At 38.0% G+C, this 288,358-nt stretch overlaps 1 long non-coding RNA gene across 1 annotated transcript; it reads right to left on the bottom strand.

The window, feature by feature from the left end:
- Positions 1 to 60,715: 60,715 nt before the first annotated feature.
- On the bottom strand, positions 60,716 to 197,055 carry LOC133082503 (uncharacterized). The gene is made up of 5 exons (XR_009698955.1): positions 196,974 to 197,055; positions 114,326 to 114,504; positions 65,701 to 65,811; positions 64,620 to 64,724; positions 60,716 to 60,857 (listed from the first exon to the last, which is right to left on the bottom strand). It is a non-coding gene; the product is annotated as an uncharacterized LOC133082503 (long non-coding RNA).
- Positions 197,056 to 288,358: the final 91,303 nt, after the last annotated feature.

Below are 288,358 nucleotides of genomic sequence, written 5' to 3'. Positions count from 1 at the left end.
GGCCTATATTGCTATAAACTCCCTCTGGGAACTGCTTTTTTGCTGCACCCCATAAATTTTGGAAAGTTGTGTTTTCATGTTCATTTGTCTCTAGGTATTTTCCAATTTCCTCTTTGATTTCTTCACTGAACCATTGGTTTTTTTTTATAAGCATGTTGTTTAGTCTTCATGTGTTTGTGCTTTTCCTATTTTTCTTCCTCTAATTGATTTTAGTTTCATACTGTTGTAGTCAGAAAAGGATGCTTAATATAATTTCTATCGTCTTAAATTTGTTGGGACTGGTTTTGTGGCCTAGCATATGATCTATCCTGGAAAACGTTCCATGTGCACCTGAAAAGAATGTGTATTCTGCTGTTGTTGGATGGAATGTCCTGTAGATATCTGTTATGTCCAACTGGTCTGTCATGTCATTTAAGGCCACTGTTTACTTATTGATTTTCTGCCTGTATGATCTGTCCATTGATGTAAGTGGGGTATTAAAGTCCCCCACTATTACTGTGTTACTGTTGATTTGTCCTGTTATGGCTGTTGGCATTTGCCTTCTATATTGAGGTGCTCCTATGGTGGATGTATATATATTTACAGTTGTTATATCTTCTTATTGGGTTGATCCTGTGATCATTATGTACTGTCTTTCTTTGCCTCTTGTAACAGTCTTTATTTTAAAGTCTATTTTGTCTGATACAAGTATTGCTACCCCAGCTTTCTTATTGTTTCTATATGCTTGAAATATCTTTTTCCATCCCCTCACTTTCAGTCTGTGTGTGTCTTTAGCACTGAAGTGAGCCTCTTGTAACCAGCATATGTGGGTCTTGTTTTTTAATCCAATCAGCCAACCTGTGTCTTTTGATTGGAGCATTTAGTCCCTTGACATTTAAAGTAATTATTGATAGGTATGTACTTATTGCTGTTTTATTACTTATTTTCTGGTTGTTTTTGTAGTTCTTCCCTGTTTTTTTCTTCTTTTAGTTTCCTCCCTAGTGATTTAATGATTTTCTTTAGTGATGTGTTTGTGTTCCTTTCTATCTTGTTTCTGTGTATCTATTATAGGTTTTTGATTTGTGGTTACCATGGAATTCATCATATATGTTGGCCTATAATTATATCTATTTGTTTTAAACAGGTAGTCCTTTAAGTTCAAATACATTCTAAAAGATCTATGTTTTTACTTCCTTCCTCCACATTTTGTGGGGGTTTTTTGAATTTTTGAATATTTTATTTTTTTATACAGCAGGTTCTTATTAGTTATCCATTTTATACATATTAGTGTATGTATATGTTTTTTAATCACTTTTTAAAAATATTTATTTATTTTTGGCTGTGTTGGGTCTTTGTTTCTGTGCGAAGGCTTCCTCTAGTTGCGGCAAACGGGTGCCACTCTTCATCGCGGTGCACGGGCCTCTCACTATCGCGGCCTCTCGTTGCGGAGCACAGGCTCCAGACGCGCAGGCTCAGTAGTTGTGGCTCACGGGCCTAGTTGCTCCGCGGCATGTGGGATCTTCCCAGACCAGGGCTCGAACCCGTGTCCCCTGCATTGGCAGGCGGATTCTCATCCACTGCGCCACCAGGGAAGCTCCTATGTATATGTTTTTGACATCATATTTTACATCTTTGTTTATCTCTTTACTGATTATTTTAGTTATACTTGATTTTACAATTTTTTTCTCTTTTAATCTTCATGCTAGCTTATTTAAGTGGTGGATCCTCAGCCTTTATTACATATTTGCCTTTAACAGGATTTTTCCTTTCCTAGAGATATTTACTTCTTGTTATAGCCTTTTCTTTTCCACTTAGAGAAGACATTTTAACTTTTCTTTTAGGACAGTTTTGTGAGAGATGTATTTGAAGTGAACACAAGTCATGTCTTTCCTAAGGGTGTGCTGGCAGCTGTCACCTTGTTAGGAGGTGAGGCAGGAGATGGAGGGGCTAGTACGTCCCCTCTGCTCAGTGGCTGTCACTGCCCTATCAGGGGAGGGGTCCGGCCCCACATTGCTTGAGCAGGAGCCCTGATGTTCAGGTCCAAGCTGGCTCAGTTCCCTTTATGCATGTGCTTTCCCCCTCCCAACATTGGCAGCCTTGCCCCAGAGGCGTTTAGTGCTGGAACAAGAGGAGTGGGTGTTAATGTTTGATGAGGGTCAGGTCTTGGGTTGTGGCAGTCTAGCTAACACCAGGGATCTGGACTGCCTCTGATGGGCCACCTGTACAATTGCCAGTAGTGGCTGCCCTCTCCCTGCTCAGATGCAGCTTAGGGTTTAAGCCCACCTCAGCATCTCACAGCTGAGTTTTTTTCTCAGTTGTGGCAGCCCTTGCTCCAGTGTGGAGCAGCGACATGAGGCAAGTGTTGCTAAAGCGTTTGGTCGGTTCAGGCTGGGGTCCATGCCGACATGGTTGTGGAAAACCAGTCAGCCACCTGAATGGCTTCAGTCTACCTTTTCTGCCCTGCTTTGGGAGCAACTAAGTATTCATGTTCTCCTCACAAGTGGAGACCAGACTTCCTATAGCCCTCCTGGCAGTCCCACCAGCCCTCTGTCCGGCCAAGGGGGCTTGTCTTCCCTTTGTAGGACCCCAGGGTTGGAGTGCCTAATATGTGGCTCAAACCACTCACTACCCAGGGAGGGTTTCTGCCCATGTAACTTCCTTTTTCCTCTGAGTTTCCCTCCCAGGGGACAGGTCCCAACCTGATTACTTCTCTTCCTTTCCTACCCAATTCTGTGTGTATCTTTCTTACAGCCTTGGTTGTACAGGGGTCTTTCTGCTAATCTCCACTTAGTTCTCAGTGAGAATTGTGTGACATGTAGATGTATTTTTGATGTGTTCTTGGGCGGAGGGGAGTTCTGCATCCTCCTACTCTGCTATCTTGATTCGAGTCTTTGAACTGGGTCTTTAGACTAAGAAATGAATGAGTTCCTCAAAGGAGGAGTGATACATTTTACAGGATAGAAGAGGGCATCTGCTGAAGTCAGGATTGAAATGGAGAAAAGAAAAACATGAAAAAGTCAGAAAATGTTGAGAGTACTAAGATGATTGATTGATATAAAAAATAATTGCAAAATATGTTTCAGATGATGGTAAAATATTTCATTCTTCTCTGTCTTCTCTTTCCCTCTCTCCCTTTCTTCTGTGCTTATTGAGAGACTGAGTTCAGGCCAGCCCTTATGCTAATTGCTGAAGACATAAAGATTGGATCTTTGTGGCAATGTCATAATTTAATAAGTAAAAACAGGTCTTTTATTTTGAAGTACAAATTAAGTCTTCGAGTAACAATTTATGCATAATAGAAGTTTACCAGTGAAGTACTATAAAATCTACATTGATATAACATATCCTGGAGATGCCTTTTTTTAAAGCCATGTAAAATTGTCCTTGCCCTATATAGACTCATATTCTAATAAAGGACCCAGGCATAAAATCATTTACTATATACTTTAACAATTTTTAAAGAAAGATCAAGAGATCAGCAAGTAGAGAGAGAAAGAGAGAAGTAGGGAGGAAAAGCATTCCTGGTAGAGATTATTTCCTGGAACTGTTTTTGTAAGAAATAAAATTATAAATGTATTAAGAGCCATGATTCATGGAAGGCCTTGTATCTATGGTCAAAGTTGTAACTTCTCCTAGAACAGCAGAAAGCTTCTGTTAAAGTTTTTTTTATTTGTTTGTTTTTTGTTTTTTGTTTTTTTTTAAGCAGGATAATGGCCTGCATGTTGGTACATGGATGGCAAAATAAAACTGAAGCATTAACAAAGGCAAGATCTTGTTAAGAGCCGCATCTTTAAACTTTTCATTTATTTATGTATCAATTCAATATTAAGCACCCACTAGGTGCATAAGTTTATGTTAGGTTTTGAGGATGCAGCTCTGAGCAAATGAGAAACAATCCTGCCAAAATAGACCTTAGGATCTTAGGAAAACAATCATTGAATTGATACATCCATCATTTATTTGGTACATCAGGCATTGCTGTGTGTGCTAAAAAATATACTGAACAAGACATAAAAAGTCTTTACTTATGGTGGGGGAGGCAGAGAAAAAAATGAAATTGAAATTTCAGGCATGGATAAGTGTTATGAAGAAAACAGTATTGTGATAGAGATCACTGGGTTAGCTAGGAACCCAGTGATCTGGGTTCTTCTTTCATAAACCATAATTGGCTTAGATAAGAATTCAAAATGAGAATGAATCAGCCATGGAATTTTCAGGAAATAGAAACTATAGAGGTTGTACTGAGACATCAGAAGGTTAGCATGCTAGAGAAATGGAAACAAGGTCAGTGTGGCTGGAATGTGGGAAGCAGTGGGGGAGTACGAAGAAAAAATTTGGAGAGATAGACAAGGACTGAATAATATAGAGCCTTATATGACTGGGCAAAGATTTTGGAATATATTCTAATTATATTGGGAAACAGAGAGAATTTGATTCTGTGGTGTAACATAATGTTATTTGTATTTGCAAGAGGATTGATTTGGGTGCTATGTAGTTAATGGAAATTACCAGAGGCAAGAGTGAAACAATCAAGAGACTATCAATCATTCTATTCCAGGTTAGAGATGATAGTATATTTGAACTGAAAAGAAGATGGAGAAAAACTGGAAAAATTGGGGATATATTTTGGAGGTGGAATGAATAAAACTTTCTAATGTGAGGGAATGAGAAGCACGAATAATTTCTAGATGTTGTCACTTGAGCAGCTGGGTGGATGGTTGTGCCTCTGGCTGAGTGATAAGGGGAGGGATTGTGCAGACAGCAGGTTGATCTTGGGGTATGCTCCAGTAATCAAGAATATGTTACAGTTAAGAGTTTTTGAAAATCAAAAAGAAAACCTTAAAAGTAGTAAACGGTAAATAGACAGTTTGATATACAAATGTTTTGTCCAGGGACAAGTCAGGGTTGTAGACATGTATTTGGGGAAATGGTATTTAAAGTCTTGGGACTGAGTTAAATAATCTAAGAAGGAAGAGTAGGTAAGAATGAGAAGGGAGGTCAAGACCAAGTCATGGAGCAACCAAACCAACATTTAAAGATTCGGCAGCAGAATCAAAGAAGCTGCCTGTTAGTGGGGAGGAAAAGCTCTTAGAAGCCAAAAGGAGAAAGTATTTCAGAAATGGAAGAGTTAATATTTTGGTGAAATGTTGCTTAGTGAGGACTAGGAACATGGAGATTGTTGTTGACCTTGATAACAACAGTTTCAGTGAAGTAGAAGAGACAGAAAAGCCTTGATGGAATGGATTTGGGAAAGAACAGAAGGTGAGGAGGTTGAGACAGCAACTATAGATAACTGTTTTGGTAAAATTTTCTATATCTATATATTAGGGAAGAAATAACTGATGACACAGGAGAAAGAGTGTCTTATTTCAAGAAGAAAATTGTTTAGAAAGCCAAGTGCGAATGGGTCAAGAAATCGTGTGCAGGGTGTAGCATTTTTCCAAGCAAGTGCAGTGGAAGTACTGAGGAGCAAGTGAATTAGTGATGGTAAGGAATTTGTTATAATGAAGGACCCTGGAAACTATGCTGGATAAGAGGGGAAGTGCACTTACTTGAGGGATGAGTATGAGGGGTGTGATGGTGGGTACAGAAATATATAATAGAGGTTTAGATGTAGTTAAGGAGTGATAGTGAGGGCACAGAGTGAGCTGGAAGGATTGGTGGTGGTGGTGGTAGTCAGGGTTGTAATTACAGGATTATCACTGCGCTGAGTGTTAAGAGGGATAAATAGAGGACATTGTAGGAGCATAAAGCCAGACAGACCTAGCCAGATTTGCAATGTCAAGAAGTCTTCCTAACAGAAATATTGAAGTTGAGGCCATTAAGATGTGAAAGAGACAGTTACATGGAGTAAAGTGGAAAGTGTTCTATTTAAAAAGAAGGCCCTGCCCTGTTAAACTGATGGAGAACTAGAACAGTTAATTAATCAATGAATTTGTTCACACAACACACATTGAGTACCTTCTATGTTCTAGGCACTATTTTGGGGGTGGGGGGAGGTATTACAATTGATGATATAGTTCCTGCCTGTGTGGAGCTTGCATTCTAGTGGAAGGAGTTAAAAAGTAGTTCTGAAAGAGGAGTAAAACACAGGGGCAGAAAGTGGTACAGCCAAGGATGCAGAGACTGGGGTAGCAGCATCATGGTGGACCTTGGATAAGGAGTAAGGCCTTTATCTTATGGGTAAAGAAAATGCACTGAAGGGATTTGGACAATGAGGGAGCAGATTTGCATTTTTCAGTTATAAAAACTCTACATGATCATTATAAAAGAAATCAAAGCAAAGAAGGTTAAACTAAAAACAAAAAAAAGATCCCCTCCCTTTCTGGTCTTCAACCACAAAAATACTACTGTTGGTAATTCTTTTGTTTCTTTACAAGTAGACACATAGACACACACATATATGTGCATTAGTTTCCAAACCATGCATTATACACACACACACACACGTATATTTGATATATTTTGAGTATTTTGTCATATCAACACATATAGATCTACCTCAGTCTTAAAAGAATTTATTTACTTCCAGTGTTGTATCTTAATTTAACTTGCCATCTACTATTAGACATCTAGGTTGCTCCTTTTATTAAAACCAGGTGTTAAATAGATCTGCAAAATTGTAAATCAAATTGTAAAACACTCTTCTCACTAATTTTGTTTCAGAAAAGTTATTTTTCATAAAATGTGTTATTTATGTTAACATGAATGGGTTGGAAGATAATTACCTATGGGTCTGTCATGTTTCTGCACTTTCTTGTGAGTGGAGGCACTCACTCCCTTTGTTCTGGACTACTTTTTCAAGGATGTTTATGTAGTAAACAGCCTGGGAGACAGAGATAATGTCTTCCTCAATTGCAAAGAGCAGTTATGCTTACTGCCCATTATAAAAAAGACCGGGCTCCTAAACTCAAGGTTCCTCTCCTGTAACATGACTCACACTGCATGTGCTCATGTCATCTGGCACTCTTCATGTTGCCCTGTGGGAAGTGGTGCTCAGAATTGGTAAAAGAAAATTACAGTACTCTGACCACTATTAATGTGAGTTATTTCCTTTCTCATTTCTCTTTTGCCAGCATCCACGAAACTGTGGCAGGCTAACTTGTAAAAGCTCAGATGCATCACAGCTCTAAACAGTTTATGAAACCATATCTCAGTTTCAGTTTTAATACTGTACATATTGATAGATATAACACACATATAGGCTTTGTATTAATTCTCTCAACAAGTGTAAGGCCTGATACACTTAATTTTAAAAAAAATTTATTTTATATTGGAGTATAGTTGATTAACAATGTTGTGTTAGTTTCAGGTGTACAGCAAAGTGATTCAGTTATACATATACATGTATCTATTCTTTTTCAAGTTCTTTTCCCATTTAGGTTATTGAGCAGAGTTCCCTGTGTTATACAGTAGGTCCTTGTTGACTATCTATTTTAAATATAGCAGTGTGTACATGTCAATCCCAAACTCCCAATTTGTCCCTCCCCCTTAACATTCCTTGCCAATAACCATAAGTTCGTTACGTAAGTCTGTGAGTCTGTTTCTGTTTTGTAAATAAGTTCATTTGTATCATTTTTTAAAGATTCTACATATAAGCTATCTCATATGGTATTTGTCTTTTCTCTGTCTGACTTACTTCACTCAGTATGATAATCTCCAGGTCCATCCGAGTTGCTGCAAATGGCATTATTTCATTCTTTTTTACGGCTGAGTAATATTCCAATGTATATGTGTACCACATCTTCTTTATCCATTCTTCTGTTGATGGCCATTTAGGTTGCTTCCATGTCCTGGCTATTGTAAACAGCACTGCAATGAACACTGGGGTGCTTGTATCCTTTCAAACCATGTTTTTCTCTGTATATATGCCCAGGAGTGGGATTGCTGGATCATATCGTAGCTCTATTTTTACTGTTTTAAGGAACCTCCATACTGTTCTCCATAGTGGCTGTACCAATTTACCAACAGTGTAGGAGGGGTCTCTTTTCTGCACACCCTCTCCAGCATTTATCCTTTGTAGACTTTTTGATGATGGCCATTCTGACTTGTGTGAAGTGATATCTCATTGTACTTTTGATTTGCATTTCTCTAATAATTAGCGATGTTGAGCATCTTTTCATGTGCCTCTTGGCCATCTGTATGTCTTCTTTGGAGAAATGTCTATCTAGCTCTTCTGCCCATTTTTTGATTGGGTTGTTTGTTCTTTTGGTATTGAGCTGCATGAGCTGTTTGTATATTTTGGAGCTTAATCCCTTGTCAGTTGTATCGTTTGCAAATATTTTCTCCCATTCTGTGGGTTGTCTTTTCGTTTTGTCTGTGGTTTCCTTTGCTGTGCAAAAGCTTTTGAGTTTAATTAGGTCCCATTTGTTTATTTTTGTTTTTATTTCCATTACTCTAGGAGACAGATTGAGAAAGATATTGCTGTGGTTTATGTCAAAGAGTGTTCTGCCTATGCTTTCCTCTAAGAGTTTTATAGTGTCCGGTCTTTTACATTTAGATTTTTAATCCGTTTTGAGTTTATTTTTGTGTATGGTGGTAAAGAATGTTCTAATTTCATTTTTTTACAAGTAGCTGTCCAGTTTTCCCAGAACCACTTATTGAAGAGACTGTCTTTTCTCCATGTATATTCTTGCCTCCTTTGTCATAGATTAGGTGACCATAGGTGCATGGGTTTATCTCTGGGCTTTCTATCCTGTTGCATTGATCTATATTTCTGTTTTTATGCCAGTACCATGCTGCTTTCATGGCTGTAGCTTTGTAGTATAGTCCGAAGTCAGTTAGGGAGCCGATTCTTCCAGCTCCATTTTTCTTTCTCAAGATTGCTTTTGCTACTCGGGATCTTTTGTGTCTCCATACAAATTTTAAGATTTTTGTTCTAGTTCTGTGAAAGATGCCATTGGAATAAAGGCTTTTTAATATCATCAACCTTTTGTTAGAGTGCATGGGTTTCCTGATATCAAAAAGTATATCAACCACTGCTACCTAATACTTCAGTATATTATTAATTTATTTACCCATTTTACTGATGGACATTGGATTGTTTCTTATTTTGGCAATTTTGAATAAACCTGCTATAAATATCCTAGTATGTTTTTCTGTGCACCTTTATTTTGAGAAGACATGTGGGGTTTATGCTATTATAAATGGTAATATTTTTTAACATTTCATGTTCCAATTTTGCTGGTACATAGAAATATAATTGATTTTTATATGTTGACCTTACGTATTATGATCTTGCTGATACCCTTCTAGTTTCTGTTGATTATTTTAAATTTTCTAAATAGATGATGATGTTGTTAAGTATGCTGTTAAGTACAGTGTCTCTGATAGTTTTGTTTTGCTTTTGTAGAAAATCTTTATCATCAGATTAAGAAGGTTGTCTCCAATTCCTAGTTTTCTAAGGTTTTTTTTTTTTTTTTTTTTTTGGTAAGTCATATTTGGACATTGTATTTCATCAAATGCTTTTCCTACATCTACTGAGATGATCATGTGATTTTATATTTCATTTGTTACTGTGCAAAATGGTATTAATCGATTTTCAAACATGAATCCAATCCTTATCAAGCTACTTAACCATGATACATTTTATTGTATATATTGCTGGATTTAATATGCTAATTTTTCATTTAGGATTTTTGTACCTATGTTTATGAGATTTGCCTATAATTCTCCTTTTTCATAATATCTTCAAGTTTTCCAAGTTCAAGTTATGTTAAAGTCATAAAAAAGTTGGGAAGTCATTCCTCGTTTTTTTGTTGTTGTTGTTCTCTGGTAGAATTTATATAAGCTTGATGATGTCTTTTTTCCTTAAATGTTTAGAAGAACTTATTTATCTGTGAAGTAATGTATACCTGGAGTTTTCTTTGAGAGAAGCCTTTAGTCATAAAACATCCTCTTTGCTGTTTTAAGTGTCTGTGTAATCTGTAATGAATTGTCTTTTTTCATGCCTGATACACAAATATATTTCACTTTTTAACTTAATCTTCCCAATAGATTATTCAAAGGACTATCTTTTGCCTTCATGTTCTCTATAATTTTCTATTTTACTAATTTCTAGTATCTTTATAATTCCTTTTTATTTTACTTTATTTGTGCATAATAAATATGCTGTTCTTTTTCAAATGTCTTGACAAAGTTGTTTCCTCAGGCAGGATCCAGTCAGGAAAATAGCAATCACATTAAGCATTTAAAACAGATGGAATTTAACACAAAGAATTGTTTACATCCCATCCTCAGCCTCAGAAGACCACTGATGCTTTACAACTCTGTAATTTAGATTTGTCATTTCTAGAATTTCATATAAATAGAATCATACAATACATTATCTCTTGTGCCTGGCCTTGTTCATTCAGTTAGTTAAATGTCTTCAGATTCATCCATGTTATTACATGTTATCAGTAGTTCTTTCTTACTGCTAAGTAGTATTCCATTGTATAGACATACCACAATTTATGTATTCCACTTTTGATGGACATTTGGATTGTTTCCAGGTTTTCACTATCAGGTATAAAGAGTCTATGAACAGCTGAATAGACGTATATTTTCTTTTCTCTCAGGTAAATAACTAGATGTGGATTTCTGGGTCATATGGAAATGATATTGAAATTTTAAAGAATTCTTAAGAATGTTTACTTAAGAATGTTTACTTAGTTGTAACTGCTCTTATATTGTTAATACGTTAGTGCTTAACACTACTTTTCAGTACTAGGCACTTTTTTTTTCACTGTAACTTCATAGATATGTTTGTGGGCTGTTTGTTAGGGAGATGCTGCATCTAAAACCCAGGCCTAATTGTTAAGTGCTAATATAGTTGAAGCAATATTATATGTATTTAATTAATAGTTTTTCATAGCAATCTAAAAGAGTCTGCATATTATTCTCATTTTTCAGATGAGGTGTAAACTGAGGCAAAATTATAGTTTTGTGTCTTTGGGTAAGTTAATTAACATAAAGTTGCAGAGCTAGGATTTGAACCAAGTAAGTTGGCTTCCCAAGTCTATGTTCGTAAATCTATCCCTTAAATATAGAATAAAACAGTAAATATATACTTGATAGCTGAAACAAGGAAGAAAAAAGATGATAGATAGATACATGTGCTCTCAGCATAAACAGCAGTATCCATTTAAGTGAAGTAGATTTCCAATGTCTGATTTTGGTCAATATATGCAAAATAGAGATTAATTAAAGTATACAAACAAAATGTAGAAAACAAGAAGGTTTAGATGTACTTTAAAACTAATTAGTTTTGAATATCATGTTAGAATCAGATAGTTCCCAAATCTAGTAAGCCTATTTATCCCATAACTCAGAACTCTATCTATCTACCTACCTAGATATATACGCACCATATATTGCTAATGCATCCATGTGTTATTTTTGGTATTAATTATAATATCCTTAGCAAACACTAACAGTATATAATTGATTAAATTTAAATTAAAAAGATGCATACCATATTGTTGGGTTTTCTTCTACTTTTTGCAGTTGAAGTTTGAGCTTCTGTTCAATATGTTCCATGGGTTGTACAGAATAAATGTCTGAACAGATGTAACATCTTCACCTTATCTCTCAGCTACTGGCACGAAGGAATCAATGGACAATCTATAATGTGTTACTGTACTAATCATGATGAGAGGACAAGTTTGATTATGTTTTTCAGAGAAAAAATAATAGTTGGTTAACATCAATTTTGTGATGACATGAATCGCCTGTTTTTTTAAGGAAATTATTAGCAAGTTGTTTGTTTTAAAATAAGATACCTTCAAGAGGCATATAAAAATATTTTATATTCTAAAATACAGTAACTGCATTATAATCTCTATTTAAACAGAAAGTATGTTACTTACAGTGCTTTACAATTTAACTATCACAGCTCCTATTGATATAGAAGACTTCCACTGAGATCTTTAAAATAGCATCTTTATTAGACAAGTCAAAAACAGTTGGATTTATTACAGAGACCTATCATACAAACATTTCAGAGAAGAAACATCCCACTCTCATGTACTACCTTAAAGAGGCTGCTTATAGAAAGCAGAGGAGGGATGTGCTTTGTAAAATAGTAAGACAGGAATATGAACTACTTAATCAACAATCAAAAATCAAATCTCTGTCCACATATTTTAGAGACTCAGTACTTAGAATTAAAAAAAAAAATTACATACTTCTTTCTTTATTCAAGGACAGAATTCCCTCATATTGGTCATCTCTGATTTTATAAACCATACTAGAAAAAAAACATGAAAACGATAGCTAATGTGGTTAAAAAAAAAAAAAAGACATCCTAGGTTTTAGCACTGATATTTACTTATTACAAACTGCACAAATTCTCAGAAATATTAACTGCCTTAAAAATACTCTTCTTTCAGACCAATTATAAAAAGGTACATTAGTTGCACATTTACAACTCACAGAAACCCTGATTTCAGGTTGAAAGAAACCCAGGCAAAAGCTATATGGGATGCCATTTACAGACTGTAATAAAAGTGAAATGTAGCTAATGAGCCCTTCCCAATGGTTTGTATCATACTAATTTCTGACTCTGCCTTTATGGCAGCTACTGTTCAGAAAAAGTCCATCCATTCCATATAAATCTGGCTGCTCCCTTCTCCAGTACCAGTGTTAGAAAACTCAATTTAAATCAAACCTAATCACTTCTGCTAGCCACAATGCACTTCCGAACACTCCTCACCCTCCCGTACATTCTAGCGTGACTTTGTTTCTTGCATCTTTCAGTCTTCCTCCAATTCAACCACACTCTAATTGGCTGGCGGGGGATTCCACTGTCACTCAAGCTAAACCCCATGCTCATTGAGGACACTGGAAGCTGAGTTTGCATTTTGAGTTTGGTTCCAAGGGTACATATTTCCTGGCCTTTTTTTTTAACCCCTATAAGTAGCCAGGTAGAAGGTAAGACAGTGCATGAAACTGTACCTTGAAATACAGCAGATCATTTTTCTGACACATTTAAATTGTTTACTTCCATGCCTGTGGTCAAGAATGGAACTGAAGGCTTGTCTCCACATTTTACCACAAGTAAGTGAGCCATGCATCATCTGGAAGCCCCTTTCAACAACCAGTGGGTTACCACTTTTTAAATGACTTCATGTGACCTAAAGATTTTTTGGTTTCTGGAGGAAATTTAGCAAAGTTTTCTATGGGTACCAATCCAGACAATTCAGGATTGTTTTCTGCTTCTAGATGTGGGGTGTTAGCATCAAATTATTGACGTTTTTTAAAATTCACAAAATACAAAGTATTTCTGGATTGTTACTAATGTACCTGATGCTAGATAACAGAAGAGAAAAATTTCCAGCTTGTGATGTACAAATAAAAGGGAGATATTATTAGCTCTGTGTCACCAAGTATGGATTTCACTGAGAGTAAACAAAGGACCAGCTTGTGGGACCTCTGGCTGTGTGATGAGTGTGGGAGGGTTACAAAATAACTGACACAAAGTCCTTGCCCTCAAGTAGTTTCCATCTTATGAAGGAGACATTTAGATAGAAAATGCATAATGTTTTTCTAAAGTAAGTACCAAATTGGTAACACAGACAACAATTGATAAAGAATTTTAGAGGTGGGGAGAGATGACTGAGACAGGTATTTGTCCCAGTTATAGTTTCATTAGCCATCATCCTCTTCTCTGCCTCTCCGGTCAAAGGTAGGGTGGAAAAGGAAGAAAAAAACCCCAATAATTGCTTAGCTTCAACTGTCAAATAACTTGGAGTGGCTTTGTTCTCATTCATCATAAACACACAGGATGGAGAGGAGATGAAGATGGTGGAGCAACAGGACATGGAACTCACCTCCCCCCATGAACAAATCAAAAATACATCTACATGTGGAATAGTTCTCACTACAAACTAACTGAAAACTGGCAGAAAGATTCCTATACAACCAAGGCTGAAAGAAAGATCCACATGGAATCAGATAGAGAAGAGAAGCAATCAGGTTGGGACCTGTGCCCCAGAGAGTGGACTCAGAGGAAAGGGGAGATTACACAGGTGGACACCCTCCCTGGGGAGTGAGTGGTTCAAGTCACATATTGGGCACCCCTGCCCTGGGATACAACACAGGGAAGACGAGCCACCTTGGCTGCTTGGAGGGCCAGTGGGACTAACAGGAGGGCTCTGGGAAGTCTGGACTCTGCTCAGGAACAAGCACATGTGTGCATGCTTCTCCTGAAGCAAGATAGAGAGGGCAGATTGAAACCATGGGGGCAGCTGACTTGTTACCCACAACTGCACCACCGCACACCAAAGCATAAGCCAAGCGAACACTCTGGCCCCATGTACTTCATGTCACAGCTCCATGCTGGAGTGAGCACTGCCATGAATGAGGAAAGAACTCAGTTATGAAATACAGCAGAGACTCAGACCTGAAACACCATCTGAGGAGAGTGGGGGCAGCCATTACTGCTGAAAGAGGAGAAATAACAACCAATACCGCAGAGAATCGAAAAATCCTAAGAGAATACTATGACCAGTTATATATGCCAACAACCTGGGAGAAATGGACAAATTTCTAGAAACGTACAACCTGCCAAGACTGAATTAGGGAAGAACAGACAATCTGAACGACAGATCACTAGTAGTGAAACTGAATTTGTAATTAAAAAAAAAAAAAAAAAATACTGCCAGCAAACGAAAGTTCAGGATGGGATGGCTTCACAGGGGAATTCTACCAAACATACAAAGAATAGCTAATACGTGTCCTTCACAAACTATTCTAGAAAATTAAAGAGAATGGAACACTCCCAAATTCATATTATGAGGCCACCATTACCTTGACGTCAAAACCAGACAAAGACACTACAAAAAAAGAAAATCGCAGGCCTTTATTTCTGATGAATATAGATGCAAAAATCCTCAACAAAATATTAGTAAATTGAATTCAATAATATATATAAAGGATCATATACCATGATCAAGTGGGATTTATTTCAGGGATGCAAGGACCATTCAATATTGCAAATCAATCAATGTGAAACACTACGTTAACAAAAATATCACAAGGTCATGTTGATACACACAGAAAAAGCATTTGACAAAATTCAAGATCCATTCATGATAAAAACTCTCATCAAAGTTGGCATTGATGGAACATATAAACGTAATAAAAAGCCCATTTATGATAAATCCACAGGTAACATCCTATTCAACAGTGAAAAGCTAAAAGCTTTTCCTCTAAAATCAGGAAAAAGACAGGATGCCCACTCTCGCTACTTCTATTTAACATAGTGTTGGCAGTCCTAGCCACAGCAGTCAGACAAGGAAAAGAAATAAAAGCATCCAAAGTGGAAGGAAAGAAGTAAAACTGTCACTATTTGCAAATGACATTATACTATATACATATAACCCTAAATTCTCCATCAAAAATTATTAGAATAAATGAATTCAGTAAGTTTCAGGATACAAGATTTATACAGAAATCTGTTGCTTTTCTAAGACTAAAAATGAACTATCAGAAAGAAAAAGCAAAAAAATACAAAACCAAAAACCCAATCTGGTTTAAAATTGCATCGAAAAGAATAAAATACCTAGGAATAAACTTAACCAAGGAGGTGGAAGACCTATACTCCGAGAACTATTAAACAATGATGAAGGAATTTGAAAATGATAAAAAAAAAAAAAAAAGGAAAGCTGTCTCATGCTCTTGGATTAGAAGAATTAGTATTGTTAAAAAGCACTCTACATAGTTAATGCAATCTCTATCTCTAAAATACCCACGACATTTTTCACAGTTCTAGATAAAAAAAAAACCTAAAATTTATATGGGGGGAGGGGCAAGATGGCGGAAGAGTAAGACGCGGAGATCACCTTCCTCCCCACAGATACATGAGAAATACATCTACACGTGGAACTGCTCCTACAGAACACCCACTGAACGCTGGCAGAAGACGTCAGACCTCCCAAAAGGCAAGAAAATCCCCACGTACTTGGGTAGGGCAAAAGAAAAAAGAAATAACAGAGACAAAAGAATAGGGACGGGACCTGCACCAGTGGGAGGGAGCTGTGAAGGAGGAAAGGTTTCCACACACTAGGAAGCCCCTTCGTGGGCAGAGACTGCGGGTAGCAGAGGGGGGAAGCTTCGGAGCCACGGAGGAGAGCGCAGCCACAGTGGTGCGGAGGGCAAAGCGGAGATTCCCGCACAGAGGAGCGGTGCCGACCAGCACTCACCAGCCCGAGAGGCTTGTCTGCTCAGCCGCCGGGGCGGGCGGGGCCTGGGAGCTGGGGCTCGGGCTTCGGTGCTAGCCGGGAGGGAGTCCGGGAAAAAGACTGCAGCTGCCAAAGAGGCAAGAGAATTTTTCTTGCCTCTTTGTTTCGCGGCGCGCAAGGAGAGGGGATTCAGAGCGCCGCCTAAACGAGCTCCAGAGACGGGCGCGAGCCGCGGCTATCAGCGCGGATCCCACAGCAACAGGGACGCAGAGGGAAAAACGGAGAGATTCCCGCACAGAGGCTCGGCGCCGAGCAGCACTCACCAGCCCGAGAGGCTTGTCTGCTCAGCCGCCGGGGCGGGCGGGGGCTGGGAGCTGAGGCGCGGGCTTCGGTCGGATCCCAGGGAGAGGACTGGGGTTGGCTGCGTGAACACAGCCTGAAGGGTCTAGCGCACCACAACTAGCCGGGAGGGTGCACGAGAAAAAGTCTGCAGCTGCCGAAGAGGCAGGAGACTTTTTCTTGCCTCTTTGTTTCGCGGCGTGCAAGGAGAGGGGATTCAGAGCGCCACTTAAACGAACTCCAGAGACGGGCGCGAGCCGCGGCTATCAGCGCGGACCCCAGAGACGGGCATGAGACGCTGAGGCTGCTGCTGCCGCCACCAAACAGCCTGTGGGGGAGCACAGGTCATTCTCCACACCGCCCCTCCCGGGAGCCTGTGCAGCCCGCCACGGCCAGGCTCCCGTAATCCGGGGACAACTTCCCCGGGAGAACGCACGGCGCGCCTCAGGCTGCTGCAACGTCACGCCGGCTTCTGCCGCCGCAGGCTCGCCCCGCCTCCTCCGTACCGCTCCCTCCCCCAGGCCTGACTGAGCCAGAGCCCCCGAATCAGCTGCTCCTTTAACCCCGTTCTGTCTGGGCGGGGAACAGACGCCCTCAGGGGACCTACATGCAGAGGCGGGTCCAAATCCAAAGCTGAACCCCGGGAGCTGTACGAACAAAGAAGAGAAAGGGAAATCTCTCCCAGCAGCCTCAGAAGCAGCGGATTAAAGCTCCACAAACAACTTGATGTGCCTGCATCTGTTGAATACCTGAATAGGCAACGAATCATCCCAAATTTAGGAGATGGACTTTGGGAGCAGGATATATTAACTTTTCCCCTTTTCCTTTTTTTTGTGAGTGTAGATGTGTATGCTTCTGGGTGAGATTTTGTCTGTATAGCTTTGCTCTCACCGTTAGTCCTAGGGTTAGGTCCGTCCGTTTTTTTTTTTTTTTTTTTGGCTTAAAATTTTTTTTTTCCCTAATAAATGTTTTCTTAATAATTTTTTCCTTATTTTCTATTTTTTAAAAAAATTTTTAATAAGTTTTTTCATATTTTTTATTTTAAAAAATTAAAAAATTTTTTTTCTTAATAAATTTTTTCTAAATAATTTTTTTCTTATTTTTAGTATAAAAAATTAATAAATCTATTTTTAAAAATTAAAAAAATTTTTTTTCTTAATAAATTTACTCTTAATAATTTTTTTTCTTATTTTTTATTATAATTGCTTTATTTTATTTTATTTTATCCTCTTTTTTTCTTTCTTTCCATTTTTTCTCCCTTTTATTCTGAGCCGTGTGGATGAAAGGCTCTTGGTGCTCCAGCCAGGCATCAGGGCTGTGCCTCTGAGGTGGGAGAGCCAACTTCAGGACACTGGTCCACAAGAGACCTCCCAGCTCCACGTAATACCAAACGGCAGAAATCTCTCACAGATCTCCATCTCAACATCAAGACCCAGCTTCACTCAACGACCAGCAAGCTACAGTGCTGGACACCCTATGCCAAACAACTAGCAAGAGAGGAACACAGCCCCATCCATTAACAGAGAGGCTGCCTAAAATCATAATAAGGCCACAGACACCCCAAAACACACCACCAGACGTGGACGAACCCACCAGAAAGACAACATCCAGCCTCATCCACCAGAACACAGGCACTAGTTCCCTCCACCAGGAAACCTACACAACCCACTGAACCAACCTTAGCCACTGGGGACAGATACCAAAAACAACGGGAACTACGAACCTGCAGCCTGTGAAAAGGAGACCCCAAACACAGTAAGATAAGCAAAATGAGAAGACAGAAAAACACACAGCAGATGAAGGAGCAGGGTCAAAACACACCAGACCTAACAAATGAAGAGGAAATAGGTAGTCTACCTGAAAAAGAATTCAGAATAATGATAGTAAGGATGATCCAAAGTCTTGGAAATAGAATAGACAAAATGCAAGAAACATTTAACAAGGACGTAGAAGAACTAAAGAGGAACCAAGAAACGATGACAAGCACAATAAATGAAATTAAAAATACTCTAGATGGGATCAATAGCAGAATAACTGAGGCAGAAGAACGGATAAGTGACCTGGAAGATAAAATGGTGGAAATAACTACTGCAGACCAGAATAAAGAAAAAAGAATGAAAAGAACTGAGGACAGTCTCAGAGACCTCTGGGACAACATTAAACGCACCAACATTCGAATTATAGGGGTCCCAGAAGAAGAAGAGAAAAAGAAAGGGACTGAGAAAATATTTGAAGAGATTATAGTTGAAAACTTCCCTAATATGGGAAAGGAAATAGTTAATCAAGTCCTGGAAGCACAGAGAGTCCCATACAGGATAAATCCAAGGAGAAACACACCAAGACACATATTAATCAAACTATCAAAAATTAAATATAAAGAAAACATATTAAAAGCAGCAAGGGAAAAACAACAGATAACACACAAGGGCATCCCCATAAGGTTAACAGCTGATCTTTCAGCAGAAACGCTGCAAGCCAGAAGGGAGTGGCAGGATATACTTAAAGTGATGAAGGAGAAAAACCTACAACCAAGATTACTCTACCCAGCAAGGATCTCATTCAGATTTGATGGAGAAATTAAAACCTTTACAGACAAGCAAAAGCTGAGAGAGTTCAGCACCACCAAACCAGCTTTACAACAAATGCTAAAGGAACTTCTCTAGGCAAGAAACACAAGAGAAGGAAAACACCTACAATAACAAACCCAAAACATTTAAGAAAATGGGAATAGGAACATACATATCGATAATTACCTTAAATGTAAATGGATTAAATGCTCCCACCAAAAGACACAGACTGGCTGAATGGATACAAAAACAAGACCCATATATATGCTGTCTACAAGAGACCCACTTCAGACCTAGAGACACATACAGACTGAAAGTGAGGGGATGGAAAAAGATATTCCATGCAAATGGAAATCAAAAGAAAGCTGGAGTAGCAATTCTCATATCAGACAAAATAGACTTTAAAATAAAGACAATTACAAGAGACAAAGACGGACACTATATAATGATCAAGGGATCGATCCAAGAGGAAGGTATAACAATTGTAAATATTTATGCACCCAACATAGGAGTACCTCAATACATAAGGCAAATACTAACAGCCATAAAAGGGGAAATCGACAGTAACACAATCATAGTAGGGGACTTTAACACCCCACTTTCACCAATGGACAGATCATCCAAAATGAAAATAAATAAGGAAACACAAGCTTTAAATGATACATTAAACAAGATGGACTTAATTGATATTTATAGGACATTCCACCCAAAAACAACAGAATACACATTTTTCTCAAGTGCTCATGGAACATTCTCCAGGATAGATCATATCTTGGGTCACAAATCAAGCCTTGGTAAATTTAAAAAAATTGAAATCGTATCAAGTATCTTTTCCGACCACAACGCTATGAGACTAGATATCAATTACAGGAAAAGATCTGTAAAAAATACAAACACATGGAGGCTACACAATACACTACTTAATAACGAAGTGATCACTGAAGAAATCAAAGGGGAAATCAAAAAATACCTAGAAACAAATGACAATGGAGACACGACGATCCAAAACCTATGGGATGCAGCAAAAGCAGTTCTAAGAGGGAAGTTTATAGCAATACAAGCCTACATCAAGAAACAGGAAACATCTCGAATAAACAACCTAACCTTGCACCTAAAGCAATTAGAGAAAGAAGAACAAAAAAACCCCAAAGCTAGCAGAAGGAAAGAAATCATAAAGATCAGATCAGAAATAAATGAAAAAGAAATGAAGGAAACAATAGCAAAAATCAATGAAACTAAAAGCTGGTTCTTTGAGAAGATAAACAAAATTGATAAACCATTAGCCAGACTCATCAAGAGAAAAAAGGAGAAGACTCAAATTAATAGAATTAGAAATGAAAAAGGAGAAGTAACCACTGACACTGCAGAAATACAAACGATCATAAGAGATTACTACAAGCAACTCTATGCTAATAAAATGGACAACCTGGAAGAAATGGACAGATTCTTAGAAATGCACAACCTGCCGAGACTGAACCAGGAAGAAATAGAAAATATGAACAGACCAATCACAAGCACTGAAATTGAAACTGTGATTAAAAATCTTCCAACACACAAAAGCTCAGGACCAGATGGCTTCACAGGCGAATTCTATCAAACATTTAGAGAAGAGCTAACACCTATCCTTCTCAAACTCTTCCAAAATATTGCAGAGGGAGGAACACTCCCCAACTCATTCTACGAGGCCACCATCACCCTGATACCAAAACCAGGCAAAGATGTCACAAAGAAAGAAAACTACAGGCCAATATCACTGATGAACATAGATGCAAAAATCCTCAACAAAATACTAGCAAACAGAATCCAACAGCACATTAAAAGGATCATACACCATGATCAAGTGGGGTTTATTCCAGGAATGCAAGGATTCTTCAATATACGCAAATCAATCAACGTGATACATCATATTAACAAATTGAAGGAGAAAAACCATATGATCATCTCAATAGATGCAGAGAAAGCTTTCGACAAAATTCAACACCCATTTATGATAAAAGTCCTGCAGAAAGTAGGCATAGAGGGAACTTTCCTCAACATAATAAAGGCCGTATATGACAAACCCACAGCCAACATTGTCCTCAATGGTGAAAAACTGAAACCATTTCCACTAAGATCAGGAACAAGACAAGGTTGCCCACTCTCACCACTATTATTCAACATAGTTTTGGAAGTGTTAGCCACAGCAATCAGAGACGAAAAAGAAATAAAAGGAATCCAAATCGGAAAAGAAGAAGTAAAGCTGTCACTGTTTGCAGATGACATGATACTATACATAGAGAATCCAAAAGATGCTACCAGAAAACTACTAGAGCTAATCAATGAATTTGGTAAAGTAGCAGGATACAAAATTAATGCACAGAAATCTCTTGCATTCCTATACACTAATGATGAAAAATCTGAAAGTGAAATTAAGAAAACACTCCCGTTTACCATTGCAACAAAAAGAATAAAATACCTAGGAATAAACCTACCTAAGGAGACAAAAGACCTGTATGCAGAAAATTATAGGACACTGATGAAAGAAATTAAAGATGATACAAATAGATGGAGAGATATACCATGTTCTTGGATTGGAAGAATCAACATTGTGAAAATGACTCTGCTACCCAAAGCAATCTACAGATTCAATGCAATCCCTATCAAACTACCACTGGCATTTTTCACAGAACTAGAACAAAAAATTTCACAATTTGTATGGAAACACAAAAGACCCCGAATAGCCAAAGCAATCTTGAGAACGAAAAATGGAGCTGGAGGAATCAGGCTCCCTGACTTCAGACTATATTACAAAGCTACAGTAATCAAGACAGTTTGGTACTGGCACAAAAACAGAAATATAGATCAATGGAACAGGATAGAAAGCCCAGAGATAAGCCCACGCACATATGGTCACCTTATCTTTGATAAAGGAGGCAAGCATATACAGTGGAGAAAAGACAGCCTCTTCAATAAGTGGTGCTGGGAAAATTGGACAGGTACATGTAAAAGTATGAAATTAGAACACTCCCTAACACCATACACAAAAATAAACTCAAAATGGATTAAAGACCTAAGTGTAAGGCCACACACTATCAAACTCTTAGAGGAAAACATAGGCAGAACACTGTATGACATAAGTCACAGCAAGATCCTTTTTGACCCAGCTCCTAGAGAAATGGAAATAAAAACACAAATAAACAAATGGGACCTAATGAAACTTAAAAGCTTTTGCACAGCAAAGGAAACCATAAACAAGACCAAAAGACAACCCTCAGAATGGGAGAAAATATTTGCAAATGAAGCAACGGACAAAGGATTAATCTCCAAGATTTACAAGCAGCTCATGCAGCTCAATAACAAAAAAACAAACAACCCAATCCAAAAATGGGCAGAAGACCTAAATAGACATTTCTCCAAAGAAGAGATACAGATTGCCAACAGACACATGAAAGAATGCTCAACATCATTAATCATTAGAGAAATGCAAATCAAAACTACAATGAGGTATCATCTCACACCGGTCAGAATGGCCATCATCAAAAAATCTAGAAACAATAAATGCTGGAGAGGGTGTGGAGAAAAGGGAACACTCTTGCACTGTTGGTGGGAATGTAAATTGATACAGCCACTATGGAGAACAGTATGGAGGTTCCTTAAAAAACTAAAAATAGAACTACCATATGACCCAGCAATCCCACTACTGGGCATATACCCTGAGAAAACCATAATTCAGAAAGAGTCATGTACCAAAATATTCATTGCAGCTCTGTTTACAATAGCCAGGACATGGAAGCAACCTAGGTGTCCATCATCAGATGAATGGATAAAGAAGATGTGGCACATATATACAATGGAATATTACTCAGCCATAAAAAAAAATGAAATGGAGGTGTTTGTAATGAGGTGGATGGAGTTAGAGTCTGTCATACAGAGTGAAGTAAGTCAGAAAGAGAAAAAGAAATACAGTATGCTAACACATATATATGGAATCTAAGGGAAAAAAAAAAAGGTCATGAAGAACCTAGTGGCAAGATGGGAATAAAGACACAGACCTACTAGAGAATGGACTTGAGGATATGGGGAGGGGGAGGGGTGAGATGTGACAGGGTGAGAGAGTGTCATGGACATATATACACTACCAAATGTAAAATAGATAGCTAGTGGGAAGCAGCCGCATAGCACAGGGAGATCAGCTCGGTGCTTTGTGACCACCTAGAGGGGTGGGATAGGGAGGGTGGGAGGGAGGGAGATGCAAGAGGGAAGAGATATGGGAACATATGTATATGTATAACTGATTCACTTTGTTATAAAGCAGAAGCTAACACACCATTGTAAAGCAATTATACTTCAATAAAGATGTTTAAAAAAAAAAAAAAAAAAAGACACAGACCTACTAGAGAATGGACTTGAGGATATGGGGAGGGGGAGGGGTGAGATGTGACAGGGTGAGAGAGTGTCATGGACATATATACACTACCAAATGTAAAATAGATAACTAGTGGGAAGCAGCCGCATAGCACAGGGAGATCAGCTCGGTGCTTTGTGACCACCTAGAGGGGTGGGATAGGGAGGGTGGGAGGGAGGGAGATGCAAGAGGGAAGAGATATGGCAACATATGTATATGTGTAACTGATTCACTTTGTTGTAAAGCAGAAGCTAGCACACCATTGTAAAGCAATTATACTTCAATAAAGATGTTTAAAAAAAAAAAAAAAAATTTATATGGAACCACAAAAGACCCCGAATTGCCAAAGCAATGCTCAGAAAAAGAACAAAGCTGGAGGTATCTAGCTCCCTGACTTCAGACTATACTACAAAGCCACAGTAATCATAACAGCATGGTACTGGCACAAAAACAGACACATAGATCAATGGAACAGAATAGAGAGCCCAGAAATAAATTACATAAATTAATGTACAACAAAGGAGGCAAGAATATACGATGGAGAAAAGACAGTCTCTTCAATAAGTGGTGCTGGGAAAACTGGACATCTACATGTAAAAGAATGACATTAGAACATTCTGTAACACCATATACAAAAATAAACCCAAAATGGATTAAAGACTTAAATGTAAGACTTGAAACCATACAACTCCTAGAAGAGAACATAGGCAGAACACTCTATGACATAAATCATCGGAATATTTTTTTGGATCTGTCTCCTAAGGCAAAAGAAATATAAACAAATGGAACCTAATTAAACTTAAAAGCATTTGCACATCAAAGGAAACCAATGACAAAATGAAAAGACAGCCTACTGAATGGGAGAAAATGTTTGCAAATGATATGACCGATAAGGGGTTAATATCCAAAATATATAAATAGCTCATACAACTCAATATCAAAAAATCAAACAACCCAATTAAAAACTGGGCAGAAGACCTGAATAGACATTTTTCCAAAGAAGATATACAGATGTTCATCAGGCACATGAAAAAATGCTCAACATCACTAATCATCAGAGAAATGCAAATCAAAACCACAATGAAATATCACCTCACATCTGTCAGAATGGCTGTCATCAAAAAGAATACAAATAACAAATATTGCCGAGGATGTGGAGAAAAAGCAACCCTAGTACAGTTGGTGGGATTGTAAATTGGTGTGGCCAATGTGGAAAACAGTATGGAGTTTCCTCAGAAAACTAAGAAAAGAACTTTCATGTGATCCAGCAATTTCAATGCTGGGTATATATCTGAAGAAAATGAAAATACTCATTTGAAAAGATTGATGCACCCCAATGTTCACAGCAGTATTATTTACAATAGCCACAATACGGAAGCAACCTAAATCCCCATCAACAGATGAATGGATAAAGATGACATGGTGCATATATGTATACAATGGAATGTTACTCAGCCATTAAAAAGAATAAAATTCTGCCACTTACAACAATGTGGATGGACCTGGACTGTATTATGCTTAGTAAAATAAGTCAGACAGAGAAAGACAGACACTGTATGTTATCACTTTTATGTGGAATCTAAAAAATAAAACAAAGGAATGTATGTAACAAAACAGAAACAGACTCACAGATATGGAGAACAACAATCTAGTGGCTGCCAGTGGGGAGAGGAAAGGGGGGAGCATCAAGAAAGGGGTATGCAATTAAGAGATGCAAACTACGATGTATAAAGTAGATAAGCAGCAAGGATATATCGTACAGCACAGGGAACTATAGCAAATGTTTTGTATTAAGTTTAAGTGGAGTATAATGTATAAAAATTTTGTATCACTATGTTGTTACACCTGAAAGTAATATAATATTGTAAATCAACTCTACTTCAATTAAAAAAAAGTTTTAAACACATAGTATGTCCATTACACAACCCGTTTCCATAATGAGTGAAATGCAAGCCTGGCTTATCCTAAAACCACAGGCTTGCCAAATTGATTTAAACAGTGAAAAGAAAGCCACTGTCCATGGTGTATTTATTATTTGTGTCTAAATGTGGTTGAAGTACAGATAAAATAACTTTTATCCCAAATTTAAATTTACCTTAACCAGAACCAGACTAGAGTTTCTTCCTAGGGAACCAAAGTGGGTTTTTTCTGTCTTTTTATTTTTCTTTCTTTATTGTTTGTTTGTTTTTGTTTTTGCATTTACTTTCCTCCCTTAAAGAGTAAAGATGCTAAGTGTATGCATACATATGTGTCTTTCTTTTTGGTCATTCAAATATTCTTTAACTAAACAGTACCTGCTATCTTTTTTAAATGCCTTGCTTTAAGTTTCCTATCACATATTCTCCCTATGCTCACTTTTTATTTCCAGTCTTGGTCAATTAAATATTTTATTATATATTTTCCAACTGTTGCCTAGCTTTCCCCTTTTCACAATTACCATATTTAACTTTATCATATTCTTGACCTGTTTTGATTCTAGTAGACCAAATTCAGGCAACCCTTCTTAATAAAAGAGTGTTGTTGCTCAGAGAAGAATACTTAAACGACCATGAACCTTATCTAGTATGTTCTCATTTCTGAGGAGCTGTTACTGAATTCGCTTTTATTCACACTAGGAATACAAATTAGTTATCCCTTTAAAATGGATATCCATCCAAACAGTGGTACAAGGTACCTACCCTACTCCTAGGTTCATATAAACCTAGTAATTGGAATAGGCACTCATAAGGACAGAAGAGTGGGTCTCATTCTCTCATCTCCCATTACAGAAAATCATATTCTATCCTTTTACATTTTTTTCATTTTAGAAAAAAATTCCTAAGAATCTTTGTCTGAAACAAGACATCTTATGAAATACCCTAAAAATTTTTCCTATACTTTCATTCCTAGATGATAATAATGATGATGATAATGTTGGATTTGGGGGCCATCTAGTCCCCAATAATATGTCTAAGCATGTTACAGGATAGAGGTCTATATAAGATTTGAATAGTGTTTTCAGATTTGTCCCAATCTCAGAAAGCTGCTCTCTTCCCTTACAGTTATCTTTCTGAATGATAGTCACTAAAACACTATAGCATAGATGGAAAAAAAAATCAGTTCTTGAGGAATGCAAATTTAATTAACTAGTAATTGTTGGCAGGCTTCTTAAATTCCATAAACCTCAATTTACTCATCTCTAAAGTGAAAAAGTTGAACCACATATTTTTAAAGATATACATAATGGGAATATCATGGAAAGAGCTGCCATTACTTAGAAGCAAACATTTTTTTCTTTTTCTTTGATGATTAAGGTCACATATAACCCAGGCCATTAATTTACTTCATTCCCCAAGTCTCTTCCTCTTGTCCTTATGAATCCCCATCAGATTGGACCCTCCAGTGGTCTCATTCCCTCCACTTTATTCCATCATATTTCCTTGGGTCTTCTTATTCCATCATATTTCCTTGGGTCTTCTCAGATCCCTTCCATCCTCACAAGCCCAGCTTCCTTTTCTTGTTAAACTCTTGGTTCAATCTCATTGCCCAACTGGGGTAAGGGGTTTCAGAATGTGAATGAGGAGGCAGGGATGAATAAAATGGTATAATGAAAAAAATCACAAAATTTTTCCTGGTAAAACTGATAATTTAATAATATAACACCAATATGTTTCTATTCTAATAGTGTCTGCCTCTTTTTCCCATCTTACCAGTTTACCATTGTCCTATCTTTGCTTTGATCAGGACCTAAGAAGGGCTACAGCAACATATGTTAATATCCCATTTCAGGAAGTAGGTTAGAAGGTAAATAACATGGCCTACCACATATGATCCTGTGGCAGTCTCTACATTATTTGTCATTCCATTCAAATCCATAAGCATTGATACCAGCATGTCCTGGAAAAATCTGTGTTCCATTTCTTTCTTGCTGTTCTCAGTGACTAGCAAACCCCACCATAGTAGGATATTCAAGCTTTTATTTACTGGGGGAGCAGCACTTTATGAAATTGTTTCTTACTGATTTCCAGCCCTAATCAAAAGGATGTTTGTCCTCTGCCTTGACTATTCAGGTCTCTATAGAGATAATGACTAATTTTTTTTTAGATAATATGCTAAAGATTACTCATTACTATGCTGTCCATACTAGTAAGAATTTAATTTTAAACAGTCTTCAATGACTATACTAAAAGAATCCAAGTACACAACCATGTAAAAATCATAGATTCACCTGAAGGACTGGGAGGGAGGAAATATTTGGGGCTTAAGGAAATTTTCAGGATCCCTCCATTCACATTTCAGAATCCCTCCATTCACATCAATAAGGGGCATGCTTATGAATAAGATTAGCTTCAAGAGTGTTCTTCCCAGAATTACAACAAAAAATTTTACAATTTGTATGGAAACACAAAACACCCCGAATAGCCAAAGCAATCTTGAGAAAGAAAAACAAAGCTGGAGGAATCAGGCTCCCTGACTTCGGACTATACTGCAAAGCTACAGTCATCAAAACAGTATGGTACTGGCACAAAAACAGAAATATAGATCAATGGAACAGGATAGAAAGCCCAGAGATAAACCTACGCACCTATGGTCACATAATCTATGACAAAGGAGGCAAGAATATACATGGAGAAAAGACAGCCTCTTCAATAAGTGGTGCTGGAAAAACTGGACAGCTACATGTAAAAGAGTGAAATCAGAACACTCTCTAACACCATACACAAAAATAAACTCAAAATGGATTAAAGACCTAAACGTAAGGCCAGACACTATAAAACTCTTAGAGGAAAACATAGGCAGAACACACTCCCTGACATAAATTGCAGCAAGATCTTTTTTGAACCACCTCCTAGAGTAATGAAAATAAAAACAAAAATAAACAAATGGGACCTAAGTAAACTCAAAAGCTTTTTTGCACAGCAAAGGAAACCATAAACAAAACGAAAAGACAACCCACAGAATGGAAGAAAATATTTGCAAATGAAGTGACTGACAGGGAATTAATCTCCAAAATATACAAACAGTTCCTGCAACTCTATCAAAAAAACAAAACCCAATCAAAAAATGGGCAGAAGATCTAAATAGACACTTCTCCAAAGAAGATATACAGATTGCCAAGAGGCACATGTAAGGATGCTCAACATCACTAATTATCAGAGAAATACAAATCAAAACTACAATGAGGTATCACCTCACACCAGTCAGAATGGCCGTCATCAAAAAATCTACAAACAATAAATGCTGGAGAGGGTGTTAAGAAAAGGGATGCCTCCTACACTGTTGGTGGGAATGTAAATTGGTACAGCCACTATGGCGAACAGTATGGAGGTTCCTTAAAAACCTAAAAATAGAGCTACCATATCATCCAGCAATCCCACTCCTGGGATTTCCCATTCCAGAGAAAACCATAATTCAAAAAGATACATGCACCCCTATGTTCATAGCAGCACTATATACAATAGCCAGGACATGGAAACAACCTAAATGTCCATCAACAGAGGAACAGGATAAAGAAGATGTGGTACGTATATACAATGCAATATTATTCAGCCATAAAACAATGAATACCATTTGCAGCAACATGGATGGACCTAGAGACTGTCATACTGAGTGAAGTAAGTCAGATAGAGAAAGATAAGTATCATATGATATCACTCATATGTGGAATCTAATTTTAAAAAATGATACAAATGAAAGTGATTGAGATAATGTTATCAAATAGACAAAAGTTAGAAATAAGAGTTGATTTATAGAGGATATTAATTAATATATCAAATATCATATGATATCACTTATATGTGGAATCTAAAAAAATGTTACAAATGAACCTATTTACAAAACAGAAAGAGTCACAGATGTAGAAAACAAACTTATGGCTATCAAGGGGGGGGGGGTGAGGGATAAATTGGAAGATTGGGATTGACATATACACACTACTATATATAAAATAGATAACTAATAAGAACCTACTGTATAGCACAGGGAACTCTACTCAATACTCTGTAATGACCTATATGGGAACAGAATCTAAAAAAGAGTAGATATATGTATATGTATAACTGATTCACTTTGCTGTACAGCAGAAACTAACATAACATTGAAAATCAACTATACTCCAATAAAAATTTTAAAAAAGTTTTCTTCCAACAAAATGATCAATTAAGTGTTTACTAAGGATATAGATAGAGAAGATTTAATGATTACGTACATAGAATTTCTTCAATATGAATGTGTGTGTACATACCAATTCAAATAGAACGTTCATCTGTACCCTATGCCTCTAAAAGTTTTCATCTACTTTGCAAAGTTTTGTTTTTTTATTCTTCAATAAACAAAATAAATGCCAGTGTAACAAGATACCATAAGGCCAGATTTGCTCTTTGAAGAATTTTACTATCACAGAATCCCTAGTTTATTTCCCCCCTCCTTTTCTGGTACCTCTTTCACATTTAGAGTACTTAATCAGTGGTTGAAACTAAACATAAAGTAGGTCTTGCTTCAGTTCTCTACCTTGGAATAAGTTATGTAAATTGACATCCAAAGTGCTTGAAGACTTTGTGAAGAGAAGATCAGGACACACTGAAGACAAACCGTATGAGATATAGAGGAAAAGTAGCTATAACTAAGAGAGATACTTGAAATTCTTGACATTTAATGAATATGTAATGTTTATGTAGATGTACACAATTTTTTCATTGAATCAGTAACTCTGGTACTCTGAATCTGATACCATTAGCACTTAGTTTAAACAGAAATATTTTGAGTTATTCAATAACAATTCAGCTACTTGAATATGTTATGCAGGAAGCAGAGGAGTTGGTATAATATACCAATATCCATAAGTTAACAATACACATATGAATTTCTTAAGCAGATTATGATGATGTGGTAGTTCCAGCAATACAAAACAATTGAAATACAAGATATTTGAACTGGATACTTCCCTCTGTTATTGTTTTCTGATATTATTTAAATGATACTTCATTATTCTTATTCCAGTCCCATTAATGCTCCCCCTTCAAATTTGGTGTATAAAGGCATCACAGCCATCAAAAGAGCAAAATATAATTGTTGATTCTTGCTGCTCCCACCCATAATAATAAAGCCTACTACACATCAAATCATACTTAGTTTAACCAACTCTCCCAATTTGCCTAGGACTGAGGAGCCTCCCAGGACACAGAACTTTCAGTGTTAGAACCGAGAAAGTGCCAGGCATACCAGGCACCTTAAACCATCATCCATGTAATTGTTGAAATTACCACCTAGGAGTCAACCTTGAGTCTTCCTTACCCTTAATTCTCCAAACCTAAATTATCAGTACATCTTGAAGCCTCTACCATGAAAACATCTCCTGGACTCACCACTTTTTAGCTCTTACCTGTAGCCATAACAAGCCAAGCCAGCATGGCCCCTCACCTAGGTTACTGTAATGGCTACTGAAGTGTTCCCTTTCCCACCATTGCCCAGTTACAAAACTCCCTAGCTCTGAATAAAGGCCATGCGTGATCTCGTTTCCACCTACTTCTCCAATCTCATCTCCTGCTTCTCTTGAACCTTCCACTATGATTCAGCCACACTGGGTTTTCTCCTTTTCCTTAAACATGCCAAGCTTAGTTCTGTCAGGAGGTCTGTGCACTGCTGTTTCCATTGCTTCCAGTGATTTTTCCTTGCTCTTTATGCAACTGATTATAGTACCTGCCATATATTCTAAGGTTTCATATCACCTCCACAAACAGCCTTCCTTGACCACCCCATCTAAAATTCCATTCAGATAAGTCAGACAGAGAAAGATAAATACTGTGTGATATCACTTATATGTGGAATCTTAAAAATACAACAAACTAGTGAATATAACAAAAAGCAGCAGACTCACAGATATAGAGAACAAACTAGTGGTTACCAGCGGGGGGTGGGTGGCTATGTAGGGGAGTGGGAGGTACAAACTGTGGGGTGTAAGATAGGCTCAAAGATGTATTGTACACCATGGGGAATATAGCCAATGATTTTGTAATAACTGTAAATGCAAAGTAACCTTTAAAAATTGTATAAAAATTAAAAATAAATAAACCTCAAAATAAAATTCCATTCAATGACTTTCAATCATATCACCATGATCTAATTCTCTACATAAATAGTACTATCTGATATTTTCTTGTTTGTACTTGTTTATTTTATACTTTAAAGTTAAATTTTAAAAATTATTCAAAATTATGTATACACTAAGCACAAAACTATTTAAAATATATGCAAAAATCTGCAAAGAAATATTTGAAACTAATACTAATATGTGGCTTTAGGTGGTAAAATCATGGGTTATTTATATTTTCTTATTTATGTTTTCTGCATCTTCCAGATTCGATTATATACTGTGCTTTCATAATTTTGGAATCAAACAAAATCAAAATCAAATTTATCATGAAAGAGTTCTAGCCTAGGGCCTGGCCTCTGCCTGGACGCCTTGCTACCTCACCTGTCATGGTTTTGTAGGGCATACCCCCTGCTCCCTTTGTTTTCCTTGTGTGCTTCTACCATGACACTTCTTGGATCATTTACAAGTTCTTCTTTTTCTGTTGGTCTCTCCCTCTCGATTTTGAACTCCACTGAGGAATAGAAAGCAAGGTCTGTGTCTTTGAGGTTGTATTCCTGATACCTACAGCACATATAAATAAACACGCTCTGCCTTTAAACATTTCCATTCATACCTATGCTGTGCTACTCTCTAACCATAATGAAAAAAGGTTTCACATGTCCAGTTCCTATCTACACGTTTGGTTGCATTGTTTTTCTCAGAAAAAGAATATGAACGTATGTCAATAAATTGTCTACACAAGTCATTTGTAACTGCTCAACCTACGGATTCATTCCTCTCTTAAATTAGAAAAATCATACACAGCAAACTGCCTGGGAAGGTTTGGTTTTCCTATATTCTGTTGCATTATCCACATAAACAGATCCTGAGTGGACTGATTATGTGTTTCAAAATCTGCCTTCTTTAAATTTTGAGGGTGTCCTATTTAACCACTAAATTGAATGACTTCAAATGACATTCACAAATTATCCCTGACAAATGCATTAACATAGAAAAGAATGTTATCCAGGTATCAGACTTCAGAATAGCTTTTGATGATGCACTAGAGTCTTTTTGGTTTAGAGAAGTAATTGGAATTACAAGGGTCTTATAGACCTTAAAAGTTATGCATAACTCTCCTAAGAGTTAAAAGTGCATGAAAAAGGAGGATCCTTAGGGAACAATTTCAAATCGTAAAGCACTCGGATACAAAATTGGTAATAAATGGAGAGGTTGGTCAGCATCATTCTTAGGATGGGTTCTGGTTGCTTGTGGAAAAATGAAAATGAGATAAAAGACGCCATATATGTTTACAAGGAATTTGATCTGTAGAAGAGTAAAAATAGAATCTGATCGTTTCAAGGAGTCTATTAACACAGACAACAAAAATCCACTTGCTTTCTGACACCCAAAATTCTTCTAAAAGGATCAAAGCCTTTAATTACATATTAAGAGGTAAAGCTCTCTGCTCCTAAAGATTGTTACAAGTTGATATAAATCCACACTAACATCCAAATAACTGATATTATAGTCTTTCTTGTGAGCAGTTTATTTTTAAAAAATCCACTGGCTTCCTGCTAAGATTTTTTTTAAAACTGAGGTCCATAGAAGAAAATTTAGAAAAAAAAGGGAAGAAAATGATTTCTAATCCTATCACACAAGATTAAAACTTTGAAATCTTGGTATTAATACTTCTGAAATTAATATGTCTTTCTGTCTCTTAATTTGTCTTTCTCTTCACTGAGCATGCACAGGAAACAACACAAAAACTTATGAATATCTAGTGATGTGGACAGATATAAATCTATCACAAGACAATATTGCAAATCCTGTGATTGCTATGTAAATCATTTGCCACTGACTACCATATAGGAAATGCTAAAAATATTAGCAATTCTATCACTCTAATTTATACCTAGTGCCATGAATGTAAAAGAGAGGTGGATAACTAAACTTTTCCTGGAAAATTAGGCAAGGTGATGTATTGTTGGGGCATACAAATGAGTAGGAGGTTCCTGAGTAAAGAGTGGGATAAAGGCGATTCAAAAGAAGCAACAGGATTATGAAATGTAGAAACTTGGGGAGAAGTTAAAACATAGCGTTTTTAGGGGAAATTGGTAGTAGAGAGGGTTACAGATACAGATAGGAGAGAATTACACTGCAAAGAAATGTGTTTCTGTATGGAACTGGAGGAGTGTATGTTTATTCACCAGGAAACTGACAGCAATTTGAAGATAAGATTAGAAGTTTTTAGATAATTAATCTGGTAGAAAATTAGAAGATGAACTTAAATAAAGGGACTTAATGTTAAGAAGACCAGATAAGTATCTTAAAATATAACTATAAAAATTAGTGCTTCTGAGATAGCTTTGAATTCTTTTTCTTTAACATTATTTATATTTATGAAGCCTTTTATTATCAAACCATTTCTTTCTCATTTCATTTTGCATTTGTTTTTCCTTATACAAAATCATGAAATCAATATTTTTTCCAATCAAGCATGCATATAAGGAATTAACTAAAAATCATCTTTTAAGACAATACAAAATATCCATTTAGTAGGAAAGAATACTGAGAAAAATACTAACATTAAAAAAAAGACTGATAGCAAATAAAACTTAAGCCCTCTAAATTTATCCATGCTATGCAATTTTGATTACCATACTAAAATGGCTCTAATTTAACATTTGTGTAAGCTAGTTTCAAACGGTGTTTTTTTCACAATAGTAATTTTAATTTCCACGGACATAAGAAGGATGAATATTTTGAGAACTCACTCAAGATCTGATATTACCACTTAACTTGCTATATTATTCTTTAGAACTTTGAGTGAAAGTAAATATGAGACATAAATACCATTTCCTTTATCTCTATATGAGGTTTTTAATCTTACTTGCAAAATAGGAAGTATGCTTATCCCTGAGGGTAATTAACTGTATTATTTTAGAACAACTATAATAAACATAGGGAAGGAAACACATCTCTAGGTCTCTGCTTGAAGACATTGGAGAAATACCAAGGCAGTGAAGACCTCAAGGGTTAAGACACCAGAGAGAAGGAAATCCAGAGTAGGAAGCCTCAAATCCCATGCTGCATTTCCTAACTGAGAAGCCAAGCAGGAAGCAGTGACTGAGAGGATGGGAAGGTGAGCAGAGCTTCTAGTGGTTTTATATAGCTAACAGGGCAAAAACTGAGGTTGCGGCCCACAAAGGATGAGGGTCCCTGACAGTAACTCCAGACATACAGTTGTGGTGGCCAAAGAACTAAGAGTGACATAGAAATAGAGTAGCCTGTACAAATACTAAAGACCTGTTATGAATCAGCAGGATTTAAGACTGCTCGTTTACTTGCCCCAAACATCACATGTGCTGGAACCTAAAGCAAGTTCTCTCAGGAGGAAATCATTCAGTGATTCAAATTATTTCTACTGCATTTTCTATATAATGTCCCACAATCCATAAAAAATAAACAGGCATATGAAAATTAGGCCAAATGAACAAAAAAGCAAGAGGACAAATGAAGCAGAACCCAGGAGATCCAGATATTGAGGTTGTCAGAGGTTGACTTTAAAATGACTGTAATTAATATGTTCAAGAAAATAGTTGACAGCATAGAGAGTTTCAGCAGAGAACGGCACACTATGAAAAAAATTAAAATCTCTAGAACTAGAAAAGGCAAAACATGAAATCAAGAACTCCATGAACGTGTTTAACAGCACATTAGATACAGTTGATAAAAAAGGTTTGGCAAACAGGAAGATAGATCAGTGGGAAAAAATGCATGCTGAAGAATGGAGAGAGACAAGGGGTAGAAAATACAGATGAAATCCTAAGAATCATAAAGGACACGGGGGAAACGGTCTAACATATAAGTAACAGAAATCTCAGAAACAAGAAATAGAAAGGGACAAGAGCAATATTTGAATAAATAATGACTAAGAATTTCCCCAAATTCATGGACATCAAGCCACAGATTCAAGAAACACGCCAAACACCAAGAAGGAAAAATACAAAGAAAATCACTCCAAGTTTTATCATAGTAAAAATGCCAAAAAATAGTAAAATCATAAAAGCAACAAGAGGGTCAAAGACACAGTGCCTTTAAAGGGGCAAAATTAGGACTAACAGCTAACATCTCAACATTAACAGTCAAAGCCAGAAGACAGTGGAATGAGTCTTCAAAATATGAAAGAAAAAACTGCAAGCAGAGAACTTTATACCCAGAAAAAACTGCCCTTCAAATAGTAAGGTAAGATAAAGACATTTTCAGAGATACAAAAAGTGAGTGGAATCATCTCTAGAGGATATGCAACAATAAAAATATTAAGGGAAATACTTAGGCAGATCAAAATGAACTCATATGGAAGCAGGAAGAAATAAAGCATTACCAAAAAATTAAATGAATAGTGGCCATTTAAAAAATAAAAATAAAATTTAAATACTGTGGTGTGTGTTCTAAAATATATATAAATTATAAAATCACATAAAAATGGTAACACAAAATATGAGAGGATAGTGAAAGGAGTTAAAGTATTCTATGGTCTTTGTGTCATTCTGGAAGTGATTAAAGTACTAATTTATGATAGACTCTAATGAATCAGTGATCAATATTGTAATCACTAAAATTAATACTCAACGAAGTTTAAAATATGTATAAGCTGATACAGGGGAAACGGGCTATGTTTAAAAAACCAAAAGGAGGAGAAAGGAATGAAGAAAAGGTGGGGGAAATTAGAAAGTATATGGTTTGATAGTTGATTCAAACCCAAATATATCAGTAATTACATTAAGTACAGTGAGTGGTTAAATGTGGATTGGGTTTGAACCAAGCTTGGAAGCAAGGAGCAACTGTGGTGATATATATAGAAAGAGATAGAATACCACAATGTCAGAAAATATTAAGAGACAGTTCTGAGATGCAAAGCAGAAAACAAACCAGTTACGCAAATGAAGATTTGTATGGCAGGTTGGGGAGAGGATGGCAAGAACATAAAGTAGATATGAGACCTTGAAACTACTCTAAGATTGTGTATTAGTTTGCTTGGGCTGCCATAATCAAGTACCACAGAGTGGGTGGCTTAAACAACTGAAATTTATTATCTCACAGTTCTGGAGGCTAGAAGTTGAAATCAAGGAATCAGCAGGGTTGGTTCCTTCTGCGGGCTGTGAGGGAAGGATTTGTTCCAGGCCCCTCTCCTGGGTTTGTAGATGGCCATCTTCTGCCTGTCTCTCTTCACATCATCTTCCCTCTATACGTGTCTGTGTCCAAATTTCCTCTTACTATAAGGACACCAGTCATCTTTGACTACAGCCCACCCTAATATCCTCATTTTAATTTGCTTATCTTTGTAAAGACCATATCTCCAAATAAGGTCACATTATGAGGCACTAGAGGTTAGGACTTCAACATATAAATTTGTGGTGGGACACAATTCAATCCGTAACAATGTTTAGCATTGATGTAGTGGTTAGAAAATAAAATGTGTTTGGAATGCTATACAAGCCAATAGAAAATGTTAGTAGAAACATAAAAATGTTACTAGAGATATATAATTCCTGTGTACTTGGGTATGAGCAGAATCTGCCATCATCAGCAGTGAATCAGCTTAAGGACCTTTTATTTGTGTACAATTCTGGGTTCCACACAAAGATTTCAAAACCTTATGGAGGGTCAGTGCAGAGCCCCTAAGTATTAGTGGACATCTGTTACTCTCATTTCCGAAGAACAAAAGATATGAATTAGTTCAACTGATGAAAAGATGTTTACTGCTCCCTTCCCCATGCCCAGAATATACTTCATACCCACCTCAAAAGTGTTGGCTAGATTTCTACAATTCCATCCAGACATCTTACTCTTCATGGCATTTTAATGACACAACAATTAGACTGATATACACTAACTTCTTTAAAGTTTTATTTATGTTAAATAACTGTTCAAATATCTACTGATCCACTTGGACTTTCACACAACACCTTAATACAACCACATTAAATGATACTTTTGTTCTCCAGAGTGGATTGTGTGTAATCCAACAGGCTTGCAAGATATTCACTTTGTGAAAATGCAGTTTATATTGCTATTTATTTTAATTCTAAAAATAAGAAATTAAGCTTTATTGATATTTTTAGATTAATTTGAGTAATTTTGTCACCCTATATTGGTCACATGTCACGGCTGGTATGTGAACTACTTTGAGGGCAATGGTAGAGTTCCATAATGAGAGGAATTGTAGTAGTCATGCCCTCCCACCTCTGTTCATCTAAAGCATCTTGAGACAATCTGTAGCTTTTGTGTGCCTAGTTAAGATTCATTGATTACTTTGTCTAGTTTTAACCAATCTAACCCTTTGAAAATGGATGTGACCTAGTAAGATATCTGAAAAGTAACATTAGAGTGAAGATATGAAAAATTCAAGCACAAGCGAAGAACAATAAAGTGGCAGAGCTGGCACCTCTAGCAAGGGTTTCTCATCTGAGATAGGAAGGAAAACAACGTCAATTGTTTCTGATCAAAGTTTTAAAAAATACAAATCCTGGAGAATACTACTAGAAGAATGAATTTACGTTCATTACTGTTCACAGTGACCTTTGACCTGAAGGTATAATTTGCCTTGAGATATTGACTAATAAATCTTTCAAGCCATAAAAAATTGTAAGACACTAAAAAACTAAGCATCTAGAACATGAAAACAAACCTCTATAATTGGAAATAAAAAGCTTTTTATGTACATTAGTGACAACATTATTTAAAATAATGTTAAGTTGATGATTACCTTCTTTTCCATTTCTATTTTGGTATTTTTCCAAAAATGCATATACTATGATATTACATGTGTATATAAAACATAATTAAATAGTTATACGTATATTGAGATGCTGTAAACTGTTTTGCTGGCATTAGGGTCTGATAAAACTGTTGGGAGATTTATACTCTACATATGCTTTATTTTTATTTGGAAGTAGATATATCAAGTGAATTTCCAACTGGGTTTTCTCCTTTGTAAAAAAATCACACTTATTTTGACAAAGTGAAGCTAGGGAGTACTGACTAATAAGTTTCTGAAATTCCAAGATCACTTCAGAAGCAAATTCTATACAAGAATAACTAGCTCATTAAATGGATGTGGGACACAATAGTGCTTAGTTAAAAATAACATAGTTGAATATACTTTTCACTTATTCAACAGTATTTATTGAATGTTTATTATATGTCAGGGACTCCTTGGACTCCATATAGAAGAGTGAATAGGAATGATATAGTTCCCGTCCTCCCAGAGTTTACATTCCAGTGGAAATGAAAGAAAAATAAATAAATATGCAATGTGTCAAATGTGATAAATGCTAGGGAGAAATAGACATTAGGATGCATTGGCTAGAGAATGCTGGTGAAGGAAACTGTTACTTCATAGAAGGTTATTGGCAAACCCTTCACTGATGAGGTGAATTGAGCAGTGACCTGCAGGAAGTGCAGCAGAGAGCCAAGAGGATCACTGGCTGTTCCATGCATCGGGAGGTGAGGTACAAAACCCCTGTGTGACGTGTTCCAATAAGAGCAAGGATGCCAGTGGGGGAGAAGTGGAGGCAGCAAGGTTGGTAGTAGTAGGACAATAACAGAGCAGAAGACTAGATCAAGAGCAAGCCTTAGGCCACTGTATGAGATCTGTATTAGCTCTGAATGAAATGGAAAAGCCACTGGACGATAAAGAGAAAATGAGTGACATAACTGAAAAGGATTGACATGTTTTAAAAGTATTACTCCGGCCTCTTGAGTCATAAATAAGTCGTTTGTGGACAGGGGGCTTAGCAGGGAGACCATTTCTTTTCTTTTTTTTTTAAATTTATTTATTTTATTTATTTATTTTTGGCTGTGTTAGGTCTTCGTTGCTGTGTGCGGGCCTTCTCTAGTTGTGGTGAGCGGGGGCTACTCTTCGTTGCGGTATGCGGGCTTCTCCTTGCAGTGGCTTCTCTTGTTGCAGAGCACGGGCTCTAGGCGCACAGGCTTCAGTAGTTGTGGCACGCAGGCTCAGTAGTTGTGGCTCACGGGCTCTAGAGCACAGGCTCAGTAGTTGTGGCGCATGGGCTTAGTTGCTCCGCGGCATGTGGGATCTTCCCGGACCAGGGCTCGAACCCCTGCATTGGCAGGCAGATTCTTAACCACTGCGCCACCAGGGAAGCCCTGAGACCATTTCTGAAAATGTAATAATCTGTGTGAGAGACGGTGATGACTGGACTAGGGTGGCAGCAGTGGAAGTGGTGGGGAAAGGTTGAATTCTGGACATATTTTGAAAATAGAACCAACAGTATTTGCTGAGGAGTTGAGAAAGAAAGAGTGAAAATCAAAAATCCCTCTAAGGTTTGGGGCCAAAGCAACTCAACTTGAGATTGGGAGGAGCACATGTTGGGGGGAGGGGGAAAGTTGTCAGGGAGGATGGTGGAGGGGTAGTTTGGAAGCGCCAGTGAGGAACAAGGAGGGTACTCATCTCTAGGACCATGGTACAAGCATGGGGTTTGTGAAATAACAGAGCAGTAAAGAAGGAAGTTGCAGAGGAAGTATGTTCTCAGGGAAGAGTCAGGCTTGGGATAGAGTAAGAAGATGAAAGGACAGTTTTAGAAAGAGACTTAGTATCTGTATAACTGATTCACTTTGCTGCATGGCGGAAACTAACACAACATTGTAAATCAACTATACGCCAATAAAAGTTAATTTGAAAAAACAAAAAAATAAAAAGGGAATTAGGATATACAGAGTTATGACATACGGAATTATTTTCTGATGCAGGAATAACATGAGCTCCAGAGACCAGTGGAAAGGACTGGGGGAGGTGGGCTTTAGGATATGAGGATAGGTTAGGGGATGTACAGAGTCATGTGGGGATGAGAGTCAGGGTAATGAGGGGTAACCTTGTTTCTTCAGTCACTGATATAAAGAAATTAAAGGGCATCATTTAGTAATTCTAATGACCTAATATTTTGGTAATTGATATTATGATGTCATTCGATTGAAATATAATATACCATGGTTTTTGAAATATAAATTTCCAAAGAACCCTTGAGGATGAACCATGTGAAGGAGTTGGATAAGAATAACAAAACACAGACCCTCACCTTCAGTGAAATAATAATTCAGTTGGGGATTTAGGCCAAATAAATGATAATTTCTATAATGGACTATTTTATAAAAATGAAAAATAATACGACTCATTTAAGGCTATATTTATTTAAACAAGTACCACATGGGTGGTATATTTAAGAAGCTACAAGCTCAGAGGAGAGATACATAACTGTGATCTGGGGTTTTCTGAAGAGGTGTCTTGAAAATAGTGACAAATAAGCAATGAAAAGGGGGAGAACAAATTCCAGGCAGAGAGAAAGATAAAAATTTAAGGAACTTTTCTGAGTTTCTAGGTAGATGTTCTTCCTTCTATCTAAAGCATAAATTCTCCATAAATATCAAAATATTTCACCAGTATGATTATTAACTACTGGATGATTATATTCCTTTTCTAGTATATTAACCAGCTTGTCTCTACTGTCATAGCCATACATTTTTATTTTTAATTATGCTACTGACATAAAAAAAAAATCAGAAAGCAAAGAGAGCAGATGTGTATTCCACGGGATTTAAAGATTAATCTATCCTCCACTGCACTCACTTAGTTTCAAGCAGGAAGAAACACTTGCTAATGAGTCAGATGATTACCAGCATTGAGTTTATTTAGAGGAATTCCATGTGTGAGGGTGGGCTTGGAGTGAGTACACCCAGAAATAGAAATGTGAATGCCACCCTTTCAACATTATTAAAATAAAGATACGCTGACACTGCTTCGTACAACTGAAGTTTATCAATTGTTACTGTTCTAAGCTGCAGCTTCAATCTAGATGCTCTCCTAACAGGGACTAATCTTATAGGTGTTGTTCGGCTGCCCACACGGCAGAGGTAGATACTATAAAAAGCTGAAATTGAAATAATGCCATGCACTTGGCAAGTCAATGACAAGAATTCTACTGCCATCAAGAGCATCCTTCCTTCACAGCAGGTCAAATGTGACTAATTCAATCTGTGAAATGCTAAAATCTTTGTTGGAGAAATAACCATACCAGCTTCCCCAAAGCACTAGGAAATAACTCTCTCTTCACCAAGTTGCAATGTATTTCACAATAATTATTTGATTTTAGACATAAACTGAACAATTCACTGCACGATTGATGCTATTAATCATTAACTGGCTGTGTTAGGAGGATACACACACACTAATCATCTGCCACAAAAATAAAGAAATCCTTCCTTCTTTTGTCTTCAAATTGTAATATTTGCTTAATTATTTTGTTTCAGTGAAACATTTAGTACAAAGTTAATGCGTCTGTTTGCAAAATATGTGGGGTTTTTTTACTCTGAATTTTTAACTACATCTTAAAATGCTGTTTTAATTTCTGTCTTTTCTCCAAATGATTGTCTTGTCCCTCGTGAGGAAACCTGCTGATTTCAAAACATGTTTGAGATACTTGATAATCTGCAACGGATTTCAAAGCTCCATTTCTGTCAGCATTTAATTATAGCCAAACTTAGGTAATACTCACTCTTGTACAGTTATAGTGGAAAAATCATTAACCTTTCCAGAGCAAATCAAACATATCCCCAAATAAAAGCTTTACTTGGGCATCATCTCCTTAAAGATTATCTCATCGCAGAGCTCAAAGTAAAGTTACTCCATGGTTTATACCACTAGGTGATTCTAAGCATAATTACAGATATTGACATTTGTCTGAGGACATAGATTATTTAAAAATTTTTAAGTTAATGACTGTGTGTCTCTCTCATAATTATGCCAACAGTTGAATCCATTAACAAACAAAAGAGTTAGTTGCCTACAAGGTTTCTTGTCAAAACCTATAAATAAGCTATGTGCTCAAATGGAAAGAGGATGGACACTGGAATCCAAATACCTGGGTTTGAATCCTGTTTGTCTTTAGGAAAGCTAACTAACCTCTCTGAGTTTTTCTTTTTTTTTGTTCTTGTTTGTTTGTTTGTTTATCTTTACAACAGTGATCTTCTGTTTATGGTTGTTGAAAGAATTAAATAATTGCCTGTCACATATGTGATACATAGTAACTAAAACTAACTGCCAGTTTTGGCTGTAACCTCACCAAAATTATTTAAATCTATCACATGGTTACAAGAGACAAGGGAAGGGAAATATTTAGTATTAGGTAATATCCAGTATGTGGGAAAATAATTATTTTTACTGGCACCGAATCAATATTGTATGCTTTCCATCCTCCCATCCTCCACTCTTCCATGTACCGCCATGGCCTCCACACCATCAGAAGGCATGAGGCTCCCATTTAAAGGCAACACCAGTCTCCTCAAAAGAGAAGTGAAAGTAGGATTTGGATGGAGGGGAGACAGATCTAGGCAAAGATCTAACACTAGATAGCATGACAGTCAAGAGATAAGACTGGGAAAGGAGAACATGAGGGCAGTGACTAACCAAACTAAGATTCTGTCTTTAGCAATTTGTGGAGCCTTTGGAAGAGGCAAAGCAAGTAGACAGTGGCTATAGGTACCTGGAGCTCAGAAATGAATTCTAGATTAGAAGATTCATTAGGAATTCAACAGCATTTACGAATGAGCTGAAGCCATGTGTAAGGGGGAGGTTACCCTGGAAGAATACACAGGATGAATACATAGGATTTAGGCAATATCTAAAAGATAGGATTTTGCCTTAGGTACAATTAAAACTGAGCTTAGAGGGAGAGAAACTCACACTGGGAAATAAAATCATTGGCAGATAGATATAAAGAAAACAAAGATGAATAGTCTCACAGAAATCTGAGAAAGAAACATTTTTAAGGGAAATAAGAACAGAAAAGTCATTGGATTAAGTGATTTGTTGGACATTTTTCTAAGAAAGGTGAGAACAAAAGCCACCTTTATTGCCAAGACGATAAATATAACCTATCTCATTGGGAAGCTTGGTTGAAAAGGAAGGAGAGAAATTGGACACTGCTTATTATGGGACATGTGCTCTAAATGTGACAGTTTCTGAATATGTTTTAAACAGAGGAAGCATTCAGTATAGAGAGAGAAAGTAGACAAGGGAGAGGAGAGCAGATCTAACAGGGGAATGGAGATGATTCCTGAAGAGAAGGAATGGACTGAAATCTAATACTTATTGTGATTTCCCTTAACCTCCAAGTGGGAACAAAGACAGTCTCTCATTAATGCACATTTTAAAACTGTCAGAGAGACACAACATAGCAGCATCTGGTCATCTGCTAGAAGTCACATTCTGTTAAGTGCAGATTATACAATAAATTTGTGACTTTCAGTGCTGATAATTCCATTACTCTGCCAACTGAAGAGACAGCATGCAAACACGCTCATTTCCACCCACTAGAAAATTGAGGATGAAGTAGAAGAGCTAAAACTCTGGGAGAAAGTGATGGGTGAGATGAAAATTTCCGACTGAAATTAAGGGAATGTACTGAGCCCGAAATGGGCTATACACCACAAGAAAACAGCTTCTAGAAAATTCAGGGTAAAAGCCACTGCGTTGTATTGGCTGGAGATTACAAACAGAAGGTACATACTAAAGGATAAAAGCTATCTGGGAAAGTTAAAGCTCAAAATTTGTTCAACTTATAATACTAGGGGCAAGAAAGAGGACTCTATGAATCCAGAAAAAAGCATGGTGTCTGGAAGCAGGCAGTTTTATCTGAGAATACAGAACCTCTCAACATTTATTTTGATTGAATCTTTGCTATCAAGGATCATGATCTTCAAGCTAAAAAGAATAAAACAAACATGGTCCAGAGATATTTGAAGTCCATGAGAGGTGACAAGATAAGAGAGAACAAGTTCAAGTCACACAGGATACATAAACAATTCCCAGAGCACAGAAAGAACTAGCAAACCCAGCAAATGTAATTTTTGAGACTTTTTTTTTTCAATAGAAAAATAGTAAAGGTGCCAGGAAACATAAGAAAAAGAAAATCACCTTAATTTTCGGGAAAAAAAAAGATCACAGAATCTAGGAACCATAATGCCAAAGGCAAAAATACTAGGATTTGTCATTATATAGACATACAGATAATTTGTACATATGAGAGATCAAAGCAGGAAAAAGTGAACATACACAGCTTGTGGAGACATCCACAAAGGCTCTTTAGAAGAGATGGCTTTTGAAGATTGGGGACATTTTAACAGATGGAAAGGAGGAGGGAGTGGGACAGTGGGTAGGGCATGTCAGACAAATGGGAGTAGCACTGCAGAGAAGGAAGCAAGACTGTACTTGTTAGGTTTGGAAAAAATAAATGGTATAAATATGGTAGAATAGAAAGTAAATCTGGAGCTAAAAAGTAGTTAGTGCGTATATTATGCTTTTCCTGCTAAGGATAGTGTTAGCAAATGATAGGTGAACTTGAATGCCAAGCTAAAGCATATTTCATATTGACCTTTGTTTTTTATGTAGAGACAGCATTGGTAAGTTTTCTTTAAAAAAGTCTGTCTCTGTCTACCTTAAACGTACAACCGATCCAAGAGGGAAGAAGATATGCCACTATCAAAACATTTTGGCAAATTCTAACACTTTATGGATCCTTTAACTTAAAGGAAGCTTCACACCTCTATACTATATCTGGTCCTCCAGGTCAGTGATCCAAAACTTCCCACACTCTTTAAAGGTTTTCGTTACTCATTTCTTAATATGCCGCAGGTCTTCTGTGATGGATCCCTTCATAGTGTAGAGGTTCTGATATGGGTTTTGCTCTGTCTTAACAGATGTCAGCCTGGCAGGCAGAGTTGTGAAAACTCTGACGGGAATCTATGGTATTTGGAGTTCATATGACCTAATTATCAATTTTTAATGGTATGCATTTGTTGTTTTTAAATAAAAAATTCAGTGAAAGTCTCAGTATTTCAAAGACTGTCACCCATTAATACTAATTCCCTTACTGTCAAGATGCTGTCACCTGCCAGCCTACTTAAGACCAAATGCAGAATGCAGTATGGCAATTTTATTTATGTGTAAATAAACTCACTCCATTACCTTAAGGTTCCATAGTAAAGCAAACAATATATTTTTCTGGGCAGTTGGAAAAAATACTAGTACGTTCCAATGGCAACATTCCAGCAGATGTCCTAGTAGATATTTTACCAACTCTAGCAGTAAATTAAGCTATGACAGTGATCATAGAGATGGAAAATTCAATCAAAGCTGCACACAGACCTCAAATTTTAAAGCATATAAACATATAAATTGGATTTAGGATACTAGCAAAGGTTGCATGTTAAAGACTGACATAAATGTGGACGAACGATATCTGGTTTTGATATTAAAGATGGTACCTGGGGGTTGAACCAGGGATTCCTAAATTTGAATCAGATTCTGCTTCCAGGTTAATCATCTCCAAAATGGGAATAACTTGCATGATTGGGATAGTATCAGAATTTTCATAGAATGTAAAAATGCCTGGCACATGCATAGAAGGTGAGCATTAAATTAATTTTATTGTAACATTTGTATCTTCATCCATTAATAAGGATATTTCTTGATCCACATTTGTCACAGGCCTATTGTCTAAGTGATTATTTAAAAGATTTGAAGTTTTTGGAAAGCATATTAAATATAAACTTCAAGTCTGCTAATACCATTTTCTTATGAAATACTTATTTTTCTTAAGCAAATAATATTAATTATCTCACAAGGGCTTCTGTTCTGTCTTCAGTACAGCCCATTTCTTCACAAGTAACTCAGCTTCTACTTGCAGGGAATTTTTCACCTAATGAAGTATTGACATAGAAAATGTATTCCTGTCCTAACCCAAGCAATAAACAGCTGACACAAAGAGGTTCAATATTTGTGCACCAAGTGTTATACAGATGATTTGTGATGACACAAAAGTGTAGTTTTCATCTTTCTGAAAGCATTTCCTTGGCTTTCTGCTGAAAGAGGGGAAAAATCTGCCCTCACGCCTTTCTATTTAGACACCTGGATTTCATTGAGAAGGAGACTTGGTGACAGAGTGACATGATTACATGCTGCTTAGTGCCTTGCTGAGCAGGTGTGGAGGTACCAAGGCAGGATGAGATAGGGGAGAATGTGAGAAATGAGGAGTGAGTTCACGCATTTGATGTTTGTTTATTCTCTTAATCCAAATGATTATATTTAGTTAGAAAAGACACGTTGCTTTTTAATGCATCTTTTATACAGCCATATTTTAACCCCCAATTAGCTGAAGTTTCCTTGGTTTTTCCTAGTGCCCAGCCAGCTGGCTTCAGAGCATAACATGGGCCTGATGCCAAACCCTGGAGTATCTGGCACCTACAGGCTACCTACAGCCACCAGGCAGGAGTGACGATTTGATTTTTATATCTCTTGTCATTACAATGAAACAGACTCACAGCGCTTACGGCATCCATTTCCTGTCATTAGGAGAGGGAATTGGTGACTTTTTTTTTTTAAACCATGTCAGTTCACTTGCCAATGAAAACAGGTTTTCCTGAAGGCGCCAGTAACCTCAAGGCACCTGTATGGGACAAATTCCTTCAAAATACAGACAAAATTTCTTCTCAAGCTGTTGAATCACTGCAGCCTTAGGCCAGAGGAAACTTGGAATGCAAGCCAATCAACAAAGAAAGACTCAGGGCTAAACCCTCAAGTGCAGAGAGCTCATTTTACAATACAGTTTTCTCCCAATTCTTTTAGGTACACAGAGCAGATACAGTTTTGCCTGGTTCATACATATCACCTCATCTCCTGTATATTCCTCCGTTTTCCTTAAGAAATCGATAAAAGGGGAATACCCCTCCCAACAAAATGCTCCTGGCAGTCCACAGTACGGAAGGAATGGACAGCAAAATACAGTCGTCTATCAATAACAGCCACCACTGAGCAACTTTTAGCGTCTTTGGAAGCCAGCAGCTAGTCCCACTCAGAACTCCCACGTGCATACCCAGGCTCCTACCTACACAGTAAAATCGAGAAGCTTTTTCTTCTTGGCTGATTATTTAACATCTCTAAAGTCTTTTGAAGCATATCAATAAGTTGAATAAGTAACATGTTCATTAATGTCCTTGATCTCCTACAACTCTAAACACAGACACTGAATAAATCAAACCCCAAAGTCCTTTAGCACCAAAGTAATGTTTTTTATTTGAAATATCTTACTCATCTTTGAAAATGGAAATATTCCTTCAAATGAAACATAGATCTAAACTGCTAAGGGATACAAGAACTAAGAGATGGAGATAGAGATATATGTGCTATTTCCTCAGGGGAATATATTTCAATTTATTTCTGTAATCTAAAGAAAAATGTTAAGTTTGTTTTCCTTTTCAATGGTTATTTAATCAATATCTAACTTTAGGAATAAGGGACTTTAATATTACGTAGTTATTCTGCTTCCCCCCAATACAATAGAACTTAAAGCAAGTTCAACGTTAAAAGGGCATCAATCCCAACCTAAGAGGGTCATTCTATGTTTAACGTATAAAAAAACTCTAGTGTGAAGGGAGGCAAATGTCTGTTCTCTCCATTTTGACTGGTGAGGCGTATGCAGTTCCTGTTTCTGTTTCTCTGTGTGTTTACTCTCTTATATATTATAGAACTTAGCTCCCCGGAGATAATTTTAACAGACACAACTCGGACCCTGCAAAGAGTGACCCAATGCCTTGGGGATCGGCATCAGGCCAGGCTGACATATGGTTATCAGTTTGACAAGAAATATGCTAGGCTATGTTAGGTTAGAGCGTTACCAGCCAAATTCTCCTTTGAAACCACTCAAAGGGAAGCCTGTGAACACATGCATGCTTTTATACATAAAGAGATTTTCCAATTAGGCTATTCCAGTGTTAACTTAAATAGATGACTTAGAAGTAAATTTAGTTGCCCGTTTTTGTTGACTTACTTGTTTCTTGGATTTTGAATTTATGTGGTTATTCATACGCAGCAGGAAATGGTTTTTATATTCCTGAAATTCATGGAAGACACTCAAACTGCATCCAAAAGGCTTCTGTCCTCCTGTGTAGGCCTCTAGCCAAAGCAGGAAAACAATTGCTCAGGATTGTTTTTTCTAGATGCTGAAGCTTGCTTGCTAAGGAATTGCTCATGTATTTTTACCCCATCTTATACTTGATAGAATCTGCTATACAAACTAAATGAAGATGACATACCACCTTCTTTGATTATCAGTAAATAGTTCACAAATTAACACTGAACTGCAAATGAGGGAAATAATGTGTCTTTTTCAGAAAACCAGATGCTTTCTGTTCTGAAGTACGTGCGATAACAGGGTGGAATGGTTAATGTACAATGTATGCCATCTGCTGACTAATGCAGAGTATTTACAAGGGTAAATTCTCCCAATAACTGTGTTTGGTAAATGATTACCTAAATAATACAACTACATTTGAACCACGAATTGGATCTTGCCAATTCTGTTTAACTTTACTAGTCATGATTTGACATTCCCTCTAATTAGAAAAAAATGATAATAAAAGGCAGCTGCTCTGAGGTTAAATTCGATGGTAAGTTTTCAAATGCCTCTCAGATATGCAATAAATAATGAATAAATCTGAATGCTTCTCCCTTTATCCATGTCAATTAAAGGAATAAAATATATTTCTTAAAACCCTATAGTAGAGCCATGAATCCCTGAGCTTTCCCTCTTCCTGATGTATGCTTTGTGCTACTTTACAAATCAGTTAGAATTATATGTAAACCACACAACTGGAGAAATGTAATTCGTTGTACTTTTGTTTAGACACAGCAAGTAACGCAGATAATTATTAGATATCTTGTACAATTTATATTCAGTAGAAACAGTTCAAAAGAATGATAAAGATTACCTATCTGTTTTGTTAATTTAATAGTACCTCTGTACAACTGAAATGTGTTCAAATGTAAATCCATTCGCAGGTAGTAATTTCATGGGCGTTAATAATTTCTGTCCTTAAATATAAATAGAATAACAGAATATTAATTTTGTTTTTTTCTAACCTAAAGTTTCACCTGTAATGATAGCCTCTGATTGACTGCCACAGATAATTCACACTTTGATTTTCGAAGTTCAAATATCATTTTCAGTGTCATGGAAACTTAATCACAAACTTCATTTGATTAGCATATATGTTAACAGATACTAATCTCACCACCTCTGTTTAGATATTTTTTTTCATTGGCATTGTGAATATTCCCTTTTAAAGACTCATAGGGAAAGCAAGTATGCAGGAGGCAGAAACTGATAGTAATTTGGATCTTGAAATAAGGGAATCTCACTTTGTGAACAATTAAACACCTTTTTACCTGAGGGCACTTTTCAGTCTTCACAATGCAAAATAGTCTTAACTGGCTTGAGGAGTCAGAAGACAAAGTTTTAGGCTACTTGGGTGGCTGGAAATTAAAGAGGGAATTTCCAGAAAAGAAAGCCAAAGAGAAGGGAGCGCCAAAATCTGCATAGAAACTCCATTCAAATACTTGGCTGACCTTCAGACTATGCATGTGCACAGGAGACTCCAGGAGCAACATATGGAAGGCTAAACTAATTGAACAGAGATTTCAGCTGCTTCCCATTTCTGGGAAGACAGAGTTTGAGTCCAGCAAAGGTAACTGCCTGCTACAACAAAATCAGCACTGTTCAGGGAAAGAAAACAGCATCTACAGTCTCTAACATATAACCCAAAATGTCTACTAAAGAATCAAAATTTATTAGACATGAAACAGTGAAATGTGACTCATGTTCAAGAAGACAAGCAGTCAACAGAAATCAACCCTGAAATGACCCAGGTAATGGAATCACCAAGCAAAGATCAGCTATTAGAAATATGTTCAAATACTTAAAGAAAAACTATGGTCATAATGAGTATACTGATGAGAAATATCAGGAGAGAAATTGAAGTTTGTTTGCTTTTTAAAGGACCAAATAGAAAGTCTGGAAGTGAAAAGAACAATATCTGAAATGAAAAATTCAGTGGATGGGCTTAATAAGAGATTCGGAAAGGAAAGAAAGATTTCAGTAAACTTAAAGTTAGATCAATAGCAATTACCTAATCAGGAAAACAGGACGAAAATATATTGAAAAACCGAAAGAGACTCAGTGACTTGTGGGACAATAGTAAGTGGTCTAAGACACATGTAATTGGTATCTTAGAAAAGAATGTTGTAAGAGAGTGGATATATTTATATGTACAACTGATTCACTTTGCTGTACACCTGAAACTAACACAACATTGTAAATCAACTATACTCCAATAAAAGTTAAAAAAACAAAAACAAAAACACTAGAGAAAAAAAGAATATTGTGAGAGAATGAGGCAGAAAAAAAATAAGAAAAAAATGGCCAATATTTTATGAATTTGGTGAGAAATATTCACTTATAGACTCAAGAGGCCCAGAAAACCCAAAGCAGATAATACAAAGAAAAACATGCCGAGACACACCATAGTCAAACTTCTGAAAGCCAAACATCAACAGAAAATTTTAAAGCAGAAAGGAAAAAAAGCCAAAACATTATACATACAGGGGAATAATTAATATGAATGATGACTAAGTTCTCATCAATAAAGGCTGGATGTCATATTTAAATTGCTGAAAGGAAAAAAAATCTTTTATCCCAGAGTTTTATATCCAGTGAAAATACCATTTAAAATGAAGCTGAAATAAAGGCATTCTTTAAAAAAAAAAAAAGACCTGAATTAGAAAAAAAAAATGCTTAAAGTATTTATTCAACTTAAAGAGAAATTATACCATAAAAACCCAGATGCTAAGGATGAAATCAAGAGCATCAGAGAAGGTTAATATCTGGGTAAATGTAAAGGATAACTTTTTAGTGCCATATATTTTATTTTCTTAAATTTATTTAATAGACCTATGAGTGTTTAAATCAAAATAGAAAAAGTAGTTGTGAGTTTCATAGAAATATCAGAAAAATATAAGACAACAAAAACAAAAGCAGCAGTAGGTGTAAATGGAGTTACAAAGGTGTAAGGTGCTTCTTGTGAAGTAGTAAAATATTATTTGAAATTTGCCTGTGATAACTTAAAGATGTATATTGTAATCTCTACATCAGCCACTAAAATAGCAAAAGAAATACTGTATAGCTAAATATCTAAATGTTAGATACAGCTAAAATGTCAATACTGGAAGCAAAATGAAATCCTTAAAAATAGGCTATCCACCCTGTGAAGACAACAAAGGGGGAAAATAAATACAAGCAAGGAAAATGATATATTATGAAAACATTGGCCTTAAGATACTTGGTATGGCCATATTACTGTAAGACAATGTAGACTTCAAGAGAATTCAAAAACACATGGAATAGTTGTATAACAAAATCAACCAACCTGACTCAAGTGGAATATATAGAACATTATACCCACAAACTGTAGAATACATGTTCATTCAAGTGTGCACAGAACAGAACATTGATCAAGACAGATCAGACTTTCAAAAGACTGAAATCTTAGGAGTATGTGCTCTGACCACAATGGAATTAAATTAGAAATCAGTGAAAATAATATATCTGGAAAAGTCACAAATATTTGGAAATTATCAATTTACTTCTAAATAGCCATGGGTCAAAGAACTCAGCATCATTTTTCTTCAGGGAAATTCAAATTAAAACCTAATGTGATACCATTTCACAAACACTAGAATGGCTATAACAGAAACAAAAATCTGACAACACCAGTGTTGGAAAGTATGTGGCACAACTGAACTCTTATACATTGCTGGTGACACATAAAATGGTACCACCATATTGCACAATATTTTAGCATTTTCTTATGAAGTTAAGCATACTCCTACTCTATGACTCAAGATGTCCACTAGATATTTATCTAAGAGAAAAGAAAACACATACTGACCAAAATATTTGAACAAGAATGTCTATACCACCTTATCCGTGATAGCTAAAATTCAGATACAACCCAAATGTCCATCAACAAGAAAAATTAATTATGGCTTTTCCATGAAATGGAAGCATACACTTACAAAACAATGAACTAGGGATACACAATAACAATAATGAATCTCAAGTAGGGTATGTTAAGTCAAAGAAGTCAGACACAACAGAGTATATTCTGAATGATTCCATTTCTATGACGTTCAAGGAATAAGTAAAAGTAATGTATGGTGATAGAATTCAAAAAGAGGTTGACAATGAGGGGTGTGGGTTGACTGTAAGTGGGCAAGAGGAAACTTTCTGGGATCAAGGAAATGTCCTGTTTATTGTATAGGGAAATCATTATAGAATTGTATACATTCATCAAAATTTATCAAACTATACCGTTCATAACTGAGCATTTCACTGTGTGTAAATGCTGCCTCAATGAAGAACGATAAACAAATATTGAACTCTAGTTAGTAGGTTTTCTTTTTGTAGGGGCATGGGTTAGCAATTCTGAAACTAATTTTGTATCCCAGGTGTGAACAAATAAGTATATTAAAGATAACAGGTAGAAGTTTTTTCATTGTTGAGAAGAGAGATACAAAGATGGAAAGAGAAGACTAGAATAAAGTCTTTAGTGTGGGAATTAAGAGTTGTCAGGTAAGTAAATGTGTGTGTGTGTGTGTGTGTGTGTCTTTCCTAGTTCAGGCCACTGAAAGAGACAAGAGCTCTCCAGCAACATGACATATCTAGCACCTAGATCTTGGTTTCTGAGTACTGTTTTCCACTAAAAGGAAATATAACTCCTTAGAAAAATGGCTGACACCAGCACTGAGACTATGCCAGAAAATAATTAAGTGCTCAAAGAATCATGAGAACACATCAAAGCACAGAAGAGCCAGCTAGAAGGGACCCACACAGGTCTAATCTGGGGAAATTTGAGCATCAAAATAAATAATAATAATAAAAGATTATAACCCATTGAACAAAATAAGAATCTCTGTTTCCAAATTAAATAAATGAGCAAATAAATAAATGAAGAAGGAAAAGCTCTTCCTCATAGTAGAATGCCAACTAATAGATGTAAACAAATAATGTAGTTAGAACGTCATCAATGAGAAATAAAATTAATGGATGAAATGTGATGCGAGAGAGGATATTTCTGTAGCCTCAGTGCATCACTCCACAAATTACTTATGCATTACAAAGAAAAATATAGTTACTTTATATTCATGAATTCTGGGAGACAGCACTTTAAGTTCAGAACATATATGCATACATACACATATATACACACAGAGGGAATGATAAAGGAAAAGGGGCAAAATACATAAACAATTGGTGACCTTGATAAAGGATTATGGAAGATCTGTACTACTTCTGTATCTTTCATTTTTGAATTCACATTAGAAGTTAAAAATTAAAACAACAGCACGGTTCTGGTTCCACTATAGAAGTATAAGCCCACTACAGCCCATTTCTCCACTGGTTACAAGATCTCTGGACAAAACATAAAAAACAACTACCTATTGCCAATCTGTTTGTCTTCGTTGGAAAACTATTCAGGTCCTCTGCCCATGTTTTTATTAGATTTTTTTTATATTGAGTTGTATGAGTTCTGTAAATATTTTGGATATTAACCCCTTATCAGATATATCATTTGCAAATATCTTCTTCCATTCAGTAGGTTGCCTTTTTGTTTTATTGATGGTTTCCTTCCCTGTGCAAAAGCCTTTTAGTTTAATGTAGCTCCATTTATTTGTTTTTGTTTTTGTTTCCTTTCCCTGAGGAGACAGATCAAAAACATATATATTACTAAGACTGATGTCAAAGAGTTTACTGCTTATGTTTTTCTACTAGGAGTTTTATGGTTTCAGGTCTTACATTTAAGTCTCTAATCCATTTTGTGTTTATTTTTGTATATGGTGTAAGAAAGTAATCAAGTTTCATCCTTTTGCATGTACCTGTGCAGTTTTCCCATCACCATTTATGCTAAGTGAAATAAGTCAGACAGAGAAAGACAAATACCTTATGATTTCAATCATATGTGGAATCTAAAAAAACAACTAACCAAAACAAACACAGAAACAGACTCACAGATACAGAGAACAAACTGGTGGTTGCCAGAGCAGAGGGGTGTGGGGACAAAAATAGGTGAAGGGGATTAAGAAGTACAAACTTCCAGGTATAAAATAAATAACTCATGGGGATGTAATATACAGTATAAGGAATATAGTCAATAATACTCTAATAACTTTGTACAGTGATAGATGGTTACTAGACTTAATATGATGATCATTTTGTAATGTATTTAAATGTCCAATCACTATGTTGTACACCTGAAACTAACATAATATTGTACGTCAACTATACTTCAATTGAAAAAAAAAAAAAAAAAAAGCAACTACCTGAGGGCTCTGCTAAGTAAACAAAAGCAAGAAGATTGCGGAGGGGAAGTCAAAACATGGTAAAGCATCCTGTTAGGAGGATTCTGTATTCAGCTTGTTTCACAAGTGTCCTTAGAATCTTGCTTTATTTTTATATAAACAAAACTGGAAATTATATACAATCTATCATGGTTGTAGTTTATGAGAAAAAAAAAAAGCAAAGGCAAACTTCCTGTGGTGGGATTAAAGGTTGGTGAGTAGATGCATATCTCTTATCATTTAAATAAATAAATTTTTTAAGGTTATGGTTTGTACTTTTTAAATTATTTCTCACTTTAACAACTTTTTCAATTAACCAAAAACTTTCGTGTGATATGAAATAGTTCCTACTCTATTAATAAATTCATCCAGCAGCAAAGATAATTTAAAAATTTGGTGTTCAGTTGACTTAAGAATATGCACATTCGCAAAATGTCATGAAGATTATACTTGAACAGTGTATTGTGCTTTCTAACTTTAACAAAAGGAATTGCTTAAATATTTTATTGCATGTCAAAATCTGTTAGATTAAAATAAAATTAACTTGAAAATGTAATATTACAGAGGATTAAAAATGCTAAAAAGCCCAAGTACATGCTAGCCCTTTTGGTTTTGAATGTCTACTCTTTGTAATACTTGGAGAAAGGTTGGCTATTTAACAGAATGGTGAGTTACTACTATTTCAGAATCCCTGGAAATACCAAAGTATAATTTTTAAATAACAGCATAGGAAAAACAGAAGTAAATTTAAAAATCAAATATAAAGGATTTAAATTTCACTATAGGTATTATCATTATAATTGCTTGATTTTTACTAAGCATCATGACCATAATTTTCATCTGACTACAGCACTAAAAATCACTCTTACTGAGAGGAGATCTTGAAAATGTGCCGTTTTCTTTGGAAACATATCAACGTGTTGGGTCTGGAGAAAGCAATTGCCTTGATTTCCTGTACATTAATAGAGAACAACATGAAGATGCACAGCATTGTAAGAACTGATCATAAATTGTAACCAAAAGTCCCACATGGTTGTGGGAAGAGAAGACTAAGAATTGAGTGAGTCTTCTCATGACAAGATGGAAGGCAGGTTAGAGCAGGTTAAATTCTAAAGCAATGTTTCAAAATGCCTACGCATTTTAACTACTCATCATTATAAAATGTAACATGAGGAGCTAGTCTATATTTAATTTAGATATTCTCTACTCTCTGAAAATTGCATGATGTTTGGACACTATATAATAGATGACTGTGATGAAGACTATGTAAGGCTATCTAACATTTTTTCATTGTTTCTTATCTGTGATGTATTGAAAAACACTCCAGCTTTTCTATCAAACCTGATTAACTTAATTTGTATTACTAAAAATAGTAGGGCTTTTGCTTTATAAAATCTAATTTTTACATAATTCAAAGCCACCTTTCTTTTATATATCCTTATAAACTTAGAATGTGCTTTCAAGGAACAGTAATCAGTCATGAGTTGTTTCAAATTCATTATTCTTCATTCCCTTCTGCAACATCTCCAAAATCCTCTGAGATCCAATACCTCTAGGTTTGCATTTAAAAACCTCAGTAGCCCAAGCCTCAACCTCTGTAACTTTTATTTCTTCACAACCCTCATTTATTCTGCTTTCCCTGGTGTATTTTTCAGATGCTGGTGCTTCATGTCTTTAAAGTGCAACTAGATTTTTAAACCTAGCTCATCCTTCCAGAGCTTCCCTCAACAAAAGACTTATAGAGCCGCCTGGGATCAGTATAGAAGACATTCTCATAAAACAGAACAAGCTCAAGACTTTTCACTGGGGCTGCATTTGAAGAAGGCCTGTCAACCCTTATCGGAGAGATCGTTGTGAGGAAAATGGAGTTAGAGTTCTATGAAAATAAGGGGAAAAAAATTGAGCCCCCCAAGTCAAGGAAATAGAAGATATTCAAAAAGGTAACACATGTAAATTACATTTGAACAAAGTACATAAATTAGATTTGAACATAAAAGATGACGGAAAAAATTTTTTTTAATTTCTATGCAATGCTGAAGTAAGGGTTGAAAACAGAACATTCAGTAAAAACATTTACTTGGTCCATATGAGAAAAAAAAATATATATATATATACATATATATATATGTATATATATATATATATATCTCTCAATTAACCTTTATATATAGTTAGGCTTTAATGAGGCATAAAATATTTCCATACAAAATATAGATTAGTTAGCCACAAAGAGTGCCAAAACAAAAGCATTTCACAATTATGAGACTTTGATGTAATCGTATCCAAGGATACACCTACAGAGTCTGCTAAATTCCAAAAAACCCTTAAACTAATCCTTAAATTGAAAGCTGACAATCAAATTGTATTCTAGTGATTGAGGGCTTTATTTTTATATAAACTTTAATTTTTTTAAAATTTTCTGTATGAGATATTATTTTTACACCCAGAACGCACTCAAAAACTTAGCCATTTGTTTAAAAAAAAATCTTCTGCAGCATTTAAAGTAAATCTCTCTCCATCCTAATATAAACAATGACTATATATTTGCTAAAATAAATATTTTCCTAAATGAAATAAATTATTCATTCACTGTAAAAGATATCTTGCTCGTGATTAAAAAAAAACCCACAACAATATCAAGCTACCAATCTGTTAGGGCAATGCATCATCATAATGATAAACAAATTACTGTCCTTGGTAAATTCAGTGAATACCATTTAAAAGGAGGACTGAAGCCAAGTAGAAAGTACTAATAAAGATAAAGCAGGGAGTTAGCAATGTCCTTTGAAATTAAACATGTGCATTTTAACAGGCATTATCAGCCTTCCATGTTTTAAAGAATGATACATTAGGCACCACTCAATACTCCAAGGGAAAAACTTTAAGGAGTTTATAAAGTATGACTTGGCATACCTAGTTTTAAAGTGAATATTTATAGCAAAGTGTTAACACTATGCTTTAAAACAATCACAGCAACAGAATAAAGCACATTGGTCCATCAACACTTCATTCAGCAACTACATATAATGTGTAAGGCACTGTCAAAGTCTGTTCTAGATCTCAAGTCTAAAATTTGTCTTGCTTTCCTCCGAACAGGAAGTTCTTCACAATGTTTTAGGACATCAAAAACTCTTAAGCTGGTGATCAAGAGACTTTCTCCTTATTAAAATTTGTTACTGAAGTATATTATAATATGTAAAAGGACATATTTCATAAGTTTACACCCAGATAAATCTTCACCAAGTATACAACTATATAACCAACACTCAGATTAAGAAACAGAGTATTACATACATCCCAGAAGCTCCTTATTCCCCCTGCTAGTCACCCCACCTCCACAGGTAACTACTATCCTTCCTCTAACAGAATGGATAAGCTTTACCCTGATGTTGTACTTTATGTAATAGATTCACGCATCATGGGCTCTTTGGTTACTAGCTTCTTCCAATATTATGCATGTGAGATTCAGCTACATGGCTACATGTAGTTATAGATTGTTCATTTTCATTGCTATATAGTATTCCATAGAGAGAAACAGAGAGTATACACATTCATAATGTATTGTATATTCCTCTTTTTTGGAAATGTGAGTAGTTCGGGTTTGGGGCTATTACAAGTGGTGATGTTTGGGGCTATTACAAGTAGTGATGCTAGGAACATTCCAATGCGTACCTTTTGGTGAATATGTAAGTATACAACTATGAATGGAATTGCTAGGTCATATATCCTTATTAATTTGTAAATACATTTTCCATATTGAAAAATGGGGGGAAAAAAAGCAATGTAGTACCAAACAAATCACTTAAAAGCTCACCATTTAAAAAGATATACAAAGTAAGAACTTAAGGGACCTGACTCTAACCTATTTCTTACCACAGGTCAGATACCACATTTAGCAATCTGATATGACTCATCCAGACTTCTTCTGTGCTATGTGGAATTAATAAAGGCAGAACAATTATTAAAAGTGACAGTCAGGAGTGAAATTCTACCATGTGTTGAGTGAGAATGTTAATTCACGTTTCAAAAAACCTCATCACCAAAGTACAGGCAATATTTCTGACCACATCATAGTAACTGAGCTAAGAAGCATACACCGTAAGATTGGGAGGCTATTACTATCTTCACCAGTAGATAGCCAACAGCTCAAGAAATGAGTTTACTACATTTTAAAGTGCTTTCAATGATCTCATAATTTGAATTGCACTCAACTGTGATCTCTGACAGCTATAGCAAAGTTTTACAGTTTTACGGGTATTTATCATACAAGCATCTGAATGAAAGCACTTCTGATTCAAATTCTAGAAGACACACATCACCAGAAAAAATAAACTTAAATTCATCATCTTTAATTGTGTCAGTTTGCAGCTCATTTTAAAAGTTTTTTAAAAAAGTATTTAAATCCAAATATTTGGCACTATCTCTTCATATAAAGAAATATATCCATTTCAACAATGAGATCCTTAACCAACCCCCCCAAACAAACCCCACTTTCTTTTCTGATAGACAAGTATTTTAAAGTATTCCTACCACTTTAAATTTGCAATGACCTCATCATCCTCATCCTGGTTTCTTGCTTATAGAAAAAGCAGTTCTGTTTTCTCACACTACTTAAATCTTGAGTAAACAACAGATCTTTGTTGAACCTCACTTGGTTCTCTTATTCCTCTCTATTCCTGTCTTTCTCTATTTTGAAATTTTCTAAACATTTTGAAATATCACAAGAAAATAGAAGATACTATCTTACTTTTTAATTTTAGACTAAACTGCAGATATTTGAAGCATCTTTGTGCTTTCAGATAAATTATTGTACAGCTGACCCTTGAACAATGTGGGTTTGAACTGCCTGGAGTCCACTTATACGTGGATATTTTTCAATAGTAAATACTACAGTACTACACGGTCCATAGTTGGTCGAATTGTGGATGCTGAGGAACCCCAATGTGGAAGGCTGACTATAAATTATACATGGATTATACATTGTTCAAGGGTCAACTGTATTGTGCAAATGGTTAATTCCTCCAGAGTACGCTTAGAAGTGTCTCAGTGTCTAAGATAAGATCCCCTGTCTTTTTCTCCTGAAGTTACCTATACATGTAACTCTTACTTTAAAGTAAAATTGACATCTCAGAGTTTTAAAAATAATTCCCACTGAAACCTAATTGAACAATATTTTTAAGAAAAGTATATTTTCCTTTATACCCAAAATTTATTGAGTGCTTACATATACCATTATCTAACCCAAGTGGTTTGTATGTATAATCTCATTTACCTCTCACCCACAAAAAAGGAAGAAAAGCTATAAGATAAATTATATTATTATTATGGTTGATATTCTTGTTTAATAAATAAAATAAGGTATAGCGAGGTTAAGTAACTTTCCTAAGACCATGCACTATCAAATGTTGGGGCCAAGATCTGATCCCAGGCAGAGGGACAACGAAGTTCACCTACTTAACTACCACGCCCTATTGTTTCCCAGATTCGTACATATGCCTGTATATTCAAAATACTTCTAATTTATTCACTGCTCCCACACAGGACTCTCAAGAACAATAAGAACTATCTTCAACACCCACAACCTAGAATAATTACTTATAGGAAGCTCCAACTTCCCTAAAGACTGGTTTGTCAAAAAACTAAGTTGACACCATTGACACCAACTGAACATCTTAAGACCAATGGCCCCTACAGGCATATTCCAAAGGAAGATGGAACAGTTTAGGCATCCAAAGTCCAAGGAAAAGATCGGAACTTGGAGATGTGTAGTAGTTAAAAGGCAAGAACAAAATGTGTCTAAGATTCAGGGAAAGCAGGTACAAGAAAGCTAGAAATTAGAGCAAGGGAAGCAAATAAGGTAAAGAGCAGATCATCAGTACTTAAAGCTCAGAAAGGATGTTTCTGAACCTTAAGGCACCTACCTTTCCTATTCAGCCCCCCAGAGTCAATGCCAAATAAGCCTGCGTGAAGGCTGGTGGGAGGTAATCACATACTCATGGTCTGCGTGGGCAGGAGGCCAAACCCATTTAAGAAGTTTTCCTCATGCCAGGCTAGCATGGGAGCCCTGGAAAACAGGCAGTGACAAATCAAACACTATAATACACTTTCAGTGGGGAGAAGGTGCAAAATCAGGTATCAGAGCCACTCCAGGTAAACTTCCCCTACTTACCAGTTTTACATTGGGCCGGCCCTGGGGAATACTCAGTATTAATGGGATCACAATATTAATAGGATTTCATAAAGTTTAGGGATGCATATCTTTAGATTACTTGCTTATCCCCTCCTCCCCACTGCTTTTCCCCTCTCCTTTTCCAATCAGAAATCAACAGAGGAAGGTAAGAAAAGAGGTGTAAAGGTGGAGAGACTGAATTCCTTGGGAAGTCTAGAATAGCCTTAACCAAATGGCGGAATGGAAGAAGACTAGGGTACGGAGATTAGACATGTCCACTGAACAAAAGGGGTCTATTCAGACGAGCTGAGCACTGTGGCCAAGCTGTGCAATGTTCTAGGGCAAATTACCTCATAATTGTGTGCCTCAATTTCCTTAGTTGGAAAAATAGGTGTGACAATGCTTTCTTCACAGGGTTATGAGGAATTGAAATAAGACATGTGACAGTATCTGGTATATCTTAGGCACTCAAAGATGTTAGCTGACTCAATTCTTTCTCTGAACACTCACACAAATGTTTATGTCTCTCTTAAGGCATAATTTACTTCCTACTTGCACTACAGTTATTTCTACATGCATCCTATCTCCTGCACTAGTGTGTAACCTCACTGAGAGCAGGATATATGTCTGATCCATGAGTATCTTTCTTAGTTGGAATTTAGTAAATGTTTATTTGGATGGATATGCTTAAAACAGAAAGGACCACTGAAAGACAATGGAGTGCATAATAATCAGCCAAGTAAAGATTGGGAATGGACCCTGTCAAATTACCCATGACCTTTTTCACAGAACTAGAACAAATAATCCTAAAATTCATAAGGAACCATAAAAGACCCAGAATTGCCAAAGCAATCCTGAAGACGAACAAAGCAGGAAGCATAACCATCCCAGACTTCAGACAATACTACAAAGCTACAGTAATCAAAACAGTGTGGTATTGGCACAAAAACAGACATACGGATCAATGGAACAGAATAGAGAGCCCAGAAATAAACCCACACACCTATGGTCAATTAATCTTTGACAAAGGAGGCAAGAATACACAATGGGAAAAAGACAGTCTCTTCTGCAAGTGGTGTTGAGAAAGTTGGACAGCCGCATGTTAATCAATGAAGTTAGAACACACCCTCTCAGCATACACAAAAATAAACTCAAACTGGCTTAAAGACTTAAACATAAGACATGACACCATAAAACTCCTAGAAGAGAACATAGGTAAAACATTCTCTGACATAAATCATACTAATGTTTTCTTAGGTCAGTCTCCCAAGGCAATGGAAATAAAAGTGAAAATAAACAAATGGGACCTAATTAAACTTACCAGCTTTTGCACAGCAAAGGCAACCATAAACAAAATGAAAAGGCAACCTACAGACTGGGAGAAAATATTTGCCAACAGTGCGACCAACAAGGGCTTAATTTCCAAAATGTACAGAGAGCTCATACAACTCAACAACAAAAAAACAAACAACCCAATCAAAAAATGGGCAGAAGACCTAAATAGACATTTCTCCAAAGAAGAAATACAGATGGCCACTAGGCACATGAAAAGATGCTCAACATCACTAACTATTAGAGAAATGCAGATCAAAACTACAATGAGGTACCACCTCACACCAGTCAGAATGGCCATCATTAAAAAGTCTACAAATAACAAATGCTGGGGAGGATGTGGAGAAAAGGGAACCCTCCTACACTGTTGGTGGGAATGTAAGTTTCCGCGGCCACTGTGGAAAACAGTATGGAGGTTCCTCAGAAAACTAAAAATAGAATTACAATATGATCCAGCATTCCCACTCCTGGGCATATATCCAGACAAAACTATAATTCAAAAAGATACATGCACCCCAATGTTCATAGCAGCACTATTCACAGTAGCCAAGACATGGAAACAACCTAAATGTCCATCGATAGATGAATGGATATAGAAGATGTGGTACATATATACAATGGAATACTACTCAGCCATAAAAAAGAATGACATAATGCCATTTGCAGCAACATGGATGCAACTAGAGATTATCATACTAAGTGAAATAAGTCAGAAAGAGAAAGACAAATAGCATATGATATCACTTATAGGTGGAATCTAAAATATGACACAAATGAACCTATCTATGAAACAGAAATAGAATCAGGGACATAGAGAACAGACTTGTGGTTGCCAAGGGGGAGGTGGGTGGGGGAGGGTTGGATTGGGAGTTTGGGATTAGCAGATGCAAACTGGTATATACAGAATGGATAAACAACAAGGTCCTACTGTATAGCACAGGGAACTATGTTCAATATCTTGTGATAAATCATAATGGAAAAGAATATGAAAAAGAATGTATGTAAATGTATATATGTGTATAACTGAGTCACTTTGCTTTATAGCAGTAACACAACATTGTAGTTCAACTATACTTCAATTAAAAAAAAAAAAAGGATTGGGAATGGAGATGTTCAAGGTAGGAGATACCTGGACATTCGGTCCAGTGGAGAAAGAGCCAGAAAGTCCTTATAAGTGACAGAGGAACACAGCAAATGGACTGTGTTCACGGGAACCAAGCAAGATGGGACACTATCTTGGGTCTTATGTTTGCGACTTGAGTGTAGTTGAACTAGTAAAAATTTAAACAAAAAAAAATTTGAGCCAAAAAAATCAAGTTACTGGGGGACATGGGAGGAAATAAGTGAACATATACATAATTTTAATGTTAATAAAAATAAATACTTTTTAGAAGTAATGACTGTGGTTCTAGAGTTAGTGAATTCTAGGTTTGACTCTGGTTACTAGCTATTTAATTGTGGGCAAATTATATAATTTCTCATGTATAATATATGCAGAATAATAGTACCTACTTCAGGGGAATGATGAGGGGATTAAATAAGATAATTCATGCTAAGGCATTTAGCACAGTGGTGGCAATATAGTAAGTACCCAAAAAATGTCAGTTTTAACAATAATAATTATTATCATTATTGCTTTCATTTTACAACTGAAAAATACACAATCTGGAAAGGTAACATAATTTTTCCAAAGTCATATAGCTAATAAGTGTTGGAACCTGGAATTAAGCCCAGGTTGGACAGCCAGGAAAGCCCACACTGTTAAGACTTACAATATAAGCAGGACGTTTGGACACATGAACAAAACAAAAGAGTACTTCTTAGAACGGCAGAGTATGCACAGGACTGACCCTGTTGGTGGTGTGTATTCTCTTGACCCACTCCGTCCTAACATAAAGATTAGTCTCATAGGCAGCAGAAGGGTAGCTTAAACCTCAGGGCTCTGGTCCCTAACCCAACCATGGGGGCTGGAAAGAGGTATAAATGGGAGTTAGTTTGGTCACTTTGATCTCCCTTAAATGTTCCTGATAATCTGGCAATCCATCAGTTGGGAAAATATCACCATAAAAACTATTTATTGTTGGGAGGTGGAATAAGAACATGGTCCTTGCATTAATATAAACATGGTTTTAAGTTCTGGATCTTCCACTTACTAACTCAAACTATAGGTGAGTCATTTAACATCTTTAGGGTTCAGTTTTCTCATCTGTAAAATGGCAGTATTAAAAGTAGATACAATATACGTTAGATTTGAAAGTTAAATGTAATGTACATGCTGTATACTCAATAAGTGTTAGCTATTCTGGACATATTATTAGTACTCACCCATAACTGGTTCTCCTCTCCTTCTTTGACTCATGGGAGGCTGACTTCCCAGCTGTCTTGAAGTAGGTGTGGCCATAGGAATAGCTCCAGCTAATGAAGTGTAAACTGAAGTGACATAAGTTACTTAGTGAAAGAAAGTATGAAAAGGCCCTACCCAGCCTCCTCTGCTGTGGCAACCCTGGAAGACCATGTTGAGACGGTGTTGTGACAAGTTGGTGCCTCTATCCAAGCCTGGGTCTCTTAGTGACTGTGTGGCACTGGGCTCCTCCTTGCCCTATTTTGGACGTGCACTTTGAGTGAAAAAATAAAACGTTGTTGTATTGTCACTGAGATTTAGCAGTTACCGTGTTATCCTAGCATACTTAAGTCTATCCCATCTAATACAGGTATTATTATCATCATCCATTATCATTATATTGTTCATCATCATTTTCATGGTATCCACCACTGTACTTAGTATATTTTATGTTATGAATTTTGCTCTATTTATATTTTGCAGCATGTTAAATGTAAATTAAAGTAAGTATAGTTTGGGTCAACAATAAGTATGTTTAAATGTTTTGTCACCTTTAACTCACTATCTTATGGGACATTGAAATTCCACACTATGGACAATTCAAGAGGTGAGAGTTAATTTTTTTAAAATTTAAATACCTTTAAAAAGTATGTAAAGTGTACAATATGGCAAAAACTCAAATTCCAAATGGAGGAAAATTTTTTGAAATACTGATTTTACATAAGCCTAGGCATCTATTTCTAAGATACAGAATAAACTTACTTTATTTTTAAAGTAGCTACTGAAAACTTACAACGAGTAGTGAATTGTGTTGGGTGCCGAATGATACAATGATAATTATAGGAAAGGCACAGATAAGTGCCTTTGCACCATTCTTGACAAGACAGTGAAGTCTGAAACCATGGGATGAGAAGAAATGAGATGCAAATAAGACTATGTTAGATTTTTAATTTTATCTAATACTATCAAATGTCAGCATTATACTAGATAGTATTGTATAATATCTGCATTATTTAAAGAACACCAGCTGCTTCAGGATATAACCCCAAAATCTCAGCAACTTACCCAATCAATGTTTATTTCTCTCTCATGCAGAGTCCTGGTCAGGAGGTTCTCCTCCACGTGGTGACTCATGAATCCAGTTTCCAACCATCTAATGGCTGTGCATTTGGCTGGCTGATAAACAAAGAGAAAGAACATGCAGAATGGTAAGAAAAACTTAAGAGCACAGGCCTAGAAATGTAGCCCAATATATTGTCCAGAGCTAATCAAGTGCCTCCACCCATATGCAATTATGTTGAAACAAGAATATGCAGTAATATGCAATGAATATATATATATATGTATATATATGCAGAATTAAGGATTTTACATTATTAAATATTGAATTTAAACTCTGGAAAATGAGACTGAGAGTATCCAAAAATATAGAGCAAGCAATAATGTACTAAAAAGTATGGAAAAAATGCTAAGTAGAATGAAGAATGAATCCAGACACTTCAATGTCCATCTAATGGGACTTCCAAAAAGGCAACAAAGAAAGAATTGAGAGAGAAAATATAATGCTTAGAAATTTCTCCAAGCTGAAAATATTCACTATATTCTGGATTGAAACAACCAAAAACTATACTGCAAAGCAGGATTTTAAAACCCATTCCTAGGTACAGTAGAGTGTAATGTCAGACAAAAGATACAGGGAAAAGCGAGATTACTTATAATAAGTAAAAAATTGACATCAAGCTTCTAATCAGAAGTATCTGAAATAAAAAATCTGTGAAGAGAGCTTAAAATTAGAAGAGATAAAAAGAGAAAAACGTTGAACATAGAATTGTATATGTAATTAAAGAGTGGGAGAAAGAAAAACATTTTCATACATTCAAGAACTCAAAACCTTAACCGTTAAAGAACACGTTCTGAAAGAGCGAGTAAAAGATGTGTTCCAACAAAAAAAGAAAATAAAATTAGAAGTAAGGAATGGGATACAAGAAGTAATGGTAAACAAAGCAAAACAAAAAATCAGGAACTCGTTAAATCTAAGTATTTATTGTAAAATATCATGCTTATAAAAATCTGGAACTAAAATTCTAAATAGTAGCCGCATTAGAATTTGAAATGATAAGGGGAAAGAGTGGACAATAATGAAACCATGATGAGTTTTTTGTTTTGTTTGCTGTAGAGTTTTAATTACAGATTTACTGGAAAATTATAAGTTAAATATTTGAAAATTTAAGAGCAATTCACAGAATAATAAAAATTAGAATATTAGAAAATTAGAATAGAATGGAAAATTAAAATTTGAAAATAGGAGATGAAAAGAAATAAACAAATTCAATAAATCCAATAAAAAGCCAAAAAGGGAGGAAGGAGAAAATATAGAAAGTATACCACTACACAGAAAAAAATAACAGAAGTTGGCAAAATTAAACTAAAATCATAGTATATATGAAAGGTTCAAAATCGCCCCTTAACTCCTCAGAATGCATTTAAATATTTGAGAGCTTCATCCTTATTTTCAATATACTCTATTAATCCTTAATTATTCAAGTCATTCATTTCCGAAGAGCTTTTGCAGTTGTTTTGAGTTGTGATTTCAGTTTATCTTTGCAGCTTATGACAATGAGGGAAAGACCAACATAAGAGACACTAGTGTTAAGCAGAGAAGGATTTGCAGGGTAGGAGACTAATGGCATAACTCTCTTTTTACTAGTTTTATTGAGATACAATTGGCATATAACACTGTATGAGTTGAAGATATACAACGTAATGATTTGATAGATGTATATATTGCTAAATGATTAGCACTGCCAATCCCTCTCCAACTCTTCCAACAAATTGAAGAGGAGGCAACACTCCCAAACTCATTTTACAAGGCCAGCATTACCCTGATAGCAAAGCCAGATAAGGACACTACAGGAAAACAAAACAAAACAAAACAAAAAACAACTACAAGACAGTATCCCTGATGTTTATAGATGCAAAGATTCTCAACAAAATACTAGCAAATCTAATTCAACAGTACATTTAAAAGACTGGACACCATGATCAAGTGGGATTCATCCCTGGGATGCAAGGATGGTTCAATATATGCAAATCAGTAAATGTGATATACCACACTAATAGAATGAAAGATAAAAATCATATGATCATCTAATAGCTGCAGAAAAGACATTTGACAAAATTCAACATGTACTCAAGATAAAAATCTCTCAACAAATTGAGTATAGAAAGAATATATTTCAACATAGTGAAGGCCATATATGCATAACTCTTTATTCATTAGCAGACATTCCAATGTTGCAATGACTTTTATTTTCCTATAGAATAACTAAAGAGGGGACTTTGATGATCAACACTCAGATAACTAAGACCCAGTATACTCAGTCACTGCTGGCACATCTATATGTTGGCAAAGATATATAGAATATCATCTAAAAGGACATCTACCAATCACACATATGTGGATACTAATAGGGTAGATATCTGTGTCAGTTCAGGGTCAGTTCTGATTTATCTCGTCATCATGGGTCTTATTTTCCTACCACTTTGCATACCTGGTAAATTTTGACTGTATTATAGACATTTCGATTTTTACCTTGTTGGGTGCTGGATATTCTTGTATGCCTAAAACATTCTTCACCTTTGTTCTAGGATGTCATTAAGTTCTTGGAATACTTTGATTTTTTTCAGATTTTACTTTAAAGACTTGTTTGGCAGGACCAGGGCAGTGCTCAGTCTAGGGCTTATTATTCCTCCCTATTAAAATAAGACTCTTCTGTGTATTCTACCTAATTCCCCATGAGTCATAAGGTTTTCCAGTCTGTCTGGTGGAAACAGGCTCTATTCCCAACCTGTGTGTATATTGAGCACTTTTACCTCTCATGTGAAATATATCAATTCACCTTAAACAACATAATTAGAAATTTTATCTGATCCTGTTGGTCCCTTCCTTCCCAGTTTTTATTCCTTTTTATCTTTTAGCCCTTTAACTTTCCTTTGCATTTGAAAAAGATTTACTTCACTTGTATCATCCTGTCCCCTTTAGCCCTCCAGCTTATTTTCCCATCACTGGACATCTTTGAATGTACTGGGTATCTTTACAGAAAAATGCTGGTAACAATTGAAGAGTTTATTTTATTTAGCTTGCCTTTTTCCTAATCCATTAATAATTGCCTAGCAGGCCCATAAAATTGAAAAGTTAGAGACTGAATAGCACATTCTTATTTGTTTTATCTACAGAGAAATAAATCTACTTGTAAGATTTAATCCTACAATCCGTTAAAAACCATCCAAGTGTCACTGACTTCCAACTGAGAAGTCAATGCTTTCAATTTAGGAAGATAATGCACCATCTTTCATGACAAAAATCTTTTTCACTTTTGGGTTTTTAAGAGTATTATCAATAAATATCAATTTAAAGTACACTTAATGTCAGATTCTACAGAACAACCAGGAAGAGTTATTCATCCCAGGTTCATACTATATAAGCTTTTAGATGATGTGCGTGCATGTGTGTATATGTACATGTGTGTTGGATATTACTTACAGAGGAAATAAAATGATTATAAGATCCTCTCTTTTTGATAGGTAGATGGATCAATGAATGGGTGGCATTGAAAAAGACCATAAATTTCCTTACTACAAAAGGCAGTACACAGAAAAGTTTGTATAGATTTACATCAAGCTAGATACGCAGCAAGTCTAGTTTCTACCACTATCTTTACTATTGACTGAAGTGGCTAAACTCTCACTTTTGTGAGGCTAGAATAAGGGAGATAAGTGGCCAAGAAACAGGCCTGACAAACAGTGAATCTGTTAACAATGATAGGTAAAAAGCATGGATTCTGGAAACAAAGAAAGAATTCTTTAAGACCTTGACTAGGTGTCAAAACAAGTTTGAAATGAGGGAAATGAGAAATCAAAAAAAGCCTAAAATCACATGTTGGAGTCCTGTAATAAACAGAGAATAATGAGAAGGAGACTTGAGGGAAATGTGTAAAATTCAATTCCCCAGAGAATCATGATGAGACCCTGGGAAAGAGAACAAATCCTTTCATGAAGATAGTATTTAAATCAGGGATATCCATGTACCTGAACTGATTTGAAAGCAATTCTACCAAGAATCAAGAAACATTAACTGGAAAACATTTACAATATTTCTATGTGCTTATTCTGCCTTTTTATTGAGGTATAATTGACATACAGTATTAGTTTCAGGTATACAACATAATGATTCGATATTTGTATATACTGCAAAATGATCACCACAATAACCCTAGTTAACATCTGTCACCATATAGTTACAAATTTTTATTTTTGTGATGAGAACTTTTAAGGTCTATTCTCTCAGCAACTTTCAAATATGCAATACAGTATTATTAACTATAAGCACCATGCTGTACAACACATCCCTTTAACTCATTTATTTTATAACTGGAAGTTTGTTACATATTTTAAATCTTATAAGCCTAAATCATAAGTCATAGGTGGAAAATTCATTTTACTTCATTTTTATTTTTTTCAACAAGAACTTCTTAATGATTTTAAGAGAGCCAATTTGTTCAGAAGAGAATATAAAAGGGAGGTGGCTCATGAAGTAAGGAACTTCCTTTCCTTCATACATGCAGCACTGGATAAATAGCTGTATTTCATATGGGTTTACGTTTAGGCCATGTAAAATGAGTTAATTCTATATCCTTTCTACTCCAAAGATGGCACTATGGGCACACCATCTCTAGGCACACATATCTGTAAGACACACATCACACAAATCTCAAGACATACATACCCACATACCACTGTATGTTCCACCAAAACCCCTAGCAATAGTGGTGCTAGGTTTCCCTCTGAGTCGTTGTTCAAACAGTAAGGAACATTTACATGGGTAATGGAACCCAGTCCATCTCTACTCTCTTGTACATAATCCCCCTAGTGACCACAGCACACTGTTCTAAAAGGAATACCTGAATGTAGTCAGAAGCTATGAGAGAGTTGGATGAACTGGTTCACAAGGGCATTAAACATACCCTTGGAATCATGAGAAACTCTTCTCATCAAAGCTAGTGAAACAGAGAAAGAGGTCAAATTAAAGCCTTTAGAATTGGAATGGCTAAAGATTTTAATCATGATCAGTGAGGTGGTCTATTTCTAAGATGCCTATTTAACCCTAATAGCTTAATCTCTCCAAAACAGAAGATGATAATCTCTCAAAAACAGCACAGAAAAGAGGGTAAAATAGAATATAAGCCCTGGCTATGTGTATGACTGTGTGACCTTGTGTATGTGTAGCTTAGAAAGTAGACATGAGGGGCTTCCCCGGTGGCGCGGTGGTTGGGAGTCTGCCTGCCAATGCAGCGGACGCGGGTTCGAGCCCTGGTCTGGGAAGATCCCACGTGCCGCGGAGCAACTGGGCCCGTGAGCCACAATTACTGAGCCTGCGCGTCTGGAGCCTGTGCTCCGCAACAAGAGAGGCCGCGATAGTGAGAGGCCCGCGCACCGCGATGAAGAGTGGCCCCCGCTCGCCACAGCTGGAGAAAGCCCTTGCACAGAAATGAAGACCCAACACAGCCAAAAATAAATTAATTAATTAATTAAAAAAAAAAAAAAAAAGAAAGTAGACATGAGACGTAAAGCTTACTTTAAGATTGCGATCTTGATCGCCTAAGTTTTAGGCTGTAGGTTAGTTTCCATATATATTTAAGTTATTCAATGGAAGTTCTTATGAAAAGGATTGTGTAGTCCAAAGGAATTCCTGCTGCTTATATTAAAATGCTTGCTATACTCCTCTACGATATTTCCAGGGGCATTTTTTGTTTGTTTCTTGGTAGAATGTCTGTAAGAGGGTGACATACTATCACCATTGTACAAATATTTGTTTCACAGCTGTGAAGAAAGTATAATGAGAGAATAGGAAAGTAAAACAAACAGTAAGTAGGACTGCACATGAAACCCTGAAATGTGCTGCCACCATAAATGAAATATGTATTTAATGATTCCATAATTACCATGATTGAAAAGGTAATATACATAGAAAGCTTTAAAAACCTATTGCATACTCTCCAGAATAAATAACTTAGCTAATACAAAATTATTCACTTTTTCAATAGAAAATTGCGGGGAAATTTTCTTTATCAATATCATCTTTCTTCTTTGTTGTTATACATATACGTTGTCATAAATTGAAAAATTTGAAAGAGAGTAAGTTTCCCACTTAGAAGGAGCACTGTTAAAGTGGCATTAGCTACTTCATTTTTAATGAACTGTTGGTAAAATTAATATCAGAGAAGGCCGGTAATACTGATAATTATAAAAAACAGAATGATACAGTGCCCACCCTCGAGACACACACAGCTACATACACTCTACCAAAACTCCTAGCAATAGCAGTGGTAGGTCTCCCAGCAAGATGGTGGCCGGCTCAGGTCATTTTGATTAACATACCTCCATTTCTAGCACACAGAAGTAAAGTTTCACATGCCCAATATTCTAGTCTATGCCTCAGTCTTCTGAGTAGATGTTCCCTAAGCTTCCTTTCTGGCCTATGTGGATTTCTCGCAACAAATTTGAAAAAGTACCTACTGTGATTCACCAAGTAAACATTCCCTGCATCTTGCCCTCCACTCTCTCACTTCCCATTTGCATTCAATAGTTCAGAGGTGGCTTGAACAGCAGTTATGGTCTGCCACTGGGAAATTTCTATAGAGCTAAATATTATTTATAACAATAATAATAGCTAATGTTGATTAGCAATTTCTATCTGCCAAAGACTTTGCTAAGTGTTTCACACATTTTATCAACCAAATTTAAGAAGAAACAGAGGATTAGAAAGATTGAATACTTTATTCCAAATCACCCAGATAATAAAGGTGGAGCTGGAATTTGAACTCTTTGTCTGTCCTACTCAAGATAACAAGCACTTAATCACTCCTTCACTGCTTATTGTCCAAATGCAACTACAGATATACTGGTTGTAAGCCAATTCCTGATGACCTGAAGTGAAACAGAATATACTGAGGACAACTCAGAAAATTCTAGAATCACAGAATACCCTAGGACCTAATTGGTTACTAGAGACTTCAAGCAAGGGTTCTTAAACCAAGCTTCCATAGGTGGCACATGTAAGAAGTAAAAATTTCAGCTAAAGACCTATGTCAACAAGAGTAACACTCAAGGAGCCTTAACAGACAGCTTGTTCAGTACGTGGCTCATTGGACATATGATGATAGCATTTAGTTCTGGTCTCAATCGTGAGTTTAATATATGGCTGTGTGAAGTCAGGCAGCGAAATATTCTTAGACCACTCGAGATGTTCAGATCACGGATATCCCCTCTAATGTCTAAGTATTTAGAGTATCTGTTATAGATACAAGTTCAAGACCCACATCATTCACTTGCCTAACTTTAAACTTTGTGAAATCTTTATAATGTATTGGCTACATTGTGAAAAATGTAAAAGATTCCATTTTTGTATATTACAATAAAATCCTTTCTTATTTTACTTAGAAAAATATTTTCCTTGCAGGAGCACTAGTAAAACAGAATTTGATATGCTTCAGGAGCTTTCTTGAAGATGTGGGGATATGGAAGAAATACCTCAATAACTTGTTTCCCACTTCTAAAGCTGCACTAAATGAAAGGAGCTGTTATTAATCTTGCCGTTGCCACAGAGAGCAATGTGGCAATCAGGTGTGGTTAGTCAAAGTAGATTCAATTACGCACCTATAGAACTTTTTTTACTCAGAGCACAAAAATGTCAATTAATATAGATTTTGAGTTCTATACAGTAGAATTGTAGTATATTAGAAAACTTTCTTCAAATTGAGCAACTCTGAAAGCTGTGAAAACCTTCCTACTCCACATGTCTCACAGAATATAAATGGAACAGAGATGTCAGTGAGAAAAGTCAATTTTATTTTTCTGCAGGTTCACCAGCGTATGTTTGCTCAAAGTCCATTGGCAAGATTAGAAGTTTGTTGCTATTCAAGTCATTTTCCATGTTCTGAAGAAGGACTTTATTCATAGTTCCCGTATTGCTAAAACTTAATCACTTAATCTTCTACCAGGTCCCAAGAAAGCACAAAGTAAATAATGCTTTACTAATGGTTCTGATGAACCTAGGGGCAGGACAGGAATAAAAACGCAGATGTAGAGAATGGACTTGAGGACACGGGGAGGGGGAAGGGGAAGCTGGGACGATGTGAGAGAATAACATTGACATATATACACTACCAAATGTAAAATAGATAGCTAGTGGAAAGCAGCTTCATAGCACAGGGAGATCAGCTCCATGCTTTGCAACCACCTAGATGGTGGGAGGGAGATGCAAGAGGGAGGGGATATGGGGATATACGTATGCATATAGCTGATTCACTTTGTGATACAGCAGAAACTAACACAACACTGTAAAGCAATTATACTCCAATACAGATGTTAAAAAAAAAAATAATGCTTTACTGAACAACAAGGGGAAAGTTAATGAAAAGGTGAGGGAGGGGAAAGGAAAAGAGCAGAACCCCACGGAGAAAAAACAGAGTTGCACTTCTTACATTTAGTCCTGACACATCATGAAAACTAATGATGTAACTCCCATGAGCTGCATGCAAATCAGAGCATTAATCTCTACCAAAATGGTTTATGTTATAGGAACCAACAAACAGATCTCCTTCAACTGCAGTAAATCAAACATGGTGGATCGTTTCCGTTTAACTGATGAGTACACATGTCACTGGCAGGAGGGCAGTGACATATGGAAGAGCAATAAATATTTTTTCTGACACTCCAGCAGCCCTTGTTCAATGACACTAAAGGAAGATAGAAGACTTCAGGAGAAAATGCAGGCCTGTCTCTATTAGCTGTCATGCCACTGCCGAGGCAGCAACTCCAAGGTGATTTGGTGTTCTGTGGTGTAGCTTACACATTTAGTCTTAAACAAATGAATAGCCTGAAAGCAAAGAATCAATAGTTCTCTCAGAACAGTGTCTACAGTGTTTCAGATTATGGCATTCTCCTAATAACTTAGATTTCCTTTAATGACAGTGATCTTGGGCATCTTCAGATTCTCTGACCCAGTGCTCAACCAAATCTTGCTACAGATTTTCTTTGTTCTCCTCAACACTACAGTTTATGTGCTGTCTGCATAACTTCCCTTTTCCTAGTAGGAAGAAAATCAGGGACAAATGTGTTAGAATGTATTATGTTATAATCCATGTCCAAGAGATTTTGAGGTATTTGATTCCAAAACACCATGTACTAATTTTTCAATTATCTCAGTATTTCCTCAAACCTCCTCAAATGTTATGATTTTGGCCCCTACCAAGCATGGTTATTAATGGCTACTATGATTCCCTCTAATAGGCAAAATGCAATAGGTATATTAAAATGTAAACCTGAGTTGCTTACAACTTGACTTGTGTGGCTTCTAATTCCCTTTGAACACCTGCTGTCACCAGAGGACACCCTGAATCTCAAGGGGTGAGGAGAATAGCACATGGTTCACATGGACCTCTGCCAACTCTGGTGCCAGAGTCGCAGTATAGTGGAGTGTAAAAACTTCGCATGGTTCAACCAGATTCTGAGGGGCAGGATTGGAAAGACAGAGTTCTGGGCCTGCCACAGAACAAAGATCCAACCAGAGAGATGGCCGTTTCCAGGGCTGCCAGGAAAATCACTCAAAGAGATGTGTGCGGCAAGTTAGCAATAAGAGACAGGCAAGTTACCCATTTTGAGATGCAAGAAAAGGAAGATTGTCAGATATGGATGCCACACCATGATAAAAGGTAAGGCTCTTTGGTCCAGTTTCAGGGAGTTGTATTCTTTTGCTGAAAGCCTCTATTCCAGTCTCCTGACTGCACTTTAAGAGAAACGAACAAATCTGGCCTGGCCTCATAATCACTCAAAATTTAATACTTAAAATATAGGAGAACAGTGGAGTATTGTCCAATATAAAAACAAGTCAAGAATTGGACTTAATAGATAGCCTCAACCACCAGAGGGCAGACAGCAGAAGCAAGAAAAACTACAATCCTGCAGCCTGTGGAACAAAAACCACATTCACAGAAAGACAGACAAGATGAAAAGGCAGAGGGCTATATACCAGATGAAGGAACAAGATAAAACCCCAGAAAAACAAGTAAATGAAGTGGAGATAGGCAACCTTCCAGAAAAAGAATTCACAATAATGATAGTGAAGATGATCCAGGACCTCGGAATAAGAATGGAGGCAAAGATCGAGAAGATGCAAGAAATGATTAACAAAGACCTAGAAGAATTAAAGAACAAACAAACAGAGATGACCAATACAATAACTGAAATGAAAACTACACTAGAAGGACTCAATAGCAGAATAACTGAGGCAGAAGAACGGATAAGTGACCTGGAAGACAGAATGGTGGAATTCACTGCCATAGAACAGAATAAACAAAAAACAATGAAAAGAAATGAAGACAGCCTAAGAGACCTCTGGGACAACATTAAATGCAACAACATTCACATTATAGGGGTCCCAGAAGGACACGAGAGAGAGAAAGGACCAAAGAAAATATTTGAAGAGATTATAGTCGAAAACTTCCCTAACATGGGAAAAGAATTAGCCACCCAAGTCCAGGAAGCGCAGAGAGTCCCATACAGGATAAACCCAAGGAGAAACACGCCGAGACACATAGTAATCAAATTGGCAAAAATTAAAGACAAAGAAAAATTGTTGAAAGCAGCAAGGGAAAAACGACAAATAACATACAAGGGAACTCCCATAAGGTTAACAGCTGATTTCTCAGCAGAAACTCTACAAGCCAGAAGCGAGTGGCATGATATACTTAAAGTGATGAAAGGGAAGAACCTACAACCAAGATTACTCTACCCGGCAAGGATTTCATTCAGATTTGATGGAGAAATCAAAAGCTTTACAGACAAGCAAAAGCTAAGAGAATTCAGCACCACCAAACCAGCTTTACAACAAATGCTAAAGGAACTTCTCTAAGTGGGAAACATGAGAGAAGAAAAGGACCTACAAAAACAAACCCAAAACAATTAAGAAAATGGTCATAGGAACATACATATCGATAATTACCTTAAACGTGAATGGATTAAATGCTCCAACCAAAAGACACAGGCTTGCTGAATGGATACAAAAACAAGACCCATATCTATGCTGTCTACAAGAGACCCACTTCAGACCTAGGGACACATACAGACTGAAAGTGAGGGGATGGAAAAAGATATTCCATGCAAATGGAAATCAAAAGAAAGCTGGAGTAGCTATACTCATATCAGATAAAATAGACTTTAAAATAAAGAACGTTACAAGAGACAAGGAAGGACACTACATAATGATCAAGGGATCAATCCAAGAAGAAGATATAACAATTATAAATATATATGCACCCAACATAGGAGCACCTCAATACATAAGGCAACTGCTAGCAGCTATAAAAGAGGAAATCGACAGTAACACAATAACAGTGGGGGACTTTAACACCTCACTTACACCAATGGACAGATCATCCAAAATGAAAATAAATAAGGAAACAGAAGCTTTAAATGACACAATAGACCAGATAGATTTAATTGATTTTATAGGACATTCCATCCAAAAACAGCAGATTACACGTTCTTCTCAAGTGCGCACGGAACATTCTCCAGGATAGATCACATCTTGGGTCACAAATCAAGCCTCAGTAAATTTAAGAAAATTGAAATCATATCAAGCATCTTTTCTGACCACAACGCTATGAGATTAGAAATGAATTACAGGGAAAAAAACGTAAAAAACACAAACACATGGAGGCTAAACAATACGTTACTAAATAACCAAGAGATCACTGAAGAAATCAAAGAGGAAATCAAAAAATACCTAGAGACAAATGACAATGAAAACACGACGATCCAAAACCTATGGGTTGCAGCAAAAGCAGTTCTAAGAGGGAAGTTTATAGCTATACAAGCCTACCTCAAGAAACAAGAAAAATCTCAAATAAACAATCTAACCTTACACCTAAAGGAACTAGAGAAAGAAGAACAAACAAAACCCAAAGTTAGCAGAAGGAAAGAAATCATAAAGATCAGAGCGGAAATAAATGAAATAGAAACAAAGAAAACAATAGCAAAGATCAATAAAAGTAAAAGCTGGTTCTTTGAGAAGATAAACAAAATTGATAAGCCATTAGCCAGACTCATCAAGAAAAAGAGGGAGAGGACTCAAATCAATAAAATCAGAAATGAAAAAGGAGAAGTTACAGCAGACACCGCAGAAATACAAAGCATCCTAAGAGACTACTACAAGCAACTCTATGCCAATAAAATGGACAACCTGGAAGAAATGGACAAATTCTTAGAAAGGTATAACCTTCCAAGACTGAACCAGGAAGAAGCAGAAAATAGGAACAGACCAATCACAAGTAATGAAATTGAAACTGTGATTAAAACTCTTCCAACAAACAAAAGTCCAGGCCCAGATGGCTTCACAGGTGAATTCTATCAAACATTTAGAGAAGAACTAACACCCATCCTTCTCAAACTCTTCCAAAAATTGCAGAGGAAGGAACACTCCCAAACTCATTCTATGAGGCCACCATCACCCTGATACCAAAACCAGACAAAGATACTACAAAAAAAGAAAATTACAGACCAATATCACTGATGAATATAGATGCAAAAATCCTCAACAAAATACTAGCAAACAGAATCCAACAACACATTAAAAGGATCATACACCACGATCAAGTGGGATTTATCCCAGGGATGCAAGGATTCTTCAATATACGCAAATCAATCAATGTGATACACCATATTAACAAACTGAAGAATAAAAACCATATGATCATCTCAATAGATGCAGAAAAAGCTTTTGACAAAATTCAACACCCATTTATGATAAAAGCTCTCCAGAAAGTGGGCATAGAGGGAACCTACCTCAACATAATAAAGGCCATATACGACAAACCCACAGCAAACATCATTCTCAACAGTGAAAAACTGGAAGCATTTCCTCAAAGATCAGGAACGAGACAAGGATGTCCACTCTCACCACTATTATTCAACATAGTTTTGGAAGTCCTAGCCACGGCAATCAGAGAAGAAAAAGAAATAAAAGGAATACAAATTGGAAAAGAAGAAGTAAAACTGTCACTGTTTGCAGATGACATGATATTATACATAGGGAATCCTAAAGATGCCACCAGAAAACTACTAGAGCTAATCAATGAATTTGGTAAAGTTGCAGGATACAAAATTAATGCACAGAAATCTCTTGCATTCCTATACACTAATGATGAAAAATCTGAAAGAGAAATTATGGAAACCCTCCCATTTACCATTGCAACAAAAAGAATAAAATACCTAGGAATAAACCTACCTAGGGAGACAAAAGACCTGTATGCAGAAAACTATAAGACACTGATGAAAGAAATTAAAGATGATACCAACAGGTGGAGAGATATATCATGTTCTTGGATTGGAAGAATCAATATTGTGAAAATGACTATACTACCCAAAGCAATCTACAGATTCAATGCAATCCATATCAAATTACCAATGGCATTTTTTACAGAACTAGAACAAATCATCTTAAAATTTGTATGGAGACACAAAAGACCCCGAATAGCCAAAGCAGTCTTGAGGGAAAAAAACGGAGCTGGAGGAATCAGACTCCCTGACTTCAGACTGTACTACAAAGCTACAGTAATCAAGACAATATGGTACTGGCACAAAAACAGAAACATAGATCAATGGAACAAGATAGAAAGCCCAGAGATAAACCCACGCACATATGGTCAACTAATCTATGACAAAGGAGGCAAAGATATACAATGGAGAAAAGACAGTCTCTTCAATAAGTGGTGCTGGGAAAACTGGACAGCTACATGTAAAAGAATGAAATTAGAACACTCCCTAACACCATACACAAAAATAAACTCAAAATGGATTCGAGACCTAAATGTAAGACCAGACCCTATAAAACTCTTAGAGGAAAACATAGGAAGAACACTCTTTGACATAAATCACAGCAAGTTCTTTTTTGATCTACCTCCTAGAGTAATGGAAATAAAAACAAAAATAAACAAATGGGACCTAATGAAACTTAAAAGCTTTTGCACAGCAAAGGAAACCATAAACAAGCCAAAAAGACAACCCTCAGAATGGGAGAAAATATTTGCAAACGAATCAACGGACAAAGGATTAATCTCCAAAATATATAAACAGCTCATTCAGCTCAATATTAAAGAAACAAACAACCCAATCCAAAAATGGGCAGAAGACCTAAATAGACATTTCTCCAAAGAAGACATACAGATGGCCAAGAAGCACATGAAAAGCTGCTCAACATCGCTAATTATTAGAGAAATGCAAATCAAAACTACAATGAGGTATCACCTCACACCAGTTAGAATGGGCATCATCAGAAAATCTACAGACAACAAATGCTGGAGAGGGTGTGGAGAAAAGGAAACCCTCTTGCACTGTTGGTGGGAATGTAAGTTGATACAGCCACTATGGAGAACAGTATGGAGGTTCCTTAAAAAACTAAAAATAGATTTACCATATGATCCAGCAATCCCACTACTGGGCGTATGCCCAGAGAAAACCATAATTCAAAAAGACACATGCACCCCAATGTTCATTGCAGCACTATTTACAATAGCCAGGTCATGGAAGCAACCTAAATGCCCATCGACAGACGAATGGATAAAGAAGTTGTGGTACATATATACAATGGAATATTACTCAGCCATAAAAAGGAACGAAATTTGTTGAGACGTGGATGGATCTAGAGACTGTCATACAGAGTGAAGTAAGTCAGAAAGAGAAAAACAAATATCGTATATTAATGCATGTATGTGGAACCTAGAAAAATGGTACAGATGAGCCTGTCTGCAGGGCAGAAGTTGAGACACAGATGTAGAGAACAGACATATGGACACCAAGGGGGGAAAACTGCGGTGGGGTGGTGATGGTGGTGTGCTGAATTGGGCGATTGGGATTGACATGTATACACTGATGTGTATAAAATTGATGACTAATAAGAACCTGCAGTATAAAAAAACAAACAAACAAACAAACAAAGAATTGGACTTAAAATATTCTTCTAGTACTAATTTATCTTTATATCCTTGGGTAAATCACTTATCATTTGTAAGTATTTATTTTTAACATGTCTTGGTTGTGCTAAATTAAACCTATGGATGCTCCAGCTCTCAAATCCTGACTTTCTATTTCTACTAATTATTGAACATATATATTTACAACCATATCTTGCTATTGAGCTGCTGTGTTACAATCCCGATTCATAATTAATGAAGCATTCCTGCTTATAAATTATGTTATGCAGTCTCAGTTTTACAGAAGATATTCCAAGATTGAAAGTTGACATGAATTGCAATGTCTCTTCAACATACCTAACATGCAAATATCAAAAAAACTAGAAATTTTTTAAAAACCTGCTATATGAAACTTTTAAAACTTGACAGAACAAAGAGATAATTCTTCTGCATATTAAAAGTTAATGAGTTTCAGTCATATATCCATCCATTTCATTCAACAATCATTTATTGAACGAATACAATAAGCCAGATGCTATACCAAGGGGGGCTAAGAATGGAGTAGTGAATAAGAAAGACAAGGGCATTATCTTCATGGATCCCACATTTTGGGGGAAATTGAAACCAGTTAGAGAACAGTAATATTGTCATTTATAAATGTCCTGTGTAGCACAGCCCTTTCCTCATGGAACCGTCAATCTAGCTGGGAGATGATGTTAAATAACCACATGAATACTTTCACTCACGACAACAGTTACAAAGAAGTGCAGGTAGCAGGGAGAACATAACACAGTGGAAAGAAAGCCACTCTGGGGATCAAAGGATGCTTTTCCAAAGAAGTGACTTCATCCTATGAGATGAAAGAGGAAAATTTGTTTCTTAAAAGGGAGAAAAGAGAGTGGAGGTGGAGAAGAATGTTTCGCATGGGGAGTATTTGTAAAAGCCTGAGGCAGAATGGTTTGTGGAGCTTCACAAGAAATCCAAGTAAGATTGGCGAAGAGTAAATGAGAGGTAGAATGGCAGGCATGTCAGTCAGTATACTGGGGACAAGGGCATAGACCAGGTCGGCAAGGGCCTGGTGGTCAATTTTCATAGTTCTTTAACTTTATAGGAACAAATACATTTTAAAGAGAATTCAACTTATTGAAAGTATTGAGTCAAAATATTTTTCACATGTATCTCTTTTGTATCTCACATGTGAAGTGAAGAAAAATAATATATAAAGCTATAATTATCAAAATGATTGAAATATTGATGTCAACTTGACCCAAATTGTATATACAGTATCACTTTGAGCATGCCCACGCGCACGTGTGTGTGAATTCTATTACTGATGATTTCAGGATTGTATAAGCGCTTTCTCCGCACAGACTTCTCCTATAACTGTTCAAAATAAAATACTATTTTGTGGGAAAAACATTCTTTTTAATATTACGATTAGTTATGATCCTGATAGGGAAATGATATGGATTGTAAGAACATGACTTCAATGTTCTAGGGCAGTTGTAAACATGACATATACTTAGTTCACATGCTAAACATCAAAGAAAAAAATTCTAAGGTTCCTAGCCCAGATTCTGACTCACATTTTATTTTTCCTCAGGCAGGGGCTTAATCAGACCAACTGAACACAATAAGGAATTCAATCTTATCTTTTATATGAGTCATCTTGAATAATAATAAGTTACTTATAGACATAAGGGAAATAAATTATCCTCCTCAGACATTTTACCATGAAGATATATACCCTTTCTATAAACAAACCACTTTCTATAACTTAAACTATTTTAGGTAGGATTCACCCTAAAATTGACTTAGATATTCCAAGGTTTAAGCTTTTAGAGAGGACACTAGCAAAGCTAGATTCATTGATGATGAAAGAAACCAATGCTCCATCAGAGTAGCAGGTAACCCTAGATCATTCTATTTTCTAAGTTCTGAAAACTTAACAGTTATGACATGAATTTACACCCATTCTTTACATTAAGTACAAGCTAGGAACACGTGATCATAAATTGATGAGGAAAGCAGTGCACTTTGAGTGTAAACACTTCTTTCTGAAGTCTTTAAGATTCCTATTCCAATTCCACTAAGTCTAGCTATATTTCCACTTCCTTTTTTTTCACAGTTTTTTTTCTGACTCATCCCTCTATCGCACATTGATAAATGGAAGAAGTAAATAAACATATTAGTTTATTTTTGTACAATATAATGTCAAAACGTATAAACTATGGGTTCTCATTCCAATTTTGCCTCTAACACTATTTTCATTCTTCATATTGTTTTTTCAGAATCTGTGGCAGAAAGTTCAGACTTCAAATGAATAATGGTTAAACTCAATCTAGTACATATTTTAGATGCAGCCTGTAAACATTGGGAATAAGGTTTTTTCCCCTGTGTTTTATTCTCCTTATCTCAGAGACAAGATTAGAGAAGAAAAATAAAACCTAATTTAGATCCCTTATATAACAACATGTTAAAATTGAAGTTTAAACCAAGCCACCAATGCCCAATAAATGTGAAATTCCAAACTGAGGTGTCAGATTACCATATGCAGAAATTATAAAGGAAAGAGAAGTGGTTTTCAATACATGGATGCACATTGGAATCACCTGAGCACCTTATGGATCCACTGATGCCTGGGTTCCAGCCCCAGGAATTCTTCTTACATTCAGCTGGTGTATGGACTGGGCATTGGGATTTTTAAAAAGCTAAGAGATTCTAATGTTGAGAACCACTATTTTAGCTAATAGTAATGAGTTAGAGAACACTGAAGAGTCACACTTTACAGATAGTTAAACACTGTAATTGTTCAATGAATATTTGTTGAATTAAACCAATAACATGATGCTTCAAGTCTAGTGAAATATTAATGTAGGAATTATGTTTAAACTATTGAAATAGAGATTGAAGCATCCCTCAGCTGATACTGCTTATGGACTTGCTAGGAATAAAGTTAGATTCTTCATGGAGTCTTTTTCCCATAGGGATTCTAAGACCATAGCTAATTCTTCTGTTACTTCTTGAATCATACATAGTGTAGGTTGATTAATGTCTAGATCAATTATAATTTGTTCATGCATACAAACTTTTTTTAAAGTCTAAAAATACTATTTTTGAAGTAAATGTTATCTGGAAGTTCCATTTCTAAAATATATCCTATCTATTAAATCTGTAGGTATTGTGATAGACAGAAGTAAGGGATATTTTTCTGACAGGGATCACAAAATAAGTTTCAGGCCAGGATTTGGGAAAGAATTTAAGGTTGCTAGAAATCCATACTATTTTAGTGGTTCTAGTAAAGTGAATTAAGTCCACTTCCCTTCAAGCCTTCCACAACTTGCTATGCACCCTCAAATGTGTGGGCGTGTGTACGCACGTGCGTGTGCAAGCACACGCACACATGCACGTGTGTGTTTTACTGTCATCTTTCACATTTTGGCATAACCAGATTTTTTTACTTAAATTCTATTCGCCTCTTTTGTACTTAATACCAGTCATTTTTATTTGCTTCTTATATTTCAAACAACTTCACAACTTTACTCTGAGGGATGCTCTACGGTAATGGGATGAAGGACAGATACAGCTGCAGCATATCAGCAAGAAAGCTGTGAACACACACATACACACACAATTCCCTTTGGGAGTTTAGAGAAGAACAGGGAATCAGTGAATGTTAATACCTCCCATGTAGCAGCTTTACTAGACAGATTTTGGATAGTTGGCCTTTTTCATAGCTAATAGCCATATAAGTTCTTTCAATGGTCCTTCTCCTTGCAATATTAGAGCTGTCTCATTGATAGGCTCTCAATTCTCAGAGAATAGAGGACTTTTGAATCTTGTTTTTTTATTAGAAGGTACAGTTGATTTATGACATCAGTTAATTCTCGCCTCTCAATATTTAAAGTAAGAACTTTCTTAGCTGGTTGATATTTGACAAGACCGCACATTCTTTAATGACACTGGTTGAAGACCAGTGAAAGACCACAGTATTTCCTCCAGTCGAGATAGATGTATTATTACTTGTGTTAAGAAATTCCTCAAATTGCATCTCGCAAAGTGATTATGTTTCTACTAAGGTGATAACCCTAGAAATACTGAAATATAATGGTGGGAAAGCACTATGTTGTAAATTGCTTGGTGCAAATATCACCATAACATTTTTAACAATTATTTAAAGTCTCTATTGTGTGCATTCACCTCACCATAGTTCTGCTTGTTCATAAATATGGGCAAGAGCACGGGAGATGGCTAGTTAAAAAGATGTTTTCCTCCCCCCCAGAGGCCTCCTAGGATTCAGGAGGAGTGACATATTCTTAGAATCTAGCAGAACTAATAAGATTATGTGGAAAGGACTGAAGATGTGAGAGGGAACTTGCCTACTGATTCCATATGCTTCCATCCTGATTTGCCTGACAGATTTGATCAAGCAAAGTTCAGGAACTCCTGAAGCTAAACTAAAGAATGTCTTCAGGGATCTGTTAGTTAAGTTAAAGTGTAGTCAACCAATACAGGAACAGTCCCCTATAAGGAGGAAACAATTACTCTGCCATTAAACAATCCTGATACCAAATGATAACTCTACTACTTACTAATAATTTAAGACATCTAAGCCTCAGATTATCACTAGCAAAATAGAGAGGAGCTGCTGAGAAGACTGAGAGGTATTTCGTCAGGTCAGAAGATCAGACTGTTCTTCAACGAATAATTATAGGGCATTTACTGTACTTCATGGATGACACAAGGGCTGAGAAGATGCAGATAAAATGGCAAACCCTGCACTCAAGGGGACTACCGGGTGGTAGGGATACAGACTTATAAATCATTATAATAGAATATGGTAATCAGTGTCATTATAATGTGTAGTGGGAAGACAGGGGGAAGAAGTCCAGAAATGCCTAGAAGAATCAAGGAACTCCTCACAAGGAAGATAACCTTGGGCTTGGGCTGAGACTTTAAGGATTCAAATAGGCATTTATTAGAGATACTAACTTAAGGATCACATTCTAGGCAAAAGAACAATGGTGTAAATGACAGGAAGGTGTAAGAGTGCTCTTGGGCAAGAGGTTTGTAAGAGGATGTTAAAAAGCAGTTATAGAAAATTTGGTTGATCAGGTAGGCAAGGGCCAGAGGATTAAGAGACTGGTATGTCATGCCAAGGAATTGTTGTTTGTTTGGTTTTTTTCCTAAAGATGATAAGAAGCCAATGACATATTTTGAGCAAAGAGCTGACGTCATATTTGTTCTCAAAAGATCATTCTCAAGAGATGTTAGAGGATGGATTGGAGAACGGTAAAATTAAGGAGGAGAGCACAGTGAACAGGACATTCATTACTGTGGGTAGGATCTGGTGAGAGTAGTGGCAGAAGGGATGGAGACAAATACATCAAGAATTTATTATGGAGCAGAGTGAATAAATATGCAGAAAAATTGGGTATGGAAGATGAGGAGATCTAGAAGATTTAGGATTGGGACTTGGACAACTGAATGGATGGTAGTTGTTCCTCACCAATATAAGAAATTTCAAAAGAAGCATATAGAAATGGGAAGATGGTGAGTTTGTTGATAAGCCTCCAGAATATGAGGGGTTCATAAGACTTTCATTTGGAAATGTAAAACATCAAGAAAAGAGCCTGGCCCATAGTAGACGGTCAGTAAATTGTAGTTCACCTTCCTTTTGAACCAAGAAGTGTCATTAAGCTACTGAATATACGTAAATAAAATCTAAAGAGAGGGACTTCCACGGTGGCGCAGTGGTTAAGAATCCGCCTGCCAATGCAGGGGACATGGGTTCAAGCCCTGGTCCAGGAAGATCCCACATGCAGTGGAGCAACTAAGCTCGTGCGCCACAACTACTGAGCCTGTGCTCTAGCGCCCGCGAGCCACAACTACTGAAGCCCATGTGACACAACTACTGAAGTCCACGCGCCTAGAGCCAGTGCTCCGCAACAAGAGAAGCCACTGCAATGAGAAGCCCGCGCACCACAACAAAGAGTAGCCCCCGCTCGCCACAACTAGAGAAAGCCCGTGCGCAGCAACAAAGACCCGATGCAGCCAAAAATAAATTTAAAAAATTTTTTAAAAACCTAAAGAGAAATATTTGGTATCCTTTCAGTTTCAAAACTGATTCTTCCTATATATTTTGCACATGCTCTTCCCTTCACCTAGATGATCCTGCCTGCACAGTCCTCCTTCAGGCTCTTTTCATCCTTCCAGTCTTGGTTTGAAGATCTTCTAAGTCAGGCCTTCTGTAATCATGTTCAGAAACAGTTACCTCCCAACTCAGTACACATCACATCTTCCTACTGATGACCTTCACAGAAAATTTCTCAATTTTCAAATAAATGATTCATATTAGTTTATTTGCTTATTAGTTTATCTGCCTTTCCCTTTAGGTTCTATTTTAAGGTGAAGAAAGAAAGAAAAAAAGAAAGGGAGGGAGGGAGGGAAGGAGGGAGGGAAGGAAGGCAGGAAGAAGGGAAGGAAGGAGGAAGGGAGGAAGGAAGGAAGGAAGGGAGGAAGGAAGGAAGGAAGGAGGGAAGGAAGGAAGGAAGGAAGGAAGGAAGGGAGGAAGGAAGGAAGGAATCAGTAGACTCTGTTTAACTTTGAAATTAATTATCCAATCTGTGGATATAAAAACTCCGTCACCTGTTCTTATTACAAACGTATGCAAAACCCACATTGTTTTCAGTTTTTGCGTATTTCACTCCTTAACATCTCAGAATAAGGCAGGGAAGGAAGAGAAAGTATAAAACACAAATAAAATTGTGCAACAGTCTCTTTCACAGATAATAATGATCTCCTGAGGTTTGTGCCCCACACCATGGCAAGTGTACTGATGATTAGAATTCTAACAAAAATTATGATCCAGCAAGGAAATGGCTCCACAATACCATCAGCCAGCTGAATGTATCTACAGCAATACAAGTCAAGAAAATCCTACTCAAGCATCTATTATAGGCAAACCAGTGTGCCATTTTTGGCAGGTGATAAAAAATGATTTAAAGCACAGTATCTTCCTTAAATGAATTTACAATTTAGTAATGAGGATGAGAAAATTACGAATAACTAAACCATATGGCAGAATGTGAAACAAGCTATGAGAGATGTTCAAACACAACACCGTCAGAAGCCATAAAATTCCTTTTCCAAGTCAGCAGTGTGCTTTCTTAAATGGCAGTGGCTTCATTTTTAATTCAAGAATAGATGAGGTAACAAACCAGAGACCAGGGGAGTAATGCAGGTGTTGGGAATTTGATATTCTTCTTGGAAATATAAACTACAGAATGGAATGCAATCACAGGATCAGAAACCATACAGTAGGTTCATGGCAGTTAGTACATATTTGAAATCCATCTCTTCATCAAATTTTTGTGACTTTTTAAAGTGTCTATATGAAAGTGGTTTTAATAAAATGTAACAGTGACTTAAAAACATATTTGTAAAGAATTTCATATTCTACCTATGTGATGCTAAGTTACTGCATATGGTACAGTGCTCTGCTTGTTTTTCTTCCATGTCAGTTTTGACTCTCAAATACACATAAAAGACCCATAATGTCTGTAGCCTGAGATATTACATTTGAGATTTTTATACTCTGTAGTCTTTTTACTGCTTACCTTATCACTTAAAGAAATAGAACCTGAAATCAATGGCCAATTCATTTTCCTTAATGATGTAAGAGCAAATAAAATCCACTCCAATTGTCGTGGTTCGTAAGCAATGGGAAAGAGTTTTGTCAAAATAAATAGGATGTGAATACATTGAATGATGAAATAAGATTCCAATGATGCAGTCATCTTTCTGACTAATTTCACAATATTAACTATCTCCCTTGAATGTTATCATGTTGAATTAATACACCAGAAAAAAATTGTAAAACCTAAGGAAGAAATTCTACAGTAAAATATTAAATCTTACTTCTTTAAAAACCTAGCAATTCTTAGGCCAAAAAATTTTTTTCCACATCTTTATTGGAATATAAGTGCTTTACAATGTTGTGTTAGTTTCTACTGTACAACAAAGTGAATCAGCTTTATGTATACATATATCCCCATATCCCCTCCCTCTTGAGTCTCCCTCCCACCCTCCCTATCCCATCCCTCTAGGTGGTCACACAGCACCGAGCTGATCTCCCTGTGCTATGTGGCTGCTTCCCACTAGCCGTCCATTTTACATTTCGTAGTGTATATGTCAGTGCTACTCTCTCACTTCATCCCAGCTTCCCCTTCCCCCCGTGCCCTCAAGTCCGTTCTCTACGTCTGCGTCTTTATTCCTGCCCTGCCACTAGGTCCATCAGTACTGCTTTTTTTTTTTTTTTTTAATTATTTATTTTTGGCTGTGTTGGGTCTTCGTTTCTGTGCGAGGGCTTTCTCTACTTGGGGCAAGCGAGGGCCACTCTTCATCGCGGTGTGCGGGCCTCTCACTATCGCGGCCTCTCTTGTTGCAGAGCACAGGCTCCAGACACGCAGGCTCAGTAGTTGTGGCTCACGGGCCCAGCCGCTCCGCGGCATGTGGGATCCTCCCAAACCAGGGCTCGAACCCGTGTCCCCTGCATTGGCAGGCAGACTCTCAACCACTGCGCCACCAGGGAAGCCCAGTACCGCTTTTTTGAATTCCATATATATGAGTTAGCGTACGATATTTGTTTTTCTCTTTCTGACTTCACTCTGTATGACAGACTCTAGGTCCCTCCACCTCACTAAAAATAACTCAATTTCGTTCCTTTTTATGGCTGAGTAATATTCCACTGTATATATGTGCTACATCTTCTTTATCCATTGATCTGTTGATGGACATTTACGTTGCTCGCATGTCATGGCTATTGTAAATAGTGCTGCAATAAACATTGTGGTACATGTCTCTTTTTTTTTTTTAACATCTTTATTGGAGTATAATTGCTTTAAAATGGTGTGTTAGTTTCTGCTTTATAACAAAGTGAATCAGCTATACATATACATATATCCCCATATCTCCTCCCTCTTGCGTCTCCCTCCCACCCTCCCTACCCCACCCCTCTAGGTGGTCACAAAGCACCGAACTGATCTCCCTGTGCTATGCGGCTGCTTCCCATTAGCTATCTATTTTACATTTGGTAGTGTATATATGTCCATGCCACTCTCTCACTTCGTCCCAGCTTACCCTACCCCCTCCCCGTGGCCTCAGGTCCGTTCTCCATGTCTGCGTCTTTATTCCTGTCGAGCCCCTAGGTTCTTCATAACTTTTTTTTTTTCCCCTTAGATTCCATATATATGTGTTAGCATACTGTATTTGTTTTTCTCTTTCTGACTTACTTCACTCTGTAGGACAGACTCTAGGTCCATCCACCTCACTACAAATAACTCAATTTCACTTCTTTTTATGGCTGAGTAATATTCCATTGTATATATATGCCACATCTTCTTTATCCATTCATCTGTCAATGGACACTTAGGTTGCCTGCATGTCCTGGCTATTGTAAATAGAGCTGCAATGAACATTGTGGTACATGACTCTTTCTGAACTATGGTTTTCTCAGGGTATATGCCCAGTAGTGGGATTGCTGGGTCGTATGGTAGTTCTATTTTTAGTTTTTTCATGAACGTCCATACTGTTCTCCATAGTGGCTGTATCCATTTACATTCCCACCAACAGGGCAAGAGGGTTCCCTTTTCTCCACACCCTCTCCAGCATTTATTGTCTGTAGATTTTTGATGATGGCCATGCTGACTGGTGTGAGGTGATACCTCACTGTACTTTCGATTTGCATTTCTCTAATGATTAGTGATGTTGAGCATCCTTTCATGTGTTTCTTGGCAATCTGTATATTTTCTTTGGAGAAATGTCTATTTAGGTCTTCTGCCCATTTTAGGATTGGATTGTTTTTTTGATATTGAGCTGCATGAGCTGCTTGTAAATTTTGGAGATTAATCCTTTGTCAGTTGCTTCATTTGCAAATACTTTCTCCCATTCAGAGGGTTGTCTTTTCATCTTGTTTAGGGTTTCCTTTGCTGTGCAAAAGCTTTTAAGTTTCATTAGGTCCCATTTGTTTATTTTTGTTTTTATTTCCATTTCTCTAGGAGGTGGGTCAAAAGGGAACTTGCTGTGATTTATGTCATGGAGTGTTCTGCTTATGTTTTCCTTTAAGAGTTTAATAGTATCTGGCCTTACATTTAGGTCTTTAATCCATTTTGAGTTTATTTTTGTGTATGGAGTTAGGGAGTATTCTAATTTCATTCTTTTACATGAAGCTGTCCAGCTTTCCTAGCACCACTTATTGAAGAGGCTGTCTTTTCTCCATTGTATATTCTTGCCTCCTTTATCAAAAATAAGGTGACCATATGTGCGTGGGTTTAACTCTTGGCTTTCTATCCTGTTCCACTGATCTGTATTTCTGTTTTTGTGCCAGTACCATACTGTCTTGATTACTGTAGCTTTGTAGTATAGTCTGAAGCCAGGGAGCCTGAATCCTCCAGCTCCCTTTTTCTTTATCAAGATTGCTTTGGCTATTCAGGGTCTTCTGTGTTTCCATATAAATTGTGAAATTTTTTGTTCTAGTTCTGTGAAAAATGCCAGTGGTACTTTGATAGGGATTGCACTGAATCTGTAGATTGCTTTGGGTAGTATAGTCATTTCCACAATGTTGATTCTTCCAATCCAAGAACATGGTATATCTCTCCATCTGTTTGTATCATCTTTAATTTCTTTCATCAGTGTCTTATAGTTTTCTGCATACAGGTCTTTTGTCTCCTTAGGTAGGTTTATTCCTACGTATTTTATTCTTTTTGTTGCAATGGTAAATGGGAGTGTTTCCTTAATTTCTCTTTCAGATATTTCAACATTAGTGTATAGGAATGCAAGAGATGTCTGTGCATTAATTTTGCATCCTGCTACTTTACCAAATTCATTGATTAGCCCTAGTAGTTTTCTGGTAGCATCTTTAGGATTCTCTATGTATAGTATCATGTCATCTGCAAACAGTGACAGTTTTACTTCTTCTTTTCCAATTTGGATTCCTTTTATTTCTTTTTCTTCTCTGATTGCTCTGGCTAAAACTTCCAAAACTATGTTGAATAATAGTAGTGAGAGTGGACAACCTTGTCTTGTTCCTGATCTTAGTGGAAATGGTTCCAGTTTTTCACCATTGAGAACGATGTTGGCTCTGGGTTTGTCATATATGGCCTTTATTATGTTGAGGTAAATTCCCTCTATATGCCTACTTTCTGGAGGGATTTTATCAAAAATGGGTGTTGAATTTTGTCGAAAGCTTTTTCTGCATATATTGAGATGAATATATGGTTTTTCTCCTTCAATTTGTTAATATGGTTTATCACATTGATTGATTTGCGTATATTGAAGAATCCTTGCATTCCTGGGATACACCCCACTTGATCATGGTGTATGATCCTTTCAATGTGCTGTTGGATTCTGTTTGCTAGTATTTTGTTGAGGATTTTTGCATCTATGTTCATCAGTGATACTGCCCTATAGTTTTCCTTTTTTGTGACATCTTTGTCTGGTTTTGGTATCAGGGTGATGCTGGCCTTGTAGAATGAGTTGGGGAGTGTTCCTTCCTCTGCTGTATTTTGGAAGAGTTTGAGAAGGATAGGTGTTAGCTCTTCTCTAAATGTTTGATAGAATTCGCCTGTGAAGCCATCTGGTCCTGGGCTTTTGTTTGTTGGAAGAGTTTTAATCACAGTCTCAATTTCAGTGCTTGTGATTGGTTTGTTTATATTTTCTATTTCTTCCGGGTTCAGTCTCGGAAGGTTGTGCTTTCCTAAGAATTTGTCCATTTCTTCCAGGTTGTCCATTTTATTGGCATAGAGTTGCTTGTAGTAATCTCTCATGATCCTTTGTATTTCTGCAGTGTCAGTTGTTACTTCTCATTTTTCATTTCTAATTCTGTTGATTTGAGTCTTCTCCCTTTTTTCTTGATGAGTCTGGCTAATGGTTTATCAATTTTGTTCACCTTCTCAAAGAACCAGCTTTTAGTTTTATTGATCTTTGCTACTGTTTCCTTCATTTCTTTTTCATTTATTTCTGATCTGATCTTTATGATTTCTTTCCTTCTGCTAACTTTGGGGTTTTTTTGTTCTTCTTTCTCCAATTGCTTTAGGTGTAAGGTTAGGTTGTTTATTTGAGATGTTTCTTGTTTCTTGAGGTAGGATTGTATTGCTATAAACTTCCCTCTTAGAACTGCTTGCTGCATCCCATAGAGGTTTTGGGTCGTCGTGTTTTCATTGTCATTTGTTTCTAGGTATTTTTTAATTTCCTCTTTGATTTCTTCAGTGATCTCTTGATTATTCAGCAGCGCACTGTTTAGTCTCCATGTACTTTTTTTTTCCTGTAACTGGTTTCTCATCTCATAGCGTTGTGGTCGGAAAAGGTGCTTGATACGATTTCAATTTTCTTAAATTTTCCAAGGCTTCATTTGTGACCCAATATGTGATCTATTCTGGAGAACATTCCATGTGCACTTGAGAAGAAAGTGTATTTTTCCGCTTTCAGGTGGAATGTCCTAAAATTATCAATTAAGTCTGTCTGGTCTATTGTGTCATTTAAAGCTTGTGTTTTCTTAGTTATTTTTTGTCTGGATGATCTGTCTATTGGTATAAGTGGGGTGTTTAAGTCCCCCACTATTATTGTTTACTGTCAGTTTCCCCTTTTATGGCTGTTAGCATTTGCTTTATGTATTGAGGTGCTCTTATGGTGGGTACATAAATATTTATAATTGTTACGTTTTTTTCTTGGATTGATCCCTGCTCATTATGTAGTGTCCTTCCTTATCTCTTGTAACTGTCTTTATTTTAAAGTCTATTTTATCTGATACAAGTATTGCTACTCCAGCTTTCTTCTGATTTCCACTTGCATGGAATATCTTTTTCCATCCCCTCACTTTCAGTCTGTGTGTGTCCCTAGGTCTGAAGTGGGTTTCCTGTAGACAGCATATATAGGGGTCTTGTTTTTGTATCCATTCAGCCAGTCTTTGTCTTTTGGTTGGAGCATTTAATCCATTTACATTCAAGGTGATTATTGATATGTATGTTCCTGTTACTATTTTCTTAATTGATTTGGGTTTGTTTTTGTGGGTCTTTTTCTTCTCTTGTGTTTTCTGCTTAGAGAAGTTCCTTTAGCATTTGTTGTAAAGCTGGTTTGGTGGTGCTGAATTCTCTTAACTTTTGCTTGTCTGTAAAGCTTTTAATTTCTCCATCGAATCTGAATGAGATCCCTGCTGAGTAGAGTAATCTTGGTTGTAGGTTTTTCTCTTTCATCATTTTTTTTTTAATTTATTTTTTATTTTTGGCTGTGTTGGGTCTTCGTTGCTGCGCACAGGCTTTCTCTAGTTGCGGTGACCAGGGGCTACTCTTCGTTGTGGTGCACGGGCTTCTCATTGTGGTGGCTTCTCCTGTTGCAGAGCACGGGCTCTAGGCGCATGGGCTTCAGTAGTTGCAGCATGCAGGCTTCAGTAGTTGTGGCACAAGGGCTCAGTAGTTGTGGCTCATGGGCTCTAGAGCACAGGCTCAGTAGTTGTAGCACACGGGCTTAGTTGCTCCACAGAATGTGGGATCTTCCCAGACCAGGGCTCGAACCCGTGTCCCCTGCATTGGCACGTGGATTCTTAACCACTGCGCCACCACGGAAGCCCCCTTTCATCATTTTAAATATGTCCTCCCACTCCCTTCTGGCTTGCAGAGTTTCTGCTGAAAGCTCAGCTGTTAACCTTATGGGGATTCCCTTGTATGTTATTTGTTGCTTTTCCCTAGCTGCTTTTAATATTTTTTTTTGTATTTAATTTTTGATAGCTTGATTACTATGTGTCTCGGCATGTTCCTCTTTGGATTTATCCTGTATGGGACTCTCTGCACTTCCTGGACTTGATTGGCTATTTCCTTTTCCATGTTAGGGACGTTTTTGACTCTAATCTGTTCAAATATTTTCTCAGACCGTTTGTTTTTCTCTTCTGCTTCTGGGACCCCTATAATTTGAATGTTGGTGCATTTAATGTTGTACCAGAGGTCTCTGAAACTGTCCTCAATTCTTTTCAATCTTTTTTCTTTATTCTGCTCTATGGCAGTTATTTCCACTATTTTATTTTCCAGGTCACTGATCCATTCTTCTGCCTCAGTTATTCTGCTATTGATTCCTTCTAGAGTATTTTTAATTTCAGTTATTGTGTTGGTCATCACTGTTTGTTTGCTCTTTAGTTCTTCTAGATCCTTGTTAAGTGTTTCTTGTATTTTCTCCATTCTGTTTCTGAGATTTTGGATCATGTTTACTATCATTACTCTGAATTATTTTTCAGGTAGATTGCCTATTTTGTCTTCATTTATTTGGTCTTGTAGGTTTTTAACCTTGCTCCTTCGTCTGTAATTTTTTTGTCGTTTCTTTTTTTTTTTTTTTTTGATGGGTGGTGCTGTATTCCTGTCTTACTGTTTGCTTGGCCTGAGGCGTCCAGCACCGGAGTTTGCAGGCAGTTGGATAGAGCCAGGTCTTGGTGCCGAGATGAGGACCTCCAGGAGGCCTCACTCCGATTAATGTTCCCTGGGGTCTGAGATTATCTGTTAGTCCAGCAGTTTGGACTTGGAGCTCCCACCACAGGAGCTCAGTCCCAACCTCCGGCCTGGGAACCAAGATCCCACAAGCCATGTGGTGAAGCAAAAAAAAAAAAAAAGGAACAATACAATAACACACAGTGAAAAACAAAATAAAATTAAAAAGATAAAAAATATATTAGGAAAAATAAAAGTATAATTGAAATAACTGCAATAAGGTAAAACAAAACAACAACAGAAAAAAGAAAAAAGAAAAAGAAAAAAAAATGGTAACAAGCCAAAAGGAGAACAATAACAAAGTATAAAGAATAAAATAAAATTAGAAAAATAAAAGATTAGAAAAAATAAAAATATAAATGAATCAACAACAATGAATCAACAACAAGGTAAAACAGAACCCCAATCTAAAAGAGAAAAAAAGAAAAAGAAAAAAGAAAACCTTGGCTATGGGGGGGTGGAGTTTAGGCGGGGGTGGCACTTAGGCAGGGGCAGGGTTTAGGGTGGGGCAGGACGGGTGATGTTTGTGTGTGGGGCAGAGCCTAGGCTCAGGACCCACCTGGAAGAGGAGAGGCAGCACGTTCACAAGGCTGCCCCCAGGCCGTCTAGAGCTCCCCCACACGGACGATGCCCGCAATGCCCTTGCGGGGCTCGGGGCAGTGAGGCCCAGGGCACAGGGTAGCTATGGCGACCGGGAGCGCGGCCCGTGGTGCCGCCTGACAGGTGTGGGGCCCCGGCAGTGGCAGCACGGAGCAGCATGTACACCAAGGTGGACAAGGGCTCGGCCATGCCCTCCGACAGCCAGGCACGCGAGAAGTGAGTCAGTGGGCCGGGACGGCGGAGTGTGGAGTTCCGGAATTTGGAGGTAGGGCCCTGAGTGAGGGTGTGTGGGTGGAGTTTAGGCCCAGTGCATTGGAGGGGGTCTCCGAGTGTAGAGGTAGGGCCCTGGGTGGGGGTGTAGGGGTGGGGCTTGGGCTCTGCACAGTAGGAGGGAGGCTCTGGGGGCAAAGGATTAGGCCGGGGAGCCCAGCAGGCTCCCTGGTGCCTAAGTGGACAGGGAAAGCACTGGCCGCGTTCCCTTCTTTTCCTCCGCATCCCCCCACGTCTCCCGCAGGGTCTCCCCTGTCGCCGCTGGACCCCTAACCGTGGGTGGGTCCTGGTGGGTGTAGGAACTCCTCCCCTCCCCCCAGCCACCCCTCAGGGGTGCCGTCCTGGAGGTCCGGACTTTACTTTTGCTCCCCCTTGCCTCCCTCCCAGTCCCTCAGGATCCGTGCAGCTGCAGGGGGCCTCGGTGGGCAGAGGATCAGCCCTGGGATCTCAGCAGGCTCCCGGGGGCCCAAGAGGGCAGGGGAAACCTGGCCACTCTCCCTTTTGATCCTCTGCCCTCCCAGTGGTCCCCCAGTTTCCCCCTTCGGTCGTGGGATCCCTTCCCCTCCCCCAGCCTCCCCTCAGGGGCGCCAGTCCCATCCTGCCTCTGCTTCTCCTCCCCCCTCACTCCTCCCCATGCCCCACGTCCTTCCTGGTCACTGGGGGTTCCTCCTATCCCCTTAGGTGTCTGTGGTCCCCCACCGGTGCCTGGTAGGTGCCCTAGTTGTGTGGAGACACGAATTCCGCATCCTCCTAGTCTGCCATCTTGACTTCTCCTCCCAAAATTTTAATAATGCTTATAACTCCCATGACCATTACTTTTAAATTAAGTTCAATGTCTGCATCCTTCCACATCTGCTAATTTCTGACTTAACCATTTAGTGTCATTTGATCACAAAATAGATTATTTCATTTGTACAATATTAATTGTACTTACTATTTAAGTCAATAATATTTCTTTATTTGTATGATCTTATTACTATTTTATATTAACTGGAAGCACTTACTGGTACCAGTGTCTCCATTCTGTCAATAGATAGTAGCAATGCATTGTGTTTAGAAGTCCACTCACCAGTTTTCTTCACACTATTATTAGTGCATATAGTCCTCAAAAATCGTACATCACTGATGTAGGATATAATAGTTGCCAATGAAAGGAAATTGCCTATTCATTTGTAAAATATACAGCATAAAGAAATAATTTACCTAATAAAACTGAATACTGTACTACATTGAGTTAATATAATGAAACAGATTGAAGATACAGGAATTACTTTTGTAGACATGTCAATTTTTAAATAACTTTGCTCTTTAATATCACTTCTTTCCCCTCAATTCATTTTATGTCATTAAAATAATCTTTATAAATTTTAGGGGTTTTCCAGATAATACTGATTTATAATTGTATAATAAATGACTTAAAAATTGCCCTGCCTAAAGTTACAAATTTTGGAGCTTTCAACAGACTGCAATTTACCAATTCTTTTCCACTAATGATTACACATTAGTTCTGACTTCTGTTGGACCCTAATGGATATTATTTTCTAAATTTGGGGAAAGTATCAGTTTGCTGGTATTTAAAGTCATTTCCTTTTGTTCCCATACCAGCTCTAGATTCTCCTTAATAGAAAATGGGAAACTGTTTTCAATGTATTTTAGTTTTTCTTGTCTTCATTCCAAACATAGAGGCAGAGCATCAAAGGTGTTTCATTCGTGAAACAAAATTTAAGGTGAAACAGAATTAAAGGCAAAGCTAGCTCCTACCTTGGGCAAGTTCTGTGTAGAAATGTGGACACCCTGCTCCCCAGATTTGTGCCTCACTGAAGATAAAATTTAAAAGTCCAAATATGCCAGGGAAAATTCTATCTTTAAAAAAAAAAAAAATGGCTTGCTTCAAATGGGCTGGCCTTCATTTAAGTCAATAAGTATGTTAGTTTCTTGTTCACTGCTGACAAATGCTCCATAATACTCATTGGTCCTACAACTAAGCAAAAATACCAGTAGCCTATTAAGAAAGGTAGGCGGGGGCTTCCCTGGTGGTGCAGTGGTTAAGAATCTGCCTGCCAATGCAGGGGACACGGGTTCGAGCCCTGGTCCTGGAAGATCCCACATGCCACGGAGCAAATAAGCCCATGAGCCACAACTACTGAGCCTGTGCTCTAGAGCCCACGAGCCACAACTACTGAGCCCACGTGCCACAACTACTGAAGCCCACGTGCCTAGAGCCCGCGCTCTGCATGCAACAAGAGAAGCCACCCCAATGAGAAGCCCGTGCACCACAACAAAGAGTAGCCCCCTGCTCGCCACAACTAGAGAAAGCCCGTGCACAGCAATGAAGACCCAACGCAGCCAAAAATAAATAAAATAAATTTATATAAAAAAAAAGGTAGGCAGAAGATGTGAACAAGCAGTTCAGAGAAAAAGAAATTCAAATGGATATTCGATATATAAAATATGCTGAACGTCACTCAAAAGAGAAGAAATACAAATTTAAATGACACTGAAATACCATTTTTCATCTTTCAAATTGGCAAAAATCCAAAATTTTGTAAGCCTCTCTGTTTTGAAGATATAGTGAAATGGGCATTCTCACACACTGTGAGTAAGAATTTCAATTGGGAGAACCCCTATGCAGGGCAATTCGGCAATACCTATCTAATTGAGAAATACATACGCTGCTTTACTGAACATTTCCACCTCTGGGCATTGATCCTACACATGTACGCGTGCTCAGGCAAAATGAGATACAAACCAGATGTTTCAGATCATCACTCATCCCAACCCTTGTTGCAGTTAGGTATGACCATGCCACTAAATTCTTCCCAGTGAAATATGGACAGAAGTCATAGGAACTTGTACCAAAGAAGACATAAGTTTGCTCTATGCGTTCATCCTCCCTCCTCACTGGAATGGCCATGACCAGAGCTACCTCAGAAGCCATACTCCTTGATTCTGTTAATGTATTTTATGAGTTTTGAAATTTTTTTTATCAGAATCAACCCATAGCATGAAGCACTTAACCAGAAGGTACATATTATATACCTTGACAATATAAAAGTGATATTATGACTGACAGAAAGTGAGAGGTGAAAGAGGGAAGTAGAGCTGGAGGGAAATAGAGGGTCTAAGTTCCTTGTTTTACGTGGTGGGAAGTCAAGAGATACTTTCTCAAGTTGATGAAGAAGGAGACATATGCTTATGGAGATTAGTAAAAGTATAATATCAGTAATCAAAAAATTGATTTTTAACAAACCCAAATATAGGAGAGTGATATATGGCATAAGGAAGCTAATCCTCTTTCATAACTTGGAGCCAATGCATATTGCCTAATGATGATAAATCCCAAAGCAAAGAGATAAGCAAATGCATCCTTTAGAGTTAGTAGGCAATATCCTGAAGTATTAAAAACAGTCAAAAGTCATTACCTCTGGTTTGGGACAACATGGACGGACCTTTAGGGCATTATGCTAAGTGAAATAAGTCAGACAGAGAAAGACAAATACCGTATGATATCACTTATATGTGGAATCTAAAAAAGCGGAACTCATAGAAACAGAGAGTAGATTGGTGATTACCAGGGGTGGGGTGGAGGAAATGAAGAGATGTTGGTCAAAGGGGTACAAACTTCCAGTTATAAGATGAATAAGTTCTGGGGATCTAATATACAACAGGGTGATTATAGTTAATAATACTGTAGTATGTACTTGAAAGTTGCTAATCTCATAAATCTTAAATGTTCTAACCTTAAAAAATAAACGGTAATTATGTGACATCATGCAGGTGTTAGATAACCTATCATGGTAATCATTTTGCAATACATAAGTGCATCAAATCAACATGTTGTACATCCTAAACTTACACAATGTTATATGTCAATTATATCTAAATAAAGTTGGTGGAGGGAAGTCATTACCTCTGAGGAATGAAGTTTAGCAAACACCTGCACCTCTCTTATTCCTCCTGTTGAATTCAAATAAAATTTAATGATTTTATTTGAAATTTGCATGCACAGTATAATCCTATTTTTGTAAGAATTTTCTCTATCCTTCCAGATATCCTTCTCTCCATAACTATTAATAAGATATTTGGAATGAAAAAATTAATATTACAGTTTCATTCCATTTATTAAGAAAATTTTTATTTCTTCTTTGTATTTCGGATGAGTTCATTTCTTTTTTGTACTTCTGCTCTAATTTTGACCATGTATAATTTATTGAAAAATTAACATCATTAACATAAGAGGCATAGACGTTTTATTTTAAACAATTATTTTCATGCTTGAAAATTTATTTGAATGAGGTTTTAATTTGTTTTTGCTCTTCTGCATGTTTCAAGGGAGTTTTACTTTGTTGTTACTTTTCTACATTTACTTTTAATTGTACACCATTAATTTTAAAAGAAAGTGATTATTGTTAAAAAGGGAGATGTAAAATGTTATGTATAGTACAGAAAATATTTTCATTCTTGAAATTGATGAGGAATCTAATGGTGCCTAAACATCATTTCTAAATATAACTTCCATTTTATCATATAATACTATAATTTTCTAATAGCTACTAATTTCTTTGCAAAAGTAATCTAGGTTATTGGTCACAATGACTATTTTAATTCACTGGGATACTTATGATTTGTGAAGGAAATATCTTAATATTCCTTAGAACACTGACAGGATATACATTTATTATTTTAAAATAAGAATAAAATAAAATCAGAAGAAAATGGAAAATCCTGAAGTTAAAACAAGATGAAACAGACTTTGACATCTGAAAGTGATCAGTGTGAGAGAAATGAAGTAAAATAGATGTTCTTTTCACTGTCATCCATACTGTTATGTGAGAAAGACCAGAGAGTGTACGGATTTTTTAAAAAGAAAAGTAGAAGAAAATTCCCCTTCTACTGACTTCTGAGTAGCTCTGTGAGCTTCAGGCTAACCACTGAATCCAAATCTAAACAGCATGGCAGGAGAAGATGGCTGGTTTCTAAACTACAGATGAATGGGACAGTGGGCAAGCCTACTGCTCATCCACTCCTGTGGCCCAGCAAAGACCACTTGCCCTATGACTATATTCTCAGACAACAAAATATCCCTTCCTGGGTCAAATGAAGCTATTAAGACATTAGCAGTATGGTTTTTGAAGATGAACAGCATGTTAAAATGGTAAAAATCTATTACGATTGCGAAATTGCCTGGAGCAAAGTGAGAATAGAACTTTCAAACTCCCTAACCTCATGCAGTGACCATCTTGCCAAATGATAATTCTCTTTCTAGTTTGATGGCCCAGCAGCTATCCCAGAAATAAAAAGCCCTTAAGAAACCTGGTAAAACATTCAGCTGCCATTTCAAATTTCTGAGGGAAAAATAAGCACAACTGACAGGCAAACCTAAATTTTGCAAAGACAAAAACCATTAGACTTTATAAAATTAATCAATCAGCTCTTTGGCAACATCACTAAACTCCATCTCACTAAAGCTGAGACATAGCTACAAAAATCTATTTTGATGTTAGGAGATCTTCATATAAGCACAGAATTAACATCATCAAATTTACTCATGTACTTCTAAATCATTAATAAAAAAAATCTTAGACTATGAATAGACAAATAAAACTCTTCTAGAGAGAATGTTTAATCTTCACATTTTTCCACTTATCCCTTACCAAGACACAATGATGAGAAAAAGAGGCACAGTGTAATTGTGAGACAAAAATGCAGGAAAACACACTAATTAGGACTAGGGCAAAGATGATTCTGGCTGTGAAAATATGAATTGAAGAATATTCTCAAAACTTTGCTCATTTTTAAAATAAGTGTAATAAAAAATGCAAATCAAGCTAATAGAGTTCACTCGTTCTGCTGTCTAGCTGGTGTTCGGGTAGGAGTGATTTATGAGAAGCATACCAATTGCACATAAATGTATCCTTCCAAAAATGCTTCGGAAAGCTATGAAGAACTTTGAACATGGTCCTCCAAATTTTCAAACTCTCAACCACAAGTAAAGAATCTGCTAAACAAATCCAGTTGGATTTCCTGAGACTTTCATTGTGTAAGCCTCAGGCACCTGTGGAAGAAAGCGGTCAGACTCTAAGTGCCTTCAGGCCAAGCCTGTGCTTGCATATTTTTTTTGCTTTTGAGTTCAGTGCCCATAGTAGACATTTAGTAAATCTTTGTCAAAGGAAGGACAAAATAAGGAAGTAAAGATGGAAAGTAGGGAGGGAGAGATGGAGGAAGGAAGAAAAGAAGAATGGAAGGGAAAGAAGAAAGTTAAGGAATCTGAAGAGCAAAGCCATGTTCAATTCCCTGAGAACTGCTCAGAAATGACGTGTCATTTACATACATCTAAATACAAACTGATGAAATGAGAGGAAAGGAGGATGAAACACATCAATTAAATGGCTCTATAAAGTGGGAAGCTGATACTACCACCAGAGGAATCGTAAGTGTAAAATTTCTGGGGCATGTTACTTCTCCAAGTTGTGTCATCCCAATAGGAAGCCTCAATACTGGCAATGAAGACCCTGAAACATGTTTGACTAGGTCTCCATATTGAAAAAGAAATCAAGTTCAAAATAAAAAATATATTCATCCAGTCATCCAAAAGCCACATGCCATAATGCAATCTGTAAACAACCGTGGAGACTCAATCTTGTCTTTCTGGTTCCAGGCTGTAGCCATGTCTAAGGAATCTGTATGTAGAAGGAGAAGTCTTAATTGTGAGAAATTTTTACTTGTCAAAAATCACAAATATTAATTTAAATAGAATACTTTAAAAACTTAATTCCTAGGGGCAGGCAGAATATACAAGGAAATAAAACTACAGTGTTTTACTAAGAGAAACAGGAAAGAGGAACTAAATTTTTGGGCATGGAGATGGCAGACTAGATTTCTGCAAACTTTTATATGCTCTTATAAATGCCATTCTCCATTTCAATTCCTCAGTTTCTTAATAATCATTTTATATTCGCCAAGCATATACCATCTGATAACTTGGAAGAGGAAGGTTACAACTTTGATAACGGAAAGAAGTCAACCTAAAATGAAACACCACTTAAAACACAACACAATGAAGTGGAAAATTCTCATGGAGACATATTAGCTTATAGACCCCTTTTTCCTCAATATATTTGGAAAAGAATATTCAATGTCCACCTTGTTGATTTCCCTCTCTGCTAGGAATTAGCTTTACAGTGTTTGTAAACTTGTTAATTTAATCCAAAGCCACAGGAAGTTGTTTTTTTAATGACATCAATAGCACAAAATCTCATTAAAAGTAACAATTTTTTTCAACCAACAGATTTTTTTTTTTTTTCCATTTCGACTTAGGTAGTTTACAGTACACTTGAAAATCAGTACTGTTAGCAGGGATATGGGAATGGATTGATGAGTGTGCTACAAGACAAATGACTGATTTTTTCCCATCTATACTCAGCACTGCAGTAGTAAGGCCATTAGTCCATACCCAGAGTCTCTTTATGGCTATGAGGAAACTTGGGAGAAAGAAATTATCATCACCTTCAGTGAAGACAATGAGAACCATGCCAATATCAATCCCAGTTCCCATTAGGCTAATATGGCAGCACTGAGACCACACATTTAGAAAGTCTCCAATTTGTCTTGAATTGCACAGGTGACCATTATGAGCTTAAAATGTGGCACTCAACCCTAGGGTCCATGACCAGACAGTGTAACTGTCGTGGATGGTGTTAAATTATGAAATTTGTACCAACTATTATCATCTGAATGAATACCTTCGAATCCTGCTGAGCCCAAAAATCCCATACACTTGACATAAAATACGTAGAGAACTGAAGTGAAAATGCCCTCAACTTACTAAGTATTCTCTGATTAGCCTAAGTTAACACTTCCGCCTGTTCTTGGCTTTAAAGAGAACTCTTTCAGAGTTTGCCTATTCAGATCCAGCATTAGTATTTGAAGTTTTGCCTAATTTGTCCCTGCAACTCACTTCCCTTTGCTCCCCAACACTACTCTAACTTGACTTTTCTCCTGCAGTCCTTCAAACTCCTTTGTGATTCCCTCTCTTGCTCTGACAGATTGGTAAATTTTTGTCTACACCAGGATTCTATCTTAACCTCTCTACTCACTCTACCTTCTTTAGTAATTATATCCATAGGCATAGCTTTGAAATGCCCTCTGCATAATTGTGAACCTCACTTTCTATTTCCAGCCTGACCTCTCTGCTGCGCTCCAGACCTGTGTATTCAGTACAGCTCTTAGATGTTTCACTTGACTCGATCACAGACTGTGACACACGCAATTCACCACTAATATCCAACCTCCTCCTCTTTGGCCACTAACACAAGAGAAATTAGAGAAGCCAGGTACTCCTTCATCATCCTCTCTTGCAACTAGGGTTGACCAAGTGATACAGTTCTGGCCAATGAGATATAAATAGTAGTTTTGTGCAAAGGCTTCTGGGAAAGCAAAATCTGTTGTTTGTTCCCTGTCCTCTTTTTTTTTTTCTAATGCCTGGTGATATTTTAGTGCCTTTTCATATACTTCTTAGCCTTTTGGATGTCCTCTTTTGTCATGTGCCCATTAAACTTTTTCCCCATTTTTTCTATTATGGTACAGCTTTTAACTGATTTGCAGGAATCTGTCTGTAATGTGGAAACAAGTCTCTCTTGGATATAGATCTTGAAAGTATTTTATTATAGTCTCTGGGTTGCTTTTTCACTTTCTTACTGGTGTCCTTCAATGAACAAAAGTTCCTAATTCTAGTATACTCTAATTTGTCATTTTTCTTTCCTTTATGAGCAATGTTTTTCATATTCTGTTCTGAAAATCTCTGCCTACTCCAGAATCATGAATATATTTTGTTTCCCTCTAAAATTATGGTGGCTTTAATTTTGTAATTAGTACTGAAATAAATCTGGAATTAATTTTATATACTGTGAGGTAGAGTGCAGGTAGGCCTTTTTCAATATGTATATAACAAATATACCCAACACCATCTAGTAAACTGTTCCTTTCCCAATGCACCATAATGTCATAAATCACACAATCATTATGTGTGTGGGATTGTTTCTGAGCTATTCTAGTTCATTGATCAGTCTGTCTGCCATGTACCAACACCAGACTTTTAATCATCACAGCTTTATAGTAGGACTTGATATCTCGGGTGAACATCTTCCATCTTAGTTCTCCCTAAAGATTGCCTTGGCTATTCTTTGGCCCACTGATGTCCATATACATTTTAGAATCAGTTTTTTAGATTCTCCAAAAGTAAAGAAATAATCTGCTGTGATTCTGACTATGATTACACTGAGTCCACAGAGAAAACCTGGGAAAACTGCCATCTCTGGACACTGCATTTTCCAACCCATAAATGTAGTATATCCCTCCATTTATTTGGGTCTTTATTTTGAGAATGTTTTGTAGTTTATATTGTACATAGTTGCACACATTTTGGCATATTTTGTTAAGTTTACTCCTGGGTATTTTATGCTATTGTAAGTAGTATATTTTAACATTTCATTTTCTATGTGTTTGCTTCTGCTATATATAATTGATTTTTGTATATGTTGTATGTTGCTAAGTAATTATGTTTGTTTGTAGATGCTTGAGTTTTTCTCATTTTTATTCCAGTTTTATTTCTTCAATTACCGCCCATATTCCTTTTTATTTCTTCTATGCTAATCCATATGTCTACTATTTCTTTTTCTTTACTTATTACACTGGTTAAAACTTCTTTTATTATGTTGAATAGAAGTGGTGAGAGCAGGCATACTGTCTCATTCCCAATCTCTGGGGGAAAGGTTTCAATATTTTGCCATCAACTATATGGATTGCTATAGAACTTTTGTAGATATTCTTTATCTAATTATGGAATTCCCTACTATTCCTGATCTACTAAGATTTTTTTTTCTTTTTTTTTCTAAGGTATTTTATAATCATATGATTTCTCTCCCTTTTTCTGTTAATGTACTGTATTACATTGCTTGATTTTTAGATGTAAACTGCTTTTTCATCCCAAGAATAAATCCTATTTGTTTTAATCTATTACCCTTTTTCTTCATCGCTAGATTAGCAATTGTATTCATTTGCTAAAGCTGCCATAACAAAGTATAACAAACTGGGTGGCTTAACAGAAATTTACTATTTCCCAGTTCTGGAGGCTAGAAGTCTCAAATCAAGATGTTGGCAGGGTTGCTTCTTTCTGAGGGCTATGAGTGAAGGATATGTTCTAGGCCCCTCTCCTTGGCTTGCAGACAGCCATCTATATGTTCACATGGCACTCTCCCTGTATACTTGTCTCCAAATTTCCCCCTTTTATAATGTTATCAGTCATATTAGATTAGGGCCCACTCTAATGTCTTGCTTTTAACATGATTACCTCTGTAAAGACCATATCTTCAAATAAGGTCCCATTCTGAGGTACTGGGGGTTAAGAGGTCAACATAGGAATGTGGGTGGGGGTGGGGGAGGTGGGGAGGGAGAATGGACATAAATTAACCCATAACAGATATATAAACGTATTTTGTTTAGAATTTGTACGTCAATTTTCATGAGAGAGATTTGACTGTAATATCCCCTTCTTGTCTTTGTCTTGTTTTAATATTAAGGTTATGCTGACTTATATCTGCAAATTTCAATTTCTCTGATTACCACAATGATTTGGGATTTTTACGTTTGTATTTTATCTTCGTATTTTGTGGACTACCTCTTCATGTCTTTCACATCTTTTGCTTTGAGGATACATATTTTTCTTATTAACTAGGAAGAATTTTTATTATAAGTCTTTCTGTCTACTGCATTATGCTATATTTTTTCCAGTAGATTTTATATGTTTTTAGGTAATTAGATATTATTAATACATAGGTATTCAAGGTTATAATTCTCTTCGTGGCTTTTATTGTTTACTGTCATGTCCCCTCCTAATGAAACCCCCCCTTCATGTCAAAGTTATAACATTTTCAACACTATTTTCACTATGCATTTTATTGCTTAATTTTTGTATCTGCATCTTTAACATATCTGCAAGTTCTCTCAGATAACATAACCATCTAAATTTATTACCTTATATACTTAACTTGTTGCTTCTATATCACTTAGTGGATAATCCAACATTTTAACCCTGATTTGAAATGCTAACTTCATAGTATGATAAATTTGTATTCAAATTATGATTCGTGTTGTACTTTCAATTCTTCTCAACTCAGTTGTCTATCAATATGTAAACCAATACCCACTTTAATTACTGTAGTTTTCTAATACATTATAATATGTTTAAGATTAAATACTAGGGCAATGTTACATAATTCTCGATACTTTTCTTTTAAAATTTTGCCCATGCTATTCTCATGTGTTTATTTGTTCAGATAAACTATAGAATCCCTATTGTTAAGATCAGAAAAAAATAATATGCCACTGGGATTTTTATGAGAATTGTGTTAAATGTACAAACCGACTTGAGATATAATTATCATCTTTATAATTCTAAGGCATCCATCCAGGAAAACAGTATGTGTCTCCATTTAACCAATCCTTTTAAGACTCTGTTTACAGTTTTGTAATTTTCTTCATATAAGTCTTGCACATTTGTGGTTAAGTTTGTTCTTCGGCTTTAAATTTGTTTGATGGGGATAGAATATTTTGTTTCATTTTACTTCTAATTGGTTATATTTGTTAACTTTCAAACTGTAAATGTTATTTTAAAATTTATTTATGAATACTTTTTCTCACATCATTGAGGATAGCCGCTCAGATTGTGTAATGTAAAATTCTAGTGTGCTGTTTTCATATACACTGCAATATAAACGATACACCCTGGAGTTGTCTGCAGCCTCAATGTTTTAATATACTTAAATTGAATTTGGCTTTCTAGTTAAAAAGTTGTATACTTTAACATCCTTTATTTTTAATTTTAAATTAATTAGTATTTTTAACAAGAAAGGCAAATATTCTTTGTAAGTTTAAAAGTTTTGCCTTCTTTGTTATCATCTCAGTAGTTCACTCAGGATTGCAAGCTATAGAAATGGTACTGATGCCAACAAAATGGTTATGTAAATAAAGAAAGAACATTCACAATAGAGGGACATGCATTATTTTTCCTCACACGGCGCACTTGTCTCTATCACTGTTTCCACAATCACATTAAACTCAGCAGGCCTAACGAGAGCTAATCTTCCTCCTCACACCAAAGAGCCACTCCTATTGGCCTATCCTTTTTCTATCAACTGGTCACAGGCACACTAAGTTTAAAAAGCTCACAGGCACCTTCTCAACCTCCAACAAATCCACATATTCAATCAGTTCTTCCCTCATGATGCATTTCAAGTCTACCTTTGTATTTTCTCTTTCACTGCCAGGATCCTAGACAAGGCTCATGTTACAATAGTCTGGCTTCTTTAATTATAACACTCTAACACAGAAAAGTTATCATTCTTATTCCCCACATAAGGTTTAGCCCCATTCTCTGGGACTAATTTTTGTCCAGGGACAATGTTAGTACTCAGCCCAGTAAAAAAGCATCAAACTTGGCTTGACCATTTGTTTTTTTCTGAGTCCTCAGTAGGGGGATTCCCTTCACCGTTCCCTAATCATATTTGACTACCTTCTACCACTGTTCCTGCAGCCACTCTTCTAACTGCATTGACTTCGCCTACAGCCTAGTTTCCTAGAGTCTGGGTCCCCAGAACGCACCACCAGAGCTCCCCATTGAATGTAACTGCTTGAGCTTCTGCCATCTCTGAAGCGCTTTAGCCTCTGCCAAGCACCAGTACCAATTGGCTTTGATCTTATAATTGGTTTGGATTCTTCTATAACATGACCTCCCCCAGTTTCAGGTCAGTCTTTGACCTTAGGAAAAACGTCCCAATCTTGTTCCCATATTCAAAACACTGACCTTGGCTTTAGTCTACAGATGTTCCCAGATCACTTAAATAACATCAGCAATCAGTGATTGCTTAAAATGAATAATTAAAGAAAGCTGACATGTTTAAAACAAATGGCTACACAGGAACGCTAACCAGATAACAGAGAAAAAAAGAGCAGTTTTCTGTTTCCTGAAATATGCATCTCTCATGATTCAACCATTAAAATCAATCAGCCGAATGCTTTCGTTTATAAATGTCAAAATTGTGCAAATTTTTACTTCAAAGTAAGTGCTTAAAACAATATTGCTGGGACTTCCCTGGTGGCACAGTGGTTAAGAATCTGCCTGCCAATGCAGGGGACACGGGTTCAAGCCCTGGTCCGGGAAGATCCCACATGCCGCGGAGCAACTAAGCCCACAAGCCACAACTACTGAGCCCACGCGCCACAACTACTGAAGCCCATGCACCTAGAGCCCGTGCTCCACAAGAGAAGCCACCGCAATGAGAAGCCCACGCACCACAATGAAGAGTAGCCCCCGCTCGCCGCAACTAGAGAAAGCCCACGCACAGCAACAAAGACCCAATGCAGACAATAATTAATTAATTAATTAATTTTTTAAAAACCAATATTGCTACGTGAAAACTGAAAATGTCAACACTTTCCATTGTATTTTATTATTTGAAACTGTTAGTGTTTATGTCAGACATATAAATAAAACAATGAGGAACTTTTCATTTCTAGGGTGATACTTGAAAATCACACAGAATTTAATCATGCCTGCAAGAATGCTTGTTGGAAAATTGACCTCAAATATCATGAAAGCTCTCTAATCTGACTCTTTGAGGTTTGTGTTCTTGCATTTTCTTCTGTGTGGCAGAAATAGCAAGTCTTCTCTAATAATTATCAACAGTGGTAGAAGATGTCATTAGGGCCAGGTTTTTTACAGCAGAGGGAGAAGTATGTAGCTGCATTTTTTTATATGCCTATAAAAAAGTGGTATTCGGTAGCAATGCAGAATAGAGAAACGGACAGATGACAGCCATGTAACCCTGGAGTTTTAAATAAAACTCTATACTTCAAATGATGTTTTTCCTAAAATGTCAAACATTTATTTTGACTTAAAAAGTCTGTTTTCCCCCAAAGGTAATTGAAGGCTGTTAAGGGAAATGATTCTGCATGAGTTCAAAGCTTCTGATAGAGCCTTTGTGAACACCCCCATTTCTCAACGCTCTTTGGCATAAGTGAATGCACTGGCCAGTCAAACTAGCTGTTGTTGGTCCAGCTTATTAGAGCCAAGGAAATAGATTCTGAAGAAATCAGAATATTCAGGGTGCTCTGAAGAGCTTCCTGTCCAAAGTCAGGCCAAAGTCTTTGAGGGAAAGCCAAGAGTCAAAGCCAGGTAGACCAGAAAGAAGCATCAAGTCCAGAGAGAGAAGCAGGGTCACTAATGGCAGAGAAGGAGCCAAGAGTCAGAAGCCAGATGGATACTGAATTTGAGTGTGACCAAATGGAGGCAAACAAGACAGCTCTGGCACAACTGCCTTCCAAAGAGGGCAAGATCAACATGGATACCAGTGCTCTTCCAATAGGTACCACTGATATTTGCAGAAAAGGCATTACAGCAGTAACTTCCAATATGAGAAACTCCATTTAGATCATCACTTATGGAGAAAAGGTTACTAACAGAAAAAGAAAACTGTGCCTTCCAATAATGAAAGAGAGAAATATTTTTAAAGAATTAAAGATGAATCAGTTAGACCACACAATACAATCTACTTTATCCAAGACTCTATTGACTAACATTGACCCACCTACACATCCATAATGCAATCATAACATATGGTTATAAGAAAGATCCTCAGGCTTTACAGCATTCTGAAGTACTTTCTTAGTAATGGATGAACAAATTATATTTCGAATAATTTGGAAGTCAACTGTAATCTATTTTCTTAAATGAGAAATTAAGTCAATTAAACATTTTAACTGCCTACTTATTATATACAATTGAATGATAGATATGGTACTTTTCTTCATCAGAATATTTTATTAATCACACCAACATCATACCAGACAACAGAAAGTTTTCTGACTAGACAGAAATGTAAAGATAGGACTAAACATGAGGAATAATGCTTTATTTCTGCTCTGAAGTTATAAAATTAATACTCGACATTTGTTAAACATGTACTAAGTGCCAGGTACCATTTTATATACTTAACACATATCGCCGCTTTTAATCTGAATAGCAGTCTGATTTAGTATTTACTATTATTATTTTATAGTTGAAAATTAAGGTTTAAAGGTATTGAATAACTTGGTCAGCTTCATATAGCCAGTAAATAAAGGATTTATCAGCATTAATATATAGATAGGCAAGTAGGAGATACACATAGAGGAGAAGATGATAGAGAAAAATATTCCTGCTCATTCTTACATCTTTTAAATGGCAGACTACATCACGCCCAACTTAAAATTAGGTAGGACTTAGAGATTAAAATAATTAGCTAGGGTAAAGAATGGAAATAGAATTAATCTTTGGCCTTAATTTAGGCTAAACTATGTGAAATTCCCAGTACTTTAACATTTTGACCTACAAAAATGGTACTCATACGATTCAGTCTAATACGTCCTTCTACAAAGCACTTAAAAGCACAATTATATTGCCTCAATATTAGAAGTCATATTACCCATATTACCACTTCCTGTGAAATTCCTAATTTGGATTGATATATAAATGATTCATTTGGGCGTGCACAGAATATTAAAAACTATTTAAAATTTGGAAAGTATCTATTACTACAATAGTTTGATTCAAGTAGTAACTTAGTAACAATGTTTAAAATAACCTTAACACATTTTATCCAAAAATTTCAAAATATTTTAAAACCAATACTTTGTAAATCCCAGATCTCTGTGATGTGGGTAAGCTCTTATAATTATTCTTAAACAGCTTAGAAGCCAAAACATAAAAAAAATTTAAGTGGCTTCTTCCTGTCTTTCAATGAGTCAGCAGTGACAGTAACAGCTTGAATTACAGGACATTATTTATGCTGTGCCATACAGTCAACTTCACAATGTCACATCAGGGGACATATTTTGTTTGGCTTTCATATAATAATTGATATCCCTCCAACACTATTCTACCTAAGTGAAAATATTAAAAATAATTTGGTGATTATAAGCAATGAATGAACCAGATGAAAACAATAAAACATTGGCAATTGAGTTTGGCTCATCTTCATAGTGGCACCACAGCTGGTGTCCAGCAGCACCATGCTCTGCTTCATTGCAGAGTTACAGCCACCTGCAAGAGCGCCGTCTCATTTTATTCACCATCTTCCATCTGGCTCGCTTCCCTTTTAGACTTGGTCCACAGTCAGTCAAGTGAAATCTCTTGATTCCACTAATACTCACAAGTCATTTTGCATTTGTGAACTGTCAAGTGCCTGAATTGTTTCATAGTCTATTTGGCCAATATTGCATTCTAAACTTAGTGCCTCATTAAATGTTATTTGAATAAAGGAATCCCTTCATTATGCAAAGAGGAACTAGAATACTGAGATGCCAGCAGGCCACAAAAGTTAAGCAACTGAATTTGTCATCTATTGAAATGCCTGATCAAAATCCTGAGAAAAGTTCCACTTCCTGGTGACTTCGCCAGCCTAAGTTTCACTCACAGTAAGAGGTTTTCACTGAGCAGAAAATGCTTATATTATACATACAACTTTCCCTTCGCATGGTCCTGATACACAAAAATTTCAGTTACCCCAATTTAGTTAAAAAATACCAGTCCTGGAAATCACACGATCCAAATTTCAATTACCACAGTATATTAACTGTGAGAAATTGCCTAAAGTACAAACCAAGATGCTAGCTCTTCAGTTCCATAGATCATTCTGTAAGTAACAGTTTTATATCGTGATTAATGACAAATCAAGTCTCGTCTTTCAAAATCTGTCAGCGATTAGTCACTGAGCATGTATTATTCAGTTCACACACATACAGCAAAGTGTATAGTTCTGTTGCCTCCTTGTTTCCCCATGATAAACCCACATGACATTTTTTTTAATGGATAATCCAAATAGAGAATTGGGCAACAAAATGTAAGTGCAACAAAGAAACAAAAAGTGACAACCCTAGAAGTGAAATTCAAATAGCACATAAATAGATTTATAGAAGAAATAGTTGACTGTGGGAATGGTATCACAACCATTGAAGAGACTCTCGTTATGTAGTCAGAGGAACTTGGGGAAGGTGAACTTAGTGACATAATTAAGGGCAGTGGTTGTGATAAAAAGTATGATATTGTTCCATAAGGAGTGATGCCAGCAACAAAATCTTCACAAGAGTTCCAAGGAACTCTTGGAGATATTTCATGACACTGAATGAACAATGGATAAAACACTGGAAGCTGATCAAATCTTAGAAAAAGGGTATGATAATTCACCAAAGCATAGAAAAGATTCTTATTCTGTGTCATAAGTTACATGACAAGAAGAAAGCAAGCACTATTCAAACTATTCTTGCTAAGTTGTTGAAAAAGAAATGAAACACTTTAATTCTCACTGTCTGGGTTTTAAATAACGGAATACTACACACACTAGTTTTATTGTTATTTTACTTCTCTATACATTTATAACTGAAAATAAGAGTTTTAATATTTTGATAAGAATTTTCAAAGGTCAGAGAATAATTATAATTTTCCCCACTGATTATTAAGATCATTTTGCATGATTTCAAACCACACAATCATTTTTATGGTCCTGTACTACTCTGCAGAGATACAAAGTGAGTACAGAGTATTTCCTGTAGTTTTTTAGGGGTCAAACATCAATCTCCTGCTAAGAACTAGAAATTTTGGACTAAAAGTTTAAATGGATACATTTAAAAATTATCTGGTTGAAGGCATTAGAGAACCATCAAGGCAATGATGACCTTTTTTTGACAAAAGAGTAAAGATCTAGGTAAGAGGAAATTCTAGGTAGCTACAGAGTCTCTGGACCACCAAAAGTGCTCAGGAATTGAGTATCAAATGAATTGGTGAATGAATAATAAATGAAGGAAGGAACTCAGCTTCTAACTATTATTATTACCCAGGTTAGGAGAGTAGTGTTAACAATTATTCTTTGTGTGATATGGAAATCTCCACAGGGGTTCTCAACTTACCAGGAATAGAAGCAGCTGGTAAATTAACCTACTGACAGCATCATCAATTCGGGGCGGGGAGGGGGGGAGGGGGCGAAGTTCCACAGAAAGCTTAACTGAAGAGTGTCAACAATAAAGAGAGAATGACAGTTTGAGTCCTGATTTCTCATCTGATATTCTGATTACTGTCTACCATCAGTATGTTTTAAATAAAGAAGCAAATATATTACATTTTGAAGACACAATTCACTAAGGAATCACCCATATGTGCACGTAGAATAAACTTACCTATTAGAGTGGAACCTGCCATGATCTTCCTCTCCTGTTCCAATCCCTTATTAATGAGATATGTTGAAATGCCCTTTGTTTTCTTCAACACTGCAGGGAAGACCATAGCCTCTGATGCCCACCACTTCTGAGTTCAGCACTCTCTTCCTGTGACTCAGTCATAAGTTCAGAGTCTGGACCTGAGAAAGAAATGAGCAGCTATTAAATTTTGGCTCTCAATTCCCTACCCTCCCTGTACAAATTCTGACTCCATCTGTCTAACCTTTAAGCAAACCAATCCTTAATGGTTTAATTTAATTGTTATACAAGTCCATATATGCTTGAGCATATAAGTGGCAGGTGCATGTGAGTCTAAGGAGGAGGACTGCAAAAAACATGTTTTTTTAAAATAAATTTATTTATTTATTTATGTTTGGCTGCGTTGGGTCTTCGTTGCTGCGCACAGGCTTTCTCTAGTTGCGGCGAGCGGGGGCTACTCTTCATTGCGGTACGTGGGCTTCTCACTGCTGTGGCTTCTCTTGTTGTGGAGCACGAGCTCTAGGCGCGTGGGCTTCAGTAGTTGTGGCACATGGGCTTCAGTAGTTGTGGCTCGCGGGCTCTAGAGCACAGGCTCAGTAGTTGTGGCGCACGGGCTTAGTTGCTCCGTGGCATGTGGGATCTTCCCAGACCAGGGCTCGAACCCGTGTCCCCTGCATTGGCAGGCGGATTCTTAACCACTGTGCCACCAGGGAAGTCCCTGCAAAACACATTTGAAATAAAAACATGATAAGAATTCATGTCAATATTAGTTATCACTTCAATAGTACTCAAGAGATTTTTGGAAAAAAATCACTTCCATATGATATCACATTTTGACACACAGTGATAAACTGTGGTTTCATAGTCTACGTACTTTGATGATACTCTTTGGTTAGCTTAGAAACAAAGCCAAATAACTTTATTAGGGAGAGAAATAAGGAAGGATTTTTCCCTGTAAGTTCCCATGGTTGGACTGCAACATTTATCTGAGAAAACCCTAGGGAGAAATTAGAGGAGCACAAGTATACTCCTGTAACAGAAACAATAAAGGTTATATTGAAACAACACATCTGGGACTTCCCTGGTGGTGCAGTGGTTAGGAGTCCGCCTGCCAATGCAGGGGACACGGGTTCAATCCCTGGTCTGGGAAGATCCCACATGCCGCGGAGCAACTAAGCCCGCGAGCCACAACTACTGATCCCGCATGCCACAACTACTAAAGCCTGCCTAGAGCCCATGCTCCGCAACAAGAGAAGCCACTGCAGTGAGAAGCCCGCACACTGCAATGAAGAGTAGCCCCCGCTCTCTGCAACTAGAGAAAGCCCATGAGCAGCAACAAAGACCCAACACAGCCATAAATAAATAAACACATTTAAAAAAAATTTTCTATAAAACAACACATTTTTAGTAAAATACGTGATATATAGTATAATATACAGAAATTAGTATATCATATAAAAACATTACAAGAACAAAAGTTTTATTTAGAATTTTTAACAGATGAAAAAACTAACAAATTATTGTGTTCTTTTTAGGATTTTACTTGACTAACCCCATTAATTTGGATTCTATTTAAGTTGTATTCCATAGATCTTGAGTTCTAACAATGACAGAATAGGTTGATTCAGACCAACTCTTCCATTAAGGACAACCAGAAAATATGAATAAAATACTTAACAAAAAATCCATATCTATTTAAAGGCATTAGAAAGCTACCAAGGCAGTGAGCATTTATAGAACTAAGATCCAGAAAGGAGGTCAGCCTAGAATTTGGGGCCTCACAGAGAGGTAAAGGGGATTGAAGCAATATTTGAAGAGATAATTCCTGATAATTTTCCTAATTTGATGAAAGTCATCAAGCCACAGATTAAAGAAGTAATATGAATTTCTAGCAAGACAAATTCAAGTAAAACCATATCTAGAAATATTATAATAAAACTGATGGAAACCAAGACAAAAAAGAAAATCTAAAAAGTGTCCAGAGGGAATATATTATTTTCAAAGGAGTAAAAATAAAACTGAAAGCTGACTTCCCAACAAAATGAGGGAAACCAGACAACAATGGGATAATGTGATCAAAGGACTGAAAGAAATGACTGCCAATTTGTATTTCTATTTCCAGTAAAATATTCCTCAAAAATAAAAGATAAAAACATTTTCAGACAAAGAAAACACAGTTCATCATAACAAGGTCCTCTCTCCTAAAGAAAGAAGTACCAAGGGTGTGTTTATCAGCACAATAAAAATGATGCCAATGGAAGGCTCAAAGATGCAAGAAGGAAAGAAGACATTCAAAAAATAAGAGGTTATTATCAAAAATTTTATGTCAGTACATTTTTTTTTAATCAGTCATCAATTTTATACACATCACTGTATACATGTCAATCCCAATCGCCCAATTCAGCACACAACCATCCCCACCCCACCGCAGTTTTCCCCCCTTGGTGTCCATACGTTTGTTCTCTACATCTGTGTCTCAACTTCTGCCCTGCAACCCGGTTCATCTGTACCATTTTTCTAGGTTCCACATACATGCGTTAATATACGATATTTGTTTTTCTCTTTCTGACTTACTTCACTCTGTATGACAGTCTCTAGATCCATCCACGTCTCAACAAATGACTCAATTTCGTTCCTTTTTATGGCTGAGTAATATTCCATTGTATATATGTACCACAACTTCTTTATCCATTCGTCTGTCGATGGGCATTTAGGTTGCTTCCATGACCTGGCTATTGTAAATAGTGCTGCAATGAACATTGGGGTGCATGTGTCTTTTTGAATTACGGTTTTCTCTGGGTATATGCCCAGTAGTGGGATTGCTGGGTCATATGGTAATTCTATTTTTAGTTTTTTAAGGAACCTCCATATTGTTCTCCATAGTGGCTGTATCAATTTACATTCCCACCAACAGTGCAAGAGGGTTCCCTTTTCTCCACACCCTCTCCAGCATTTGTTGTCTGTAGATTTTCTGATGATGCCCATTCTAACTGGTGTGAGGTGATACCTCATTGTAGTTTTGATTTGCATTTCTCTAATAATTAGTGATGTTGAACATCTTTTCATGTGCTCGTGGCCGTCTGTATGTCTTCTTTGGAGAAATGTCTATTTAGGTCTTCTGCCCATTTTTGGATTGGGTTGTTTGTTTCTTTAATATTGAGCTGAATGAGCTGTTTATATATTTTGGAGATTAATCCTTTGTCCGTTGATTCGTTTGCAAATATTTTCTCCCATTCTGAGGGTTGTCTTTTTGGCTTGTTTATGGTTTCCTTTGCTGTGCAAAAGCTTTGAAGTTTCATTAGGTCCCATTTGTTTATTTTTATTTCCATTACTGTAGGAGGTGGATCAAAAAAGATCTTGCTGTGATTTATGTCAAAGAGTGTTCTTCCTATGTTTTCCTCTAAGAGTTTTATAGTGTCCAGTCTTACATTTAGGTCTCTAATCCATTTTCAGTTTATTTTTGTGTATGGTGTTAGGGAGTATTCTAATTTCATTCTTTTACATGCAGCTGTCCAGTTTTCCCAGCACCACTTATTGAAGAGACTATCTTTTCTCCATTGTGTATCTTTGCCTCCTTTGTCATAGATTAGTTGACCATAGGTGCGTGGGTTTATCTCTGGGCTTTCTATCTTGTTCCATTGATCTATGTTTCTGTTTTTGTGCCAGTACCATATTGTCTTGATTACTGTAGCTTTGTAGTATAGTCTGAAGTCAGGGAGTCTGATTCCTCCAGCTCCGTTTTTTCCCCTCAAGACTGCTTTGGCTATTCGGGGTCTTTTGTGTCTCCATACAAATTTTAAGATGATTTGTTCTAGTTCTGTAAAAAATGCCACTGGTAATTTGATAGGGGTTGCATTGAATCTGTAGATTGCTTTGGGTAGTATAGTCATTTTCACAATATTGATTCTTCCAATCCAAGAACATGGTATATTTCTCCATCTGTTGGTATCATCTTTAATTTCTTTCATCAGTGTCTTATAGTTTTCTGCATACAGGTCTTTTGTCTCCCTAGGTAGGTTTACTCCTAGGTATTTTATTCTTTTTGTTGCAATGGTAAATGGGAGTGTTTCCATAATTTCTCTTTCAGATTTCTCGTTTTATTGGCATAGAGTTGCTTGTAGTAGTGTCTTAGGATGCTTTGTATTTCTGCGGTGTCTGTTGTAACTTCTCCTTTTTCATTTCTGATTTTATTGATTTGAGTCCTCTCCCTCTTTTTCTTGATGAGTCTGGCTAATGGCTTATCAATTTTGTTTATCTTCTCAGAGAACCAGCTTTTAGTTTTATTGATCTTTGCTATTGTTTTCTTTGTTTCTATTTCATTTATTTCTGCTCTGATCTTTATGATTTCTTTCCTTCTGCTAACTTTGGGTTTTGTTTGTTCTTCTTTCTCTAGTTGCTTTAGGTGTAAGGTTAGATTGTTTACTTGAGATTTTTCTTGTTTCTTTAGGTAGGCTTGTATAGCTATAAACTTCCCTCTTAGAACTGCTTTTGCTACATCCCATAGGTTTTGGATCATCGTGTTTTCATTGTCCTTTGTCTCTAGGTATTTTTTGATTTCCTCTTTGATTTCTTCAGTGATCTCTTGGTTATTTAGTAACGTAGTGTTTAGCCTCCATGTGTTTGTGCTTTTCACGTTTTTTTCCCTGTAATTCATTTCTAATCTCATAGCATTGTGGTCAGAAAAGATGCTTGATATGATTTCAATTTTCTTAAATTTACTGAGGCTTGATTTGTGACCCAAGATGTGATCTGTCCTGGGGAATGTCCCGTGCGCACTTGAGAAGAAAGTGTAGTAATTTGCTGTTTTGGGATGGAATGTCCTATAAATATCAATTAAATCTATCTGGTCTATTGTGTCATTTAAAGCTTCTGTTTCCTTATTTATTTTCATTTTGGATGATCTGTCCATTGGTGTAAGGGAGGTGTTAAAGTCCCCCACTATTATTGTGTTACTGTCAATTTCCTCTTTTATAGCTGTTAGCAGTTGCCTTATGTATTGAGGTGCTCCTATGTTGGGTGCATACATATTTATAATTGTTATATCTTCTTCTTGGATTGATCCCTTGATCATTATGTAGTGTCCTTCCCTGTCTCTTGTAACATTCTTTATTTTAAAGTCTATTTTATCTGATATGAGTATAGCTACTCCAGCTTTCTTTTGATTTCCATTTGCATGGAATATCTTTTTCCATCCCCTCACTTTCAGTCTGAATGTGTCCCTAGGTCTAAAGTGGGTCTCTTGTAGACAGCATATATATGGGTCTTGTTTTTGTATCCATTCAGCAAGCCTATGTCTTTTGGTTGGAGCATTTAATCCATTCACGTTTAAGGTAATTATCGATATGTATGTTCCAATGACCATTTTCTTAATTGTTTTGGGTTTGTTTTTGTAGGTCCTTTTCTTCTCTCGTGTTTCCCACTTAGAGAAGTTCCTTTAGCATTTGTTGTAAAGCTGGTTTGGTGGTGCTGAATTCTCTTAGCTTTTGCTTGTCTGTAAAGCTTTTGATTTCTCCATCAAATCTGAATGAGATCCTTGCCGGGTAGAGTAATCTTGGTTGTAGGTTCTTCCCTTTCATCACTTTAAGTATATCATGCCACTCGCTTCTGGCTTGTAGAGTTTCTGCTGAGAAATCAGCTGTTAACCTTATGGGAGTTCCCTTGTATGTTATTTGTCGTTTTTCCCTTGCTGCTTTCAATAATTTTTCTTTGTCTTTAATTTTTGCCAATTTGATTACTATGTGTCTCGGCGTGTTTCTCCTTGGGTTTATCCTGTATGGGACTCTCTGCGCTTCCTGGACTTGGGTGGCTATTTCCTTTCCCATGTTAGGGAAGCTTTCGACTATAATCTCTTCAAATATTTTCTCGGGTCCTTTCTCTCTCTCTTCTCCTTCTGGGACCCCTATAATGCGAATGTTGTTGCGCGTAATGTTGTCCCAGAGGTCTCTTAGGCTGTCTTCATTTCTTTTCATTGTTTTTTCTTTAGTCTGTTCCGCAGCAGTGAATTCCACCATTCTGTCTTCCAGGTCACTTATCCGTTCTTCTGCCTCAGTTATTCTGCTATTGATTCCTTCTAGTGCAGTTTTCATTTCAGTTATTGTATTGGTCATCTCTGTTTGTTTGTTCTTTAATTCTTCTAGGTCTTTGTTAATCATTTCTTGCATCTTCTCGATCTTTGCCTCCATTCTTATTCCGAGGTCCTGGATCATCTTCACTATCATTATTCTGAATTCTTTTTCTGGAAGGTTGCCTATCTCCACTTCATTTAGTTGTTTTTCTGGGGTTTTTTCTTGTTCCTTCATCTGGTATATAGCCCTCTGCCTTTTCATCTTGTCTATCTTTCTGTGAATGTGGTTTTTGTTCCACAGGCTGCAGGATTGTAGTTTTTCTTGCTTCTGCTGTCTGCCCTCTGGTGGTTGAGGCTATCTAAGAGGCTTGATGGGAGGCTCTGGTGGTGGGTAGAGCTGACTCTATGTCAGTACTTTTTAAAACTATATGGCATGGACACAATTTCCTCGTAAAACAAAACTTACCAAAACTGCCACAAAAAATAGAAAATCTGAATATTTCCCACCATTAGGAAAATTTCTGGCTCAGATAACTTCAACCAGTAATTGTAGCATACATTTAAGGATAAATAACATGCATTTCAAAGTATTTCAAAGAACAGGGGGAAAAGGGGAAATTCTTTAACTAATTTTATGACCATCATAATCCAGATACCTAAACATAACAGAGGTTTTACAAGAAAGGAAAATTAAAGGCCGATTCTTCTCATAAATACAGACATAAAAATTCTAAACAATGCACTAATAAATCAAATCCAGGGACTTTCCTGGTGGTGCAGTGGTTAAGAATCTGCCTGCCAATGCTGGGGACATGGGTTCGAGCCCTGGTCCGGGAAGATCCCACATGCCACAGAGCCACTAAGCCTGTGTACCACAACTACTGAGCCTGTGCTCTAGAGCCCGCGAGCCACAACTACTGAGCCCACACGCCACAACTACTGAGCCCACACGCCTAGAGCCCATGCTCTGTAACAAGAGAAGCCACTGCAATCAGAAGTCCGCGCACAACGAAGACTAGCCCCCACTTGCCCCAACTAGAGAAAGCCCGCACGCAGCAACGAAGACCCAACGCAGCCAAAAATAAATAAATAAATAAATTTATAAAAAATCAATCAATCAATCAATCAAATCCAGCAAAAGGATAAGCTATTAAGAACACAATGAATTTATTAAAAGAATGCCAAGTTCGTTTAACTTTGAAAGTCAATCAATATAAGCTACTATATTAAAAGAATAATTACACAGTTTCTCAACACATGCAGGGAAGAAAAAAAAACTTATGACCCAGAAATAGAGGGACACATAGCTAATTAGATAAAAGTTATTTTGGGAACAGTCATTATATTTAGTGATAAAATGATGGAAGATCTTCCTCTGATACAGGGATAAAATAAGAATGCCTGTTAGCACCTCATCTAGTCCATATTATACTGGAGATTTTAGTCAGTGCTAAAAAGGAAAGAAAAAGAAAAAAAATTCCAAGAATTGGAAAGAAATGAATAAAATACTTGCTATTCAAAATAATGATTATTTAGAAACTCCAAAAGAGTGTGTGTGTATATATATATACGTATATATGTGTATATATATATATATATATATATACACATATATATGTATATATGCATATATGTGTGTGTATGTGTGTATATATATATATATATATATATATATATATATATATATATATATAAAATCAGTATCAAGTATACACTAGTATAACTATAATTTAGTAAGGTCCCAAATATAAGATTAATATTCAAAAGTCATTTGAATTTCTATAAACCACCACAAATAAGTATAAAATAAAATTTTAAAGCCAATATTGTTTGTATTTCCACATAAGATTTAGAGTAATCTTGTCAATTTCTGTAAACCTTGTCAATTTAAAAGCCAATACTGTTTGCATTTCCTCAATTTCTTGGGATTTTGATTGGGATTGTATTGAATCTGTAGATAAATTTGAAGACATTTTATATGTTAGCAGTGAGTTTTCTAATCCATGAACATAGGACATATTTACATTAATTTCATTATTCTCTAATTTTTAAAGTAATGTATTATTATCACTATACAAAAATATCCTATTTTATAGAGGTATTAATATTAATATTTATATAGAAGCATTTCACATCTTGGGTTAAAAGTGATCCTAAGTATTTTATATTTCTTGGTGCTATTTCATATATTTCTATAAATTGCATTTTTCAACTGTTCAGTCTAGAGAAATAAAATTATCTTTACATATTGACTTATTATTCTAAAACACTGCTGATTTACTAGCTGTTGGCTATTTTGTAGATTTTGACGATGTTCTATATAGTGTAATGATTTTGAAAAAGGCATCAAAACGGTTCAATAGGAAAAAGATATCATTTTGACGAACAACCCTAGAATAACTGAATATATATACTGAAAAAATATCATGAAGCTTTGTTCTACCTAATACAATACACAACAACTAATTCACTATTGATCACAGACCTAGATATATAGGTTAATATATAACTTCTAGAAGAAACTATTAAAAAATATTTTCATAAACTTGAGGGAGTCAGTGCTTTCTCAGATAGGACAACAAAACCATTAACTATAATAGAAGAAATTTATAAATTTGACATCATTTTTAAAAGACTTCTCTTCATCAGAAAACATCACAAGAAAATATAGAAGGCACACCCTGGGAGAAAATATTCACAAAGCACATATCAAATAGAATTTGTATGGAGAATATACAAAGCATTCTACTGTCCTAAAAATCAATGAAAAAAATTGAGAAAAGACAAACAATTTACAAAGATATTTACAAAGGTATATAGCAAATAAGCACATGAAAATCCTGAATATCATTACTGAAGAAATGGAAATTAAACCTACAATGAAATACTACTCCGGATCAGCTAGGTTGGCTAAAATAAAAAGGATAATACCAGCACAAACCCCCAACCTGAAAACTACCAAATGCCCATCAACAGTAAAATGGATAATTAAATTGCAGTATATTTCATAATGGAGCACTATACAACTATCAGCACAAATGATCTACAATTACATGTACTTATATGCATGAGTTATTAATACTATATTGAGCAAAAGAGTAACTACCAAGAAGAGGACATATTATATGATTCTAGTTTTACAGCAAAACTAATTTCTGCTGGTAAAAATCAGGATAGGGGATACACTTAGGGCTGTATGTGCTGAAAGGGAGAACAGTGAGGTCTTGTGGTAAAGTTCTCTTTCTTGGCATGGGTGCTGGCTACACAGGCGTGCCCAGTTTGTGAAAGTTCCCCAAGCTGTACATATAAGATATGTTCAGTTTTATGTATGCATGTTTTACTTGAATGAACAGTTTTAAAAACTGTTTTGAACCAATACTGCTTTTAATAGCACAATAAAATAGAAATAAATCAAAATGTACATAAGACCTCTACACAAAAAATACTATATTACTAAGAGAAGATAAAGATCTAAATAATTGAAGGAATACACCATGCTCATCAACTGGAACACTAATGTTGAAAGATATCAATTCTCCTTCAAAATGATCTGTATTCAACAGAATTTCTATTATAAACCTAGCATCTATGGAAATTTATTTGTGGAAATTAATAAACTTATTCTATACTTCACATCGAAATGTAAAGGGTCAAGAAAAAGCAAGAAAATCCTCGAGGAGTCAAACAAGTTGAAGGAATTACTTCACTTGCTATCAAGACTTGTTATGAAGTTTCAGTAATTAAGAGAGTATGTTATTCTCCCAAGGATAGCCTATAAAACAATAGAACTTAATAGAAAGTACGTAACAGACACACATGTATGGACACCTGCGTAATCAAAAAGGTAAAACTGAAGAGTAGTGGGGAAGGGATCATCTTATAATAATAAATGACACTGTGTCATTAATTAAACAGATTGTAAATCTAAATGTAAGAGATAAAATAAATTTTAGAATGCATCTTCAGTATCTGGCAAAGATGTCTTAAGTGGATACATAAAGCACTAACAATACAGTAACAGATTAATAAATTGGACTAGATTAATATTAAGACATTCTCTAAATGAAAAGACACTAGGAAAGCAAAAAGTTAAGAGAGACTAGGGGAAAATATGTGCAATACACATAACTGACAAAGAACTCATACCATAATATGTAATATATAAGGAATCTTTATAATATAAAAAGAATTCCTACATATAAAAAAGATACGATCTAGAAGCTGATGTTAAAATGGGAAAGAGACATGAAGAGGCCCTTTCAAAATGATCCCAGAGTAGTAAACAAACATAAAAATGTTTCTCAACTTCATTCGTAATCACTGAAGTGCAAATTCAGACTACAGTGGCATACTATTACACACCCACTAGAAGCGCTAATATTACAAAATTTGACAACTCTAAGACACATGTATGTGCTAACTGGACTCTAATATGCTACAGGTGGGAGTATAAATTGTACAACAATTTTCGATATCTACTAAAGCTGACCATACTCACACACTTTGATCTAGCAATCACACTCTTATTGATATATCCAACAGAAATAGGTACATAAGTGCCCCAAAAGACATGCTCAAGACCATGTGAAACAGCAGTATTCATAATAGCCAAAGATAGGAGACAATCTAAATGTCCTTCGACAGTAAAACTGACAGTCAATCATGGTGTAATCGGAAAACTGTATAGCAAAGAAAATGAATGAACTACTTACACATGCAACATCATGGATGACTGTCACAAAGTTGAGCAAACAAGGCCAAACAGAAAAATATATATCTACCATATCATCCGCTTTATAAGATAAAGCTCAAAAATAGGCAAAACTAATCTATGGTGTAAGGACAATGCTAAATTATTGGTGGGTATGGAGCAACTAGTAAATAAGGGACCAAAGGTGGGTTTCAGAGGTGCTAGTAAATTATTATTTCTTGACTTGGGTAGTGTTTACATGTGTGTGCCCAACTTGTGATAATACACTGAGCTGGTCACCTGCTTTCTTTTCTTTCCCGCCGCCCCACCCCAGCTGTGCCATGCGGCATACAAGATCTTAGTTTCCCCGACCAGGGATGGAACCCAAGCCCCCCTGCAGTGGAAGCGCGGAGTCTTAACCACTGGACCGCCAGGGAGGTCCCTGGACACCTACTTTCTTTTTGCACATTATAGTTCAATAAAATTTATTAAAATATAATTCATAAAAGTTAAAATATACGGTTCTGAGGTGTTTACCTTTGCAATTATTAGTAAACGCAATTTTCACAGCAATTCGTTAAAAAAGCAAGAGAGGTGTTTAACATACCAAAAAGAACAAAGTATTTTTAAAAATGTTTGTAGTCCCCATATGGAATAAAATACTAATTAGTAACTACTCTGATGTGAGTAATTTGGCACAACAAAAGATAAAAACACTTCATATGATGACTAGTTACTATGTTTTTCTGAAAGTAATAAAGCTCCATTAATTTTAATTATATTTTAGAAATCAGATTTGCCATTAAATCAAGCTGGCCTCTCTCATTTGCCAGGCTTAAATTTTGATGCATTTGGGTATTTCTACACATCATTAACATGGTGAATGGAACCAACTTTGGTAAAATTCAGACAAATTAGTCTGTCTATGCATTTCTGGCATAAGTCATATTAATATTTTTCTCCTGATTTACTCTCTTTCTTTTCTAAATCTTTGGTTATCTTTGTGTGTATATCATTTACACATGGGAAACTGTTAACATTTAAAATGTCATCTTCAGATCACACATGAAGTTACTTGTTCTTTGTTAATGTTACAGAAGACAGAACACTGAACTGAAAAGCCAAAGGGCATGCTCTGCCCTGAAGCATCTGGGTGATCTTGGGTGAATCACTTCACCACATCAGGCCTCGTGATCCCATGTGTAACATAACGAAATAAAACTTTTACCTGCCAGTGTTCAAGGAACCTACATTCTGGTTTAGCCTTTTGATATTTGATAGCAAGGATTTACTAAAAGACATTGTAATTATTCTTCCCCTATTCCACTCGACCCTATCTTGAGTAACAGGACCAAACCCTCCTGCTTGCTTGTACTACTCTCAACTCAAGCCAAGTGACCCAGTCTTTCTCCAGGCTGAGTTCCTAAGGGATTCTCCCAAGCAATGAAACCAACAAGTGCAGTGTCTAAGACAACATAGATCAACTACATTATTTGAAAACCCCACTGATTTGAGCAGAGAGAATAGGAGAAGCAGGTCTGCAGTACCTAGAAACCTCATTAAGTGTGCTGGCTTATATTCATCTTTTTGTACATAACTCAGATTTCCCAAATGACATCACTTCTCTGTCTCCCATACAAATCCTTGCCAAACTTGGTCCTAGACCTTACATCTAGATCAAAAAAAAAAGAGAGAGAGAGAGAGACAACATCTATCCTCACTTCTCAACAAACACAATTTAAATGTGATGTTTTTCCTTTAATCATGTTTCCATTAGCATGAGGATTGGGACCCACTGCCACTGTAACAAAACTGGAACATACACAGTTCACCCACTATGTATGGTTAATAACTCCATTTAGTTTGACCTTTACTGTGTTTTTCACTGCCTTCATTCCTGTGGCCAAAAGAATGCAAACTATTCCACAGTTTTGCTTGTTTTTTTCTTCTCTCCTTCCTCCCAAAGGTCAGCCTAATCTCTAAAATTTATTTTAAATGTATAAAGTCATTCCTTTTATTTTTATAAGATATCATTTATGTTATTCCCTTCTCTTATACAATAGCTTGCCCTTTTAAATCTCCCTTATTACTTCCCATTCTACTTCCCACTCAGCATTCTCATATTAAAGTTTTTATTCCTCTATTTTTAAAAGTCTGTATTTTACAGCCTAATGATCTATTAGTAGTCCAGTGCAGGAATTATCTAATTTATGGTAATTGATGTATAACATATTTTATAGACACTATTAGATCATAAGCTATAGTTTATGCATTACAATTACATTTAACAAGATGTGAATTCTCTTATTCTTTACAGTATCAACATGAAACCAGAACTTCTTCTAAACTCGTTCTAATTGACTTTAATCATTCTATCCCTTTTTAACGTCAAATTTTCACATCTTGGCAAATTGCAGCCCTCTTTCTACGCTGACCACTTTGTCTTCTCTAGATGAATCCTAGCTTCTCATGATAATAAGATATTCTAAGCTCACCTTTATTTCTTCTGCCCCAAGTGAGAAATTCTTCCTTTTAGTGGAATATAATGCTGGGTTCAAAAATAGGGGAAACTAGAGTGCACAGGAGAATGTTGCATTTAATGACCTCAGTAGCCAGGATGGCGCCAGAGATTACTTAGGTCACTTTACTGAAAAACAAAGAGTTCCCTTGTCAGAAGGTCAGGAGTTCATGTTGATTTTTCCAACTTAGTTCTACCTTTGCTTATCTTTAGACTCTACTATGAGAGCTTATTATGCCACTATTTTTTTCTCTGTTGAGTGATGTCTTTTAGAGTTATCCACTCTTAAAGATGCCATGCTATATATTGTGTATGTGATTAAAATTATCGTGATTTCCCCCCATCCCATGTAAGACTTTAAATCTCCTTTCATGAGTATTTCTTTTTGTTCATTTGGACCAGTGGCCAAACTATTCTGAAGTTGGCTCGAAACTGTAGAGGTATAGATAAACTACTGTGCCAGCTTCACCTGAGCCCAGCCTCTCTAAAAAGACAAAGAAATCCAAACTAGTCCCAGAGGAACACAAAAATATTAAAGGCATACAGCACTTAGACCAACAAATTAAACCCATGCACTCAGTGGAAAATAACAATAAATAACTGAGTTTCAAGGTTTTTGCATAAAATCTTCCAGTTTTCATTCCCAAGAACCAAAATACATGCTTGAAACCCCATATTTGAGATCTACTATTTTAGTCTACTTTCTAATTTCCTTTCCCTTTATCAATGTTCATTCGGGGCACAAGAATTCTAGTGAACTCTGATTTTTACAGAAAACCTTAGCTACATATTTATCACTCCAAGTCCTCCCAACCCAGACAAAAGATATCTGAAAAAATCCAAATTAATACTGAGAGTTATCAAATAAATATGCTAACTACTACAATTTGTAAATGCCTATTTTCCTGATTAGAAAGTTGACATATTAGCCACCCGAAATACTTTTATAATGAGTATATTGTGTCCCACAAGATTTAGCTCATAAAATACAAAAGCACAAATAATTATAACACATTTCAGTTCCCCGATAGCTCCCAATTCCATTGTCGCATTTCCAGATTGTTTTAGTCTCCATAAGACAAATACTGAGCATTGAGAAAACTACATCTAAAGGAAAGCTAATTGATTGCCCAGCTCTGAGTTCCTAGGTTTCCTTCAATCGGAGATGATAATGAGTATTAGAACCTGTGAGAAAATGTAGAAAATCTACATTATTTATTACTTAAAACAAATGACCAAAGTAAGTTGGAGAATTAGCAGATCTGTAGTATCTGTCCTATGTACACCAGTTCCCGTAAATCCTTTAATCTATGATCCAAATTATATTCCTCATCAATTTATTTGTCATATTAACCCCTTCCAAATGTCTCTGGAGACTTACCCACCCGAGTGAAATTAGCTAAACATGTGTGTTCCTGCCTCTTGTTAACCTTTACTTCATTTGTATATGATTGTTTATAATTCTATCCCCATATGATGTGATCCCACCCTGGACTAATCATTGTAATATGAACTAGTCTATTTGAGAGCTAGGCTATACAGAGGAAGGGAGGAGAGAAAGGCAATACTTCTTTTTTCATGGACCCAAGTTTCAGCTCCATAACTATTGTGACAGGAAGGACATCATAAGAAATCCCAAATCTAAAATTCAAAACCCCTTAGTTCCGGGGCTTCCCTGGTGGCGCAGTGGTTAAGGATCCGCCTGCCAATGCAGGGGACACGGGTTCGAGCCCTGGAAGATCCCACATGCCGCGGAGCAACTAAGCCTGTGCGCCACAACTACTGAACCTGCGCTCTAGAACCCGCGAGCCACAACTACTGAAGCCCACGCACCTAGAGCCCATGCTCCGCAACAAGAGAAGCCACCGCAATGAGAAGCCTGCGCACCGCAACAAAGAGCAGCCCCCGCTCGCCGCAACCAGAGAAAGCCCGCGTGCAGCAACGAAGACCCAACGCAGCCAAAACTTAATTAATTAATTAATTAATTAAAAAAAAAAAAAAACACTTAGGTCCAAAATTCTTGGAAAAAATATAATCAGGATTCCCTGGGTAAGATAATGGGTTTTTTTAATGATTAACTAATTCATTAATTAATCTTGACTGTGGTAATGCATAAAGTAACCCATGTACTCCACACTTTCCTGTGGACTAATACCTCACACATTCTGTCTTACCTGAAACATTTCTTAGGTATACCAATAATAATAATAATAAAACAAGAATTGTCTCAGAAAATTAGACAATGTAGAGAGATATTACTAATTAATAGCCTCAAAGAACAGTTATTTTGTTGATTTCATTGAGTCGTTAAATTTGGTTGGTTGAGGTTTTTTTCTCACTTCAGTCTAAACCTGAACTTTATAGACATGATACGAATTTTTTTTTTCTACATTGTTTAAACTTTGGCTGAAAAAGTTTATATTTCTGCCAGCTGATAGAATTACATAGTGCCCATTCATCTTCATGATTGCCTTTGTTTTAGACGATAAATTCTATATACCACTTCTGCTGTTCCCCATGTCACAGCTTCTTTGAAGTAATCAGTATTTGGTAACACTACTTAATTCACCTTTTTTTGTTTAATAGCTTTATTGACATTATAATTCAATTATAAACTTCACCCTTTTAAAGTATACAGTTCAGTGGCTTTTCCTATATTCACAGAGTTATACAAACATGTCCACTATTGAATTTAAGAACATTTTCATCACCCCCAAAATGAAGCCCTGCCCACACTAGCAGTCACCCCCACCTCAGCCCTAAGGAACCACTAATCTACTTTCTGTCTCTGTAGATTTGCCTACTCTGGATATTTAATATAAAAGAATTCATAACATGTGGTCTTTTGTGACTGGCTTCTTTTACCTAGCAAAATGTTTTCAAGGTTTGTCCATGTAGCATTTACCAGTACTTCATTCCTTTGTAGGGCCTAATAATATTCTATATTATGGATATAACACATTTTGTTTATCCATTCATCAGCTGATGAACATTTTGGCTGTTTTCTTTTTTGGCTATTATGAATAATGCTGCTATGAGCATGCATGAACATATTTTTGTGTGGTCATATATTTTCATTTCTCTTGAGTATATACCTAGTAGGGGAATTGCTGAGCCATATGGTGACTATATTTAACATTTTCAGGAACTGTCAAATTTTCCAAAGGGGCTGCACCATTTTACATTTCCACCAGCAATGTTCCAATACTTGGTTCATCTTTAATTACCATATTAAAACTAATTATTTTCTCATTCATAAATGTTGATTTCATTAAAATCAAAATATTGCTTAGTTTTTACTTTGGTGCTTTTATTTCTTCCATGCCCTTTTCACATTCTTATAGCATGAAAATAAACCCGAGATTTTAACGCATAAAGCTTAACATGCACATCCAGACTTTTTGGTGCTTCTCACTTCCACAATCTGTCCGCACCCCAGCAAGCTTTCAACCCTCCTTTTTCCATCTCATTACTATTGCTCTCTTAAACTAGTAAAGAACTATGAGGCTCATGATTCTTAGCAATGTCAGGCTTTTAGAACCTGCATAAATTATGAGACAGAAACATTGACTGTTTCAGTTAGTGATGAATTTCAAATCACTGGGACTACGAACAGGGAACCATAGTTTAAATTATATTCTGTCAATATGTCTTGTTTATGGATGCTTATGTTCACATTTAATATGAGGTCTCAGAACCTGGATCTCAGTAACAATTGTTCCCACTGTTTAAAAGCAGCTTGTTTCTTACTATTGTAAAAAGAATGCTACTCAAAGCTATAACTGCTGCTTGTTCGGTTTCCTTTGTTTCCCTTTTAATACTGAAGGTGGGCACGCTCAAAGGCGGATATTCATTTTATAGTTTGACATTCCTGTTCACTTTTAGCCCAACAGCTGTTATGAGCGAAGGTATCAGTGGCACAGTTTTAACCACATAAATTGGATTAGTGCCGTTCTTTGTTCACTCTGCCTAGGCTGCATAATCTGGACTGTTTTTCTGGTGCTTAGTATTTGTGGAAAAGAGGCTAAACAGCGTAATATTTTTTTACCCTTTGAGCCAGTTGAGCCACAAATATTTTTGATTGTGAACAAATACTTTAGCTTTCCATCCAGATTTTCAGATCGACCTCCTCACTTCTAGTGTTGCTCATCAACATCTGGGCCAACAGAGAAATTGTGCTTCATGCATACAAACGAAATCACATTCATTTGTCTACAAAGAATATAACAACTATGTTGATGCCATGCAAATACACCGTTTATTAAGCAGGTCCCTTTGCACCTGTTTGGTGATCAGCCCAATTTAATCCAGGCTCTTCACTAAATATTCATGAAGTTGAGTGGGCAAAATTTTTCAAATCCTTGGCAGCCTCGAGAAAGGACTGCTCAAAGAACATTATGAAAAGTTAACACATTTAGAGCATCCTAATTGTGTATGTGCTTAGTGTCCACATTGTCAAGAAAAGACAAGCATAATTACTTTACCATCAATTGCAGACAGACTCTTAAAAAGAACAGAGAAATTAAAATGTGAATTCGGTGGATAAAGGAAGAAGGCTACTAAGAATACAAGATGTTTATGCTTTCCCCGCTCACTCTGGGTACTCAACCCTGGCTACACATTGCAATCACCTGAGGGACTTTTCAAAAATACCATGACTATAAGATGCGTGTATATTATGCTTCAATAAACCATTAAGAAAACATAACCAAGGCATGGGTTACATCCCCAATCAATTGAAACCTAAGAAAACCTAGTAATTGGATCACAGGGGTGGGGAGTCTCAGTGCTTGTCAAACTGTGATGTGCACATGAAACCCCTGGGGATCTTGAAGTGTAGAGTCTGATCGAGTAATTCTGAAGCATAGCCCAAGATTCCAGATTACTAATAGACATAACTGTAATTTCTAGTGTTTCACCACCCATGCTTTGAGACACAAGGCTCTAGTCCAGCGGCTCCCAGACTTCAACGTGTGTCAGAGGTCCCTAGAGGGCTTGTTAAAACAGAGGGCTGTGTCCCACCCTAGAGTTCCTGGTTCATCAGATCTGGGATGGGGCCTAGGAATATGCATTCCCAGGCAGTGCTGATGAGCCCAGTTTGGGAGCACACTTTGAGAACCACTGCTCTAGGCCATATCTAAACCTTACCGTGTTCAAAAATAAAAGTCACTAAGACACAAAAATAGCTCTCACAACGTATAGATACTCAAGTAGGAACTCTCTGAAATGCATTAGCTTGCTCAGCATAGATTTTGAACAGGTTGAGTTATCTGCTTTCCCAAACACACAGAATGAAAGCTTCAATTTGAAGCAAAGTTAATATCCTGCTGGAAACAGTGTTACAGTTGTCAAATCAGCAGTGAGGGAGGAGCAGAAATATTAAAAAGCAGGTATCAGTGAACTGTCTCTGCCAAGAAAAAAAAATCAGTTCCTTGGCCTCACTCACTATGTAGCCAACTGTCGTCAACTATCAGCAACCTGTAGACACCTACACCAGGCTTAGTCAGGAGTGATCTCAGTAAGGTTCATGGGCATGTGTGACACACAGGGTCTTCCCTTCTCCTAGTAACTTGCATCTGTGCTTCTATCCGCATAAATGATCAAAAATATTTGCCAAAATCCTAGACTAGGAGCTGCTCAATAAATGTTAAGAGCTCTAGTTTCCACTATAGATTTGCTAAGTGCTGACTGCCTTGACCCTGTAACTCATTTCTGCATGCATTTGCCACCCTCCCCAGCCTCCAGACACATATGAATCGTCTTTTTTTTTTAATTTTGCTTATCTAGCTGACCCACAACTAAAGAGACCCTTATATTCGATCTAACCATTTCCCCAGCCCTTGCTCCTTCTTTGAACCCTTAACCTGATGCCACTTTTAACCTGGCGCCACTTTTAACCTGGCATGATACTCATCTGCAGCTAATCTGTGCATTTAGGAATTAAGTGTATGGTCTACCTATTCCAACCACCACATGTATGTCCCTTAAATTCTGTTGGACTCTGAGAAAATTTCTGCCTCGTCATCCCGGGGTTGGGGGGTGGGGGGGAGGAAGCAGTATCACCATAGAACTTCTGACCTTTTATCCACTTATCCACTAATCACTTTTAGGAAGAGGAATGGATTATCTGAATGGAGCCTGCTTGGAGCCTGACGCCCAATGGGCCACATTACCAGCGGTGCCTAACAGCTAGGCAGGTCTGTCTCTCTCTCTCTCTCTCTCTCTCTCTTTCTCTCTCTCTCCCTCCACCCCCGCTCCCCTCTCATCTCTTAAACCACCTACCCCCAAGCTCCTGGCAGGCCCATCAGGTGTCAACACCTTTGTTCCATCCTCTCTGACCTACTGATTCAATAATTTACAATCAAGAAGGTCCCAAGATCTAGGTTAGGAAATTGAGGCCAGAGGCCCTGGCCTGTTCTCCATTCCAGCTTTTCTTACCGTAAAGCTGAAAAGGTGAACCCTTTTTGATTCCCTATAACTATTTTCAGTTGATCAGAATTTGAGAGGGGTAAGGAGGGAGTCTGAAAGTTTGTACTGACCCATTCCCTGACTCTTGCATATATTTGTTTGCTCCTCGTATTTAGTCCTATAAAATTGCTCTAATAAAAATCATTTCTCATATATCTTAGATACCTGATTTCCTCCTTATCATAGTATAGGTTTCTATAAGTGGTATTACTGAATCAAAAAGTATGAGCATTAAAAGGTACAAATTTGGGACTTCCCTGGTGGTATGGTGGTTAAGAATCCGCCTGCCAATGCAGGGGACACGGGTTTGATCCCTGGTTCAGGAAGATCTCACATGCCGTGGAGCAACTAAGCCCGTGTGCCACAACTACTGAGCCTGCGCTCTAGAGCCCGTGAGCCACAACTACTGAGCCCGTGTGCCACAACTACTGAAGCCCCCGCGCCTAGAGAGCTCATGCTCCGCAACAAGAGAAGCCACCGCAATGAGAAGCCTGCACGCCACAACGAAGAGTAGCCCCTGCTCGCCGCAACTAGAGAAAGCCTGCGTGCAGCAATGAAGACCCAATGCAGCCAAAAATAAAAATTAATTAATTAATTTTTTAAAAAGGTACAAATTTCCACTTATAAAATAAGTCCTGGGAATGTAATATACAGCATGGCAACTATAATTCATAATATTGTGGTGGATATTTGAAAGTTGTTAAGAGAGTAAATCTTCAAAGTCCTCATCACAAGAAAAACAATTGTTAACTATGTGTGCAGATGGATGTAAACTAGACTTAATGTGGTGATCATTTCACTATATATACAAATATCAAATCACTGTGTTGTATACCTGAAACGAATATAATGTTACGTGTTAATTATATCTCAATTTTAAAAAAGTATGAGCATTATAAGGTCTTTGATACATAGTGACAGTGTTTTTCCACAAAGCTTTTACTAATTCACCATCTCACTAGCAATATATGAGTGCTATCTTATTTTATCCCCATCAGTATGTCAGCGCTATTACTATATTTTAACATTTGTCAATATTATAGGAGAAAATAATTTAAAATTTTTCCTTTGATTATTAGCAGGTTGAACAATTTAATATGTTTATTATTCATTTGTATTTCTTTGGTGAATTACTGCTCTATAGGTTTTGTAAGTTTTCACATTGGACACTGAAAACTGAAGATTTTAAAATTATTTTCAAGGGACCATTTTCAGATAAGATATGCTTTGCAATAACAGTGAGACTGGTTTACCACACCACTACTTTCCTCTGCACACAGGAAGTTTTATTTTCTTCATTTCACTTAGATTGGGGTGATATGACTGCTAGGTCATCAACTGTAACATGAGCAGAAGTCATGCATCATTTCTCATCTGAGGCCGTTAAAAGTGTTGTGAGTTCTTCTCTCTCTCTCTCTCTCTCTCTCTCTCTCTCATCCATATAGCAAGAAGGGAAGAACTCTTAAGGTGGCAAAACTGCAATAAGCAAACCTGAAGTTGCAATGCAGAGGCCTAAATAATCAATATGGAAGCCGTCCCAGATAGCCTTCTTAGGGGAAAAGCTACAGAGAAAAGGCAGCTGACCTGCAAAGGACTGTGATGTGAGTAAAAATAAACATTTTACATTGAGACCTTACATAACCTAAGAAATATATCAGAGCACAGCCTAGCTAATAAAGGAGACTAGCCCTGAATCATTGGTTCCAAACTGGGGGGTGGATTTTGCACACCACATGGGCTATTGGCATTGACATCTTTATTTGTGACACCTGGGGGTTCTACTCCTGGCATCTGGTTGGGAGAGACCAGGGATGCTACTAAAGCATCCTACAATGTACAGAATAGGCCCTACAACCACAGTTTATCCCACTGAAAATGTTGATAGTACTTAGGTTAGGGCCTGCCCTAATTCTATCATATCTGCAGGTAATAACTTCCCAGTTTATCTTTGGCTCTTAAGTTCTCTTTGTAGTAGGTTTTTGAAGTATATAAAACTTTTCCCATACTGTGTGTGTACGTGTGTGTGTGTGTTTATCCCCATTGAAGGAACAATATATGGTCATAATAGATTACTTGGGAAATAGAGGACATCCTAGCTAATGAGCCAGCATAAGAATAAGGTGAAAAAAAGTGACCTTTATGCCCAAAGGGAAACAGAGTAAGGAACATTCTTCCTCAGGAGCTGAACTAGGAAATAGTTTCAAATGTATGACATGAATTTCAGACTGAAGAAAAGTCACGTAGGGACAATGCCGCTCTGGCTAAGAAAACGAGGGCTGTATGGTAGGAAATAAGTAAAGGAAGACCCAGAAAACACCATCAGTACCTCTGAGCTTGGAAGAGCTGCAGGGGCAAAGGGGAGGATTCTGTTACAGCACCTTTTCGCTCTGCGGACAATTTCATTCAGAGCTTATTCTAGCAGGAGAGACTCACCAAATAGAAAACATTCTGGCAGTGCTTTGACAAGAGACCCATCTCCTTACCAGGCACTTAACATCATTCTGATGTAGAGAAGCACTTCCTGGAATTAGGAGGTTGCCCTGACCTAGAAGGGCAAGTATGGGAGGTAAGTGTGAGTTACAGGAGAGAGAGGAATCCCTCTCCAGAGAACCACTTTTACCTTGGTGTTCGGAAAGAACACGGTAACTGAGAAAAGCATGTAGCAATTGCAAATTGAAAGCATATATGATGTGTTCTGGATATCTAGTGCTGAGTAAGAAATGGCAGCAAATTTTTTTGGTTGAAAACATTTATTCTGCTCATGAATTTTCAACCTGGGCAGGGCTCACTTGAGAGAGCCTGTCTCTGCTCCACACAGCATCAGCCTGCAGCAGGAGATAAATGGGCTCCAGGCTGAGCTGCTGGAATTTGTCTCCTGAGGATAGACACGTCAAGATAAAGATAATGGCAGGACCAAAGAGGAGCTGAGCCCTGCATGGGTAAAAAGATAAGGAGGCTACATATTTCTCATTCTTGAGGTCAAGGAGACCTCCCAAACTACACATGCACAGAAAGTTCCTCAGGGGTCAGAGAAAGGAGAGGGTGCTAGCCCATAATATAGCCTGCCAACCTCCCAGAGACCCTCCCGCTGGAATCCATCCTGGCTAACAGATGCACACGCGCATCTGGGAGGGCCCTGAGTCAGACAAGATACGGACATGGAGCCAGACAAGCAAGATGATTGGCCAGAGGGAACCCAGAAAACTGTCCCCATATAAATGATTTAAACCACTCCAAAGGCACACAACTCCCTCTGAGCCCGCCTGTGTGTCTTTCTGCACGTACTCTGCTCCTAATAAATGCTCTATCTGCTTTACAAATTTCTGTCTCTTTGCTGAAATTCTTTTTCCAAAGAAGACAAAAGCCAGGGCCCTGCTTCTAGGCACTAGTCCCTGGTGGTCTAGTGGTTAGGACTCGGTGCTCTCACTGCCACGGTCTGGCTTTGATTCCTGGTCAGGGAACTGAGATCCTGCATCAAGCTGCCGCACAAAGCTGCCATGCACTGCGGCCACCCCAGATCAAGCCGGAATGGCTCCAAGGCTGGGAGCTGGAAGCATCTGAAGGCTTGCTCACTACCACATCTAGCGGGTGATGCCAGGAATACACAAACAGCTGGGACTGGAACAGCGGTCTGCTGCTGTCAGCCCTGTGTGACCTCTGGGAGCTGTTCAGCTTTACAGCTTTCTGGTTGATTTTTGCTCAGCTTCATGGAATTTCTCCCCCAACACAGTTTAGTTCTCCGGAAGAGACTCCAGGGGACTCCTGTGCAGGTTTCTGAAGCATTTTCTTCATGAAGCTTCTTCTCCTCACTCATACTCTGCCCTACAAGCTCCAGCCACCTCGGCCTTTCTGTCTCTTCAAATCATGGAAACTTCCCTGCTCTGGGATCCTTGTCACTAGAAGGTGGGACAGCAAAGGCCTCCAGGCAACAGGCCAGGGCAGTCACAAGGCTTAGGCTTATGTCAGTTTATTCTCTTTTCACAGAGATCACAGTCCTGAATTTACTGTCGTCCAGTGTCCAAAGACTATTGCCACATATATTTTTCCAGTTTTCTAATTATTTATGCAGAAGGGTAATTCCAGTCCTTCTGACTCTACCACGGCCCACAGCAGCAATTATGTATGCTAACTTTTTAAATTGAGAAATAGATACATCAGGTCCATTATACTATTATCTCTACTATGGTATATCTTTGATTATTTCCATGTAGCAAAAAAAAAAAACAATATAGAAAGAGTTAGGAGAAGAGATTTAAAATTTTTCATCTTAACCAAGCTGCCATTCCCATATTAATACAGGAAAAAGACAATTTCAGTATTTGATATTCAAAGTTACCGAGGGTAATTGCCACAGATTCCTTGTCTGAAAAGAAAATCATATGTATAACTGACATTCCACAAATAAAGAATACAATAATTCAAACATGAAACCGAATTCAATGATAACTATTGAAAATTTTATATAAAAGAATGAAGAATAGAATCTTAAAATCAAAAGGTCACACCACCAAAAATTTGAAGCGGTTCTAATGCAAAGGTTCAATAAGCTTTCTAATGTAAATAAAGAATTCTTCAGGCATCCAGCAGAAAAATCAAGTCACCTATCAAGGGGGAAATACAGACTTTCCTCAGATTCTCCACAGAAGTAGTTAATGCCAGAGGGCAATGGAACACCATCTACTAGTTCTGAGGATCAAGCCTAGGATATCTAGACACATTGTTATTTAAGAAGATCAGCAACAGAAAGACATTTTTAAACATTAAAAAGTCAATTCCTCAAGACATTTTTTGAAAAACTCCTCTACAAAAAAGTTCAGGAAACCAAGAGATAAAAAGGACTGATGGGAAACATTGAAACTAAATATAGAAGCTTAAATGATCAGAGCAATTACTAAACACACTCTCTCTGTCACCTTCTCTCTCTCTTTCACACACACACACACACACACAAATACAAGTATATATTCATATATGTAAACACACACATATATATACATACACATATGTGTATATACACATTAAATATTATAAAGCACTGTGACTTCTCAACTTGGAGGTTAATACATGTGAAAGATAAGTCATATTAAGGTTAAAGTTACCCTTAAAAACCCTAATAGAGTTCAACATACACGGTTTTGTGCCTACAACCTAATATGTTAAATATTCTAAATACTAACACTTATTTGAAAACTACTCCCTAGACACATGGAAGGAACAAAAGGAAATCTATATGCAGATAACTGGGTAATCAAACAATTCTGCCTTTAAGCTAGTTATCAAATACTTACTGTGAATGAGCAATTGGGAGAGAATTCAAAACTATTTCTGTTCTCCTGCAGTGTTGATTCCACTGTCTTAATATTGTGCATTGATTCACTATGCAGCTCTCTGGGAATTCAAAACAATAAAATCCAGGGGTGAATGGAAAAGGGATTGAGAATTCTAAAGAGTTTCTTCTTGCCTACAGAATTTACTTCAATTTGTTTAAATATCCAGCATCTGTAAACATAATAAATATTAATAAATTTGCTTGTGATTGTAAAGATTAAAGGTTAGCTTGTAAAATCCGTGTATAACTTAGAGATTCTACTGTAAATCTTTGCAAAGTAAAACATAAATGCACTACAAAAATCAAAAGGTCGGGGACTTCCTTGGTGGCGCAGTGGTTAAGAATCCGCCTGCCAATGCAAGGGACACGGGTTTGAGCCCTGGTCCGGGAAGATCCCACATGCCGTGGAGCAACTAAGCCTGTGCGCCACAACTACTGAGCCTGCGCTCTAGAGCCCACGAGCCACAACTACTGAGCCCATGTGCCACAACTACCGAAGCCCGCGCGCCTAGAGCCCATGCTCCGCAACAAGAGAAGCCACGGCAATGAGAAGCCTGTGCACTGCAACAAAGAGTAGCCCCTGCTCAATGCAACTAGAGAAAGCCCACGCACAACAATGAAGACCCAACACAGCCAAAAATAAATAAATAAATAATTTTAAATATATATATATATATATATATCAAAAGGTGGAATAAATTTTAAGAATGTTAACTACATTATCTTTAATAAAAGAGAGTAAAACTAATACCACCTAAAAATGAAACTTAGCTTGTAAAAAGGGCATAATGGAAGCTAATTATTTGCTTTATATAACCTTTTGTCTAAGTCTTAAATGGATATTTTAGGAACTGGTGCATCTTGTCTTGAAGTATACAAATAATAACTTCAGTTTCACTTCATTTTCCTTGTCTCCAATTAAATGAATCAAATCAAATTTAATAGTTTTATTTAAGTTAGCATATATAATATGATCCAGTTTTTATAAAATTATTTCTCTATCCATTTTTCTATCTGTATGTATACAGTTGTCCCTCAGTATCCACAGGGGATGAGTTCCAGGACCCCTCCACAGATACCAAAACCTGTGGATGCTCAAGTCCCTCGTATAAAATGTTGCAGCATTTGCATATGTATGCAAATATATACACATCCTCCCATATAATGTAAATCTCTCTAGATTACTTATAATACCCAATACAATGTAAATGCTACGTAAATAGTTGCCGGTGTGTGGCAAATTCAAGTACTGTTTTTTTGGAACTTTCTGGAATTTAAAAAAAATTTCCATCTGCAGTTGGTTGAATCTGCAGATGTGGAAGCCATGGACATGGAGGGCTAACCTTATATAAGAGATGTCTGTAATGATTCCCAAAATATTAACACTGATGAATTCTGGTGACAATTTTGAGTTGATTCAAATTTATAGATTATTATTTCCTATATTGCTTAAATTGTTAATGTACATATTTCATTTGATAACAAAGTCAGATCTCAAAAAAAAAAATCAAATCTCTCAGAGCAAATGAGAGAAATGCCACCATCCTGTATTTGCCATTGTCTTCACCCTCCACTTCCATGCCAACTGCTACTCTTGGGTGTCAAAAAGAAAAGCCTCTCTTCTCCTTTAGAAAAAAAAATCTCTCCTCCATATAAATGCCATCTAATAGATACCCAAAGAGATCTAGTTCAGGACTAGCCATGACGTTACAAAAATTTCACGCCCACAGGACAGATCTGTTTAGATCCGTCTTCATAGAACATGTTTGATATTTTGAATTGTATAATGCAAGGATAAAAAGGTTAAAAGCTGACATTTGCCATTTACCCACACCTGGTTATATCAGTTCTGATATAATTCAGTGTGTTGGTCTGTTTGATTGCAGGTTAATATAGTGTATGCAAAAATGACCAGCTAATTATTCCCCAAAGTTACATAGCTTTTACACCCTGTTGTCTGCAAACAATAACACGGATGCTCTTCAATGATGATGGTTTATACTTTTTAAGCTTCATTTTTCTTCTTGGCCTTGTCATTTTGAGGATCATTAGAAACACACTTCAGTGGCGTTTACTACACTATGTGTTAAGGACTGAATGTCTGTGCCCTCCCCCCAAATTTGTATGTTAAAACCTAACCCCCAGGGCTTCCCTGGTGGCGCAGTGGTTGAGAATCTGCCTGCCAATGCAGGGGACACGGGTTCGAGCCCTGGTCTGGGAGGATCCCACATGCCGCGGAGCAACTAGGCCCGTGAGCCACAACTACTGAGCGTGCGCGTCTGGAGCCTGTGCTCCGCAACAAGAGAGGCCGCGATAGTGAGAGGCCCGCGCACCGCGATGAAGAGTGGCCCCCACTTGCCGCAACCAGAGAAAGCCCTCGCACAGAAACGAAGACCCAACACAGCCATAAAAATAAATAAATAAATAAATGAATAAATAATTTTAAAAAAAAACCTAACCCCCAATGTAATGGTATTAAGGGGTGGAATATTTGGGAGATGACTAGGTCATGAGATGGAGTCTTCATGAATGGGATTAGTGCCCTTATAAAAGAGACCCAGAGAGTTCTCTCACTCTCTCCACCATCTGAGGATGCAGCAAGAAGAAGGTCATCTATGAACCAGGAAGGGAGCCTTCACCAGACACCGAATCTGCTGGTGCCTTGATCTTGCACTTCCCAGCCTCCAGAACTGTGAGAAATAAATTCTGTTTTTTATAAGCCACCCAGTCTATGGTACTTTATTATATCAGCCTGAAGTGACTAAGACACTCCACACATCTTCTTTAAGGAGAACCATTTCTTTTTATAATTAACTCCTCAACTGTTTATTGTTCTCTGTGGATTCTCCTGTTTTAGTCTTCAAAACCTGGCTTTATCTTTGGAACATAATAGTAACATGGTCAGAAACATTTAGTATATTCAAGAGTAGAGCTGGTCTCTTCGTTTGAAGAGTGTCCTTAGAGAATACATTTTAAAAAAATATATTACCCCTTAAGTACAACTGAAACCCTTTTTTTTTTCATAATTCACATTTTACTGGACCCAGAGGTGCAAATTTCCTTGTCGGCACTTGTGATGGTTGGTGAATGCTGAACAACAAGGTAACTGGCTCAGCGAATCCCTGTGGTAATAACTAACAAAGTCACTATAGACCTTGTGGATTTAACCTTATTGTTGGCTTTTCATGGTGACCCTAAGGTTTCTATATGTTGTATGTGTAGCTCGCCACAAGCTCACTGTGCTGGGGCTTGTTGGGGAAAAAAGTTATGAACATACAGCACACATAGAGGACATACATGCATGTAGACTGTCGAGAATTTGGTGGTAAGAGTTATATTAGACAGACCACATCCAGGATGATATGTCCAGCTCTGCATTCTACAGTTTACCAGGAATGTTGAACTATAGAAAGTCTATTCACATCATTCTGGAAGGTGACCAAAACGAGGGAGATCTAGAAACCATGCCAGGAAAGGAAAGATGAGGGATATGGAATGACCCCCCCAAGTAAGAAGAGCCAAGGGAAAACCATGGGAAGCTGGCACATGGGGTACTTTATAGGAAGAACTAGAACCAATATGTGAATATTTTCGAAAGCAGACTTCAAATTAGTAGAGAAAAAACTATTAAGACTAATATGAGAATGAAGTTGCATATAAAGAAATGAAATTCCCATCATTGGGATGCTTTGAGAGGAAGCTGAAATGGCCTGCTAAGCTCTCAGAAATGTAGCATGAAGGATGCCTCAAGTGAACAGGCATGGCACCCTAATTATTTTGTAAATCTAGGAATTTTACCACTCTTTTAAGAGGGAAAGAGAACTCCAGTTTTCAAAAGCATAATAAAGAGTCAGCTTTCAGGAAAGTGTCCAATTATGAACAGGGATTGTGAAACTGGAATCCAGATCATATAACTGCAAATATGTGCCACTTATCTGTGTGTGTGTGTGTGTGTTTAACTGAACCAAATTGTGTGTGTGTGTGTTAGTAATATATTAAAACATTTAACATCATAGTCATGGGAATACAAAGAGGAATCATTACTATACCTCCCTGTATCTTAATATTACATAACTCAACCTTAACTGATACAGCTTTTCGAGATTTCATTAAATCCGGTCTTCCTGAGTGAAATATCTTCTGGATTTATCTCACAAGTACAAGGCACTTACATTTAAGAAAGTCTACTAACAGATCATTTAGATTATGCAAAGCCAGACCCAGGAGTCCACTGCATGTAAGATTGACACGGGCAGGCATTTTTGCCTGTTCCCTGATCTCTAGTGCCTAGAACACAGTCTTTCACATAGTCGGTGCTAAATAAATATTCACTAAATGAATGAATGGATGGAGGTTGAGGCAAAATGAAACAAATATTTTTAGGTTCTCTCCTGGCTTCCTCAAGAGAAGGAGAGAATGGTCTTGACTTAAGGAGATAAAAAACCGCTCTTGCAGAAGGCAGGAGGAAACGGTATGGTCAGCAGAGAGGACTACTCTTAGATAGGAAAGAGGAAATGGCCCTTAGATAGAGGACTACTCTATCTAAGAGTATGGCAGCTGCAGAGGGCGAGACAACAAGGCGGGACACGCTTTCATTCAAAGCTCCAACAGTTCTTTGAATAAACCTAGGACTTAAAGTGATAACTGAACTACAAAGGCATTTTAAAACTAGTGATAAAAGTCAATGGATTTCAAACAGTGTCTGGCAGTATAAGTTTATTAACAAAAATATATATGTATTAGCAAAATCCAGAGAAGAAACTGTCTGGCCCGAAGGATTCTCTTGGAATTTTTTTTTTCCTTCCAAAAAGAAAAATGGGATGTTTAGTCAGCAGAGCTAGGGCATTTATAACAATGTCCTTTCTGTAACCATTGATTTGTTTTCATTAGGTAAGTAGTTAGTTTTCTAAAGCTTTTTTCTCCCCTTTTGCTCTTGGCCTTAACAAGATTGGTGGTTCTGGCACTGTCATTAATTCTGTAGTTGCAAAATTCCCTTAGGGAAACACAGTAACTTTATTTTATTGAAAATACTAAGGGAAGGATAGTTTATTAGGTATTCGGATGATTGGATGTTGAGAAACATATCATTTATCATTTAAAGTATCTCTGGTGCAAGGGCACTGTTAAGTGTGTGCATATAAAACAGAGCATCTGGATTAAAATAGAAATAAATGGCAATGAGATTTGCTATCTTCATTATACAAGACAACTAGATATTTGGGGACACATGTCTGAGTAAGTTTTTCATATTTTATCAGCATGTTTGCCAACCTACAGAAAGAGCGTAGGTGCTCCCATCCAATCCTAGAAGCTTAACATTTTTTCTTCCATCTTATACTTTGGTAAAAACTGGGGATGATTGGGGGAAATGTCCCAGGTCACAACTGTATGAGATTAAATCAGTAACTGACACAAACCTGTCTAAACTGCCAAATCATAAGTAATAGCTCAGCCACAATGAGGACCAAATTAGATCAGTCAATACCTATGCAATTTATCATAAATATCGCCTAAAATGTCAAGTCCAAGAATTAGATTTATCTAGAAATTAAGAGCTGGGAGGGATTTTGGAGATTAAATCTGATCCATCAGTTTTGTGGAAGATGAAATCAAAATGATGATAGTAACACACATCCCCTGTTCTCAGGGAGCTATCAGTTTCATGAGAAAAGAATCCCTAAACAGGAAATTATAATATAGTGTAATGGAGGGCAAATAGGTATAAGCATGGAATATTAGAGGATTACATAGAAATGACATTATGTCTTGCTTTGGGGACTATGTGAGGATCAAAAATAACTTCCCTGAAAAGGTGACTCTGAAGCTAAATCAAGAAAGAGTTGTGTAGGTCACGTGGAGCAGAGCATTTCTGGAAGCGGGGATAGAAATCCCCAAAGGAAAGAAAAACCACATATGTTTTGGGAGATACAAGCAGTCTACTTGGGTTGTCAGCACACAGAAATAACGGTAAGATGGAGGATTCTGGGCATCAGGATAAAAAATAAAATTTCCATCTAGAGTATGTATGTGTATGTATGGGTATGTGTATGTATGGATGTGTGAATCAAAAGGTCACGACATAATACTTAGCCAGACTATAAGCAATGCACTCTGTTTTCTATTCCTATTGCTTTTCATTTAAAAGTGTCGGTCAACACCCAAAACATAAAGGTCATGAGACACCACGGTGTCATAATTTACTGTTTGAAAGACACTCATGTAAAGGTTGAAGGGTGATAAGCAAAGGTCAGATCATAATAAGCTGTTTAGACTAGACATTATGGATTGGGGAATGGGGAGTCATGGAAGGCTTTTGAGCAGGGAAATGAAGTATTATTTGGATTTAGAAAGATCATTCTAAACTGTTCCAAAAAGGATTGGAAAGGTTATGGGAAAGAAGGTCAATGTTAGGAGTTTCTTACACTACTATGTATAAAACAGATAACCAACAAGGACCTACTGTATAGCACAGGAAACTACTCTCACTATTTTGTAATAACCTATAAGGGAAAAGAATCTGAAAAAGAATATATATATATATATATATATATATATATATATATATACACACACACATACACACACACATATGTATATAACTGAGTACATATATATATATATATTCAATATATATAACTGAATCGCTGTGCCATACACCTGAGACTTACACGATATTGTAAATCAACTATACTGCAATAAAAAACTTTTTTAAATGTTAGGAGTTTCTTGAGGTAATTTAAGCAATTGCTAATGGTAACAAAATCATGATAGTTGTTTTGAGGATGAAGAAGAACAATTAAGAAGTTGTAATTAACATACATCGTTATTGTTTGGAAGAGGGGATAAATGAGAGAGGAAAGACAGTGGTTCAATTCTGAGGAGTGTGTCTTAGGAAATATGTGGCTAGTAATACGATTCACAGACGGGAAAACTAAGAACAGGCACAAAGAACTGAGAATAATGATTCAGTTTGGGGCATTCTGAGTTTTAGATGTGTGTTGAATATCCAAGTAGAGATATCAAGCCAGAAGTTAAATATATGATTCTGAATAGAAATGAAAGTCATTGCTGGACAGATGTGGGAACTAGCAGCATACACAAAATAATTGAAGCCATCATTTAAAAAACCCATTTATGAACTGTAAATATTTATAATAATATTTTTCTGACCCTCAAAAATGCATAAAGCACCACTGTCATGTGTGTGTGGTACATTAGTATCATTATTACATACAAATCAGGAACATGAGACTCAGTTTAAATAATTTGCACAGCTGACACTGTGCTGCCAGAACTCAAGACTGAACCCCAATTTTTTTATGCTGCATCTTTCAAATTTTCTCCATCCTACCAGGATGCCCCTCGCCATCGTGCCATCTGCTTTACTTGAGGTCATTAGAATAAACAAACCTCTCCCTATCCAAATAATACCTACTTCATCTGCATTTATAAGTCATTAATTATTAGGTTGTTTGCTTTTTGTGTGCAAGAGTTTGAATTAATCATACTCTGTAATTCATTGAACATGATCATCATTCATCCCTGGAAGACCAATCGCTTGTTCTGTGTATTGATCCTCTTTTATCCCCAGTATGCTATTTCCATCGCCTGCCATTGACGCATTTCCTAATATGTTAGATATTCATTCTTTTTTGTGTATTGTATTATATGCATGCATGTTCATTTGTTTTCTCTTTTTGTTTTAACTCAGCACTATCGTTTTTAAGAGCTATTGATCATTTTGTAGCCATGGGTCTAGTTGGGTCTAACTGCTACATGTACCATTGCATAGAATGCATCGACCACATTGTACTTATCACTTCCCTCTGAGGTCTGCATCTAGTTGCCTCCAACTTTTTTTTCCAGCTTGATAGAAATACAGTTGACATATAACATTATGTAAGTTTAAGGTGTACAATGCGATGATCGGATACACATATCTATTGCAAAATGATTATCAGGATAAGCAGTTATCTCCAACTTCCTGTTACCAAAAACAATCCTGTGACAAATTTCTGTTTAAATATTTTCTTTATGGACTTGCATGAGAATTCTCTGAGCTACATATCCTGGATAGAGATGCAAGGACATATGGTATATAAACACTTAATTTCACAAAATGTTATCAGATTTTTCTTCAGAATGGCACATACTTTAGGAATTTTATTTAAGAAGCTCTTTCCACCCTTAAGTTCCCAAAATACTCTTCTATTTTTTCGTCTATTAATTTTATAGTTTTACCTCTCATATTTAGTGATTAATCCATCTTGACTATATATATTTATAATGTTTTACATAAAGTAAGTTTAAAATAAGCTAGTTTTAATGCCATCCACCAGCCAATCCATCAATCCATACTTGCTCCACTGATTTCCAGTCTCATTGTAATCACATATTAATTTCGCATATCAACATACTCTTGTCTTCTCTGAAGCATGACTCCCAAGCCTTAGAAAGCATCATCTACTAGGTTTATTATTTAGTTCAATCAACTTATCTCAAGTTTTCATAATTTCACATTTTCCTTATTATGACCCCTCTATGGAAACGGTGAAAACACCTGATTTTAAACAATAATAAATGATTCAGTGCAGTTGTGTCATGCCTCCGTGAACCTTTGAATTTGGCAAAGGCCTCTAAAACTGGACAGATACAACACATTCCTGAGAAACAGCACGGGAAGGGAATATGAGAGCTGACACAGAGCTCTGGGCTACAATAACCCCAACTGTTCCACTGATTTAAGGGGTGATTTTCAGCCAATGACTTTCTTCCTGGGTAAAATTAATACTATAACTGCCACCTCCATATCTAGAAAAAGTTTCAGATTCAATGACTGATACTTATGGTAAAATAGCATGAGACATTTACTGGTATAAAATCTCATTATTTTCGACTTATGAATGTAGACATTCTGAACAATTAGCAAAGATGTTTTATGACCCTTCCTTCCCCCTAAAACAAATCCCAGTAAAAATAAACACATAAATTAATTTTTGTACATCATGTTACTCGATGTTTTCTTTTATAAAAGTCTACATCTCTCAAAAGAAGCTTTTAAAATTCTAATTTGACTAACAAGATGTCCCTGAGCTATGGATAAACTTTCAAAGCAGAGTTTTAAATATTATGCTATTAACAGATTCACTGTCCTAAAACTCTTCTGGACCAACAGGAAACATTAAACCTTCCTTTCCTTCTCCTCTCACCACCAGCGGCCCCAGCAGTTGCTAGTTCTCTTGAGTATCTCTGTTTGTAAACACTAGTATAATGGCTGTTAATTCTCAAATACTTGCAGAAGCCTATGCAAATTTATTCCAGATGAGGGCGGCCAATAGCTACTTCTAATGCTTCTGTTCTCTGTTATCATGCTGCCCACCTCAGCTCTAAGTAACAATTTGAACTTTACATTTGCCAAATGATGCTAGAAACATCTGTTGACTGATTTCCCCCAAAATAGCTCTGGGTGTCCAACCTTAGTCACCCCTATTCCAAAAGGTCAGCCCATTTCCGCTTCCACTAATTGCCACATTCTCTCTCCCTGTCGGCATCATTTCAAGACAAATTATCCCTTCCTCTGCTCTCTTTATCATAATCCTTTGAGTAATTTTCATCCAATTTTTGAATCTTTTAACGTGATTGATAGTATTCATTTGAAGAGGAATCTCATCTCCTCTTTTAGATATTTCTCAATACGTCAGTTTTAGGAAAGCAAATGTAAAAGATGACACGAGCTGATTAACTTCCCACTTCTGTTACCTCTTTACAAACATTTATGCATTATTTTTCTTAGAGAAATTCTATCACATGATAATTAATTCAAAATCACTCTCATTTTCTCTGTTTCATATCCTTACTAGAACAGTCTTGAGTTAATATTTCCCCCAGCCAAACTTCAAATCTATCAAAATATTTATGTCATTATTAATATAATAAGAGTTATCTTCCTCTGAATGACTTTTTCTTATCATCATTCCTTTGGAAACATTATTTTAAGAGTTTTTCATTTCTATCCTTTTCATGGTGCATGTTTTGGTTTCCTTAAGCACAGTTATGTCTGAAAGCTACAGCACTCTAAAATGCTGAAAACAGAGTAAGCCAAAAAACAGCAGAGGAAAGGCAAAAAAACACATCTGCTTCTCAGCATCCTGAACAAATTCACTGATCTTCAGAAGCATGGTTTTGAGCAGATAAGGATTAAAGGGTTTGGGTTGCATTTGTTACAAGTAAAGACGGGGCCCTGACTACTGTAATTAATGTCAACATCCAAAAGAAAAAAAGCAGCAAGTTATTTGAGAGATTGATTCAGCATTTTAGTTGTTATGTCTCCAGTAAGAAGGGGGGGAAAAAAGAAAGGAAACTAAGTAATTAACTCTTGCGGAAAAGGAACAAATGACTCAGATGATTATAAAGGGAATATTTAGGAAGGAGGGTCACAGGAACTCTGATGAAAACACTTGGAAGAAAGGAGAAGAAATGGCAAAAGAGAAGGAGAAAAATGGAAAAGGCAGAGTGTAACAGAGGAAGGGAAGAGGAGAATGAAAAGGAGGAAGAGAGAGAGGTGAAAAGAGAAACAATAATGCAGGGTTGAAAAGCGTATTCTCGGAACTGCTGAGCAAATCACACAGTCTTGCTCGCCAGACAAATTTCCGGCACAGGTCCTATGAGAAGAGTCTTAATTAAACATACTCAGTCACATTCTAAACATACATCATTGACTCTGTGTCTGTGTGTGTGTGTGTGTGTGTGTGTGTGTGTGTGTGTGAGAGAGAGAGAGAGAGAGGGAGAGAGGGAGAGAGGGAGAGAGGGAGAGAGGGAGAGAGGGAGAGAGGGAGAGAGGGAGAGAGGGAGGGAGGGAGGGAGGGAGGGAGGGAGGGAGGGAAGGAGAGAGGGAGGGAGGGAGGGAGGGAGAGAGCGAGAGGGGATGGGAGCGGGGGAGAGGTCAAGACAGATGCAGCTCACAAATTCTATCATACAATTCCATTTCTCAAGAATTTAATCGGAGTGTAATATCTGAATGCTTAAGGGATTTATTTTATTAAAATAATCACTAGCACTATGACCTTGACACGCTTGATCTCTTTAAATTTCAATGTCTTCACCTATAAAATGGGGATTATGATGACATCTATCTTGGAATTTTTGTGAGGTTGAAATTAGCTAACATATGTAAGTAATTGAGAACAGGGCCTGACATACAGTGAGCGCTTTATCAATGTTAGCTAGAATTAGTAGTAGAGTTAGTAGTAGTAATAACAGCATTGAAGAAGCTGTGGATGAACTGGGGCTTAGAACTGATTAATATTCGTCCCAGAGAATCAAGAGAATGATGTATACAAGAAGGATCCAAGAAGAGGAGTCAGGGGATAAGAATTAGAGCTTGAATTTTCCACTATATGGCTGTGTGACCCTTTAATTTAATTACCCCGAGCCTGGCTTTCGTCATTTCTGACAAGAATGCATTGGGCTGATTTATACCGAAGTTCTTCAGATACTAATCTTCAATGGTAGCTTTTATCTGTGATTTAAGTTGTCCTGGGCTCCACTGTGTAGAAAATCTATCATGAAAGGGAGTGCTGGACGCTCCACACAGTCCTTGGCCCTCTGGTTTCACAGGATGTAATGGTGCTCATCCAGATCACAGGATGAGCCACTTTCACGCACTCCTCTTGTGATCACGCCAAATTATTTCTTACCGTGATCACTGCACCAAAGCCTTTTGAAGAGGGTCGTGCCTAGACAAGGTATGAAGAGAACTCAGATATTCCCACTGAAGTTATGGGCCAAGTGTTTCCAGGAATCGCCACCTCACGCTCCCTGTCCTGCTATCTTAGCCTACCTCTCAGTCCCCCTTGGGGTGCATCCATTGTAAGATTCTGAACAAATTTTCAGAAGAGCTAATAATTGAGTATCTTTTTCCAAGTGCTTTAGATGAGTCAGACCTGATTTAAAATTCGATTGTCTTGGGGTTTGGGTGAGCTCTCTTAAGTCACCAAGTTGTACCTGCCAACCCCTTTTATCCATACATCACTGTCTGAGGCTATGAAGTATGTGCCATATCTTAGGAGTTTCCATTCTGATGTTCCAAATTACTTGTTAAAAAGGAGGTAAACCAAAATGAATCCTATATCTAATCCTTCGAGTTAGCTTCGAATAGATAGCTGTGGGTAAATAGGTGATATTAAAAAGCCCATTTGTAAGGTTAGAAAAAAGGAAATGACTAGATTTCAAATTATACCATTGGTGCAAAAAGTCAGCTTGACAATAATTTTTAGTGACAGTGTTTATTGATGAAATCTAGCAGTGCCAAAACCATGGAGAGAAAATTTAAGTGAAACTTTGAAAAAAATAGAACAAACTACTACAATCCTGGAGTGGTGCTAGAGATTTGACTACCATGATCTCAGAGGCCACCCGATATCTAATTATATGAAATTTCCATACTTAAGTTTAAACGTCATAGTTTGAGCTCACTCTTACATATATACACATACATATATGTATATATAATTTATGTATATATATATATAAATGCCTTATTTTAACTAGGCTTTCCAATACATATTTCCCATTGGACTTGAGTTGAGAAACAAAAATTTTTAATAACACTATATAGAGCTATGACTAGAAACATATTTTCTAGCCCTCATTTCCCTGAGTTGTTCACAAATGAGTAACATTACTAAGTTTTTCTTATTAACTTTTAATATTACAACCCTAAATTATATTCCCATGAACTTCACAAATATATTGTATTTGTTTTCTTGATATTACACACTGAAATTCGCATGAGTTATCACTTAATTTTTCACTTTGCCCTTGTTCACTCTTTTATTCTTTTCCTCCATCGGTACTTCAAACTATGAAGATGCATATATTGATTCCTTAATAGTTATATAAGTTTCTGGGAACCTTTATACATCAGACATCTTAGCCTTCTCTATGTTCTTTTCTTGACTAAGTCTGAAATTTGCTTCACCATCTCTTAAACTTCTAAAGCTTAATAAAGTAGAAAACAGTTTTATGAACTCACTGTACCCCTTCAAGATAATCAATATTAGGAAGTGTATTTAACTGTCAGTAAATAACTTCCAGATAATAATCAGCACAATGGCTCATTCATCAATGTAAAAAAAACGTCTAGAGGAGGAAAAAAGAATATCTAAAGCACCTGAGATTCTGCTCCTGAAACATCCTTTTTTTTTTTTTTCCGACACATACCTCTTAGTTGGGCTTAGTTGTGGAGGGTTTGCTTGCTTTATAACAAAACATTGATGCCATTACAAGAAAGTGGTTCATTCTGTCAGCTATTTCTCAGCATAATGGCGGCACAGATGACAAAGAATTGCTCAGACTATTAACATCATGGTTTATTATCATCCTTTGATGGGGGAGCTTCTACCACATTAAAAGAGTAATAAAGCTATTTTTTCCCAAAGAGTAGTAACAGAGTTTGGGGAAAACATTTATTTAGCAAGCCTATATTGACACTATTTATATACCAAATATAGGTCAAAATTATAAACCAAATGTTTTAAATGAAATGAATCAGAAAAATATGTTTGGTCACAAGGAGAGCTGAGCAAATGCACACAGCTAGTTCCAAGGTACTCTAAGTGCATATATCACTGACTGTGGCATAGCAGCATCATGTTTTGGTCTTAAGGATCACAATTTTCCCTTTATTAGATTTAACAGCAAAAATATTAGCTTTCTTCTCTTTCCAAAGCAAGTCATAAAAAGTCCATTATATTTTCTATTCTCTCTTCTTTAGAGCACTCGAATTATGAAAAATTAAACTCTTCCTTATCAAAATCGTATGTCACCTTGTAGATCACAGGAAAAGGATAGAAAATAGAAGAAAAATCACACAATGAACTTCATGAAAAATGACTATAGGCCTTATCTTAGCTCATTGTCATAGAAGCACTTCTTTGTCAACTTAGTTTCACTAAAACTGGGATCTAAATTTTATTCACGTTCAAAAGGAAGTTCTTTAAAGGAACACTTATTGGATGCTCACTCTATGCTGCAAAGTACTGTTAGTACTACACAGACACAGACATGCACATAATATCTCAATTCATCCTCAGAAAAATATTATTCAATTGTAATCTCCAGCCATTTTCATATCCTTTTATTTTATTTTTACATCTTAGAATAGATGTGACAATTGAAGCTCAGAGTCGTCAAATAACTTCCCCAAAGATACACAGCTCGGAAGTGAAGAAAATCGAATACAAATGCAGCTCTAATTCCAAAGCATTTGTTCCTTTTATTATATCACGCTGCCTCCATAAGCTCCCTAACTAGGTGTAGTCTAATGGGTTGCCCTCAAATTGCTTAGTTTCTATTTCCAATTTAATTTTTGCACTACCACTATGGTACTTGCTTCCTCCCTTCCCCCTCCCTAAACTCCTGCCTTACACTATGCCTTCATGGGCTAAAAAATGATCCTTCCAAAACATATTCCTAGAGTAACTACTCTGTCCTCAGCACTGCGTTGGGACATTAGGGTAGAGTAAGACATGATTCATGGAACCCCAGTAGGGAAAAGGGTAAAAGGAGAAACAAACACACAGTAATAATCATATCCTAACTAACCTCTGATTAATACATGAATTAATATCTATGTGTCAAACACTGTGATAAGTACTTACATGTAAAACTGCTAATTCTAACAACATCCGTCTAGGTCAGACTCAATCAATACTCCCAACTTATTAGTGAGGTAACCATGGTTTTGGAAGCTAAATAACTTTTCCCAAGAAAAGAGTTTGTAAGAGACAGAACTCATATTTAAATGCATGCTCTTAAGGAAATCCCAAATTAAGGTGATTATCTTCTTTTCCCAACTTGAAGATACCCACCTCCCCACCCCATACACATACCCAAAAAAAAAAAAAAAAAAGTAATTCTTCCAACTTGAATATATTAAAAATGTCTGGGGAATGGAATTGATATATTCAAATGCCCCATTTGAATATTTAATTTATTAATATGATAATGCATAAGTATATGTAAAATCCCCTAACGTAAAACAACATATTAATTAAGAAATATGTCATTTCTTTTTATTATCACATTTTGGGAAGCAATTTCTACTGTGACGCTTTGGTATTAGTACCTTCTCTTCCCTGGAGCCAGGTTTCAGGCATCAAATGCAGCTTCCAGAACACTCTGTTGTTACCTTCACCAAGATTATTTGCACATTAACCACTTTTCACTCCATCTATAATGCTGTCACTGATAATTGTATTGCAACCCAGAAGCACCAATTCTCGTAACTGTAGGTCTGCTGTTTTCTTTGTATTCATCCTGTAAATGTGTATTTGTTGATATGCAGCAAAGGATCGCTGATTTTTAGTGTTCCTTAAAAGTCTTATTTACAATTTTGAATATCTGCAGTTACCAAATTTTGAACACAGGAAGTCCAAAGGAAGAGGCATGAAACAGACACAACAGCAGAAGTGGTAGTCTTGGGATACACTTAGCGCACAGAAAACTTCTTAGCCTTATTATATACTGATAAAAATACAAGTGAGGGCTTCCCTGGTGGCGCAATGGTTAAGAATCCGCCTGCCAATGCAGGGGACATGGGTTCGAGCCCTGGTCCGGGAAGATCCCACATGCCGCGGAGCAACTGAGCCCATGCACCACAACTACCGAGCCCGCGCTCTAGAGCCCACGAGCCACAACTTCTGAGCCCGTGTGCCACAACTACTGAAGCCCGTGCACCTAGAGCCTGTGCTCTGCCACAAGAGAAGCCACCGCAATGAGAAGCCCGCACACCGCAACAACGAGTAGCCCCCGCTCACCACAACTAGAGAAAGCCCGCGTGCAGCAACGAAGACCCAATGCAGCCAAAAATAAATAAATACAATAATTTTTTTAAAAATACAAGTGAAAGGATTAATATAAATTAATCAATCACCCAACTGGAAAGGTGAGAAAAAAGAAAACAAAGGAAATGGAAAGAAAGTAGAAAGAAAATAATAAAGATAAAAGCAAAATTCAATTAGGTTGAAAACAGAAAGATGGTGGAAGAAATAAGCTTTTTAAAAAAAAGCTACAGATTAACCACTAGCTAACCTAATCAAGAAAATAAAGCATAAAATACACAAAATAAGAAATGGCATGGGTAAAATAACCACTAAAAGATTAAATTTTAAAAATTGTGCTGGATTCTCCCATTTACCCCTCCCTACTTTCTTTTCCCTGCCCTGTGCAGAGGGAGGGCTGACTCATAAACGTTGCAAGCTTTCTTGTCCCCTGGTTCCCATCTGGGTTTGGCTAAATGGAAAATCAGAGAATGGTAAGGAAATGCAATTGGGATATTTATTCCCTCTAAGAACCCTCCAACTAGGCTACTTTGGACTGGCTGCATTCCTCTCCAAAAGCTACAGCTCCTGCCAGGTGGCCCTCACTATAAAACCACCCCCTCTGGGTTCCAGTAATCATGCCTTCTCTTTACCCCATCCCTGGATTGGTGAGAGCTCCCCATTGTTACAAGCCCAGAGTTCTGTACTATTCCTCTTTGATTTCCTTAAACTTTGCCCACACATTTGTACACTGCCCTTTAATTTAACTTTCCTCAAAATGCCCAGGTTAACTATACCATCTGTTTCTTGCCAGGATTCTAACTGATCGAAAAATCCCATATTCTTTGCAAATATATCTGAAAAATGTAGGTTAAATTTTTAATTTTTAAAAAATATAATTTACTAAAATTAATCCTAACAGAGAAAGTTTAAATAGACCAACAAATGTAGAAGAAACAGAGAAAGTTATCAAATAACTCCCCCCACCAAAAAGACCAAGCCCAGATACAAGGGAACACAGCCAACTCGGCAAAGAACAAAGAGACACAATGCCACTTAACGGTTTCAAAGCATAGAAAAAGAAGGGACACTTACGAAGTATTTTTATGAAGGGAATATAACATTGATACCAAAACTTAAGAGAAAGTGGACAATAATGAAACATATAGACCAGTGTCACTTATGACTTATCAAAGCAAAATTTCAAAATAAAATATTAGCAAACAGAATTAAGACACTAAAAAATAGTATATCATAGACAAGTAAGGTTTTTTCAAAACGTGTAACTTATTAAAACAGCTCACTGTATAAATAGGGCTCAGGAGAAAGATCATGTGATGAACTTCATAGATGCTAAAAAGGTACTCAACAATACAGTATTCAGCATCCATTTACGATGAAAAGAAAAGCTCAGTGATTATTTTTCTAAATATGATTACATACATGAAGGGCCCAAAGCCAGCATTTTATTTAATAAAGAAATACTATGAGCATGAATGCTATAAGGAATAAGGCAAAGATGCCCACATTCCCTCTACTATTTACACTTTATTTGAGGTGTTAGAAACTTCTACACAGCAAAGGAAACAAATAACAGAGTATAAAGGCAACCTACAGAATGGGAGAAAGTATTTGCAAACTATGTATCTGATAAGGGGTTAATATCCAAACTATATAAGGAACTCATACAACTCAATAGTGAAAAAACTAGTAACTCAATAAAAAAATGGACAAAGGACTTGAATAGACATTTCTCAAATGGCCCACAGGTACATGAAAAGATGCTCAACATCACTAACCATCAGGGAAATGCAAGTCAAAACCACAATGAGTTGTCACCACAAACCTGATAGGATGGCTATTATCGAAAAGACAAACAGTAACAAGTAGAGTTAGGGATGGCAAGTGAGTGGAAAAAGAGAACCCTTGTGCACTGTCACTGGGAATGTAAACTGGTACAGATATCATGGAAAACAGTATGCAGATTCCTCAAAAAATTAAAAATAGAACTACAATATGATCCAGCAATCCCACTTCTGGGTATATATCCAAAGGAAATGAAAACAGGATATCAAAAAGATATATGCACTCCCTTGTTTAATGCAACATTATTCACAATAGCCAAGACATGGAATCAACCTTAATGCCTGTCAACAGGTAAGTGAATTAAGAAGATGTGGTTAATATCTACAGTGGAATATTATTCAGCCATGAAAAGGAAGAAAATCCTGCCATCTGCAACAACATGGACGGACCTTGAGGACAGTGAGATAAGTCACACAGAGAAAGACAAATACTATATGATCTCACTTATATGTGGGTCTGAACAAGCTGAACTCATAAACAGAGAGAGTACAATGGTGGTTACCAGGGGTTGGGGTAGGGGGGATAGGACGGATGTTGTTTAAGGGTACAAACTTACAACTAGTAGACAAAGAAGTCCTGGAGATCTGATGCACAGTATGGTGAATTCAGAGAACAATACTGTATTATAATCATCAAACTTGCTAAGAGACTAGATCCTAATTATTCCCACCACAAAAAAAGAAATGATAATTATGTGACATGATAGAGGTTTTAACTATCATTACAATGGCAATCATATTACAGCATATAAATGTATCAAATCAAAAATTTTTTTAATTTTAAATAAATTTCCAAAGGCAGGAAAGAGAGGGGAAAATACTAGGAAATTCCATGAAAGTTCAGACTTCTGAGGCTATTCTAACAGAATAGGAATAGCAAATCTAGAGTTTGGGGTAAGAACAAATGGCAGTTATCACCAGAATTTCCCATTGGATTTATCACTAAGGAGCTGAGCAGACAAATCAATAAAATGTAAAATAAATCGTGGGTGAGTCCTTTTTCCTTGAAAATAAATGATGAACAATTAGACTTGTCTGATGTTTTAGAATAGCTGGATGTTAGATCACTTGGCTGCTAATACTGAAAGAATATAGTCATAGCATCAAAGAGATTAAAAATTTACATAAAATAAATTATAAAACTAGGGCCAAAAAAGGAGTTATGAAATCCCACTAATATTTTTTGGAACAGTTACGGGACTTTCGAAATGATCAGCAATGTCTGGGTTTATGTTCAAAAGAATTCAAAGCAGGATCTCAAAGAGATCTTTACACGCCTGTGTCCAATGCAGCATTGTTCACAATAGCCAAGAGATGGAAGCAACCCAATGTCCACCACAGGATGAATAAAGAAAATGTGGTACATACATCAAGGGAATGTTATTCAACCTTAAGAAAGAAGGAAATCCCATCTCATGCTACAACATGGATGAACTTTGAAGGCATCATGCTAAGTGAAATAAAGAAATAAGTCAGTCTCAAAAAGACAAAAACTGTGTGATTCCACTCCTATGAGGTACCTAAAGTAGTCAAACTCATAGAAGCAAAAAGTAGAAGGGTGGTTACCAGGGGCTGGGGGAGGGGGAAATGAGGAGTTGGTGCTTCATGGGGATAGAGTTTCGGTTTTGCAAGATGAGAAACTTCCAGAGATCTGGTGCACAATGTGAATATACTTAACACTACTGAACTGTACCCTTCAAAATGGTTAAGATGGTATATTATATGTTACGTGGGGGGTTTTACTCTATTTTTTTTAAAAGATCAGCCATGGATTTGGTTCGCCACAGTTACTATCGTGATTAAAAATAAGGACTTTGTGATTGATCAAAACTGGACCTGAACCGGGGCTCTACTGCAGTCTAGTATTGTGACCTTGAAAACATGACCCAAACTTTCTGTGCTATGATACTACCTATAAAATGGAGGCATATAACAGCCCAGACTCGCAAGACAGATTGCCCAGATTTCAGTTCCATCTCCGCCACTTACTTTTTGTAATTTTGTGAAATTTACTTAGCTTCTCTAAGCTTCAGTTTTCTAATGTGTAAAATGTGGGTAATAACGTGATATTTTCTTTGTTAGGATAAAGTGAGATAATGTATTAGTAGCATATCACAGTGTGTCAGGCACATTATATTCATTAATTAAACAAATATTTATTAAACACCCAATATGTGCCAGGCACTGTTCCAGTGCTGAGCATGAAGCAGCTTCCATTATGTCACAGACTTCCATTATGTGACTTCCATTATGTCACAGAGCTTAAGAAAGGAATAAAGAATATATTAGTAAAGCCGACACTGATAAATGCTTTGGGGAAACGAAATGCAAGGTAAGGACACAAGGAAGGAGCAGCTGGTGGCAGCAGAGTGTGGCTGCTTTAAGCAGGTTGACCGAGGCAGGCAGGCCTCTCTGTAAGGTGACATTTATGCAGAGTCCCGAATAAAGAGAGGGAATGAAGCATACATATTCCTTGCAGCTGTGCAAAGGGCCTGAGGCTGAAGCAGGCTTGGCAAGATCCAGGAACAGGAAGGGGGGCCATGTGACAGCAGCAGTGAGTAGGGGGAAGAGCGGCAGGACAGGAAGTTTAAGGAGTAACAGGGGCAGATCCCTTAGGATCTTGAAGTTCGTTGTAAGGACTCTGATTCTGATGCTGAGTGAGACACAGAGCTATAGGGGGTTTTTGAGCAGAGGAGTAACATAAACTGACATATGTTAAAAAAAAAAAAAAAATCATTCTGGCTGCTGGGTTGAGAATAGATCTCAGGAGCCACTGGTAGTGGCAGGGACTTGATTTAAAAAAAAAGAAAATAACAGTAGCTGCCCTCAATACTATATTTTGCCCTATTATTATTATGTCTTAGCATTACTGTGCAACAGGCCTGAAATGCCCAAGAACACCATGTTGAAAGTTCCAGCTTGCACAGAAGATCACAGGTAGTAAATGCAGAGTCAACGTGGACAGAAAAACCGGCCAGTGCTGTAAGGACATTCTTTGCACTGGGGGTGGATTCTGAGTGCTTCTCCTCCAGGCAGAAATGGAAATCATACACAATAAATACAGGCTGCATGAAAGCACTGACCTGGCATTCTGACCTGGAATTCTGAGCTAAGAGAATTCTACCTTCAAAGGCAGAAAACAGGCAGTGGGAGCTGATCTGCACCTTCTGGGGGGGCTTATTTTCCCTCTTCCAACTGAGATACGACAGGTTCAAAGATGCACTGGTGAATGGTGGTAATCTAGTCTAGTATGGGCCTTAGGAAAATTGTTTACCTTCTCAGTTTTTCTCGAGCTACAAATGAAAAGCATTACAGTTTTTCAGTCTTGATGAATAAATTACAAAGGCACACAACTAAACACTCTAGCTGTATTTTCCCAATTTTTTAAAACTCAAACTTGTCAGGCAATGAACTACTAATGAATAACCTATGTATTCCTTCTAACTCAGAGTGACAGCCAGAGTCTATATAGCGATCTCTGAGGCCCTACGTGATCCTTCCACTTTCTACCCGCGTTCTTTTCCAACAGCATCTCCTACTTCTCTTCCTCTCCATCCCTCGGCTCCAGCCCTGTTGGCCTCCTTCCTGTTGCCCAAACACACGTGTAAGTAGGTTGAATGGTCGGCCTCAAAAAGATGCGTCCCAGACTTTCCTGGTGGCACAGTGGCTAAGAAGCCGCCTGCCAATGCAGGGGACACGGGTTCGATCCCTGGTCCAGGAAGATCCCACATGCCGCAGAGCAACCAAGCCCGTGTGCCACAACTACTGAGCCTGCGCTCTAGAGCCCGTGATCCACAACTACTGAGCCCGCGTGCTACAACTACTGAAGCCCACGTGCCTAGAGCCCGTGCTCCACAACAAGAGAAGCCACCGCAATGAGAAGCCCGCACACCACAACGAGTAGCCCCCACTCACCGCGACTAGAGAAAGCCCGCGTGCAGCAACGAAGACCCAACACAGCCAAAAATAAATAAATTAATTAATTAATTAATTTTTAAAAAAGAAAAGATGTGTCCCCTGTGATCTGTAAATACAACCTTAGTGGGGGAAAAAAAAAAGGTCCTTTGCGGATATAATGACGGTAAGGATCTTGAGGTGAGATCATTCTGGATAATACAGGTGGACCCTAAATCCAATGATATGTCCTTATAAATAACAGAAGAGGAGGAGACACAGATATACAGAGGGGAAGGCCAAGCCAGAGACACAGAGGAGAAGGTCATGAGAAGACAAAGGCAAAGATTAGACTGATGTAACCACAAGCAAGAAACACCTTGAACCACCAGAAGCTGGAAGAGGCCAGGAAGGATTCTCTTATGGAGCCTTCAGAGAGCATGTGGCCTTGCTAACATCTTGATTTCAGACTTCTGGCCTCCAGAACTGTGAGAGAATAAGTTTCTCTTGTTTTATCCCACCCTGTTTGTGGTAATTTGTTACAGCAGCCCTAGGAAACCAATACAACCCAGAAACTCTCCTGTCTCAGGGCCTTTGCACTTGCTCTTTCCTCTGCCTTGATCAATCAATCTCTTCAGATATTTGCCTGACTGTCTCCATCAATTCCTTTAACTCTTGGCTCAAATATCACCTTCTCAGCAAGGTCTTCTCTGATTACTCTATTTAAAATTGCAACTTGCCTGATACTCTCTATCCCCCTTCCTAGCATTATTTTTTCAAAACTACCTCTTAATATATTATATAATTTGCTACTTGAATTTTTATTACCTGTTGTATTAGCTTCCCAGGGCTGCCATAACAAATTACCACAACCTGGGCAGCTTATAACAATAGAAATTTAGTCTCCCCTCTGTGTTGGTATCTGTGTCCAAACTTCCCTCTTCTTATAAGGACGTTAGTCATTGGCCTGGGGACCACCTTAATCCAGTACTACCTCATTTTAACTTGATTACATCTACTAAGAACCTATTTCCAAATAAGGTCACATTCACAGATACTGGAGGTTAGGACTACAACATGCCTCCCTCCACTATCTTGTAAGTTCCACCAAAGCAGGGATTCTTGACTATGTAGAACCTAGAGCAGTGCTGGCCATGAAATAGACACTAAATAAGTATTTGTTTAAAGAACAAGTGAATGACTAGGCACTAATGAGACCAGGATGTCTAGTGAGATACCATCAAATTCATTGGATGTAGATTAAAATGTATCACATTTTTAGAAAAAAAAAAGATGTGCCATGATGTGAACATCAATATCCATAAAAATATCCAGTATATTGAGTAATTCATGGAATTAAGATATTTTAAAAGCCTACCTTCCTGAAGCATTCAGTGTCACTCATTTGTTTCCAAGCCTCTTATTTTAGGTAGAAATCACTTTTTGTCTTGATTTCATGTCACTAGTAAACATTTAGTCCCTATTTCCCTCCATTCTACTTCTTTATGGCCTCAGATGAAAGGAGAACAGGGGAAGAATATTACAGTACTAGTTAATAGGATTTGATCCACTGGTAAAACATCCAGCACCTAAACAGCTGAATACCAAATTTTACATTTCAACATGAGGTTTCCAGGAATAAAAGAATGTTCAATCTCTGACATTTATTGACTACTTCACAGTACTAATGTAGTTTTTAAAAAGAACTCTTTAAAAGGTAAATAATTTAAGGCAAGAGCTCAAATTTCTATGAATGACAGTGTGTACAGTTTATTCATTAAGTGAAACCATTGGTGACATCATCATTCAAAGCAGAATCACCTATAAGGGAAAAGAATCTGAAAAAGAATATATATATATATATATATATATATGTGTATGTATGTATGTAACTGAATCACTTTGTTATATACCTGAAACTAATACAACACTGTAAATTAACTACAATTAAAAAAAAAAAAAGTAGAATCACTTAAGACAGCCTCTGTGGGGCATCTGTGTGTCTAGTATCGGACACCGCTGCTGTCCTCTTAAAAACGATAACTGTTCAAGTCAGTCACCAAGTGAGTCCTGACTGTGACAAGAGAGCACCACAGAGGGTCTCTACCCCTTTTGCCTCAACCCAATTCTTTTAACGAGTGAGCTGTGATTTCTTCTATAAAACTAAACTCAACATAAGGAGGAAAAGTAATGTAGTAGGTATTCTCAAATGTCATCTTTTAAATATATTTTTGTCAATATGGATGCTTGGTGTATTATTTTGAAATGCTAAAATATCCACCGAGGCTTTCTGCATTCTATTTTACTATGCTCTTTTGCTGGAGAAGCAGCAGCAGCGCCATCTTCTGGAATAAACGGAATAGGACATAATTATGGTGTTTGTAAAAGTCAGAGTCCTGAGGAAAAACAGATCATCTACGTGCAAGCAGCAAAATGAAAAGTCTGCAAATAGATCTTAGTTGTTAATCGTCAAAGAAGAAATTAACATGGAGTCAATTTCTGACATCAGTGAACAACTGCATAAGGGCAGCAAACCTCTCTTCCAGCAGCAAGATTACGTGGGTAGCTCATGCCATTGTGGAATTTTTTAATGTATAAGATACATACAAAAATGAGACAGAACTAGAGGAAAAAATATGTGCCACGAATTTACTGAAGGAAAGTGAATCATAAGATCCCAGTAGATTCAAACCACTTTGCTATGGGAAAGTGGGAGAGATGGACAAAAATTTTTTAAATATTCTTCCTGCCTACCAGGTACATATAATATAAAATGGAATAAAGTAGCTGACAAAAGGATATTACTGCAGCAGACCATACAGAGAGTCACTAAACGGTAGGGCAGAGTTCCATCTGGGATATGTTAGTCAGGGGCGCTGAAACCATCCCTGGGAAATTAATGTTATGAAGAAAGAAGCAATCATTTCTGAGACAGTGTTACACATAGCTAAATGGAATACTTGGATTTGGAGATGGGAGAGGAATCTCTGGGGTGGGACAAAGGTTGTGAAGCCCCCTTATAGGACATGGTCACTGTGGGTAGGCGAGAATTCTGAGATGCTAGTCCAAGATTCCCAGCTGCTGATGTACGCTCACCTTCACCCAGTTACTCCAGCAAACACTAACCTAGGCACTGCTGGAAAGGAATTTTGTAATGAGTTGATCTTAAGATACAGAGAGCAAGGTATTCCCTGGTGATCCAGTGGTTAAGATTCCACGCTTTCACTGCTGAGGGCCTAGGTTCAATCCCTGGTTGGGGAACTAAGATCCTGCAAGCTGCGCGCGGTGCGGCCAAAAAAGAAGATACAGAGAGCATCGAAGTGGATCTGACTTAATCACACGAGCCCTTTAAAAGCAGAGAGTTTTCTTTGGCTGGGTGCAGAGGAGGAAGTCAGAGATCTGAGGTGCTGTTGCTGGCTTGAGGATGAAGGGGGCCACGTGTCAAGGAATGAAGGTGGCCTCGAGAGCAGAGTGGCCTCTGCTGACAGCCGGCACGAGGATGGGGACTTCAGTTCTACAATTGAGTGGAATTGAATCCTCTGCCAGTAACAAGAACGCACTCGGAAGTAGATTTTCCCTCAGAGTCTCCAAATAACACAGCCTGGTGGATACCCAGATTTCAGCCCGTGATACCCAGATTTCAGCCCGTGATACCCTAAGCTGAGAACCCAGCCATGCCATGCTGGACCCAGACCATTGTAAGGCAATAAATGAGGGCTATTTCAAACCACTAAGTCTGTGGCAATTTATTATTTAGCAATAGAAAAGTAATAGTCAGATAAGAACAGATACATTTTAAATTGCTTTCTAGAAGCGTAGTTCCTGTAACCATCCAGCTTTGCATTTGCTGAGGGGGTCATCCAATTTGCTCTTTCCTCCTACAATGCTTAGTCTCACCTTTAAATAAATATTTTAGGACGTATTAAAAGATGAATGCCTTGGGACTTCCCTGGCGGTCCAGTGGTTAAGACTCCACGCTTCCACTGTAGGTGGCACGGGTTCGATCCCTGGTCTAAGATCCTGCACTAAGATCCTGCATGCCAGGGGGCAAGGCCAAAAAAAAAAAAAAAAAGTTGAATGCTTTGTCAAGCACCAAATTATCAGCGTTCTCAGTGGGCCTACATCATGAACTCACACTCAGATGCCTTCATGGCTGCCAATAACCAGGAGTGAAAATCAAAACGTTGAACAGCGGATACTGCATGGGTGTGGACCAACCACTCGGCTGCCCAATCTATCAGAAAGGCTGCAAGCCGGTTACCGTCCTGGCACCGGCCGAATATCTCTCTGCCAAAAACTGTGTCCCTGGAGGGAAACAGGTAAGAAGAAAGGTAGGAATGTGGTAGAATATCTTGGGAGGCAGGAAAGAAGAGAGTTTTGCAAAGCTTTTCTAAGAGTCACCCCTCCTCGGCTTCTTGGAGGCACAGTTCTCACTCTCGGCAACTTCAGCCTTACGATTGCCAGATATAGATCAGCAGAATAACGTGGCATTCAGTTCACCTTGAATTTCAGATAAACAATGGAGAAGTATGTAGTATAGGTATGTCCGAAATATGGCATGGACCCCATAGACACCAGTTTACCTCCAGCCAATCACCAAATAGCACATGAGACACATTTAGACAGGAACAATTATTGTTTAGCTGAAACTCACACTGAACTGAGCAGCCTGTAATTTGTTGGGCAACTCTATCATCTTGGTCTTCTCTTCCTCCCCACACAGGTCATTTTTTACTTAAAACAGATCTAAGTTTCAGGTCCTTCTCTCTTCCAAGGTATATTACAGTAACAACCCAAGTCTTCACCATCCATGTACCTGGGCACTCTAACTTTGCAGATCATCCTCTTTAAAGAGTCTATTTCCCCACCCCTTGACCTTGACTTCAGCCATGTTACTTGCTTTGACCGAGAGAACAGGGCAGACATGACAGTGTGCCATTTCCCAGCTTGAGCACTGAGAAACCTCGTGGGTGCTTCTCCTGTCCACTTGCACCTCAGCATCACTATATGACTCCCAGAAGACTCCCAGAAGGAGGATGCAGCTACCCTCGCCGAGCCCAGGCTAGACCACTTGACTCGCAGCCAATCACCAGACTCATGAGCTTGTTACACGGCACTGTTGTTATTACAGTAACACATACTTCCCTTCCCACTTCATGGTTAAGGTGTTAAAAGAGAAGTTCAATAATCACAATGCTGGCTGCCTTAAGAGGCCACAAAAGGAAGAAAAGAAATCAGTCCCTGGACAGGTAAGAATAAATTATATTACCCTTCCTTGGCTCTCTCAGGTGCCTCGGAGAATCCGAGGGAAAACACTGAGAAGTGAAACTTACTGAACCTTACTCTAATGCTCCGAGAATTATTGTCTTGTCACACCCCTGTTTTATTTTGAACTGTCATGCTGAGCTTTATTGAGAATTACAGTGTTGGTAGGGAGGATTTGATAAAGCTTGTATACCATTATTTTCCTTGAATTCTAGGCTTTTTTTGTCCTTTTCATTTTACTTGGCGTCTAGCTGAATCAAGCACTTCTGATTTTGTTCTATCCACCTAAGGATTAGAGCTAAATAACTTTATTAAAGGCCAATGAACTGTAGTTCAATTCTCTCACACTCAGATATATTTTCCTACATATCTGAAGGCTTTAACATACACAAACATCCCCACAGTTAAATTTCTTCTCCAGTACACTTTTTAAGAGTGTGTGTAGTTGAGCATTTACTTTTAATATGATTGAGACTGAAGCAGATACCCAGTAAAGCTCTACGCCACACAGCCTTTCAACTACAGATTGAAGTAATAGCTTGTACTTGTTCATTTGGCTTTTATGACACAGAATAGATAAACTGTGAATCTAACTGGATCGTTCAAAGACTGATAATGGGATATTGGTCCATGTATTTCTGGTGTGTCATCTCTCCGAGTTCATCTGGATATCATCACCAAAAGTATCCTGAAAGCCGGTTTATGCAGCATTCTATCAATTGGACATCTCTATTAACCAGGTCTTCTACTCTTTGCCAGGGTAATGATCACAACATATCTACAAGACCCTAAAATACCTCCTCACCAGTAATAGTAAATTATATCCAGTGTAGTTTTTGTGCTACACATATATTACTGAACTTCAGTGCTCCAAACACTGAAGATCATGCATGGTGCATACAACAGCATTCAATTTGCTTAATTAGAACAAGCTGGTCTCTCTTCCACCACCTGGATAACAGAGTTTACTGAGGCTACATTGTTTGTCTTAAGAAATCATTTATATTTGCTCCTAGGAAGCAAAGGTCTACTGCCCTTTGGGGAACCCTCATAAGCCTAAGTGCAGCTCATATGCCAGATATACATCAGGGACGTTAAGATGCTTAAAGGAATGCTTTGCTCCTCAAGTTGTGGTCTGCAGGGCAACAGTGTCAGCATCACGTTGAGGTAATTGGAAATGCTAGATCTCAGGCCCACCTCAGACCTACTGAATCAGAATCTATATTTTATCAAGCTCCCAAAGGACTCCTATGAACATTAAAGTTTGAAAAGCTCAGCTCAGTACTTATTGCCATTGTGTCATCACCCCAAGCGCCGAGATGCACTCAAGGATTTCCAGCTGGACACTTCACATATGTTACCCAGCTCTCCTGAAGCTGAAATTCCCGGAGGAATGGGAATTTCCACAGCCCAGGTCTCAAACTTATGAATATTAAATAAGATCACACTTTTTAAAACCATGAAGGACCTATAGACATGTTAGCTCTTGCTAGTTTTCAATGAACGTGCCCTTATGGTTTCATTCCTGGTGGAGTGTTCAAAAAGCATCATGATGATCTCTAACAGTGATAAGTGCTTACCATGTGCCGGGTGCTCTTCTAGTGTTTTACACAACAAGCCCAAGAGTTAGCATTTCCTGTCCCCATCATACAGGAGAGAGAACGAAGGCACAGATTCAAACCCAGGCAATCTTCTCCAGAGCCACTGTCTTTGGCCCTACCCCAAACTGTCACTCATTCTGATATACTTAGGAAACATTTTGTATCTAAGTCCAAATTATGCTTGGCCTATATTTGCATTATCTTCAGGGTCACCTGACACGCATATTGAAAATATCAATCTAAAGCCTCTACCCCGGACATCTGGACTCAGGCCTAGGAATTCCTATTTCTAAGAAGTGCCCAGGGGATTTCTGTGATCATTCAGGTTGGAGAAATACTGTTCCAAATTAGGGCTCCCTCTTCAGAATTAGCTGTGGCTGCAAGCTGAGAGCACACCGGTCGTCTCATTAATGTCAAGGCCATCACCACACACCCGTTCTAAGAAGCCGGCCCACAGAGCGCAGAGCCCCGCTCTCATTTGGCTTCTGCCGCAGAGCTTCATTACCTCTCCTGTTCTCCTTGGTAACACAGGCCAGGATGAAACTAGCTTCATCTGCCTTTTAAATGAACTGAAGCCACCATGACAGACCTAAGCCAATTGTGTGTCTTTTCTTGCACACACCCTGGGAATGGATGTGCTCATGCTAATGACAGCTCTCTCCCATTTCCTTTGTCATTGCTTCTGTTCTACGTCGGAATAAAATCTAAATCCGATTGCATGTTCAGCTTTATTCCTGGCATACCCTTCGGTGTTCAGGTCCCCAAACTATGTTTGTACCTGAGCAGATAATAATCTCATTCCACAAACTTAGGTCTTTCTATATCTGAACGTACACTACAGTTTGAGTTCCCAGTCTACCATTAGATAGAAATTGAAATGCCAGGAAATTTCCCAAAGGTAGATGGCCTGCATAGTGACAAGGTGTTGGGTGACATGCAATATTCTCTCATGCTGGTTTCTATCGTGAGGTCCAAATTGCCATCACTTGGGTGTATGTGTGTGGTTTGTCCACACAGGTCACTGTTTGAACCCCTTGTCTCAACTGCAAGGCCTCTTCAGAGGCACCAGCTACCTGTGCCAGGTTCGTGCCACTGTCAGGGGCATGGAACATATTCTGCTGCTCGTGCCCTGCATGGGACACCAGGAAATTCTGTGACAGGGTCTCAAATCCACTGTCTTTAACACACAATCATGTCTCCCACTTTCCTGTGCTCCCTCCAGGAAGGGGAGGAGATAGGCATGAACTACAAGCGTCCTCTGTCCTTGAATTCCACAAACCTAGGCAAGATTCGAGTGGAAAGTGGGGATCAATAGGTCGCAGGGCCCCTTATCTGGGAACCCCCAAACCAAGCTTTGCCACGCTTCTGATTCCCCCTGCCTCATTTTGGGCATCTAGCTAATCTTGAGAGGAGGAAAGACCTACTCCATGACTCACAATTTTTCCAAAATGTTTGTTTATGCCCTGGGTTTTTTCGTCCCCTCTAAAATTTAAGCTTTTGAAATCCAAACACCAAAAACTGACTTCTGCCGTCTGCTGTGAACACAGAGTTAACCCAACCATCCAAACACTGGGGAGTATAAGGATAGGAGGAAATTCAAGAGAAAGAAGCATAGGCTGATATTTCAAAAATATTACTCTGCTACACAATTATTTTTGAAATATTGTGGCACTGGACATCCTCCCCATCCCATAACTGGCCACAGTGAAAGAAGCAGCAGTGACATGACATGGGACAGAGAAATTGCATGATCAGATCCAATGAGAACACAGCATCCACAACTCCAAACTAACTATACCATGCCACTCAGGATTTAATTTTGCCTTCTGAAAAATAAATAGACAAAACATCCCTCTCTTGATGCCCTCAAGTAGGATTCTCACAAGGAAGAACTTCTAATTTGACCCAAATTTGAGAAGCACATGCACATGAAACAGTGTAGGGAACGTGACGGGAAGGGTTAATTCCCTGTCTGGCTGGTCAGATTACCCTTGGCAATAATCATAGCTAAGATCCATTGAGACTTTAGTATATGTCAGCTGGTCTACTGAGTCCTTTATCTTCTATCTCCTTGTTTTATCCACAATAATCCTCTGATTGCATTATTCTTACCTCTGCTTTTTCAGAGGAGAAACATAACTAGTTGGTAGAAGTGGTGGGTCTTGAACCGAAACCGAAAATTAAATTCACAACCGTCATGTTCTATTGCAAATAAGGGAATGACGGACACCACAACCAGACTGTACTCCCATTTAATGGGCTATTGGATCTGATTTGGTGCCCGTGTAAGAGCAAAGCCTGTATGAATCAACCAGAGAAGCACACCTTATATGTTTACAGAGGGATCATCACCTGATCTACCACTTGTATAACCTGGAGACCCCGATCTATCTTGGAATGATGTATGTGGGAGACTCCTTTTCCTTTTGAGGGCAATAGATAATGTAGATGTTAGTAGGCATAAAACATAGATTTCGGATTAAAACAACATTGTGACATAATAAATAATCTTTAACTTACATCTAAAGTTGAAATTTGAAGATATCTAACCTATTTGATGTATCTCTTCCAAGTAAGTCTCAGGGCTATAAGTATAAACTAAGACCCAGAAAGACGAACTCATACAAACTGAACAAATAACAGGCTAAGAAAAAATTCAAGCTAAATATTAAATGCTTATATTATAAATCTGCTCATTTCATCATTTCATTCATAATATCTTGCCAGCTTCCTCTTCTATTGACAACTATTTTCGTTCCAAAAGCTATCACCGTTACATCACAATTAGCTATATGTGGAATTGAATCCAGTTAGAATGGGGGGAGGGCCTATAATATCTAGTTACAGACTCCTTTGTTTCTGGCTATAATCGTTGCTTTTGATAAAATACTCCTTATGGGGACTAAATAACTAACTCTTTTGTAACACATAAAGAAACACAACTTATGCTTAATTGGAAAAATATGAACTAATGCTTAAGAGTCACCTACCCCAGCCCGTGGGGCCCATGGTGCTCGGTAATGGCAATGCTTCAGCCCTACACACAGCATGAGCTTCTTTCATTGCTCTGTTTTCCTACATTTCAACTCTACTTGCTTAGCAGAAAAGATCTCCATAAGAACACTTCATTTCCCTGGCCAAAACAAATTGATAATTATAAAGTAACTAAGTTGACTTGTGTTGTATTTCAAGTGCTTTAAGAACTTGTGTTGCCCTAAAAACAAGCCCTTTCAGTCTTGATGTGAACTTGTTTGGTTTTAATCACCCAGATTCTATTCACTCTCCCACCTTCTTCCCCATGGTCTCTCCCCTTCTGATGACTTTCCTGCTAGAGAAATAGAACAGTCCCATATTTAATTACCCAATACTCATTTCAAAGAAATGTTAGGGTAATTTCATCATTGCTCAGACCCAAACAGAACATCTTACAGTACAGCTTAACAGGAACCAAGGAATTAACCTCCTTAACTATTTTATAGACTTTCAAATTTCCTCCAAGATTTTGTTTGTTTGTTTGTTTTGGTCCTATTCACCAGTGTTTAGTCTCTTTGGTTTTTTAAGTGGATCCATAATTCTTTCTAAAAAGCCAACTTCCATCTTTCTTATTCTCATTGCAAGGATGCTTACAACATCTCAGCTAGTTAGAGATATAGGGATTTCAAAGACTGAATAACATAACCCTCTCGTTTTACAAACAAGGGACTTGAAATCCGAGGAAGTCAAGTGACTTTATCAGCGAGCCACACCTCTTACTTTTCTTCTGTGGTCCACTCAACTGATTAATCTTATTTTCTTAATTCCACTATCCACTATCCCATATCAGACTCCCAAATGACACATTTAACATATTTAATAAACATGTATAATTATTAGTTTAATGGGCTTTAAGCTTCCCAAGGAAGCATACACAAAATACCTACTCACCTAAATGGACAACACATTCTCTTTGGGATAAACAACTATGCAATGACACCCATTAATGTAGAATTTACTTTCAAAAAAGTCCTTAGAGGCAGAGTGACTTTGCAATCTGCAACATTCACCAGCTAACCTACAACTCCAGATAGTCTGACAAACTACTACCCTGTTCTTAAGAGGAAGTGTTAGAATTGGTCCTTTGCCTCAGTCAATAACTATTTTCTCAGTTCTATAGCAATTTCATAAAAATATGGGGTATTCGTATGGTTTATGGGTTACATTGAGGAAAATGAAAATTATTATTTTCTTCCAAAAGTATAGCCCTTCAGAGGCTATCAATTGAAAGGCACTGTGTGCGTGGAGATGGCTGCTGAATGGGGACTGAACTATAGTTGGGTGGAAATTCAGTGCTTTGGCCAAAAGTTGAAAAAACTGCTGGCTGTTTTAACCTCAGTGTCAGGTGGAAGGAGTCTGGCTCCAAATGCAGATCATTTAAAACTATCAAGACTTTTTCTTCAATAATACCAGCAAGGCTCATTAGCCCCTCCAAACATCTCAACTATTCCATTTTCTACACACGATATTTCACTGGAGAGCTGAACAGATATTATTTTAAGAAATGAAAGTACTTCTTTTCCTCAGAAGATTATGAAATGTGATAGCATACTCAAAAATTCAATAGCTACTCCCATGCATTAGGAATAACCAAAATGATTTGTTCATTTATTTATCAACTATTTATTAAGTGTCTATGTCAGACTCTCTTCTTAGTGCTGTGGAACAATTAATTGTGGTGAACTGGATAAAGTTCTTGCCCTCATTTGAATCCATTTGCTTTGCAATTTGACAAAGTCTTCCCCCGCTCCACTTCCGGGTAGAAGTCTCTGTTATAAAAGTAGCCTCAATCGAGAAGTGATGTGTGAGAACACACTAGGTTTTCATCCTAATATGCAATATAGTTCCCATCTTGACGTTAATATAATCACTAATCCTTCTCCTTTGACTGTAAATTTGGCTGACAATTAGCTTCTCCTTATTTGGAATTCTAACGCGCAATTGCCCCTACAGAGCTCATTAGGAGTCTTGCTCAAGTTACATGCATGCTGGTTCATAGCTAGCATATTTTCTAACATTACGAGTACGCCTTATTAAGCAGAATCTTGCTGAATGAGGCAGACACCCATTCTCTTCCTCATTTTTATAAGAGAAAAAGAAGATAGTATTGAATTCCCAAAACATAGGCCTTAAGCAGTCTACGAAAATGTAAAACCAGCCTATACAATGACCATAATTTCTGTTGGTTATAGCAAGCACATTATGAAATATCAATACTTAGAAAGTTTTCTTCATCAACATTAGACATTTAAATCAACTGTGTCCACTAAAAATCTAATAAAGCAATACCATTTATAAACATGAATATTGGCTTATTGCTTGGTGAAAATAAGTAATTTATATGAAATCAGAGACAGGCAAAATTAATGAGTGGCAATAAAAATCAGAACAGTGGTTGATGGGGGTGGACTAGAAGGGGGCATAAGGGAACTGTCAGGGGTGATAATAAATGTTTGTATCTTGATGGGGTGTTGGATAAATGAGTGCATACATTTGTCAAAACTCATCCAATAGTTCAATGAAGACCTGTGTATTTCACTGTATATACATTATACAATTGAAAAAAACCATAATAAATAGATAATTGAATATTTGAGGGAAAATTGTAATCAGAATTACTGTTTAAGGAAGAATAAATTCAGATGTTCAACAAAGGTTCAGGAACAGTTTCCTGGAGAAGTAGCAGCCAGTAAGAGATGTGAAGAATGATCCTGAATGAGAGAATGGAGGAGGAGAGAAGGCCAGTCTGGGTGCTGAGGGAGGAGCAAACACAAAGGTGTGGTTTAGGTGAGGAACGATGAGAAAGGAGGCTGAAAGGCCCACAAGAGCCAAGTCATAAGGGGTTTTAATGTCCTACTAAGGAATTTAGATGTCATCCTGAAAGAAATTTGGAGGAAGTCTGGAAGATTTAAAACTGAGGAGTGATGTATATAGATACACAGACAATCTACAAGCAATCTGAAGAAAGGATTCAAGGAATTCATGTCAGAAGGTCTGCAGCAAACCTTTTAATTGGTTATTTCCTAATCCAGGTGAGAAACTGAGCGCCTCAACTAAATCAATAGCAACAGGCATGGAGACATGGAACCAGGGGACAGATTTAGAAGTCATTATTAAGGAAAACACATGATGGAATTTGGTGACCCATAAAAGAGAAGGTGAGGGATCAGGAAAAGTCATGGCTACTGACCCTATTTCTGGCTTGGGCAACTGGAGGGATGATTGTGTTGAGGTGGAAAATGCAGGAGGAGCAGAAACAGAAGGGCAGGAAGTGGAGTTCTCTCAGCCCATCATATTTTAGTGCCTGAAAGACACCCAAGTAGAGCTATCCAATGGGCTCCTGGGTACATGTGGGGTAACCATAGCTACAGATTTGCCCAGGGTGGTTTCTGTTTATGGTTATTGCCCCAGAAAAAAAAAATTAATAGCACTATTTTCAATCCCCCCAAATGTTCCAGTTTTGTCAATAAATTATATGGTCACCCTAGTCATATGGCACAGGATTTTAGGCCACTTGTGTTCAATTTAGAGATAAGACTTTTGGTGTCATCAGCACATGGGTAGTAGATAAAGCAGAGGTGAAGGGCGGGATCACACAAATGGAGATTTTCATCGAACCTGAGAAATACCAACAACAAGAGAAAGGTGGAGGAAGAGGGCCCCAAAAGAGGAGAATGGCAAAAAGTATCTAGAGAGCTAGAAAGAAAAGTAAAAAATAATAGTATTCTGGAAAAGAAGGGAAAATTTGTTCAAGTGATCCTCTCCAGATGACTATACACCCCTCAAGAAGAGGCGTACTTTCCACTGTCCTTGGATGGCGCCAGCGTCCACCAAAGGCCCTTATGTGTAGGAAGTACTTGGTAGATGGCTGATGATTAATTAGTAGAAAGAGGCAATTTCTGTTCCTAAGTGGCAAATAGTCTTATAGATGCCCAGTTCCCAAAATGTGAAATTCTTTTAAAGTAGAATTTTAGTTTCAGAAGCTATGATACAAATCAGTTGTCTTTTTCCGAAAGAGAGTACATATTATAGCTCTAACAACATTATATTCTCTGTGCAAGTCCCCCTTGCTTCAAATAATATACAAGGAGATATGTCTTTGTCCATAATTCCCTCAAATACTGGCTTCTCTTAGCTTTTACTGCTCTACATCATCTTTGACTGTAGCAACTTCAATTTTATAAGTATGGTCCTTCCTATTGTTTGTATGTGCCTAACAACTAGAATTATTTCCCCCTATCATTCTTACATTTTTCTGTCATTTCCACTGCATCTTGCCAAAAACAAAAACAGCAACCAAGACACTCATCTCTTGGAAAAAATCTAGAAATTAACTGTTTGCTATCCATCCATAAATACAACATGCATAAAGATTGGCAAAAAGAAAAAATTGTGGAGTGACATAGCTAACTAAAACCTTCTTCCTCACTCTCAAAAAATGAAAAGCCAAAGTTTACTTGACCAGGTCTATGCATACAGACCTAAACACTCCCAAGAACAATAATTTACATAAATCTTCTAAGATTTGGAAGCTTGTCATAATTCAGAATGTAAATTGGTATTTCACAATCTAAATCTTAAGTAACATTTATCTACAGTCAATAGCTTATCTGTGCTGATGGCATGCAAAAGAGGAAAAATAAGTAAGAAAAGAAGGACCCAACACCTACCACTAACATGAAGCACAATGGGCATAGATTCTGTCAAATCTGTGGGATTGAAACTGTCATACAGAAAGTTCTCAATAAATGTCAGTTTCCTTTCCTGTTTGAATAAGTAAGAATGCTTCTGACAGCAAGAAGAATCGGTTGGCTGACCAGGCCCATGTGAACAAACTGGCATGAATCACATGACTGGTGGCATCCTGGGAACGGGTGAGTAGTTGTGAGCCCGAGGCACTGAAGAAAACCCATCCAAATGCATTTGTCTGGATTATTCTATGACTGCCGTAATATGCATACCTCCTCTTTTAGATCAGTTAGGACAGGCTTTAATATAGAGTGTGTTCTAGAGTCCACTGTGTGCTGCTGTGACATCTTCTACTAGGTTCAATACAATATTATCTACCTCTGGGCCACTTCACATCCACATCATAGACTGAGTTTCATGACAGCGTGTAGTAAACTTGTTACATGGAGGTGGTCAAAAACAGAATATAAAGTAAGAAAAGGTATTTGGACCATTCTGTAGCAAACCTTGAACACAGATTGAAGAAATCTGGAGTATATCTAATGGGTAATAACTGATATACTTCTAGTTTTTAGCCAGTGGCCTGATATAATGTTCAGGAAAGTTAATCTGAAAAGTTGAGGAAAGTTAATCTGACATCCTTCAAAACAGATCAGAAAGGCAAATCAAAGAAGGCAGAGCACCCGAGATGATGACAGTAATTGTGGGACTAGATTTTGGGAAACAGGGTATATAGGAAATTTAATCTATCCTTCATGTGCACTTGTAGGTTGTCTTAACATAGTTATTGATATTTACCCAGTATTTCAGACTGGGGTTTCCTTCCATTAGTGTTAATGAAATTTTACAAAGGTAGTATAAGAATAGCAAAAACACAAGTGTGTGATTTTTGACACTCAACTTAGCGCCATTCCATCCATTACAAATTAGTTTAGACATGATACTTTTGCCTTAAATTCTGAAAAATGAAATTAATTCAGTGAAATTGCTTGGCTCAGCTAAACTTTCAGTCTTCTAAGTAATCATCACAATTGGAATCGGCTAGAAATGGCAAAGTTTTAACTTGCAAAGCAGGATAATATTTTGAGATGTTAATGAACGGGTTTTTTTCTGGGTAAGTTTCCTCGAGTCCATTACTTTTCTCTCCACCATTCAGCATCCACAAGGGGAGTATGAATACAGTCGAGAAGTTAATTGATCTTCTTTCAAGATCAATTACATTTTTACAAGAAGTAAAAATGAAACAGAAAAATAGCAGAAACAGTATTTCCAAAAGTCTTAGTTCTCAATTTCAAGAGCCACAAACTTGAGAGAGAGACAAATTTTGTTTTTTTATTATAAAGACTTATCAAGCAATTGTTTAAAGGGCTGAGAGTTAAGTAGTAGAGAATCAAAAAAATGAGGAAGATGTGTAGGCAGATGGACATGAAGGGGAGAACTCTCTGAATCCTCCCATGTGATCGTTTACTCATTCAGCTAACTTCTCTGGGGGCTTATCATGTTCCAGGAACTGGCTTTGGGTGCTGGAGATATAGCAATAATTAAAAAGGGCAAAAATCCCTCTCTCAATGAGATTACACTCTAAGTGGTAGAGACAGACCCCCCAAAATGAGATAACTCAGTAAAATGTTTAGTAAGTTGTGTGGCAATAATTGTGAATGAAGTTAAATGTAGTGCACGAGTAGCTTAAAACTGGTCAAGAAATAGAGTGGACACCCAAAAGGAATCTCGCACCAGGATAAGGAGAACACAGAGTGTGCCGCCATCATGATAAAAGGGCATCATAGGAAATTTAGACCCCCAGTTGTAGATCTAAGCAAAGGGCTTGAGGTTCAACAACCTGGGGGGCCAAAGTACATTAGAGAGAGGTGGGCAAGGATGGGAGTTTTCAGAAAAAACCTGAGGCTTCTCCCCCAGTGCCAGTGCAGTCAATTGATTGCAAGAATGGTTACAATACTTCACCTCTCCCTGTTTCTACAGTCTTCGCAACGTGATTTTGTAGCAACTCCCATCCAGAAGTGGAATTTATCTCCCCAACTCTTGAAACTGGTCTGGCTTTGTGATTGACTTTGGCTGATAGAACGAAGGGCAGCCACGAGTGTGTGATTCTGAGCCTGAACCTCAAAGGACTATTCGCTCTTCTACGTATTCTTTAGAAACCCTGCCACTACCACCTGAATAAGTCCAGGCTACCCAGCTGGAGGATGCGAGATCACGTGCAGGAGAGCGCAGTTAACCCAGCGAAAGTCATCCTAGACCCGACGACTGACAGATGAACCCCAGATGTGTGAGTGAGCCCTAGCCCAGCAGGGCTGCAGATACCTAAATGAATCCCCCAAGACCATGAACAACATCTAGCTGATGGCTCATGAGCAGTAATACATGTTTATTGTATCAGCCACCGAGTTATGGGGTGGCTTATTTCACAGCAATAGCTAACTGATACAACCAGAAAAATGTGTGAATGTACATTTATGAATGTAAATTCTCCAAGGCCTTAGAATATCCCTGGGTAGAGGTGAGAACAGGAAAATGGAAAATATTAAATTAACTGAGTTTAAATTCTGAGTTAACCACATTTAAATCTGGAAGTAATTAAGTTACTTCTGATTGGGAAAATTGGTAGAAATGGCGATTTGTGAACCGAGGTTCTGTACAAAAGAAAGAAAGTCACACACACACGTGTGAGATGCGACCGTAAATTATAAACCAGTTACACCTCTGCTAAAATAATTTCAGTTATACTAATGAGGCAGCTGCTCCAGAGAAATCAATGTTGTCATTACTCAGCCATGCCCTTCAGGGACCAGAGCACCTGATATACCTCAAAGTTTCTGAATCAAAATGTAATTATTTCAAGAAATCTGTTACTGTTGTTTCCATAGCACATTACTTAATTTTAAAACTTGAGAGTACTCTTTCTGTATATAGTGGATAGCTTCTGCGAGGAAAATGTGAAATTAACAGGACTACGGCAAAGGTCATGCAGCCTCCAACCCCATCAACAAGGCTCCAGACATCCTCATCCTCAGCCACTGTGTGATCTAGAGTAGGAGTTGAAAAAAAGCCCTCTATATGTTTACTATTGCTTATACAAACAGTATCTAAGTACCTACCGTCCTTGACCAAGAACTTTGATAAAAGGGTAAGAACTGGGAATGAAGGGGGGAAATTGGGTTTCAGATAGTATTACACAATTCTAGATGTTAGAAGTCAATGAATTAACAAGACTAGGCCCCAAATCAGGATTGATAATTCAAAACAAAACAAATGGAAGGAACAACAGTAGAGAAAATTGTGATGACTTTTCTAAATAACACTGCTTCTCTTTTCTTTGTTTTTTGAGAACATTCAAGGCCACTATATTTCACAACTCCACAAGTCAATGCTCACATCCTCGTCTATGCAAATGGCAGCCACTACAGGTGTGCAGTGTACAGCCCAGACTGTGTGTGGCTGCCATGAATACAGGATTGACCTTGCTAGTGTGTCACGCCAGGAGAATATCTGGGTTGATTAAGGATTTAGAAATGAATCATTTGTAGCTTCTATGTGCTGGCACTTTGCTCATGTTATACCACTTGATTGCAAAATTATTAGTAATTAAAACTATTATTTATTAATAATTGTGTTATAATATATGATAATATCTCTAGTAATACACAGCTCCAAAGTTGCAGTAGGGGAAAAATGCTTATATTCTTGCTGCTCAAAGTGTAGCCTACCTCAGACCGGCAACAGCAGCATCACCCAGAAACTTATTAGAAACACAGAATTTCAAGACCAACTCCAGGCCTGCTCTCCACCCAGAACTACTGATTCAGAGTCTGCTTTTTTAACAAGATCCTGATTTGTACGTACATTAGAGCTTGAGAAACACTAATCTACATAACATCAAGCAGTATCATCTATCATACTATTCCTTAACTTCCAAGACTGTGCCCTTAGGTAGGTGGTGAAGAAGTCTGCATTTCCCCCTTGGGTTATGAAAACTGTTTATATCTCTAAACTACTTTGAGAATCATATTAAGTTATGGATGCTACCCACAGGAAAAAGGAAATAAAAACAAAATCTGCCTACAAATTCAAGGTGTCTCAAAAGCATCCATCCATATCTCATAAAGAGGTCGGATAGATGTCCCTGGCCTTTGAATCTGGATGGGGTCACGACTGTCACAAAAGCGGTGATGTATAACTTGCAAGGCTAGGTCACAAAAGGCAGTGCAGCATCTGCCTGGACCCCCTGGCTTGCTTTGGAAACTCACTGCCATGCTGTGAGAAAGCCAGGCAGCCACATGGAGGTGTTCCGGCCAATAGCCAGCCTCAACAACTGAACAAGAAAAATGACCCTTTGTATGATTTCAGGCTCCCAAACTTTAAGTCATCCCCAGACTTTTGGCTGCCCCAGCCCTTATCACATGGAGCTGAGATGAGCTGTCAGCACTGAGCCCTGCCCAAACTGCAGATGTGTGAGGCAAATAAATGCTTATTGTTGGTTTAAGCCACGAAGTTTGGGGTGGTTTGTTATGCAGCAATAGATAACCAGAATAGATCTGGTCCATGAGCCCCAAGTAAGGACACCTGCCTAAAAGTGCCCTCTCAGTGTTGCCACGGAGAGTGCAACAGGCTCTTCTAGCAAGCTACAAATTTGGAACACAAGGACCTTGACCAAAGCAGGCTTCATTTGCTTTCTTTTCCCACTGGGCCCTGAGAAACTCATGAAAATGAAATGCCAACAGCAGCCCTTGGTATCTCGCCATCCCTCGGGTTAAAAACTCACTATCTTAAGAACCCTGGATGGTAAAATACGTCTTTGTAGAGTCCTACACAGCATGGTGGCTTCTAAGATTAAAATATTGCTTATAGCTACATTTATATCTTCTGCAATGAGAAGGTGGGTCTAGAGTCCAGTTGACCTTTCTCTGCCTCTTTATTTGCCTGGATTCTCTGAGACTCTCTTCCTCACTGATCACAGGCCCCATAAGGTCGCTCAAGTCAACAAAGAAACTCTAATAATGATCAAATCTTTTGCCAAGAAAGCACATGTGAGTTCTGAATAAGAAAGTCTGGTCACGATTGTTCACTGGCATGTTTAGGGGACTGGTCTTAATCAGTCACTGTTCTAATTCTCCACTGTCCATTATGGTAGCCACATGGGGTGATTTATCTTTAAATTGAACTAAAATTATAAATTCAATTCCTCGGTTGCATGAGCCTCATTTCAAGTTCTTGACAGCCACCTGTGGCTAGAGGCCGCCATATTACACAGCATAGATATAGGACATTTCTTTTTTTTTTTTTTTTTTTTGTATTTTTTTTAACATCTTTATTGGAGTATAATTGCTTTACAATGGTGTGTTAGTTTCTGCTTTATAACAAAGTGAATCAGCTATACATATACATATATCCCCATATCTCTTCCCTCTTGCAGGACATTTCTGTCTTCACAGAAGTTTCTATTGAACAGCACTGCTCTGAATATCTAATATTAAGCAAAAAAATTCTCTTCTTTTACTTAGGTATACTTTCCATCTACTCTTTGGTGATAAAGGACCCTGGCTTGTTTGACAATTTTTAATTTAAAAATAAACTTTCAAGATTAGAGTAGGTTGAAGATTGCATTGGATACAGTCCATGTCTTGGAATTTTCTCATTTGAAACAATAAAAAATTTTGTCTTCCAAAACCAACAAAATGTACCATCTCTGCCTTGTTCTATAAAACCAATTTCCATGATATATATTGATTCCAAAAAGTGGATGTGATCAGCCAGACATTGGCTAATAAAAGTTTTCAGGGATGTTCCTGATGGCAATTCATTGATGTTTAAGGAAGAAGAAATTTCAACATAGGATTAAGCGCCTCTAAGTAAACTGACTTGACTTAACGACAATTTCAGTTACAGAAAATCAGGTTGTAAAATAATTCTTCTAGAAACAAAGGGAAAGCCTCTTTCTCAGAAATCATCTTTCTTCAAAGCCAAAGAGGGACTTGGGAAAAAATTGTCTCTTCCCTTTCCCAAAAAACATAGTTCTTAGTTCATTTTTATTCAAGAGAGCATGGATGTCAAAATGGACAATTCAAGCAAGTTATATTCTCCTCATCAAATAAATGTGCAAGTCTTAAAAGCTAATCGAGGTGCGCCAATTATGTCTTTTTCCTGTATTTTAAGGATAATCCAAGAATTTTTTTATTGGTTAAATCTATGTAAAAGAGATTATGCCATAATTGGCCTTTAATACCAGGGATGCACATTATCTCTTTAATTCTTAAAAACATAAGATCAGAAAGTAAGCATGAACAAATTGTTGACTCATTGTTTTTATGCTACAGGGGGTGGAGAAGGGAGTTATATTTATAAGGAATCTCTGAGAATTCTGTTTCCAGATCATAGTGTTTCTTAGCCTAGTGGAAAGGAAGTGGTTTGGTAATATATGTGGAAACAATACAAATATCATAGAACTACCTTTTTTTTTTTTGGTGGGACTCAAAGGGTTTTTCTTTTTTTGCAATATCACTGCAATAGTCATTTCACTCATAAATTAAAAGCTTAGTGCTCTAAATCTAAAAACTATAATGGTACACAGATCATAAGGCCCTGGAAAGCTACTTAAGACTATTTTTGAAAGTTTTAGAGTATGGTATGTACATAAAGAGACTTTTTTTTAAGTGTTCTAAAGTTGATTGAATAATAATATAAAAACTAAAAGTCAAAAATATCACTATGACATAAAGCAGCATTATATAGTATTTACACTATAAGTATGTCTGTATTCCGGTTAAGTATTCAGTTCAGAAGAGTCTGTGTAATTAATCATGTCTGTGCTTATATATTCAACACTAAAATAGAAAAATACCCTATTGAAGAATACCAATAGAGGACCTTCAACTTTTAATATGTGAAGAATTGACGAGGACTTACAGCAAACTAATGAAAATGATTAAAGATTTAGAAATAGGATTGAGGAATAAAGGTTAAATGATTTGACATAATTTAAACCCAAAGAAAAGAAAAACAGGAGGTGTTTTAATAATGATCTCCAAAACGTGAAGGCTTATTACAAAAGAAGTGAGTCTCCATCTCTGGTATCGACAGAATAAAAGGAAATATTGAAAGATAAGTAGACCACCTATTTTCTGGTAGAAGGCTGTGAGACATTCTATCACAAGCTTAGAAAACACTGCTTTCAGATTGTATAATGGAAATTTTTTTAGTTACATAAAACTAAAAGTCACTATCAAAGATGAGGCAAGCTCCCCAACGGGAGCCCTTTCAGCCCCGCCTTACCTTATAGATTCATTTTTTGCCACTAAGAGAGGAGATAACAGTCATACCCTTAACTCTCCAATCCTAATATCATGCAAACAAAACATCTTAGCAAGCTACCCCTATCCTTACCACAACTACCAATCCATTTTTCACCTGGTAAAATTTATTAAAGAACAGAAGAAAGAAGGGGACAAACAAGTCATTAGGGAAAGGACTAAAATATTTGTCTATAATACATAAAAGTTGAACATAGGCTGAGTGATGAAAAACTGGAATGTTACTGAAGTTAGATCAAACTGAATTTACATTCCATCTAAATGAATAACCTGTACTCAAGGTTACCTGCCTTCATTCAATCAACAAATATTTATTGATCACCTACAATCGTATTGCGCATCATTCAGCCCCCGTGGAAATACCAGCGAGCAAGATATAATAATGCCTGTCCTCAAGGAGCTTATATTCCATTGAAGAAAACTTGTGTAGAGTCTTATATATCACTGCAGGAACTTTGGATTTTATTCTGAGAATGTTTTTCACAGAAGAGTGACATGATTTAACAAATATTTTTAGAAGATTACTCTAGGTTCTATGTGAAGAATCAACTGCAGAAGGGCATGAGTGAAAGTGGCCAGGTTAGATAAGAGACTAACGCAATAATCCAGGCAAGAGGTGATGGTCTGGACAAGGGTGGTGGCAGTGGATGTGGTGAGAAGTGATCTGATTCTAGAAATAATTATGAATGTACAGTCAATAGGATTTATCGATAAACTGGATTTGAGGTCTGAGAGAAAAGTCAAATACAGCCCCAAGGTTTTGTAGCGGAAAGACGGAACTGCCATTAACCGAGGTGGGGAAGACTGGGGGTTGTGGAGGGCGGAGGTAGGGGGAGATAAGGCGCTCAGTTTTGAACAAATGTTTGTGATGTCTGTAAGAACACAAGGTGGAGATGTCAAGCAAGCAATTAGATGAACTTCATGTCTCTGAACTTTGTTCTGCTTATCTCTAACATTGGGTAATAATTATGTGAGAATCAGAGCTAGCACACATAACGAACTTGGCACATAGCGGGTAATAGATAGAGTGAATGGTAACCACCATTACTATCCAACAAATCTACATGAATGTTGGTAGGGGAGACTAAGATCAAGAAGGCAAGGGGCAGTTAACTATGGTCATAATCATGCTACAAACCAAACAACCAACAAATCTCAATGGCATAGCACAAGAAACATTTATTTAGCTGACTGTCGGCTGATCTAGGTTGGGCTCACCCCTGTGTCTGCTGCCAGCTGGAAATTCAATTGATTTAGGCTGGCGTCAGCGGGGAATGGCTCTGCTCTGTGTGGCTCTCATCCTCCTCCTGGGACTAGTATATTTGTCCCATAATGAGAAGAGATGCTAATGAGAGAAATACTGAATAGTTAAAAAAAGTAACTTCATTGTAATTTACCATTTGGTTTCTTACCAACTAAAACTAATTCCAGTGTGAAGCGGCCTTAGCTGTCCACCTCTAAACCCTGCTCATCAGCTCAGAACTCCCCACACTCTGTTGCCCCCTAGTGACAAGGATTCACCCTGGAGGCACACACTCAGGGGCCATCTTGCTCAAAAACTGAGTTAAATTGCACCTGATATAATAGGAAGGTCCTCACAGATCTTCAGGCTCTCAGCAATCTGACCACAGCAGTGACAGATATTTTCCACTTTAAATACAGGGAAACGATGTGTCACTTGCTGCTATAACAACACACATGGCCAATCATTTCTGAATGACCAAAATATTTCTAGTCTGTTCATAATCATGACTCAGATTCACGGCCCATCTCAAAAGTGATCAGTTAACTTTTACTTATTACTCACAGTCATTCTTACCCTTAGCTTGATCTCTTACAAATCTGGGCTGATGATACATATTAGAAAGCAGGGGGAGGATATTAAGAATCGGGCTATGTTTCTTCAATTAAATTATTTTTATGAGCCGATGTTTTCACTGATGGAATAATGTACCAACGAGTACAAGTTAATACTAGGGTATGAAATGTAAATGCAGTTATCTGAGATACAAAAGATTCTGTTATCTATGTTTAGTCCCGCTCGTATTATGTATACAGACATATAGCATATAGATTTAAATATAGTTTATGAGGATGGAATTATGGTTTAATTATTAATTAAGCAATATGTGGCAAGGCAACAGTTCTGACATTTATGAGAAAATTAAATTTCCAACATAGAAACCATAAGACACAGTCGGGTGCATCCAATCCCCAAGGATGTGATTATCTAATGATAAACCATGTTTCCTGCAGCTGCGTGATTGCCGTGACCAAAAAAAAAAAACGTTTATTATAAGAATGTGTTCTTTCTGTATGAAGAATAGATGAAGTTCATTGCACAGAATATCAAACAGATGTTTTGACCAAATTGTGTATCTTCAATGGATGAATTCTTGCTATTTAAACTGGACAACTTCTGAAAGCAGATATAGTCTATATGAGGAAAATGTAAATACTTCTCCAGCAAATTGTGCATCACTGTAAAATAACAAACAGCTAGTAAAGGTACAGATGCAGGCAGTTTTGAGCTTTCCAGCTTCATTTTGTATGTACATATACACAAAAGCTCGTGAGGATAATACTGACTCAGGATGATTTGGAACATTTTTCCATTCATGGCACTAGTTCTGCTATGGTTCCACCATCTGTGGATGGACTTGAGAGGACTGGCAAGGATAAGGCACGCGATCTGTTTTTTGTTTGTTTTTTTTTAAACTCAGTTTAGAAAAAAAATCTAACTTTTTTAAAATATAAAAACATGACATCTTGATCTTATTAGGCCTACTCTATGTTAGACAAACTATAAGGCACATATATACACACATCATTTAATCCTAATCATAACCTCGAAGAGGCATTGTTACAATGACTACTAACTAAAGTTTAGATACGTAAACGTCTTACCCATGACCACACAACTAGAGAATACAAACACTTGGATCTGAAACTAAGGTCTGTCAGACTTCAAAAGCCATGATTCTCTTCACTATGTCATGGTGCTGGATATCTTCCAGTTACCCTGGTTCAGATCTACTTTCCACCCTTCTACATCCTAATTTTGGTCCTTGGAGCCTGGTCTGTGGGGACTACGTCAACATGCTCCATTTCCTTACAGCTTTTGTTTGGGCTCAGCCAAAGGGAGTCCGTGCAGGAGATCTGACAGCTACTATCTAGAAGCTGCCTCTCTCTCTCATTCTTCCATTCATTCATTCATTCTCTCATTCATCCTCCCTCCCTCCCTCCTTCCTTCCTTCTCTCTCTCTTTCTCTCTCCCTGCCCACCCCCACCAGCCCCTAGGTTCCAGTAATGGCTCCCACCCCTTGCTCATTCAGGCCATGGTGCCATCAACCTCCCTGATATACCTAGCCCCAATTCACTGCACCTTCTCTCCTGGTTCCTACCCCCATGTATAGAGTTCCCTTATTACGCTATCTTCAAATTATTTAATCTGAGTGCTCCATCTCTTTCCTGCTGATACTCTGATATAGCCATGCTTTTTTCAATTTATTAATATTCTATAAACATTAGTTTGATTCTATTCTTTCAACAAAGTTAAATACAATTACTATTTTCCAGACACTGCTAGGTTCTAGGGACACTAAGATCTAAAATACAGACCTGCTTTCAAGAAGCTCACGATCTAGGACAACAATACATTTTGATAAATAGTATTACAGAGGAATTTACAAAGAAGGGGTATTGAATCTACACATAAGGGTTAGAGAAAGCTTCCCAAGCAGACAATGTCTGAGCAAGACCTTAAAAGGATGACTGGGAGTTGCTGGGAGGACATTTCCATAAGAGGGCCCAAGGTGCCAAAGGCACGAAGGCTTGAGAAAGCAAAGGATGGGAATAGAGGGAGAGCTCTCAAGCGTAGCAGGCCCTCCAACATGCCTGGAGCCTAGAGGCCTAGAGTGCAGATAGAGTTTGGGCAAGAGGTAGTCTTGGAAAGATGGACTAGTGGATTTTAATGCTGAAGGGCCTTCTAGAGTCTGTCCTTAGCAGTTTTAGTTTAATCTTGAAATACTACGAGTAGAATAGATACATTCACAACCTTTCACTAGGAAAGTAGTTCTGAAAACAAAAAAGAAAGTGGATTAGAAGGAGCAAGTTATGAAGACCCGTTGAGAGGAAACTGTAGAAGTTGGAGGCTATAGTTACTTTGGCTTGAAATGGTAATGGAAGGTTGAAAGGACGAGTAGATAGAAAATTTTCTGTTGCTGGATTGTCCTATATATAAAAACTATATATCGTGTGTTTGGAGGAGGAATCAAAGATGCCTCCCAGGTTTCTGGTTGGGCCTCCAGGTGGAAATCACCTAAATATCAGAGTTTCTCAACCACAGCACTCTTGACTTTCTGGGACAGGTCACTGTTTGGTGGAGGAGGGGTGCTGTCCTGTGCGTTGTGGGAAGTTTACGAAAGCAGCACCCCTGGCCTCTCCCCACTAGATGCCAGTAGCACACCCCGCCCCCGACACTCCCTCCACCCATGAGTTGTGACAACCAAAAATATCTCCAGACATTGTCAAATGTCCCCTGGCAGGCAAAATCACTCCTGATTAATCACTCCTGTGATGAATGGGAGATTGGGATTGACATATATACACTAATATGTATAGAATGGATAACTAATAAGAACCTGCTATATAAAATAATAAATAAAATAAAATTCAAAAATTAAAAAAAAAAAAAAAAAGAACCACTGTCTAATATGGAAGCATAAGGCTAACTGACTTGTGTAACCAAACAATGAGCACCTGCTTTGGACAAAGGGAGTTGGAAGAGTTTATGATAGAGGAGCTGTTTGTACAAATGAGGGGGACCCAAGGGGATCTTGGCTGTAGATTTCCACTTGGGAGACATTAGCACATAGTCATTGAACAAGAAATTCAGATCCCCTTGGAAGGGCATGGCTAGTCCTTTGACATATCTCACTTATGAAATTTATGAAGGCCATCGGAAGTTTTATGAGAATAAAGCAATCATATACACTAGAAATGCACTTTTTTTTTTTTTACTTCTCAGGATCTGTAACCTTTGATAAACAAATTTAAGTATACACACTTAATCACCTTTTAGTTTATCTGTGGAGAAAGTAGCTTCTCAAACAAACCCCCGTGTGCTCCTGTGTGTGGAACGGTCTCTACCTCCACTGCCTTATTGTCACCAATATATCTCTGTTTGGAACAGATCAAGGATGAACATCACTAAAGTCATTTGAGTAGAAAGCATTAGAGCAGGAACTAGAGCTTAACGGTATGTGATTTTTTTGGGGGGGGAGTCAGGTGCTTTAAAAAAAATAAAAAAACCACACCACGCATGTTTCTGTATTTTATAAAGAATCCAATAGCAGACTTCCCTGGTTGTCCAGGGGTTAAGAATCTATCTGCCTTCCAATGCAGGGAACATGGGTTCAATCCCTGGTTGGGGAACTAAGATCCCACATACTGCGGGGCAACTAAGCCCGCGCTCTCTGGAGCCTGCGCACCACAGCTAGGGAGAAGCCCACGTGTTGCAACGAAGAGCCCCCATGCCGCAACAAAAGATCCTGCATAACGCAACGACCGCGTGCCGCAACTAAGACCTGATGCAGCCAAATAAACTTAAAAAGAAAGGAATTCAATAGCACCTTCAATGTGCATTACCATCATGATAATAATAGCCATTGGCATTCAGAACTTACTAGGTGCCAAAAACCCTGAGAATTTTATAGACACTGTCTCCTTTAATCTTCCCCCAAACCCTGGGAGTTAGATGCTATTATTATCCTCTTTCACCAATGAGGAAGGAAAGGCTTACAGAGTTAATGAACTTGCCCCAGGAGACAGAGCCGGTAGACACCGCAGACACTGGGACGCTGGTCGGTGCCATCACAACTCTCTGTCTTCAACAGCACGCTACACATTCTCAGTCTCATATACAGAGAGACACGTGGCAAATAAAAATGTAAGGTGTGGGGGGCTTCCTTAGTGGCACAGTGGTTGAGAATCTGCCTGCCAATGCAGGGGACACGGGTTCGAGCCCTAGTCTGGGAAGATCCCACATGCCGCGGAGCAACTAGGCCCGTGAGCCGCAACTACTGAGCCTGCGCGTCTGGAGCCTGTGCTCCGCAACAAGAGAGGCCGCGATAGTGAGAGGCCCGTGCATCGCGATGAAGAGTGGCCCCTGCTTGCCGCAACTAGAGAAAGCCCTCGCACAGAAACGAAGACCCAACACAGCCAAAAATAAATAAATTAATGAATTTTAAAAAAAGTTTAAAAAAAAAAAGTAAGGTGTGAAGCATTTGACTTAGTAAAACAAAATGACTGAACGAAAATTGTCAAGCTTATCAGGTATCTTATGCATGAGTGTATTCAGTACTCAAAATACAAACTGTGCGTCAAAAGGATGCTTGGCTTACTCCTCTGCTTTAGCTCTTATTTTATTCTGACTTGTATTTCATTTAGTTCTTTACCTGGTTGTCTTTCTCATTGGATTTTTTTTTAAATTTATTTATTTTATTATTTATTTATTTTTCGCAGTGTTGGGTCTTCGTTGCTGCGCGCGTGCCTTCTCTAGTTGTGGCGAGCAGGGGCTACTCTTCGTTGCGGTGCACATGCTTCTCATTGCGGTGGTTTCTCTTGTTGCAGAGCACGGGCTCTAGGTGCACGGGCTTCAGTAGTTGTAGTGTGTGGGCTTAGTAGTTGTGGCTTGTGGGCTCTAGAGCACAGGCTCAGTAGTTGTGGCACACAGGCTTAGTTGCTCCGCGGCATGTGGGATCTTCCTGGACCAGGGCTCGAACCCATGTCCCCTGCATTGGCAGGCAGATTCTTAACCACTGCGCCACCAGGGAAGTCCCTGGATTTTTTTTTTTTTTTTTTTTTTTTTATTTATGGCTGTGTTGGGTCTTAGTTCCTGTGCGAGGGCTTTCTCCAGTTGTGGCAAGTGGGGGCCACTCTTCATCTCAGTGCGCGGGCCTCTCACTATCGCGGCCTCTCTTGTTGCGGAGCACAGGCTCCAGACGCGCAGGCTCAGTAATTGTGGCTCACGGGCCCAGCTGCTCCGCGGCATGTGGGATCTTCTGGGACCAGGGCTCGAACCCGTGTCCCCTGCATTGGCAGGCGGATTCTTAACCACTGCGCCACCAGGGAAGCCCCTTTTTTTTTTTTTTAATTAAAGAAAAAACTTTATTTTTTAGAACAGTTTTAGATTTACAGAAAAATCACAAAGATAGTACAGAGAGTTCCAATATACCCTACACCCAGTTTCCACTAGGAGCAACACCATATATTTTTACGGTACATTTGTTAAAATGAATAAACAAGTATTAGTACACAATAATTAACTAGAGTTCATAGTTTATTCAGTCGTTTTTAACTAATGCCTTTTTCTGTTCCAGGATCCTATCCAGGATGCCACACTACACTTAGTCATCATGTTTCCTTAGGCTTCTCTTAGCTGTGACATTTTCTCAGACTTCCCTTATTTTTGACGATCCTGACAGTTTTGAGGAGTATTGGTAGAGCATTTTGAGGAATACTGGTTAGTTTTAAGGGTATTTTTCAATTGGGATTTGTCTAATATAATTCTCATGATTAGCCTGGAGTTATGGATTTTGAAGAGGACGGCCACAGAGGTAAAGCTCTACTTCATCACATCTTACAAAGGATACATGCTGTCAAAATGACATCACTGTTAATGTTAACCTTGACCACATGGCTGAGGTAGTGTTCGTCATGTTTCTCCACTCTAAAGTTACTCTTTTTTCTTCTCCCCTATTCCACACTACACTCTCTGGAGGAAATTACTCAGCCTAGCCCACATTTAGGGGGGCAAAAAGTAAGGCCCTGACTCCTTGAGTGCAGAGTATCTACATCAATTATTTGGAATTTTCCTGCATATTTGTCAGCTCTCATTCACATATATTTATTTGATAATTAACTTAATATCAATATGGACTCATGGGTATTTAATGCTTTTAGTTATAATCCAATACTACGTTACTTTTTGTTGTTCAAATTGTTCTAGTTTTGGCCATTGGGAGCTCTTTCACTTGGCTCCTGCGTCCAACCTTCACTGTAGCTTTTTTGACAACATCACATTTCTTATTGGATTTTAAACTCCTTGAGAGCAGAGCCGGTGTCTTTGTAACTCTTATAACACAAAGTCATACTGATTGACACACAGTAAGTGCCCCTCAAATCGTTTGATTTTTAAATTATAAATCAAGGAATGGATTCGATTCTAAATATCTGAGGGTGAGCTCATTTCTGCAGATTGTGGTAATACTGCATTGTATTCAACTATGCTTCTGCTGTTTCTCTTAAATAGCAAATGTTCTACTCTCAGAGGCAAGGACAGTCCCCTAAAATTTAATTATTCGACCTGTTAAAATATTCCCTATAGAAAGGAAAGTTATTCTTTTTCTTTTCTGTTTTTGGCTTTGTTTTGTTTTGTTTCTTGAGCCTAGCTGTTTGTTGGGTAAATTCATTTGGAAAGAAAATGGTTGGGCAGATGTTTTACTTTTTTTCCCAGTTTACACGTGCAGATAACAGAATAGCAAGTGGTGGGGTACGCAGAATTTGGGGCCAACAAAAGTGGATGGGCTCATATACCACATTTGTATATTTATAACTTAAGAGCTGTGTGATCTTGGGCAAGTTATTTAGCCATGCTAAGTCTCAGGGTATTTTTTTCCTCACATCTAAGCTGGAGATATTGCAAACTCCTCAGGATGCTGTGAGCATCAAATGAAATCATGTATCCAAAGCATTCCCCACAGCCCAGCATTCACTCACATAAGGTCCCCAGTTTTGGGGACACAGTGATGAACCAGGTGAAAGACAGCTTCTGCCTTCACAGAGCTGACATTATAGTAGAGGAGTGGAGGACATCTACTTAAGACACTTCTTGAAAGAAAATAATGACTGCGTGGAAGGTAAAAAAGGAAACAAAGAAGCTCCTGAGATATGGAGTAATCAGGGGAAGTATGTGTTTTATCCTAAGGAAAATCAGAAGCTATGGAAGCTTTTAAAGCAGAGGCTCATTCAAATCTGATTTACATGATTAAAAGTTCTCTGTGGCTACTGCATGGGTCACGGATTGGTGGAAAGTAAGGATAGAGGCAGGGAAGGAAATACAAAAATACTGTAATAGTCCAGATGACATGTGATAATTGCTTTGCAAAGGCTGGTGGCAGGGACTTCCCTGGTGGCACAGTGGTTAAGAATCCGCCTGCCAACGCAGGGACATGGGTTCGAGCCCTGGTCCGGGAAGATTCCACATGCCACGGAGCAACTAAGTCCGTGTGCCACAACTACTGAGCCTGCGCTCTGGAGCCCGCGAGCCACAACTACTGAGTCCACACGCCACAACTACTGAAGCCCGCGCGCCTAGAGCCCGTGCTCAGCAACAAGAGAAGCCACCACAATGAGAAGCCCACACACTGCAACGAAGAGTAGCCCCCACTCACCGCAACTAGAGAAAGCCTGCGCACAGCAACAAAGACCCAATGCAGCCAAAAATAAATAAATAAATAAATAAATTTATTAAAAAAGGCTGGTGGCAGAAGGGACAGAGATGAATGGATGAGACAAATACTTATTTTGGACATGGAGCCCATAGGACGGAAAGAGAGAAATAAAAGAAGACTCCCAGATTTCCGGCCAGAGCAATCAGGTAGGTGGAGGTGACCTGTACTGTGAAGAGTTTAACGAGTAGATGGACACATGCTAACAAGCTGGACATGCTAACCCTGAGCTGCCAGCCATATTATCTCAGTGGAAAAGTCATAGAAACAGTTAAAATTGGAAAATTCGAGGACAGGTCTGTGCTGCAGATATGTACTTGGAAGTAATAAACAGAGAAATGGTTGTAACAGGAGGCCTAGTGCCCTCTCCTCGTATTTCCATATTTTCACTTCTGCTCCATTCCCCCGGAGAAAACAACACTGGGAAAATAACTTGGACTCATCCCCAATTTCCCTCCCTCACTTCTTTCCAAAGGAGGTAAGATGAGTTTTTTGCTTAACGAAATTAGAATACAAAAATGGGCACGCATAGCTTGAACCCTTGCGAGGCTCCCCTTATGGGGACAGGATTCTGTGAAGAGCTACGCCACTCAGTCAGGCCCAAGTTGACTACAGGAAGGCAGTCTCGTGGCTCTTCTCCCGCTGCATTTGTCAGCAAGGCTCGACGTGGGCTGGCTAGGTGTTTTACTGGCCTGCAAATTTATTCTCTGCCACACACCTCAGTATTCAAATAGCAGGAGCCTGATTTTAGTACATAACAAACCATGTTATTCACAATTATTTATTCCCCTAAAGCAGCCACGTTTATCTCAAGACCATGAGAAGAGAAAAAATCAGAGCACTGAGAAAGACAAGAAGCAGATCTCAGAAAACAGGTAGAAGTCAGAAAAAGAGGAGGAATAGATGAAAGAGAATAAGAACCCAGGGGGTTGAAAGAAAATTATTCAAGCAGCTGAGACATCAAGGAAGATGAGGATTCAAAGGTGTCCATTAGGCAAACAGGGAATATGAGGGAAATTCCTTCATATTATAAAGGATGTCTTTTTTGGATGCACCAAAGAGATCATATTAAAAAAGGAATCCCTTTACTGTTAAGAAGAAATCAAGGATCTAAATGGAACAACTAATACTATAAAACTTCTAGAAGAAAACACAGGAGAAAAATGCACCACCATATTTTCTTTGGCTCGAGAAAGTCCTTATGCATGAGCTATAGCACTTTTATTCATCAATGAGAGAGAATGATTAAACTACTAACGTACTTGGAAAAGATCATGGCTGATGACATTCACACAAAGACATAATAAATTAATAATGTGTCATCTCTGCAGTAAGTTATAACAAATATTTCTGGGAGGAGAGAAGGCAGGCAGAGAGGTGGGCTGGCTGAGCCAACCAAGAAAGCCTGAAGTTTATGATAGGACTATATAGTTTCTATAAACAAGAAATATACAAGCACTGACTTTTATGACTTTCTAAGGCACTAGAGCATTGAGTTCCACTTAGTTTGTTCTTCCTGGAGGATCCCCAGTTGGCAAGGATGAGCCTTCTCTGGATGGAATTGATGATGAGATGGCTGAGCTGAAAGAATTTATAGTACAAGACTTAAAAGCTAGAGGACGACTGACAATCAAACTCAGTCACCTGGTAGCTACGAAGAAACTTTGAGTATGAAACTATTTAAGTGAAGAGGAATAATGTGTGCTATTAACCCTCCCCCCTAGTGTCAAGTAGACACACATGGGGCCTTAACCAAATTAATAACAGTTTTCTCTTCTTCAGAAACAATAATGCTGCCACAAGATTTTATGCCTGAAAGACTACTTTGCACTGTATTTAGAAGGACATTATTTGATGCCCAGACTTCTTTACGGGCAGAGATGGCTCTTCAAGTACTGTGAATCCCCTAAGAATTTTGGTACCCATGGGAGTGAGGAATTGCTACATGGTTGTTGCAAATTCTTTGTTGGGAAATCTGATCATCAGTGAAGAGGGTTCAGGACTCAAACTGAACACACATAATCAGAGCTCCAATAAATGTAGGCATTAATCTCACCATGCATGAATAAAGTCTTTATTAGTGCTATCCAATGGAATTCTCCACAATCATAGAATGTTTTTTATCTGTGCTGCCCAATATGGTAGCCAGTAGCCACACGTGGTCTGAAGATATGAAATGTGCTAGTGCAATTGATAAACTGAATTTTGACATTTACTTAATTTTAATTTATTAAAGTTTAAATTTAACTAACCACATGTATTAGTGGCTACTATATTAGACTGCTCAATTTTGGATTATTCAATTCAGTGATCTTGGTTTCTCTGAATGCTAAGGACATGATAATTTCTTTTCTTTTACCGGTCAACTGACTTTAAGGAGAATGAATCTCAATTTCCTGTTGAGACAGAGAAAAACCTGGGCTTAAGCTTCAGTTTACAGGTGGGGCCGATAGAACACAGAGCCCCGCGGCATGAAACTACAATTTCTTCTTCTCTGTAGCCCTGATCTGTAATAAATCATCTAATTTCTCTTTGCAAATGTCTGTCTCTGGTTCCCTCTCCTCTGCTGGAGCTTTCTGAGACCTGGTACCAATAGCGATCCCTTAGGTGGCCCTAAGCTGTCATGGAGATAATAATGATAGACATTAAACTAATGTATTTTCATCTCAGGTAATCCAGGTCCTGAAGTTCTGAGTTCAAGGGCTAATACAGAGTTCCACACAAACCCAAAACCCACCTGTTATAGGCTGAACTGTGCCGTCTGCCCCCCACCCCACGATTCATATGTTGAAGCCTTAACCCCCAGTACCTCTGAATGTGAATGTATTGATATTTGGGAATAGGGCATTTAAAAATGTAATTAAGGTAAAATGAGACCATTAGGGTGGGCCCTAATCCAATCTGACAGGTGTTCTTATAAGAAAAGGAAATTGGGACACACAGAGACACCAGAACACAGAGGAAAGATCATGTGAGGACAGAGAGAGGGCAGCCAGCTGCAGACCCAGGAGAGAGGCCTCAGAAAAAAATCAACCCTGCCAACACCTTGATCTTGGACTTCCAGCCTCAAAATCATGACAAAATAAAATTTCTGTTATTTAGGCCACTCATTCTGTGGTATTTTGTTATGGCAGACTCAGCAAACTAATAAACCGCCTCTCAGGCCTTAATGTATTGTGAAGCAGAAGAAAAAGGTGGGCAACAAGGAAGTCTCTCATGTACACCCACCTCAGCCTCTCCTCCAACTCAAGCTAAATTCAAGGGAATGAAGAGAAAGACAGGCTTTAGAAACTTCAGGAGTAGAGGTTGTCTAGATATAGGATGGGGTATGTGGGAGGCTGTAAACCATTAGGAGAACCTCAGTTATGGCCTGGACTCCACTCACTCGATGGTGCAGAGAGGATGGCATGAAGTGGAAAGAAACATCTAGGGACTGAGCCAGCTGCACTGGCTTTCCATAACCTCTCTGCATAAACCATGGGTCTCAGAAAAGAGAATCCACAGTACACTCCTACCCTAAAGCAGCAAGCCTCACAACCAACATCCTAAACCCGTGGGGATCATCTCTATCCAACAGGGAAAACGTCACAACTGGGTGTCCTTGCAGAGGTGTCTCCTGTCCTTGATGCTGTAGGATGACTCAGGATTAAGGATGACAAAGATAAAAAACAGACTGGTTCATTATCTCCAAACCAGTATCCTATCTCAAGCTACTAATGGAAAGTATATATCGGGAGAATTCCAGGGAATTTTTAATAGGGAAACAATATAGGCTACTTAATTAAAACTTTAGGCTTCCGTTGTTTAAATTATACTGAATGGGCAGAGCTGAGACTGTTTAAAATGTTGACGGCATTAACCAATTCGTTAAAGGGAGAAACCTTCTGTGATTGGAACCTGGGCAGAAAACTTCTTCGGAGACAAGACAAAAGCCCCGGTAGATAGATAAAACCAGATACAAAAAGGAACAGCACTGCCATTGGAACCAGGTGAAGTCACCCTGTACATCATGGGAAGACCCCTAATCTCAGACAGAAAGGTGACTGAGAGCTGTCACCTGACTGCTAATGCGAGGCAAAGAACCATTTAAGCGACCCTTTCTGACCGCACAGGTGGGCCCCCTGCAGCCGATTCTTCTGGTCTCAGAGCCTTTAGAATACAAGTAGCTTCACGATTTTCACACACTCCGTTTCTCCCAACACCTTAAACACACACCCTTTCTTCCCTTCTGGGCCTGATTCCTTTCCCCTACTCGGCACAACAAATATTCTGACCTGGCTGTTTTCACAGAGCTGGGTTTTGCTTGTGCATTTTTGTTTGTTTTTAATTTTAAGCTCATCTTTTTAATCATGTCAAGGACGCAACAGGCACCTCTCCCTGCACACATTCCCGCTGCTGACTGCCGCCCTGCTCTTGAGCCTCATCTAGGCCCTGAGAACCTGTTGGACTGCACCCCGCAGGCCTACAAGGCCTGCCTCTGCCCAGCCTCAAGACCGAAGAAAGAGCCCAGAGTCAGCAACAGAGACATCAATGGCTTAATGGATGGGGGAGCTGACCTGTCTGAAGCAAAGTCCTGGAGCGACACCCCACCATATGGGGCAGATGGCAGGCAGGACAAGGCGGCAGTCTTCACTCCTGGAAGGCGGAAAGGGGAGATTACCAGTTATAGGGGAAATGACGTCAGGTGGGCTCATTAGTTACCAGGGAAACCAGTAGAGGGGCACGCCCCTCACCGCCCCTTTGATGAAAACAATCACCAGCTGGGGCCCGGGGCAAGTACTAGGAAAGTCAGTCACTTGCATAGGGTGTAGGTGAAGCAGGCACTGGTCAGGCAGGGGGTGTACAGAGAGCAAGAGAACAGCCATCTGGAGTGGCCTGACCATACAGAACCTCATTAAAATATGAGGTTAGTCCTCAGGGCCACTCCCCACTGTTAGAAACATCTTCAATTTTCCATTCTCAAAATGTCTCATTTTTAGCTGATTGTTCACAAATGTGTTGGCTGAAAGTATCTAATACCTTCCATGGTTTTATTTTATTCAAACAGAGGATATTAAAGAATTCAAGTATCTGAAACCCACTCTTAGAAACTGTAGGCATGAGGGATAATATTTAGAAAGCCCTGTCTGATACCTCCACAAATAAAAAGGAAATCCAAAGAAATCCAAAGAAATCCAAACTTGGACACTGGTTTTGCTTTTTAGGCTACCTCTGAGCTACAGGTGCCGGGGGAGTCTATAATGTGATCCACATATTCAAATAGCCTTACTATTAACAGTTGAAGCCACTTTGTCAAATTATTTCCATGGCAGCTGAATTTCACAGGAGATTAAGCGTCTGGCAGGAGATTAATTAGATGCAACGTCTAGTGCATGATTTTTAAATACTGCACACAATTCTGTCAGGGTAAATGCAGGCTAAAAATTTATTGTATTATTCCTCCCAAGGTCTCAAGGTTAAAAGTATATCAATGCAAACAAGGACCTACTGTATAGCACAGGGAACTATATTCAGTATCTTGTACTAACCTATAATGGAAAAGAAAGAATCTGAAAAAGAATATATATAAAATTGAATCACTTTGCTGTATACCTGAAACACTGTAAATCAACTGTATTTTTTAAAAAAACGTATAATGCAGTAGTAAGTGTGGGAAGTTGGTGAATTTGATGAAAAAGCTAGCTGCTGATCTTTCTCTTCCTTTTTTCAGTTTTGAATACCTATCTTTTAACAAAGTATCCCTTGTCTATTTGGAAAGAATTTCAAACTTACAGAAGAGATGCAAGAATGAAACCAAAAACATCTTCACAGCCCTCAGCCAGATACATTAATTGCTAACATTACTTCCCTGAAGCATTTGAGTATAAGTTGTAGACATCAGGGCCCTGTACACATGAATGTTTCAGTGTGTATTTCCTAAGGGCAAGAACATACTAATACACAACCACAGTACAATTATAAAACTCAGGAAATTAGGGGTGGGATAGGGAGGGTGGGAGGGAGACACAAGAGGGAGGAGATATGGGGATATATGTATATGTATAGCTGATTCACTTTGTTATACAGCAGAAACTAACACACCATTGTAAAGCAATTATACTCCAATAAAGATGTTAAAAAAATTTTTTTAATTTAAAAAAAAGAAAGTTAAAAAAAAAACCTCAGGAAATTTAACATCTCTATAGCATTAATATATAGTATAGAATCTGTCTCCAATTTTTGACATATGTCCTAATAACTCCACTCCTACCGACCAGCTTCAGGTAATTAATCATTGACATCCAGTTTATCTTTCCTGGGTAAATTTTTAGAAAAACGAGCAGATACTTATGTACTTTATTACTTCCCTTTTTTGTTACGCAAAGTGTAGCATACTATCCACACTTCTTTTGCACTTTGTTTTTACTTCACAATAGATACTGGAGACTACTTATCATTTCATAAATATATGAAATGCTTTATTTTTCCCATATCGTTCCAATTTTAGAATATGTGTTGCCAAGGTGAGCACTAAACAAGGTGTTTTATGTGAGGGCAATAAATGTATAGGAAAGTACTAGTTAAAGTGGCTTCATGGAGTAGTAGATCGATATAGGTTCAGCAACTATATATTACCAGTCCTCAAGGAGACAGGGATACAAATTGAAAGTAAGTGCACTTGCAAACTTTCCTTAATAATTTGGCAATGTAATTTGATGTCTATTGAACTGAACAATCTTTTTTAAAACCTGGATTGTATTTTATATCTTTGTTATTTTTCTAGTGATTAATTTTTATTGTATTTTACAAAAATATCTGTCCATGATGAGTTTCAAGTTAAAAAGACACCTCTTCTGCTGCTACTGTTTAAGATGAACTATGTGTTCAAAGAAAAAAAATAAGAAAAAGTTTAAAATGACAAATTCTTGAAGAAGTAATTTTAGTAGAAAGTAATGTAAGTAGTATATTACCTCGGCCAAGGTGATACATATGGAAAAGGCAAACATTTAATTTAGTTCAATTTAACAAACAACTGCTTACCATTTTCTACATATAAGAGATAGGATATTTCTGTTGATTTTTAAGGGAAACTAGGAGTAAGCAATAGAAAGAGTATGAGTTTTAGAGTTAGCCTCACCACTCCACCAGCTAAGAATGAATGCTTACTTTCTTTGAGATTTAGTTCCTTCTTCTATAAAATAGGGGGAAATTATCAAATTCACTTAATTGTTGTAAGGATAAAAAGTGCTTAAGCTAGGAATTAATATCTGTAGGTATGATTTGTTTGACAGAGATTTTTTTTCATTATTATTTTGAGTGTCTTCAGAAGGAAAATCCTGTTTAGACTGGCCTACTACCTCTCATTGTAATTATTGGATTAATGTCTTGGTGAACACTAGCCTGAATAAGAAAGTGGCCCAAGAGGGCACCAAACGAAGGACTGAATCTAAACATGTATTTTAAACATGTTAAGCCAGAGATCCAGTCGATAATTCATATTCAGACAAAGGAGCTGATCATATAGTTTTTATGTTTTTCTAAATATACATTTCTGGAGTAACCTCTAAAACTTTTTAATCAAAGTTTCTGAGTTATTTAGTGATAAAGAAGAGACCGTCGTAGGGAAACAAACAAACAAAAAGGCACCCTAGAATAAGAGTCCCTCTTGAAATTCTTATTACAGTTCCTCATCCATTTTTTATATCATATAATGTCTTCGTTTCCTTGCCTCTTCAAAAACTGCTTTTCTGGCATCCAAACTGATTTTGAGATTGAGTTTCCATTTAAAAAGCCTAAATTGGAAGTTAACACGGAAGCAAAGCACAAATAGAAACTCAAACTTGAAGGCTGCCTGGGCCCCCTGTTGAACAGCTACGGAAGCGAGGGTGGAGGGCCTTTGGGCTGCGGCTCCTGCCCGGCAGTGCCTCGCTGCTCCAGCTGCTGTGGTCAGCAATTCTCTGTTGATGGCTAGTCCACAGGCAGTTTTTTTTTCCCTTTAAAAGGCTAATTTAAGGATTTTATTTTTGAGAGCAATGTGGTTGTATAGTCTCCAATACCTACTGGCATTTCAGAGAGCTCAGATGGGGCGAGAAATGAACATTACTGTCTTCATTCTGAAGCATGCTACTGGTCTACATGTTCTCCATCAAGGATATTGGATTTCTGTTAGATGACAGAAAGTGTGTGTGTGTGTGTGTCTGTGTGTGTGTGTGTGTGTACCAGCAAGAACAAGAGTGACTGAGAGAGAAGATGAGATAGATGAGATGCTTATTTGAGGACCTGCAAAACAATTCCAGAAAGAAAATATTCTCCAAACAAAAGCACAATTTTAGTGGTAGATTATTGCAATAATGGTCCACAGTGTGTTGACCTCTCCCTCTACCTGTACCTTTCAGCCTTCCCCTCTCGCACAGTCTCTGAGCTGCTTCATATGACTTGCTTTGGTCCTTGGGAGATTTGAAAAATGTTTGTGAATCGAGACTCTTCCTTTTGTTGGAAACTACTGCCATGTGAACAAGCCTGGGCTAGTCTGCTGCGAGATTAGAGACACATAGTGTAACAGGGAAGAGGCAATTTTGACTCCATGTTGGATCTGTTTCTTTGACTTTAGCCTTTGCTTTTCATTGCTTTTGTTATTATAATCATACATAATGGCCTGCCTCTGGGAACCCTACCCACCTGTGAATGGCTGCAAGAAAGAAGTTGTTAACACATCCCCTCCCCAGGCTGGTCATTCCAGGAGATGTTCTGCAAGACTGATCGCCCTTTTTACTTTGCTTCCTCCCCGCCTCTCTCTCTCCATTCTGCCTTTTTACTTTACTTCCCTCTCTGATTCTATAAAAGAAATTGGCATCCAGACCCTGATAAGATAGTTTTATGGGGACCCTAGTCTGCCATCTTCTCGGTCTGCCGGCTTTCCGAATAAAGTCGTCTTCCTTGCCTCAGCACCTCGTCTCCTATTTATTGATCTGTTGTGCAGCGAGCAGAGCGAGCTTGGACTCAGTAACAAATTTGGCTTAGCCAGCCAGGAGCCCTGCTGCTTGCGGCTAGCCGGCCCCGGTCAGGGAACACTGGGGCAAGGCCCTAGAAGCTGCCAGGACCATTTGTCCTAAGGCTCTTCCCTTCAAAATTCCCTGAAGGGGCACCGGCTACCCCAGCGCTTGGCAGTTGAAGCAAGTAACTGCTTCAACTACGAATCGACTTGATTTTGAAAGGTAACTTGCTCTGGCGTGCACGCCGGGAACATATTCCCCCCTCAATTTGGGCTTTTCCTTCACAGGACAAGCCAATTTGTTTGGTTGGGGTACCCTGTTGGAGAGGGGAATCGTTTTTGTACTCTACCCTGATCTTGGGAACCGGTTCGTTGGTTTTGGTTTTGGTTTTGGTTTTGTATGCATCGATGTTGGAATTTGTTTGTGCTTTTTGTGTTGGAATTTGTCTGCGTCTTTTGTGTTTTGATGTTCTCAAGCTTATAGAAATGGGAAATACTCCATCTATCCTGAAGGAGAGCGCTTTGTGGCATATATTAGATAAACGGGCAAAACATAGCTATGAGCCTATGACTAAGAAAGACATGATATACTATTGTAATAGGGTGTGGATCCAATATATGTTAGGATCAGAAAAACAATGGCCCCTGAATGGCTCACTCAATTACTTTATGATCTTGCAGTTAGAAGTGTTTTGCAAAAGAGTGGGGGAAAGACATGAGATTCCATATGTAGAAGCATTTATGCTATTGCATCAGGAGGAAAAGGGTCAGAGGGCTGCCACCTTATGGTGCAGCAATCAGAAAGAAAACCTAAGGGTAAGCTATTCTACAAGGAGAAGAGGGAGAAAATGAGAGTGGGGACGTATTATTTCAAAACTTAAACCCCCCTCCTCCAGCCTATCCAGCTCCCCCAATGGCTGAACAGGCTGCACCTGCAGTTGTTCCAACTGCCCCCCGATGCCGCCAACATATTCACCGCCTCCTGTTTCCCCTACCCATGGGGATCAAACAGTAGTTTCTACGTTAACCCCTGGAGCACAGGAACCTGGTTTAGTATCACCATCTAAGAACCAACAGAGCACCCAATTTGGACCGGAAGCCACTTCCACAGCAGGGCAATTTCCCTTGCGCCGATATCCTGTAAGAGTCCGGGGACTCCCTTGGACTTGAGGCATCCAATTCTAATTTCCCCACAAGAGCCCCAGGTAACACTGACGGTGGGGAACAAGTTGACTGACTTTCTAATAGATATTAGATAGATAATAGATAATATATTAGATAGATAATATTATCTAATATATAATAGATATTAGATATTGCCATATTCTGTGGCAACCACCAAGGTGGCACAGAAAACATCTCAGTCTATCCTGGTCATGGAAGTTTCTGGAGAAGTACAAAACCATTTGTTCTTACAATCTCTAGAATGCCAACTAGGGGACCTCACCCTACAGGGCCATGGATCCCGAGCGAACGTGGACCCCTCCTCCCCCAAGGTACAGGCCCTTTTGGCTATGCATTTCATGGCCCAGTCTGACCCAGACATCAGGTGCAAAATTCAGAAAGCAACTGCTGGTCCTCAGACCCCAATGAACGATTTGCTCCAATTGGCTTATTCGGTTTTCAATAATAGGGATATGGTCGAAAAGGCTGAACGCACGCAGAGAAATACACAAAAGGCCCAAATGATTGCAGTGGCTTTGTCTGCTCAAAGACCACTAACTCTAGGAGGCCAGCTTTTCCGGGCCAATCTGGCCCTGGCGGACCACTAGGCCCATGGGTACCCAGACAGGACCAGTGTACCCTGTGTGGACAAAAGGGGTACTGGAGGGAGGATTGCAATCGATGTGCTCTTTGCAAACAGCCAGGGCATTGGAAGAGGGAATGCCCCAGATGCCAGAGAGCGACGGGAGCCCCTCGGCCATTGATGGTTTCTCAATCAGAAGACTGAGGGGGCCCAAGGCTGAAAGTGGCTCTGCCTAGGGGTACAATCTACATAACTAATGTCAAGCCTTGGGTGGTCATTGATGTGGCAGCCCTCTTGATAGAATTTAGCTTATAGATACTGGTGCAACCTTTTTGGTCTTAACCCAAAGGATTGAAAACCTTAGTAACCATAAAGAGTATGTAATGGGGGTGTCAGGGAAGAGGCAGGGGCACACTTTCCTGGAACCCCTTTTGTGCAACATCAATGGCCAGTGTTTTTACATTCCTTTCTGTTTGTGCCTGCTTGTCCCATCCCTTTAATGAGAAGAGATTTATTAACTAAGTTCGGGGCCACTATGTTCCTTGAGGGGCAAGGGAACCGCCCTCACAAATTTCTTAAACCTAGGGAAGATCCTCAAAAGTGTTTGTAAATAGATTACCAAAATAGGAGGCCACTGGTCTGACTAAACTACCAATAGCTGATATTCAGAGCCTGATAGGAATTTTGGAAGAGGCCTTCTCCCTTAAGCTAAATGAGGAAAAGTAAAACTTTCCAACATAGGTAAATCGGTATGTTAGTCCTTCAATATCATTGAGGTAGCCACCCAAGTCTTTGAAAAAAGAAAACAAAACTGACCTTGTTTCACAGATGTAGTCTTCACAGGACCAGAAGTGTGGCTCCAAAAATAATCCAAAGCCCACCAATCCTTTTACCACTCCCCAAATCTTCCCTATTTATCTTAAGAGGCTTGTAATTATTAAAAGGGGAAACAAAGACACCCTAGGAGAAACTTGCCTGTATCTTTAAGATGTAAATGTCCTATCTGGTGTCTCAGGAACCTTTATCTCTGCCATCTTTCTAAAATGCAAATTTTTTATATAGATAACTCCTGTGAATTAATTGTAAAAATAAACACTTCAATAGAAGAATGGACCAAAAAAGTAAACAAGCAACTCATAAAATAATTATAAATAGGCATAAAACATATGAAAAAAGTTTCAAACAAATCTGCAAATAAACAGGGAAATAATAAGAAACTTTTGTCCATCCAGATTAGCAAAGATCAAACAGAATGATAAATTTTAACAGACATCTGAAAACATAGTTGATATGAAAAAATGACAGCAGATTTGAAAAACAATTTCAAAGAAAATCTAAACCAGAAAAATACAACTTCACCTAACTACTCTTTTTTTTTTAACAGATCTTTATTGGAGTATAATTGCTTCACAATACCGTGTTAGTTTCCGTTGCATAACAAAGCAAATCAGCCATATGCATACACATGTCCCCATATCCCCTCCCTCTTGAGCCTCCCTCCCATCCTCCCTATCCCAACCCTTTAGGTCATCGCAAAGCACTGAGCCGATCTCCCTGTGCTATGCTGCTGCTTCCCATCAGCCAACTATTTTACATTCGGTAGTGTATATATGTCGATGCTACTCTCACTTGGCCCCAGCTTCGCCCTCCCACCCCATGTCAACAAGTCCATTCTCTATGTCTACCTCTTTATTACTGCCCTGCAACTAGGTTCATCAGGACCATTTTTTTTTTAGATTCCATATATATGTGTTAGCATACAGTATTTTTCTCTGACTTACTTCACTCTGTATGACAGACTCTAGGTCCATGCACCTCATTACAAATAACTCAGTTTCATTCCTTTATATGCCTGAGTAATATTCCATTGTATATAGGTGCCACATCTTCTTTATCCATTCATCTGTCGATGGACATTTAGGTTGCTTCCATGTCCTGGCAGTTGTAAATAGTAATGCAATGAACATTGTGGTACGTGTAACTTTTTGAATTATGGTTTTCTCAGGGTATATGCCCAGTAGTGGGATTGCTGGGTCATATGGTATTTCTATTTTTAGGTTTTTAAGGAACCTCCTTACTGTTCTCCATAGCGGCTGTATCAATTTACATTCCCACCAACAGTGCAAGAGGGTTCCCTTTTCTCCACACCCTCTCCAGCATTTATTGTTCGTAGATGTTTTGATGATGGCCATTCTGACTGGTGTGAGGTGATACCTCATTGTAGTTTTGATTTGCATTTCTCTAATGATTGGTGATGTTGAGCATCTTTTCATGTGCCTCTTGGCCATCTGTATGTCTTCTTTGGTGAAATGACTCTTTAGGTCTTCTGCCCATTTTTTAATTCGATTGTTTGTTTTTTGATATTGAGCTCCATGAGCTGTTTGTATATTTTGGAGATTAATCCTTTGTCCATTGTTTCATTTGCAAATATTTTCTCCCATTCTGAGGGTTGTCTTTTCATCTTGTTTATGGTTTCCTTTGCTGTGCAAAAGCTTTTGAGTTTGATTAGGGCCCATTTGTTTATTTTTGTTTTTATTTTCATTACTCTAGGAGGCGGCTTTCAATTTAGTGATAAAAAGAATGTAATAAAATTTAGTATTTTTTAATGTTAATTGTATGTTGAAATAATGATATTTTAGATATGCTGGGTTAAATGCAATATATTATTAAAATTAAATTCACCTCTTATTACCTTTTTAAATGACTACTAGAAAATTAAATTACCTAGGTGGCTCACATTCATGGCTCACAATATTTTTCCATTGGATAGAACTGGCCTAAACTGACACCAATACCATTTTTAAAAAACTTTTCTTAGTGTGAAAACATGTGTACAGAAAACTGCATAATATATAATATATAATTTTATGAATAATTAGAAACTAAACATCTGTGTAACCTCCACCCAGATCAAGAAATAAAACATTTCCAGGATTCTGGAAAATACCATGTGCCCCTTTTCCTTCAAAACACTGCTGCCTCTTCCCCTAAACAAGTCACTGTTCTTTAGCTGTGGTCATAGTCTTGCCTTTATTTAAAGTTTTACTACCTATATAAGTAACCCTAAACAATACGGTTTAGTTTTGTCTATTTTGTACCTTTACATATAATAAACGGAATCGAACTACATATAATCTTTTTGGTTTCTTTTTAACATGTTTTTAAGATTCATGCAAGATATTGCATATGGCTATACATTTCTATGGTTACATAACATTCTTCTGTACGACTATACCATATATTTGATATTCATTTTCCTGTTGACAGAAAGGTGTTGCTTTTGAGGATAGATATTATATTTTACTATTACAAATAGCATGACTATGAACATTTCTGTACATGAATCGTGAAGCACAGGTGCATAAGTATATACATATGAGTGAATTAACTAGATCATATACTATGCATATCTTCAAATGTAAAATTTTCCAAGGTGGTTATATGAAAATTATACTCCCACCAGTAAACTATGCATGTCCCCATTGCTCATGATCCTTGCCAACACTTAATATCATTATACATTTTAATTTTTGCCATTTTAGTGGGTATATACTAGTATCTCTTTGTGGTTTTAATTTGTCTATCTCTAATCAGCAGTGAAGTTTAGCAGGTTTTCATATGTTTAATGGTTATTTAAATTTCCTTTTTCTGAAGTACCTGTTAAGTATTTGCTCATTTTCTATTGACTGTTGACATATATTTTGATCATTCCGCAAGACCACCAAACCTGCTCTCAATTTCACAGCTGTTTCTTCGAGATGGGCAAATACTCTCAATGTTCTCAAAAACAAAAGCATATTTGAAGGAGGTCACGTTTAACTTTCTGCGTTCTCAACTTTCACTCATTTGGGCCTGGTGGTTCTTCACTAGCTTGTTTGCTCTCCAATGTATTTAAAAGGTTTTCTTTGTAATTTATTTTTATTATTTTTATTTGCCCTCACTTAGCAGGTTGGTCTAATTTACTGTCCCATGATTCCAAAAATCAGAAATGTAGGCAATTTTTATGATTTAGTTACACTGATTTATTATCATATAGGGCTTTGTTGTCTGGGATCAATGTGTACAATGATCATTCCATGTAAAAACTCACTACATGGATTTCTGCTTCTGCCTACAAAGAAATAGCTGCTGGAACAATTACTCTCTCACCATCAACAATGATAAAACTGGGAAAAAATATAAGAAATCACTGCTTTATGACATTAAACAACAGACAGCACAAGAATGCAATCTGTGTGAGAAGGGAAATAAATAAGATGAGCTCTATGACTGACTCAGCTCTCTGCCCGGAGGAAATTTCTGAACTGACAAAGGGAGGGGGAACCAAACAATGTTTGGTAATCTCACTGAGTAGAGGAGTCAAAAATGAAATTTGGAGAGGCTGAGGTAGCCAGAATTTGGGGAACAAAGTACCAAACCAGAAAGTGCTACACAGATAACATCCTCCAGAAATCTTTGTGTTTGTCCTCTTGACTCTTTATGTGAGTATCAATCTGAATACATGCAAGATGAAAACTCCCTGAGGTCAGGCAAAGAATAATTGCTACCAAAGAACAATTATGGGAGCTGACACACTAGGGGCTGAGAATTGTTCAATTACCCACCAGGCCAGGAGGAAAGACCTTGTTAAATACATGAAAGTATTTGGTATAAATCCCAAAGGATTGTGAGTTAGTAGTAGGGCTAAACAAATTCTAGAAGAGAGGCCACTTTAAAGACCTGTCCAAAGAAAAGCTTAAAAACAAACCTTTAAAGGATCAAGCTGATACGCAAATACCTAAACTGTCTGCCAGAACAAATCTAACACTTAACATAAAATTTTAAATGTCTGGAATTTAGAAAAAAATTAATACATATGTAAAGAAGCAGAACAATATTACATATAACAATGAGAAAAATAAGTCAAAATAAGCAGACCTAGAAATAACAGAGATGGTAAAATTAATAGACAGGGACTTTAAAACAGGTATTATAAATATGCTCAAGAATTTTAAAGAAAATACGAACATAATGAAGAGAGAAATAGAAGATAAAATAATGAGCAAGATGGAAATTCAGAAGATAAATAATGCAGTATCTGAAATGAAAATTTAACTGGAGAGGATTAGCAGCAAATTAGATGCTGCAGAATAAAAGATCAATAAACTTGAATAACTGGCATCAGAAACTATCAAAATGGGGGCTTCCCTGGTGGCGCAGTGGTTAAGAATCTGCCTGCCAATGCAGGGGACACAGTTCGAGCCCTGGTCCGGGAGGATCCCACATGCCATGGAGCAACTAAGCCCATGCGCCACAACTATTGAGCCTGCATGCCACAACTACTGAAGCCTGCACGCCTAGAGCCCGTGCTCTGCAACAAGAGAAGCCACCACAATGAGATGCCTGCACACCACAATGAAGAGTAGCCCCCGCTTGCCGCAACTAGAGGAAGCCCGCACGCAGCAACGAAGACCCAACGCAGCCAAAACTAAAACTAAAAAAAAAAAATCTTTAAAAAAAAAAGAAAAGAAACTATTCAAAATGAAGCATAAAATGAAAAAGACTAAAAATAAACATAGTCTCATTGCTCTGTAGGACAATTTCAAGCAGTGTCTAGCATATATGTAATTATAGCCACAGGAAGAATGGGGGGCTGGTGAGTCAAAAATAATATCTGAATTAATGATGGTCAACAATTTTTCAGTTGATGAAAACTATAAACCCACAAGTCCAAGAAACTTAACAAGCCCAAAGAAAAACACAAAGAAAACCACACCATTTTATAAGTTGACAGAAAACTATTGATAAAGTCAAAAAAGCAGCTAGACGAACAAAGGAACAAAGATACAAAATATCATAGACTTCTCGTCCGAAATTATGCAAGGCAGAAGAAAGTTAAACATTTTTTAAATGTGGAAAGAAAAATTGTCAGTGTTGAATTCTAGGTATTATGAAAATACCCTTCAAAAATTAAGGTGAAATAAATATTTGTCATCAGACACACAAAACCTGAGAGAAATGATCACCAACAGACCTGTACTATAGGAAAATGTTATCTAAGTTTTAAAGGCAGAAGTGAAATAACAGATTAATTTTGTGATGGTTAATTTTGTGTGTCAACTTGACTAGGCTTACCAGATGCTCAGATAGCTGGTAAAATATTTCTGGGTATGTCTGTGAGGGTGTTTCCAGAAGAAGAAGAGATTAGCATTTGAATCAGTACTGAGTAAAGACAATCACCTTCACCAGTGCACATGGGCAGCATACCATCTGTTAAGGGCCTAGAAGGAATAAAAAGGCAGAGGAAGAGTAAATTCCCTCTCTTTGCTGGAGCTGAGACATCCATCTTCTGCCATGGGACATTGGCAGTCCTGGTTCTCAGGCTTTCGGACTCGGACTGAATTACACCATAGGCTTTCCTGGGCCTCTAGCTAGCAGATGACAGATCATGGGACTTGTCAGTCTCCATAATTGCATGAGCCAATTCCTATAATAAATCTCCTCTCATATTTATATATCCTTGTGGTTCTGTGTCTCTGGAGAACTCTGACTAATACAAACTTGTAGCTACACAAAGGAATGAAGACTATTAGAAATGGTAAATATATGGGTAAGTATAAAAGGATTTTTTTCCTCTACTTTTAAAATGAAAAAAGATTTGAGAAACAATGAAATAATGTATTTATTGTGACGTTTTAAACATATATAGAATAAAAAGTATGACAGCGATAGCACAAAGGACAGTAGGGTGAATCAAAGTATACTATTGTAATGGTTTTACATTATTTGTGAAATGGTATATTATATGAAGGTAAACTGATAAATTGATAAATTAAAATGTATACCATATGCCCTAGAGCAACCTCTGAGAAAATAAACCAAGGAGTTATAGCTAAGAAACAAATAGTGGAAATAAAATGGAAAACAAAAACATACTCAATTTATCTAAAGGAAAATGGGGAAAGTTGGTAGAAAAGAGCAAATTGCAGCTGGGAGAAATAGAAATGAATAGCAAGATGGCAGATTTAAACTTAGATGAATACGTAATTAAATTAAATAAAAATGACCTGAATTTCCAATTAAAAGGCACAGATTGTCAGACTGGATAAAAAATGCAAGAACCAACTATGTGCTTTCCTTAAGAAACCCACTTAAAATATATAGATTGACTAAAAGTAAAAGGATGGAAAACAAGATACAATACACACATAATCAGGGATTTACCCAAGAGAAATGTAAATGTATGTCCATCCAAATATTGGTATGCAAATATTAATAGACACTTTATTTATCATGGTCAAAAACTGGAAAGAACCCTGGTATCTCTCAACAATTGAATACATAAACAGTTGTAGTACATCCATACAGTAGAACCCTACTCACTAATAAAAAGCAATGAACTACTGATACAACAACATGATTGAAGGTCATTATGCTGAGCAACATAAGCCAGATATAAAAGCATACATACCACATGATTACGTTTGTATGAAATTCTAGAAAAGGCAAAACTAATACATAGTAATAGAAAGCAGATCACTGGTTGCCTGGGGCTGGGGAGAGGGTAGAGGTATTGACTACAAAGAGGTACAAGCGAACTTTCTCAGGTAATAGAAATGTTCTATATTTTTGATCATTGGTTGGATCATTGATAGTTACACAGGAGTATACATTTGTCAAAACTCATGCAACTGTACCTTGAAAATTATATTCCTGTGATTTATCCATCAATACAATTGATATTTATTGAAACACTTTCTAAGTTGTGAGCTAGTGCATCAGGCTCCATCTCCCTATTACTCTTCACGCAGCCTACACTTCAACCTCCCTGAACTCCTGGCAATTACCAGGAAGAACAATGGCTTTTCTTTCACATGAGTCTTGACCTGGAATGTCCTTCCTCCCATGTGTACTTATTGGCAAACTCTTATTTATTCTTCATGACATTGCTCAAATGAAGTGTTACCGAGTCCAGGCTCACTCTGCTCATTGCACGACACACCAATAAATCGGGAGACGAGATGTTGAGGCAAGGAATAGTGACTTTATTCGGAAAGCCGGGCCTCTGAGAAGATGGCGGACTAATGTCCTAGAGTACCGTCTTATGGGGTCTGGATGCTAGTTTCTTTTTTAGAACAGAGAGGGGGAGGAGGTGAGGAAATAAAGTAAAAAGGCCATAAGTCTTGCAAAACATCTCCTGGTTTGGCCAGCCTCCGGAAGGGGATGTGTTAATTTCTTCTTTCTTGCAGCCATTCACAGGTGGGCAGGGTCAGGGTGTCTCCCTGTGAGCTGAACAAAGGCACTTTAGCTTAACATTTAGGCAGAGGGGCAGGGTTCCCTGAGGGAGGTCATTATGTTTGCTTAAGGCTATAGACAGCATCCTTTTAGTGATTATAGTAACAAAAAGCAACAGAGAGCAAAGGTAAAAGTAAAAGGAACAGATCCAACATGGAGTCAGATTTTGTTCTTCCCTGTTACAGAAGGAGCACCATCTCATAGAGTAGACAGATCTGAAGAGAATGTGGTCTGCCCCATTTTTGCTCCACAACATTGAAAAGGGCAATTAATCATCTTCAAGATAATATCTTCCTTTATAACAAAAGTATATAAATTTCTCCTTCAGATAAATTTTTCCACGAATTAAATACAACAGGATACATAAAAAGTGCTTGGCACTACTATATATAAAATAGATAACTAATAAGAACCAGTTGTATAGCACAGGGAACTCTACTCAATACTCTGTTATGGCTTATATGGGAAAAAATCTAAAAACAACAAAAAACTGGATATATGTATATGTATAACTGATTCACTTTGCTGTACACCTGAAACTAACACAACATTGTAAATCAACTATACTCCAATAAAAATTTGTTTTAAAAAAGTGCTTGGAACACATCAGACATGATAAATCTCATTTTCATTCCTATATTCCAGCTCTCATCACATTGTGATGTAATTATCTCCAACTACCAGAGTGTCTCACAAATAATAAACACTAACTGTTTTATAATAACATGAATGAACATGGATGAACAAGGAGACATAAGGGCTAGATATTAATTCTAAGTTCCTTTTTACTTTTACTTCTTTACTTATTTTTATGAAACCTTGAACTCCTTTATTCCCTTTTTTTTTTGCCTTCAGCACAAATATTTCCCATGCAAAAGACATTAAGTTTGTACAATATAAACGGCTTAAGTAGATAATTGGTATCTTTCAAGAGGTATCTGTATTTGAATAATAAGAATCTCATAAAACTGTATGATGACTCTACAATGAATATATTACTATTAATAAAAATTAATAAAGATTATTTTAATGACTGGTTCCAAAGAACATTGGTGGTGATATTTATTACCTTCCGTTGAGGACCAAAACACGTAACATTTTATGGGTATAAGCCACCATTTTTCAAAAATGTTAGTCAGATCTCTTAATCTTTTCACAATACTTATCTTTTTCTACCTTCTGAAACGTGACTGAACCAGTAGACAGACTTTTCTAGCACCTTTATATTAATGTCAACAACCCTGTGTTTTCTTTCCTCATCTTCCTTAAAAGCAGCCTATTCTGGTTTTGATAAAACCCAAGATTTCTGTATTCAAGGCTGACACCATAAAATGGGGGCAAAAACATCTGGTGGGTGTGGAATAGAGTCGTCATTTTGTACAGGGTGATGGCAGTTGTAGGAGAGAAGCAAAACGACAGCTGTGAGGAGGTTCTGAGCAGTTCCTATTTTCAGGATGTGCTGAACTCATAATTCAGGCCTAATGAATGTGTCTTTGAGATGTAACAGCCTGTTTAGATCCCTGCTTCCGCCACTGCAGAAATACTGAATACAGAAATGGTAATGATTTCATGTAAAATTCATAAATAAAATGCAAAGACAAGGGGAATGGTGCACCCCAGTGCTACACAATGGATTGTCATGTGGTATGAGGGCTGAGTCAATGGAGCTGTTTTTAAAGCCTTAACTGCACTTTATTTTATTTCAGTTGAAATATACACAGAGCCAAAATATTTATAAAGGCCTCTGACACCATGCTGGATAATAAACAGATATGCTCTGTTCTTCCTACAAAACTACTGGGTTAATGTCACCATCAATATAAAAACCTGGTTAAATCACAGGGGGCATAGGCCAGTGATCAAGGTTCACAATGGAGGACTGGATGGAGGGTGTACTATATATGTCTTTATTTAGGCAAATATTTTTTACATTACAGGTTTGTTTTGACATCAAGTACCTATATATGCCAGCATTCAGATGCCCGTATAGTTACTCTCTATGAATGGCTTCCATAAATAGTTTAGAAGATATTATTAGTATTCTGGGATGTTGGTTGATAAATGATAAGCACTAGCAAACAATGAAACAAGAAATGTAGTGAAAACCTCACCAAATTCTTAGTCATCTAGTTGGCTAGATATAGATACAGATGTAGATATAGGTACAGATGTAGATATAGATACAGATGTAGATATAGATTAAGGGAGTCTAATACTGGGGAAACTTCTCATATATACTTTTTCTTTACTCTAGTATTCTGCACAAGTGATAAAAAAACCCAGGAAAAAATCAGGTAGGCAAAGGACATACCGATTATAGATAATGATGTGGTTCATAGAACAAGAGTAAGCTCCCCATACGAATTTTAAATCACAGAATGCAGCAATCTTTAACCTTTCTCATTTCTTGGAAATGAGCAACATACAGCACCTGCCTGAATACTGTCACAGGACCGCTAAGTTATACAGTGCTTTCTGCACTGCAGCTGGCATCAGTACTGAGTGAAAGGTCATTTCCCAATGCAAATAGGAGAATAAACACATTTTTCAAAGTACTGCATAACTGTATTCAAGGTAATGAAATCGAAATGTATAGCTAGTTCCATACAAAAATTGTCACTTTAAAGTCTTTGCATTCATACTGTTGTCTAGCTTAATAAAAATTTGTATACTCACAGCAGATTTAATCCTGGAGCATGTCTTTTTCTCCCAATTTCCAGTGAGCAAATATGACAGTAAGTATGGCACTGTTGAAGGGAAAGTTTGTGACCCGATATAAACCAAACCTTGATATACAGTTAGAAGTGGCCATTCCTTATAATGTAAGGACACGTGCAGCCCTATTGGCAGGGACATTTGTATTTACATTGTAGTGAATCATAGCCTCAAAGAAATCTCTCACTGAATTTGTCCCCTCAGAATGCTCCAACCCTTTCCAGCCACAGGTAGACTAATAAATGGTTACGGGAATTCAGGGCAGCCATTTTAGGACTTGGGGTTGGTAAATTCCTACCCCAGGGACAGTCCTTTCAACTGAGTCTTAACAACAGATAATGAGGACATTATGACTACAAACTTTCTTTAAGGATTTTTATGGTACTTTACAATAAAAAGCCTAAAAACCACCAGACAGTCAACACTCAAAATTTATCTATTTTACCACAGTTCCCAAAATATAGTCTCTAAATTGTATCTTCAATTAAAGGGTTCAAGTATTTCTTGGAGAAATGGCTGAATTAAAGAGTGGAACAGGACATGTACAAGATTAGCTTAGGACATTACTGTGCCAGAAAGCAAGAAAGCTGTTAAAAACTAACGGGTTAAGGGAGTTCCCTGAAGGTCCAGTGGTTAAAACTCCGTGCTTCCACTGCAGAAGGCACGGGGGGTTCGATCCCTAGTGGGGGAACTAAGATCCCATAGGCCACAACGTGGCCAAAAAAAAAAAACCAAAAAAAAAATTAAAACAAACAAAACTACTGGGTTAATGTCAAGATGAAGAAGCTTCCAGTAGACTAACATGAGATAATCTGAACATCAAAAAGAATAATGACTTCAATGGATTTAAATATGTCAAGTGTATACAAATCCGTAAGTTCATAATGATACTAAAAATAATCATTTGTCAGACTTCCCTGGTGGTGCAGTGGTTAAGAATCCACCTGCCAATGCAGGGTACATGGGTTTGAGCCCTGGTCCAGGAAGATCCCACATGCCGCAGAGCAACTAAGCCCGTGTACCACAACTACCGACCCTTGGCTCTAGAGCCCATGAGCCACAGCTACTGAGCCCGCGTGCCACAACTACTGAAGCCCGCGTACCTAGACCCTGAGCTCCGATACAAGAGAAGCCACCGCAATGAGAAGCCCACGTACCACAACGAAAAAAAGCAACACTGCAACAAAGACCCAACACAGCCAAAAATAAATAAATTTATAAAAAAATATATTTAAAAAAAAAATCATTTGTCACAGTTAGAAGTTTCCAGGGCACTAACTCATCTCTCTGAAACTTGATAAATTAAGAAAAGAAAAATTTGTCCTGCCTCTCCAATGCTAAGTATATTTCAGGATAACCCAAGAATTGATGAGTAAAGTCCTTCTGTATATAAACCTTCCATCTAATAAATGCAAAATAAATTCTAAAATCAGAATATCACCATTGTGCAACCGTTAATAAACAATAAATCTAGTGAAATAGCATGAATGGCCACTAAATCCATTAGATAAGAGGCTGATGGGGAACTTTATAATGGTTGGATAAAGCTGATAACACCTGAACCCACTGATCAAGCATAGCAGCACTTAAAATAGGACACCAGACATTAGGTCCTTGATGTATAGCTTAGAAAGTACCCTGTGAAGTCACCTACCCAAAATTTAAACTCAAATGAAATGAAAATCTAATTACCTGTTCAAAAGATGTATGAGGAATAATAGAACAATTTGAATGACATCATAAGGAAAAAAAAAATGAGCCAAAACCAGTATGTGGGACACGCTACTACTGGATAAATGCCACGGTTTCTTTCTTTCTTTTTTTTAAATTTATTTATTTATATTTTGGCTGCTTTGGGTCTTTGTTGCTGCGTGCAGCAAAAGGGAGCTACTCTTTGTTGGTGGTGCACGGGCTTCTCACTGTGGTGGCTTCTCTTGTTGCGGAGCACAGGCTCTAGGCACACGGGCTTCAGTAGTTGTGGCTCATGGGCTCAGTAGTGGTAGCTCGCAAGCTCTAGAGCACAGGCTCAGTAGTTGTGGCGCATGGGCTTAGTTGCTCCACAGCATGTGGGATCTTCCCGGACCAGGGATCGAACCAGTGTCCCCTGTGTTGTCAGGCAGATTCCTAACCACTGTGCCACCATGGAAGTCCCTGCCATGTTTTCTTATCGCATGAAACGTGTAATAATTTTGTAGCATGAAAACGTTTCTTAAGGGACTTAAGAGACGCAACCGAATTCATTCTGTGAAAGTGGATCCTGATTCAAACAAAACAACTGGACAAAGATAATTTTGAAGCAATTAGAAAAAAATTGAAAACGGAATGGATATTAAATAATATTAAGAAATTACTATTAAAAGAACAAAGTTGGGGGCTTCCCTGGTGGCGAGGGTTAAGAATCCACCTGCCAATGCAGGGGACATGGGTTTGAGCCCTGGTCCAGGAAGATCCCACATGCCAAGGAGCAACTAAGCACTAACTTCAGTGCCACAACTACTGAAGCCCGCACGCCTAGAGCCCGTGCTCCACAACAAGAGAAGCCACCGCATTGAGAAGCTCGCGCACCATAACGAAGAGTAGCCCCCACTCACTGCAATTAGACAAAGCCCTCACACAGCAATGAAGACCCAACGCAGCCAAAAATAAATAAATTAATTAATTAAATTAAAAAAAAGAAAGAGCAAAGTTGGAAGATGCACACTACTTGATTTTAAGACTTACCGTAAAGTTATCATAATCAAGAGAAACACATAGATCAATTGAACAAATTAGAGAACACAGAAATAGACCCACACATATATAGTCAATTGATAAGTTTCAAAATCAAAGGAAAAATCATAATCTTTTAAAGAAATGTTGCGGGACAGTTGGATACACACACACACACACACACACACACACACGAAAGAGAAAGGAAGAGAACTTCAACCTGTATCCCAAACTTTGCACAAAATTAACTCAAAATGGATCATAGGCAGAAATGTAAAATTTTAAAGTATAAAACTTTTAGGAGAGAATCTTCATGATCCTGGGTTAAGCAAAGAGTTTTGATCCATAAAAGGTAAAAAAGATAAAGATGACTTTATCAAAATTAAAAACTTTTGCTCTTAAAAAGACATTATTAAAGGAATAAAAAGATAAGCTATAGACTGGGAGAATATATTAGCATATCACTTATTCAGCAAGGGATCTGTAGGTAGAATATATAAAGAATTGTCAAAACTTAACAATAAGGAAACAAACAACGCAATATAAAAAATGGTCTAAAAGTCTGCCAGTTATATGTCTTCCACATATTTTCATCAAAGAAGATATATGGAATGCAAATAAGCATGAGAAAATTTGCTCAAGACCATTAAGTCATTAGGAAAACACAAACTTAAATCACAATAACAAACCACTATACACCTATTACAATGGCTAAAATAAAAAAACAAAGCCTGACAATACAAAGTGCTGGTGAGAACGAGGAACACCTAGATCTCTCATACATTGTGTGAATGAACATTGGTACAGCCACACTGGAAAACAGTCTGCCAATTTTTAAACTTTAAATATATACCTACCATATGACTAAACCCCTAGATATCTACCCTAGAGAAATTAAAATGTATTTTCACACAAAAACCTGTATATAAGTATTTTTGCAGCATTATTTATAATCCCCTGACACTAGAAAAACCCGAATGTCATTCAACTGATGAATGGAAAAAAAAAACTCTGGTTACATCCATACATCCTTACAATGGAATCCTACTCAGAAAAAAACAAAAAACAAAAAACAACATGCTATCGATACACACAACATGGATGAATCTCAAATGCGCTATGCTAAGTGAAAAACAAAACAGATTCAAAAGATTACATTCAGTATAACCCCACTTAAATGACATTCCAGAAAAGGCAAAATTACCAAGACTGATAACAAATCAGTAGTTTCTATTGGTTAGGAGTACAAGCAGGGTTTGATTACAAGTGGGCAGCACAAGAGAATTTTTGGTGGTGAGGAAACTGTTCTCTATTCTAATGGTGGTGGGTGTTAGAGAACCCTATGCATTTGCCAAAACTCAGAGAAGTGTATATGCACAAAAACACAAAATTACTCTATGTAAATTAAAAATAAGAACATTTAAAAATAAATTTTATGCAAACCAAAACTACAAGGAGATATCACCTCACACCAGTCAGAATGGCCATCATCATCAAAAAAATCTACAAACAATAAATGCTGGAGAGGGTGTGGAGAAAAGGGAACCCTCCTGCACTGCTGGTGGGAATGTAAATTGATACAGCCACTATGGAGAACAGTATGGAGGTTCCTTAAAAAACTAAAAGTAGAGGTACCATATGATCCTGCAATCCTCCTGGGCATATATCTGGAGAAAAACATGGTTCAAAAGGATACACGCATCCCAATGTTCATTGCAGTGTTGTTTACAACAGTCAAGACATGGAAGCAACCTAAATGTCCATCAACAGACAAATGGATAAAGAAGATGTGGTACATATATATAATGGAATATTACTCAGCCATTAAAAAGAATGAAATAATGCCATTTGTAGCAACATGGATGGACCTGGAGATTATCATATTAAGTGAAGTAAGTCAGACAGAGAAAGAGAAATATTATACGACATCACTTATATGCGGAATCTATAAAAAAAATGATACAAATGAGCTTATTTACAAAAGAGAAACAGACTCACAGAGGTAGAGAATGAACTTACAGTTACCAGGGGGGAAGGGTGGGGGGTGGAGAGGGATAGATTGGGAGTTTGGGATTGACATGTACACACTGCTATATTTAAAATAGATAACCAACAAGGACCTACTATAAAAAAAAATAAACAATAAATTAATTTTAGAAAGAAAATATTGTTAACTTTGTTAACTCTTTTACTAGAATGGTGATATTTAAAACAAAAAGATCAGTTAGATGCGCAGCAAGAGAAGCTCATCTTTTATAGTGGGAATACAAAATGGTATAGCCACATTAGAACCAGCTTGGCAGATTTTTACAAAACTAAGCATAGTCTTATCCTATAAGCCATCAATTGTGCTCCTTGGTATTTACTGAAAGGAGTTGAAAACTTATGTCCACACAAAAACTTGTACATGGACATTCAGAGCAGCTTTGTTCATAACTGCTAAAACTCAGAAGCAACGAAGATGTCCTTCAGTTGGTGAATGGATCAACTGTGATACATCCAGACAATGGATATTATTCAGCACTAAAAAAGAAATGAGCTATCAAGCCATGAAAAGATATGGAGAAACCCCAAATGCATATTACTCTGTGAAGAAGCCAATCTGTAAAGGCTACATACTGTAGGATTTCAAGTATATGACATTCCAGGAAAGGCAAAACGATGGAGACGGTAAAAACTCAGGGGTTGCCAGAGGTTGGAGGGAGGGAATGAATAGGGAGAGCGCAGAGGATTTTTAGGGCAGTGAAACTTCTCTGTATGATAGTATAATGGCAGATACATGTCATTACACATTTGTCCAAACCCATAGAATGTAGAGCACCCGGGTGAAGCCTAATAGAAACTATGGACTCCAGATAATAATGATGTGTGAACGTAGGTTCATCAATGTCAACAATGTACCACTTTGGTGGGACATGTTGATAATGGGGGAGGTCGTGCATGTGCAGGGGCAGGGAGCATATGGGAACTCTGTACTTTTTGCTCAATACTGCTGTGAACTTAAAACTGCTCTAAAGAATAAACTCTATTTTAAAAATGGCAACGACTATTCTTCTCATTCCTCACATGCCTCTGTGCAACGTGACTTTGCCCCTCCTCCCATCTAGAGGTAGAATCTATTTCCCTCCCCTTGACTCTAGGCTGGCCCTGGGAATTTCTGTGACCAGTAGAATCCAACAGGAAATAGTAATGTGCGAATTCCAAGGCTAGAACTTATGACATCTGTTTTCTCTCTCTTGGAATCCTGAGACAACTTTGCAATGAAAAAGCCAGGTTTAGCTTACTGGAAGGTGACAGGCCATGTGAACAAAAGTCAAGGTGCTTCAGCGTACAGCCATTATCAAATACCAGACATATAAGTGAGGCCATTTGGATCCTAAAGCCCAAATTTAGCTGACACCCAGCTGAAAAGGAAGGAGTAAGCCCAAATGACGTGACATAGAGCACAGACAAGCCACAGTGCTGAACCCAGATGGAATCATCCAGTATTGGGGTAGTTTGTTATATAGCAACCAATAACTATAACAGAAATGTAATACTGAGGGTATTCAAGGGAGAAATGGCAGTAACTATAAATGCTGAGGAATTCAAGGGTGAAATGACACAATATCTGAAATTTAAAATACCCTGGATTTACATTGGATTTTATCATATTATTCTCTCTACTTTTGTGTAAGTTTGAAAAATTCTACAATAAAAAGGTTTAAAAATTACACTTTTAAAATGATTGTAATAAAAACTTCTCTACTTGTATATTTACCACATAAATAATAATAAACAAAACAAAAAAAACAATAAATTAAGTATAATCTTGCCCAAGTAGGGCAAAGGAAAATAATAAAAACATCTTAAGTTTCCAAAAGATTCATTCAAAATCTTTTGACCTATGCTTAATGCTTTTTTCAACTGGTTTCATTAAGTCAGAGTCATTCCATACATAAAACAATATTTTTCTAGTTTTTATATTGAAGATTAATGGTGGGTTTTTTTAATTGAGTCTACCTGTTTATGATATTTTAGCCACCTTAAAAATAAAGAGGTCAAAAGGTAAAAAAAAAAAAAAATTAAAATTAAAAAAATAAAGGAAAAAGCAACATCCTGAGCACAGGTACCTCATCTTCAAATACCCGAAGCTCAAGCACAGCCTTCTAAAAACAAAAAAGATCGTCCCTTGAATCTCCTTTGAAGAGTGTCCTCTTGATGTTTAGTTTATCAGTCAGAGAAAGAATTTGCATGAGCAAGCCTATATGAAATCTTTCTATTAAATTCAAGATATCTACATATTCTGCAGAAACTCAATCACATCCGAATATGAACGCCTCTCATAGCTCAACATCATCAGTAAAAGCAGAAAAGCATGATGAAGTGATTTCATCATCACCTGTGGAGTCTGAAGTTGGAAGAGCACCAACAAATGAAACAGGAGATAAGAATGCATGTCACACTGTAATAGCAGATAGAGGTGGTAGTGAAGTTACCTTGAATTGTTAGTTTCACTCTCATTTCCATTGGGCTATTTGGAGATTAGGAAACCAAAGAGAGGGAGTACAGATAAAAATATGCAAGAAACCTAGATTAATTCACAAGAACGTAATTAGAATCATCAGGGAAACTTTTAAAAGTACAGATGAAGAATGGCCATGGATAGCTACCATTTTTAAGAGCCCAAAATGTGAACGATATGTGCCAAGGTTGAGAACTACTATAAAACCGACAAGTTAAAAAGAAATAGAAATAACTGAATTCATAGAAAAGCAAGCCTCCTAGTCAAAATTTAAACTTTATAATTTTTTTAAAAATTAATTTTATTGAAGTATAGTTGATTTATAATGTTGTGTTAATTTCTGCTGTACAGCAAAGTGACTCAGTTATACACACATATACATCCTTTATCATATTCTTTTCCATTATGGTTTATCACAGGATATTGAATATACTTCCCTGTGCTATACAGTAGGACCTTGTTGTTTTTCCATACTATGTGTAACAATTTGCATCTGCTAATCCCAAACTCCCAATCCATCCGTCCCCCAAGCCCCCTCGGCAACCACAAGTCTGTTCTCTATGTCTGTGAGTCTGTTTCTGTTTCATAGGTATGTTCATTTGTGTCACATTTTAGATTCCACATATAAGTGATCTCATATGATATTTGTCTTTCTCCTTCTGACTTACTTCATTTAGTATCATAATCTCTAGGTCCATCCATGTTGCTGCAAATGGCATTATTTTGTGCTTTTTTATAGCTGAGTAGTACTCCATTGTATGTATGTACCACATCTTCTTTATCCGATCATCTGTCGATGGACATTTAGGTTGTTTCCATGTCTTGGCTATTGTAAATAGTGCTGCTATGAACATAGGGGTGCATGTATCTTTTTGAATTATAGTAAAACTTTAACTTTTTTAAAGGCACTATATCTCACATTTCAGGTAATTGTCTAGTGCTCATTACGTGCCAGTCCCTAAACAAGCCACTTTCTGAAACTGTGTCATGTAATGCAGAAATCACTTCAAAGTAGGTTATTTGCATTTGAGAAATGAGAAAACTAAGACTCAAAGGTGAAAAATGATGTCGGCTCTCTTTGATCCACTATCCTCATTGTTCCGAGTACACTGCACAGACTTTTATACTCAACTCAGAAATTACTATTATATTAGGATGTCTCAGTTAAAGTGAAATCACATTAGTAACATAGTTTATTTCTCTGTCTGTTATCTGCAAGGGTCTTATTCAACTAATATACCCAATTTGAGACTCATAACCTTTAAAAATGGGGAAAGAGGCTAATAGGCCAGGAAGTACCATGCTGATTTGGGGAAGATTTGTCTTTGATCTCTTTCTATAGATAATCCAACAGTTGTATGCCTCTCAAGTTCTATAGCTTCCTGCTATCCTCTGCCCGGTGTTTTCTCTATGCTCACTGTGTTATTTGCCCCAAGGTATACCACACATGCTCTGGACTCCATCTGACCCCCTCATCATTGTTAAAATCTGTCTTTTGTCTATTCCCTGGGCCTCTGTTTAGTAACTGGCTCAAAAAGTTAACTTCTACCCCAAAAAAGGAAGTGGGAATTATTGGGAACTATGGGAATTTTGGACAATATAACATGGTCAATTGGAAAAATACATTGGTTTCGAATAGGATTAGAGACAGTATAACTTTTCTTAAAGCATACCAGGCCTGCCTATCAGGACACACGAGTGGATTTGAGATAAATGAGCAGCTCTTTGCCAAGTCTATGTATCTCTACGTAATAATAACAAATAAGAATAACTCACTTTCATCAGCACAAAAATGGTTTGTTGAGAAAATTCACTTTCTGTGGGCAGGTAGTTGAGAAGGTTTATAGGTAATCATTCTATAGAGCTAAAGGGACTCCAATCACTCCATGAAGTACATATTGTTTTACACATGAGGGAAGTGAGGCTCAAAGAGACTTACGTAAATGACCCCAGGACACAGAGCTTGTAAATGTTGGAGCTAGCACTTGTGCTATATGATCTGCTGCAAAGTTTACAGAATGGGAAATATTTCCCAACAAACAAAAATGGGGGGGAAAAAAGGAGAAAACACAGGAAGAAAGATGAAAGAAAAGTGGAAACCTATGAAGTATCTAACTCAGATCCCAAAAAGCATCCTTTCATTCTACTGTCAACCTTAATAAAGAGGTAAACTTGAGTCAAACTCAAATTACCAGAATTGGAATTTATTCAGGAATAACAGAGAAATTGCATTTCAGGAAATGCATGCTGTACCAAGCTACAGCGGAATCCATTGAGGGTTTGTGGTGAATTGTGTTTACAGGCAAGGAGCATAAAGAGGGGGCAGTCAAGCCAGAGTGTAAGCAGTAACTTCATTGGCTAGAGGATGGGGAGAGATTCTTGGCAGATGTTTACTGTATAGGAGATAAGTCTCAGTCTTCTATAAATCAGGCATTTGATGGAAGCTGAAACCGAACAGGACCCTGTGGGGCCCTCCTGGGTACAAATACTTTCCACGTCTCCCATTTTTTGTTCGTAGGAAACAGACTTCACTCAGCCTCTCAGACCTTCCCTGAGTTCCAAAGGGCAGATTCAAACAGTTTCTAATTAGGGAATGGAGGGAATGCAGAAACAGAAGAGCAGTCAAGAAACAATAGTGTAGCCTTGGGGCAGGGTCCTGGTTCCTCCTGAAGAAATATACATAACAGAATCATTGAGTCCTTCTGCAGGAACTAAGGCCCCTACCCAGGTGGAGGATGGTAACTTCAGGCTGAGCACAGGATTCCTGGAGCACCGCCCTGTTACCTCACCACCAACCAATCAGAAGAAAGTCACACGGCCTGCAGCCCTCACCCCAAATTTTGCCTATGAAAACTTCTCCCCCCAAACCATCAGGAAGTTTGGGTTTTTTGAGCACTAGCCACTTGTTCTCCTTGCTTGGCCCTGAAATAAACCTTTCTCTGCTCCAAACACTGACACTTCGGTTTCTTTGGCCTCACTGTGCATCCAGCACACAAACTTCCATTCAGTAACAAAGTCAATCTCTCAGTTCTTAAGTTTCTTTCTTTTGAGGGCAAATGTGTGAGATTCTCCATTTCATATCCTCTGGTTCCATTTTAGATTAAAATTCTTTCACACCATCATTCAATGAACACTTATAGAGTATAACTATTTGCTAGTACTGGAGATTCAGAGAAGAATGAAAAAAAAAAGAAAAGAAAGGAAAAAACACAATTCCTATCCTCCAATTTCTCATAGTCTAGGATTGGGTTTCTTAAACTAAAATGCTTTGAAGGGCATCAGGGAGTCCTTGAACCCAACAAAACTTTTGGAAAATATTATGTGTATATTATTTTGTTTTCTGGGAAAATATTCTTAGCTTTTATTAGATTCTCAAGGGGTTTGGTACATGAGATTGCAGGGGAGGAGGAAAATCATTTTCCTTCTACCCCTCTAGGTTCTTGGCTGAAATGCCCCCTCTAGTAAAAGACAGATTAACTGGAGAAAAACAAACACAAGTTTAATGGCATGTATACCTCCTGTATACATGGGAGATATCCAGGAAAACTGAGTAACTCCTCAAAGTGGCCCAAGCCACCACCTTAAATACCATCTCCAGCTAAAGACAAAAGATGCTGGGGGTGGGGAAGGCCAGTTGTGGAAGGTTTTCAGGCAAAGCACAGTAAACAAGGGTAAGGTTGTGATGCAGATTTAAGTCTCTGCCTTCTCCATTAATAAGAGTTCCTAGAGATTTAGAGTCATCCTTGTCTTCCTGGTACAGCGAGGGAGATGTCCTTACACATGGAGATTTCCCTTATACATGTAAATGTCTCTTACAAAAGAGTAACTTCTCAGTTTTCAGAGCCTTTGTTAATGTCTGCTGTTTCTTAAAAATAACTAGCTTAAAATAATCCTTATGCCAAGGAAACATATTTTGGGGTAGAAAATTCTGCTCCCCTTCAAGATTCAAAATAAATGAAGAACGACTGATTCAAATACAACTGTGGACTCAGTAACAGGTAGTGTCAGGAATCTTAAATATAATTTTCCTACATAAGCTCTTTAAAAGACCAATTTCTCAAAATCAATTGAACAACAATTTGTTAGTTACTATTTTTACAGCATAGTAAAACTGTAAAAATCCTTGCAAAGACAAAAGAAATAATGATCTATCAAAAACTAAATTATAACCTTATATTTAATAGAACCCATTCAAATAATCAAAATCATTTATATACAACAAGATTGTAAAAAATGGTCTTAAATGTCATTTAAAACATCAAGGATAAAAAAAAAATCAAGGATGGTTTATCTTTGTGAGAGGCAGATAAAAGGACTGTTGTGGTGAACTGAATTACCTTAAGAGCAGGAAATCAACTTAGTAATCTCAAACATAGAGCTCATCCATGTTTCTTTGGGTAACCACATACTTTCTCATCCAAACAGGAACATTTTTTTTTTTAAATAAATTTTCATTTATTTATTTATTTATTTATTTATTTTTGGCTGCATTGGGTCTTCGTTGTTGCACGCGGGCTCTCTCTAGTTGCAGCGAGCAGGGGCTGCTCTTCCTTGTGGTGCACAGGCTTCTCATTGCGGTGGCTTCTCTTGTTGCGGAGCACGGGCTCTAGGCATGTGGGCTTCAGGAGTTGTGGCACATGGGCTCAGTAGTTGTGGCTCGTGGGCTTTAGAGCGTAGGCTCGGTAGTTGTGGCACATGGGCTTAGTTGCTCCGTGGCATGTGGGATCTTCCCAGACCAGGGCTAGAACCCGTGTCCCCTGCATTGGCAGACGGATTCTTAACCCCTGCGCCAGCCGGGAAACAGGAACATTTTTGATAGTGAAAAGGAGCACTAAAAATAATCAACAGTCATAAACCAGGATGTATGGTCATCCCAATGTTGTTCAATATATTAAAAATATTAAACTTGAGTTTTTGTTATTGTTATTGTTGTATTGGTAGGCTTTTTCCCCCCATTTTATCTGCTTTGCTTTGTTTTCTTTTTTATTGAAGGACCCAGATCTACAGTCCTATAATCACATATAAACCAACCTTATATATTGGCTGATTTATACAACTTTAGAAATGCAATTTTCATGAGACTGTAATTTTTTTTTAAGTCCTTACCTACAAATTTTACTTCCTCATCAAGGAAAGAGTTCATCCTATAAAATCTAGTTGCATGCAAGGACCAAGATTCTTGGGGGATCCAATAGGCCAGATGACCCCCTAAACCTCTCTATAGCAGAAATCCAGAGAATCATATTGTATTTTTAACTAAACCTCTAAACTAGGAAATCTCTAGGCTCTAATATGATGCCTCTACAAAACAAAGAAATCATTTAAATATAATATTACTATGTTTACCTATTCTTTAATTCTTTTATTCCTTGTCAAAATCTTTAGCATACTGTAGTAGAGCAGAATTTGCCACCCTAAAATATGTCTCTTTGGCATATTAATTACTGTATTTTAAGCTGCTTACTTTCCAAGAAACAGAAGACAAGGGAAAATTCTGAAAACCAAGTAAGAGTTACACTTTCGTAAGAGAAATTTACATTTGTTAAGGAAAATCTCCATTTGTAAGGGTGTCTTCCTCTCTGTACCAGGAAGTGGAGGATGGCCAAATCTCTAGAAACTGTTATCATTGGAGAAGGCAATGACTTAAATCTGCATTACAACCATACCCTTGTTTCCTGTGCTTTTCCTGGGAACCTCCCATAACCGACATTCCCCACCCTCAACATCCTCTTTTGTCTTTAGCTGAGGATGGTATTTAAGGTGAGGGCTTCAACCATTTCAGGGAGTTACTCAGTTTTCCTGGTTCCCTTCCATGTGTACATGTTACTAAACTTTTGTTTGATTCTCTTCTATTAATCCATGTCATGTCAATTTAATTCTTAAACCAGCCAGAAGAACCTAGAAAGGCAGAGGAAATACCCAAGGACTAATGACTTGATTCCAAGTAGACTTCAACTTTTGTCCTTTATTTCTAACCTGGTTTCTGAATTTCCTTAGAGCCTAGACTACTGGCATGAACTTTCAGTCTATCAATGAAATCCAATAAGAAGGACATTCTTGTTGACATCCAATAGTTTGTCCCTTGTTAATTCATTAGTAAGTCATTCTTTTAATTTTCAATTGATAATTTATCAGCCACAATAAAAAGCAAAGACCTACTAGAGAGAGCTACAAGTTTCTGGGTTAAGTTGCACATTTTGATTAGCATTGCCTTCTACATATACTTTCTGTATTACTATATTTTAGAAATTAGTCAATCTCCTAAATGCCTGGCAAATTTAAGAACAAGATGTTACCACTTGAGGAGAGGGGTGATGAAGAACAAGAAAAAGATGTCCCAAAATCAGAGGCAGTGGGTGAAAATGTCAGTGGAAACTCATTAAAAAATAATATTCTGTGTATTTAAAAAAAACCAAAAACTGAAGAACATTGACGCTGGCAGAAATAACTGCCCACCCTACAATGATTACTTTGGTGATCAACTGAATATAAAACAAAAACCTACTCTCAGACAAACTAAATCCTTTAAGAGATCCATGCTCCAAAGCAACTTTAAAGATCTTTTGCTTTGCATTGGATCCAAAATGAGATTTTTCTCAGTTTTTCTCTATACTGACCCAGGAAGAGCCTTCCTGAAATTACATTAAAGTGGGACTTCTAAGGGAAAAAAATACTATCTGTTGAGTTCATGACGTAGTTAATAATAATTTCCAGAACAAGTTTAAAGTAATAAAAAGTCGATGGGATTGGTACTGTAAAATCTGTCACATAAATGCAAAGAGAACGTAACCCCCCAAGATAGCTTTCACATAAATCTTGCCACCAGATAAAAAATAGCTTTGGGGTTAAAAAGGAGAGACCGAGTGAGTCCTATCTCCAGCAATATCCATAAATAATTTACGCTAGCTTGCAAACAATAGAGCAGCACAGTATGAATGCCAAAGAGAGTCTTTATGTGTCATAAAGCCACTCAAAAGTGCACTAGCTGCTGCAAGTCTGACTGTGAGCTTTGATGTGCTGGAAAAGAAACTGCTAAGCTGAGGTCATCAGTTAGTAGAAAACAATTTCCCTCATACAGAGAAGCAGACTGACTGCTGTGCATCTGACACAGACAAATTGGAATTTAAAAACAGGAGTGCATAATGTGAGTTAGCTGGGAAAATGAATCTCGGATGCTCCTTCTGAATGACCAGAGCTAAAGAAAAAGGTGGTGCTTCCTCCAAAGCAGGGTTTCTCACCTGGGCACTGCTGACATTTGGAGCAGGTAACTGTGTTGTGGGTGCTGTCCTGTGCACTGGAGGATGTTTTTAGCAGCATCTCTGGCCATTACCTGTCAGATGCTAGTAACACCCCACCCCTCTACCCCCAAGCAGTTGTGCCAACCAAGATTGTCTCCAGACATTGTCAAATGTCCCTTGGGTAAGGAAAATCACCCCTGGTCGAGAACCACTGGTAGTGGAAGGCAGAACATTACGAAATTATTATAAGGCTCACATGGTGGCTTTATTTACATTTCTAATTTTATTTTATTCTTTTTTAAATTTTTGGCTGTGCCGCGTGGCATGTGGGATCTTAGTTCCCCAACCAGGGATCGAATCTGCACCCCCTGCATTGGAAGCACGCAGTCTTAACCACTGGACCGCCCGGGAAGTCCCTACATTTCTAATTTGATCCTGGTATAATTAGCTTTCTTTCCTAAATCCAAAAACACTTTGAAAGTAACACTACCTGTTAACTGTCACATCCTTCCCCCAAGCACCTACCCCCAATCAAAAATAGTGAAATAAGTCTGTATTTTATTTCAGATCATATAAAACAATAAAAAAAATTACAGCGAAGCCTCTAAATTCTCTTGCAATATTTTTTCTTTTAGTATCTTGACAAATACTGTACACAAAGCAGTGTTCTAGGATGCAAAGGTGGAGAATCCTAATAAAGACCAGCTCTTTATTAATATTGAATGCATGCAACTATTCAAATCACAAAGCCCTGCTGAGCAGAATGTATATTCACAATCATAAACAGCGCATAAAGGACGTGGATTCAGGAGGAATTAAATTAAATATTATGATTAAAAAGTATTGGGAGTACACAAAAAGGCACAAAAATGTAATTGTACACAAATGCCTTTAGTCTGTCAGGTCTCTAAAATGTATGTGTTGAAAGTATTGGGGAGAAAGAATTTTCCTCTACCCTTCAAAGGTCCTTCTGCTGGTCTAATAATCAAATCGACATGAGACAGATCAACAGGAGAAAAACAAAGTGATAAATGTTGTACGTATAGGAACCCCACATACATGAGAGGTTCCAATACAGAAGGGTAAAGTGAGGTATATATGCCATCCTGAGCTAAGGAATGAGAAAGGTGTCTGGGGCTTCAAAGGGGAGGAGGGCAGTTCACAGGACAAGAAGAACAAGAGTAGATGTTTGGTAATTAGATATTTACCCCGCTATATAGATGGATAACTCAGATAAAATTGATCTCTGGTAGTAATTCTCATTCTGGGAAAGACCCCCAATTTAAATTCTTCCAGGTAGCTAAGGGAGGAGCAGTGGTTTCTCTTGAGCCCCCAGGGTCTCCACTGCCTTTAGTTCAAAATAATCCACATGCCAAGGTGGCACATCTTGGGGAGGCTCATTCTGAACCACTTCAGAAGCCTTACCATTTTAAAATGCTGGCCTCTAAATCCTTATCCGTTCTGTGGCTTGCAATGTTTGATGTCAAAAGCTCTGCTAGAACTTTTTTTTTTTTTTTTTTTTTTTAATGTTTGGCTGCGTTGGGTCTTCATTGCTGCGCGTGGAGTTTTCTCTAGTTGCAGTGAGCGGGGGCTACTCTTCATTGCGGTGCACGGGCTTCTCATTGCGGTGGCTTCTCTTGTGGCGGAGCACAGGCTCTAGGCGTGTGTACTTCAGTAGTTGTGGCATGCGGGCTCAGTAGTTGTGGCTCGCAGGCTCTAGAGCACAGGCTCAGTAGTTGTGGCGCACGGGCTTAGTTGCTCCACGGCATGTGGGATCTTCCGGGACCAGGGCTCGAACCCGTGTCCCCTGAAATGGCAGGCGGATTCTTAACCACTGCACCACCAGGGAAGTCCCGCTAGAACATCTTTGAATTCAATTTAATTCTAAAATTTTGTTTAAACTCTGCTTCAAGCTTCTACTCACCCAAGGCCAGAACCTCCAAGTCAAATGAATGACAGAACTAATGTAGCTAACAAGATATCGCCTTGAATTGCTTCATAAAGCTTTCAATCTAATAAGTCATTAAGGTCTGAATATAAATTTATTCCATTGAGATTAATAGCAGGTTGATCATATTGACTGAATCCAAATGAGTCAACTGGTTCATGTTTGTCAATAAATGTTGATCCAAATTATAAAGAGCAGCCAGGGTCCAGTGTAATGAAGCTTACGATAACCTATACAATGTGTCTTTTGTTAAGGAACGTTGCCTCTGAGAATAAAAATAAAGCTTAAGGTAACAGCATATTAATGTTGACATTTGATCCCAAAGAAAACTGTGGAACCCGTGTTCAGGTATAATCAGAGCCATGCTGCTGTAGCGCTTTGTGATAATATCATTAACTTGCTTTAGTATGTTTTTTTCACTCTCAAAATAATGAAATTGTGTGAGTACTGTGGACACCAACATCTATATAATCAATTTGGTGGGCAGTGGCAACAGTGAGTTTTTAGTTAACTTCCACACTGCAAAAAAAAAAAAAAGTAAGAATAACTCATAGAGATATAAATATTCTTCGACTACTTAAATTACACAGTAAATAAGACAAAGAGTGAACAAATAACTAACTCATGAATGACCGTAATGACTAATAGTTATTATGTGTCACATACTACGGATTGACTCATTTAATTCTCACAGCTCTAGGAGATAAGTGTATTGTCTCCATTTCACAGATGGCAAAACTGAAGCATAGAGAGGCTACACAACCCTGCTATTTAGTGATGGAGGCGGTCTTTGAATCCACAGAGTCTGATTTCAGAGTGTACAGTCTCGATCATTATAAGGCACCGTCATTTACAAGAAGGAATTAGATATCTGAAGACTTGCAAGAAAGATGTTTCAGGTAGAGGGATCAGGCCATGCAAAGGCTCAGGTAGACAAGAAACTTAGCATGCTTGAAAAAAAAAAAAGATTAAAACTCAAGAGAGTTGAGTAAGCTATCATTTATATTATGTACATATTAAAAAATTAGTTTCCCTGCATACCAGCAGTAACCAGCTGGAAAATGTAATGGGCAAAAATTCCATTTACTCTAGCAAAAAAATAAATGTGTGTGTGTGTGATGCCTAGAAATAACACACACTCTCAGTTTTGCTTCGCAATCTTCTATTTACTCTGTTTTCAATCCCTGTGCAGAATGCTCAGTCCCTCCTCTCCTGCCCATATAAACCTGAACTTTCCCTATCCAGCGTCCCAAGTCAAGCACCCCTACATGACATCTCCTATATCCACACATTTATTCCATTCTGTTTATTTTGGTTCCTGGTAACAGGACCCTTCCCCCACAGCAGCTGAGACCTCCTCGAGTCCATTTGGTAACCTCCTACGGCAGGATGAACTTTTTCAGCATTAACTGATATGCCTATAAACTCCACCACACAATCTCACCCCATCCTGTACTTCTTTTTAACCTACACGTCACCCATACCACCATGATTTGAGGCTGTAAGACATGAGGCTACCATTACCCTGCAAGAGTGATTATCATGATAGAACCAATCCCCGTGAGGTGTAGTGAGTATCATAAAACCGAGAGACAAGGTTTTGAGAGCAGAGAAGAGAAGGAATCTGGTCCATCAGGCCTGAGTCACCACTGCATGAAGCGCAGTAGGCCTGAATCAGTCTTGCAGACTTGCAATTGCTCCCTGCCACCACTGCACATCCTGGGGAAAAGCCAAATATCTTCTCATGTGGTACTGATGAGACCCAGAGCACCAGTGGGCACACAGACACCTCGCCTGATGCCAACGAGGAAGAGTGACCACAGCTGAAGACATGTAGCGCGGTCGACCTCAGTAGATACCAGCGCAGGTCACGTGACCACAGCTTGGAAGCCTGGTGCCACCAGGTAGTGGTGCTACATCAACCTGGAACTTGGCTGCCATCTTGAGAAGAAAGAAGGAAAGTTCTTAATGAAGTGCATTCGAACCTTAAATAACCACTTGTCCAGAGCTCACTGCATTTCAGTTTTGTGCCACTGGAAAGATCAGGGGCTTCAAATAGAAATAGGGTGAAGTGAATTAGAGAAAAAATAGTCACAATTTTGGACACATAAAAACATCACTTGGAAATATCATGTCCACTGCACCATAAACTACAAGGACAAATCTCAGTCGACATAAGGGACAACCATGTGCTGTCTCAGTTGCCTCAAAGGAATGTATTTTGCCCCGGTTTAGGTAAAACCACAGACGTATCTACTACAAGGAACAGCAGGAGAAATTATTGTATTGCCTGTCTTCTAGGGCTGAGAGGAAAGTGGGGGAGGGAGTGACCATCTCTGTGATCTACCATTGTGTGGTATGATCGAGTGCAATTTTGCACCTTGGCATTTCACATTTGCTCACCCCAGTATAAGGAAACACTCTGGTTTCCACTAGTATAAAGGAAAAACCCAGGTCTTCCCTACTTTTTCTTTACTGTGAGTTTCCTTTACACAAAATACACTTCTGACATTTTTTGGTCACCAAATATGTTTGGGTTTTTACCCACAATAACCAATTCTCTGTGACGCCAGCTGGGTGGCCTACAATTCAACAATTCTGACACGACCCAGACGTAGCATCATGTCCCACAGGTAAAGGATTCAGTCCTACAAGACCCACTCCTCAGGTTTGCCTATTTTGCTAGAGCAGCTCTCAGAATGCAGGAAAACAGTTCACTTACGTTTACTACTTATGTCAAAGGACATGATCAAGGATACAGATGAATATCCAGATGGAAGAGATGCACAGGGCAAGGTAAGTGGGAAGGGGTGCAGAGCTTCCATGCCCTCTCCCGGCATGCAGCTCTCCTGGCACCCCCATGTGGTCACCAACCCGGAAGCTCTCTAAACCCCCATACTTTGGGGATTTTATGGAGGCAGGCATGATCCATCATTAACTCCATTCTCAGCCTTATTTCCTTTTCAAGAGAATGGGGAAACAGGCTGAAAATTCCAAGCTTCTAATCACGTCTTGGTCTTTCCAGTGACCAGCCCCCATCAAGGAGCCCAGCCGGAGTTGCTTATTAGCACAAAAGATATTCCTATCACCCAGGAATTTACAAGGGTTTCAGGAGCCCTGTGTCAGGAGCCAGGGGTAGAGACCAATATATATTTCTGACTACAAATCACAGTATCACACCCGGGTTACCTACATTTATAGATAAAGCAGAAGTGAGAAGAGAGCAATAGCATTCTAAAATCAATAGCAGGGAGGGACTTCCCTGGTGGCACAGTGGTTAAGAATCCGCCTGCCAGTGCGGGGGACGCGGGTTCAAGCCCTGGTCCGGGAAGATCCCACATGCCATGGAGCAACTAAGCCTGTGCGCCACAACTACTGAACCTGTGCTCTAGAGCCCGTAAACCACAACTACTGAGCCCGCACACCACAACTACTGAAGCCCGCGTGCCTGGAACCTGTGCTGTGCAACAAGAGAAGACACCACAATGAGAAGCCCATGCACCTCAACAAAGAGTAGCCCCCATTCTCTGCAACTAGAGAAAGCCAGCACGCAGCAACGGAGACCTGACGCAGCCAAAAATAAATAAATAAAATAAATAAATTTTTTAAAATTTAAAATAAGTAAATAAATAAAATCAATAGCAGGAAAAACAGAAGAAATAGTATAAAAGATATATATTATGCAGATGCCAGGCAATCATGATATTCTGCCTGAAGATGTCAGATACCTAAAAATTTCCTTCTAGTTTGCCTAATTTCCTTCCATCTCTCTTTGCATATTAAACCCCTGTAATCCTACATAAAATTTGTGTTTTCTTAAAACCAGTTATCAATCTGGACACTCAATCACAAGGTTCCTAAAATTATTGCTTGTATCAAATAGATTCTAAGTAGAGCTTTGATATCGTTCTTTCTGGTCATCCACAGATAAGTTTATTATATCCACATTTCTTCAAGAAAAATAAATATAACTCAAGAGACCCAACACTAACACCTTAACAATTAAGTAAGAAGATGACCACTTAGTCTGTATATGGAGTTCTGAGAGGAGGCGAAAGTGAGCAATTAAATTAAATTAAATGTGAGCAGTTGTGTTGGCCAATATTCTCCTTCCGTGGATTCTGCCTACTGAAGGCAGGTGGTTTATTACAACTTGGAGAGGACTCCTGGAAAGCTAACTATTCCTCCCGGAATTTTAACTCCGAGGTAAAAATTTTGGATAAAATTTTCCTATTTATTCAACACACACTGCCAGGTAAATTGGAAGCTTCACAGCTAGCTGAATGCAGGAAGTCAAACAGCTGTTAGACTTGCTTCATTCCCCGAACTGGTTCAGTTCCATTTGAACTTGTTAGGCTCCAGAAAGAACCAGGCTGTCCCAGACAACCAGTCCCATTATCATAAGACCCGCTGGAGCCAACCGAACCCCCAAGGTGCCTGCATTTCTACAGCCATCTCTCCCTGAGCATAAGCCTGATTAAGAGTTTCCAACAAGTTGCAGAATCACTCTTCAACACACCCATGATGACGCCAAAAGACTCAGTGACTAACATTGGCTGAGGGCTATTCCCAGATGACTCCCCCGCCCCAGAAGAGGCAGAAGCGCAGGTGTACACCAGTCTCACTTTCTAGAGAAGTACTCTGGCCTTGGGAAGTCTTCCAGTATCAAGCATGGCACAAAGATGACACGAGTATTTAAGGCCAGGGCCAGCTCTAGTAAAATCACAGATTATTTCTACAGAAACGTACTGGGCTCTGAAGTTCTGTGGATGCACAGGTCTGCACACGTGCATGCACACACACACACACACACACACACACACACACACACAGCTCCCCTCCCCAAAAATAAAGATTTCTTCTTTTTATCAGCCTAATTTTGTGAAAATAAATAATGCTCATAAAAGAGGAATTCCTGATCCTTGGATTAAGTGATGAGTTCACAATAACAATTATAGCTTCCTCTCACCCACTATTGAGTTTTCTATACATGGGGTTTTTTGTGCTTTGTTGGAATGCTCAGGTCCATTCCTATTTATACTTACCAGTACATAACCCACCTGATAAAGCAGTATAAAATATTTGGTAATAGAGTAACACAATGTGTGGCTCTACAGAAATACAACTGATTTTTAAAATAGACATATGATAAAAATCATAAAAACTCAAATTTGGAAAGAACCTTCTAAGTCTTCAACAGTCACCCCCCAAAATTAATAAAAACAGAACTCTGCTGTCTGATTCTACAGAGTCATGTTGAGAATCTATACCTCTACTGAAGTTACGCTTCATTTGTGCCAAATATCTTATAATTTTTTTTTATAAATATGACCTTGAATCTGCAATAGATCCTTTGGAATGTCCTTAAGGGTGCTGAGACGCCTATGATTACTCTGGATTCTAGGATAGCAGAAGGAATACAAGGAAGGTATATCATAAAAACTGTAAGTCTCATGAGGAAGGATGGTCCAGAACCCATACTGCCACCACCAAGCTGACAGTGGTTTCTACCCAACCTGCACATGATCCCTACTTGATTCACCACTTACCATCCTCAGCTCTCCCTTGGGACTCTCCCTTGTGCTTTTCTGCGCGTGTTAGCAGTCCCTAACAGTGTCTGCTCACACGTTCCCTCAGTCCCTTGCTTCTGCTTGGCTGGTTACTTCTCCAGGTGTCTTAACTGCCACAGGAAAAACAGTACACGCATGAAAGAAGTACCCAAGCCTCAGCTGGTTTCTCAAGCATAGCAAATGTATTAGTTTGCTAAGGCTGCCAATAACGAAGTACCACAAACTGAGTGGCTTAAACCACAGATTTTCATTGCCTCCCAGCTTTGGAAGCTGGAAGTCTGAGATCAAGGTGACAGCAAAGCCATGCTCTCCCTGAAGGCAATAGGGACAGGTCTGTTCCAGGCTCCTCTCCTAGCTCCTGGTAGTACCTTGGCTTATGGCAGCATAACTCTCATTTTCACATGGCATTCTCCATTGTGTGTGTGTCTGCTTCTGAGTCCAAATTTCCTTTTTATAAGAATATAGTCATATGGGATAAGGGCCCACCCTAATGACCTCATCTTAATTTGATCATCTGCGGAGACCCTATTTCCAAATAAGGCCACATTCACAGGTACTGGGGGTTAGGACTTCAACATCTTTCAGGGAATACAAGTCAACCCACACCAGCAAAGCACGTGCGTACACATTCTCCATTTGCATCCACGCCTTCTTCCCTCTGTCTCTGCTCCTCTCCTTATTCCTCAAGTCATCGTTAAGAACAATCTTTGAGAATAAGTTCAAAAGGTTTTTTTGAACAATGAAAAGTTATTAGTGGGACCATGAGAAAAATTTACATTAGATCTGTGGATTAGTTAATAGCAGTGTAGAAATATTAACCTTCTGGTTTTGATAATCATAGTACAGTGCTAAGATATTAACCTTATGGGAAACTGAGTGAAGGGTATATGGGAACTCTGTACTACATCTGCAACTTTTCTGTAAATCTAAAATTATTTCAAAATAAAAAGTCATGTGAATCCAAATCTAGAAATTTGGTAGTTATTCACACTATACTACTCCATGATTTAGAGGGACAAGCTAATTTAGATGCATATATTTTGGTAGAGTATAATCCTTTATCCTCAGCATCATTCTTTGTGAGGAGATTAGATAGATAGATAGATAGATAGATAGATAGATAGATAGGTAGATAGATAGATAGATAGATGAATAAAGCTTTTTTAGAAACAAATTTACTCATGCAGTAGTTTGCCCACTGCTTATATTGATTTAAATGCAAACGATTTTGGCTGCAACTTTGAAATAGCAAATGAACTTTGAATAAGCTCCAGTTGTATACCTACGTAGACATACATCTACATTCATCCAACCTTCCTTGGCTGACCGGCTCTATTGCCTAGAATACTGGTTAACATTAATTTGCAACAGGTAAAGTAAGGGACAAGTGGAATTATTAAATTGTATATAATTGTTCAAATATGTAATTCTTTTCTAGATAATACTGCAAAACCTTGTTTTCCAAGGTGATGACAGCGCTGAGAGGGAAATGCAAGGGCTTAGATGACAACCAAAATGTCTTTGGTTCCTGAGCCCCCCAAGATAATGCTACTTGGACTACAAGTTCCCAAGATCCTCTCCTTCTTGATGGTTCTCACATTACTCCTAAACACGCCTTTGTGGCTGTTGGAGCTTCCTCTCTGTTATTACTCCAACCTTGTTCTGCTTTGGAGTCACACAGCCCAACTGAATCCCTACTCTAACACAAATAATTCTAACCTGGGTAAATCATTTCCCCTCTCTGAACCTTATTTTCTGTTATCTCCAATGACACCCTTTCCCCCCTCTCAAATGTTGGATTTAATTAAATGTTTCTGGCACATAGCAAGCACTTAGAAAATGTCTGAAAGCATGAATTCTGTAGTCATAATCCTGGTTTGAATCCTGAGTAGTTGTATGTGATCTTGACACATCACTTATCCCCTAAATTTCAATTTCCTCATCTGTAAACTATAGATAATAATGGTACCTCTTTCACAGGGTGGGTGTGAGGATGAAGATGAAACCTGCATGGAAAGCACTTAGCATCATGTCTTGGATTCAGCAAGCCCCATATAAACATTAGCTGCTATCATTATTATTATTATTATTACTATTACTATTATTCATGAGCCTGTGAGAGAGCCCAGTGCTGCCACTGCAGGAGTTGTTGGCACTTCCGTCACTGCTTCCGTGTTCTTTCAGCAGTCATAGGGGTGCCTGAGATGGGAGAATGGTTTCTCCTCAGCCATATTGTATGGCTTAAGAATGCAAATTCTAGCTGGTCCTTTCAGTGTCTATAGATCTCTTCCCTAAGTGGCTGGAAAATGCCCCCTGGGCCTTTGCTGCTCAAAGTTGGTCCTAGGATCAGCAGCATCAGCATCACCTGGGAGCTAGTTAGACGTGCATCATCCCCCCCCCACCGCATCCTACCCCACACCTGGTGAGTCAAATCTGCATTTTAACTGGGTCCCCAGGGGACTCATGCATAATAATGTGGGAACAAGGACTGCTAGTCTGGAGCTATTTTAGGGTCCTTCGAGAGCTACAACCTCCTGTTGGGTTTCAAGATACCTTCTCTAACTCTACACATAAATCCATCCACCCCAGCTTCCTTAGATGTCAGAGTAGAGTTCCATGCTGTCTGGCCTCTTGGCCCCTACCTGCCACCCACTTCTGCTTTCCAGATTGTTTCGGCTTCCGTTCATCTTGCCTATTATACCCCTACAATGGGATGAGATTTCTAATACATAAATCAAATTATGCTCTCCACTCACTCTGAGCATTTCAGTGTTTTAAGTAAAGTCTGAGAACAATTCCCCTGCTTCATTTAAACACACGCAAAACCCTGAAACTAATAATCTCGTATTTTACCCTGAAAAATATCTTTAATGTACTTTCAGATATTACAATCTACTCAGTCATACTTTATTAATACCTGCATTATTAATAGATGAATAAATACTTTGTGTTGTAACTCCCCAAAACAGTCTTCCGCAATCCAAGTCACTTAAATATCTATTAAGTCTAAATGCATTTCTACTTTTGAAATGTTTTTTGACTATACATCTCAAAATTATTTTTCAGTGCATATGTATATAATAATGTAGTTGAATTGGAAGGTTAGATATAATGGTGTAATACCTAAGCCATGCTTATTCAAGGGAGCTACATAATAAAGATTTATTTTTGCATATATTCATCAGAGGACCAATAAGGCTATTTTTTGCTACCCTTTCCACCCCTGTCAAGTATATTCTTTGGTAAAAAAAGATAATGCATTAGAAGAGATTACTTATATTCATTTTAATAAAGTAGAATAAATAAAGACAAAGCCCATTATGTTTCACTGGCAGCAGAATCTTACCCTGAAAGGTTACCCAAAGCTCAATGACAATTTCAAGGACTTTCTGCTGTAAAGGCCTGGAAATCTCAAGCCTATGGAATTGTTAAGATTATCCTGTGCATTTCTCTACCCATGTGTATGTATATGCATTATAACCACACCGACCTCCCATGTAGAGTTGGAAGAGACAAACATAATGAAAAAGATTCTCTACGTTCTACACCCAAAGGCAAAATAGACTATACTGAAATGCCAATATCAAAGCAACAACTTGAAAGAGAAAACGAATAAATAAATTTGTAGAGCAAAATTTATACCTTCTCCTCTGACTCAGGATTACAAAGACGTAGAGTATAAGTAGGGTGGGGATGAGTAAGGAGGAGGGAGGACACAGCTTCTCCCCCACCCTCCTAGCATCAGTTAAGGCAGGCAGTGAGGGGCTGACGGAGTCAGATGAGATGGGAGTGGACAAGGAATGTGTCCATTCTCTGAGTTATTAATGCTCTCAAGGAGTAAATATACACACCTATAAAGCCTGAAGTGATCTCTGATTTATTTTTTAACCTAGACTCCACAGACAATGTGCACAAAATCTACTTTACAAACTGAAATGTTCAGAGTCAATGTGGTAAGAATAAAAGAAAAATGTCAGAGTTCTGAAGGTCAGATGCAATAAATTTAAAGAAGTCTTACTCAGAACGTTCACTGAGACGTTCTAATCTGTCCACAGTGTTCACGCCAAGCACAGGCTACTTCTGGGTCTGGCACCTAAAACCAGCAACTGGCTCTATTCCTCACAGGCTGGTACAGGTGAGGAAGGATTTCATTTTGTCTCACCCTCTTTTTCTCCACCTGAATAAATCATTTTCTGACTAGATTATAAGTCTCTACATATTTTATCGGTATCTGTATTCACTATCTTTATATTTAGTACTTTGGCTACTCCTAACTCCCTAAATCATTCAAAATATTTTGATAAGTAACAATTCCTAAAGTGCTTTACCACTAGATTTATTACTCATGAAAAAAAAATATGTCTTCTAAATATGTTTTCCCTCTTTTACCTTGTGAATCAGTTACACTGGTTGATTCACTTATTGGGTGATTCTAAACCCAATATTTCACCCAAAACAAGTCTATGTTTTTCAATGACACCTCTGCCAATTCAAATTAATTCAAGAACCTTATCTTGAGATATACTATGCACCATGCTTTTCATGAATAAAGCTATGAAAGATATGTCCCCGCCTTGAAGATGACCATGGTCTCTAGCCTTCTCTGATGACTGAAAAAAGAAAATTAATCATAATAGAGAAATGAGTTGGACACAAAATCCTAACAAAACTTTCAAACTTTCAACATCTTCTTAGGCCAAGAAAATTACAAGCTTAAAGGAAATTAATCAATATGTACAATAAAATTAATAGATAAAACTTTCCTCTGTTTCACTTCTGGTTAGATTTTAAACACTGGGAAAATAGCAATCAAGTGTTTTATTATCTTTGTATACCCCACAGAATTTGCTACAGAGCTGGTCACATAGTAAGTATTTGACAAAAAATTCTAAATTGAGAAGAATTATCATGGAATTGTAGTTTCAAGCAGAGGGAAAGAGGAATATCTGAAAGCAATTTCTGCCAGCAAATAACTGCATCCTCTAAACCTTACAGAAGGAAAATGATGAGCACAGCAGGCAGGAGGAAAGGATGGCCAAATAGGCAGGCATGCGGCCAATGGAAAAAATTCAGGATTTTCAGACACTAAAAATGTCTGAGTAGATAAAATTGGTTGGCTTCCATTTTGCTGGGGGGGGGGTCATTTAAGCTTATCATAAAATCTGTTTATATGACCATCCATCTCCTTTACATTATTGGCTTTTCTACCTTAACTTTGTATTTGCTAAAAAAAAGGTGAACCTAGTAAATGGATAAGAGAAAAGCTATTAGGAGTCAACTAGGAAAAACATGGTCTCTCTCTTGAAGGATGAGAGAAATCAAATAGATCTTCTATCTAGAGAATAATGTCTCCTCTTCTACCCAACCTTGATTTAGACTTGAATAGATTCTTCTTCAGATGAACATTTCAGACCCAAACTCACCATTAGCAAGGTTCGCAGTTTATAAGAGATGCTGTAAATGAATCACCAAGAGGGTGATAACAACTTACCACTTCTGAGACAAAGTTCTAATGTATATGACCTGAACACTGGAGCAAAAACCTCCTTTCAGTACTCCTTGCAGTACAAATTGGCACCAGAGTGATGAAAGGCAAAGCTACCCATACCCCTCTGGACTGCTCACAGACAGACTCCGAAGGACTTACTGGTGATGATCGTCACTTACTGGTGATGATGCTAATTCTTCCTGCTTCTCATAAACGTTGCATTTCTAAATATCTAACACTTTTTAAAGCTACTCAAGATATATAAAGGCCATCCTGAGGATGTCCAGCCCTCTTTTCCTTAGCTCTCACCATTACCAATTCTCATTTGTTTAGCAGAATTAAGTGCAGAGTAGCATTTCTCCTCAAGGCTGTCTCTAACTTCTGAAAATGATGTTATAAGCAGAGGCACTATTTCCCACAAAAAATGGACTTATACCATTTCTCTAGATCAGGGTTCAGCTAAATCTGACCCATCACCTGTTTTTTTTGTAATAAAGTTTTATCAGAACACAGGGGTGTACGGTCTGTGGCTGCTTTCATGCTACAATGGCAGAGCTGAGTAGCTGCAAGAGAATATATGGACCTCGAAGCTGGAAATATTTACTATCTAGCCCTTTACAGAAAAAGTTTGCTAACCCTGCTCTGGATAACAAAAGTACCATATCACTGTTATATCTGCCTTCTGACAGCTACCTTAGAAAAGGTGGGTCCAACTTCATGAAAGAAGATATACAAATGGCAATAAGAAAAGATGCACATCATTATTCAGTGGAGAAATGCAAACTGAAGCCACAGTAATATACTACTTCACACACATTAGAATGGTTGAAATTCAGAAGACTGACCATGCCAAGTGATGGCAAGGACGTGAGAGAACTGCAACTCTCATACACTACTTCTGGGTATATAAAATGGCACCACTACTTTGGAACTTAGCTTGGTGTTTTCTTATAAAGTTAAATATAACTTTCTCTATGACTCAGAAATTCAACTTCTAGGTATTTACCCAAGAGAAATGAAAACATATGTCCACAATAAGACTTGGACATGAATGTTCATAGCAGCTTTACTCACAATAGCCAAAAACTGGAAACAACGTAAATGTCCATCAAATGATGAATGGATAAACAAATTGTAGTATATCCATACAATGGAATACTACTCAGGAATAAAAAGGAATAAACTATTGAGGGAATTCCCTGGCCATCCAGTGGTTAAGATTTGGTGCTTTCACTGCAGGGGCCTGGGTTCAATCCCTGGTCGGGGAAGATTCCGCAAGCTGCGCAGACCAAAAAAAAAAAAAAAAGGAATGAACTACTGATATACACAGCAATATGTGCAAATCTCAAAAACATTATGCTGGCTACAAGAAGCCAGACAGGGCCTGAAGTGGGATTTGAAGGGGAAGGAGCATAAAGGAACTTTTGGGGGCAGCTGTAGAAATCTCCTATACTTTGTGGTGATGGTTACATAAGTGCCTAAGCCTGTCAAAACTCATCAACATGTAAATAAAATTGGTCTATTTTATTTTATGTAAATTATATCAGGACAAAATTGATTTTTTTAAAAATTACTGTTCCATTACCTTTCATGAGCCAGATCATCTATCCTAAATTCACCAAATTACTTTAATTTCTCTCTCCTTTCAGCCTCATCTAACAGTTCTGCATTACGCTCCCACCTTGATACTCCTTGTATTTCATAACTACACAATATTATATCTTCTAAATATATTATTATTTCTTTTACATTCCTGTTAGATTTATAACAGTTCCATAGCTCCTTAGAGGTCATCACATCCAACTATTCAATCTTAAATGCTCTCCTAATGAGGAACAGGCCATATTCATCATTTGGTTAATCTAGACTCTGCCTACCACTGGTTTCCAGCCACTGGTTCCAATTCTGCCTTTTGGAGCCATATTCAAAAAGCTTAATTACTCTTCCACCCAACAGTCATTCCAACATGTGACATACATTACACAAAATTGATCGTGTCTCCCTCAATCCTTACTATCTCCAAGCTGAACACCCTCAATCATTTCGTCTGGAAAAAAGCTCTAACTCTCCAATACCAAATTCGAGGGTTTTTTTTTTCTTCAAAATATAAATTGTATTTCTCTCTTAGTATATGGAAGAGGACTGAAGGTCTGCATTCAGAGCTGCTATGAAGGTTCCTCGGTCATCAGGGTTTTTTGTTTTTTTTGTTTTTGGCCACGGCATGTGGGATCTTAGTTCCCCGACCAGGGATCGAACCTGCGCCCCCTGCAGTGGAAGCGCAGAGGCTTAACCACTGGATCACCAGCGAAGTCCCTCTTTTTATGTTTCTGATTCACCATCTTGGCAGATGCTTCCATCTCGAGTTGAGCTCTTGATACGCTCACTGTGTTAAGGTTTGGGTTCACAGTCCTTAATTATGCAACCAAGTGGGATTATTCTGTTAGTGCAGAGGGCAAAACTATAAATAGTAGGTAAAAATTTACAGGTAAAACTATTTTTGTTTAATAGAAGAGAAAATTTTCTAACAATTAAAACTGCCCCCAAATGTAATGTTTGAGCAGAGACTAGATCATCAGTCAAATATACGAGACAGAAATTTGTATTTAATAGAAGTTAGACTAGGAAACCTTACAAAATATACTCTCCAGCACTCTGATTCTATACCTGTCAAAGGCCCCCATGCTGATGAGACAAGGAACTGGTTAGTTTGTAAAAAAGACAAAAATTACAAGAATACAGAATGTGATTGACTGGGTCTCTCTTGGGCGTGGTTTGGGCCCTTGAATAAGATTAAACAATTATGGAATTGAGTAGGATGAAGAAGCGTTACCACACTAAAAAGAGAAAATAATTTCTCACATGTTTTCCCTAAAGCCAGAATTGTATAGTCCCATCAGACACTAGACACTACATACTTTGTTCTACCCTGGTAGTTAAATAATGCCCAAAGTACCACATGAAACAAAGAAAAGGATGATGTCCAAGAGTGTTTTGGCCAGAATATCACTCTCGACAAATAGACTCACAATAAATAGTGTGTCCTGAAAAACAAACCAAAGGGCAGCTATTCAAAATAGTTCTCAGTCCTGCACTAAGTCACGCCAACAAAGAGCTAAAAGAACGCAATCAGTGCATTTTCAGAGTTTATGTTGTTACCCACAGATTAAGGACTCAGAATTCCAATCTGCTTTGTGATTTCCTCCCTCCCTCATATAAATGAGCTTACCCTAGGATGTCGCTAGGTTGTGGGCTTTTCTTAAAACTGCTTTTGCTTGCAATTGATAGGATTTTTCCCTTTCTTCAAAGGAAAAAAAAAAATGCATTAAAGATTTCGTTCTTTATAGTTTCCCAAACAACATGAGCTCAGCAAACAGATTTAGTTTTAAAAGTAACTTATCAACACTGACAGCGTCCTTTTAAGAACAGCTGTTGCCTCATAGACTGCAGTGTGAACATACCCCTGAATTTAGAAACAATTCTGCTTAGAAGGAATATTGCACATTTAGCACCCTCCCCTTAATTACCAAAGACATTTGCATGAAAGCCCCATCTTTGTTTGGCAACTTCACTTTATTATTTTTTCTAGGATTGAAAATTTCAGTCCTGAAAGGTGTCATTCTGTAATGATGAGTTTCGCTTGCAAAAGAAGAGCCATCTCCTCATCGCCTGCCTCAGTCTAATGGCCTGGTTTTTGACTTTTAAAATTACTCGTTCCTTTCTCTTATGGAGTTGGCTGACTGTCAAAGCTAGTTCTTTTGCAATCCTAATTGTGAGATGTAAGGTCATATGAGTCTTGGCTCTGACAGTTGAAAATGAATTTATAAAGATACTATTCTTCATTCTTTTAATGTTCAAGATGCTAAGGAGAATTTGCATAATATGTGTTTTGCAATTTTTGTAAAACGCCATGCCACACTTTTACAACTGACATTGAGTAGATAAGCTTATGTATCATAATGTGTCAATAGAAATAGGTTGGTGAGAGTTACAGGAAAGCAAAACAAAAGAAAATGTTGATGCAATAAACACTAAAATCCTCTCACTGTTCTTTCACAGTAATCATTTATAATATAGAATGGTTTCTGTAAACTCTTTGCCTCCTGTATGTCTCAAAAGAAATTCCTACTGATCTTCTAGAGTTCACTGTTCAGTGGAGCTAAGTTAATATGCACAAATGATTGATTCAAAGCCTCACAAATTTTATCATTTCCTCTATTAATGCACTGTATGTGCACACAAGAAGAGAACGACACAAGTATCTTTTTTAACCTTTCGTTTTATCATGAAATACTTTAGGAATTGAATATTGTCCTAAGGGAAATAGAAATAATTAAGAACATAATGAAGACAGGTATGAAGTGTTCTTAAGCTGGCAGAGCATTAAATGCACTTATCCACTGCTAACGAGGACACGATAGCTTTTTCAGTAGAAGGAAGGGGTAGATGAAGGTAACAGAAAGGAGAGGCTCAGCGTGCCCCAGACCACTTACTCTTTCATCTGCTTAGAGTCAACCCTGAGTAGCAGTATTCCTGACAATGCACCAACGTTGATAAGTGACTAGTGTGGCAGAAAAAAAGGAATATGGTTCTTCACAAGACTCAGTTCATTTTTATGATTACTTACAGTTATCAGGATTACTTTCAGTATTAAAAAAAAAAGCAGGCAATTGGCATAGCTTATGCAAAAACACAACTGCCCTGAAAATGCACCGCACATCTACAGTGTGGTGTCACAGGGGTTTTTCCCTTTCCTCTTTCTTGCTTATTTGTGCCTTCTGGAAATTATAAAAGGAATATCAAACCACTCAGGATGTAGTAGATTATGCTGCAGTAACAAAAAACCTCCCAAGTCTCTGTAGTTTAGCATAACAAAGGTTACACCTCACTTATTGGTCACGCAGAAACTTGGCGAATGGAAGCATCATTTGGACGAGTGCTTCTATGGCTATAGTAGCAGCTGGAGGGAAACATAAATCTCGAGATGTCTCATAAAGTACCACCTGAAAGTGACACATATATCCCACTCCCATTTCATAGGCCAAAGCAAGTCATGTGGTCACACTTACAGTCAAAGGAAATGTCCGAGTGCAATCCTACCATCTACCCAGAGAGCCAGAAATATTTACAAAAAGGCATTAATGTCTGCTAAAAAACACTTAAAACCCACTAATTATATTTGGTAAATATTCTTATGCTTTTATGAAAACACATATATTTGTAATATTTTTATAAAATTGAGACAATATTGTACACAGTTTATCATCTGATTTTCTCTTAGCATATCATAAACACTGATTAAATATTCTAATATACATTATTAAATCCTACAGATGTTGTATATTTTATTTAAATAGTCCTCTCCTTTGGAATTTTAGCTCTTTCTAATTTGGTTGAAAAGAATACTAGAGAAATAGTGAATTGGAAGACCTAAAAGAAAATACATGTAGGAGAGGAGGGACTTAAAGATGAGGCTGAAGTCTCCAAAAGGAGGTCAGGAGGGAGCAAACCAGGCCTGGGAAGAGGAAGTAGTTACATGAATGCTTTTAATGGAGCCTTAGGTGGTAGACTCCACACATATAGATTCAAAATAGGAAATTAACAGAGAGGAAACTTGAAAGGACTTCATATAGAGCCCAACAACACTAGCAAAAGGAAGTGTGGGCTGATTATAATTTGGGTTGAGGTACTCCACACTGGTAATACATTACATCTGAAGTTGGAGGCCAGCTCCACTTACACAGGCTGTGGCAAAAAGTCATAATTTATTATCTATTCTGATCTAACCTCCACAGCAGATCGACATCAATAAAACAGCATGAACAAGTTATTCAAACAAATACGATGGTTGCTCTTTCATACACAGTGAGTGCCCTCAATTGATAAAGCATCTCCTTTGAGTTATTTTTCCAAGAGCAATGGCATACTTCCCCTGGTACCTTCACAGGACACTCTCAACTAAGTGTTTATTAAGCTCGGCACTTTCCTGGGTGCTGCAGGAAACACAGAGGGAGTGATAGACGTGCCCAGAGTATACCTGTGGAGGCAAAATCAGCACATGCAAGACATCTAAAGATTAAGTTCACTGGACAACTGACTATAAGAGCCAGCAAAATTGAGCAATGGAAGAGTTGATTATGAATTAAAATACTGGGAAAGACTTAATAGGAGAAGGTAGGATTTGAGCACAATTTTGAATGATAAGCAGCAGTAGATTAAAAGGTACTTAAGTTGGGGGAGAGAGGGGTTGGCAGGACACAAATCACAGAAATTACTGCAAAACACTAAGAGGGACAGAAAAACCTGCTGATCTCAAATGGAGGGGGCTGGACAATGCAACTGGAGAGGTCGGGTAGGACCAAAGGATGGAGGCCTCTTAAAAGCAGAAAGAAGCTTCTGGGAATTCCTCTAAAAGGAAGTCATTACAGGTTCTCAAGAAAAGAGAACGATGTAATCAAAGTGATGTTTCAATTAAATTAGTCAGATGGTAATAAGCGTGACTGATTGGAATCCCATTCCTTCCCCTTAAGCAACTTTCACACACACATACACATTAAACATATACACACATACACAGGCAAAAATTTACATTCTCCATTCTTCAGACTTTAGATATCAAACAATAGTAAACATAATAAGTAATAATAAGCATAATAAAATCGTAATATCCATACAGTCCCTATATCTATCTTTACCACTACATAGTGCATCTCAAAGGCGGGAACCATGTCTTACGCATCTTTCTATATCCAATCCTTAACACAGTATCCACCACATAGACAGCAAGCTTTGAATGCATGATTGAAGAGACTAGAGTATGGAAGATAGCATAGTTAGGTCCTCACTTTAAGAGTAACAAGAGATTAAAATATGATCTGACTTAGAAAAGGAATAAAAATATTATTCCCCCCATCCATGTGCCAGGTGTCTTTTATTTGGCCCTTGAGAGCCATGTTCTACCCTTCTCCACCTTGCTCTGAGCCTCAAAGAGCTAATTTGTATGTACCTCATCAACAGGATTCCTTTCCAATTGAGTTCAGCCAATTGGAAACCCTGAGAAGATTGGAGGGAAAGAGAACAGTGAGGTCAGGGTATTTATATTCTATACCCCCAAGGTCTGTGTGGCCTGGTCATATCCATTGACTAAAGGTCATTTCAGTTCCAAAGGTTGCCAGCTCTACAGGACTGTCTATCCTTGTAGATAGAACCCAACCTCCCCTCATCCTTTTATACTTAGGGATGGTAAAAGCTCAGCTGTTAACTAGCTTCAGGTCATTGCAATTTCCTTTGAGGTTCCACTACACCCAGACACACTTTTAAAAATAACTCCTTTCTAAATAAACCCTCAATTCAAATTATTTTCCTTTGAGTGTGCCATTTGTTTGCTGTTGAACCCTTGACTGATTTATTTTCCTTTATTTTTGCTAATACAAGAAAAGGTAAGAGGAACCCAATCAATGAGGAAAGATTTTCAAGAAGACTCTTTTTAGAGGTTGGTCAAATTTCACATCTAGAACTGGATGAAACATTATTGAATTAGCTTATCACTTCCTGTAACATTCTCCAGAGATGGGAAACTAAATTACAGTATGTTGATAAGAGATTCACAACAAACAATTTTTAAAGTTTCAGATAAACAGTGGGAAACAGTTCCAAACGTTGATGGGAAATGAAATATTTTTTTTTTTCATTATACTTCTTCCTCATTTAACACAAAGCCATCGACCTTTCACCTTTCTCCAATCGTTAGCCCTTCTGCTTTTTTTCATCTTCTTCCTTGAGTGGACAATAGAATCCACAATTAGCATTTTAAAATAAAAACAAAAAAACATAGGTCAAAGTCAATTACCCATCTGTCTTTCATCATATCCAGCTAAGTAAACCCCCAATCTGGATGAAACCAAACATTTGCTTTGTCTAAGCCTGCACCACGTCAGCTGGGTGCTGCTGGACGAGGTCACAAGATGCGGCACACTGTACCATAATAAATTCACAATGGCAACCTGAGTTGGAACCTCCACAATTACCAAAAATCCTCTCACGTTTCTCTGCTCAACTCCCACCCTCAGCAAAGGCTTTTCAAACCTCTCCATCCTCTTCAAACCTCTGATCCCTACCTCTCGTCCAGTTTTAAAAGATGGCGATGCCTGATCGTTCACATAAAATGCTGAGGTTATCAACCAAGCTGAACGGAGCAATCTACCACAACTGTATGCCTCTACCTCCTTTCCTCCTGCTTCAAAAGAGACGGCCAGCCATGCCACCTACATCTGATACATCACTCCCTCCCTCATTTTCAGGAAACTCAACCCCAGAGACTATCCTCCTCTCTATGCTCATCTCTTCCTCTTAACAAGATCTTTACCATTAGGATTTAAACATGCATCTATCTCACCCACCTTTTACAAAGAAGTGTTTCACACACTTATAACTATTCATTATCAACACATCTCTCTCTGATGACACCTTATTTTTTAAGAAGGGTGTATTGTGTAGCTCTAGGATCTTTAATTTGCTAAGAACTAATGACATTTAATCCCCAGCATTTCAGCCTTTGGCACGCCTGACAACTGTATTAAAAATGGCTGGAGGTGTGCAAGCTTGGAGATATTAGGTAGCTGACCTCAAATTCTCCATATATGAAAAGAAGAGAAGGTGGTGATATCTGACAAGAAGCAAGACCTAGGAATTCTGAGAAACAATGGGTGCAAGGCCAAGGAGAGAGATCTTTGAAAAGAGACAAAAGACTTCCCCAGGGAGCACTTCCCTGAGAGAATGACAAAGCTGAGATGGGAAGGAGTTAACTCTGGAAAGAAGAATGAGAAGAATGTCCCAGCCAGATAGAACATCATATGCAAAATCCTTTGACAGAAAAAAGTGCTGTGAGACTAGATCGCTGAGATCATGGGAGAAACAGGTGAAAAAGGAGACTAGGTGGGAATTCCCTGGCGATCCAGTGGTTAAGACTCCGCGCTACCGGACTTCCCTGGTGGCGCAGTGGTTAAGAATCTGCCTACCAATGCACGGGACACGGGTTCGAGCCCTGGTCTGGGAAGATCCCACATGCCACGGAGCAACCAAGCCCATGTGCCACAACTACTGAGCCTGTGCTCTAGAGCCCACGAGCCACAACTACTGAAGCCCGCGCACCTAGAGCCTGTGTTCCACAACAGAAGCCACTGCAATGAGAAGCCCGCGCACCACAACGAAGAGTAGCCCCCGCTCACCACAACTAGAAAAAGCCTGTGTGCAGCAACGAAGACCCAACACAGCCAAAAATAAATAAATTAATTAATTAAAAAAACAAAAAAGACTCCGCGTTACCAATGCAGGGGGCATGGGTTCGATCCCTGGTTGGGGAACTAAGATCCCACATGCCTCACGGTGCAGCCAAAAAAAAAAAGAAAAAAGAAAAAACCTCTATGCCTGTGATGCCTGTGGTGCTAGTTACACAACTCTGTAAAAATACCAAAAATCACTGAATTGTACAAGTAAAGCAAGTGAATTGTATAGTATGTAAATTATAACTCAATAAAATTTTTTTTAAAAAAGAAAAAGGAGACTAGGGAGGTATGTAGAAACCATGCCACATAGGGCTGTAGGCAAAGTTAAAAACAAACAAACAAACAACAAAAACTCTTGCCTTTATCCTAAAAGAGTTAAAGAAATTATTGAAGAGTTTTGGACAGAGAGATTGAGAGATGACAGATCACATTTGCTATTGGGGGAAAAATACATAGCTTCAATGTGAAGAACAAACTGTAGAGAAAAGAATTGCTGTCTGGGAGGAAGAAAAGTGGACAGACTCAGAAGACGCTGGGAAAGTAAAATCAGTAAGACTTGCTGAAGGATTGGCTATGGAGTTAAGAGAGAGTGAGATATGAAGTACAACTCTGGATTTCTGGCTTGCAAAACTGAAGTAAGGTGCCAGAAAAGAAAAACAGATTTGGAAGAAAGATTGGAATTTGGGTTTGGTTGGACATCAGGTGTCTACAGTGTCTTTGGGTCATCAACAAGCAAATGTTAAGTAGTCAGGCGGACATAAAGGTTTCTGTTTCAGAAGGGGTTTCAGGGCTACAGTTTAGATTTGTAAGTCATCTGTACTGAGAATAAATTTGAAGCCACAAGCTTAGAATAGATCATCAAGGGAGAGCACAGAGTGAGAGATGTAAATGACTGAAATTCAAGCATTAAATAACTCCAACATGTAAAAGCGGGAAAGAAGAGGATGAACTGCAAAGAGAAAGAGAAGTGACTGAGGAGATGTGAAGAACAGAAGTCGAGAGAAGAGATGGTTTCAAGAAATGGTTAATGTTATGAGGTCAAGTAAAATGAGAACTGAAAAGTGTCAGTTGGATTTAACAACCTGTTTTTAAGGAAGGTTCTGTTCTCAGAAAACTAAAAAAAAAATTATAAAAGCGCTCATTACATTTTGTCTCTTGGACACAGTGTTCTCACATATTGTTTATCTTCTTTAGTTGTATTCTTTTTCTTCAGATAGTCTACTGGCATAAATCCATGAGCATGCTGTTGAGGTGAAAGAATCACCATTTTCAGCACAATACTGCTGTTGTCTCAAATGACTAAGTTTATGAGACCAAAGCATCTTGCCAACATTAACAACATTTTTGTTTTTTCAAATTTTCTTCTCATTTTAAAATACTAGTAGCAAAAATGCAATGAAGAATAATATTGAAATAATTGATTAAAATAACAAAGATGGTGTGATGCAAACTGCTGCCAGTAAGCCAACTCATTCTTCAATAACTTGAAATGTTTTCAATTCACGTATAAAAGTATGAATTTAATTATTGAAATATGGTGAGGCAGCCAATAGCTAACATATAAAATGTAGGTGGTTAAAAAGCCAAATATTTGAAAGTTGAAGTTTACTTGTATCCTACACATAAAATTTAAATTCACTGAAATGTCTTCAAAGGGGAATTTAAAGAAAAAGGTAATTTAAACATTTTCAATTCCAACTTTAATGTGAAATTAATTAGCATGCACTTTTGAAAATCCTCTTCTTTTCTATACCACATCCTTTTATTACATATAAGGAAATAATATTCAATGTATAAATATGGCTTGAGATACAACTTCAGTCATGTACAAAAAGCGTAGGTAGGTTTTGGATGTACTTTCCCATTTGGAGGACACGGAAAAGATACAAATGCAGGGAAAACACACTTTTACAATTCAAAATACAAATTTATTAATTGACATGTAAAAGTCTAATTAGTACTGAGGGAGATATGTGAGGGGAGATGCATATTTACAATGCATATTAATTGGGAAGTCATAATGGCATGCTTAAAATTATTGGTAACCAAAAAAGGATTATTCAATTAATTATGTTGGGATAATTGGTCAATAGTTTGGGGAAAAATTACATTGGACCCCTATATCCCACCTTATATAAAAATAAATTCCAGGGACTTCCCTGGTGGTCCAATGGGTAAGACTCTGCACACCCAGTGCAGGGGGCCTGGGTTCAATCCCTGGTCGGGGAACTAGATCTTGCACGGATGCTGCAACTAAGACCCAGCACAGTCTAAATAAATAAATAAATATAAATAAATAAATAAATTCCAGATCAATTAAACATTTTAAATAGAAAAATATAACCATGATAAGTTTTTAAAATGTAAAAAGTAGAATATAGATGCAAAATGATAATATAAAAAATGAAATCACAAATAGTTCTTTAAAACAGAAATAATGAAGTGAGTGTTTTTATAATATTGCAGTGGAAAAGACTAAGTATCATGCCAAAGTATAAACTGTTTAAGAAATGATAAATTTACTAATTTAATATGTAAAATTTCTTTACAGCCAAACCCATCATTATTAAAATTAAAGGTCAAACTACAATATGAAAGAAATATGTGTGTGTATATGTATGTGTGTGTATCTATCTATCTATGTAAAGAGAGAGGGAGAAAGGGGAAAGTTACAAATCAGTGAAGAAAACTATACTCCCATAGCACAAAAATTAATGAATGATATAAACAATTCACAAAATACATGGCCAAGAAAAATATAAAAAGTGTATGTTCAATATCACTTTCAGTCAAGTAAATGCAGGTTAAAACAAGAGTATGTTTGTTCATTACATTGCCAAATATTAACAAGTTTGATAATGGTCAGTGTCATCAAGCTTACGGGGGATGGGAAGCAGGAGGGATGCTCTATTCGAATATTGAGTGCCATCCTTCTGAATGGCAATTTTTAATATTTATCCAAGACGCTTAAATGTGCATACCCTTCTGGAAATATATGCTTGATAAATTTTATGCTAAGGAAATATGGGATAAGTGCAGAAAGAACGACCAAGGATGATTATCAACAGTTTTTTATAATTGTTAAAAAAAAAAAAAAAAGAAAGAAAATGGTGGGGCGGTGGGGGAAAGAATGTAAGTGATCAAAGGCACAGAATAGGATAAATGCTGATACACCATGAAACCATTAAAATGATCACGTAGGTCTGTCTTTATTGGCATCGAAATAACATCAGATTTTACTGTGAAGGGGAAAAAGGAGATTTTAAAAGAGCATGGCTAGTCTGATCACACTTGTGAAAATGTGTGGGTGAACATGCATATATATGTTTTTTTATGGGAAAAAAAATCTAGGGAAACGAACAGTGTAATTTTAGCAGTTATTGTGTTCAGGTGGTGATTTTATGGATGATTTTCACTTTTTTCTTTATTTCTTCCTTATTAATTGAATATTTTAATAATGAGTTTGTGCTATGTCACAATAAAGATTAAATAAAACTCCCTTTTGAGAAAAACAACAAACAAGTTCTTTAGCCACTTTCCAAAAATGCATGAAGAAACTACATAAAGTTTTCTCTGTAAAAGATGACCCTAACTTCTGTTACCAGCTGTGGATCTGAGAAACACAAAGCTCCTAGGAAACCATCCTCCACCGAGGAATCAATATAGAAGGACTGATTTAAAACCACACCGTGGAATCTAAAAAACAACCCAAACTCATACAATAGAAAGAGATTAGATTCGTGCTTACCAGAGGCAGAAGAGGGAGGGGAGGGAGAACTGGAGGAAGGTGGTCAAAAGGCACAAATTTCCAGTTAGAAGATGAATAAGTACTGGGTAACGTACGACATGATGACAGATAACACTGCTATATGATATATTTGAAAGTTGCTACGATAGTAAATCCTAAAAGTTCTCATCACAAGGAAAAATTTTTTTTTGATAACTATATGAGATGAATGTTAACTAAACTTATTGTGGTAATCATTGCACAGTATATGTATGGCAAGTCATCATGTGGTACCCCTTAAACTTATACAGAGCTGTATGTCAATTATACCTCAATAAAACTGAAAAAAATAAAAAATAAAACCACACCAGGGGCACTGAGTGGACTGTACTAGCTATCTACTGCTGTGTAAGAAATCACCCAAAAACAACGGCTGGAAACAAAAAACATTTATTATCTCATATTTTCTTGGTGTCAGGAATTTAGGAGCAGCTTAGCTGGGTGGTTCAAGCTCAGAGTGTCTTACGATGTTGCAATCAAGGTATCAGCCAGGGCTGCAGTCATTGCAAGGTGCAACTCAGAAATAATTAGCTTCTGAGCTCATTCACGTGGCTGTTGCCAAGGCCTGAGCAGTTCATCTCCCAAATTTACTCATGTGGGCCTCTCCCTAGGGTCATCTCATGACATGAAAGCTGGCTCCCCCCAGAGCTGGCAGGTCAAGGGAGAGTGAGAGATAGCACCCCATCTCAGAAGTAGCATCTCATCACTTCTGCTGTATTCTATTCACAAGAAGTGAGTAGGGCTTCCCTGGTGGCACAGTGGTTAAGAATCTGCCTACCAACACAGGGGACACGGGTTGGAGCCCTGGTCCAGGAAGATCCCACATGCTGAGGAGCAACTAAGCCCCTGTGCCACAACTACTGAGCCGGAGCAATTAAGCCCGTGTGCTACAACTACTGAGCCTGCTCTCTAGAGCCCACGAGCCACAACTACTGAAGCCCGCACGCCTAGAGCCCATGCTCCGCAACAAGAGAAGCCATCACAATGAGAAGCCCATGCACCACAACGAAGAGTAGCCCCTGCTAGTCGCAACTAGAGAGAGCCCGTGTGCAGCAACAAAGACCCAACGCAGCCAAAAATTAATTAATTAATTAATTAAATCTATAAAAAAAAAAAGAAGTGAGTCAATGAATACAGCTGACACTCAAGGGTATGAATCCCAGAAAGTGGGGATCTTTGGCGGCTACCTTAGGGACTGCCTTCCAAAATGCACCAAAAGCAAAAAAACAAAAAAACAAAAAACAAAAAGAAAGAAAAAAGAAAAGAAACAAACTAAAATTAAAGCTCGTATAAGAATGTTCATAGCAGCTTTATATGTAATAGGCCCAAACTGGAAAATGACTCAAATATCAATAGGAGAATGGATAAACAAATTATGATCTATCTATACAGTAGCATACTACTCAGAAATAGAAGAAACAAACTTTTGATTTAGGCAACAACATGGATGAGTGTCACAGATATTATACTGAGCAAAAGAAGATGGACTCAAAAGATCATACTGTATAAATCCTTTTATATGAAATTCTAAATAGAAATAATTAACTGATGGTGAAAAAAAATTGGAAAAGTTGTTGCTTTGTGGAGGGAAGATTAACTGAAAAGATCCATGAACAACATTTCTGAGGGGATGGAAATTTCTACAACTTGATTAGGAGTATGAATTTCACAGTTGCGTGCATTTGTCAAAACTCACCAAATTATACACTTAATATCTGCACATCTCTTCGTATATAAATCTTACCTTAAAATGTAAATAAATATTAAACTCAAAAACAAAAATAACAAAAACTGAAGGTTTGTTGAATGTTGGGATAAGTTTAAAAGAAAGAGCAAATTACCACCTCCTTTGAAGTCTTCCAAAAAGAAGTGAAAACTCTAATCTGTCTAAAGACAGTGTCAAGAATATCTACTGGGAAACAGCTGGATGAATAGCAATTTTTCAACACTGGGAATTAAATTTGGTTCAAGTTAAGGGCAAAGTAGAGGATCAAGGAATTTCTCAATGTCTAGTGCCATACCAAAAACAAGTCATTTTGTGAAACAAAATTTTGGCACAGGACATAGAAGAAAAGAGAAGAGAGGGAAGAAGGTCACCAATTTAGTTAAGAGATTGAAGTCAAAAGATGAATGATATTCACCCTGAGTCATTAAACAAATCACAAATGGGGTCAGAGCTCCTATTCTGATGTTCTAACTAGGTCCCATTGCTCTGGGTATTTGCTTATCTTATCTGAAAATACTGCTATAATTAAAGTATTGCTTTCACTTGAAACCTACAAAGAAAATCTGGACTTTTTTTTTTTTTTAATCTTGCTTTCCACACACTGAATCTAAACTCTTAATGATATGGCTCCTTCTGGTTTCAAAAGTTTCCTCCCCAAACCAACTTTAATAAAGAAGAAAAAGATTTGTCTCTGAAGCTAGGGGGAAAGTTTTAATTGAAACCACTCTCCAGAGTCTGCCTAGATTTGAAGTAATCAAGACCAGATTTTCTCTCCCGTGAAGAAACCTGTAGCGACACTGCAGCCTACCTGTTCCATTTGGTGCTGCTTAAGCCATGAACATCCATTCGAGTTAAACCACATATTTTTGTTTTTCGGAAGCATCTTGTTTTTATTCCAATAATTTCATTGTCCTTTCCCCAGCGAGGAAGTGATAGTCTGAGTATGATTCAGCCTCACTAGAAATGTTCCTAATGGAGCCACCAAAAACTTCAAAACCATGAAAATAAAACACTACATTAAAAGCTTTGGGGGAAGAACACCACAGCACAATCAACATTCTTCAAAAACAGTAGCAATAATTTAATGACTAGCTTCTCACCAAGTTTCAGAACCTTATTTTCCATGTCAGAGAGCAAAGCAGGGCCACAATGACTGTAGACACACACACACACACACACACACACACACACACACACACACCCCTTTCTCTATATGTTGTGTGGAAAACCTGAAAAACTTGGATTTAAAAAATAGTGCCAAACTGAATGAGATAGTCTACCTTATCGAAGATTTCTTCACTTCCAGTGTATCAAACAATACTTACCAGAGAGGATGATTAGGAATGCAATCTGTAAAAGGAAGGGGCTAGCCTGGATCATCCCTACTGTCCCTTGTAGTTTGTATTTGACACATTTGGCCCATAAACCACCGACGGCCTTCAAATGTCTCCACATCCAAAACAGTCCCATCAACAGCTTCCCCTATTCTTTTGCAGAGCTAGTTCCCTTTCTATTTCCTCTAAATATCTTAATTAAGCAAATTCAGGTGGAGCTTTATACTAAAGATCAATATGTTTTACACAGAGTACAGAACAGTTGGACTAAACCAAGATTAGAATACAATTAACTGGCAATGAAAGGATTATTCTTCTGCCTTTTTACGTCTTTTCTCCCATTTGTCTCATTTTATTTTGTCTACCAGCTTTGACAATGGACATTTTTAAGAGTTCAAAGGAAAAGTCCAATCAGAATAACTTACCAGAAATACTAAGTGCGCGTGCACACACACACATGCACGCAGACGAGGAAACATTTCATTGTCCTAGGAAGAAAGAAGAATATTCTGCAAAGTCTGTCTCCTGTTAATTGGCCTTAGTATTATTATATGAAAAAAATAAGCATAGAGGACTCTGAATTCTCACAATCAAGGGTGCAATAATGAATATTTCAACAGGCATACATTTTGAAGTTTTAATTAAAATCAGTAGTGCTATTGATATTGTAATGTCTTAGAGTAAGGCTCAGGCAAGTAATCACCTGACTCCCAAGTGAATGGCAATACACATGCAATTAATTATAGAAGACTTTGCTGCTGGAACCACCTTGAGACACCAAGATTTAGAGCAAGCGTTCACACATTTAAGTACAGAAGACAACTCCGCTGGCGACAGAATGAGTAGCTACTTAACCCAGATGCAGCCTCTCTCCTTATTAGGCCCAGTGCCCGAAAGCTTGCCATAAACTTTGCTCATCTTCTCTGGCACCACTAAAAATCTTCCTGCTTCCTGTGTCATGGCTTACTTTTCTATTGCAGAAGTTTACCAATAGACGTTGGTAAAGCCATTTGGGGAGATCATCTTATTTTTGAAGATGCCCCCCATCTTTCTGCCTTATGAGGGAACAGAGGGTTTCAATAGAGCAAAAGTAGTTTTACTGTCTCTCCTATGAGACATGACTCTTAAGTTCTCACTCTGAAGATCCTTTGAAGGCTCCCTTTTTTCCCTACCAAAAAAAAAAAAAAAAAAAAAAGGATTCTTGAGATAAGAGAATGAGAGAGAATTTGGGTAGCAGCCAGACCAAAGCTTAAAAGGACATTCAGCCGTCAAAAGTTTCCATCAGGATTCTATGGATACCAGGAAACCAAACCACAGACACTTACAAGTAAAAGTACAAGAGGGGGGACTTCCCTGGTGGCACAGTGGCTAAGAATCCGCCTGCCAACGCAGGGGACACGGGTTCGAGCCCTGGTCCAGGAAGATCCCACATGCCGCGGAGCAACTGAGCCCGTGCGCCACAACTGCTGAGCCTGCGCTCTAGCGCCTGTGAGCCACAACTACTGAGCCCACGTGCCACAACTACTGAAGCCCACGCGCCTAGAGCCCGTGCTCCGCAACAGGAGAGGCCACTGCAATGAGAAGCCCGCGCACCGCAACGAAGAGTAGCCCCTGCTCACTGCAACTAAAGAAAACCCACGTGCAGCAACAAAGACCCAACGCAGCCAAAAATAATAAAATAAAATTAATTAATTAAAAGTACAAGAGGGTCACAGCTGATTTAATGACTTTTCTAAATGATCTTAATGAAAAGTTTTTATACTTCATAAAATAAAAAGAACAGAATGATTCTTGCCTAAGTTTTTACAGAAAACCTCTACTTCAAAAGGAAAGGAAGGAAGGGAGAGAGAGAGGGAGGGAGGGAGGGGAGAGAAAGAGAAAGAAAATTAAAAATTGGGCCAAGTTCTCAGGCTGTCTGAAAAAACATGAGGATTTTCTTTAGGATTGGACAAGTTTGGTGCTAAGTTTGCTTCAATATCCACAAACGCAAGGCTAAGGGGTTCCAGCCTCTCACGGTAAGGATTCATCTTTAGAATATCTTAATTCCCACCACTCTGAGGACGTGCCCATGGTCCCCAGGGACTTGGACAGCCCCTCTTGCTGACCTCTCTGTGTTCCCCTAAAATTCACAGAAATACCTCACAATATCAAGGAAATGACAAGCTTTGAGATGTTAACTACAGTGAATTTTCTGAGCAGAGTTAAGACAGTTTTGCACTGTTGCATTCAAACCAGCCCTAACGTCACAAGCAGTTATTAGCAAGCTTATAAATAGTCCTTTTCCCTTTTTACAATGCACTGGTTAGTCTGTGCTGCAAGGAAGCCAGCTAACTGTGACATAGACACAAGGAAACTTAGAAATCTAAAAACAAGCAACACGAAATTCACACACCTAAACAGAATGTTATTGCCCCGTAAATCTTTGAAGCAATCAGCTAGAAGGTGTCACCTACTTCATTTTACAAGGTCCTGAGTCATAAAACCAAAAAGATATAGTTAGGCACAGTTAGCTAATTTCTTTCTTCAAAACTCATCTCCTTGGCAAATGGAAGGAATATGCTTTCAGCTTATTCCTCTAATTTTAATGCTTTAAATATAACATTTTTTAAATTAATTAATTAATTTGTTTTTATTCTTGGCTGTGTTGGGTCTACGTTGCTGTGCGCGGACTTTCTCTAGTTGCGGTGAGCGGGGGTTACTCTTCGTTGCAGTGCGCGGGCTTCTCATTGTCGTGGCTTCTCTTGTTGAGGAGCACGGGCTCTAGGCACACAGGCTTCAGTAGTTGTGGCACGTGGGCTCAGTAGTTGTGGCTCACAGGCTCTAGAGCGCAGGTTCAGTAGTTGTGACGCACGGGCTTAGTTGCTCCGTGGCATGTGGGACCTTCCCGGACCAGGGCTCGAACCCGTGTCCCCTGTATTGGCAGGCAGATTCTTAACCACTGCGCCACCAGGGAAGCCCTAACATTTTTAATAGTTATAAACTGTTTCAATGTTGAGAACATTAGCTGAATGTGGCATACTCCTCCTGTGTGATGTAACACCATCAAACCGTTGAAAATTATTTGCTTGGAAATTATTTAATCGTCTTAAACTAGCACTTACGATCAACAAATGAAGCCAACAGATTTCAGTCCATATTGAAAACAAAGAAAAATGGCCAAGTCAGCTGAATCCAATGAGTACAGAACTCTGGTTTGCCCAGCATTTCTCCATGATTCTGCTTATTGTCCTTGAATGCCTTGGATAACAGCAACACCTCACTTTTACTGAACACTTACTAAGCTCCAGGCACTATGCTAGTCATTCTATGACCATTAATTCATTTAACATCCCCCAAACCAAAATCATTATTATGCTCTCTTTTCAACACATTTCTTTAAATGTGGAGATTGAAGTGTATCAATTCCCCCAATTTACACAGCAAGGGATGAGGAAGGCCATGATTTGAACTTCGCTTTATTATGCTGTATTGTCCCACATACCTGTCCCCCCACATACCAATCATAGCTCCTACGGTGTTTTCAATGCCAGATGCTCCCTCTAACCTTTGATTGGTGAAATATGCAAATATTGATCCCACTTAAGTTTCTGCTCCATTGGTTCCAAGTCTTTCATTCTGTAAACAGGCCTCGCCTGGCTCTGCAATCCAGCCACTGCTGCCACAAGCATACTGCATACCTTAGAAGTAGACTTTATACTCTCTTTTCCTTTTACCCAGTCATCTGAGAAATGAAAAGTGGCCCTAACATATGAGATTTGTTACCATTCTTATTAAGTGTGCCTGAAGCATGTTCTGGGTTCATGAGAATGTACAAGTAGGACAAAGGGGCTACAACAAGGAGCACATCTAAAGGAGCAACTGAGATGTGGAGGGAATGGCATATAGGGAGCAGGTTAACCAAGGAGAGTGCCAATCCACCAAAGGCCTCCTGAGGGCATGAGGCATGGGTGTACACACCTTGGCAACTGAAGCCAAAGAGTGGGCCAAGCCAGATGAAATGCATGAGCTCTTATCTCAATGTCTTATGGTGAAAATTTAGACTTTATGGAAAAGGAAAAAGAGGAAAGAACGAGGAAGGAATTAAAAATTGTGTATGGCCATTGTGTGCTAGGCACAGTGTTCTTTATTTCATGGACACAGGCATTATTCTCCATATTTTACAGGTAAGGAAACTGAGGTCCAGAGAGGTCTCGTAACAAAAGTACCGCAGCTAGCTAGCCGTAGAACTGAGATACAAACCCCAGTTTTCCTCTTCTGAAGCCTGTGCCCTTTCCTTTACAGTGAGCCAGGATGGCAAACAAAGAATATGTGAATGGTATGCCTGTCTTTGGAGGCATCTGGGAATCGTGGCTTAGATGGTACCGAGGAGACTGGAGCAGGTGTGTCTATGCTTGTTAATATGTCAGGGGGGGAGTGTGTACCGCAGGAAACTGTGTGTTGTCCATTTGATTCATTGTCACAGTTGGGGCAGTTCCACCTCATTGGTTTTATAGGCTGATTGGATCATCTGCCTGTTCATCTGAGGTTATTTCCCTTGTATTCATTTTTCACCCCCATGGTTAGAATGTTGTTTTCCCGAATACCGTTTCTAATTATTAAGTGAAAGTAACACAATAGCACCCCATAATCCTCCAGTGTATAGAACAGGGTCAGGGGCCCTGGGTGCTAAAAAATTGTTAATTAATTTTTTTCATCAGTACAAGAGGTATATGCTCACTTGAACTGAATAAAGCAAAAAATGATGTTTTAACTCACGCAAAATAAACTTTACAGGCAACTTACAATGGTTACATGGTCACTCGGACGAATATTCTCCATCAACTAGCATTTGGATAGGAGATTAAACCTCAGATTGGGAAAATGAGTAGTTTAGAGCCTTTGGGATGCCTGGCAGGACATCAGAGCAAACTGGCATGACCACAAAAAATCAAAATTGGCCAAATTGCACTTTTGCCCAATTGTCTTCAAGGACTGAGTATCTGGAATGGCCACTGTTGGCAAAAAACTCTCAATTACAGAAATAATACTGCAGTCTAGCAGCACAAAATGGCACAAGAAGATTCCCTGCTTTAAATCTTTGATCATAATCAGACCTTGTTATTAAAACTCTAGCAATGTGAAGCCCATTCAGCTCAGCAAGCCCATGAGAAAAGTGAATTATTATCGTAATCCCTTACAACTCCCTAATAACCCCTTTACAGTTATCTGGCTGAGTTCATATCATCCATAGCAGGCAAAAGAGACATTTCTAGAGCATAATGTAGGAAACTCTGGAGTGAAGCCACATGGTTACAGCAACTAGAGAAATTAGCCGAGTGTACAGAAATAGCAGATACTTTATATTGGTAAAGCGTGGTCTGGTCAGCCTATAAAACCAACAAGCATCATCTCAATTCACAAAGCAGACATTTAAGTAGAATGGGTACCCCAGGGAAAAGGCAATAACTAACATTAATCTACGCTTTTAAAGCACATATATCTGCAGTATCTGCAGTATCTGCAGATGGTGACCGTCAATGACCATCTTAATGAGAAATACTGCCTTGTTGCATGAAGGACCACAGTACTATTTGTTATTCAGAAGCCAAATTCTTACAAAAGCCAGAATGTGTTATACTGTTGAAAGAGAAGTCAGTGATCTAGATTTTTTTAATCTATATTATCAAAGACCAATTTCAGAGTAATTAGCAGGATAAGTCAGAAAGATGAATTGATTTTGAATATACTTGGGTCAGAGCCTACTAAATTTATTCTCCTTTAGTGGATTGGCAGTATAAATGATGGTTCAAATGATAGTTCAAATTCATGTGATAGGACTAGTTGCAGTGAGCAGGGGCTCCTCTTCGTTGCAGTGCGCGGGCTTCTCATTGTGGTGACTTCTCTTGTTGCCGAGCATGGGCTCTAGGCACGCGGGCTTCAGTAGTTGTGGCATGCAGGCTCAGTAGTCGTGGCACACGGGCTTAGTTGCTCTGCGGCATGTGGGATCTTCCCGGACCAGGGATCGAACCTGTGTTCCCTGCATTGGCAGGCGGATTCTTAACCACTGTGTCACCAGGGAAGCCCGACACTCTAGATTTTAAAACCCACATTGCATACTGCCAAAGTAGAACAGACACTTTACACAGAACTTAATACACTGTGATTTCTTTCAATGAGTTTGTTGCGGTTGGAGTTGTTTTTGAAAGTGATCAGAGCCTATGGATTATAACTTAAAAGGCAAAAACTATTTTTCATAAATAATTCTAAAAAGCAGTAGGTCTTGGGCTTCCCTGGTGGCGCAGTGGTTGAGAATCTGCCTGCCAATGCAGGGGACACGGGTTCGAGCCCTGGTCTGGGAAGATCCCACGTGCCGCGGAGCAGCTGGGCCCGTGAGCCACAATTACTGAGCCTGCGCGTCTGGAGCCTGTGCTCCGCAACAAAGGAGGCCGCGATAGTGAGAGGCCTGCGCACCGCGATGAAGAGTGGCCCCCGCTTGCCACAACTAGAGAAAGCCCTCGCACAGAAACGAAGACCCAACACAGCCATAAATAAATAAATAAAAACAAATACTTAAAAAAAAAAAAAAAGCAGTAGGTCTTCTATCTGGAAGGTTCTTTGCTTGCTGCTTGGCCATGACCACGTTTAGAAATAAAAGCTTGGATTGAACTGCTCTCTGTAATAAAGACAAAAAAGGCATATGAAGATTCAAGGGGAAAGAGGAGGAGGATAAGGGCAAGGAGTAAATCTCAGGAGAATAGTAAAGGACCCAGAAAGACTGTACACAAGAAGGGTAGAAAGAAAGAAACCTCGGCTGGCAGTAGGGGCTGGAAAATTCCGAGTTAAGACACAAGGGTAGTGATGGTTGCTTTTCAAAGTAAATGCTTGCGCTGTACGTGACCTTACTTCATGAGCTGCAAATCTTCATGATATGCTTGGTGTGACTGGCTTTATTGTGGAAGCCAGTGAAGGGACCCAGTTCTACATCAGGGTTGGCACAAAACCAAACAATGTCAGTCCTCTTGAACAAAGGCACAAAATGTACAGGCAGCATAGATTTGAAGGCTCAGTCCGGATTTCTGAACTAAGGCCAGCACTCAGCTGCATCTTTGATTAAATCATCAACCTAGAGTCTAGAGACTTGAGCCAAAAGCCTACCTGAGATTGCTGCAGTGTTGAGCAGACATGAGGTGCCAGAGAGGAGAGGCTTATCAAAGGTGAGTCGTGATGGTGCTGGGAATATCATTCCAAAGTCAGAATCACATAGGGAACTGTAAGCCCTAAAACCCTCTGAACAAGAGGTGAAAAAATGTAAAATTAAAGGCAGATATGAGGTGAAGTGAAAACTTAAGTACCTGTACTATATCATTAACAACTCAATCAAATATATCAATGCTGCTTTGATTTTATAGTGACCAAGAAGCTCATGTCACAATGACATGGCCCTCATTATATAGATGAGTAAAAGTGAGCTTAATAAATAGATCAAGAGACTACTATTTATTTGTAAATATTAGGTTTTTTCCCCTAAATTCTCAATTGATTATCCTCCCAAGTGATCATTTCCACAAGTCTATTTTTCTTTTAGCTATTTTTTTTTAACATCTTTATTGGAGTATAATTGCTTTACAATGGTGTGTTAGTTTCTGCTGTATAACAAAGTGAATCAGCTATACATATACATATATCCCCATATCTCCTCCCTCTTGCGTTTCCCTCCCAGCCTCCCTATCCCACCCCTCGAGGTGGTCACAAAGCACTGAGCTGATCTCCCTGTGCTATGTGGCTGCTCCCCACTAGCTATCTATTTTACATTTGGTAGTGTATATATAAGTCCATGCCACTCTCTCACTTCGTGCCACCTTACCCTTCCCCCTCCCCGTGTCCTCAAGTCCATTCTCTACATCTGCGTCTTTATTCCTGTCCTGCCCCTAGGTTCTTCAGAACCATTTTTTTTTTTTTTAAGATTCCATATATATGTGTTAGCATACGGTATTTGTCTTTCTCTTTCTGACTTACTTCACTCTGTATGACAGACTCTAGGTCCATCCACCTCACTACAAATAACTCAATTTCATTTCTTTTTATGGCTGAGTAATATTCCATTGTATATATGTGCCACCTCTTCTTTATCCATTCATCTGTCAATGGACACTTAAGTTGCTTCCATGTAAACAGAGCTGCAATGAACATTGTGGTACATGACTCACAACTCTATTTCTATAAAACTCCATTTTACAGTACTCCAAATATGGTATTTATATTGTCTTCATAAGAATGTATAACCCCTGACTGGTCTTAAAAGAAAAAGAAAAAAACAATAAGATGGTAGAAAATTCCCACCAAAAAACATCCAATATACTATACCAAAAAAGTTTAAATAATAAATAAAAATGATTCTTGGGAAAAAATTTTTGTCCCTGTTTAAAAAGACTTTGCTTCTTTTTTCAATTAGCAGCACTTTTTCATTTAAAAGAAACGTATGTTACATTTTTGTTCAATAACTCTTCCTGATAACCAAATCAAATGGGAAATTGATCTCTATATGCATAATTTTCAGAGTCAATACCTACTCAGGAATAGTATTTCATTTGGCTTTAGACCACAGATACTTTTTTAGTGTGGTATCTCAGATTCTATTGCAGACTACTTTAATCAAAAATTAACAATAACAGCAAAAAAAGGCCTGAATGTTAAGAATCTTTTGATTTAGAATCTGTACTGGTTTCCTAAGGTTGCCATTAAAAGTAACCACAAACTGAGTCTTTTAAAGCAATAGAAATTTATTCTCACAGCTCTGGAGGCTAGAAGTCCGAAATCAAGGTGTGGGCAGGGTTGGTTCCTTCTGGAGACTCTGAAAAAGTGTGCCATGCATCTTCCTAGCTTCTGGTGGTTACCAGCAATCCTTGCTGTTCCTTGGCTTGCAGACACATGACTTCAGTCTCTGCTTCTGTCTTCACATGGCATTATCCTCTCTATATCTCTGTGAATCTGTGTGTCTTCTTCTCTTCTTATAAGGACATCAGTCACATTGGATGAGGTCCCATCCTAATCCAGTAAAACTTAATCTAACTAATTACATCTATAAAGACCTTATTTTCAGGAGTTCCCTGGTTGCCTAATGGTTAGGATTCCAGGCTTTCACTGTGGCGGCCCAGGTTCAATCCCTGGTCAGGGAACTGAGATCCCATAAGCCACACAACACAGCCAGGAAAAAAAAAAAAGACCCTATTTCCAAATGGGGTCACATTCTGAGGCTCTGAGTGGACATGAATTTGGGGAGCACTCAAATCTTAGACCGTAAGCTTTTGGAGGGCACTCTCTATATGATTCAAATTTTAGTCTTCCAACACTTAGCCTGTATTGAATGAACACCAAGTAAAAGATGTGAAACCAATTACACAGGTAAATGCACTAAAAATGTCCGAACTAAAGCAGCTTTTCCTGCAATCATGAATACTTTATGGATCTTTTTCACTATTTTAAGCATATAAATCATACATCAGTCTCTGGAAGCCCATTCCCCAAAAGTCAAGTTCTCCTGGGTCACAACATTACGAGAATAACCAAGAGCTTCAATTATTCCTCATAACAAGATTTATTCTCCCACTAGCTCTCTCAAGTTCACCAGGACTTTAACAACACAACTGCAACCCACTGAGAGGTCAAAGGGTCACTATTATACTACCCAAGGCAATCTACAGATTCAATGCAATCCCTATCAAATTACCAATGGCATTTTCTACAGAACTAGAACAAAAAATTTTTAAATTTGTATGGAAACACAAAAGACCCCAAAAAACTAAAACAATCTTAAGAAAGAACAACAGAGCTGGAGGAATCATGCTCCCTGACTTCAGACTATACTGAAAAGCTACAGTAATCAAAAGAGTATGATACTGGCACAAAAACAGACACATAGATCAATGGAACAGAATAGGAAGCCCAGAAATAAACCTATGCACGTACAGTCAATTAATATATGACAAAGGAGGCAAGAATATACAATGGAGAAAAGACAGTCTCTTCAATAAGTGGTGCTGAGAAAACTGGACATCTACATGTAAAAGAATGAAATTAGAACATTGTTTAATACCATATACAAAAATAAACTCAAAATGGATTAAAGACTTAAATGTAAAACCAGATACTATAAAATTCCTAGACAAAAACATAGGCAGAACATTCTTTGACATAAATCGCAGCAATATTTTTTTGGATCCGTCTCCTAGAGTAATGGAAATAAAACCAAAAATAAACAGATGGGACCTAATCACACTTACAAGCTTTTACACAGCAAAGGAAACCATAAACAAAAGGAAAAGACAACCTATGGACGGGGAGAAAATATTTGCAAATGATTAATCCTAACAAGGGATTAATTTCCAAACTACACAAAAAGCTTATATAGCTCAACATCAAAAAAACAAACAGCCCAATCAAAAAATGGGCAGAAGACCTAAATAGATATTTCTCCAAAGACGACATACAGATGGCCAACAAGCACATGAAAACATGCTCAACATCACTAATTATTAGAAAAATGCAAATCAAAACTACAATGAGGTATCATCTCACACTAATCAGAATGAACATCATCAAAAAGTCACAAATAATAAATTCTGGAGAGGGTGTGGAGAAAAGGGAACCCTCCCTACACTCTTGGTGGGAATGTAAACTTGTGCAGCCACTATGGAGAACAGTATGGAGGTTTCTTATAAAACTAAAAATAGAGTTATCACATGATCTAGCAATCCCACTCCTGGGCATATATCTGGAAAAGACAAAAACTCTAATTTGAAAAGATACATGCACCCCAATGTTCACTGCAGCACTGTTTACAATAGCCAAAACATGGAAGCAACTGTCCATCGACAGATGAATGGATAAAGAAGATGTGTTTTATATATATATATATATATATATATATATATATATATATATATATACACACACACACACACACACAATGGAATATTACTCAGCCATAAAAAGAGTGAAATATTGCCATTTGCAACAACATGGATGGATGTAGAGATTATCATACTAAGTGAAATAAGTCAGAGAAAGACAAATATCATATGGTATCATTTATATGTGGAATCTAACAAAACAGAATTAGACTCACAGACATAGAAAACAAACTTATGATTACCAAAGGAGAAGGGGGGGGAAGAATAAATTAGAATTTGGGATTAACATATACACACTACTATATATAAAACAGATAAACGACAAGGACCTACTGTATAGCACAGGAAACTATATTCAATATCTCGTAATAACCTACAATGGAAAATAATCTGAAAAAGAATTATATATATATATATATATATATATATATATATATATATATATATACACACACACACACACACATACACACATATACATATAGTAGTAAAATAATGTCACCACTAGGTACACCTCCATATCAATCTAAAATACTGCTTTCTTCAGTCGGAGTTATGATTATTACAAAAAACAAAGGAGATGGTCCACAAAGCCTACCTCAGGGACTTCCCTGGTGGTCCAGTGGTTAAGACTCCACGCTCCCAATGCAGGGGGCCCGGGTTCGATCCCTGGTCAGGGAACTAGATCCCGCATGCCGCAACCAAAATAGCCCGCATGCCACAACGAAGATCCCGCAAGCGGCAACAAAGATCCCGTGTGCCGCAAATAAGACCTGGCGCAGCCAAACAATTAAATTTTAAAAAAAAGAAAAGAAAAACGCCTACCTCAGGATGTGGTCTTGGCCTACCTTCCCAATTCCCTAGGCCATATGACCCATATGGTCACATATCACCAAGGACCACTGGATATAACCATTAAATTTCTCCCCTGAAAATAAAATCTCTGCTCCATTGTTCTTTTCATTCATCCTCTCCTTTTTGAGCTCTCAAAGTCTTCTCCTATCCATAAAATCTTACTAGATCTCTTTTATACTCTTATATTGTTTCTTACTTGCCCAAATCTAGTTTATATGCCTAAACACTCCAAGCAATGAACACCTTATTTAAACACAGAAGCTATGTGGTAGGAAAAAATAGTGGATTTGACCATCAGATAACCTGATGCTCTGATACAGCTTCTACCACTAAGTGAAACACCCTAGGTTTTAATCTCCTTCAAAACTGAAATTTATGTTCTTAGGGGATGCATGCTAAAGTATTTAGGAATGAAGTTTTATTGCAACTTCAAGTTATTTTCAAATGGTTCAGTCAAAAACATAGATAGGTAGATAGATAGATAGGTAGGTAGGTAGGTAGGTAGATAGATATAACACTAATAAGGCAAAATGGAGATTGTTGGATCTAGAATCTAGATGTATGGGATATATAGGTGCTAATTGTACTAGTCTTTCAACTTCTCTGTATATATGAAAATGCTGATAAGGAAAACTGGGGGGGGGGGAGGGGGCGGGCGGGGGAATGAAGCTGAAATAAAGTTAAACTCTTCTATTTCCAAATTCCGTGACTGCATTATCTAAATTATACCTCATCAACGACCCTCCCAAACTATCTCCCATCTGGATTTCTCCATTTGTACCAATGTCACCTCATTATCTTACAACTGAGGTCTGCCATGCTGGAGTACTCTTTGATTCCTCTCTTTCCTTCTGGTCTCACGTTCACTAGTCTGAAGCCTATTGAGTCTCCCTTTCAAATGTCTTGTATGTTTCACTAACTTTTCATTCCCACTGGCATCGCCTTCAGTCTGCCCTGGTCTTCTTCAGCATCCTACTTCCTGATTTGACTTCCCTATCAACTGTGCTAACACCAATTTTATCATGTCACTTCCATGTTCTATCTACTTCTTAAATGTTGTCTCCCACTACTCCTATATACAAGACCCAGACATCAGACAAATAAGCCCATTCCTCATTACATCCTGTGTTTGTGCTTTTGTTCACACAGCTCTCCTACCTGAAATCATCTTTTCCTCCTTGTTGTAATTATTCAAGCTCTATCAGCTGGCCCTTAGTGTGTATAACGTTGCTCTATACATAAACATCCTCTCATCTCCATCTCTAGCCTTGACCCTTATTACACCCAAAGATTTCCTAAGAATGTAACCTCCATGAGGGCAGAAACCTTGCCTGTCTTGGTCACTAATTTATCTCCAGCATATAATAAAGACAGAATATTATTTGGGGAATAAATTAATACTGTGTTCCCAGAAATGTTCATTTAGTTAATTTTACATTTTATGTTGTGATATTTCTCACATATGCACACACAATTCTTTCCCACCAAAAAAGAAAACCGAAATATTTTTAAAAGACCTTGTATTAGGGTTCTTCAGAGAAACAGGACCAAGAGGATACATAGAGATATACCGAAGGAGATTTACTATGAGGAATCGTCTCAAGTGATTATAGAGCACCGAGCTGAGACAGCTATCTGCTGGCTGAAAGCTGGAGGCCAAGGAAAGCTGGAGGCATATTTCCAGTCCAAACTTGAAGGCCTGACAATCAGGAGCGCTGACACCCAAGGGCAGGAGAAGATGATGTCCCAGCTTGAGCAGAGAGGTCAAATTCGCCCTTCTTCCACCTTTCTGTTCTATTTAGGTCCTCAGTGGATGGGATGATGCCCACTTGCACTGGTGAGGGAATCTTCTTTGCTCATTCTACCAATCCAAATCCTAGTAAATTCTGGAAACACCCTCATGGACACACCCAGAAATAATGTTTTACTGGCTATCTGGGCATCCGTTAGCTGAATCAAGCTGATACATAAAATTAGCCATCAGAGATCTCCACAATTGTCAGGAAAGCATAGGAAAGAGAAAGAATAACTGTCTGAGGTATGAGAGGTACTGTAGATCCTCTCCCCTAAAAAGCAAATTTTTGGGTAACACAGCCAAAATGCACACAGATATATAAACACACAGTGTTTATATATGCATATGGAAAAAAAAAAGCATATGGAAAAATTCCAACTGTTAGTGCCATAAAGACAAGGTCCAGGGGGTAATATCTGTTGATGACTATGACAGTGAACACTATGTTTCCTCACCTTGACCCCCACATCTAACCTTCATCACTGAGTCTCTCAAAGGCCACCTGTGTCAGCTCCCCCATGCCTGACTCTGGGACCAATCCCACTATGTGGAGGACAGGGGGCACCTAAGAGCGCCTACTTGAGGTCCCCACTGATTCAAAATCAAGATGTTCTCACTGTTGGCCGCACTCCTACCCTTGTTCCCACTTCCTAGAAAAATTTGTTCCTGTCTGCTCTCTCAGCTTTCCTAGCTCTTCTTTATCTCATCTGGATTTCAGACATTAAAATGCTCAAAAGAAGTCTCTGTTTAATAGAAGAAAACCAGGATCAAGGAGTGAAAAGCAAGTTTAATAACCCATCTTGGTGCCTGAAAGTCCTGGCCCTGAACATCAAAATCCCAGGAGCCCTTGAACTTGAAACTTTCACTAATTAAACAATGATATTCATGGGTCTGTTCTCTGCCTTCTCTATCCTCTGTTATTAGATGTGCATGCGCGGTGCACACACACACACACACACACACACACACACAGAATTTTCAGACCTCATATTCTGACCAAGACTCAGGCTTATATCACTCTGTAGCTCGGTACAAAAACCAATACCCAGACCTGCCTTCATGGTTAGTCACCTGTTACTAACCACAGCTTCATCACCTCTCTCCTGGTGATCATACTTGCATCACATTCAATTAAATCCCCTTCCTTCCATTCCCCCACCTCAAAGTGCTTTTATTGGATGTCTCCCCTTCTACCTTTTATTGGGAGGAAAAATGAAAATCATCCTGTTAAACAGAATTTCTACCTTAGTCCTAGAAACATAATTCAAAATATTGGTTCTAGGTTGAATTAATGTCATTTATACAAAATAAGTTTCTGCATGCTCCTTTTTGTTCTCTGCCAGGAGAGCCAATTTTGCTTAGGGAAATATTTCATCTCCATGAATTATGTGTGGGCATTGGGCTGTCAAAAAAAGATAACATTATCAAATACACTGTTTCCTCTGGAGCCTTCACTTTGAGAAACTTTAGAAATACACTTTCTCCCATGTATTATAATCTGCTCATTTCTTGTGCCTGACATTATTTACTTCTCCTGCTTTCTTCAGTAAGATTCTGTTTTAACCTTCTGTGTCCTACCTTTCATGGTGCTCAAATCTGTAAACTCCATCAAGTAGATGGAGTGTAAATATTAAATTCAGGATATCATGTTAACCTGAAAGGTTAACAAACTGAAAGGTTATTTTAATTACAGATTCATCATTGCAGCTAGATTAAGAGACCAAGGTAAAGTTAAATATGTGAAAGCAACAACAACCCCAAACTGCCTATTACAAAAGAATGTGTAGGCCACAAAGAATGTGTGTGTCATGTCACAGTGAAATTGCCTTGGGGAAAATTAATGGTGAATAATTCAGAATAAATGTAGTCAGAAATGTATTTAAAATGTTTCCATAAAATTTCATTTATGTCTCAATCATAGTGCCTTCCGTAAACTCCTGAGGCTCTTGAAAAATAACTCAGACCAGCATGAGTTCAATAGCAAATTTTAAAACAAACAGTTTGTGTTAGCTTCATTTTAAATTCAGCTAGACAAAGAAATGGAAAATTCATATAAATATAAATTTAAAGAAAAAATAATCAAGGCACAATTTAGTACTAACCATGACACTTTTCTGTAGTCAATAGCACTGGTGATACTTGTATTATGCTTTCAATCCAAAGCCTAAAAATTGTCATGATCATTAGAAGCTAGCTATTTCTATAGCAAGTACACTTGTAGCTACTTGAAAGACAGAACACATACACTGCTTCACGTAAAATATAATTCACAATGGGAAGATGGTTTCAGCAAACCCAGCCACTTAAATTTCTACATTCTTTCCCAACCTTTCAAAATATTTACCACCCACTACGCGACCCGATTTCTTCTTTAGTGTTTACTTTTAGACATATCAGTGTTTTAAAGTAGGTGATCTTTTTGAAAGAGAAAAAGAAGACTAGAGAAGGACAGCAAGCTGTCTAAGCTTGCCCTTAAATCATGTGAAATAGGAACAGAACCAAGATGGAAGAGTTTTAGAATAGCTGGCTTTATCTGAGTTACACCTAGAGAACACTTCAGAAAAGTGGGGGAGGGGCTTCCCTGGTGGTGCAGTAGTTAAGAATCCACCTGCCAATGCAGGGGACACGGGTTCGAGCCCTGGTCCGGGAAGATCCCACATGCCACAGAGCAACTAAGCCCATGTGCCACAACTACTGAGCCTGCGCTCTAGAGCCCGTGAGCCACAACTACTGAGCCCGAGTGTCGCCACTACTGAAGCCTGCGCGCCTAGAGCCTGTGCTCCACAACAAGAGAAGCCACTGCAATGGGAAGCCCGCGCACTGCAACCAGAGAAAGCCCGCATGCAGCAACGAAAACCCAACGTAGCCAAAAATAAAAAAAATTAATTAATTAATTTAAAAAATTAAGAAAAGTGGGGGAGTGGGATCTCTGCTAAGCCTTTCAAGTGCACCTCTCCTTGAGGTGACGATGTCATGGGAATGCACAGGCTTGTTTGGAGTCCAAAGGGGTCTTGTGACATGTCAAACTATTAAAGAAATATCCTTTATTTCCAAACTAAATGAGACATTTAAGAGTAGATCTATTTTTCTTAATATATATTGAAGTTGTTTACATTGTCTTTATATTTACTGAAGTTGTTCTTCATATAGTTCAAAGGATCATATAGTTCTCTAAGTCATATTACAAAGAAGCAATAGTCCTCTCCTCCCACTACATTTCACAGGCCATAGAAACAAGCACTTTTGACAACTGTAGCTGGGTTTTGTAAAAAAAAAAAATTAACTCCATAAGCCTAAATAACATGTTTATTTTGCTACTTCTAGATACTTTCTTCATTTTACATGTTATTTACTGATATCCCCCTATGCAAACTAAGGATTTGTGCCCTACCTCCTCCAAGATGTAAATCACACTTAACACTTCTACAGCATAATTTTGGTTGTATCAATAATCAGTATTTGCATGACTTGTAAATGATTTTCATAGCTGAATCACAGACTGCATTACGGTTACTTTTCCTTTCTTGCACAACTTTGTTTCTCCTTGGAGTTAAATGGATTGCTCCTTTTCTTAGTTTTCTACATACTAATTATCAATTTACCCCCAAAACTCTCCCTTAGTTGTGTAAAATTCCTCTCAATATGGTCAATCACTTTAGCTATCTATCAGTTTCTTTTATTTGGAGACATAGCTCTAGAAGCTTCTAAGTGCCCCAATCTGGACTGCATTCTCTCTAGGTATACTGCATGGCTGTGTCCCTGGGGTTCTCTTCAGCTCTCTCATGTTGGATCTCACATATAGTCCACATTCTATGCCTATTCCCTTATACTGTGAAGTCCTGTCTCCCAACTTTCTGAGAAAGTCCGCATGAGAAGGAAATATGAGGCCCAGGCTGTCTGAACATACTTTTATAATTAACTCACATTTAATTGACTGCTTGGTGTATTTTAGGCTTACACTCCCTTTCCCTCTGTACACCTAAAAGAAACAGGTATTGCCAGATATCTCTCCATCAAAGATGGGTTTATTCGGCATCAGCAGAAAATAGCAATTTGGAGTCTGCAACTACAGCGAGCCACACCCAAGTCCCTACATAGCAAAGGCAGGAGGATGCTTATATGGAGAGGAAAACGAAGTTGGGAGGGCGCTAGTAAACAAAGAGTCCAGGACTTTTCATTGGCTGAGTCCTTGCCAGGAAAGGAGTCTTTCTTCTTTCCACTGGGCTCTACTACAGTTGCAGGGCCTGAGAGCTCCCCCTTCTGGTCTCCCATCTCTATTTAATTGATGTTTCTGTTTATTAATTTTTTTACACCTCTAAAGTTTGAAGGCATGACTTCTACCTTCCAGTACTGCTGTTGAAAACTGAGGAAATTATGGTTACTGATTCTTTGTAAGTAATTTGCTTTTATCTCTTCCTGTACTTTTATAATTCTCTCTTTGTCTCTCGTGTTCTGAAATGTTCTTCCATGTGAATCTAATTTCAACCACTGACCTAGGCACTACGTGAGTTCTTTCAAATTAGGAACTTATGCCCTGAGACATATTTCTGAGTTACTTATCTAATGAATATCTTCTCCGCTATTCTCCATTTTCTCTTTCTGAACTTTTATTACTTGGATAATGGACATCCTAGACTGGACATGAAATTTTCTTATCTCTTCATCTCCCAAATCCCTTCACTTAATCTTTTTGGCCTCCTTTCCCAAAGACTTCCTCAACTTTAATCTTGGAATCCTTCTATTTATATGTCAACAATTATTGTTTAATTACAACGTGTCAGACACTATTCTAATTGCTAGAGATACAGTAGTTGAAGAAAGCAGATGCAAAAATTCCTGCCTGTGGAGCTGACAATCTGTTGTTTTTATATTCTATTATCCTAGACAAACAGAATAAGTAAGATATACAGGATATTAGACAAACAATAAACAAGATAAGTAAAGTAGCTTTTGTTTTCTTCCCTCTTTTACATGTAAGGAAATTAAGGCACAGGGAGATTAAATAGGATGCTAAATTGAAGAATAAAGCAAGAAAATGGCACAAAGTCAGACATATAGATCAGTGAAACAGAATAGAGAGCCTGGAAGTAAATCCACACACCTACAGTCAATTAATCTTCAACCAAGGAGGCAAGAATATACAATGGAAAAAAGACAGTCTCTTCAGCAAGTGGTGTTGGGAAAGCTGGACATCTACATGTAAATCAATGAAGTTAGAACACTCCCACACACCATATACAAAAATAAACTCAAAATGGCTTAAATACTTAAATGTAAGACATGACACAGGAACCTGCTTCAAGATGGCGGAGCAATAAGATGTGAAGATCCCCTTCCTCCCCACAAATACATTAAAAATACATCTACATGTGGAACAACTCCTACAGAAAACCTACTGAACACTGGCAGAAGACCTCAGACTTCCCCAAACGCAAGAAAATCCCCAGAGACCAGGGTAGGGCAAGTGCTCATGGAACATTCTCCAGGATAAATCATATCTTGGGTCACAAATCAAGCCTTGGTAAACTTAAGAAAATTGAAATCGTATCAAGTATCTTCTCTAACCACAACGCTATGAGACTAGATATCAATTACAGGAAAAAAAGGTGTAAAAAATACAAACACATGGAGGATAAATAATATGCTACTAAATAACCAAGAGAACACTGAAGAAATCAAAGAGGAAATCAAAAAATACCTAGAAACAAATGATAATGAAAACATGATGACCCAAAACCTGTGGGATGCAGCAAAAGCAGTTCTAAGAGGGAAGTTTATAGCAATACAATCCAACCTCAAGAAACAAGAAAAATCTCAAATAAACAACCTAATCTTACACCTAAAGCAATTAGAGAAAGAAGAAGAACAACAACAACAAAAAAACCCAAAGATAGCAGAATGAAAGAAATCATAAAGATCAGATCAGAAATAAATGAAAAAGAAATGAAGGAAACGATAGCAAAGATCAATAAAACTAAAAGCTGGTTCTTTGAGAAGATAAACAAAATTGATAAACCATTAGCCAGACTCATCAAGAAAAAAAGGGAGAAGACTCAAATCAATAGAATTAGAAATGAAAAAGAAGTAACAACTGACACTGCAGAAATACAAAGGATCATGAGAGATTACTACAAGCAACTATATGCCAATAAAATGGACAACCTGGAAGAAATGGACAGATTCTTAGAAATGCACAACCTTGCGAGACTGAACCAGGAAGAAATAGAAAATATGAACAGACCAATCACAAGCACTGAAATTGAAACTGTGATTAAAAATCTTCCAACAAACAGAAGTCCAGAACCAGATGGCTTCACAGGTGAATTCTATCAAACATTTAGAGAAGAGCTAACACCTACCCTTCTCAAACTCTTCCAAAATATAGCAGAAGGAGGAACACTCCCAAACTCGTTCTATGAGGCCACCATCACCCTGATATCAAAACCAGACACAAATGTCACAAAAAAACTACAGGCCAATATCACTGATGAACACAGACGCAAAAATCCTCAACAAAATACTAGCAAACAGAATCCAACAGCACATTAAAAGGATCATACACCACGGTCAAGTGGGGTTTATCCCAGGAATGCAAGGATTCTTCAATTTACGCAAATCAATCAATGTGATACACCATAGTAACAAACTGAAGGATAAAAAACATATGAAAATCTCAATAGATGCAGAAAAAGATTTCAACAAAATTCAACACTCATTTATGATAAAAACTCTCCAGAAAGTAGGCTTGGAGGGAATCTACCTCAACATAATAAAGGCCATATATGACAAACACACAGCCAACATCATTCTCAATGGTGAAAAACTGAAACCATTCCTCTAAGGTCAGGAACAAGACAAGGTTCCACACTCACACCACTATTATTCAACATAGTTTTGGAAGTTTTAGCCATGGCAATCAGAGAAGAAAAAGAAATAAAAGGAATCCAAATCGGAAAAGAAGAAGTAAAACTGTCACTGTTTGCAGATGACATGATACTATACATAGAGAATCCTAAAAATGCTACCAGAAAACTACTAGAGCTAATCAACGTGCTGCTCACGTTTTATTAGCCAAAGCATGTCATGTGGCCACACCTAACTTCAAGGTTACGAGAGATGAAATCCTGCCATGTTCCCCACAGGAGAGGGGAATGAGATGTTGGGGAACAGAAGCAATGCCAGCCATGTGTACTGTGAGCCTCCCTTTGCCAATTGCTTTTTTTCTCCACGTGCTTTTGAGATTTGTCCACGCTAGTGCATGTAGGTTTAGCTAGTCCATTCTCGTTGTCCAGTATTGTACAACACTGACTCTATCATAATCTATTTTTTCTACTGATGGTTATTCCATTTAGGTTATTTCCAATTTTCTGTTCAAACAAACAATACTGCTATGAATATTTTATATGTGTAACACGGATTTCTCTAGGTTGCTGTTCTAATTTAAATGTTATTTTATGAGGAGGCCATGCTGAGTTGTAGGGACGGGTCAAGAAAAGCCTGAACCACTTGGTATACAGGCTTATCATGGAAAGCTCAGAGCTGTATAGAAATCTAAGCCAACACCACCTATACTGTCTATTCATGTTTGTTCTAAAGAAATAAAGTGATATTATTTTCAGAGTGCTTTTCTTTCTTCACTGAACATAACAGAACAAAAAGCCAAGGTTGTTGACAATGCATCATTTAGCTAACAAATGCCAAAATCAGATAGTCTAGTAATTTTCTGCAACCTATTCAAACTCTATTGAAAATTATGAGAGCAATTGCAATTTAACATTACTAATAGAAGAGACACCTTTGAAGCCTTCTGCAAATGTCAAGATGAGTGAAGTGCCTGACAAGACAAAGAAGATGAATCGACTACAATGCTTTCCACTTGAGAGTGAAAGAACCCAGTGATAATGCCATAAAACATTTCCCTAGAACAAAATGTGCTAGGGGAAAAATTGATGAGATGGAAGGAAGGGGAAAAAATTCCTCTCTCTAAAAGTCGAGAACGGGGACAAAATAATAATAAAAATTCAACTGAGTGAGACTAACTTTGTAACAACTACCAAACAGGAAGGTCAGCAACATAATTGCTTATGTATAGCTGGACCTAATGTTAGAACTGAGAGATTTTTCATAGCGCTTTCCATTCAAGGTGAGTGCAAAGCTTTATCTCTAAGTCATTTTTACTAAATGGCACCTCCTGCTTTGTATTTTGCTTTCTCCTTATGTTTGTCTGAGCTATCATTCCTTACATCTTTTTAAGAATCATGGGTAAAGTTCCTTTCACACATTGCTAAAAACTCACTCTTTAACATGTATACAAAATGCCAGTTAACTCCAACCACCTAAAATTCTAAAAGAGCTTCACTGAAGAAATTATTTGTTTTTCCCAGTCATGGTTCATAAATGATCAGATTACCACTGGAAGCCACGCAAGTGTTCATTATTCTCATAACTGATCCTGGAGTGAAGTCAAAAGATGATTTGTCTAAATACGGACTTTACAGACGCCTGGGGCACTGACACATCTCATTGAAGAAAAGCCTGGCTGACAATGTCATCTCATTACTTTCGAGGAGCAGTGTTTGTGACCACCATTTAAGAAGAAGAGCATAGGCAGATAAAAGAAAGAAAAAAAACACCAGAATTTTTGGATTATTGCTCACAGATTCTTCCCTAACATTAGCAGGACTGGGGCAAGAGTATCCATGGAGGTTCACTTATCACATGTCTTTGTAACAACCTGGAAACCCAGGTTTGATGTAGAATTCTAGGAATCCTTGAGCAAGAACATGGCCCCATGGGAAGCCTGTGGTCTGCCCCCTTCTCTTCTTCCCCCTGACCTCTCCCCACTCCCTGTGGCAAATTTGCACACACGTGTATGGACACCCTAGTCTGCATCTCAGGTCTGCCCCAAGCCCCCACAGCCACCCTTTGGCTGCTCTCTGGGTCTATGTGTTCATGCTGTTTTCATCATCTGCTCTCAAGAGGATAGACTTGGGGAAAATGACCACCATGCAGGCCCTCAGTGCAAGTGTAAGCATGGGGCTCTTTAAACAGGCACACAATAGGGAGTGTAGGTCCTGAGTAGGCATGCTCCCCTGGGCCCACAGACTCCTCTCCCCACAGACAGGGCACAGATGGAAGAGGACCAGAGTAGAGCCCTCTAGATTACAGGCCCAGTTTAGGGGCCCCTCTTAGCAAGACTAAAGCCAGTCCTGATTAGAGAAACTGATTTCTTTTCTTTTAAGGAAATTGGCTAACAAGAAAGGACTACATATACAAAATCAACTTTGCCACAGCTTCCTTCAGGGTGATAGTTCTAGCCTACGTGGGGTGGAAAAGTTAGAGCAGGTGATAAAAGATTTCTAAGAGGGGTGTTTGAAAAGAGAGAGATGGATCATGTGAAATTTCAAAGGGGATGATGGGATAAAAGAAAGCTCTCAAATCTAAAGAAAGAAACAGAATGAGGGTGGGAGGACTCCTCCTTCATATCATGTACTTCTTTTTATTATACCTCCTCTCCTCATTAATTCATTTCACTCATAATGAAGTCTTAAAAGACCTGCTGTGTGGTAGCACTTAGACAATGACAAGAAAGGGACAAAGAGAATGTCAATATAAGAGTTCCCATCTTCAGCAATTTTGGAACCTGCTTGAGAAAACCAGACACTTAAATGCAAAAGCAGTAGAGCAGAGTGAAGTGGTTTGTGCTCAAGCACTAAAACACAGAGTGCACGAGTTCGGCAAAGGTAGAGAGCGCCAGTGTGAAGTGGCCAGGAAAAGGCTGCTTCAATTCCAGGGCAGTCTTGTCAGAATTAATAAGATTTTATGGTTTCTGGAAAAAAAAAATCTTTGTTCCAATTTCTCAGTGTTCACTTTCTAGTTCTACTCCAAGTCATTTCTATTAAAATAAAAATAAGTCAGACAGACAATCTAACTAGGCAAAGATAGAACTGAATATCAGAAACTCTACCCCCAACTGTGCTCAACTTCCTCTCATGATAATTTAGACACACACCAAGAGGTATAATAACCACATCCACCATCCATCTCCTCTAGAGGGTTACATTCTTAAAATGAGGAATATTAATATTGACATGTACTTAATACATTATGCATGAATATTTAACAGTCACAATAGAGGGGATACAAGGTAAGAATTGTTGACATTAGATACAGGTTTAAGTGTCACTTACTGCAGAACACAAAAGGTCATTTCTTTGGTTGTGTGACTCACCTAGAAACTCACTACTATTAGGCTGTGTATTAAACCTGAAATTTCAAAGGTCTTTGAGAATGAGAGAAGTGGGGGGAAAGGTTTGATGGAAGTGACTCCAGACTCCAATTATCATGGAAGGAAGCTGGCATTCTAGGTGGTAAAACTGAAAACTTTAGGGTTCGGATTAGGGACTATGAGGGGAAAACACACTCCTGTGTGTCTCCCCTACTCTCAATCTTCTAGTACAACACTACTTCACTTCTGATGCATGTGGGTTTTTCCACATATCAAGCAATTCTTCCACACCAGCTGGCTGTCCAACAATTTAACTCAATTCTGACATTATCTACCTGGAGAGAGCATCAAACACCACAGGTTAAGTGTTCAGTCCTAGAAGACCACCTACCACCACTTCAGATGCCAATTTCAAGCCCTGATTGTTTTCTGTGTTACGGAGTCCAAGCTCGTCTGCTCACCACACGACAGGCCAATAAATTGGAGACGAGGTGCTGAGGCAAGGAAGACGACTTTATTCGGAAAGCCGGCAGACCAAGAAGATGGCGGACTAGGGTCCCCATAAAAACATCTTATTGGGGTCTGGATGCCAGTTTCTTTTACAGAATCAGAGAGCGAAGTAAAGTAAAAAGGCAGAATAGAGAGGGAGAGGCGGGGAGGAAGTAAAGTGAAAAGGGCCATCAGTCTTGCAAAACATCTCCTGGAATGACCAGCCTGGGGAGGGGATGTGTTAACAACTTCTTTCTTGCAGCCATTCACAGGTGGGTAGGGTTCCCAGAGGCAGGCCATTATGTATGATTATAATAACAAAAGCAATGAAAAGCAAAGGCTAAAGTCAAAGAAACAGATCCAACATGGAGTCAAAATTGGCTCTTTCCTGTTACACCTGTACTTCCGACCAACGGGCTATAAATCAGAGGTAGCCATGACCCCCTCTTTGGGTTAATCTGCTACAGTGGCTGTCAGAATTCAGGAAAATAGTCTATGTACTAGCTTACTGGTTTATTACAAAGGATTCGAACAGCCAGATGAAGAGATATATAGGGTGAGGTCTGGAAAGGTCCGGAGAACAGGAGCTTCTTTTTGTCCCCATGGACTTTGGGGTGCACCACCCGCCCAGCATATGGATGCATTCTTGTTCACCGACCTAGAAGCTCTCCGAACCCCACCCTTTTGGGTTTTACTGAGGCTTCATTACATAGGCATGATTGATTAAATCATTGGTCATTGATAATTGATTCAACTTCCAGCCTCTCTCCCCTCCCAGGAAATCAGAGGGTGGGGGTGAAAGTTCCAACCCTCTACCACGTGGTTTCAAACACATGCAACCAGCCTCCCATCCTTTCCCAAAGTTAGCTCATTAACGTAAATTCACGTGTGGTTGAAAGGGGCTTGTTATAAATAACAAGATACCCTTTTCCCATTTATCATTCTGAGACTATTTCAGGAATTGGAGCTATTTGAGGACAAAAGACCAAATGTTATAAAAAAAGACTCTTCCAGTGCTCTTATGGCTTAGGAAATCACAAGGGATTTAGGAGCCACAAGCCAGGAACAGAGATGAAGATCAAATATATATTCCTTCTTATAAATCACAATATCACAGGGACCAATGGATTCATAAAGAATAGAGTACAGAGAGAAAGTGACACAAGTTTTGCCTTATCACAAAGTAAAATGGAGACTAAGAGTGATGGGCAAACAAGGGCAAATGGCCAAGCAGCACCTACACCAGAGAAGCTGAAGCAGTGTCCTTCGGGAACAACCCAGAGAAAGGATCATTAGCAGATGTACAGGTCCCCCGTTGCCCATTCATCCTAGGGCAGCCCATAGAAAACTAACAGGGCTGGATGTCAGATTCTGAGCCTGATTACAGAAGCACCAGCCCCTGCCTAAGAGTAATCAGAGGCCAGGATTTAATAGCAATATGACTTACCAAAATCTTGCCTCCAACTCTATCCTGTCAGCTCAACATTAATGATTGGAAGAAGCCCCAGGATCTTTACTAGCTGGGCCAGGGTGTTGGGATCTAAGTCTCTGATTGCAGTTAAATGACAGCAAACAGCAACAGGATTCACTATATCAACCATCACAGCTGTGGAAGCAATTGTCACTCTTCTTATACGGGTGGGGATAAGGGATGGCAGGAATCTAAGCCAGCTTCGCAATTGACCTGGGTCATAACTATTTTCCATAGATGTTTGCAGACCATCTCTTTTTGTGGAAGGCCAACTCGCAGGGCATAAAGGTTGGATAAATAAACCCCTACTTTAAGGAAGATTATTTCGGTAAAAACCACTCAAGGAACAAGATTTTGAATTTATCTTAAGAAAAACAAATGAACAATATATTTGGGTAGAGTCAAAACAGAAATCGACTCTAGTAGGTTTAATCAACAATGCTAATTCTTCAGCCCTCCCTGTGTCCACACCCTTTCCCTGCCGTGTGACTTGGCAGTTCCTCCCTTTAAGAAGCGGAGAATATTTCCCTGCCATTTGTTGCTAGGTTCAGCCATTTGACTGTTTTGACGTTAGGATGTTTGCAGATGTGACACAAGCAGACACTTGTAAAATTGCCTGGGAAGTAGGTTTGCTCTCAAACTTCTGCATTGCCAAGAGAAGGATGTTGGCGAGGAAAAACCTTCCCTTCTTTCCTTCTAGGGTCTTTGGTTGGTCTAATAATTAAATTGAAATAAAACAGATTAACAGGAGAAAAACAAATTTTGTATGCATGGGAGCCCCAGAAAGACATGAGACTCCCTGGCAGTCAGGCAATTGAGGCTTATATACCATCCTGAGCTAAGGAGAAGGGGGTACGGGTGTGGGGTTTCAGAGGGGAGGAAGACAATTCACAGGAAGATGAGAAAAGCAAATGTTTGGTAAACAAATGTTTGCCACGGCATGCAGTTAAGTCTTCCAGATGTAAAAAGTTATCTCTGGTAATAGTTCTCTTCCTGGTACAAGTCCCCTATCTAAATTCTTTCCAGCAGCTGAGGTGGAAGTAAAAAGCTCTTCCTGAGTCTGCTGGGCACCAATTATCTTCAGCTTGAAATAATCCACATGGCAAAGTGGCACATTCTGGTGCAGCCTGCCCTGAACCCCTTCAAGAACATGGCCAGCTATTCCACTGGTCCCAGGAAGAGGACTGGACACCTGTGGATCAGAGCCCCCCACGGCCAAGCTCAGTCTAGATTCTCCAGACACCAGCAGAACCACTCAGCTGATCCCAGCTCAAATCAGCCAACTTCCAATCTGAACCACAGACTCGAAATAATAATTGATTTTTATTTTAAGCACTAAGTTCTGGGGTGACAGCAATAACTCAGTGGTACAATGTTCAAAACTACCTTGAGGAAGTGTCTTCACTTTGAGCACACTAAAAAAGGTAGAAGAGATGACACTGACGGGCTAAAGGGAAAACTCATTAGCAATGACATCAGTGCATATAAAGAAAGGTATCACAAAAGCAATTACAGCATCTGAAATGCCAGAAATACATAAGTATTGCTAATTAGGGGAAGTAAAACAAGTGTCCTTAGACAAAGCTCAAGAGCCTATCCATAGTCATATGTACCTTTATGTTATTAATACGCCCCACAGAGCAGTCTTCATTTTGTCCTTATTAAATCTTTTTAAGTTAACAAGGTTCTTCACTTTATATTGTAAAATAATATATCTTTATCTTCCATAAAGATGTGTAATCATGATAATAGTATTAAGATGATTTATAAGCTAAAGGGAGTGGAAAAAGACCAACTATGCCCATATTTCCATATCTCCACAATTACCATCAAATTCATAACACAATTCCATCAAGCTGATGGCACTTAATATATATTAGTTGGTGAACATTTTCATAAGGTGGAAGAAGCAAAAGTTAATAAAAGAACACCACTTTGAGGCAAAATTGGTTTATTATTCTGGACACCATCAGTCTCAGAAATTAATTCAACAATTTTTTAGGCCTAGTACATTCAGAGGTTCTTCCTTTGTTTATCAATGAAACTATTCTTTCTGGACAAAACCTTTATCTTACTACTTCTGTTTACACCATGGGATTAGAAGAATCCAGGTAGATATCTAGAATCAGATCAAAACAGGTCAGATGCACCTGTGTGAGCTCTGTATTAGACATGGAAACTACAAAAGAGAGAGAGAGTTGATTGCTTTCACCAAAAAGCATATAATCCAGTTGTATCATTCAGGGAGATTGAGTATTCAAGGAGTAGAATGGATGGGGTGGGGCAGGGGGGAAGCTGGGGGTATTCTAGATCAGATAGCAATTGAAAAGAAGAAAAGGTAATTTCTAGAGCCATTAAGAAAAGCTCCACTGGGGAAATGGTCCATATATTGGGCTTCAGATAGATGGGCTATCTGGCCAGCCAGAGGAAGACAATGATTCAAAAACCAACAACAAAAACAAGGAAACATGACAGAAATAAATGTTACTAAATGAAGACTAATGAAAATTCTTATACTGTTAGAATGATACCTTTTAGACCATGAACAAATATTAATTTCAATCCAATCATGCATCTGAAAATAAATGCCCTTTGCATGACTTATAGTCTCTTATTTTAGAATCCCAAGGACTTCTTCCTATTATGAAACACTTATTGCCCTGTGAATCAGAAGTGAGGATTAAGAATATTTTAAGGAATAAAGAAAGTAACAAAACAAGAGATACATGACTATTGAAACCCAGCAGGACCCTGTGGGGCCCTCATGGGTACAAATCTTTCTGAGTCCCCTCCCCCCTTACTTGTTTGTAGGAAATGGGTTTCATTCAGCCTCCCAGACCTTCCCCGAGTTCCAAAGGACAGATTCAAACTTGTTAATGAGGGAAGGGAGGGGATGCAGAAACAAAGGAGGAGCAGTCAAAAAACAGTAGTGCAGCCTTGGGGCAGGGTCCTGGTTCCTCCTCAAGGAATATACGTAACAATATATCTTTGAGTTCTTCTAGAGGAACTAAGACCCCCACCCAGGTGGAGGATGGTAACTTCAGGCTGAGCACAAGATCCCTGGAGCACCGCCCTGTTACCTCACCACCAACCAATCAGAAGAAACGCACACCCTGCAGCCCAAATTTTGCCTATAGAAACTTCCCCCTGAAAACCATTGGGGAGTTTGGGTCTTTTGAGTACAAGCCACCCATTCTCCTTGCTCGGCCCTGCAATAAACCTTTCTCTGGTCCAAACCCCAACACTTCCGTTTGTTTGGCCTCACTGTGTGTCCAGCACGCAAACTTGCATTCAACACTCTCCCAAGGTCACCTAATTTCTGTTCTCCCTTTTCCTGTTCTCCTAGTATCTATCTCTGCCATACCTCTGGTTCCAGAAAATCAGGACTGCACACATTTCTTGCCTTTAAGAAATAGAATCATAGAAATGAACTGAGAATACCAACTAGCAGGAACCATTAATTGACCCTCATACCAATATTAGACTTCATTAGGCACCAAATAACCTGGAATTCCCTTTCCACCTTTGAAAAAAGAATAAAGCAAAATCTAAACTTTTATAGTTAGAGCTGTGAGCCAGTAGCTTTTCCATTCTTACTTATCATATACAAAACATCTAATCTTCGATATTAAGGACCCCTCCCCTGAACATTTCTGCCTTTTGAGCATATTATTATTAATTACAGAAAGGCTATGCTTGTGATGTAAATAAGCAGTAGGCTTTAAAGCACATTTCCCAACATCCTCTCACGGCTGTAGGGGCAGGGAAAGGCAGGTGGTGTGGGCTGGACAGCATGGTGCAGAGGGACAGAAAGACAGAAGGAAATCTGGGGTCTTATTAACCAAAATGTCTCCTCCCTGTGTGACAATCCCACTCCTGACAGAGAGCAGAGCTCCACTTTACAAACTTCTGAAAGCCGAAGCTTTCAAGCTAATATTGTTTCAAGGCCCATCATTCTGCCAGAGGTGGCAATACCTTAATTTGTCACTGTCAAGCGGGCAAATTTCTTTAAGGTCTGCTTACTGTTGTTCCATTCTGCCGTCTCTGGACACACCAGCTTGCTAATACAACAAGCATGCTGGAGATCAACTTCAGGGACATCAGACAGAGCCCATTACTCTGAACCGCCCGCCATGTTAACTGTCCTAGCAAGAGTGATGTGACTCAGGTAAGGATATTTGATAGGCACAGGCTGTCCAAATGTGTCTGTGGTCTTGGCCATGATGTCTTCAGGAGAGGACACTGATGAGCAGATATCTATTTCTCTGACACTGAACATTGAGTTTGAAACACTAATTCATAATATGAGAAATGCTTCATCCTTCTTCCTATTAGAGGACCCAAATCAATCTCCCAGTGCACAGAGAGAACTGAAGTATGAGCCCAGAGGATTTCTCTCCAGAAGCATCCAGAGAGATTTCCCTTAAGATTGGGTCAAAGGACCCCTGTAGAAAATCCCTCTTGAGGTTTCCAGGTTCTTTCACCTGCATCTAATTCAAGGGACGCTGGATTAGTTAAGAGACAAGTACAGCAAAAAGCATTAGGCTCCATGCTCTCCCTGCCACGCATACTCTTCCTCCGTGCAATTCACCAGCTCCTGTTTTGATGTGAGAGTTTTTCACCAAAGAACAGAACCAGGACAAGATTTTTGTGTCGTTTCCCAAAAGACTATGGGGAAAATAATACTTAACTCTGACACATGATGTAGGAGTGTGCAGTTAAAGGTTGACAGAAGCCAATATTTACAATGTTATTTAGAAATGATAGGACTGTTAGTTATAAAACCTTCCAAAACCTTACAATAACTCTCTTCCAAGGGTCCTTGCTGTGGGATCAGCTTACAGTCGGAAACTGCCTTACAACAAAGACATTTAGTGCTTCGATGATGGCAGCAAAATGAGTGAGACATTCAAAACTTCCCC

The sequence above is a fragment of the Eubalaena glacialis genome, chromosome X (assembly GCF_028564815.1).
Source record: "Eubalaena glacialis isolate mEubGla1 chromosome X, mEubGla1.1.hap2.+ XY, whole genome shotgun sequence".
Lineage (NCBI taxonomy): Eukaryota > Metazoa > Chordata > Mammalia > Artiodactyla > Balaenidae > Eubalaena > Eubalaena glacialis.
The sequence above is the reverse complement of the archived record's forward strand: the minus strand, read 5'-3'. Positions and strand labels throughout refer to the sequence as shown.